We start from the raw sequence: 273,439 nt of genomic DNA, 5'->3' as shown, positions 1-273,439 counted from the left end.
TGGAGCACATTCATGTATTCACGGAGAACTCAGTGCAGTGTCTGGCACTATGCGTTATTACTTCGTGATTACTCTCAACTGCTAAAGACTTAAGATTAGTTAAGTTTTAACAGATGGTTATCCATTGTGGGCCAGGAGTGGGGAAATGCCTTTGTTTGGCGAGAACTTGGAAGGAAGAGAAGTGGGTCTGAGTGGATGGAATTCAAGACCTACTCCCACAAACTGGGTAACTGAAAGCAGAATTAGGACACTGAAGATCAACTTCTACTCCCACAAGATCATTCAGGCAACATTTCTGGACTGCCCACTCTGTACAGGACATGGTGCTAAGCCTTGGGGAGAATTGCCTAAATTAGAAAGCAAGGATATTTAGCTTTCTAGAACTTCTGGTTAAAAACGACAAGCTAGGGAATTCCCTGGTGGTCCAGTGGTTAGGACTCCACGCTTTCACTGCTGTGGGCCTGGGTTTGATCCCCAGTTGGGGAACTAAGGTCCCATAAGTCGCGTGGCACAGCCAAAAAAAAAAAAAAGACAAGCTAGGCACGTGGTCTAGTAGCTTCCTGACTGCCTACAGGACTCACCCATTTACTCAACCAATATTTAAAGGCGCTTGCTGTGATCTATCCACAAGAAGGCATGTTCCTTCCCCCAAGATGCTTATAGTCTCGGAGAGGATACAGAAACCAGATAGAAAATTATACGACTCCCAGGGTGCTTTGGGAACCCAGAAGAGGAGCCCCTCCCCACCAGCAGACCAGGCTGAAGAAGAAGGTCTGGGAAAGCACGTGGAGGAGGTGACATGGGCTGATCAATTTCAGGTCCCCATAGCCTTGCATCCAAAGTCCTTCGGGATCTTTTTCCCACTGACTCTCTCAGCTGTTATCTCCTGGCAAGTCAAGCTCACTTCCACGTACCTATCCACGCTCTCCTGTCTGACTTTGCTCAAGATTGCAGGGTACATGGGAGCAAGGAACGCATTTGTCTTCCTCACCACAGTGTCCCCAGAGACCAGCAGAGACCCTGGCATTTAACTGTGCTCAGTGCTTAAATGCATAAATGTGCTTTCTGCCGGCTCAGAGCCTGTGCATCTTTGAAGATCCAGGTCAGGCCAGTCTTGGCCTTTGTCTAGCCGTCTCGACAGCAGGTAGTGACTGCCACCTACAGGATAGTCCTATATCCTACCTGAGCTCTTCCAGGCTTGGAAGCCCGGTCAGCAGCCCTAGTCAACCAGCCACGAGGTCTGGAATCATTGGTGCTGCCTGCCTCAGACACGGTATACCTGCTTCTGCCTTAGTTTCCCTTTGTGACTAGACCCTCTTCTCTGAATACCAGCCTACTGGTCCGAGACTTTCAACCAGCTCTTCTCAAACCCTTCCCTTTGGGGACTGGATCACGTTCCTTTTATCCTCAGCTGTGATTCTTGCCCTCTTGTGAATGGGCTAATGGCACAGAACCGGAACTGATACAAGCCTGACTTTGTGACCAGTGCCCTGAACCCCAGTGACCTTCTCCACCAGTGCCTGCTGCAACCAAGGCCAAGTTAGCTGGAGCCTTTTAGACACGGTGCACCGGACTGCTCAGCTGCTACCATTTCCCCAGCCCTGTCCTATCTTCTTCCTCCATCCCTCCAGTCTGTTTGCTAACCCTTACCTGGAATTCCTTGCATGCAAGTTGGCCCTAGGTTAGGTAGCTTTTTCCAAACGCAGTCTTCCTCCCTGCTTCGCCCTCTCAGGATGTAATCTCAGTCTCTCTCGCTGAAGTCCCAAACCACTGTGCCTGTCTCACTTGGACACCTTTTTACCTTGCACCACAGTTGTTTGTGTACCTATGTCATCATTTCTACTAGGCAGTAAGCCAGGCACATGTCTTTTTCTTTTGTATGGATATGTCAACTAGACCCTCAATCACTGCTTGCTGAAGAGATGAAGTCATAAGACAACATCAAGCACAAATCAAATGAGATATAATAGTCTCCCCGACCCTTGGGCCTCATTCCATTCAGCCTGTATATCACCCCCCTACATGAACCATTATAAAACACAGCCATTCTCATGCCAAAAGAAACTGTAGCTCCCCATTGGCTATTGCATGAAATCCACATGCCTCATCCTGAATCAAGCTTGCCCCAGCCCCTTTGCTACATGTGGCCTCAATCCGACTTGCCCAACCTCCTGACACTTCAACCCCTCACCCCAGCTATACTTTCTTCAGGACCCATTTGTCCCTCTTTTCTGTGTTAATATCGAAATTTCTTCATCCTGGCACTTTTTTTTTTTCCCTTCGCCTATTCCCATCTTGCCACCTAGTTTAGTTATTGGCCTGGCTGAAACTCAGCGCTAAGATTTTTAGGATGAAAAAAGCCATCATTCAAGTGTTGTGAGCAGATTTTGTCTGGCAAGAGAAGAGTCTTCACAAGTCCTTCAGGGAAAGATTCTTTTCTCCTTGTTTTGGGAAACCACGCAGTTGGACACATGAAAATAAGAATCCACCCAAGGTTCTTGGGGGAGAACCGTGAGGGAACCATGAAGCTGAAGGTAGATGTTTTCAGTCTGAGAAGCCGAGCGGTCTGTTTGGTACACCACGTAGATGTGATGTCTATAGCTGAGTAGGAGTTGGGTAAGGAGGTGGAGAATGTTTCTTGGGTTGCAACAAATTTAACTGATGCTATATCTGAACTTTGGTTTGTTCCTGCAGGATGTGAGATTTCTTTATTGAGAGCTGCTTGCTAATAATAACAACAAACAGTTGCTACACACTTACCATGTGCCAGAACAGAGAGAAACCCTTGCAAGGATTAACTCCTATCATAACAACTTTAGGATTTTTCAGATGAGGAAAAGAAGGCTCAGAAAAGTTAAAGATCATGCCTTACAATTAGAGGCAGAACCAAGATGTCAACACCAGGAGTCTGACTCCACAGCCTATGCTCCTAACCTCTACTCTCAAGAGTCTCTGATTTTTAAAAATCTCATTCTTTAGCAGCCGCATAGCACACAGGGAGATCAGGTCGGTGCTTTGTGTCCACCTAGAGGGGTGGGATAGGGAGGGTGGGAGGGAGACGCAAGAGGGAAGGGATATGGGGATATATGTATACGTATAGCTGATTCACTTTGTTGTACAGCAGAAACTAACACAACATTGTAAAGCAATTATACTCCAATAAAGATGTTAAAAAAAAATCTCATCCTTTAAAAATTTCTTTTTAAAAAGATAATTAGTATAGTATTTAGTATATGTTTATTACTTGGAAATGCAAACTCAAAAACGTTTTACTGGTAGGGATACCCAATCACATTTTGCCACTTTTTCATATGTCATCTTGCATTATTTTGCTTATTGTTTCATATTCACAGGTATTTCTTCCAAGGAATCTGAAGTATCCTTGAAGGTAGGGATTGTGTCTTAAACTTCCACTTTATCTCCCACAGTAGGCCCAAATGTATCCTCCCTAAATACGCATTGAATTGAATTAAACTGGTACTCCAGCGACCTTCTCCCTCTGGAGCAAAGCAAAGCAAGTAAAAATATTGTAGAAATATATAGAAATAAAAAATATATAGAAATACAGTAGATTTCTAGAGCTTCTGGGGAAGGCTGAAGCTGCTTCCAAGCTCTGCAAATAGAACACAGGAACTTAAAAATAATCCTTCTGTACAAACATGAAAAATGTTACTGCAGACTCCCAGAGGTGTATAATGGATCTGAACTTTAAAACAGCAAGATGAAGTAGCGCTTAATTTAGGGAACTCAAGTTGCAAACTGCAGCGATCAGCCCACTCACAGGTGATTATAGTCCATGCTTTGGTTCCCTCTGTCGGTAGAAAGGAAGAGGTTTTGTTTTTGTTTTTTTTTCCTGCAGGAATTCTTGGTTCAGGTTGTGTGATGGCTGCTGTTCATGGCATGCACTGCCTGAGAAAATTCAGCTCTTAGATTTAGGAAACGGGAAGAGAAAACCTACTGGATCTTTCTCCTTAGATGGAAACTAAATACACATTTTTATCCCTTTTACATACTACCACTGCTGCCTCTAAAGCCAGACTCGTTACAAACCACTTATTAATTGTCAGAGAACACACACAGCGTTTGTTCTGCCATGGTTTTCCCAGGCTTCTAATTGTAAGGTGTAAAAAGTACACCTTGATTGCTCACAGAGTTGGCCACACAAGCCTGGTTTTCCCACACTGTCTGCTAACCCCATATCTTGGTAATGTTTTCCATGACATAGACAAGGCGTTTTGATCTCAACTAGTGAAAGGAATCAAATATCTAAAAATTCTTTGTTTGATTTATTAAGTGGAATTAAGGACACACGCATCTTTCCTTAGCATGTGATTTCTTTCTCAATTCCCCCTTCCCAGAACTTTTATATATGAGTCTGAATTGTTACTTAATCATATCAATGACTCATCATTTGAGATTTGGCTCCAATGCCCTCAGGAGAATTCCTTTGTATGGTATTCCAAAGAAGCATTAAGCATCACTCGTCCTCTGTTCAGCCATGTGCAATTCCAAGGACCAGTGAAGACTCTGAGATGCCACTAGTGCCTGGCACATTTCAGAGTTCAAAAAAGATTTGTTTAAACAAATACAATTTGAAGTCATTTTCTATTTTAAGGGTTAATTTTGTATATGTCAGAATTCCTCCTTCCTGCATGTGAGGATATTTGTTCTATTTCATTAATCTTAAAGGGGGCATAACAATGTTTTACATAAAATGCTTACTGTCTAGGAACTTTATGTATTATGGTAGAATGAAAGAGACATGCCTGGCATCAATCAGGGCTCTGCCACTAACTGTTTGGAGAGGCAACGAACGTGGGCCCTTAGCATCCTTGCACATTCTTGCTGAGTGTGCTAAGAATGTAAGATCCTGCTCATTTGGGCCATTCTTCAGGGTTGTGTTTGCAGCGAGCAACCTTGAGGGATGAGGGAATGTCCCTCTGTGGGACAAAGAGCAGGCTTGCTTACTGCTTGCTATAAACTGGTAGGTCCCCCAACCTCAGCATTCCTCTTCTATAATGCCACCCATTTTGTGTGCAAGCATCCATCTGGGCCCACCTGCTTCGTTCCTGTGAGAACTGGGGTTCAGAGAACCGACACGATCATGTTGACACTCTGGCTAATGCTTTTGCTGTGATAGTCTTTCATCTCTGACCCAGGAGTCTTGTGTGTTCTGTCAACATCCATGAAACTGTGACGAGCTGACACGTTAGCCTGCAAGTAGGGTAAAATAGCAGATTCCTCAAAGTTCTTGACACACACCAGGGAGGTGTCCCTACACAAGTTATTCAACCTCTTTTAGCTGCAGTTTCCCTTCCTTATAAAGAGGACGATAGTATCTGGCTCATAGCATTGTTGTGGGGTGAAGTTAAATAAGAATGTACAGATCCCGACTCCACTAGACCCTTCCTGGGAGCTCCCTTCCCTCTTTAGAACACGGACAGAGACTGCTTTGCTTTGATGCCTGATGTAGCTGGGCAGCGTGGAATGGAGTAGACCACAGGGCACAGCAGCAGCTCCGCAATTTCTACGTAGGCGGGGCTCAGAAAACCGCAAGCCGATTGGAGCGGGGACCAACGGTTTTGTATGCAGAGGCGTTTGCAAGGCAGCCACGCGATTTTTACTTAGATCGTCTCTTTCAAGTGGCTTCGGGGTCTTACTGATGCGAATTACAGGGGCACTGAAAAATCCCCCCTCAGACTGACACTCTGATTCGTGGCGACCGCGCCCTTTCGAGCAGCGGGGAGCGCGTCGGGACTCCGGCTGCGCCGCCTCCTTCGGCTGCCGGCTGCCTCCGGAAAACCACGCGGCCACGCTCGGGCGCGCGCCCCTCGACCGCACGCGCCCGCTCACGCATGCTCCCGGCGCTCCCACGCGCGCAGGCCCCCCACCGGCACCGCCCACGCAGCCTCGTGCTCCCGGCGCACGGGCTCCGGTGCTGCGCGGCGCCCGCGGAGGCAGTTGCCGGCGCTGGGATGAGCTCTCGGAGGATGCCGCAGCGCGGGGCGCGTCGCCCCCCTCAGTCCACCAGAGCCCGGATACCTCAGAAATTCGGCTCTGGGTCTGTGGGGAGCGAAATGCAACCCAAACACCGTTTTACCGAACCCCGCGCAAATAAACACGCACAAGCACTCACACAGACGTCGCCGCGACCCGCGCTTGCCGCGGCGGATCCCGGCCGCGGGCGGCCAGGAAAAAGCCCGGGACCCGGGAGGGGCCGCTGCCCACGCCTCAAAGTCCGAGGGGTCGCTGCTCGGGATCAGCCGCTAAAAGGTGCGACGTAAGTGCCCGGCGTTACCGGCCCGGCTTAACGGCGCAACGGCGAGCCTGGGGCCTCCATCGCCGGGGCGGGGCCAGGCCGGGCGGAACCGGCCGCGGGAGAGCGGGTAGGCGGGGGCGATCGGGCAGGAAGGGAGCTGGGGAGGAAGAGTGCGGGCGTGATTTGTTCTGCGCGGCCAGGTACGGCGGTGCCCAGGGCGGGCCGGAGACCGGGCTGCGGCTGTCCTCAGACGCACCAGCCGGCACCCGGCGGACTCGCGCCCGCCCTTCGCTTGCAAGACTCGCCGGTTTCGTTAAGAGGCGGTCTCCGGGTGAGGACGAGCTCTTGCGGCCGGTGTCTGTCAGTGCCCTGGCCTCTGCGATACAGACCGAAAGCTAAGGGGGTGGTGGGAAGGGCGCGGGGCCGTCGCCTCTGGCTTAACAGAGCAGATGCGCAAAGAGTCCAACAGGTGGCTCCGTGGCGCAATGGATAGCGCATTGGACTTCTAGAGGTTGAAGGCATTCAAAGGTTCCGGGTTCGAGTCCCGGCGGAGTCGCAGTTTTTCCCCCCAGTACATAATTTATTTTCTACACCTGTCATTTCTCTCATTTTCCTAAAGGGTTGAACTGGCCTCGCATCCTCTGCCCACTGCCTTCGGCTTCTGCAGCTCTTTCACCTCTAGCCGCTCGCACCTCCAGTCTCTCCTTCCCGCTGCTTCCCTGGCTCAGTGGCTCTGGGCCTGGGCCCTGCCGACTCCGGAGCCGGATCCGGGAACTGGGAAGAGCGGCCTGGGCGGCGGCGAAGTGAAGCCTCGCGGTTTCGGCCTGAGCAGAGTGCGGGGGAGGCCCGGGTCTAGGGTGTTCCGGGAGACCTGCCCCCAGGCCCCGGGGGTACGCCCCCTCGCCAGGAGCGCGAGCTTGGGTGCCAGGGAGGGGTGAGCAAAGGACGAGGAAACGCGCCCACACAGTGAGCTGCCCCTCCAGCCCACAAGGCTTCCGAATTGTCGTGTACTTGAATCCCCAGTGGGATCCTGTCAGAAATGCAGATTTCTGGGCGTCACTCTCATTCAGTCGATCAAGGTGGGGCCCAGGAATCTGACCTTCGAATAAGAACGCCCTCTCCCCTCCTCCACGATTCCGGTGCAAAGAGACCCGAGGTCCACTCTGCTTGTCAGCTGCTCTAGGCAGGGATGACTATCTTGTACTACTTCTCCTGACAGTTCATAGCTTTACACGAGATTAGGGTTCCACCTCGCTAAAGGCGAATGAATGAATGAAATTTTAAAAACTCATTGTAACAAACAATTCATGCAAAAAATACAAAATCCAAAATTGTCAAAAAAGGTACAGGGAAAAGTAAACATCCTTGTTCTTCCTATATCCCAGCCTTTCAATTCTCTCTATAAGCCATCAGTGAAAATGGTTTCTTGGAAGTATTTTCAGATTTATTTTATGCACATGTCAGCATTTCTATATCTATTCTCTTTCTTTATGTTTGTTGATGTTACTGATATAGGTGATATAGCATTACGATTGGTAGTATATTATGCTTGGTAGTTCACTTATTAATACAATAGAGCTGCCTTGTTCCATTGCACATAAGTATCATAATGATTTAATAGTCCCCAATAGTTGGTCATTTAAGTGCCCAGTATTTTCCTGTTACAAACAATGTTTCAGTGAACATCCTTATTCTTACATTACTGTACACAAGTGCAAAGGTATCTGTAGGATAGATTCCCAGGAAGTTGAATTGCTGTGTCAAAGGTTTATTTGTGCATTCTTTGATAGATACTGCCAAATTGCTCTCATAGAGATTGTATCCATTTTACTCTCACTAACTGATAAAAGTGGCATTTCAAATTAATGTAGAAGAGGAAGAATGTTCATTATCAGTGGTTCTGGGACAAAATTCCCACTTCACTCCTTTTACAAAAGTATATTCCGGATGAAGAAAATACAGGTATAAAAATAAAACCAGGAAAAGCACTAAAATAAAACATGATGAAGTTATTTAATAATCTGAGTGCAATATAACCCCAAACCTAGAAGAATTTTAAAAATTGATAAATACAAATATATGAATTTCTCTAAGACAAAAAATAAGATACCATAAACAAAATCAAAAGACAAACTGGGAAAGAATAATTACAATACATATCACAAAAAAAGGGCTGGTTTCCTTAAAATGTAAAGAACTCCTACAAACCAATAAGAAAACGACCAACGATGCAATAGAAAAATGACCAAACTCAAGAACAGATAAATTACAAAAAAGAAATACAAATTATTCTATGTATTAAAAGATGCTCACCTTCACTCATAACAAGACATGGATTGAAACTACAACTAGAAACCATCTTTCAGCTGTTTCATAATATGTAGGGTATGTTGTTGGTAAGACTGACATTTAATTTTCTGCTGTAAATGCAGCATTGTTTAAAATGGCCTCCGGAATTCCCTGGCAATCCAGTGGTTGGGACTCCATGCCTAGGGCCTGGATTTGATCCCTGGTCAGGGAACTAAGATCCCACAAGATCCCTGCACGGTGGGGCAAAAAAAAAAAATTTATTTAATAGAATGGCCTCAAGCTGGAAATAACCTACATGTCCATCAATAATGAACTGTTTGAAGAAAGTATGGTAGAACCTTGTAATTGAATTGAATACAATGCAGACCTTTAAAAAATGAGGAAGATCCATATATACTGCTATGGAAAAATAACCAAGATTGTATGAAAAAAATTGATGCGTAAATGAGTATACTTAATATTATTCTTTTTGTGTTAAGTAATGCTAATAATAATAGTAGTAATAATGTATATTAGCATGACTGTATGTGCAGAGAAAATTTCTGGAAGGATATATGAACGGTTAACAGTGCTGGGGCAGGAGGGACAGTGGTATGAAGGGTGGGGATCTTTTTACTGATTGCCTGTTTGTAATGTTTGAGTCTTTTTTATAATAAGCCTATCTTATCCTTGTAATAAGTTAATTTTAAAAAGATAGAGCAAAAATAATTCCTAAGCTAATGAGGAAGGAACAAAAAGCATTTGGTGCCTGTTCTTAAGTTCACTTTCCAGTAGTCAGCCCTGATACTGCTTATCCATTAAAGATTTTCTGAATTTGATTTAACAAACATTTATTATCTCCTTATGTTCTGCTCCATGCTGGATCTCGGCCATAAATACACCCTTTAGGAGCTCCTCCTACTAAGCATAGAGAAATATGTAAACAAGATATCTCTTTACAAGGCGATTCCAGCAGGGACCATGTCCTGAAGGTCTTGTACACCATGTTAAGGAGTGTGGACTTTGCCCTAAAGGCAATAGGAAACCATAGCCTAGCTTTTTTCTTTTTAATTTTTAATTTTTCTTATTGAAGTATAGTTGAGTTACCATGTTTCAGGTGTCCGCCAAAGTGATTCAGTTATACATATACGTATACATGTACATTCTTTTTCAGATTCTTTTCCAATATAGGTTATTACAAGATACTGAGTATAGTTCCCTGTGCTATACAACAGGTCCTTGTTGTTTATCTATTTCATATGTAGTAATCTCTGTCGATTAATCCCAAATTTCCCTCCCCCCCTTCCCCCTTTGGTAACCATAAGTTTGTTTTCTTTAGTTGTGAGTCTATTTCTGTTTTGTAAATAAGTTCATTTGTATCATTTTTTAAGATTCCACATATAAGTGATATCATATGATATTTGTCTTTCTCTGACTTACTTCACTTAGTATGATAATCTCTAGGTCCATCCATATTGCTGCAAATGGCATTTTTTTATGGCTGAGTAATATTCCATTATATATATATGGAATATATAATATTAATATAATATGTAATATTCCCTGGTGGTCCACTGGATAAGGCTCCACGCTCCCAATGCAGGGGGCTTGGGTTCAATCCCTGGTCAGGGAACTAGATCCTGCATGCATGCTGCAACTAAGAAGTCCACATGCCACAACTAAAAGATCCCTCATGCCGCAATGAAGATCCCGCGTGCCACAGCTAAGACCTGGCACAGCCAAAATAAATTAAAAAATAAATATTTTTTAAAAATTCTATACACACACACACACACACACACCCCCCACATCTTCTTTACCCATTCTTCTGTTGGTGGACATTTAGATTGTGTCCATGTCTTGGCTATTGTAAATAATGCTGCTATGAACATTGGGGTGCATGTATCTTTTTGAGTTAGAGTTTTCTCCAAATATATGCACAGGAATGGGATTGCTGGATCATATGGTAACTCTATTTTTAGTTTTTTAAAGAACCTCCATACTGTTCTCCATGGTGGCTGCACCAATTTACATTCCCGCTAACAGTGTAGGAGGGTTCCTTTTTCTCCACACCCTCTCCAGCATTTATTACTTGTAGACTTTTTAATGATGGCCATAATGACTGGTGTGAAGTGATATCTCATTGTAGTTTTGATATGCATTTCACTAATAATTAGTGATGTTGAGCATCTTTTCATGTGACTGTTGGCCCTCTGTGTGTCCTCTTCGGAGAAATGTCTGTTTAGGTCTTCTGCCCATTTTTTGATTGGTTGTTTTTTAGATATTAAGCTGTAGGAGCTATTTGTATATTCTGGAAATTAATCCCTTGTTGGTAGCATCGTTTGCAAATATTTTCTCCCAGTCCATAAGTTGTCTTTTTGTTGTATGGTTTCCTTTGCTGTGAAAAAGTTTTTAAGTTTAATTTTGCCTCATTTGTTTATTTTTGTTTTTATTTCCATTACTCTAGGAAACAGGTCCAAAAAAATATTGGTGCGATTTATGTCAAAGAGTGTCCTGCCTATGTTTTCCTCTAGGAGTTTTATAGTATCCAGTCTTACATTTAGGTCTTTAATCCATTTTGAGTTTATTTTTTATATGGTGTTAAAGAATGCTCTAATTTCATTCTTATACATGTAGCTGTCCCCTTTTCCCAGCACCATTTATTGAAGAGACTGTCTTTTCCTCATTGATTATTCTTGACTGCTTTGTCATAGATTAACTTTGACCATAAGTGTGTGGGTTTATTTCTGGGCTTTCTATCCTGTTCTGTTGATCTAGGTGTCTGTTTCTGTGCCAGTATCATACTGTTTTGATGACTGTACCTTTGTAGTATAGTCTGAAGTCAGGGAGCATGATTCCTCCAGCTCTGTTCTTTCTCGGGATTATTTTGGCTATTATTATTTTCAGGGTCTTTTGTGTTTCCTACAAATTAAAAAATTTTGTGTTCCAGATCTGTGAAAAATACCATTGGTAGTTTGGGATTGTGTTGAGTCTGTAGATTGCCTTGGGTAGTATGGTCATTTTAACAGTACTGATTCTTCCAATCCAAGAACATGGTATATCTTTCCAGCTGTTTGTGTGGTCTTCAATTTCTTTCATCAGTGTCTTATAGTTTTCGGAGTGCAGGTCTTTTGACTCCTTAGATAGGTTTATTCCTAGGTATCTTATTCTTTTTTTTTTTTTGGATCTTTGTCGAGGCATGCGGGATCTTTTGTTGCAGCATGCGGGCTCTTCGTTGCAGTGCGTGGACTTCTCTCTAGTTGTGGTGTGCGGGTTTTCTCTTCTCTAGTTGTGGCACGTGGGCTCCAGAGTGCATGGGCTCTGTAGTTTGTGGTACACGGGCTCTCTGGTTGAGGCACACGAGCTCAGTAGTTGTGGCACATGGGCATAGTTGCCCCACAGCATGTGGGATCTTAGTTCCCCGACCACGGATTGAACCCGCATCCCCTGCATTGGAAGGCAGATTCTTTACCACTGGACCACCAGGGAAGTCCCTCTTATTCTTTTTGATGTGATGGTAAATGGGATTGTTTCCTTAATTTCTCATTCTGATACTTCATTGTTAGTGTATAGAAATGCAGCCGGTTTCTGTATATTAATTGTGTATCCTGCAACTTTACTGAATTCATTGATGAGCTCTAGTCATTTTCTGGTGGCACCTTTAGGATTTTCTATGTATAGTATCGTGTCTGCAAACAGTGACAATTTTACTTCTTCCTTTCCAATTTGGATTCCTTTTATTTCCTTTTTTTCTCTGATTGCTTGTCTAGGACTTCCAAAACTATGTTGAATAAAAGTGGCGAGAGTGGGCATCCTTGTCTTGTTACTGATCTTAGAGGGAATGCTTTCAGCTTTTTATCATTGAGTATGATGTTAGCTGTGGGTTTGGATGTGTGTTCTGTATCAGCCCTCTGTCCACATTGTGGATTCGAGGCTGGAATAGCACAAGACGGGAAGCTCTACAACCAGTTCAGGGCAGTTAAGGTCATCTAGGTAAGAAAATTATGAGGGCTGGAACTAGGGAGGTGGTTGGGGAGTGGGATAAGTATACACATTGGAGAGAGATTAAAGGAGGCCAAATTGATGGGACTTGATGAATTAAGGGATATATAGAGGAGAGAAAGGGAACAGTCAGAAAAGACTCCCATTTCTAATTAGGGCAGATGAGTGGATGCTGAAACAGTCACAAAGGAGACAGAAGGAGAGAGAAGTGGGTTTGGGGGAAAACTAAGTTCATATTTCTATGTGTTGAGCCTGAGGTCTCTGTGGAACATCCTGGAGAAGATGTACAGTTGGAGGTTGATATTCAATGTCGAGGACATGGCAAGCTCTCAATAAATATTTATTGAATGAAAGAACTAAAGGAAAGTAAGTATGTAGGGAGAGAGGGAAGGAAAAGAAGAGAAGGTCTGCAGCTGAGGAGACTGATCTAGGCTTGAGATTTAAAATTTATTCACCTACAGATGGCACTGAAAGCTCTGGACACAGGTGAGATCATGCAAGGAGAGTATAGATCGAGTAAGGAGAGATGAAGGTTGAAGACAGAAACCCAGAACACAGACAGTTGAAGGATAGGCAAAGAATGAGTTCTTCAAAGAGAACAAAAAGGGTAGCCAGAGAGGTAGGAAGAAAACCAGGAGAAGAAAGCATTATCTCCAAGAACTGATGGAGCAAGTTTCCTCTTGAGGAGAACGGAGTCAAGAGGAAAAGGAAGACATCTCACATTTTTCTAAACACCTGCTTTATGCCAGCAACTTTATTTAACCCTTGCCATTTAATTATCTCTCCAATCCTAAGAAGTATGAATTATCCCTATTTTATGGATGAGAAAGTTAGAGTGCGAAGATGTTATGGGGGTAAGGTGAAAGGATTAGCCTCGGCATGATGGAAAAGTGCCTGCTCTTCTGAGGCAAGTAGGAAGAGGGCAGAGGAAAAAGCATGAAGGTGGAGAAGGGAAAATCATAGGTGTTCATGTTTGAGGACCTATTTCCTTTGTGCCCTCTTTCACTGCTCTACCTCACACGCCCAGGATCCCAGGAAGGTAGTCACAAAGTGGGAGCTGCCCCAAAGGTGGAGACATTCCCATCTTGTGCCACCTGTACCCAGTACAGACTCTAAAGACTAGTGGCTAGGGGTGGTTTCATTCCAGCTTCCTCTTGGGCTTTGTACATCCATCAGCATTTTAAAAATATTTTACAACTTCATCCACCTTCTATTCTATTCTATATATATATACATTTTTTTTTTGAGTCCTGGCTTTGTGCAAGGAACCATATTGGAAAGAAATACAAAATTGAGTAAGAGTGCATTTTCTTACAGCGTTCATCCTAGTGAGGGACAGGGGGCCATGGATTGGTGATTCCATTAATTAGGGTTGGTTTTGCTACGAGTGACAGGAAACTCAAAATAACAGTGGATTTGGCAAGATAGAGGCTTCTTTTTTTTTTTTTTAATACATTTATTTATTTTCGGTTGCATTGGTTCTTTGTTGCTGTGTGCGGGCTTTCTCTAGTTGCAGCGAGCGGGGGCTACTCTTCGTTGCAGTGCGCGGGCTTCTCATTGCGGTGCCTTCTCATTACAGAGCACGGGCTCCAGGCGCACGGGCTTCAGTAGTTGTGGCACATGGGCTTAGTTGCTCTGCGGCATGTGGGATCTTCCTGGACCAGGGCTCGAATCCGTGTACCGTGCATTGGCAGGCGGATTCCTAACCACTGCGCCACCAGGGAAGTCCAAGATAGAGGTTTCTTTCTCATGTGAAAGTCCAGGGAATGGCAGCTGCTTGATCATGAGACCCAGGCTCCTTATTCTTCCATCTTCAAAATGCAGGTTCCACCTCATGGTCCAAGATGATTGCTCCTGCCCCTGCCATCAGGTCAGCATACTAGTTAGTGGGGAGAAGATAAAGGGACAGAGCCCCATTCCAAGCTCATCCTTCTTTGAAGGACACCTCCCAGAAGTTGCACATACCACATTCACTCACATCCCATGGAAAGGTGGGAATCTTAGCTTTTTTTTTTTTTCCCCAAGGTGGACACAGTCCCAGCTAAAAACCATGTGTTCTGTAACTGTAAAAGAAAGGGGGAAAAATCCAGCAGTTTCTGCTGTTGATGCTGAAATAGGTATGCAGATAGCTATAGTGCAAGGCTAAAATGAAAGTGTGACAGAGTTATACGTACTAGCTCTGTGACATGAGGCAGGTTACTTAACCTTTCTGTGCCTCGGTTTCTTCATTCATAAAATGATGAGGTTAATGGTAGTACCTACCTCCTAGGTTTACCTGAAGGTTACCTAAATTGTTACATATGTATATAATATGTTTCATATGTACATACATATATAATGGTTACATAAAGTAAGTTGTATTTGTAAGTCCTTAGAACAGTGCCTGGCACTTAAGTAAGTGCTATATAGTGTTTATTAAAAACAAAGTAAAAATAAGCACAAATGGAAATTTCAAGAATGTACATATCGGTGGGGAAAAATCTGAAAAAAATATTTTATGAGGAAATGTAGAGTGTCAGCTCAGTGTTGCCTGGGATGGTCTCATTCCTTCCCTGGGCACTGCCAGCACCTGGCACATTGCCTTGCACAGAGTAGATGCTCAAACTACTGGCTTCAGAATGGGCTTGAAAGGTCAGTAGTATTTTGTTAGGTGAGTTGGAGGCAAGGAAAATATTTTAGGTGGTGTTACCCATATGAACAAAGATAAAAGGTGAGAAAACTCACTGTATCCAGCACAGTAGCTGGCATGCACAGCACTTGGTATATGTTGACTGACCACTCAATATCAACTAGTTTGGTTTGGCTGAAATTCATTTGTCGGGTCTAGGCAGAAAGACACATCACTTTAGAGAATTTAATATGGGGAATTGTCACACAGGTGATGAAAGTGTAGGCAACCCAGATATTGCAATAGTAGGAAACCTCTATCAATCACCCCTAGTGCCAGGGGGACAATGAGAGGAGATGGTGTTCCCAGAACCCAGAATCCTGGGGTATCCAATGGTGGGAGGTTGCCTGGTGGGAGGTGGGAAATGGCAGAGCTGCAACCCAACCCAAGGTAGAGAGGGAGAGAAATACCCTGACTTCTTGCTTCTCCTGCCCTTGTCTTAGGTCAGTGTCTCACTGCAAAGTCATTTGGCATCTGGGAAGTGTCATTTCCTGTAGTCCAGAGCAGAGCAGTGAGAGAAATAGGCAGATGACCAGCACAAATGACGTTTGGAGCATGAGCGGGGGAGTGATGAATATAAACCCCTGGTGGTGTCATTTTATAGTCTTGAATGTCAGATCTTGAATGTAGGGGTTTCCTCATGTTTTGTTAGGCAGAGGTAGGCCATAGAAAGTAAAAAAGCAGAAAGGCATCATTAAAACTGTTTTAGGAAGGCTTCCCCAATGGGGAAGATGGAGAACAGGGAATAGTAGCTTCCCTTTGAGTACCTGTCATGTGCCAGGCACGGTGCTAAGCACTTATTCATCTCAGAAAGATGATGTATCTGGTTCTGGATATGTTGAGTTTGAGATGACTTCACGATACATGGATGGGCGTATCACATATAACAGGAACTGTGCATCTGGAGCAGGGGTGTAGAAGTGTAAGGATGGAGACTTTGGAGTCTTCCGCGGAGAGGTGAGAGCAATGCAGAAGGAGAGGGAGGACAAGACATTCAAGTTAGACAGTATAGAGGAAGAAGGTAAGAGGGTAGGCATTACGGGGGACCAACGAGCAGTGGGCAGAGTAAGAAAACCAGTGAAGGGAAAAAGAATAGAGGGATAGGAGAAGCAGAAAGTTCATCTTCCCGCAGGAGCCAAGGGAAGCTGGAGCTTCAAGAAGGAAAGGTCAGGAGTGCAAATAACATTTCCTGGCCAGAAGAGATGAAGACAGAGGGAACAGCTAGCAGCTGGATGCATGGAGGATCGTTCCTCTAGACAGGTGAGGTCACAGAAGGAAAAGTGGGCGTTTCCTTGGCTGCGAGTGGCAGGTGAGAGTATCAGAAAAAGAAAAAAGAAAGAACAAGACTAGTGGCACATACAAAGAAATGTCTGACCAACAGATCCAGACTGATAAGGGAGGAAAATGTATCCTAATGGGGGTGGAGGATTGGGAGAATGAGAGGGGCTGAAATACTTGAGATCATGAGTTTACAGTCTTTGGAGGTGGGGCCCAGGCATCAGTACTTTTGGAGCCACCTCGAATAATTCCAAAGTGCATTCAAGGTTGGGTTATTGGGAACTGGAGGGAAGGCTAACAGAATAACAGATTGGGGTAGTCAGAACTCAGTATCTTGACCAGTTTCAAGTAAGTCCATGATGGTGACTGACTGAGGTGGAGTGGAATTGAGGGTAACTGGAATTGATGAGATTGAGCTCGAAGGAAATGCAGGCTCATCTTGATTCAAATGCCTTTGGCTAAATCAGGATAATGATTTTCACTAAAGGAAAAACCAAGAGTCAACCCTAAAGGACTACAGTCAGGTAAAACATGTGAAAAGCGTTTAAGTTGTGATTCATCCAGCAGTCACCAAAGCACAGGTAGAGGCACTGAGCCAGTTGTTTTGTATCTTTTCATCTCACTTTATTTGACATCCACTCCCCTCCTGGCAGGTGAGGGCAGCTGACAGTTGAAGGCGGGTAAAGTGGCAGATTTGTCTAGAAGGGCAGATGTTACAAATAAATCGGCCAAGGTTTTGATGAGCTTCACATTACAGAATTAAGCCATGACCTGTTATCATTGTCTCATAGCCAGCCATTTTGGTGTGTGTGTGCATACACATACATAAAAATGGGAAAAAATAGGTCTTCCTGTTAATACCAAGATATAGAAAAATTTTATTAACTACAATGTGTACCTTGTTTTTGTTCTCTTTAGTACACTACTCCTGTGAACTTACCTGGGTTATGGGGGTGGAGGAGTAGATGTAGGACGGACGGGCTGAACAAAACTTCACATAAATGTTTTTTCATATAGATGACTGCGTGCACATATTTCTTTCCTACCATTTAAAAAGGTTGAGGAACACCTCTCAAAGTCATTTATAGTATTCCTCACTGCATATGAGAGCTAAAACTCATATGGTATTTGGACTAAATCTAACCATAGTTTTCATATCCATATTTCATTTTTCTTCCCTTAATGAACAAAACCTCAGAACTTCAGTACATTGCATGGGGTTTGAGGTCAGGATTTTGGTGCCTGAAACCTACCAGTTCCTGCTTTGCAATTCTGCCAAGGAGGTTGTAACCATAAGGAAGATGAGCCAATGGAAAAGAAAGTATACCACTCATGTAATAGCTTTAGAGAAGCAACCCTGACTGCAGGGTTTCTCAGGTAAGCCGAGATTGAATGACGTGTTCCTATCATCCCCTACCATTCACAGAGAAAGCCTGGCTCAAGAAGGCCCCAAGTCTAATTTCCCACCTCGTTTGGAAGAGAGGATGAGAGGCCTGCCCCCTAATAGGGCAAAAGTGACTGACAGCAGATCGTTTCTGACCTGTTGTTAATACAGCAACTTTGTTCATTTGTAAAACTACAGCCCAGTGAGTATCCTGGGCTCACTTCAATCTGGTTAGCAACTCCTCTTCCCTCAGGAGGGGTGACTAGGAAGGAGGCAGGTGGGGAAGAGCAGGACTTCCTAAACACTATGCAGTGCCCAAGTGTGTGGGTCATGTTTTGGCTTTATAGCAATTTCTATGCTATACTACCATTAAACTGAAGATAAATTTCAATTGTCATTATGCTTTTAAAAGAAAATATTACAAGGTGTCAGGCATGTCAGGGAGTGTCTTAGGCCTTCCAGATCTGCTCAGCAGCCCGCTGAATACCACTGAGCGACCTCATTCAATACCATGTAGAGCAAAAATCACCTAGCCAAGCCCTGACTGAATCATGAGATACAATAAAACAGTGGTTGTTCTGAATCACTGAGTCTTGGGGCAATTCTATGCAGTGATAATTGGAATGAACATACATCATCCACCACCCATCACCTGAACCTAATATAGTTTTGCCTTTTTCACAGTTGGTGTTCAGTATTTATTCATAACCATTTCCCTTTCAGAACCTCCTCCACTGTTATCTAAATTCACATTTCATAGTTTGAGACATTCCAGTTCTTTGATAAAACACTAATCTGCTTAAGACATTTAATTGCAGGTCATGCTACTGACCCTGCTTCTGGAAAGCTATTAGAAATTGAAAGCATTCATTCCTCACTTAAGTTGTGTAACAATGAGACCTGAATTTTACATTCTAGTCAGATGCTTGGGGAGTTCGTAAATCATTTTGTTTCAATCCTAACTGATCGCTTTCAGTAAGATGTTGTAGTTATTCTGAACAGTAGTTGTCATTGCTTGAGGGATTGAACTGAATGAGCATTTGCACATATTCCAGAAGTGGTACTGAAATTTTTTTCATGTGATGTTTTCTTATAATTTGCTATTTCTAAGAGTGAAACCCCTTGAATTTATCCCAGTTGCTCAAAGTTTCATTAAATGTTTCTATACAGCCTTTCTTCCTTTTAAAACCCTGCCATTTATCCTCTGGACAGCCAAGCATGGCCTGTAGTCTGACATCCTTGTTATGAGACCCATGCGACATTTCTTCAGGTCTTAAAAATAGGTATAATGGTGTTTCTCTAAAGCAGCTGTTTTGTTTTTATATTACAGCAGAACACTGAACACAGAGCTGATTTTTGTGTTAGATGCCAGGAAGCTCAGAGCCTGCCTTCATCAACTGTTAGTTTTCTAACTTCTTCCATCTTCATTTTCCTTTCCCTAATTTCCTCACTTTAGAAAACAAATTTAAAAAACTAGCTTTGTAGCCTTTTTTTTTTTTTAATAAGCTGTGTTAAAAGCATTTCAGAAATCTTTCAAGACCTTAAGGTACTCTGAAGGCCCTCCTTTCATTAGCACACTTCATCAGCACTTTGTACGCTTTATAAATGCTTTTCAGTTGAGAAGTCAAGGTACTTCTGATAGTCATTAAGCCTTAAAATAGTTCCTGTAAGTGAACTGAGTTTAGTGACAGGAGCCAAAGTCACTAAAGCTTTTTCTCAACAGTTGCTTTGCTTAAAAAAAACAAGACAAATACATACATTATTCAAATAGATTTTTGTAGAAGGCTGGGAGCACTAAGAGATTTCCTTCTGACCTTTACTGAGTTATATTTTGATACTCAGTTTTGAAGATTTAAAATAAATTTGTGAAGATCACATTTGAGATGAAGCTACTATGCATCTTAGCAGTTTTAATTCCTTAAAGTAAATGTTAATAGAGATAACTTTAAATGATTTTTAGCTGAAGCATTTCAGTTTATTTCACTGAATAAGGTATTTTACATTTGTTGATAACTCTCTACTTTGTTCCAAGTTACTTAATGTGGCTTACAAAAATACATATAAGATTAAAAAAAGAATCAATGGAGACAAAAAAAGAGCATGTTAAAATGTAACTATAATACAGTTAACCCTTGAACAACACAGGTTTGAACTGGGCAGGTCCACTTATACACAGATTTTTTTCAATGAATCCATACTAAAGTACTGATACTACATGATCTGCAAGCAGTTGAACAGTTGGTTCTCAGATGCAGAACTGTGGATACAGAGGGCCTACTATTAAGGTTTCCGACTTTCAGCTGCATGGGGTTCAGCGCCCCTAACCCCCGTGTTGTTCGAGTCAACTGTACTCAAAACACATACTGTGAGCACCTCTAAGGTGGGTTAGTGAGAACTGAACTTGGCGCCTAGGTTCAGTTCTCTTTCCTCATCACTGCTTTCCAATCCAGAGAGCTCTAATGCTGCTCTGTGTGGGAAGGATTAGAGTTCTCCAATCTTGCTTTCCCTGTAAAATGCACTATAAGGTACCAAATACGTCATAACTGCAGTTTTGAAGTATCAAATAATTCAACCTATTCTAGCATTCACTAGTCAGAAACCAGCATGAAAGTTATGAATAGATAAAAAGTTGACACACACCTTGAGCCTGAGAAAAAACTGGGTAAGTCCTCAATTGCGCCGAGAAACACCATAAAAAAGGATTGACAGCTTTGACTGTTCTTATAGCATAGTAGCGTGAGCTGAAGAAACGTTCTACTAACAATGTCTCCTTCTGGAAGAATGTGTAAAGGGTAAATTACTTCTTGTTTTGATATTTAATTCTCTCATAGCAGGTCCTTATCTTACCCAAAAGGCAAAACTTAATATTCTTGGAATAAAAGCTTTTCTATAAAAGAGAACACATAGAGATGTTTCACTAACTCCACCTATGAATGTCATTGTGAGTTTTATTACTAGGCTGCTTATGATCCCAAGCAGTAAACACAAAATAGGAGATTTCTTATTTACTGAAATCCCAAGAAAGCAGTATGCTACAAAATAGACGTCCCGTGAATAATGACATAAAGGAAGCAATAATCCACCAAGAAGCATTAACAGAAATGACCAACACTCCTTGGGTGTCGTGAGTTGCTTTAGCCAGGATGCATATTTCTGCCACTGGAGACAAGATAGGCTGGGCCACTTTACCTCCTGGCCAAATTAAAATTATATTAATACTATTTCACTGGAACACATTGAATCTGGATAAGTCTATTTTTCCTCCTGTTTCAGTTGCTAAAGAAGGAAAATAGCTCTCCTGCTTCTACCTTTAACCCAAACTTTCCAAGTAGTCTATCTTTTAAGTCCTTTTTATAGCTTCATTTAGTTCTTTGGTCATATACTAACATACACATGCTCCAGGAAAACTTTTAACATTTCTTTGGTTTCAACTGTGACTGTTATACTGGCAACAAGATCTCTGTATCCCAGCTTCACCAATTTTCTGGACTTGAATGTGCAACTGACAAAAGGGCACCATCTCCCCCCTACACACACATCTCCACATAATAATTACAATATTGCTCACGTATCTTTGATCATATTACTTTAAAATTTTTGAACGTTAGCAAACTTTATATTTTCTAAATGTTTAAAATTTTCTTTAAATAACCAAATGTTGAAAACTTTACAGAAATGTTAAATGATTGAGGTTATTTTCCTTTTTTTCCTCCTCAGAGGGTCTAAGCATGAGTGGATCCTTTGTAGACACCCCTATTTTTATCCCAAGGGGCATGTGATTAATCCTCTCTAAAATCAACTTTTTCCGAAAAGAAATCCCTATATATAAATAGGGCCAGGCTATGTTAATTTATGTGATGGTCGTGTTAGTTTTCAAAATATCCTTAGTCATAAATAAAGGGGAGATGTAAAATTTTGTGATTTGCTTGGTGAATCTTAATTGCGAAACTTCTTCTTCTTTCGAAACTTCTTTCCTGCTGCATTTGCTGCCTTTTCAGCCATAATCTCTGAGTACTTCCTTCGGTTATATCTAAAAAGAAAAACCAAACCTTTTAGTTCTAAAGTATGACACACCAAACATTAGAAGTTAATGTAACCTTTTGGTGGGGAGAGGGGGGGCGGCGGCAGGGAGGCACTACTAAATTTCATTTTTTTTGTTTTTTTTGCATTTTCACTATCTTTTCATCACATCTGCACTAAGTTCCACCATGTGTAAGAAGCCACAGGTGTTGGGGACAGAGCAGTGAACCAGCCAGCCGTAGTCGTCTCTACCCTCAGAGCTTGCAGTCTAGTAAGAAAAAAATGGCAACGGCAGAGGAAGGCTTTTGAAAACTTTCAGCCACTAGAGACCCATGCTGTAATTTCTGAGATTGCCATCATGAAGATTACAAAATATAGGTCAATTTTAAGTAAGCAAAGACTCAGTCACCTTGTACCACACACCTCTGTGGGGAAGGAAATAGACAGGCTTGAGAGATAGGAAAATGGGAGGGACTCTGACAGTTTGAACATGGGACTGACGGGAGAAGAGGTATCAGGACTTGCCCTAATGGATGGAGGGTGATGCCGTTTGGTCATGAGATACAGAACACTGGGAGAGGACCAGAATGTACAGGGAGGATGAGGTCAGTAGACCCCAAGTTAGCTCTTAGAGGGGCTTGTGAGATACCCATTAGATATTCTGAGGCAGTAGCTGGTTATGGGCTCTGGACTCAGGAGAGATCTAGACTAGACATACACATTTGAAAGTCAACAGTATATAGATTAATACAACTCTGTGGGGATGAGATTTCCAAGGAGAGAGAAGTGAGAAAAGAGCATTGCTTATTTCTAAAAATTTCACCATAAACCAGACTCATTAAATAGTTTACATAACACTCGAGTTAAGTTTGTTTTCCATGTCTATATATTACACCAGTTTAAAAAACCTTGATAAACATTTTCACTTTTGCTATTAAACGAATCTGGAAGTTCAGCAGAGGTTTCTATATGAGGTATGCTTTTAAATCTATACTATACACATACCTACTTTGAGGACATTTAAACATACTCAAATTGCCCCCATCTCAGGAAAAAAAAAAATCCAACTCCATCCACTAGCTGTGACTCTCTCGTCTTGCTCACAACCAAACTTCTTCAAAGATTTATCTCTTATTTCTTCAACTCACAAGTACCTTCCAGTGTGCTTTCCGCCCTATCACTCCCCTGAAAACTCCTTCTGCCAAGGTTACTGTGACCTCCATGTACTAAATCCAAAGTTTTTAGTTCTCACCTCAACTGAGCTCTCAGCAGCACTTGTTAACCACTCCCTCCAGCTTATACCTGCCCGTAACGTTCTCTTTCCTTGACTTTCCCCCCCGGTTTATTTATTTATTTAATTTTTTGGCTGCATTGGGTCTTCGTTGCTGCACGCGGGCTTTCTCTAGTTGTGGCGAGTGGGGGCTGCTCTTCGTTGTGGTGCACGGGCTTCAGTAGTTGTGCCACGTGGGCTTAGTTGTGGTGCACGGGCTCAGTTGCTCTGCGGCATGTAGGATCTTCCCAGACCAGGGATCGAACCTGTGTCCCCAGCACTGGCAGGCGGATTCTTAAGCACTGTACCACCAGGGAAGTCCCTTTCCTTGACTTCTATGACACTGTGCTCTCCTGGTTTTCTTCATGCCTCCCTGGCTATTCTTTCCCAGTCTCCTTTGTGGGCTCATTCTCCTCTAGTCAGCCAAATACTTTCACCCTTTCCTCTAAAGCAGTGGTTCTAAATTGGGAATGCTTATGCCCCACAGGGGCCACCTGAAACTGCTAGAAGACATTTTTGAGTGTCAGGAATTGGGGGTGAGGGGAGTGCACTACCAGCATCTAGTGGATAGACACCAGGGAGGCTGTTAAAGATCCTACAATGTACAGGACAGTCCCCCCTAATAATTATTCCATCCAAAAAATATAACAGTGCTGCTCTTGAGAAACTCTGTGCTAAAGCATTTAAAAATTATCTTGAATTTAAAGTTTATGCATATTCTAAGTGAAAGCACACATATTATAAAGTGAAACATAAATTCCTTTACCTTCTGAACTCAGAATCGGCCAGCAGTTCTTCCACAATAGTTCTCTTCCTTTGTTTCCTGGGAACTCGTGAATGGTAGAAGTCAGCTGGATTGTCAACAATGGTTCCAATCTATGAATGATTGATTGAAATAAGTCATGCAATACCTGAAGGCCAAGTATCTTTCACATCTCAGGGTAGCTCTAACAAAGTATATTTATAGAAAGTAATGGAAAACACAGCTTACAATTTACCAATATTAAAATTAGTTTTGAATAAGTGAAAAAAAATCACTTATTCAATCTGCACTGGGTCCTACTAATGACATTTCTTCATTAGAATTTACAGTAAAACCAAAATTCCTTTTATGTAAGTGCTAGACAGTAAATTCTTGATGAACAGTCTAAATAGAGGAGGAAAAGTGGGACAGATAGTCTTTTGTTTTAGTTTTCCAATTTAACAAAATTGACACATACATTCTACTATATACCTATTTGATCTCCTAGGTTATCATAACTGCTGCCAACTTAGAACCTTCTTACTGACCACTCTGCATCTGTTCATATGTTCAACCAAGTAAAATTTACAATGTCTACTATGTGCCAGGCACTGTGCTAGGTGCTAGGGAAACAAACACAAAGAATATCTGGTCCCTGCCAGTGAGGGGGCCAGAATCTTTTTTTAAAATTTTATTTATTTATTTTATTTTATTTTAAAATAATTTTAATTTTTTAAATAAATTTATTTATTTATTTTTGGCTGTGTTGGGTCTTCGTTTCTGTGCGAGGGCTTTCTCTAGTTGCGGCGAGCAGGGGCCACTCTTCGTTGCAGCGCACAGGCTTCTCACTGCGGTGGCTTCTCTTGTTGCAGAGCACAGGCTCTAGGTGCACAGGCTTCAGTAGTTGTGGCTCGCGGGCTCTACAGCGCAGGCTCAGTAGTTGTGGCGCACGGGCTGAGTTGCTCTGTGGCATGTGGGATCTTCCCAGCCCAGGGCTTAAACCCATGTCCCCTGCACTGGCAGGCGGATTCTTAACCACTGCACCACCAGGGAAGCCCCCAGAGTCTCAAGGAAGATCCAAAGTTACGCAACTAAAAAATTAAAGCATAACCTAATATTATGCTGAACAAAACACTCTAGATGCTCTGAAAACTAAATGGCGAATTCTACCTAATGGAGGTAAAGAAGGTTTTACAGAGGATGACATTTTAGCTTGGATTTGTATGGGTAAAATTTCACCAAGCAAACATGGCAGAGCCAAACACTTGTAAAGTCAGAATGACTAGACCAGTCTGTGCATATCCTGAGAAGACTGAGTAGCTGAGTGTGTTGGAGCTTAAGAGGAGACTATGTGACCAAAAAAAGGGTTGGTGACCTGGTTTGGGTGCATGTGGTGAAGGGCTACATTAAAGGGTACAGACTCTATCCTATAGTTTATAAAGAATCATTGAAGGTACCATTGAATATCTTGATTATCACTGAGCAGAGGTGTGTCATAAAACAGACTGCTATTTTTTAAAGGAAAGATGACTGCCTACAACGTAGAGGATGGACCCAAAGGGAGAGCAGACCTGGAGGCAAAGGACTATTACAGTAATCCATGAGTGACAAGAAAGGTAGCCAAGAAGAACGAAATGAACTTGAGAGCTACCAGAGGGTGAATCAATTGGACTTTCATCTGAAAACACTTTGGAAACCAACTTTTGTTTTCAGAATAAAGAACCTTGAAAAAAAGAAGAGTTTGGTGTACATGAGTCCCTCTTTCCTGCCCCATCCTGCAAGGAGTCTTGCTCTTAGGCTAATAATACTCATATATGGTACACCCATCTTATAGGTTTCATAATTTTTAGAGAAGAAATTATGAAAAGCTAGTTACCGTTTGGAAACCTAGTTACCGTCTGGAACACCGTCTTTCTATATGGAAAGCCATTACAAGCTGGTGGCTGTCTGAACTGGGTTCTGGCCATTATTATACGGCCCGAGCAGATGTGCTCTGTAAATATTCATTTAAGAGTAAACAAATCACTACAGTGCTTTCCAAACTAAAATCCTCAGAACATCACTACCATTATTCTGTTTGCTTCATACCTGGAAGTACTTGGGGAAGCCATCTCTATCATTTTTCTTGTAAAACCTTTTTGGGTCCATGCTAGCTCTCATCTTCAGTGCTTTGAGATCATTTTTCAGTTCATCTGTCAGTTCTGGAGCTTTCATACCAAACCAGCCATCACCTGCTGTTTTTTGTCGCTCTTGCTGAAATTCAAATTTCAGAAACAATTAGAAAATTCTAATTTTAATAAGCAGTGTATAAACTATACCTCACTCCCCCTGAAATTATAAAGAAAATTTCATGAAAAACAAATAAGGTTACTTTACAGGAATGTATATATTAGTCTCCAGATTCACCTTTCTGATTAGATCACAAAAAGCGATTTCTCTGATAAATTAGGCACAGCACTGTCAGTTTCATAAACGAGGGCTCCTTAAAATTTACTTTGTATCTTAGTAAGAACTGCTGACGTGTTGGGAAAGTAACCCACAGCTTCAATTTTTATTGTCTAGAATACCCTACACAAGATGTAATGTATAAAAAACATTTTTACTTCTGGAGCTTTTATGTAAACATTAACACTTTTACTGAGTCACCGAGTTGTCTCAGAAAGTTACTCACTCCACCAAGTCTAGAAATTTGTATTATTTCTAAAACAAACTTTCTATTTTTTTGAAAAACTTTCAAAAACTTTCTATTTTTTTGGAAAACTTTCTATTTTTTGGAAAACTCCTAGCAAGTTATTTGCTTAATTTCATTTTTTGTTCATTCACACAACAAATATTGGAGTGTTTACCATGTGCCAGCGTGCTCTGGTCATATTAGTGACATTACTGGAGCACCATCCTCAAATCTCCTCTTAAGCTCTCTCAATAATTTCTTTATCCTTATTAGTTGAAATGGAAGTAGTCCCCTGTGTTTTACTAAAGAAAATACTTTCTGTGCTTTCGTTTGGCAGACTAAATAGGCCAGTGTTTTTAATGGTTACATTCAGTTCCCTAGAAAAGCCCACAACAGAGCTCCCAGACTTCTGTGAAGAGTACCTATAAGCCAAAAGGTGTGGTGTGGACAGTGACCTCATATGCTGGCTGCCACTGTTTTTAAGGAAGGTAAAAAAGAGCTTTCACTTTGTGAAAATCTATATGAAACGTTGTTTATGGAACCATATTTTACAGGCTCTTAGATATCTGTAACAATTTTCTTTGGAAACATATATATCTTAATTGTACAGCCATGTTAGATAAACTGAACATATATAGTCAAAACACATTAAACATTCTAAATAATGAGTCACTGTACTCACTCTGCGTTTTTTCTGAAGTTTATACTTTGATTCACTATATGGTGGGACACAGTCGTTTTTTTCAAAATCAGGAGTAATGACGGTTTTCTGCAAAAGCTGCAAAAATATTAAATTGGTTTTAAAATGTCAGAATGTCATTATTGTTTCAACATTATTGCCTTATAAAGGAAACATCTCCCACACTGAAGACTACTCCAGATATATTAACCTTCTTTATGGACAAACATACTACTGCAAAGTTGCTCCTGTCCTTAAATTTGTAAATTATATCAAAATAAAAATGCTTTAGGAGACGAACTGAAGGGTTATTTTAGGGAATCTATAAAATCAATATTCATCTCAAATTTTTTTCTAATCTGAATCTGCACACACCAGATATATGTTAATGTGTCCACTTGCATTTCATTGGTTTGCAACCAGCCACCTGCACCAACCAACTGGAAACGAAAGACAATAGGAACAATGCCATAGAGTTCTTGAACTCCCTCGGAAAAAACCTGACTAGGCTTTAATAAGTTCTTCGATGTTGGTAAAACAGCTTTCTGTGATCTGAGGAGACCAGCTAGACTACGGGTAAGAAACAGCAGTATAGATTTTGATTAAACAACATATGCTTTTTATGGTATACCAATGAAATTATGCCATCAAGCAAATCTGCTTTTTGCAATCCAACAATATATCAAAGATGCTCTTTCAACGTCAATTCATACAAAAATCAACTTCATTCTTTTTAACAGCTGTTACGTACAATTTTTCTTCTTGATATTTAGTTTAATAAGTCTCCATTAAACTTTTTTCCATGAAACATTGTAAACATCATCTCTGCACACTTGTGATTATTTCTGTAAAACAGATTCCAAAGTGTGTCATTTAAATTTTGATAGGTACTACTAAATTGCCTTGCATCCAAGTAGTATAAACTCCTACCAAGAGTTAATCAGTACCATTTTCTTTACATAGCCAACACAGGAGATTATCCTTTTGTGTTTTGTCAGTGGTACTTCATGAATGTTTCCATTTGCTGTTGATCATCTTTTTGTGTATTTATTAGCTATGTATTGTAATATAAGTCTTCTTCTGTGGAATGCCTGTATTTTGGGGGGGGTTATTTTTCATTTTTATACAGGGTTGTGTTCTTACTAATTTGTAGAAATGTATTTTGTATCTTGGTATTAACCTGTGGTCTTTTACTTGTCTTTAAGGTGTTTTTATTTGCGTAAGTTTTAAAATTTTAAGTAGTCAGATCTGTTAATCTTTTCCTAAATGTCTTCTGCATTTTTTGTTACTTGCCTAGGGTGATTAAATACTGTCTTAATACTGTGTATGTGACTAAAAGGAACCTCAGGGTAATTAGTCATTTCCCCAGTACAAGAACTAAAGACAGCTGCTCCTTAGTCCTCAGAACAGTTCACAGGAATACAGCAAATATTAATTTGGTCAATAACATTTGAAATTATCAATTTAGAAGTCAATTATCAATTCAGAAATCCTCAATTCAGGTTCAGGACTAGAAGTTGCTGGGTAGCACAGTAGCAGTCTAGACTTTCCTATCAGTCAGAGAAGAGAGCATGACATTTATTTAATAGATTATTAAGAGCTGGTTGTGTGTCAAGTACTATAGTAGGGTTTAGACTGGTTCTCAACTGAGAGCAACTGGCAATATCTGAAGACATTTTGAGGTGGCGGGGTGGGGGCAGTGCACTGGTAGAGATGGATGCTACTGGCGCCTATGAGGTAGCAGCCAGGGAAGCTGCTAAAAACATCCTACAAGGCACAGGACATTTTCCCACAACAAAGAATTATCCAGCCCAGAGATGAAAGACAGCAAAATAACAATGAATACAACATGATCAATAATCACTTAGATCTATACTGGGTGTTGCAGAAGCAGAGAGGAGGTAGGGGGAAGGACTAGGGTCAAAGAATGCTTCCTAAAGGTTGTGATTTATAATCTCTGCATTGGCCTGGCAAAGACCAGGGTGTGTTCAGAGAACTATAGTAATTTTCAATGGTAAGAACACAGCAGGTGGACAGTCAGAGCTAGAGGAACAGAGGCACCTTGAATACTCTGAGGAACCACTACAGGACTTAAACAGAATATCATGGTCAGATTTGTATTTTTAGAAAAAGAAATCTAGCAAGACCATGGAGGATGGCTTGAAGACGAGTAAGGAGGCCACTACAATAGTCTAGATGAAAAACACAACAGATGTCACTAGTCAGTGACAGTGGGGTGGAAAGGAGGGGGCAGAGTAGAAAGTATACAAGCAGCACCATCCCCTAGGCTTAGTTGTTGACTGCAAAAGGGAAAGAGATTTTCCCTTGCAAAAGGAGGAACTGGTTTAGGTAGGGAAGAGAAGGGCAATTAGTGAAGTCAAGTGCCTGAGCACATCTGAATGAACAAACAATAGGCACCTGGATTTAAAGACCTGGGTAGGCTGCAAGGCTAGAAAATATTGATACTAAAGATATGGAAGTCATTCAAGGTGACAGCTGAAACTGAGGGTTTGGATGAGGTTACCTAACCTGTAATTTCTTTCTGAAAATATATGTACAATTTTATGTCTATGTGCTCTTTTTCCTGGTGGGGTTAGTGGGCACTCACAGCTTTCAGATTTTCAACACAGTCCAAAGCAGTTAAGAACTAAAAGTATAGCAAGAAAAGGAAAAAAAAAACCCTTGGGATCATAACTGGTGACTGCAAGAAGAGTAACAAAGATCCTATATCACTTTAGTTTTCAAGTCTCATCTTTTATAGCTAGGACTTTATAATAAAAAAGAAGAAATGATTGTCCTGGAAAGAGGGAAAAAAAGCACAGTAGGCTAATGTGGTTGCACTGTAGGAAAATTAGTCTCTTACCAAGGACTAATCATTTCTAGAAGTGACTGGTTAGTTCTATGAAAACCAATGGGATGCTTTGTGCAACTTACCTCATTTTTCTTTTTCTCCTTGATCTGTGTTAGGGTTCTCTTGTTCAACTGTAGCCTGTCTGCATTGACATTAATATACAAACCACCCAACTGCTTAATACTCAGACCAGGATCTATGCTGCTGCTAGTCAACTTCAGACTGAAAGAGAAATGATCACTTTTAAGTGATTAAGAAATAATCTTTAGATCATTTAGTAATTCAAAATGGAAACAATTGAGACTATATTTTTATTTAGAAGAAAATTATGGGATGAATAATGAATTAAGCCTTTTGGAAGCACATCAAAATTTATTCCCTAGTTTTTCTTAGAAGAGGATTAAGGCCATATTACATGACAATAGACTTCATAAAGGGATTTTATAAAGAAAGAATTACAGAAAAGAGGAGGAAATACAATTTAGCAATTTAGCTCAACTTCACGTACAGGTAGTGAGTTAATATACGTCCACATACTTCCATCTCCAAAGCCAATGAGAAAGACAGGGTCTTCTACTCCGAACTTCTAAGTTATCCAAATTTGGAATGTTTTTCTGGGTGATTTAAGGGCATTTAGTAGTGCCTCTAAATCAGTCAGTTTTAAACAATGAGCATTAGTATTTTCCACTGGAGCTTTAAAAAAAATATAACTGTCCTACCCCAGATCCACCAAATCAGAATCTTCTGCAGTTGGCTTGGGCTCCTGCTACATTTATGTAGTAAAAATTTCTACTTTATATTACTGAAGAGTCCTTTTTATAAACAAGTACACTTGGACTTACAGTCAGTTTTTTTCCTAATTGTTCATATTAACTGAGCAGCTGAAAGTTTTGATAATCAACCTCTACTGGAAAGTGAAATCATTCAATTGCAGTGCCTTGGCAGTGATTCTCAACCCTGAGTGTACATTACAATTATCCTGGGGAGGGGGTGTGGATTTTAAAAAATAAGTACACCTGAGACTAGCCTCAGAGATTTCACTGGTTTAGAGTGAAGACTGAGCATCTGTTAATGGATAGTTCCTTACCAAGGATACCTGTATTTCCAGTGGATACACTGCCACCAAGGGCCTGTGCCTAGGAAAAACAAATGTGAAAAACAAACAAAAAAGAAAGTAAAGAAATAGCCCCCAAAGAGTGCTTTTCAATGGGTGGTAGATGGGATTATAGGTTATTGTTTTTCTCAGGTTTTCCTCTATTTTTCAATTTCTCTACAATCAACATGTAGAAAAAACCAAGTTACCTCCCTTCCCTTTTATATGTTGCTCTTAATAATCACGCAAGAAAACCTTAACAGATGATTTTTAATATACCACCAAATGGCATACTTTTAGCTCTCACTGGTGGGAAAAATATGACTAACAAAGATACCCACATAAACAAGGGAAATGCTGGATAAAAAAGCTCTTCCATAAAGAACCCAAATTAATAATTTTTTCGATTTCTATGACTGTAATATTTTTATGGTAAATTAGCCACTTCAAACATGTATCAAAAACTTACTTTAAAAAATAAAGATAAAACTTACAGTTTAGATTTAGTGCTATTTAGTAAGTTGTCTTCATCACTAAACTCATTATCTTTACTTCTGTCACTGTCTGATGGTTCTTCTTCACTTTCTTCCTCCTCCTCCTTTTCTTCCTCAGTGGCAACCTCACTTGCCTTGTCTTCTTCATCCAAGTAAAAATTTTTATCAACACTCAATCGAGGAGTTGTGTCAATTACAAACAATGCATTGTCACGTGATGTATTTTCTGAGTCTCCATTTAATGACTCTTTCTGACCACTATTTTCAACAAAACACACAGTGTCCTCTTCATTCTCACTGTTTTCAGACTGCTGGCTTTCATCACTGCTGAGAACTAATAAAACAGAATCATCTTTATCCTGAGATGTGCTGGGCTCAAGTTTACACAGTTTGGTATCACACTCAGAATCTACATCCCTTTCTTTGCTCATGTCTTCGCCAACACCTATAACTGTGCACTCTTCTTCTTCATCACTATCACCACCATCACCAAGTTCTGGCCAGTCACTTGTTTTTATGCTGCTGTTTCTCTCTTCATTCCATCTGTTCACTTCCACAACTGCAAATGTTTGAGCTAACGATTTCATTACAGCCTCAGAGTTCACGTTTGAGGATGCTGAGGTGGTTTTGTTACTTTCGGGGGTTGAATGCCTTTGGGAAACTAACTGCTGAAGGCTAGTGTCCTGAAGTTCAGAAAGACTCTTCAACTGAGAATTTTTCTCATTAATTTCTTTTCCTGCATCTGTTATTCCTTTGGCTTCTTCATCTAAGCTCTTACAATTCTTTGTTATTTCTCTGAGAGGTGAAACGTCCTGTTTTTCCTCTCTTATATTAAAACTCCGGTGTTCTTGCACTATCAGTTTTTTTCCTGAATTTCCAAAGAAGGAGTCATTTTCAGGGTCATCATAAGTTTCATTATTAGAGATATGTGGCTTATTTATCTGAGAAAGCGATCTTGCTAGTAAACGAGAAGAAGTTCGTCTGGTATCTGAATCCTCTAAATTCACAGGTGTATTTATGATTTGCTTTTCATTTCCTGGTACAATGTTAGTACCATTCTCCTCAGTTTGTGCCTGTAATTTCCTATGCATACTCCTTGTTGTTCTCCTAGTTGCAATTCCAGAAAATGAAGAAATGTCTGAGCATGATGACTCAGCATCAGAATTAGCTTCCACATGGTATTCTTGGTTTGGATCAGTTCGGGATTTAGCCTTACTTCTCCTGGTTCTTGTTATTTCTGTGGGATGCACAATTCTAGAAATACCTGAAATATGTGATTCTGCTTCAGAGACTTCTTCTTCAGTATGAGACTCACTTACTAGAGTTATTTTCAGCTTTTTCCTTACACTGGAAACTGGGGTGCCTGCAACTAAGATCTGCCTTCTCCTAGTTACTCTTAAAATGGGATCCTGGGCCTCAGACACAGAAGAACAGTTTGACTCTGCTTCAGAGATCTCTCCATCAGTAGAAGGTTTGTTCATTCCTGGTAATGAGCCTGTAGTTCCGCTCTTCCTCTTCCTGGTTTTAGGAGCTGGACTTTGTTCCTTAGTGGTCTGTGATTCAGCAATACTTGGGTCATCAGATGGAGATTCCTTCCGGCCTTTTGGATGTGCTTGAATTCTTGTGGCAGAATTCTATAAGCCAGTGAAAATACACTGTGATTTAGACAGGGCTGGGACAAGAGCAAAGTGAATGAGGCACTCCCCTCAGAAGCAAATTTTAAGAGGGCACTAAAAAACTCAGTAAACAAGATTAATGCAAAACAATAACAACAACCATCACCACCCACAATTTAAAAAAATAATCAAAATACTGGATCTGACTCTGAATTTGCAGGCCCTGCCTCACTAGCGTCACCTAAGTCCTGGATCTGACTTTAGGGAACAAAACAAATAATTGAAAAAGAATAATTTCTCCAGTCAAAGTCACATATGCTAGGTGGACCTACATTCCGACATACATATAGGAAAAGACGAAAGATAGAATCGGTCGCTGTGCTTACGTTTTCATACCTAAGCGAATTAATGCTCCCTTCCCTTCATCGCAACATCAGAGGCAGCGGACGACTAGCGCCACTTAATTACTAGCTGGCGTCACCACAGCCCTCCCCACGCCAGAAGGAGGTGCTGTCGGGGCACAGCCAGTCTTCCCACGTGAAAATGGTGCCTGCTCCATCCAATCCAGCTAATGAGGCTCACGCTTGGTGGCCGAAATTAATCCTCCTTAGCACGGTGTTAGCAGTAAGATTAAAAGGCCTGAGCTGTGCATCTGTATTACGGAGCTGAACTACCGCAAAATAAATTACCTAATCTCTCTATTCCCTGCCAAGCATTACATTAAAAGACCCTAGTGAGGTCTGAAGAGGAAGCTACAGGTTTAGCGCGGAGCTTGGTACACAGCTGCGCGCTGCCAGTTCCGGCTTTTCTGCCGCTCCTCCCCAGACTCCGCGGGACCCCAGCGCCACCCACTTCCCTGAGCACCGCTCTGCGAAGCAGCGAGAAGAAATGAGGGAGGCTTGAGATCTCCTACCTTCTGCTGGGAGCTTTCAACTGACGTGGCTTGGATCCCGGCCTGAGGCCGCGCGGACCTAGTAACCACCATCTTCCAGGCGTGCAGCTGCCGCGGCGCCCCCTCCGCGCTCCGGAAGTGCGTCAGAGAAGCGCCACACTCGCGTTTTCCCGCGAGAATCCCGGAACTCGAGAACTCGTACCGCCTCCGCCCCTCCGACCTAGGCCAAGGCTGGCTCACCCCGGGAGCCCAAAGGAGCCGGGTATTAGCGTTCACGACAGTGCGGTAGAAGACAGAGCAGCCTTCTGCAGGGAGAGACCTTCCCGGCGTGGCCTAGGGCCCTCGTCCCCGTTACACACGAACGAATTGGAAAATAGCATCATCTGTGGGAATGTAAATTGATACAGCCACTATGGAGAACAGTATGGAGGTTCCTTAAAAAACTAAAAATAGAACTACCATATGACCTAGCAATCCCACTACTGGGCATATACCCAGAGAAAACCATAATTCAAAAAGACACATGCACCCCAATGTTCATTGCAGCACTATTTACAATAGCCAGGTCATGGAAGCAACCTAAATGCCCATCGACAGACAAATGGATAAGGAAGATGTGGTACATTTATACAATGGAATATTAGCCATAAAAAGGAACGAAATTGGGTCATTTGTTGAGACGTGGATGCATCTAGAGACTGTCATACAGAGTGAAGTCAGTCAGAAAGAAAAACAAATACCGTATATTAACGCATATATGTGGAACCTAGAAAAATGGTACAGATGAACCGGTTTGCAGGGCAGAAATTGAGACAGATGTAGAGAACAAATGTATGGACACGAAGGGGGAAAAGCGGCGGGGGGTGGGGTGGGGGCGGGGTGGGATGAACTGGGAGATTGGGATTGACATGTATATACTGATGTGTATAAAATGGATGACTAATAAGGACCTGCTGTATAAAAAAGTAAATAAAATAAAATTTAAAAATTAAAAAGAAAATAGCATCATCTGCCCCACTACGTCCATCCTCTCATTTGTTCAGCAGAGGTCTTAATGCAGCCATGGGTATGGCCAAAGGAGACGTTTGCATTATTTATAATACCTTTAAAAAAAATCATATACTCTTGTATTACTTGTGAAGTTAAATATAAATAAAATAAAATTTAAAGATGTGGTTCGGGTAAAAGATGTATATGTTAAATGCCCAGGAATTCGGAGGCTAGTTAGGAAGCTATATAATTTAAAGGTGCAATGGTGAGTAGGAATCGGGAATAAGCAGAATAGAAGATATGTTAAATTGTAAAGGAGAGAGATTTTTAAAAAAAGTTTTTGCAGTGAAAGGAAGAGAATGACTAGAATCAAGAGGCACTTTCTGATTTTTCTTTTAGGATAAAGGGTGGAGAGCTAGGATATATTTGAGGGTAATGGAAAGGGACTGAGGAAGTAAGTAAACAGTCGTTGGAGATGAGAATGAGCGCCTCATCAAATCTCTTCTCCCTTACTTTAGAACAGAAAACCAATTTTTTTTTTCTTAAAGTCACAAAGTACAGAATTTTCAGTGGGCACACTGCCATTCAGCTAAATAGCTCCTTTCATAGTTTCTCTTGCAGCCAGGTACAGCTAGGTTTGGACTAATTACGGATCAATTAAGTGTTGTGTAGTTCTCCAGGGACATCTTAAAAGAGAGGAGGTCCTCCTTGCCTTCTTTAACTTCATTTCACTCCGTGGAAAGTTGTGTTCCCTGGTTTTCAAGCAGCAATCTTGTGCCATGAAGATGAGGGCCATGCTTTAAGGATGGCAGAGCAGTAGCAAAGAGAAAAATTGAGTTTCTGACAAGTTGTGGAACTGCTGTATCAGTTCTAAATAGCCTAATTTTAGAGCTGTTTCACCTGAGAAAAACACCTCTTTTTAAACCAGTTATTTGGGGGTTTTCTGTGTTTTGCAGCGAGCCTAATCCCAACTAAAGAACGGAATTAAAAAAAAAAAAATGGAGATGGAGGAGTTGGCCACAAAAGAATGCTCCTTCCTTTGAGGCAAGAGGGAAGAGTTGATAATTGAAGCAGAGAGGAGACTATAAATGCAGGGAAATTAAAGTGGGGAGAAGAGGAGGGGATTCGAGGTAGATAACAATCTCTGTAAGAAGAAGGTGATTCATCTGCTCAGAAGAATGAAAAAAGTTTAGATTGTCATGGGGAATGTGGTAAGAAGCAAAAAGAAGGAGTTTTAGTAGGGCCAAGTAGCAATGAGAGTAGGTAAGAGAAAGAACAGAAGACAGGCTAAAATTGAAGAGGAGGTGGAGTGGTGTAGAGGAAGGAAGATGAAGCAACTGGAGGTGGGTAATGGAGATCAAAGCAGCAGAGGACAACAGCATCCATCATAGTAATAGTAGAGCACTTACTGTATGCTGGGTACTAAGTGCTTTACATGCATTAACTCATTTAACATATATGACAACTTTAACATGAGCAAATGCATGAAAATAGAAATTAAGATTACAGGAGTGGGTGTAGAAAATTGGGAGAGTATTAGAACACCAGTGTGTACTGTTCACTTACAAGCATGACCCCTTTAAAATGAAACAAACAAAAAAACCACTCCCAAATATTTACAATCTAAAAAGTTCAAGAAACAAACATTAAATACTAAGATTAAAATGTTAGTACATATTCGTAATATAAGAAGACTGAGCTGGTCTGCTGATCAGGGGCAAAACTGCAAAGTATTGTTTTTGTTTTATGCGAGCTTACCAGGTCTGCCATGTTTCCCTATCTCTACCTTCTTTACCTGCTCTCTTCTTTACCCAAAGTGGATTTGGGGAAAACACAGTATAAAAACACAGTAATTATTACACAGGCCCAAAGGGAAACTCTCCCATGATTGTCTATATTTTACTAACTAAAACTCTTAAATTATAGGGTTGAATCTCTCTCTGGAATTTTAGGCATTAACCAAAAGATGAGCGTTTTAGTGCATAAGCCTTCTAAAAGTACATTTTGCATTATTACATACAAAACATTACTTTTAAATTAAGTTTGACGGGTAAGATGGTCTCCAATGATCCTATCCTCTGGTCTTCATACCCTTGAGTATGGGCTAGACTTAGTGACTTATAATGAAAAGAATGTAACCAAAGTGATGGGTGTCACTTTCAAGATTAGGTTACAAAAAAAGCTGGCTTCCATCTTGCAATTTCTCACTAGTTCATTCTGTGCTTGTTATGAGCTGCCCTACGGGGAGGGCCATGTGGCAAGGAAGTGAGGGAGGCCTCTGGCTTACAGCCAGAGAGGAACTGAGTCCAGCCAACAACCTCACGAGCAAGCTTGGAAGCAGACCAACCTCAATCAAGCGCACAGGAGAGACTGGAGTCCCAGATGACCCTGATTGCAACATTTTGAGAAGCCTTGAGGTACCCAGACGCAGCAATAGATAATACAGTCAATATTAATTTTGTCTGTTCTAAAAATTTCATGTAAAGGAAATTATGTATTTTCATGTCTAGCTTCTTTCACTCACTGTATTTCTGAGACTCATCCATGTTACTTTGTATACCAGTAGTTATTTTTTATTGCTGATTATACTTCAACTATCCATTCAACTGTTGATAAACATGTGGGTTGTTTCCAGTTTTCAGCTATTATGAAGAAAGTGCTATAAACATTCATATGTGGCTATTTCAGATATATGATTTCTCTTGAGTAAATACCTAGAAGTGGAATTGCTGGGTCACATGGTACATGTACATTTAATTTTGTAAGAAATCCCAAGTGATTGTATTGATACCATTTTACAGTCCCAACAGCACTATGAGAGTTGCTTCCTCCACATCCTTGCTGCCACTTGGTACTGTCAGTTTTTTAAAATTTTAGCTATTTTAGTGATATTTCATTGTGGTTTTAATTGGCATTTCCCTGGTGACTAATGATGTTGAACATGTTGTATATTCTTATCGACTATTCGTGTCTTCTTTGGAGAAAAATATGCTCTAACATTTTGCCTACTTTTTATTGGCTTGTCTTAAGCTGTAAGAGTTCTTTACACATTCCACATACAAGATTATTATCAGATATATGATTTTCAAATATGTTATCTTATTTTATGGGTTGCCTTTTGACTTTCTCGGTGTTTCTGAAGTTTTTAAAAAAATTTATTTTATTGAAGTATAGTTGATTTACAGTGTTGTATTAATTTCTACTGTACAGCAAAGTGATTCAGTTATCTATATAAATATATATATACATTCTATTTCACATTCTTTTCCATTATGGTTTATCTTGATGGTGTTTTTGAAGTACAATTTAAAAAATTTGATTATGTCCAATTTATTTTTCAAAGAAATATTTATTGCAAGTATTTCATCCCAGTCTGTGGCTCACATTTTCACATTTTCAAAATACACTGTTTTCTTAAGTGTATTTCGAAGAACAGAAGATTTTAATTTTGATTAAATCTGGCTATTGTCATTTTCCTTTATGATTACTTTTTTGGTGTTATCGGAAAACTCAGAAGCCAGTTTTCATTTTCTTTCTTTATTCTAATTCCATACACATAAAAATGAATAGAATACTTCAAATGAAAAAAACGTGACCAGAGGGAAAAACAGATTATTTCTAGGGAAGAAAATCCAGGTTTTCATTAGCAAGAGTATAAACGCTGGAAATCAATAGAATGTTATCTTCAAGATGCTGAGGGCAAGTGTTTGGAAACTTAGAATTCTATAATGTCAAATGATGATTTAAGACTGTTAATAAAGACATTTTCAGACAAACAAGACCTAGGAGGTTTACTGTCCAAAGACCTTCAGTGAAAGAATTACTAAGGATATACTTAAGAAAAAAGTAAATGTAAATGGACTAGAGGGCAAGAATCAACAGTCAGCAAAGAAACAGAGGAAACAGAGCTGAGTCCAAATTAATAATGCTTATTGTAAAACATGAACCTTATTAAAATAATGGACCAAAACACAGACCGAAATCTTGTATGACATTTTATACATTTATTCATCGCTGAGGGATACATATTAAGGTTTTGTTTGACTTTTCTGGTAGTGAAACTACATAAGCTATATCCTAATATATTTAGGGGATTGGGGCAAGTTTCTGTCTCTCTTTTATAAAATGTGACTTTTCAAACCTTACCTACTCTTGTCTCACTAGAAGCCATTCCTTTCTATCTGATAAGAACAAGCTCTTGAAGAAAGTGTTTTCACAGGATTTCTGAAGTTTACATATAAACAGTTCATTATTCAGTATCAGTGTATTTACAAACCAGGCATACCCCCACCCCATCTTATGATCCTACTCTGAGGCTAGTTCCTGCAGGGGAGCCTTTCTCGTCCTTATCCTGCTTCCCAGCAGTCCCACTCCTTCCACGTGACCCCACTCCCTTTTCACTGCTTCTGTCATTAACAGATGCAGCCCTTTATTGCTCTTGTTCATGTACAGATCTCTCTCGCCCCCCAAATATACTTATCTGCTCCTTGAAGATAGGGCTGTTTTCATCCCTGTTTCTGTCTGCCAACATCTTGCACACTGCCTGGCACATAGTAGGAATTCAATACATCTTTGTTGAATGAATGTATGAATAACTTTATGGCTTGGTATTTAATTTTTTTTCATAATTTATTTTCAAACCATACTCAGTTTGAGTTTAAATAGTTCAAAACCAATATCATGTTCCAAGGTGCTTACAACTATTAAAACAACTCAATTAAAAAATACACAACTCACAATTTTAAATTCATAAATAGGTAAAATTAAAAACTTATAATCATTTAATAATGCTTTATATTTTACCTTCATTTTAGAGTACACTACTAAAGACACATAGAAGTAGAATTATCTAGTTAAAACATTTTCCCCTCCTAAGTGTATTTCTAACTCTGAAAACTATTTAAAAAGTTAATAAAAATTATAGTGCATATTTTTAAAAAATAAAACTGACATATCCTGCCACCAACTTTATGGGAAAATGACAGGTACAAGTTCTGGTATGTTAGGAACTTTGAAAAAAACAGATTTGGAATCATAAGTTGGTATATTTGAGTATGAAAACACAAATGGACTAAATTCTCATTAAAACTTCAAATTTCTCTAAATGTACATTTGGCAGAAAGATGAATTGTCAGCCAATATACTATATATATACACACAATATATATATCAACTGCTTACATTCCCAAATATTGAATCTGGGTGGAAAAGTTAGAAAGAAAATCTGCTCTAAAAAGAAACATAATTAAGACTTAGACCTTTATCACTGAAAATCAAGATCCTATTTCAGTTACTACTTGGCTCTGGTAGGGAAGTCTGAATCATTCATTCAAAATAGAATAACTTCATTTTCCATTTCACACAGCTGTCGAAAATGATCCTTCCCGTGAATGGAAGAATTATTAGCTATTATTTGTGATTCAAGTTCTAGCACTGGCTATTCCTAAATTAATTTTCTATTATCATACTGGCACAATGTGGTCTTCATAATGTACACCGTGTGAACATGTTTTGTAAGACACCTTGGTCCTTCTGTTGACGACAGTTTCTTAGACGAGAATTCAAAACAGACTCATCACAGCACAAATTCCAAGTTACAGGACATCGTGTTAAAGTAAGGCTCCAGTGTATTTTGGACATGTAATAACAAGCTGCAGCTTCTTGTCATATTTACTGGAAAAAAACTTATACCTTGGGGTCACTGGATACACAGCTCCCCAGAAAACATATCTGTTATATACACTATTGTTAACTTAGCTTTCAGCTTTAAGCAATTATTTGGTAGTATTATCACTCTATTTTATGGCTTTTTAAACATTAAGTCCCTAAATACTTGAAAAGCATTCACTATATTCTGATAGTTCACCAAAAAAAGAAGTGAATATCAGCTTAGAGAAGATAAAGCCTTTAAAAAAAATCAGTTTTTTAAAGAAAAGGTCATTCAATAACAGAAATTAAAGGTACAGAGGCGAAACAAACAAAAAATTCATTTAAAAAAGCCACACATGATCGCCTTCACAAAATGAATCTATAATCTTTCTACTTTGTCAAGAGTTGGGGAAAAAACACATAAAAAGCTCCTGCTGAAGTATGGATGTATTAGCAACATACTTTTTTTCTATTTTCAGACTAACCTTTCAAACAATCCATTTTTGTAAGTCCAGGGTTTTAAAAAATAATAAATGTGATATTAAAGTGCCCTCAAAATATCTTGGCCAATTCACTGTATAGGCTTAAATTAAAATGAGCATTTGTTTAAAGACTTACATGACATGAAAAAATGTTGTACATTTCCAAATTAAAAAGTTAACTATATACATTTAATAACATTACATACAATTAATATAAAGGCTATACATAAGGCTTTAGGAAGCTCAAAGTCTAAAGTTTTAGCAGGTAAATCAGCTGATTTCCCATTACAATTCTAATGATCAAATTATCCAACTAGTAAACCACAAAACGTTACTCAGAACAGGAAAAGAGTCTTATTTGTTTATTTATTAATTTTTAGTGTATTTATTTTGAATATGGAACCACAGATCTTTTCCCTAAGTTGAAAAAACTTGGGCAAAATTAGTTTTATACATTAGTTACATATATGTGTGTGTGTATGTTATGTATGTGTGTGTGTGTATATATATATATAATTATCTTAGTTTTATAAACCATGTATTAAAATACATGGTTTAAAAGTATTAATTGAGATACAAGAGATTTTTAAAGAATTTTTCAAACTATTTGGGTTACAGGTACAAATTTATAGAATTACAAAGACCTATAGTATATACCAAAGAGGTCACAGCTTATTTATTTGCTATTTTCTGGTTCTTAAACTAATGAGGAATTATACTAAATGATCTACAGTCTCTTTTAGCTTTAAAGTTTTGGTTATATTGTTTTGATTTTAAACAGTTAAGACCATGTCTCAAAGTTGTCTAAGTAGACAACATGATCCTGAATTAAAGTTTTCACCCCTTTTTTGGCTTTTAGTCCCTTGTTGTCAGTTACGAGTGGGGAACAAATATTGCATATTTTACTCAACTGATTCTTAATGCCTGTGCTCCCTCCTCTCTCCAGAACCCACAGTGACCAGCACATGGTAAGTCCTCAATACTTACTGAATATTTTTGAATGAGTAGGAAAATATTAAGGACAGATCGAGAATTAAAAAGAATCTGGAGGTAACAATAGTTGCTTTTATAAAACCCCCAAACAATAATTTCAAAGCTCCTAGTCTCCTTTACGTATTTACTTTGGTTTGTCTTTGTAGTAACAGCAAGAGCAAATATGGCACTCTTGAATACAGGTTAAATCATTACAGGTAAACTGCAAGCAAGGACAAATAAAAAAATTTAAGCTTCCATTCACATGTTGAAGAAAGGACTTTTATTTACACTACTCGTAGATCCCAGCTATTCCAGTTACTCTGAGATATAATCATCTTATCAATGACAGGAAAAATATCTTCCAGTATTTAACAACTGTAATTAAATTGCTTAGTTATACTGTAGAGTAAGAAGCAATGAATTTTTTAGAAATAAAAAATATGTATATATATTCCCCTGATGCCTAGGCCAAAATATATCTAACAACAAATTTTCTTGATTTCTACTGTCATAAAAATAAAGGAAAAATATATTGCAAGTATCTTCTTTATAGACAATTTCAATTAGAAAACAATAGTTTAATGAAAACAATATAGTGGTTCATGTGAGTGAACTGATATGGAAGCAAGAGAAATATTCAAACTTGATAGATAACATATTGTCAAATATAACTAAAGAATATCTGCCTCAATGACACATTTACAGGCAGTAATTAGATTTTTACACATCTCAATTTTATCTTATATTCAAGGAAAATACAGGTCAGTAGGTTATGATCCTAAATTGTAGTTAAAAACCCTTTCTTTTAGCTTGTAAGATGTAGCCTTTTGATTTGATAATTCCTCTACTTTTAACAATGACTGAATATCGCAGTAGCCACAGTGGCACCCACTCATGTGCTTGAATGTCAGGGATGCTTTCCTGAAGTGCTTCTTGGAAACTTGCTTCAGAAAGCAGTTCTTAAAACAAACAAACAACAAATAAAAACCCAAACTGTTAAACTTGAAAACAAAAGCACTTTACTATGTAGGTAAGCATTTAAATACAACAAAAGAAAACACCTCAAAACTGAATATAAATTATATTTATCCTTAACGTGTGCTATGAATCTGAACCAGTATATCAGAAAGACCCAGACAGTTCTTTAGAAAGTATCTACACTTGTAACCCAGCCAGTTTAATTCATAATTTCTGGTGAGTGGAGCCTGGATATTTGTATTTTTTGAAGATCTATAGGTGGTTCTAATGTACAGCCAGGGACAAAACAGGAAAGTACAAAGAAGGAAGAAAAGTTACCCATAATCCTATCAACCAAAGATGGACCATTTCCATTGCCATGTATTTCCATACAACTATTTTTCTGTATATATTTATATATATATGTATGTATCCATATCTTAAAAACTAGAAATCATACTGTAGTTATAGCTTAATTTACTTATTTTTTTCACTTATATTTTCCCATGTAATTAAATAATCTGTGAAAGCATTTTTAATAATTCTTCCAATATTACATTTTATAGATATCATAATTTATACATTTTCTTATTGTTGGTCAAAAAATTAGGTTTTTCCAAATATTTAGCTAATAAAAATAATACTTAATGAACATCCTTAAAATGCATGCCTGGCTATGGAACGACAAGGTCAAAGTACATTTTCTGAAGGCTTGATACATAGTATATTGCCAGGTGCTTTCCAGAAAGACTGTACTTTACAGTTAATAGATAATATTGGAGTGCCAATCTTACCATATCCTCACTAGCACCAGCAATCATTTAAAACATCTTTCCCAGTGGTTATCTTTTAATCAGCATCTCCTTGATGAAATTATTATTTTCTAATTCCACATTTATACCTAAGCCCTCTACCATTGCTCTGATCTGCCACTCCCCTCCTCACTTCCTCTTCTCCAGCCACCCTGGCCTCACAGCTGTATCCTGAAATCCTCAAACATATTCCCACCTTGGGGCCTTTGAATCAGCTGCTCCCTCTTCCCTGAGCACTCTACTTCCAGATACCCACATGGCTCTCTCCCTTCTTGCAGGTCTCTGATTAATGTACCCTAGCAGAGAGGCCTCCCCAACCATTCTATATAAAACAACAACCCCTAACCTGGGCACTCTTTCCTCCCTCAGCCAACTTTTCTCCATAGCATACACCACCATTTATCACATTCAACATTTATCTTAATTTGTGTCTCATCCCATCAGAATATAATTTCCATGAGGGTTGAGATTTTTGACTTGGTGCTGTATTTCTAGTACTTAGAACAATGCCTGGCACATAGTAGGTACTCAAATGTCTTTTGAATGAATCAGTCAATATGGAAAGATTCCACTGCAGTCACAACCAACCCTATAGATAAGGATTAGGTGACCATCTATACAATATGATTCGGGAATGCCAAAGAACCTGCCCTAAAATGAACTGCCGTGATATTTAAATAACATCAATAGTAAACTCTCAGTAAATATTAGCTATTGTCACGTGCCAGCCACTTTTTTTTTTTTAGCATCTTTATTGGAGTATAATTGCTTTACAATGGTGTGTTAGTTTCTGCTTTATAACAAAGTGAATCAATTATACATATACATATGTTCCCATATCGCTTCCCTCTTGCATCTCCCTCCCTCCCACTCTCCCTATCCCACCCCTCTAGGTGGTCACAAAGCACTGAGCTGATCTCCCTGTGCTATGTGGCTGCTTCCCACTAGCTATCTATTTTACGTTTGGTAGTGTATATATGTCCATGCCACTCTCTCATTTTGTCACAGCTTACCCTTCCCCCTCCCCATATCCTCAAGTCCATTCTCTAGTAGGTCTGTGTCTTTATTCCCATCTTACCACTAGGTTCTTCATGACCTTTTTTTTTTTTCCTTAGATTCCGTACATATGTGTTAGCATACTGTATTTTTTTTTCTTTTTCTGACTTACTTCACTCTGTATGACAGACTCTAACTCCATCCACCTCACTACAAATAACTCAATTTCCAGCCACTTTTCGGAGTACTTTATTAACTCTTTTAATCCACATGTTAACTCAAGAGATAGGTAATATTATTTCCCTTCACAGGGGGAAACTGACACAGAGAGATTTGATAACTTGCCCAAGGTCACACAGCTAGTAAATGGAGTTTTAATAAATGAAATGCAAATATCTCTTTGGAAAAGTAACATTAACGTGGATTTGTTTACCAGATTGTCTAACCCTGAGGGAATGCAGCATAATATAGATTAGATTTAATGGGAATGGTGAGAGGAGGAAGGTAAATAAAAAGGGGAAAGTTCGAAAGTCAGAATCACCTACTTCACAATTTTACCCTAACTGTAGTTAAACTATTACCACAACTTATAGGACAAAGAATAATGGAAAATAAACCTTTCTGAAGAAAAAGGGTAATTTTAGAACAGAGGAAGGCCTTTAGGTGACTTATAAACAAGATTCTATTTTAGATGACATGCAGAGTTAAATGTTTTACAACTTGATCGCTTAAAAAATAAATCTGACACAAAGTCAGAGAACTATGCTATTCATTAACTACATACTTTTAATTCAACTAAGTTAACTCTTTAGAATCAGTAAACATGACAAAACTTTTAAGAGAATTGCTTCATTACAGATCAAATTGTCTGAAGATCCGTCTATAGTATATGCAGGATCAAACTATAAATTCTAATTAAAGGGTTTAGAATTAAAATTAAAAAGACATCCAAATGTCAAATTACACCAGTAAAACAAAAACATACTTCCCCCCAAAGGATTAAATCTCTCTTTTCATATACATGTGCAATATATTTTTCCATAACAATGATGTATTAGCACATAATCCCCATGCCCACATTTAGATAACGTGGAAATAAAATACTAGACACCTTAGTCTTTTCCTATTTCCTTTCCTACTGGAAAAAGGAGAGAGTGTTTTTCAGGTGGAGGTGGAAGGGGGTACAGGACCACCCATCAGCTGTTGGTAACAATTACAGTTGGAAGAATCCCCACGAGTAAACAGAAAAATGATATATTATTTGCCAATGTATAGAAAGTTAAAATTTCAGTGGTTTATATTTTAGAACGAATCAGCACAGCAATTCTTTGTTAGATTTTCACTAAAATGACCTTTTTTAAAAAAATGAATCTAATTACTCAACGTGTGAAAGCTCTGCTGGAGGGGAGGGAAAGTCCCTATGTCCTATTCTGGTACGATTTAAATGGAAACTGATAAGAAAGTACAGTTTCAGTCTGAAATACTACAATACTAATGTTTCAAGTCAGAGAGACAGTACAGTATGGTGGGGAAAAGGCTCCAAATTCAGCCAGGACCTAGATCTAAGTTCAAACTTTGCCCTATGCCAGCTGGGTGACCTTGGGTAGTTTCTTAAACTCTAAGGCTCTGTTTCCTCATCCATAAAGTGTCTAGTTTCAGTTGCTGTAAGGATTACAGATAATCTCTCTGAGACATTTAGCATGATGCCTAGCATTTGAGAAAGAATATCAAAACTCCTCCTCCACTTCCTACAAAACAGTAAAAAAAAAGAGGCTGAGGCAGATTGCTAATAAGGTATAAAGTCTTAAGAGGTTATCCATAAGCATCCTAAAAATAAATTGAATCAAACCACCTATATAATGCCATCTTTTTAGAAATGAAAGTAAAAACTGAATGTTTTTCTCCAGGAATCACCTATAAAATATAATTGCCTCCAATTTTTATTAAACTAGAACTTCTACAAAAATGTCATGGAAATTTAAAACTTTCACAAGATATCTCTCACTTAACTATACCAAAAATACTGGTTCATAGAGTCTGTATATTTAGTAAGTAAAATATGCTTAGTATATTTACCTCTGCTCCCTAAGAAAGTGTGAAAAAACGAAAATGGAGCAGACTGCTAATAAAGTGTAAAATATTATCTTCCCAGCTTTCCAAGTTATCTTGTAAAATGTTGATAAAAATTATTCTACAAAAGGCAGACAAGCCATTCTCATTAATCAAATGTTTCTGATTAACATCAAGCATATGTCTTGATATTAATGATTAATAAAATACCTAATCAAATACCTATCCTAAGATGCTTAAGTTTCAAATTGAATTTTATCTGCTTCTTTTTCCAGATATTTATCCTTTTTAATTAAGTGGCCCTTTGGTGCAATCTTTGCTATACTAGACAATATTATATGTGACACTATTTAGAATATCTTACAAGATCTTTTCTGTGTAGCTTAATATTTATAAACCTCAGCAGACTGGATGTTCAGGAAATGACCCCTTCACTTCTTTTCCCATTGGTACAAAGACAAAATTAAAGCTTTCTGAAACTAAAATAAAGGCATATATGTTTTGAACTAACTATTAAGAATAGTTCTAGGTGACAACATTGTACCTTTATCACTGTACACAATTAAAAATTAAATCTTAACAAGTAGCTTCTTATAAGATAAAAGCTCATGATCAATCTCTATAAATGAAAACCTCAGTCTTACCTTTTGGATCATTATGAGTCAAGAGCTGTATGTCAAATTGCTTAGCAAATGCAGTCAAATCGGGTGGCATCACACAGCAGGAGGCAAGATTAACTTGGTTACTATTTGGTTTTACCTAGAAGTGGAAAAAAATAAAATGACATCTCCACTAAATTAAGTACTACAAAAAGTAGAAAGCAATAAAAGGATTCAATTTTAGAACATATGAAATATCACATTCTACAATACTTAAAGTTTATAAAATACTTTTACATGTATATATTTATTAATGTATGCTGTTCTGACTCAGTGGTAACAGAGAAAGGAAAAATAGCTCTGCAAGGGGGAAAAAGCCAATATATTATTACACTATTAAAAAAGTCTCATGCTCGAACCTGCCATCTAATACATCTGCCTTGGAAACTAACATGATTCTAAGTGGTATGGTTCCACCTACAAAGGAAATATGTCTTAAAGACAGAGGATCAAATACAAATGATAAGTATGTTTAATGTTGAAGTATACAATATGGTTATTAATCAGACATTTGAAAAAGAGAAGAATCAGGTAATTCCTAGTAGATGCTCTAGTTAATTTATAGATACATTTCAGATCATCTAAGTCTCTCCAACAGGATCTTAGCCACATTCTGGCTATCACCAAGCCAAAGGGACAAAGGGCAACTTTTCTCTAGGGTCTTCCTGCCCATAAGAAAATGAAAAGGCTGGGGATAAATGAAAAGGAATAAAGAAAAATACAGAGAGTAAAATACTTGTAAGCAACTTCCCTAATAATTTTATAGGTTATTAGGCTAGAGAGCAGCAGTGATTAATTTATGACTCCTACGCCACATCAAGTTATGTGAACAGAAGGTCTTATATATCTTTAAATAACAGAGCAAAATATTTGTTATATATGATTTTCTCTCACTTAGGAAATTAGAACCATGGACTAATAAAACCTAAAGGAAAACATAATATTTTTATCACATAATTAAAACTGAAGGAAAGAGCCTTAATTCATTTGGCTACGAATGCTTAAACACACACTTTCTAGTGTTTTTGTCAAAGCCTGCTTCAAAACTCCCATGTTTGGAACAGTCACCCCACAGTGGCATCCACTATGAGCATGATGTTTAATGGGATGCAGCAAAGACTGTAAAAGACAGGCTCCTCCTGGAGTGCTCGTGATCTAGACGTCTTTTACCTGTGCCCACTGATACAGCTGCTCCAACTGGCTTTTGTCCAGATCAGAGGTACCTATAGCAACAATCTTTTTGCTGTGGACTAAGTTTTGTAATTCTTCCCAGTAAGGCTGCAAATGCTCCAAGGAAAGATTAACTCCATCTTCAATAGGAGGTGAAGCAATGATCACAGAATCCAGCTGTGCAACTCCAAGGACTGAACAGGCTGATGTGAAGGAAAAACACAAAGAGGATAAATGTTTGTTACATAATAAAAACAAGTTGTTTCTAATGTCCTTTAAGTACCCCACTGAATTCTGTCCATACAGTTCACTAGTATTCTACATAACAGATTATTTCATTAGGTTTCATAATTTACCTGTCATTTAGAACATTTCCATCTTTTAAAAAAGTATAAAGTGCCCATTCATCTACTTGGTCTATGTGGCAGACATGTGGGTTTCTTTGACTTGCCTCATTCCTGGGGAAACTCACAACTACTAAAGGTTCCTCTTTCTGAGGAACAGGCCTCCTTGTTGCCTAGGCCCCAGGACTTTTTGGTAGCCTTTGACCTAATAGTCTATAATTGGTAGTCATAGCAAAGAATAAGCTTGAGACTCTGAAAGACTGAATTTATGGTCTTAACCTATATATTAATCTATATTTATAGATGTAGATAATCTCTTAATTTCTATAAAAATAATTTTAAGAGTTTATTTTTAATGATTATTGTTCACTCCATAGTTATATTAAAGAGCTATTTATTTAACTGTTCAATGTATATAAATACTGGAAGAATGTTTTAAAAGAAAAAACACTGAATAACTATACTGCCATAGTAACCTAACCAAGTGCTGAAAATATATAAAAATGCTTGTTTTTGTTGTTGTTATTCTTTTGATATTTCACCTGTAGTAAAAGAGTTAAGAATATGATTAAGGAGAATTTCTATCTCTAAACATATAGTTAACATTTAATTATGTTACATCTTTTACATTCCTTTTATATATTAAAATATGACCTTACATAAGTTGATGTGATTCTACAGAAGCCTTAACAGATTAGGCTAGAACTTTAAAAGATAAAATTGCAATGAGCTCATTTTCTTTTTTACCTGGACCTGAACACAAGATATAACTAATACACCTACACTAATTTAAAGTCCACATGAAAATAAAGTTGAAATTTTGCTTACCCATGTCAACTGCATTTCTAGTTGATGATGAAGAGTTTGATCCTACAATGAACAGTTTTGCTGGGTGACAAAGAAAACAAAACAGATTACTATATTTGAGTAACATTCTACTACATAGTAGTAATACTGCTAAAATACTAAGATGACAGATAATCCTGAATGAATTTTTTCCTTTCCTAGTCGCATTGTTTTATAGTTTTCATTTTAAGACCTAAAAGGATATTTCCACTGTAATTTTAAAATTATATGCTAGTTGCCAACAATAATCTGATTGTCAAAACAAAAAAGCAAATATTAATTTCCCCTTTATTAGAAGGCAGGGCAGATAAATATAGAAACTTATTCAAAATGTATATTTTTATGAATTAAACATTAATGGAGCATATTATTTTCTCCAATAAACTAAAGTCTATATAAAGCCTAAATTAGAATTGCTTATAATGAGAAGAAAATTGAAAAAAAAAAGCCAAAAAACCAAAAACAAACATACACTCCACAATCCTACCTTCCTAATATTGAATACAATCATTTTCATTTTTAGACGACATTACCTTCAAGTTCTTGGTCATATAAAGCAGAGTATATATTTTCTACTTCCACATACTTGGTTTACCCTTATGTAACAAATATTTTTACATCTCTATACAGTATTATCTTAATTTTTTAAAAATCATAACAGTAATGTATTCACTCTAGAAATGAGGAAAATCTATAGGAGTAGGGGAAAAAAAAAAACCAAACAAACAATAAAAACTCTACCAATAGTCTCATCACCAAAAGCAATTACTGTTTAGATGTTTATGTACTCTGGATTTTTCTTTTCTTTTTTTTTTGGCCGCATGGCTTGTCGGATCTTAGTTCGCCAACCAGGGATTGAACCCGGACCCTCAGCAGTAAAAGCACAGAATCGCCAGGGAATTCCCTGTACTCTGTATTTTTAAAGAATAATTTTACACACTCATTTTTAATGGTGAACATTACTCTGTAATTTTGATAGGGTATAATTTACTGAATGATTTCCTGCTTTTTTGATTTTTAGATTAGTTCCAGTTTTTTGTTATCACATATAATGCTGAAATAAACATCTATGCTAACTTTTTGTTCAACTTTAAGCCTGAAGCATTTCCCAAGGACAAACCGTCAGAAATGTGATTATGAGTCAAAGAATATGATCTGTTTTTTGTGAGTCGTGTTCTACTTTATTTACCTCCTATTTTATAAAAGATTTGTACCAGTTTACCAGAGCACTAAAAGTTAGGAGTTGCTCTCCTAACAATATAGGATGCTATTAAACAAAACAAAAAATATATATATATATATTTGCTAATTTGATAGGTACAAAATATACCTGCCCAGAACAACATTAATTGGCATTTCTTTGCTTACCAGGAAAGTTGAGTAGTTTTTCATATTTATGAAATTGAGGCTTTGGCTTGATTTCAACTCAGCTTTATATGTATATATTTACTTTATGTAAACTCACTGTTCAAAAATCTAAATTTACTCAACAAATAGGTGGAGTAATAGGAAAGCAAGAAGAGGAAAATCAGAAAGGGGAATGGAGAGAAAACAGGGTTAATGAAACACCCTTATGTAAAGTGCCTGGCATTCAACATATACAACAAATTTTCCTTGTACAACATTTCTTATATTTGTCATTTCCTTTCTACTGCTAGATAATCTTCCTAAAACATTGCTTTCCTCATGTTACTTCTCTATTTAAAAGCCATCACAACTTCCTTACCAGGTGAGAGTCAATCTTCACCACTTTGCTCCAGCCTTAGCTCCTGTAATTATGCTCTGTGAACACCCTCCCCATCACTATCCCTCTGGCCATGAATCTGTGCCATTTGAAACGGTCTCCTCTCTCTGAAAGATGAGGCATTTTTAGGTAGGTGAAGAGAGGAAAGCTCTTGATACTTATCAAAAACCTCAAGCCTTCCAGGAACTGAGGACAACTTGTAAGAGCTCCAAGATGGATCTACACCATGATGAACTGCAATCAACCACAGAGAAATGTTGCTCTGATGTCCTTTCCAACACAAATAATAATGTGAAATTAACAGAAGGAAATGGGTTTTGTAGTCAGGCACACCTGGATGGATTCCTGGTTCAACCACTTACTTGCTGTATAACAACTTTCAAGTTATTTAATGTCACTTCTGCAATGGGGGTAAAAAACCTACCCTGCAGAACTGTTTTGAAAATTATATGAAGAAATATAACCATAAAGTGTCAAGTACAGTGCCTGGTATAAAGAAAGATTCAACAAATGGTAGTTATTATTATTAGAGTCAAAAGACAATGCCCTATCTCATCTTACATGTTCATCCTAATAAGAGTAATAATAAAATAACAGCAACCACAACACAACCACAAATGGTAATAAATAACAGCTATCTGGCACTTACTTGTGCCAAGCACCATGCTAAGTGCCTCTTTTGTTATTTCATCTAACTTACAAAGAAGCCTGTGAAACAGGTGTACCCCCATTTTATAGATGAGGAAACTGAGCTCAGAGAGGTTAAATCATTTGTTAGCCCCAGATTATATCAGTCAGTAATCTGCACATCCAGGAATTTCAATTTAGTTAAGCTCAAGCATTTAATGACTATGTTATGCTGACTGTAAGCTGAGGACAAGAACATCTTAATTCCTTGAGCTTAGCACTATCTCTGGAAAGTAGGAGTCATTTCACCTTTGTTGAATGGGTAGAGTATGTATTTGATTTCTCTTCATGCAACTTGTTGCCAAGACTTCTTTCTCTGCTCCGAGGCAACCTCAGCCATTGCTTAGCAGTATCACACCAGGAACGGAGGGCTTATGCTGGCTTTAGGTGGGCAATACTCTTAAGTCTTCCCTTTATTCTTTCCATTTCCTACACCTTACTCTTCCTACTGCTCTGATGTCCTACAAATAAATTAATGAGAACATCATGAAGAGGTGAAGTTCTATTCTGACTCCATTGAAGTAGCCAATAGTGACCTCCTATAACTCCCTTTTTAAAGCTGACTTTAAAATTATGTTATAAAAAATCTCTATATTTCCCACACTTAGTGATTGAGTTACTCATTACCAGAAGCAAGGAAAGGTTTAGTCCCATGCCTGACAAAACCTCACTATCATCCACTGTATAACAAAATGAACTGTAAAGGCTGGACTTTACCAGAAACTTTCATTTCTTCTCTTTCATCGGGATTTATCTTTTCTACTGCATGAGATACAGTACATTCCAAGACATCTGGAAACTCCTATAATAAACACATGATATTTACAATAAATATAAAATTAGTGTTTCTGATTAGCTATATATTTTCCATTGTCCATAACACTCTTTAGAAGCAGAGAACCCATAAGACAATAGAGTTCTTTACCTGAGGCCTAGATGGGCTTCATAACGTTTGTAAAGCCCTGAAATAAAGGTAAAGTGCTGTGTGTGTATGTGTCCATTTTCTGGGAAAAAGTATCTCATTTTGATGAGATACTCAGAGGGATGTATGATCAAAAACAAACAAACGAACAAACAAACAAATTGGGCAGTATGTGAGGAGTTAGAACCACTAACACAGTAAACACTTTTACTCAGAAAAGAAACCAGTGAAAAGTAAGTAATATTTTCCTTCTGGACACCGATATGTTAAAATACTTCCTATATATCAATCACAAACATTTTAAGCCAAAACATATTTTTTTCTGAATGCAATGGAAAAAAAGTAAAGGCCATTCCAATGCATAAAAATGAGTAGTTAATGAGTGAAATGATAAAATATTAGTACACATAAATCAGAAACATACTAACTCACATTTACAAGATTAAAACAAAGTAAACGGTGAGGATTTTCCCATGATTCTTGAGCATATTACAATGCCTGGCACATATTAACTATTTACAAGTCATGCACAGAGTGAATGGTCACTTCAGAAAAACAGAGACAGATAGAAGACATTAATTAATTTCTGCCTAGCAGCCACAGAGTTACAAACTTGCAGTATGCTCAAGGAAACAATTATTTTCAGCATATGTCCTCTTCCATACTTTTTAAGTAGTCTATGTAATCTGTTACAAGCCTTTGGCTAAGTTGGATTCCAAAGAGTGGTTTACAGACAGGTGTTTTGTATATTAACATTTATGATAATGGCCATATACTGACATTCAAAGAAACACAGTTCCTTACTGTTTCGTAAGAAACTGATGCTTAAAAAATTATTTTTAGTGGCTATATTTTGGGTTATAGTCTACCAAAGCAATCTACTAACCCAAATTGTTTGATAGTCATTCCTCTACTAGACCAAATATAAACTGGAACAAAACGCATTTTGAGAAAACTGTGGTGGGACTCTTAGTAGCTTGTCTAGTTGAAGAGTTGACTAGAGTCAGATTTTCTCTTTCATGCTTAAGCCTACTGGGTCAGACTCTCATCTCAGCAAATCAACCACAATAAGTTTCATGCTAATTGCCTATCTGACTTCCCTATCAAACCTGAGGAAGTTAATTTCCTGCTTATTACATGATTTCTTCATTCACAGTTCACTCACCCTGACCAAATCTGTGCTAATTTGGGAACTCCACTCATTCAAGGTCTTCCGGATACAATCTCGAAGCTGCAAAAGAAATGCATTTTGAAACTGTTAATCATACGTTACACTTTTCTGTACTTCTACAATAAGACTGCATTAGTCTGTTAAGTAGGAAAAGGAACATATCAATAGGAAATACCATACAAAAATTTTAATTCTATAAGGTTTTTGCTTCCTTTAACAGAGATTGATTTAGACCCGTTTTTATCCTACTCTTAATTCTCAAATGTTCTTGACCTAAAGCAGTAATCTAATTATTTAAAAAGTATTTTTGTATCAATGAAAATTTAAGTAAACTTTTGAGATGTAAAAGCATTCATAAAGAAACAAAAAAATTTTTCAAGAATAAGGTTTATAAATGGAGGAACTTCAAGCCCAGGCAACCTGACTAGAATTAACATTAACCACTATGCTATATTCCTCAAAGGCAAACAAATGATTCTCTAAGTGTGGCCAAAGAAATTCCTACATTAGACTCACCTGTGGTGTTTATTAAACGTTCAAATCCCTGAGCCGCATCCTAGACCTCCTGAATCACTTTCTAAAGGCAGCAGAACTTTCATTTTAACAAGCATCCAAGTAATCAAAATGTACTCTAAAGTCTAGAAACCACTATCTCCCTATCTTGCAGAAGTCAACTTGCATAAAGTCAGTCCTTAAGTCATTTCCTAACAGTTAGGTAGACCTTCGATCTGTCTTCAATGTTTTCTTATATAAACAAACAATTTTATTATGCTAACATTATAGTATTTTGTTAATTCATTAAAGTGTCTACTTATCTTTTATCTCTTATGACAGTGTATTTCCAACTTATTTAATAGTGGTCCAAAATAATAAGACATACACTAACACAGTGAGTAAGGACCTACATACATATAACAACAAAAGTTCATAAAGCAGTATTTATGCTTACTACATGCCAGATACTCTGAGGGCTTCTATTATGAGTTAGAAAAAAAATACGCTTCTCCATGACTCACTGAACTGATAACACAAATGGGCCAACACTAGCAGTTTGAAATCATTGCCTTATAAATACCAAGGGCACAGTGCTTTGCATTCTGTGGACAATCAATGAAAAAATAAATGAGTAACTAGAAGTACAGCCCTGAATTGCAAAAGCACTTTCCTAATACCAACAACAGAGATTAAACTTCTGAACTCACTATCTGATCTATGATTGCTTATGATAAAAACTGACACAAGCACTTTATTGCTTATATCTCAGTACAGATAATTACAATGGACAACTGGTTTATCAATTTAAGAGCTCAGAGTCACCTATTTAAGATTTACAGTCTACAACAGCAATTCATGTGCTAGCCACAATAACCCACATGAATACAATTTACAGGGTCTATATCTTTATGAAAGGTGTATTTGTAATCAAATTTAAGTCAGTAGATAAAAATAAGTTGATAATCATTCTAGACAGAATTACAAGTCAATACTCTTTGAAAAATTAATAAAATTTGAGGCAGCAGGACCAACTAGAAGTTAACAATTCTATCAGGAGTGCTATGGCTCAAATCATGGGAGAATTTTTAGAAATTTTCCTCTGGAAGGATGGTTAATTTGCATAAGGCTTTCCTGATGAATTTCTCAATTCATGAAGATAAGTATATTTTCAGAGTGTTTGCTCCCTTCTGTCAGGACAAATCATGGAACAGCCCAATGTTACAATAATATGATAAATTCATTGACTATACCACAAACCTAGTGATTTTTAATCTTTTATATGTTATCTATATTGACTGAATACTAACCTTGTACTTTTTTGTTCTCTGCTCTCTTCATTCTTATTAGACACACATCACATAGTATCATGGAAGATGAGTGTCATGATAATTTAGTGTATCATTAGATCTGGGGTTGTATAAGAGTTTAAAAAATGCTACATGATCAAATACCCTAACAACAAGTAACTGGTCAAAATAGTCCTATAATGGCCCATTTTAAAAACAAGACTTGATTTCATAAAATTCTAGTGAAGCAAAAAATCTGGGCCGAGATCATAGAATAATTAAAAAAAAACAAAAAACAAACATTAGACTAGAAAAGACCTTTTAGGAAATTTAATGATCTCTCTCTACCCAATGTGCAAATTTTCTCAATAATGAGTGATTTAGTCAGTTTCTTTATTCAATGAGGTTAAACTGTTTCAAGTAGTGTATCCCAATTTAGAGCTCTGGTTGCTACAAAGCTCTTCTTTACATAGAAACAAAACATGCCTCTCTATTCTAATCAAGCTGGCATGTTTTCGCTACATATGCTATCATATCTTCAAGTTTTCTCAAACGTTTTCAAGTTTCTTTAGTTTTGGGTCCCTCTTATGCAGCGCCCAAAGTAATATACACAAATCACAATTCATCTTTTGAACGATGAAATCAAGTTTTTAAAAATTAAAGTAAGAGAAAAAATCAGAATACACAGTATATGGTAAGGGTTAAAATCTTTTCATGAAACTCGTGTGTTTGTGTGTGTGTGTGTGTGTAAACCATGAATTGGACTGCCAAGGCAAAATGCATTTTTTTTTTACTGGGTTTTCAGTCAAACTGAAACGACTACTTTAGCATGTGTTGAGTGAGATAAGAGAGAGAAAATTTCACCCAGTATTATTTACGTGCAAAATACTGTATTGAACCATCAGCCCTGGAGAAATTAAAGGTCTAGTATAAAACACAGAAGTATTTATCTTTGGGAGAAATAGCACAATTGACGGTGGTTTTAAAAAAACAAGAGAGACAAACTGAGGTGCATCCTGGACACAGAGTATGGTATGGATTCTGATTCCTACTAAAGTTACAATCAAGAGCACTGACAGAGGCGGCACTCGGTGTGAGGATGCACCTGCCGAATTTTTAAAGACGCTGTGCCCCCAACAGTAGGTTCGGATGCGACATCGCGCCGACAGCCGACCCAGCCTCCTCCGGCGGGCGGAGCCCAGGTGTGCGCCTCTCCCGCGACCACTGCGCGCACGGAGCCCGACCACCCGCCCTCACCTCCCGGCGCCTCCCCGCCTCTCGGAGCCGCCCGGTCCGGCCCGCGCGGCCTACCCCGGGAGCCCCGCGTCTCCGCCGGCACGCTCGCCACCCTCACCTCCTCGCTGTGCGTGGACGGGCACTTCTTCCGCAGGCGGCCCCAGTTCAGCAGGTTCCCCGTCTGCAGGTGCAGGGTGCTGGCCCGCGCCAGGAGCGCCCCGGCCGCGCGGCTGTCGGTGCCCATGGCAGCAGCCGACGGACCTGGCCCGGCGGCGACGGGGCAGCAGGCGGGGAAGGAGGGCCCCCGTAGGACAAGCGCCCGAGGCCGGAGAGCAGAGCGCGAGGCTGCTCGCCCCGCGCGGCGGGACCCCGGCCTGCGCTCGGGCCCGAGGGAGGCCGGGAGGCGGCAGGGCGGCGGCGGAGCGGCGGCCCGGGAAGGACGCGCTGGTGGCTGCGGCTCCTGCTACTGCGGCCGCCGCGGGAGAGTTGACTCCCAACTGAAGAGTCGTTTCCTGGAAGACAATGACTAAGCAGAAATCGCGGCGGAGAAAGTGCTTCGTAACCGTTACCCGTCCCCCAGCAGGGCGGGGGGGGCGCAGCGACCAGGCTGCAGGGGCGCCGGCCCGCGGGTGACTAGCCCTCGGCCTGTGGCCGGCGTGGCGCCAGGCGGAGGGCTGGCGCGGGGCGGAGAGAGCAGAGAGCTGGGGGCGCTCGGGGCGGGGCGGGGCCGGCGGCCTGGGGCCCGGCGCTTGGCAGGGCTCCCCCTGTCGGTCAGAGGGCGGCGCGCCACCTCCACCTAATACCTCAGACCGCGCTCGAGGTCTCACCTCCCAGCCGACCGGCAGTCACGCTGGTTATACCCCTAGACATCTCTTTAAAAAGAGAAATTATGGGCTTCCTTGGTGACGCAGTGGTTAAGAATCCGCCTGCCAATGCAGGAATACACGGGTTCGAGTCCTGGTCAGGGAAGATCCCACATGCCGCGGAGCAACTAAGCGGGGCGCCACAGCCACTGAGCCTGCGCTCTAGAGCCCGCGAGCCACAACTACTGAAACCCGCGCGCCTAGAGCCCGTGCTCCGCAACGAAGAGTAGCCCCTGCTCGCCGCAACTAGAGAAAGCCCACACGCAGCAATGAAGACCCAACACAGCCAAAAATAAATAAAGAAATTTAATTTAAAAAAAGAGAAATTACTGAGGCATTGAAATACTAGCCGGTTTCAGTTCTCAAAAGCGAGCCTTAACGTACAAGGGCTCCCTTCTCCTTCAACTTTGCTTTGCTACCCACTTACTGGTTCATTTCCTTTCTCAAGGGCTTTCCCCCAAAGTGCTCATTTTTCTTCAAGTCCATTAATTAAAGGTCTATTGATTCACACTATTTGGTGGCCAGAGTGTGAAGTCAAAGAATAAGACAATCTCTGCCCTTGAGAAGCGTAAACTCTAGTTACAGATACAAGGCCTAAGCATATGAAACAATGAGTAATAATATAAGAATATCGTAGTTTCCAGATGAGTTCAGATTAAAGAGAACGCTTAAACCGGTGAGATCAGGGAAGATATGACCCATTCCCTTACAGGTGGTTGTGATTCTTTACTCCTATTAAATTTCATAGGTAATAGACTTGGTATGAACCTCAAATTTAACATTTATTGAGCATTCCTCAACAAATTTTTGCTTTTGTTGAGAGTAATCAGATATACTAAAAAGCAAATGCTATTAAAAAGAGATGAATTCAAGTTAGTAAGAATTAGAGGAGGGGTGTAAGAGGTTAGAAATTGAGCCTGATCTTGAGTAAATATTTGTAGGCTGAATGAAGGTAAGAATTCATTGAAGATAAGGGTAATCCCAGAAGCAGGAACAAACATGGGCTATTTTAATTAATGTAAACATTTGATTCTTATGCTGCATTTCCTGTGGCATCATTTCTTGACTTCTTTCCTATTCTCTAGTACCACACAAATAATACTTGAATAAAGCTTAGAGGTTATACCTCCTAATCTATTAAACTTACCTCCTTGCTGGCGATTTATATAGCACACTGGTCACTGACATAAACCCGTATGGCTTGCAAATCAGACTTTGCCAGGTACTGGTTATTTTAACTTAGACAAGTCACTTAGTCTCTGTGTTTCACTTTCTCCCAGTCTCGGCAGATGATAGTTTAAACTATATGACATTGCTGATACTTGACTATTTTTGATCTACAGAAATGTCTAGTTCCCATGGTTCCACCTAATACAATATCTACTACATTGGGTAGGTGTGAGGAACTAATGAGAGAACTTATGAAAGCCCTTAGTACAGTACTTGGCTCATAGTAAATGTTCAATAGGTGAGAGCGCTTAGAACTAACGCCTCCGGTCTTTCCAGCTTACAATCCAGTTCTCACAACACTGGCAAATTCATGATGTAATTCACAGCAGCATCACGTCATGTTTTTAAAATTTACATTTTTAGGGGAATTCCCTGGCGGTCCACTGGTTAGGACTCTTGCTTTCACTGTGGGAGGGCCCAGTTTCCATCCCTGGTGGAGGAACTGAGATCCCGAAAGCCGCAGGGCACCGCCAAAAAAAAAAAAAAAAAAAAAAAAATTTACATGTGTGAACTCCTTTACTCTTCACAGCAACTCAGATAGGTAATTTGTTGAAAATCTCAGGTAGTACTGAGTGTTGGGGCCTCAATCAAAACCTAGATCCTCCATCTTCAAACTCCTTACCCTTCCATACTACAATTTACTTTATGCTACATAAAGTGTAGTTACTGAGGTAATTTTAATTCTTGAATGTGTATGTGCATGGTTTATATGCTTTTTGTGCTTGTATAGCTTTATTTTACAATATATTATACTTAATGATACCCTTGCCGTGACATCATAGTTTTGGGAGAAAAAACCTTAATCGTCTAAATTTATTTGGTGACAAAAACAGGGACTGCAAAATCAGAAGACTTTTACTATATAGTTATTTTGAATGAGTCTTTTTTCCCCCTGTCTATGGAAGAGGAAAAAATGCTCAATATACATTTTGGTTTTAGATACTTGAAAATTCTTCTGCAAATACCTGTAAATACGAAGAGTCACTAACATTGACTGCCCTTTTTTCATTCTCCTTGACCTTTCCAGGATCTGATACTACTGTCCACGCTCTCCTTTAAAAACCACTCTTCGCTTAGCTTGAAATAAACTACACTACATGTGAGAGTTTCCTCACCATGTTTGATCACAGAACACTTAAAAATTATAATGTGTTGTTGGAAGCCCAACAGAGGCTCATGAGCTGTGTTTAGATTAAAACAGACAGCAAAAAATGGTCTCATAAATAAATTGTTGTAGGAAGTGATCACATTTTCATTCATAGTCTATATAAGAACAAACAAAATTTGAAAAGTAAATTTTATTTCACCTTATTATGGGACCACCTGGTACCTTTCATGCTTAATCAGGTAAAATTGATTTAAATTCTCAAATTTTGTTTTAATTCTTAAAATAAGTGTTACCACATTCAGGAGTCACTAACTGGATCATGGCCACTCTAGAGGTGAAGGTTTTTAAAAGGATTTCTCTAGGATATTTTTGAAACCCAAATTGTTTGGAAATAATACAACGGTCACTATTTGTCACACGATTTGGAAGAACAGACCAGTGGTTTGGAATAGAAAGAACATGAGCAAGTGCAGAGGAGTGGAAACACCCACAGCATTTTTTTGAAGATAGGAAAGGGAGGCGCCTACCTTGAGCAGAAGTACCCCTCAAAGGTGAAGGGAATGAGAGTGTGGTTAATGGAAGACCGTTATCAGCAAGCTGGGGCTTTTGGGTTTAGTTTAGGAAGACTTTGACCTTGAGTAAAGCAGAGTCTTGACTCCAAGAAATAAATAAGAAAAAAAGAATCTATATTTAAAATAATATTCATTTACTCAATAGATATTTCTTATGTGTCTATTATAATACTCGTTTGGGGGCTTCCCTGGTGGCGCAGTGGTTAAGAATCTGCCTGCCAATGCAGGGGACACAGGTTTGAGCCCTGGTCCGGGAAGATCCCACATGCCGCGGAGCAACTAGGCCCATGAGCCGCAACTACTGAGCCTGTGCGTCTGGAGCCTGTGCTCCGCAACAAGAGAAGCTGCGATAGTGAGAGGCCCGCGATGGTGAGAGGCCTGCGCACTGCGATGAAGAGTGGCCCCCGCTTGCCGCAACTGGAGAAAGCCCTCGCACAGAAACGAAGACCCAACACAGCCAAAAAAATATATAAATAAATTTATTTTTTAAAAAATGTCAGGTGCTGGACTAGTCACTACAAATTTAGGGTGAGCAAAGTGTGACTCTATTCCTGTCCCCACGTAATTTACAGTCCAGTAGAGGAGGCCGACTTTAGTCATATAATTGCAAGTAAATGTAAATTTCTACTGTGGTTGTTACTATGAAGAAGGGGCACAAATATTATAAGTCTACAAGTGGTATGTAAAATGGTAGTGGGAGTGATTCAATGCCAAGAGACCAGTGTGAAGACTCTGGTAGTCACCTAAACATAGGTTAGTGAGAACCTGGCCCACAGTGAATGGAGGCTGTGACGATGCATTGAAACGGAATAGATGTGCCTTCATTTTGCCCCAGTTAGTGGAAAGGAGAGAAATCAGGTTACCATGGTGGGGTTAGAAAAACCGATAAGATTTACTTAAAGCAAACAAAGTAGAAAATAGGGCATGGAGAAAAGTCAGAGAGCCAAAACGTAGCAATTAGCCTTTAATGTTATTTTTCCATATCAATAAGAGGACAGAAAAACTGATGAAATCCTAACACTCTCTGCCCCTCATTTATCACATCCAGTTTTCAGGTGTGTGCAGTCACTTTATGGTAATTATCTATTACTTATCAGATTGTGGATTATAGGATGTATCCAAAGGAGTGATCTATTCATTCATATAGACAGTATTCCTGATAGTACAAATCAAGTGCCTGGCACGTGGTACGTGCTCAATAAATATTTGTTGAATGAATAAATGAAGGAATGAGTGCTATTTCTGATGATTTGTTTCAGAGCTGGGATGAGTGTCCACATATTGGCTGTTCTCTGAGGTCACAATCATCCAGATAAATCATCCTCATTCTGCCACTGCTAAGCTATTACTGTAGCAGCTGGAACCTAAGGGAAAGAAAGGGCCCGAAGCAATCCCCTCTTCCCCATTCTCCAACCCTGGCCTCACTTCCCCCTGTCCCATAACGCTGCTGGGGAGTCTATGCAAAGGAGGGGAAAACAGCCCTTTCTAAGAGAGCAGGCAGGTGGGCGATTTCAAATGGGCTATGCCTGATAGAAAAAGGGAAGTAGAATCAGTCATTCACAGGCCTTATCATGCACAGGACCACAACATCCCTGGAAAATAAATGGCATAAATTGATTTATTCAATCATTCAGGAAATCTTATTGAATATCTAATGTGTCATCTAAGAACTTTTCTAAGGGATTTGGACTGGCTCTTCAAGATAGAGATGTTCCTTAATTTTAGTACATAAGACGTATAAAATAAAACTTTAAGATGATTTCAAATAATATTTAAGGCTATGAAGAAAATGAAAGGATATTGTGATGGAGTGTGTGGGAGATTGACAATCTTTATAACAATGCCTATAATCTGTTCATTGCTATGCCCAGGCATTGTGCACTTGAGTTGTACAATTATAGCTTCAACTGTTAACGTCTTTCCATTACTGGGAAGAGGAGATCTAGGGTCAAGTTACTTCTACCAAGGAGAGTGAGCAGATTTTTAATGAGGCTGTGTAGAGTTATTTTTCAGAAGGTCAGAAGGCTGCACTTTCCTGCGAGTCTCTCTGGTTTTCAGGTAGGCCTTGCTCACCTTCACAAAGCAGGTTGGACCCATTCTCCTGATACCAGACAACTTGGCAAGAATTCTGGGCAGCAGGCTCCTGAAATTCCAGTATTTCACTGTGAGTAGGGCACAGCACCCACAGACCACCCTGGTAAAATGACCAACCATCTTCTGGAAAATCCAGACATGATGTTATCTAAAAATGAGGATTAAATGAAATTCTGGTCTTTAGAGTCATTCAGAACTAAGTTTCGTTTCCTTTCCTATCTCTTTCTTTTAAGGCATGGACTCTGGAGCCAGACTGCCTGGGTTGGAATCTCAGTTCTACCACTTAGCAGCTATTTGACCTTGGCCAAGTAACTTAATATTCTGTATCTTGATTTCTTCATCTGTAAAATGGGTACAATTATAGTACATTGTTCATGGTGGTGTTGTGAGAATTAAATAAGTCAAAGCCCATAAAGCTCTAGAATAGTGCCTGAAACATGTTCAGTAAATGTTAGTTATATGTGTGTTTTTTGTGTGTTTAACATAAATGTGAATACACTATTATTTTATGCAATTTATTTTAAATTTAATTATATATATACATGTATATAATTTATTGAATAATTATATATACACATATATATGTATGTAGGTCAGTACATAGATTTCTACTTCATCTATATTTTAAAAACCTTGTATTCTATTATATGAATATACTATAATTTATTTATTCTCAGTATTGATGCCCAGGTAGGTTGTTTTCAGGTTTTTACTAGAATAAACAAGGTGGCCATAAGTATCCTTAGTACTTGCCTCTTTATACATGGGGGAACATTTTTCTTGCATAGATAACTAAGTGTTGTATTGCTGTCCTGAAGGGTGTGCTTATTTTCTACTTTAACAGCTACCGCTGAACCAATTTACACTCAAATCTAAATTGCATAAGACTACTCATTTCCTCCCATAATTTCCAACACTGGATATTATCAGTCTTTTCAATATTTGCCAATCTGATGGATAGTAAGTGGTATCTCATTATTCCTTGATTACTAGTAAGATTTTTGTTGTCTTATGATATATTGTGATCATACTCTATATAATTTTGCATCCTTTTAAAATTAATATTGTATCATAAGCATTTCCCCCATGTTATTATACTGAATTATTTTCTAGTCTCTGTTAACACTCAGACAAGAATGTTGCTAATTCTTGTTATTTTTTTTGGTCTTAGAACATGTTTAATCAAGGCAGCTCTCACATATCTATTGACAGTATATAACCTCTTGAGACAAACAAGCTTTTAGCAAGAGGTGATGTAGACAGTTAAAAAAATCCACAAGCCAAGTTTCTTCTCTCTTGGTTCCTGTTTCTGTAGCAATTCCAATGGAGCATGTTAGATAACATTGCATACCTCTTCATAAAGCACTGGAGGCTGCCATCCAATTACTGAGTTGGTGGTTTGCCAGTGGGACACAGGCCACAGTGCCTCGCAGCTAAAGGAATTCAGTGCTATGTTATTTGATAATGTGCTTTGTGGTGAAAATCTTAAATTGCCACGTAATCCCCAAATTCCTCCTAGGGTGCCTTCCTGTATGACATAGCCTGCAAGTGCAACACTGTAATTAATTCTCAGAATCCCTTGCAAGCTCTTATTCTAGGTAAAAATTAGATTACATAAATTCCATGTACTAGTTTTGGATTTCAAAGGTAGAAGTGCGACGGAGAGCATCTTCCTGCATTGTCAGCTGTTGAATTTTGCTGCAGCCATGGTCTGATGTCCTATACCCAGCTTTGCTGGGGTCAGGATGTCAGGGAGGCAGTTAGAGCCACTTTCTGATCCCTGGATCACAGTGATGACGATTCCATGGCAACCTCCTGATTGCTCATCCTTCTTATTGTGGCTCAGGAGCAGCTAGCTCTCCTGGAGAGACAGCTGAGCAGTGTCACTGTGTCATTCCTAGAGACCCGGTCCAGAGCTTGTTTGTCCAACCTTCAATTTTGTAAGCACCTAACTTCCTGATTTAAATATCTTCTGCTTAAACAGAGTGGTTTCTGTTTATTGCAGTTGAACCCTGACTGATACCATTTCTGTTCTTATAATCAAATTTAAAATGTGTTACTACTATGAAAAAAATGTACTACTACGTTGAAAATGTAATATAAATTTTTTTTCTCACCTCTGGCAAACAAATATCACTTCATAATTTTTAAGTATACACTGATTACAAGTGTTTACACATTTGGGCAAAGCACTAACTTTAGTTTGCAGTTATACCCACAAAACCACACCCATAAGTATGATACACATATTTTTAAATTATTATATGAAAATATAATAGCAGAGTTCTAGAAAGATGAAAAATAGGGAAAAACTCAATTCTGATGTGCATTTTTGAGGGTTATATTCATTGATAGATAGATGAATGACAGATGATACTAGCCAGAGAAGCATGTACTAGAATGGTTGGGAGAGCAGGAACATTGCATCAGACAACCTTAGTTCAAACCTTGGCTCCAACACTTGCCAGAAGCATGTGTTTGGGTAAGTCTTTTATTCCCTTGAAGCCTCGGTTTTCTCATCTATAAAATGGGGGTAATCCTAGCACCCAACTCATACAGTTGCTATGTAAATGAGAGAATATATATAAAATTCTGAGCATAATGTCTAGCTTATATAGGTCAATAAATGTTAGCTATTGTGGAAATAAACTACTTTTTTTGCATGATTTACTTAGAAAATACAAGACTATTAGGCCAAGGAGTCTAAGAGTTTCTGGCAAAGAAACTGTACTTATTGGTTTCTAGTTTTAGTTATTTCTATTTATTATTTCATATGCTCTATGGTATGTTGGCCCACTTCTTCAAAGAGTCATCCAGAATCCCTGAGGAAATACTAGATGATGAAAGAAATTACCTTTAAATGTCTTTGAAACTTGTTAATACTTGCTAATTCTGTACAAGTTATATTTAAAATCTGACTAGCGTTGAGCCCATTTTGGGCTTTCATTAAATCGTGGCTTGCTGGTTTGGGGACTGGTGGACGTTAGCAGCAAGTCTACGCATCAGTGCGCAGTGGAATGTGGAAACCTAGATTCTGCCTTAACTGTTCCTGATGACGCTTCCATCCCAAGATCAGCATGTTTGCCATGAAATGACAAATTACCATTGAGAAACTGCAGGGGCTGGAGAAAACCCTGGGCTGCTGGGGAATCAGGACCCCAGGGAGCAGGGGAGCAGGGGCAGGGGCTCAGGCCGTCAGCAGCGGAGAGGACTTAAGCAAACTGTGAACTTTCTCTGGGGTCAGAACCTCATTTGTGAAGTGAAGGAATTGAACTGGACGATGCCGTTGCCCAACAACTGGCCCATTGGCCAAAAAGAACTTTTCTGAATAACTGGCAACTGGGAAAGCAAAGTTTTAAATGCTTATTATCATAAGGGTTGAAATTCAGAGATAAAATAAGGAACTGTATTATAATACTTAGAGATATAATGAGAAATTTGTCCATATTAGAAGAGACTGAGTTGAGATATTCATATTCATATTATACTATTTGGGGTTGTCAGATACAATTGTATAGTAGAGATCAAAGACTGGCAGCTGTGTACAGCCAGGCGGATTATCTTGGTTTGGGGGATGGGGACTGGAAATCTGCCCTTTTAAACAAGTCTTCCAGGGGTCTCTAGAGTCACTGCAATTTGAGAACCAGTGGTCTTGTATATGTATTTTCTTTGACAGAGACAATTTAATTTGTTAAGGAATCCTAAATTATTTTGCCCAGAATTTCTCTTTAAAAAATATTTTTTCGGGGCTTCCCTGGTGGCGCAGTGGTTGAGAGTCTGCCTGCCAATGCAGGGGACACGGGTTCGAGCCCTGGTCTGGGAAGATCCCACATGCCGCGGAGCAGCTGGGCCCGTGAGCCACAACTACTGAGCCTGCGCATCTGGAGCCTGTGCTCCGCAACGGGAGGGGCCGCGACAGTGAGAGGCCCGCGCGCCGCGATGAAGAGTGGCCCCCGCTTGCCGCAACTGGAGAAAGCCCTCGCACAGAAACGAAGACCCAACACAGCCAAAAATAAATAAGTAGATAAATTTAAAAAAAAAAAATTTTTTTTCATCAAAAAAATGTATATTTTTTCATTATAAAAAGAATGTAATTTTATTTCAGAACATTTGTAATATGCAGAAAAGTAGAAAGAAGGAAAATCATTTATACTACTCAAACGTATCTACTTTGTTTTCTCAAATACATATTTTTTACATGACTCTTACTCATACTGTCTCAACTGTGTATCTTCCATTGTTTTCCAACTGAACATCATAGCAAACATTCCTCCATGTTATTAAAACTATCTTAAAGCACCATTAACATTTTTAAACTTGCATTTATCTTATGACAAAATTAATACCTATTTATTATAGAAAGATTAAAACACACAAAGAAAAAAAGAGAATAAAATCCATAATCCTACCATCCCAAAATCACATTGTACTATGATGTATCACTGTCTCAACTTTTTTGCATATTTATATAGATTTATTTTTAAAACAAAACATGATCATACTATATTGTAAATATTTTTATGTTAACAAATAATGCATAACATAAAATTTCCTATATAAATTCCTGACAACACTGGTTAGTAGCATTTCTTTTATTATCTCCAATTTAAAAACAGTCTCAAATACTGCTTTTCTCATGTAATTCTATGTCCTGTTAACATCCCTTATTGTTGGGCTTAGGACTATTTCTAGTTCTTTGCTATTACAAACTACTTTATATTGAATATTCTTGTGACTCATTGTTAGGCTGTCACCCTGGTAAGTCTGTAGAATAGTTTTCTAAAAGTAAGATTGCAGGTCATATGAATACATATTATAAATGTTGTCAAATCATCATCTAAAAGGTGATACCAATTTACAGTCTTACAAAGTACTGAAGGGCCTGCTTCTAATCATTATCACCAACACCAGATGTTGTCAATTTGTAATTACCAATCTGATAGGCCACTAATGATATTTTTTAAATTTGCATTTTCCATATTCATAATGCTGCACTTTCTTTCACATGCTAATTGGTCATTTGTCCATGTTTTTCCAGTAGCCTGTTGATACCTGCTGTCTCAGACCATGTGGGCTGCTATAGTTAGTTACCACAAACTGGGTGGCTTATATTTATTTCTCACAGTTCTGGAAGCTGGGAAGTCCAAGATCAAGGTGTCAGCAGATTTATTGTCTGGTGAGGATCTGTTTCCTAGTTGTAGACACTCTCTTCTCCCTGTGTTCTAACATGGCAGAGGGGCAAGAGAGCTCTCTGGGGTCTCTTTTATAAAGGCAGAGCCCTCATGACCTAACCACTGCCACAAAGCCCCACCTCCTAATACCAACACACTGGGGATTAGATTTCATCATATGAATTTGGGGGGGGGCACAAGCATTCAGTCTATGGCACTTTCCATCATCAAATATTGATTACCCTCACTCCCACTAGCAGTGGAGTCCATTTACACAACCGATTAAGGTTAGGCTTTGCCATGTGACTTGCTAATAAAATGTTGGCAGAAGATATGTGACTAAGGGTCTAAAATGTGCTTGGGTGGTGGGGAGTGTTTGTTGGTCTTTTGCCATCGCTGCAAGAACATGCCCTGGCCAGCCTGCTGCTGGAAGCATGAGAAACACATGGAACAGGCCTGGACCCCGCCTGTACTGAGCCCAATGCTCAAAAGACCTTAGTTGACCTGCCTGTCATAAGTGAGAATAAGTATTATTTTACACCATTGAATTCTGGGCCTCTTTATTATTTATTATTTTTTGTGGCAATAGCTAACTGAGACATCACCCTAGCCACTTTTCCATTGCTTTATTTTCTTACTGATTTGTAAGAACTATGGACATAATTACTTTGTTAGTATGATGTCACATATAATTTCCCCTTTTGGAGTTTTCTTTTTCGTTTTGGTTACTGTGTTTATTGACTTACTGAAGCTTTTTATTTATTTATTTTTTAATAGACAAATCTGGCATTCTTTTCCTTTATGGCCTCAGCCTTTGGTATTATGCTTAGAAAGGGCTTTCAAGATAACATAAATATCTCTCTCTGTTTTCTTCTAGTACTTTTATTGCTCTGGTTTTTACACTAAATCTTTACTCCATTTGTAATTTATTTTGATAAAGGATATGAAATAGGTATCATCTAATTCATACACATACTTGGGTCTGGTTTTTTAAAATTGAGACAGAATTGAAACTATATTAGTTTCAGGTGTACAACAAAATGATTCAGTATTTGTATATATTTTGAAATGATCATTACAAGTCTAAGTCTAGTTAACGTCTGTCACCATACATAGTTATAATTTTTTTGCAATGAGGACTTTTAAGATCTACTCTTTCAGCAACTTTCAAATATGCAATACAGTATTATTAACTATAGTCACCATGCTGTACATTACATCTGCATGACTTATTTATTCTTTAACTGGAAGCTTGTATCTTTTAACCCCCTTCCCCCATTTCACTCACTCCCCACCCCCTGCCTCTGGCAACATGCTCTGCCCATGAGCATGGGTTTTGTTTTGTTTTGTTCTTTTCAGATTCCACATATAATTAGATCGTACGGTATTTGCCGTTCTTTGTCTACCTTATTTCACTTACGTAATACCCTTGAGGTTCATTCATGTTGTCACAATACCAGAATTTCATTCTTTTTTTTAATGACCGAAAAATATTCCATTGTATATACCACATTTTCTTTATCTAGTCATCCACTGATGGACACTTAGGTTGCTTTCATATCTTGGGTATGGTGAATAATGTTGCAATGAGCAGAGGGGTGCATATATCTTTTTGAGTTAGTGTTTTTGTTTTCTTTGGATAAATACCCAGGAGTGGAAATGCTAGATCATATGGTAGTTCTGTTTATAATTTTTTGAGGAAACTTCATACTGTCTTCCATAGTGGATGCACCAATTACATTCTCACTAACAGTACACAAGTATTCCCTTTTTTTCACATCCTCGCCAACACTTGTTATTTCTAGTCTTTTTGATAATAGTCATTCTAACAGGTGGGAGGTGATGTCTCCTTGTTGTTTTGATTTACATTTCCCTGCTGATTAGTGATGTTGAGTATCTTTTCATGTGCCTGTTGGCCATCTGTGTGTCTCCTCTGTAAAAATGTCTATTCAGATCTTCTGCCCATTTTATTGTTTTTTGGTTTTTTTCCCCAGGCAGGAATTAACACTTTATTTATTTATTTTTTTTAAACATCTTTTTTGGAGTATAATTGCTTTACAATGGTGTGTTAGTTTCTGCTGTATAACAAAGTGAATCAGCTATACATACACATATATCCCCATATCTCCTCCCTCTTGCGTCTCCCTCCCACCCGCACTATCCCACCCCTCTAGGCGGTCACAAAGCACCAAGCTGATCTCCCTGTGCTATGCGGCTGCTTCCCACTAGCTATCTATTTTACATTTGGTAGTGTATATATGTCCATGCCACTCTCTCACTTCGTCCCAGCTTACCCTTCCCCCTCCCCATGTCCCCAAGTCCATTCTCTACGTCTGTGTCTTTATTCCTGTCCTGCCCCTAGGTTCTTCAGAACCTTTTTTTTTTTTTTTTTAGATTCCATATATATGTGTTAGCATACGGTATTTGTTTTTCTCTTTTTGACTTACTTCACTTTGTATGGCAGTCTCTAGGTCCATCCACCTCACTACAAATAACACTACAAATAATTTTGTTTCTTTTTATGGCTGAGTAATATTCCATTGTATATATGTGCCACATCTTCTTTACCCATTTGTCTGTTGATGGACACTTAGGTTGCTTCCATGTCCTGGCTATTGTAAATAGAGCTGCAGTGAACATTGTGGTACATGACTCTTTGTGAATTATGGTTTTCTCAGGGTATATGCCCAGTAATGGGATTGCTGGGTCGTATGGTAGTTCTATTTTTAGTTTTTTAAGGAACCTCCATACTGTTCTCCATAGTGGCTGTATCAATTTACCTACACCGGTCAGAATGGCCATCATCAAAAAATCTACAAACAATAAATGCTGGAGAGGGTGCGGAGAAAAGGGAACCCTCTTGCACTTCTGCCCATTTTAAATTGTATTTTTTGCTATTTTGCTATTTTTTGTTGAGTTCTTTATATATTTTGGATATCAATCCCTTATTAGATATATGACTTGCAAATATTTTCTCCCATTCAGTAGGCTGCCTTCATTTTATTGATGCTTTTCTTTGCTGTGAAGATTTTCAGTTTGATGTAGTCCCAGTTGTTGATTTTTTTCTCTTGTTGCCTTTGCTATTGGAGTCAGATCCAAAAACTCATCTCTAAGACTGATGTCAATGAGCTTACTCCCTATGTTTTCTTCTAGGAGTTTTATGGTTTCAGGTCTTACTTTCAAGTCTTTAAACCATTTTGAGTTAATGTTTGTGTATGGTGTAAGAGAGTTGTCCCATTTCATTGTTTTACAGGTGACTGTCCAGCTTTCCCAAGACCATTTATTGAAGACTGTCCTTTCCCCTTTATATATTCTTGGCTCCTTTGTTGTAAATTAACTGATCATTTATGTGTGGGTTTATTTCTGGACTCTCTGTTCTATGCCATTGGTCTATGGGTCTGGTTTTATGCCAGTACCATAGTGTTTTGATTACTATAGACTGGGTCTGGTTCTAGTCTTTCAATCCTCTTCCACTGATTTGTAGTCTATCCAGTAGCACACCATCATGCTTTTAAATTTTACTTTATTTATTTTAATCTCATGATGTAATTTACATTGATGAGACTATGCTATCCTATCCAGTTGAGGATGCATACGTAGATGTGAAAAGTTGAAAGTAAAGGACGGAAATGGTCGTCACAAAGTTTAGGAGAGGGGTTACTTCTGAGAGTGACGGTGGGGTTGTGAATTGGGAGGTGCACACAGCTGGCTTCTGGGGTGCTGCCACATTTTATCTCCTGATCTGGAGGAGATTACACAGGGGTTCACCTTATAATAATTCTTTAAGCTGCACCAATATGTTTTACTTACTTTTTCTATAAAGATGATAAGGCTCAAAATTTATGAGTGTTTTTAGAAGTTCTTACTGTACTCAGAGTACCTTTCAAGCATGTGTGTAGAGAGGATTAAAAAAATAGCCAGGGGTGGGGTGGATCCTTATACTTGGAAAGTTTAGATGTATCACTGAGATAAACATGATTTTGGCATAGTTCACAGTTCATAGAAGCAGAAGGTCTGTGAGGATGTTTGTTCCAAGCCTCCACTCCCATAACACGTTCAGACTTTCAGGTCAGGCCCCCAGGTGTCCCTCTTTCCTACTCTTCCCAGGGCCCACATTCCCGTTGAGGTTGGCCCTGCTGTGTGCCTGGCTCCTTCCACCTGTCTGCCTAGCCTCAGCAGCTCTCCCTGATCCGTCCTGCCCATGTTGACTACCAGCTGAAATGCTGTGAATATTGCCAACTGTTAAGCAGTGACGTTGTCATCACCCAGCGCTCCTCACACACAGCTTCTGTTCCAGGAAGTCCCCTTATCAACCACTTCCAGGGGCTCTCACTTGCTCTTAGGACAAAGTCCAACTCTCTACAGACCAGCGCTTCAGTTCCAGTCCACCTTTCCCCTCACACCTTTGACTTCCTAGTCACGCCCTAGGCTGCAGGCAGCTGGACATTGTGCTTTTCCTCATCTGGGCCACATTTTCCAGCCTCCATGACTTTGTTCTTCCATCACAACATCCCAAGGCTGCTTCAAGGCCTACCTCACACAGTCTCTTCCTCACACAGCCACCCTCACCTCTGTCCTTCTCTGCTCCTCTCGTGCCCTCCTGGCGCTCTCCCCTGGGTTATGATGGGTTAGCTGTCTGTCTGGTTATCCCCCACTCCCACCTCTCTGATGCCCCACGTCCTTTTCTGTTCAGAGTCCCTTCCGGGATTACCAATGACCTCCATGATGAAGTCCAACCGGGGTTAGGGCCCTCAGACCCCCTCCAATCCTGCTGAGGTCACTCCCATGTGTGGACCCTCTGCTCCAATCAGAATTGTCTCTTCTCTAGTCTTGAAACACTTGGTGGTACCCATGTCACACCTTCAGTCCATTCTCTCCCTCCATCCTCGCTGCCCTCTCCTTTATTTGCTTGTCCAAACCCAGCTCATCCTTTAACACTAAGTTTAGATGGCACTTCTCGTCCGTGAAATGTTTCTTCATTACTCTGGTTAAACTTCTATTTCCTACCTCTGAACTTTTGTGACATTTCATTTCTATTGACATTTGTTCCATCTGTCCTTACATTCTCATTTTGGTACTTGCTTATCTAGACAATTAATTATCAGCTCCTGGAGCTGATGTTCTATTTCTTAGGCTTTCTCTGTTTTTAATATCTTTTTCTGTTTTTAATATCTCCCATGGTTTTGAGTGTTGTGTCTCAGTATTGTAAGTTACTTGGTGAAGACATATTGACTGAATGCTAACCATGTACCTAATTCAATTCTGAGTAACTACAGGGTTCCCTGGCTTGGGAACTGAACATTTACCTTCTTCATATTTTTCTTTTCTTGCTTGCAAAATGGTGATAGTTTTATTCCATAAAAGAATGGATGGGACAAAGCTACATTGGACATATGCTGTATTTTTCAGTGTTGCATATTTTTATTATTACTTAAAATAAATAAATTTGCTTCCTAATTCAGATGTAACAGAGGAAGCCAGTTTCTCTGGGGTGTGGCTGCACTCCCCAGCTAACTTGTGGTAAAAGCTGATAGGGTTTGGATTCCACTAGATAGCTTAGGAAACACCCAACACAAAAGTTCAGTAAATTCTACTTATTAAAAGCCCTCAGAGCAGAGGGCTAAAACAAGCTCTGCTGCACATAGGGGAAATAGGTGATGCTTTTTCCTTTAGAAGTTAAAGCTGAGGCATGAACCCAGCCTGTGCTGTAGTGCACCATCAGACCCCTACACCCATCTCCCCGCTGGACATCTCCACTTGGAGGACCCACCAGCACCCTGAACTCTGGACAGCTGAAGCTGGCTCTTTATTTCCCTTCTGAAGATCCTCTTTTATCTCCTGTGGTGGTACCGCCTTCCAGCAGTTCTCGGGAACCAGGCGAGCCAGGGGGACCCTCCTGTCCTTTTTAGCGCTCCCATTCCTTATGCTGACTTTCCTCCTGAAGACCACCATTGTCTTCCATTCCTACTCTTTGTACCCTAGTTCAACCAAGTGCAGAAGCCTCTTCACGCTTGAATTTCCACAGTGCCACCTCGATGATCTTTCTAAACTGCAAATGAGCATCTTTGCCACTGTTTGAAACTTGTTTCTGTTTTCTCTGAACCAGATGCCTCTCCTCACCTGTCCACCTGCAGACAAACTCATCCTGCAGACAAACTCATCCTTGGAAAGCCGGCATGGGTGTCTTTTCTGCTGGGCCATCTTTGGTTCTCCCAGTGAATTGGTCTCTTCCTTTCCCTCTACTTGTGTAGCTACCCCACAGGTCCACAACTGCAGTCTCATACTCTCTCTAGTTAGGGTTTCCAGTCTGTTTTCTGTACTAGACCATGAGCACCTGGGATGACAGAGTGACTTATTCGTTTTTGTATTGCTGTACCCAGCGGGCTTCCCAGCACCTGACAGCAGATGCTTTAATGTCTGTTGACTTGACCATGCCAATAAATCATCGCAGGCTGGTGATCCAGGAGAAAGATGGGATATGCTGTCTTCTCATTTAAGTAGGCACCTTGTAGCCCCCAAACAGCTAGTAGCCACTACGTGACTTTGTTCTGCTCTGTCCCTCTGTGCATTGGACAGGGCAATATTTCTCCTCTTGTGCTCGATCTCCTTCCCATCAGCCACCCTCTGCATTAGGAAGCATATTTTCCCTACCCTCTGCATGGTGCAATGGAAGGGTCACTGAATTTGGATTAAGCAGACCTAAGGACTCATCCTGGTGCTTCTGTGTGACCTTGGACAAGTCAAGTATTTTTTTTCTCAGCCTCAGGTCTTCCTTCTGCACAATGGCAGGGCCAGTGTAGTTAGACCACAATGAGTGGTTTTAGAAGTGCTCGGGGGGGGGCTTCCCTGGTGGTCACAGTGGTTAAGAACCCACCTGCCAATGCAGGGGACACAGGTTCGAGCCCTGGTCCGGGAAGATCCCACATGCCATGGAGCAACTAAGCCCGTGCGCCACAACTACTGAGCCCACGTGCTGCAACTACTGAAGCCCGCACGGCCTACAGCCCGTGCTCTGCAACAAGAGAAGTCACCACAATGAGAAGGCTGCACACCTCAACGAAGAGTAGCCCCCGCTCACCACAACTAGAGAAAGCCCGCGCGCAGCAACGAAGACCCAATGCAACCAAATATAACTAATAAATAAATTAATTAAAAAAAAAAAAAAAAAAAAAAAAGAAGTGCTCAGGGGTAGGGGGCAACAGCTGGAATTGGGGCCTGGATCCCACCTTCAAGCACAGCAGCTCCATCTTGGTGTGTTTTTATTTGTTCATACTTTTTGGTAATATTTAGTTTGAACAAAATATTCCTCAGTCAAAACCTGTTTGAAAATCCCTGGCTTAGATGAATTTTAAAATCCTTTCCTCCTTGTATTATCTTAGGCACCCTACTTCCTCATTTACTAATAAGAAAAAGGCTGTACTGGTCTTCTGAAAAGGATTATTATTGTTCAGGAAGATTTCTCTCCCTTTAGTTTTCTTAAAGTTGAAATCTAATCATAGGTTCAGCTGGTTCTCTGAACTGACTTGACTTCTACAGCCCTGGCTTGTTTATATTTTTATTGCCTTTCCAACCTTTGTTCTCAGTTCATGCTGAGATTTGCTAGTTGACTATAAGACACAACTCTGCGGTGAGGTCACCTTGGAGATTAGCTTTCTGCTCTAAGAGATCGGAGGCAGGCCCAAACTTGCCTTCCTGTGAGTTGGGTGGAAAGAGAACCATTGGGCATTGGCAGAATTCATTTTAACGTCCGCCGTTTAAAAAAGCACTTGTTAAAAAAAAGTTGAGATGCAAACTAAAATTCAATACATTAAAGTATAAAAGAAAAAAAGGCATTTGCTGGATACCTTGTGAAAAATGTGTTGGAGGCAATGTGAGGAGTAAAAACAAAGGCTGTACTATGTCTTCTCCTGGGAGCCTATAGACCAGAAATCATTCAAGAAAGTATTCAATTAACCTAAAATTTTGAGGATCATAAATGTTTGTTTCCTATTGAAAATAAAAAGGGAACTTGTGAGCCCTTGTGACCTTGTTTGTATAAGCTTCAAAAATGCCTTGAGTTCAGACTTGCTCTTTGAGATCTGAACCCGAATTCCTTGCGGTTGGTACGTTAATGGTTCAATGGATAGAAGGCATGTTACAAACTCTGTAGTAACGGTTACTCAGTGACTGACTTACCGTGTGTTCTATCTTTTAAAATGAAGCAAACTCACCACAGAAAGCATGGACTTTTGCCTCCACACCTCTCCACGTGCTGTCACTCAATCTGGAACACTCTTCCCCCTGTCCTCATATCTCCTTACTATGATTAACTGATGCTTTAAGTCCCTGTTTAAAGGGTGGTATCTTTCGGGAAGCCCTCCTGAGTCTGGGTTTACGGACCCCTCTTGTGTCCTCCGAAGACATCTTGTACTTAGCCTTGATATAGAGAGCACTTGTATTTTATTGTAGCAGTCTGTTTCATTATCATTATAGTCTGTAATACTAACTTATATGTAGGACTTAATGGGAACTAACCATAAACACACTTAACAGTATGTGAATTCACTTAATCCTCTCATTGCTGTAAGGTGGGTACTGTTATCATCACCATTGTATACACCGGGAAACTAAGACACACAGGGGCTAAGTGACTTGCCCAGGGCTACACAGCTAGGGATTTCAATCCAGGCAGTCCAGCTCCAGAGCCTATACTCCTAAGCATGATGCCAGGACAGTCTTGCTTGCAGGTGTATCCCAGGGCCCAGCAATTTGCCTGGCACATGGAAGGTATTAAGGCATACTTGTTGGAAGAGTGGATGAAGCATGACCCTCACCTCCAGGCACTTCCTGCATGGTGGCCTGGTCACAGAGAGCTATAACATGGGGTCGGGGCAGAGATTTCAGGAAAGGTATAGACCCAGGGCTGAGGGCCTGATGAGGAGGGAGAGACTCATGCTGTCTGGGAGCTGGGGACTGACCATGTGGGCTCAACATTCTCCCACAGGGAGCCGGGTCTCCACCAGGCAGTGACTGCCCTTTCTGGTTGTGTCAGAACAACCTGGCATGTGTTTTGTTCTGAATCTTGAACTAGTCACCCAGATGACCTCAATTTTAAGAGAAATATTATGTATTTGATTTGTAGAGATCTATTAAAAACAAAAAATATTTTCTCTCAATGTTAAACAGCAAAAAAATTAAACTTGCAGGAACCATCTGCACAGCGGAATTTCCAAAGCACAAAGAAAAAGCAATTTTCTTTTTAAAAGGATTCTGAGCCTAGAGAACTTGTGTGGAGGGGGCTATTGTGACCCTTCGCCGTTTGCAGAGCCCTAGGCACTCGGAGGGAACAGGACGTCAGCAGAGGCTGGCTTAGGGAAGGCGTGGAAGGATGCATCCCTCCCTGCCCGCAGCTCTCTCATCCTGAGCGCTAGCTGCTAAAATTAACAGGGGTTTTAACAGCACTCATTTGTACGTGTTCTGGTAGGTTTTAATTAGAGATTAGACACATTACAGCAGGGATGTGAGAAAATTTTGCTTTAACAAAGTCTGTGTTTGGTCTTGCCCCCGCTTCCTGAGGATGCCGGACTCCTTCCCAGCACGTGCGTGCCTGGCATCTTCCCCTTCCCCGGGACCCCTCCAAATCCTTCCCCCTTTCCACTGAGGCTTCCCAAGTAACTCCACGGCTCACTAATCTGCCAGTTTTTGGAAATACTGTGTTTGTCGTTGGTAGTAAAATGGTAAAGCCAGTATTACATGATACCTTCCCACATCAGGATATGGGGCTTAAGACCTGCTGCTGCCAGGTTTTTGAGCCACTTAACCTCTCTGAGCCTTTACACTAATAACAGTTCCTGTAGTATGGGGTTGTTATGAGGATTAACCGAAGAGATATGGTGTTCGGCACCTACCACCCCCTCATGGGCCAATCCTGTACAATAGGGCCCGAGAAGCCTTCCTTGGTCTCTGGGTCCTCTCTGGTCCTGGTGGTGTCCCAGAAGTGACCTGTGGGTGGAGATGGTCTTCTCACCCACCACATACAGCAGACACAGGCACAGGGAAGTTGAACAGGGACTGAAGCTACTAATCTAGTGTCTAAGTCCCTCCTACTGGGAAGGATTCCTTCTGGGCTACAGAATAAAATGTGCTAGAGCAGCTTAATCACTGGCTTATTTATTAATCAACTCAGGGAGAATTTGGCTGAGGAAGCTAACTTACATTTGGGGCATTAGTCTTTATTAACCCCATTGCCTGTCTCATCTTGATCCTTTGGTTTGGTTTTGTTAACAAAGAAACTGAAGCCAACCCAAACAGAACAAAAAGGTTTATTGCCCCAGAGCTGGCAGAGGTACCTGGACACCCACCTCTCAGTTCCAGGTGCCACCCATTGCCACGCATCCTGAAAGTGCTCCCAACTTCCTGGTACTTATTCCTGTACAAAGCAGGTCGCAGGGATCTTTCATGAGATTAAAAAGTAACTATTCTGAAGGTCTCACTATAAGTAAGCAAAAGCTCACTGGGGTAGAGGCACTGCAGCCTCAAAGTCAGTAACTTGAATTTGGGCATCCTGATCCCAGGGCTGTGCTGCCCGGGCAGAAAGGACAGCAGATCTGAGCTGTGGGGATTCCTGGGGTTTGGGTCTGCCGCTGGGGTCAGGAACAGGCTAGTCTTTGCCTGGCGATTTTCATTTTTACAGTTCTCAGTTGTTTAATCTAAAGTAGCTGGAACTATGGGGCGGTGGTGAGTGGGGTGGCATGAAAAGACCTGACTTCTGGGCTATAGGATCAGGATTTGATTCTCATCATGACTCATGGGGAAATTCTTTTAAAAACACAAGCCCCATTGCTCTTGCCAGACATTTCCATGCTGGTAACAGTTGCTGACATTCGCTAAGCAACTAGACAGGTCCTGTGCTGTGTGTTTGACAGATGTCGTTTCATTTAATCCTCATAACAACCCTGCAAGGTAAGCCTTCGAGGTGGGCATTCTGTCCCCACTCTGCAGATTCGAAACCAAGCTGGCCCAATGTCAACTCATTAGAAAGAGGCAGAATTGACACCTGAACCCAGGTCTGACTGATGCCCAAGCCTGTGCATTTAGCAGAATGGAGGAAAAATATCAACAAACTCTCCCCTGTCCCCCAGCTCAGCGAAGTCCATGGCAATAGACGTGTCCCCTCCACCTTGTAACATGGTCAGTAGCCTCCCAACTCCAGCACCTCGGAAAGGGGGTACGGATTTGCCTCCAGCGCTGCCGCAGGGAGGGAGGCTCAGGCTGGTGACAGAGCCCAGCACTACGGGGCCAGTGATCGCTTGGTCTTGGAGAAATAAGGTCCGAGTAAAACCTGTACCCTGGGAAACGGGGTGTGAGGAGGCCTGCATCCTTCCCCTCAAAGGAAAGGTGCCAGTCCTGTCTAGATTGGCTTGTTTGTAAAAAGCACCAGCTGCAAGGGCCTTGGTGAGGTTCTTGCCCTGTGACCCAGACTGAATGTCTGCTGTGAGGAGAGCTTGTATGAGGCAGGAGCATTGGAGCTGGGCTGTATCCAGGGCTGAGGTCAGTGTTGGGTGGAGCCCAGCGGATGTGCTTTTCAGATTGGTCGGCTCTTCTCCTACCTCCCCACAGGGCTTAGGGAGCCTCTGACCCAGCCTTTACTCCACAGGCCTCAGGGCAGACAGGCCTGAGAGGTGAAGGGATTTGCCCACAGTCACAGAGGTTTGGGGTAGGGTCCCAGCTAGAATTCCAGCCCCCTGTGCTTTCCTCTGCCCTGCCAGGCTCTGTGACTCCTACTTGTTCCTGGTAAACTGTCCCAGTGAGAACTTTGTGTGGGAGGTCTGCAGTCCCAGTTACCTCTGTGAGCATTTAAGTCTCTTTTTGAGTTGACGTTTCTCTTCCAGGAAGAGACGCTTTAGTCAGTGCAGTTATTTCCTGGACTTGTGCCACCATCCTCCCCTCATGAGCTGTGAGGAGCTTACAGGTGAGTCAGCCAACACGCAGGGGTGCCTCACGTGAGGATGCCTGACGGGTGAGTCCAGGCCAGCAGGTTTCCTGTTCAGCAAATATTTGTGGAGCCTCATGCCCAGAACGGGAGGCCACTGCGGTAATACTCTCACCTTGCCAGACAAAAAGCTGCCGTTAGCTGGGGGCCGCGGACACGCAGTCAGGCGACCATTCTACAGAGTGGTGATGTTTCAGAGCACGACCCAGGGTGTCCGGCAGGAGAGCGGAGGGTGTCTCACCCAGTGAGGGCTCGGGGAGGACTCTCTGCAGGGGATGACAATGCAGCTGGGAATGGAAGAGTGAGGGAAGGGGCAGGGGAGGGGGTCCAGCTTAGAAAGAGGAGGCCGTGTGGGGACCACACCTGGTTCAGTGCCAGGAACACAAGCTGGAAGAGGAGATAGATGAGGCTGGAGAGGAAGGCAGGGGCCAGGCCTTGTGAATCACGATGAAGACGTTGGACATTTTCATGAGGGCAGCAGATCGTGAGACCTCAGTTCCATCTCTCACTTGCAACCTAGCATGGGTGAGAGAGAAACTCTTTGAACCCTGAGTTGACTGCCCACAAAAGGATGTGTTTTTCTAAGAGATCTCAAGGCAGAACAAGTCAGGGCCCCTATGCCAGGGATAATCACTAGCCCTGACATTCCACGCTGGCCACCGAACCAGCTTTTGCCCTTGGACGTGGTTTAGTTCCAGACACTGAGGCCGGGGAAGCTCTCGTGCATCCCACTGCTCTGTGCTTTATTCCCTGTCACAGGTCACAACATACACTAGATGACGAATTGTGGGCTCATACTGTCACCAGCCACACTGCAGAGCAGAGCTCCATCCTTGAAAGCCAAATGCCATATTCTGGGTATTTTTTGTTTTTGTTTTTCTCAATGGGGCTATCTTTTTGTATATTACTATTATGAAAGTAATATATGTTCCTTATAAAAAAACTAAACATCCTGGAAATGTATACAATAGAAGGTGGAATTTCCTCCCTCCTCTCATAATCCCATTTCCCCAAGAAAACCATTATCCCGCCAGACTTTAAAAGATATGCATATATATGTATGCCCAGACATTTTCTGTTGCAATATCCCAAGTAAAACAAGGCTCTCAGGCCCCTCAAGATGTCCTCCAGTTACGTCCTCCAGTTCATTCTGGAAGTCACCAAAAGGGTGCCTCAACTGTGTCGGTAAACCTGTCTGTTGGTTGTGTCTCCCTATGGCAACCTCTCCGTTTCCCTTTTCCCCTGCTTCTCGTGTGTCTGCTGCTCACGGAAGCTTGGAGAAGTTAACAGAAGCCAGACACCAAAGTCCATGCCACGGGTGCTGTCTCCAAAGTTTCCAATTCTTTTTTGTTTTTTTAAACTTTGCCCAGCCTTTTGAGGCCTGTTTATTGACATGTGCAGACCTATACTCGCGGGGCCTGGAACTTCTCCTCAGCACCACCGCCAGGCCCATCGGGAACTTATCCCACTCCGTCTGTATCTCCACTGTGAACTTGCCCTGCAACAAGATCGGACACTGGACAGCAGTGGGAAGTTGGTGGGGTCCAAGCGTAGCCCGCGTGCATGCCGGTCTGCGAGCGGGCTCAGGGCCGCGTGCAGGTTGTCCGCATGCCACATGGTCATGCCCACCGCCTCCAGCATGCGTGGTCCGTGGCTCAGCAGCTGCACCTTGTCAGGGTGGCTGCCCAGGGGCTTGAAGTAGGCCTGGGTGCTGGGGTACACCGTGAGGCGCCTGCGGGAGCAGGGGCGAGTGGGGAGGGCGGTCCCCCCAGCGCCTGCACCTCAAAGTTACCAATTCCTGTTCGGCAGAGTTGGGATGTTGAGTTTCAGGCAGAGATGGGGAAAGGGCCACCTGCTCATTGTGTGCCAACCATCCTTTGTCACTGGGGGCCCCAAGGCTGCTCTGCTTAGATCCTCAGTCTCGAGACATCTCTACCGAATGGTGCCATCAGCTTCTCTGCTAAAGCCTCTTGCAGGGCCCTCAAATTCAGTCTGGGGGTCAAGTGGAAGGGGAGATGCTCTTCTCTCTCATGGCTCTTTTCCCTTTTCTCTGCCTCTGCCCACCCTCACAAAGGAAAGTCTCTTCCCTCCTGTCCTTTATCTTCAAAGAGTTTATATTAATGTGTAGAAGCTCTGTATACATTATCACTATTAACCTTCTTATTGATCTACATTGAAATATTTGTATCGGTTTATATTTAACATTGTTAGTCTTGTGCTTTGTTCTTAAGAAGTTTCCAAATTTATTTAATTAAATCCATCTAATTTTTCCTTTGTTACCTCTGTGTTTTCTGTTCTGCTTATAAAGGACTGTTCTGCCCCAAGATTACGATAATATTCTTTTGTAGTAATGTAGGAATTGTATATTTAAGTTCAACTATCTGGAATTTGTTTTCGTGAATGTCATGTGTTGAGTGGAATTTCTTTAAAGTTCCCCATAGATTTGGGTATAGAGGCTAAAAGCTAAGAGACGAGATGGAGGGAGCAACTCAGCGGGCTCTTGGATGCCCTGTGCGGGGGAAGCTTGTTTGCTGAAAACACAGAGGATTGTGTTCTTGGCCAGCTTGGAGTTCCATCTGCTTCCTGCTGAGAATGACTCTCAAACCTGGTGTCTTTAGAGCCAGTCTTTCCCGTGTGATTTTAATCCAGGCTTCGGAGGTTGAGAGGAATATGCTCAGGGCTGCATTCTGTTGCCTGTGAGGGCAAACTGAAGAATCACTGTGGACCATGAGGACTGAGTGTCAGAGAGGGCCAGGACTCTCCTGTCCACAAGGCCTGGCTCCACGCTGGCGGGGTGGGCAAAAAACCATGAGTTCTTGAATTGTCCTAAGACCCATGGCATCAAGTGGCATCCTTGTTACCTCCTGGTTAACTTCATTAATGATGGGGCCTCAGTGCCTGGCATGTGCTGGGACCTCAGAATATTTATTTGTTGAATTGTTAGAAATCCATTAAGAAGGAATGGGGATTCCCAAGAAGATGATGGTCAAAACAGGAGAAATTTAATGGCAGTCCTATGTAAGATGACATCCATCCATTTACTCATTCAGCAAATATTAGGTGAATGCCTGCTATGTGCCACGCACTTTTCTAGGAGAATAAGTGTGTTATTTTTCCAACAACAACCAATTCTCTGCTTCTCCAACACCAACCGGGTATTCAACAGTTCACTTCAATTCTGACATTAACTGCTTAGAGTTATCGTATACTCCATAGGTTAAGAGCTCAGTTCCACAAGATTGCCCAACTTCAGATGCCAGCCAAAAATGGGGCCCCCAGGGTACCCGCACTTCTGCCTGGCTGACTACAAAACTGAGTTTTCCGTGACCACCCTCAGATCTGATAATTTGCTAGAGTGACACACATAACTCAGGAATTTACACTAATGATCGTGGATTAAGGATAAAAATGTACAGCCAGATGAAGAGGTACATAAGACGAGATCCAGAAGAACTTCAAGTGCAGGAGCTTCTGTCCTGGTGGAGTCAGGGTGTACCATGCTCCAGGCATGTGGTTTTGTTCAACGAACTGGAAGCTCCCTGAACCTGTTGTTTAGGGGTTTTATGTGGGGTTTCATTACACAGGCACAATTGATTAAATCATTGACCATTGTGACTGAATTCAAATTTCAGCCCTTCTCCCCTCTTGGAGGCTGAGAGTGGGGCTGAAAATCCCACCACTCTCATCACATGGTTGGTTTCTCTGGCCACTGGCCTCCATCCTGAAGCTACCTAGGGCCTCACCACTAGTCACCTCGTCAGCATTACTCAACTGTGGTTAGAAAGAAGTTTGTTATGAATACCAAAGACACTCCTATCACTAGAAAATTCCAAGGGTTTAGGAGCTCTGTCCCAGGAACCAGGGGCAAAGTCCAGATATATATGTACCACAATAAGATATCTACCCTTGTGGGGCTTACAGGCTGGTGGGAGAATACACACAATAAGTTATATGATATGTTGGAAGGTGATAAATACTATGGGAAAAAAGGCAGAGCAAAGTAAGGAGGGTTTGGAGTGCAGGTAGGTAGGGTTGGCAAATGTGTTACAATTCTAAAAATGTTTCAGGTGAGAACTCATTTAGTTTTAGACAGAAACCCAAGTACTGTGGTTGGTGCAGAATAGAATCATTAAAAGAAGGGACATGGAGGGCGCAATAAGAAATAAAGCATATGGTTGAAACGAATTGCCTTGATTCATTATTCCTTCTAATAATGACTTGTGTTCAATTTTGTGTGGTCAGAATCAGACAAGGGTAATGTCAGCACTAACTCTGAATCAGGTTCCCAGCTAATTTGAGGCAGGCTTAAAATAAAGTACTGACCAAAAACCCAGCACAGTAATGTGACATTGTAGTCATGTGGTCTGCTAGGTGATCTGAGGACAGATAGAGCACTAGATAGGTGTGGAAGAAGCTGCCTTGGAAATGGGGTCCGTGAGGCCAGCACTGAACCTAGAATTGGCAGATTTATCTATTCTTCCCTCATTACAGAGCTGGATGTTGACATTCTTGAGATGTTGTACTCACTTGTTTCTGTAGGAAGAAGCTTCAAACAAACCCTGGGGTCCATCAAAACATGCACATTCCTCAGAGAGCTGTGTTAAAGTCTTATTGAAATGACTGTTACAAGAACCGGCAAGAGAGACTTAGAACTGAGGGTAGGTTTAGAAGACGTTTGGTCATCTACTTCAACACCTCATTTTATAGATGCAGGAATTGCCCAAAGACACGGCAGAGAATTAATGGGTATCAGGTCTCCTGACTTCTTATATGGTGTTTTCCCCATCATATTGGTCTGTCCATATTATAATTTTATGCTTAGAGTTTGGAGTTAACCATATTTTTTATGAATAAATATTAAGAGTGACTAAGAACTCTGCCCCTCATAGGGGTGAGTCTGGCAGCCATGTTTCTACCAGGTAACCCTGCTCCATAACTAACTGGATTAGTTGGAACCATTCACTTCTCCTTCCGAGAATTTGGCCTGAGTCCCGCAGTTGGGAACTGAGTCATGAAACCTGCCTCAGCTGTCAAAGGAAGGTCTTTAGATTCCCTACAAGCTGTCTTGCCCTAGTTCTTGGATTTCATCCTTCCAATAAAACCCTTGTTTTACTGATGCTAACTCAGATTGGTTTCTGTTATTTGCAACCAAAAAAGTCTTAGCCAAGAATCTTAGAAGCTGAGGAATAAGCACGTCATTTATTTTCAGATATGAGTTTTAGATTTAGAAGTCATGGTTCTTTAATATAGGTTATTACGACATTACCATTTTGGTTATGATGTTAAATTATGAGGGCGTGTATTAAGACTTAGTCTACTTGGAACTATGAAGAGATTGAGCAATCACTGTGAGGGGCTTGTCCTCCAAAAAACTTATTTTCTTTTGTGTTCTGTTAAGAGTCTTGACTTGTGTATTAATAATACTTATATGAGACAGTGTGGAAAAATGCTTGAGTTGAGTGTTCCAGAGGACAAACTCATTTCAAAAGCAATCTCAGTTTCCTCATCTGTAAAGTAGCCATAATAATACCTTCATCATTATGTGAAGAAGAGTAAATTCTATTAATGAAATAAAATAACGTGGGTGTTTAGAGCGGCAGACTTTGGTTCAGATCCTACTCTGCCTCTCACTAGCTGTATGAGTTTGGCAGATCATTCAATCTCCCAGAGCTTGAGTGGCCTCATCTAAAAAGCAGGGATAAGAATAAATACTTCACAGGATTATTTTGAAAGCTTTTTGCTTGTAATGGGAACTTGACAATTGTTAATGTTCCTCCCACACCTGTTATGTCCTTTCAGGCTTCTCTGTTTGCCATGGGTGGGTTACAGAGTCATAGGCTTTGCCAGATGATTGTTACAGCTTGGGTAGTTGGAGGTTATGAACTAAGATGACAGTTTGAGAATGGGAAGGACTCAGCCCAACGCATCTGAAGTACAGTCTCTGAGAGGGACCAGGCAGGTGCACACAAAGCCTTTTGTATGGCTGTTAAGGTGAAGGGCAGACCAGCTGTGTGTGTGTGTTTGTGTGTGTGTGTGTGCGTGTGTGTGTGTGTAAATATTGGTCTCCTGAAACTCATGTTTGTCATATGGTGTCTGAAAACTCTGTGCATTTCTGAGTAGTGTCTCTGAGCTGAGGGCACTTGGGAGGGGTGGAAGCGTGGCAGTGGGGTCCCTGATTTTGATTCCTGCCTTAATGGCACTGTATAAATATGCTGGGGGTCATCCTAGGCCAGTAGGCCACACAGGACCAAAAGGTAGAGTTTTTGTTGTAATCTTTTTTTTTTTTAATACATTTATTTATTTTATTTATTTATTTTTGGCTGCGTTGGGTCTTCATTGCTGCGTGCGGGCTTTCTCTAGTTGCAGTGAGCGGGGGCTACTCTTGGCTGCAGTGCGCAGGCTTCTCATTGCAGTGGCCTCTCTTGTTGCAGATCATGGGCTCTAGGCATGCGGGCTTCAGTACTTGTGGCACGCAGGCTCAGTAGTTGTGGCGCACGGGCTTAGTTGCTCAGCGGCATGTGGGATCTTCCCGGACCAGGGATCGAACCTGTGTCCCCCACACTGGCAGGTGGATTCTTAACCACTGAACCACCAGGGAAGCCCTGTTGTAATCTTTGTTTACATCAGAGGGAAATCCTTGACTATAAGACAGAGAAACAGCTGTGTCTTCTAGGCAAGGCAGCAAACCAAGGTATCCTAAGTATGGTGTGGTGGAAAGAAAGTGTGGTGGAAAGAATACGGGGACTGTGGCAGACAGATCTGGGTGAATCCCAACTCCACTACTTACCAGTTATATTATCATGAATCTCTGAGCCCCAGGTTAAGCCTCTTAAAGTTGGGATAATAATATCTAGAATTAAATGACATAAAATGAATGTCATGTATGTGGAAGTGCCTGACATGTATGTCCTTACTTTTAACAAAATAGCTATAAAATGACACAAACACATCATTTTGAAGGCTACTTAAAAGTCTGTTTTAATTAAAATAAACCAATTCCTAGATCTTAAAGTTCTCTTGAGATTTTAGTTATCTTTATCCCAGGTCAAAATGCATAGTGACAGGGCCAACCAGCTGGGCCAGTTCCAGACCCCTGTGCCCAGACATCACAGGCAGTGGAGAGACAATCATCATTGGATTGTCCTGACCTCTTGGCCTCTGTACCAAGACATATGGGTACTTGGCTTGGTCTCACTAATGCCAACCACTCAATTCCTCATGTTAATGAATTGTAATGACTTTATTACTTTAGTTCTTTAGAGTAAATAGTATCCTTGTTGGCTATCTCTTCAAGTTTTAATCATGGTATTGAAAGTTAATTACAAAAGATCAACTCTCTAGAAACTCAGTAATTATAAATGTTTTGACACCTATGTCAAAACTTACCCTTCAATTAATAATATCAGGTTGATGTTTCTTAGATTTTTTAAGGTATCAACTACATGCTCACAAATGTCATTAGATCACACACACACACACACACACACACACACACACACACACACACAAATTATGTTTAAATGTTTATGGCCTAGAAACTGACCAACAAGTTAACATAGAAAAGCCAAAATGGGGCTTCCCTAGTGGTGCAGTGGTTAAGAATCCGCCTGCTAGTGCAGGGGACACGGGTTCGTGCCCTGGTCCAGGAAGATCCCACATGCTGCAGAGCAACTAAGCCCGTGCACCACGACTACTGAGCCTGCACTCTAGAGCCGGCGAGCCACAACTACTGAGCCTGCCCGCTGCAATTACTGAAGCCCATGCACCTAGAGCCCATGCTTCTCAACAAGAGAAGCCACTGCAATGAGAAGCCCGCGCACCGCAACGAAAAGTAGCCCCCGCTCGCCACAACTAGAGAAAGCCTGCACTCAGCAATGAAGACCCAACGTAGCCAAAAATAAATAAAAATTTAAAAAAATTAAAAAAAAAGAAAAACCCAAATGTTTGAGGTAGGCCCCCTGTAGCTGATTTAAATGGAATCATCTCCTAATGGCTGTTTAAAGCACCTGAATAAGACAATTTTTCCATTTTCTTCTCTAGATCATCAATGGTGTCTTGCCAGGTAGTCCATGAGGCTCCATCCCACCAAATTCCAGTCAGGATTCAGCTGGCAAAAGGGCAATCCTGCTAAGCATAAGCCAAAAAAATTATCTGGAGAGAGTTCAGGAAACAAATGTCCCAGTCTAGGGTCTAGTGCCTGGGCAACAGCAGATCTGAGCTGTTAGCACTTTGGCGGGGGCTGAGAGTGAGGGCTGGCCCACCCACACGGAGGCCTCTTGGTCATTTCAGACCTGCTCATCTGAGTAGCTGCTTGGTGGAGGGAGCCAGAAAAAGAAGCCCAAGACAGGGTTCTTGCCCTCTGAGATGGTAGAATATGAAACAAAATGTTACGGACCACAGCATTGTCCAACTTTGGGAGAGATGAGACTTTTGCTGTGGACGAGGCATGGGAAGATTGAACAGGTGCTGGGCTCTGAAGGCTCATCGGGCTTGGATCTTGGGGTGGGCGTGGGTGGTGAACCAGGGAGAACATCACCCAGACTTCTGTGCTGTCAGTCAGCATCAGTCAGCCTGGATTTCTTTATTTTTTTTATGTTTTGGTCACACCGTGCGGCATGGGGGATCTTAGTTCCCTGACCGGGGATCGAACCCACACCCCCTCAATTGGAAGCACGGAGTCTTAACCTCTGGACCGCCAGGGAAGTCCCAGCCTGGATTCTTATCATGCTCAGAATCACCAGGTTATAAGAAGGCAATTTCTGCAGAACTGCAGCTCAGTTGATTTGGCAGTTCCAGAAAATGAGTGTGCAGGCTCTTGGTTGGAATGTCATTGTTGTAGCCATCACAAAATATTTATCAGTGTATTTATCACCATTGGTTGCAAGAAACTAGGCCACGCTAATCAGGATAGGTTCAGTTCTCTGAGATGCCGTAAGAGGCGTCTCAGGGGTAAATAGCTGACATGGCCTGAACCCAAATCCCCCTGGGTCTTTGTTAACCAAAGGGGCACAGGTTCTGTCCTGTCAGGAGCTCCTGGAGGCCTGACTAGACTAGACATGGATCTGCTCCAGGCTTCAGCCCCCAGCAGAGCCTGTGTCCTCCAGCATCCAGAAGTCCATCAGTGGACTTGGAGCCCCAAGGCTTTCATGATTTCACAATCAGCACCCCTTGCTGCCCTGGGTTTGGGGCTACAAAGGTCCAAACAACAGTCCAGGAGCATTCAGGCATAACTTTCCCAGTGGCCTCTCTTCTCAGGAGACTGTCTCTTTCAGAGCCAACTCTGAGCTTTGCAGGCTCTGGGCAACAGAAGGTTACTGGAGGATTATCAAAGGATTAGGGGGCTTTGCTGAGTGAGCATGTACGGGTACTTTCTGCCAGAGTGATTTTTCTGAAACAGATCTGATCATGCCACCCCTCTATGGCTCTGTGTCTCCTGCAGCTGTATTTGGAAAAGTGTTGCCCAACCATACTCTGCATCAAACTCACCCAGCCAATGGAGTAGTTATTAAAATGCAGATTCCTGAGTCTACTCTCTCATCGGTTGAATCTGAATTTCTGTGTGCAGCTTTCAGGAACCACAGTTAAAACAAGCTCCCCACTAAAGTCGGAGAACCAAAGTACATTACAGGATAAAGTCCAAACTGCTTAGCCTGGAGGACAAGGCCCACCAGGATGTTGCTATGCCTGTCTCTATCTTCTCACCCATCCTGGAAGCACTTACCTACCCTGCACCCCCAGTGAGGCACCTCATAGAATTAGGGTCTCCCTCTCACCCCCATGATGTTCCTACTACTTAGAACACCCTCCCTCCCAGCCCCACCTCCCTTCCTCTCTTTACTCTTTTATTCTTAACAATTAGCTCAGCCATTGTCTTCTCTGGATTAGACATGCCTCCTCTAGGTACCTCTTAGTGGTGCCCACACTGACTCAAAACCTTGTGGTACTTGTCTTTCTTCCCATTGCACTATGAGCTCCGTGAGATGGGGCCATGTCTTGTCTTGTTTTCCAAGTGTGTGTTATGTTCCCTGGCCCTTAGGAGAGGCTCAGAAACAGTTGGGAATAAATCAAGTTTTCAAGTTAGAGGTACCAAAGCCTTGGGTCTATTTGGGTTGAGTACATCTTCTTAACAAAACCCAAATATTGGCGGTGGTGATTGTTTTTAAATTCTAATCTCTCAAAGACAACGATGGGAATAATAAAGAAGTAATAAACTTAGGCTATGAGATGAATTACGTACACTTTACTGGAGATAGTTAGGCATTATATGTGCAACAAATTTCAAATGGAGGTACAATCATGGTGTGTGGCCCTGTCCTCACTGTACAAAATCACACTCAGGGGGCCGGAGTTAGATGGCAGGGGGTGTTGGACGGGTGGGCCACCGCTGGGAGTTGAGGAACCCAGGGCTGAAGCTAAGATAGGGGGTCAGGACCTCCAAGGAGAAAGGAGTCAGAGGTCTGGGTCAGCACTGGCAGGTGTCCTGAGGGTGGTTGCTTCCAGGATTAAGTAACCTGACCAAATCCTGAAGGCAGCAGTTTGTAGAGGCACAAACACCACCATCATCAAGAGTCAGGAGCTGGGTAAAAAGTGGGCCAAGAATGGTGAAGAGTTTGGAAAAGGCGGGCCAGCACTTCTCTCCAGGAGCCCTTGGGATAGCATGCCAGGCCTCCACAACGGGGTTTTATAACGAAGGCCTTGTTTTGGGCAGTCAGCTGAAGGTAGCTGTGGGCCCTGGGCACGTGTTTGTGGGAACATGACATCTAGGGGAGGATGGGCATCTGGACAGCATGGTCAGGAACCCCTGATAAAATTCTTACCAGCCTCCCCACCCCCCACCTCTCTCCCTTTAAAAATAAACAGCAGAAATTTATTTCTCACAGTTCTGGAGTCTGGAACTCTGAGGTCAGGGTGTCAGCACAGGAGAGTTCTGGTGAGGATCCTTTTCTGGGTCACAGACTCCTGACTTCTCACTGTATCTTCATGTGGCCAAGAGCAGAGAAAGGAAGCAAGCCTTCTTGTTCTGTCTCTGACTCTGGCACTGACCACGGCTTTTGTGGTTTTGGAAAAGGCCACCATCCCTCTTCCTGCTCTGGCCAACCGTAAATGGTGACATTTTCATCAACTGCCCTGCCCCTCCAATGAAGTCATCTCGTGAAATGGTAAGCCTCTGAGTCTGCGTGTTTGAAACTTTAGTAACACTCTGAAAGCTGTGGGCCTCTTTACAGCAGGTGTCTCTGATACAAGATGCAGGTCCCTAAACACTGCTGCCTGTTTTACCTCTGCACACTTTTCTTTCAACCTTGGCCTGACGGGACGCTCATGTTTGGCCTCCCTGGATTAACTGAGTCTCTTCCCAGAGCCCCAGGGAGTGTCAGCACTGGAGTGGTTGTTCCAAATGTCTCACCACTTATGCCTCTTTAGCTTTCTTAAATCCTTTTGTCTTTTTATTTCCAGTTTGGCCAGTACCTGCCATTCTTTTCACCTCATCAAAAGGTTGAATGAAACAATGTTTGTTCACCAGATTTCCCATGGAACCATGCTTTAGGGGAGTATCAGAGAGGCAAATTGTTTCTGTGTTCTCCAGCCTCTGTCCTGGGCCTTGGTCCTCCCAGCTTGGCTGTGTGCATGACCTTGGGCGTGTGCCCGCCTCCAGGTGGCCACCCTTACCCCCAGTCCCACTGTACTCTGTTTCATCATCATTTCAACCCCTTCTCCATCCAACATTGCTGTTCCAATCCCAAAGTTTGTTTCTCCTAGTGTTTTAAGCACTGCAGTGCCCTTTGGTGGTCATTGTAGACGTACTGTGCTTTTGAGAAGAGGGTCTGAGGGTCTGTATATACATGCAATTTTGGGCCCTTGCTTGATACTGGTCTGTTGCTCTGGTGCTTTTTTTAATTAAAAGGGAGGCAGGTATGAGCGCGGGCTGAAGACAGGACTGGGGTCATCAAGACTTGAGCCTCATCTATCTCTGACATTGAGTCTCCCTCTGGCCTTGGGTGAGTTCCTTAAATTTTGAATGAAGACTCTAATGAAGGGTCCTGGAGTTTCTGGGGGACATGCTAAATATTGTTGAAAACACTAATTATTGAAAATATCTTCTCGACGGCACAGCTGTATCCGTTGGCAAATGCCAAATTTCTTTTTGCAAGTCCAGGGTCAGATACCCTAGCTTCCCTCTGCTTGAGCACCATCAGATAGCTGTCTCATTTTTCATCAGAATAGGAATAGCAGGCATAAGCATTCATTAATCGTAGCTATTAAAAAAAAAAACAAACTCCTGAGCAAATTCAAGTAGAATGTGATTGTGAAAGCCAAGCCCTGTTGCCAAAGAAAGGTGTGTGTGTGTGCGTGCGCTCTGGGCCACCTGCTATGTTATGTAATATCTGATCCTTGACCCCTGGATGTTATCCAGTGAGTAGCTGGTTGGATTTGGGGTCTAACTTGCCTTGGGAGCTGTTCATAGCCTTGCTGGGAACTAGATGACTATGGCGTTTCAATCCTGCTTGATAAACAGTCTCTTCCCCTGGTCCATCTGACACAGCCCGGCTGGTTTGCAGGGCCGGCAATCGCCTACTGTGTCTCTAGAGAAAGGCTCTGAATGGTCAGCGAGGAGCTGCCACAGAGCTCTTGGCAGCCCATCCCAGGTTTGCAGGAAGGGTTTCGGGGAATTTTGAGGACATCTTCTATGCAGGGATTTACAGGCTTTCTCTGTTAAGGAACTTTAACATTCTAAGCAGCTGCCTGAGTGTTTTGCAGGGAACGTATGCATTACTTCCACTCTAAGCCAGGCTCTTTCTTTGGGGCTGGGCCAGGGCCTGTTGCTGTCTGTGCACAGGGCCTAGGGGACCGTTACAGCATTGGATTTGTCTAGAACAGCCTATTTTTAGCTGTTGAGTGAATCAAAAATGATATTTCTATCACACCACCTAAGTCAACCAAGCTAGGCTGCTGTAATGTAACCAGGATGCAGACTAATTTGAGGCACCTAATGGTAGGGGGCAGTGTGCTGCACTGCTAGACAGCTCTGCTCCACACACACACTCAGGACCCAGAGTCTTTCCATCTTGTGGCTCTGCCATCCTGAATCCTTAAGCTTGTTTCCATGGTTACCACAAAATCAAGTTCCAGTCAGCAGAGTTGGGGAAAGAGCATGGAGCGGCCCTCCTGGTCCGATGTCACACCTGTCACTTCCACTCCATTCTGCTAAAGAGAGCTTAGTGACCAGGCCACATGTACCGCAAGGCTTGAGTAATGCTGTCTCCACCTGGGCAACTTGGCACCAAGTCACTGCTCTGTTATTGTGGAAGAAGAAGTGAATGGATGTAGTGCATAGCTAGCAGCCTCCCCGTAGCCTATTCTTTTACATCATTCAGTTACTTTATGAGTTCTGTGTTCAAAGCCTGCCCTCAGGGTTGGATTCATGGGTGGGAGGCCTGTGCGCTTGTGCTTGATTTAATGCCCTGCTCTTGCCATCTTGAAATTCTAAATAATTTTTTAATAAGCTTTCATTTTTCACTGGGCCCGCAAAATTATGTAGCCAGTTCTGCCTGCCATTTCCCAAATTAGCATTTTCATTCTACCCTATTCAATATTAACTGAAAATCCATTTTATAGTAAGACAAGCATGAAAGGTCACAGGAGGGATGGGATGCAAAGGTGAGTGAGGTTCAATATCTGGCATCTTTCCATTTCAGCGGGGGGGTGAGAGAAGTGGAGTAGTTATCATTCAGAAGAGTCCTCCACATGCTGCTGTGAATATTCCTGGGGTGGCCTCTGATGGTGGTGCTGTTGTCAGGGGGTAGCGGGTGGTGGTGTAAGATATTAGCTCTGGATAGGATAGTTTTTAAATGAATTGTTTCAAGCCTACAAAAAATAGAGAGAGCCATCTTACAACTATCTATGTATCCACCATTTAGTTTTGTCAACTCTTAATATGTTACCATGCTTGCTTCAGAAATTTTTAAGAAATTTGAATATTACACATATAGTTGAGCCTCCTTTGTGTCTCTTCCTGAATCTCATTCCCCTCCCTCCCACCTAGAAGTGATCATCTCCTAAATTTGGTGTTCATAATCCTCAAGCATAGTATTTTTCACTGCTTATATATGTATCTATAAATAATTATTAGTACTTTCACATGTTTTAAATTTTATAAAAATGGTAGCATACACTATTCATTCATTCATTCAACAAATACTTACTGAGTAGCTACTATGGCCAGGCACTGTTTTCGGCACTGGTGGTGGGGGAAATGCTGGCCAACTCCACCGAGTGGGCCGTCACCATTGCTGGTGTGCTGCAGTCTGTTACTGAGTGTACTGAGCAGATCTGCCTAGGCATGCTGGAGATGCTCTCTCTCAGTCCCCAGAACGGAGAGTCATGACCATTTTGTACCAGCCCATGCCAGATAGCTCTCTAGTCAACTGTGAGGGTGGCCAAGTTTGGTGCAGAGATGCTGCAGGCTACCCCACACCATCGATGACCTGGAGGGACCACCTCTAGATGCCTACTCAATTCAAGGACAACACACCATTTCTCCACTCCATCTGGCTAAGCTGAACCAGGTGGCAAGACAACATTCTCACTTTGCCGTGATGCACGGTGAGACTGGATTTACCAGAATTGACTCCAGCCTTCCAGAGATCAAGGCTATTGGGCAAGTTTGGACGCATTTAGTCAAACTACCCATGAACTCACCATTCCAAATAGCTTAATTGGCTGCATAGTCAGGCACCAAGGCACCAACATTAATGATATCTGCCAGATGTCCAGGGCCCAGATCAGAACTGCCAACCCAGTGGAAGGCTCTCCTGGAAGGTAGATTACTGTCACTGGTTCTGTTGCCAGTGTTAGTCTGGCCCGGAATCTAATCAATGCCAGGCTATCCTCTGAGAAGGGCATGAGGTGCAGCTAGAATGGTGTAGGTTCACTCATAACCCCTTTATGCTGTATTCTCATAATCCAGCTGTGTAATTTCTGGTCAGTGATTTCCAGGTTTTAAATTATTTCTGAGTGTTCAGTTTCTACACAACTTTATCTTCCCCTGAGAATTTAAAAATCACATTCTCTGTTCAGTTGTTAATGCTGGGATTCATATTTAGTTTTATAAGCTTTTCTCTGTTTTTAGTTTTGTTTTGGGTTTTTTGGCTCATGGATTTTATTTGTGTTTGTTGATAAGAAATGTAAGAGCAGAATGTTAAATTCAGTTTAGTTCTGTAATATGAAGAATTAAAAATAAAAAATGGTTTGGTTAATAACAACCAGAAAAAGTAAGAGACTAAACAAAAATTCCTGCCCTCATGGAGTTTGTACTCTAGAGGAGCAGTGAGACAATAAGCAAGAAGAGAAAGTAAAAACATGTAGTATGTTTGATAGTGATAACTGCTAAGGATATACGAAAAAGCAGAGAAGGGGGTATGATGTCAGGATGGGGATGGGCAGTTGAAATTTTAGACTGCATAGCCAGGAAGGCCTTGCTATTTCTATCCTGCTGCCATTAGATATTTTTTCTAACCATTAAGTTTTGAGACTTATCAATTTTGAAATACATACTTTTAATTAGTTCATTTCCACTGCTTCATGACATCAATAGCATGAATTGGACATAATTCATTTATCAATTCTTTGGTTGATTAATATTCAGATTGATTTTTGATATTCTGCTATTAGAAACAAGGCTACAAAGAGTACCCCTGACCGTGTCTCCACATGCACTAATACAGAATAGACCTAGGAGGAGACTGTTGGGCCAGTGGACATGCATGTCTTCAACTTCATTAGATGTTTCCAAATTGCTGTTCAAAATGATCATATCCATGTACACTCTGCAGAAAAGGGTTGCCATAGCATACTTGAAGCTCCTGCCTTCTAGAAGGGCCTGCCTGCTAGGTTGGCCCTTGGCTGGTGCCTGCGAACTCAGATTTCTGGAGTGTTCCCACTGTCCTTTAACAGATAAGGGTGGTTACCTGTGCCTCAACTGTGCAACGTTGCTGTTTATGCAGAGCACCTACTTTCCCTCTGGGAGTCTGGAATTTTGGAACCTGCTAGTTGGAAAGTGTTTATGTGACACAATAGAAACCTTGGGTGTTGCGTCACTAATGGGCTTCCTGGGGCAGAAACACCCATGTGTTGCTGTGTTTTTGCTGCTGTGAAATGACTTTTTTATTTGGATTTTCATTCCTTGTCTATTAGTGAGGTTAAGCATCTTTTCATATGTTTAGTGACCGTTTGAGTTCCTCTTCTGTGATGTGCCTATCATATTCTTTGCTCACTTTTCTTTTGAGTTGCTTGTCTTATCTTACTGCATCATAGGAGTTCTTTATATCTGGATACTAACTTTCTGTTCATTATGTGTATTGAAAAATAATTTCTCTCTCTTTAGGGTCCGTCTTTATTTCTTAGAGTGTGTTTTGTTTTAAGGAAGTTTTTCATGTTAATGTATTCAAGTTAATTATTCTTTCCCCTGTGGTATGTGTATGTGTGCACGCACACATATGTGTTTGTCTTGTTGTATGTCTTTTTTTTTTAAATTTAATTTATTTTTTTATACAGCAGGTTCTTATTAGTCATCCATTTTATACACATCAGTGTATACATGTCAATCCCAATCGCCCAATTCATCACACTACCACCCCCGCCCCCCCCCCCACGGCTTTCCCCCCTTGGTGTCCATATGTTTGTTCTCTACATCTGTGTCTCAATTTCTGCCCTGCAAACCAGTTCATCTGTACCATTTTTCAAGGTTCCTGCAACTTTACCAAATTCATTGATTAGCTCTAGTAGTTTTCTGGTGGCATCTTTAGGATTCTCTATGTATAGTATCATGTCATCTGCAAACAGTGACAGTTTTACTTCTTCTTTTCCTATTTGGATTCCTTTTATTTCTTTTTCTTCTCTGATTGCCGTGGCTAGGACTTCCAAAACTATGTTGAGTAACAGTGGTGAGAGTGGACATCCTTGTCTTGTTCCTGATCTTAGAGGAAATGCTTTCAGTTTTTCACCGTTGAGAATGATGTTTGCTGTGGGTTTGTCATATATGGCCTTTATTATGCTGAGGTAGGTTCCCTCTCTGTCCACTTTCTGGAGAATTTTTATCAGAAATGGGTGTTGAATTTTGTCAAAAGTTTTTCTGCATGTATTGAGATGATCATATGGTTTTTATTCTTCAATTTGTTAATATGGTGTATCACAATGATTGATTTGCGTATGTTGAAGAATCCTTGCATCCCTGGGATAAATCCCACTTGATCATGGTGTATGATCCTTTTAATGTGTTGTTGGATTCTGTTTGCTAGTATTTTGTTGAGGATTTTTGCATCTATATTCATCAGTGATATTGGTCTGTAATTTTCTTTTTTTGTAGTGTCTTCGTCTGGTTTTGGTATCAGGGTGATGGTGGCCTCAGAGAATGAGTTTGGGAGTGTTCCTTCCTCTGCAATTTTTTGGAAGAGTTTGAGAAGGACTGGTGTTAGCTCTTCTCTAAATGTTTGATAGAATTCACCTGTGAAGCCATCTGGTCCTGGACTTTTGTTTGTTGGAAGATTTTTAACCACAATTTCAATTTCATTACTTGTGATTGGTCTGTTCATATTTTCTATTTCTTGCTGGTTCAGTCTTGGAAGGTTATACCTTTCTAAGAATTTGTCCATTTCTTCCAGGTTGTCCATTTTATTGGCATAGAGTTGTTTGTAGTAGTCTCTTAGAATGTTTTGTATTTCTGTGGTGTCTGTTGTAACTTCTCCTTTTTCATTTCTAATTTTATTGATTTGAGTCCTCTCTCTCTTTTTCTTGATGAGTCTGGCTAATGGTTTATCAATTTTGTTTATCTTCTCAAAGAACCAGCTTTTAGTTTTATTGATCTTTGCTATTGTTTTCTTTGTTTCTATTTCATTTATTTCTGCTCTGATCTTTATGATTTCTTTCCTTCTGCTAACTTTGGGTTTTGTTTGTGCTTTCTCTAGTTCCTTTAGTTGTAAGGTTAGATTGTTTATTTGAGATTTTTCTTGTTTCTTGAGGTAGGCTTGTACAGCTATAAACTTCCGTCTTAGAACTGCTTTTGCTGCATCCCATAGGTTTTGGATCATCGTGTTTCCATTGTCATTTGTCTCTAGGTATTTTTTGATTTCCTCTTTGATTTCTTCAGTGATCTCTGGGTAATTTAGTAAGGTATTGTTTAGCCTCCATGTGTTTGTGTTTTTTACGTTTTTTTCCCTGTAATTCATTTCTAATCTCATAGCGTTGTGGTCAGAAAAGATGCTTGATATGATTTCAATTTTCTTAAATTTACTGAGGCTTGATTTGTGACCCAAGACGTGATCTACCCTGGAGAATGTTCCGTGCGCACTTGAGAAGAAAGTGTAATCTGCTGTTTTGGGGTGGAATGTCCTGTAAATATCAATTAAACTATCTGGTCTATTGTGTCATTTAAAGCTTCTGTTTCCTTATTTTCATTTTGGATGATCTGTCCATTGGTGTAAGTGAGTTGTTAAAGTCCCCCACTATTATTGTGTTACTGTCGATTTCCTCTTTTATAGCTGTTAGTGGTTGCCTTATGTATTGAGGTGCTCCTATGTTGGGTGCATATATATTTATAATTGTTATATCTTCCTCTTGGATTGATCCCTTGATATTATGTAGTGTCCTTCCTTGTCTCTTGTAACATTCTTTATTTTAAAGCCTATTTTATCTGATATGAGTATTGCTACTCCAGCTTTCTTTTGATTTCCATTTGCATGGAATATCTTTTTCCATCCCCTCACTTGCAGTCTGTATGTGTCCCTAGGTCTGAAGTGGGTCTCTTGTAGACAGCATATAGATGGGTCTTGTTTTCGTATCCATTCAGCAAGCCTGTGTCTTTTGGTTGGAGCGTTTAATCCATTCACGGTTAAGGTAATTATCGATATGTATGTTCTTATGACCATTTTCTTAATTGTTTTGGGTTTGTTTTTGTAGGTCCTTTTCTTCTCTTGTGTTTCCCACTTAGAGAAGCTCCTTTAGCATTTGTTGTAGAGCTGGTTTGGTGGCGCTGAATTCTCTTAGCTTTTGCTTGTCTGTAAAGCTTTTGATTTCTCCATCGAATCTGAATGACATCCTTGCCAGGTAGAGTAATCTTGGTTGTAGGTTCTTCCCTTTCATCACTTTAAGTATACCATGCCACTCCCTTCTGGCTTGTAGAGTTTCTGCTGAGAAATCAGCTGTTTACCTTATGGGAGTTCCTTTGTATGTTATTTGTCATTTTTCCCTTGCTGCTTTCAATAATTTTTCTTTGTCTTTAATTTTTGCCAATTTGATTACTATGTGTCTCGGTGTGTTTCTCCTTGAGTTTATCCTGTATGGGACTTGCTGCGCTTCCTGGACTTGGATGGCTATTTCCTTTCCCATGTTAGGGAAGTTTTTGACTATAATCTCTTCAAATATTTTCTCGGCTGCTTTCTCTCTCTCTTCTCCTTCTGGGACCCCTATAATGCGAATGTTGTTGCATTTAATATTGTCCCAGAGGTCTCTTAGGCTGTCTTCATTTCTTTTCATTCTTTTTTCTTTATTCTGTTCCGCAGCAGTGAATTCCACTATTCTGTCTTCCAGGTCACTTATCTGTTCTTCTGCCTCAGTTATTCTGCTATTGATTCCTTCTAGTGTAGTTTTCATTTCAGTTATTGTATTGTTCATCTCTGGTTGTTTGTTCTTTAATTCTTCTAGGTCTTTCTTAAACAGTTCTTGCATCTTCTCAATCTTTGCCTCCATTCTTTTTCCGAGGTCCTGGATCATCTTCACTATCATTATTCTGAATTCTTTTTCTGGAAGGTTGCCTATCTCCACTTCATTTAGTTGTTTTTCTGGGGTTTTATCTTGTTCCTTCATCTGGTACATAGCTCTCTGCCTTTTCATCTTGTCTATCTTTCTGTGAATGTGGTTTGTGTTCCACAGGCTGCAGGATTGTAGTTCTTCTTGCTTCTGCTGTTTGCCCTCTGGTAGATGAGGCTATCTAAGAGGCTTGTGCAAGTTTCCTGATGGGAGGGACTGGTGGTGGGTAGAGCTGACTGTTGCTCTGGTGAGCAGAGCTCAGTAAAACTTTAATCTTCTTGACTGCTGATGGGTGGGGCTGGGTTCCCTCCCTGTTGGTTGTTTGGCCTGAGACAACCCAAAACTGGAGCCTACCTGGGCTCTTTGGTGGGGCTAATGGCAGACTCTGGGAGGGCTCATGCCAAGGAGTACTTCCCAGAACTTCTGCTGCCAGTGTCCTTGTCCCCACGGTGAGCCACAGCCACCCCCTGCCTCTGCAGGAGACCCTCCAACACTAGCAGGTAGGTCTGGTTCAGTCTCCCCTGGGGTCACTGCTCCTTCCCCTGGGTCCCGATGTGCACACTACTTTGTGTGTGCCCTCCAAGAGTGGAGTCTCTGTTTCTCCCAGTCCTGTGGAAGTCCTGCAGTCAAATCCCACTAGCTCTCAAAGTCTGACTCTCTAGGAATTCCTCCTCCCGCTGCCGCACCCCCAGGTTGGGAAGCCTGACGTGGGGCTCAGGACCTTCACTCCAGTGGGTGGACTTCTGTGGTATAAGTGTTCTCCAGTCTGTGAGTCACACACCCAGCAGTTATAGGATTTGATTTTACTGTGATTGCGCCCTTCCTACCGTCTCATTGTGGCTTCTCCTTTGTCTTTGGATGTGGGGTATCTTTTTTGGTGAGTTCCAGTGTCTTCCTGTCGATGACTATCCAGCAGCTAGTTGTGATTCTTGTGTTCTCGCAAGAGGGAGTGAGAGCACGTCCTTCTACTCCGCCATCTTGGTTCCTCAGTTGTTGTGTGTCTTCTGAGAGGCTGTATGGAGTAGTGATTAAGAATATGGGCAGTGGATATAGACATAGAGAATAGACTTGAGGACGTGGGGGGGGGTAGGGGAGAAGCTGGGGCAAAGTGAGAGTAGCATCGACATATATACACTACCGAATGTAAAATAGCTAATGGGAAGCAGCAGCATAGCACAGGGAGATCAGCTCGGCACTCGGTGCTTTTTGATGACCTAGAGCGGTGGGATAGGGAGGGTGGGAGGGAGGCTCAAGAGGGAGGGGGTATGGGGTCATATGTATGCATATGGCTGATTCACTTTGTTGTACAACAGAAACTAACACAGTATTATGAAGCAATTATACTCCAATAATGATATATTAAAAATTAAAAAAAATATATGGGCAGTGGAGCAGGACTCTGTGGGTTTAAATCCCAGTCCCACAACTACTGCTCAATTTAGGTGAAGTTAACCTCTCTGGGCCTCTGTTTGTTCATCTGTAAAATGGAGATAATCACAGTTCTTGCTTATTAGGTAGTTGTAAGGATTACATGATTAAACATGTCAAGTGTGTCAAACAGTGCTTGGCACACCGCTGGTGCTCAGTTAAGTGTTGACAACAAACATTATTGTTCAAGAAAACTCTTCTCACCCCAACGTGATGAAGACAGTGTCTAATGTTTTCTTCCTAAAATTTTCAGGTTTGGCTTTTCAAAAGTCTTCCAAAAAGTCTTTAGTTACTCTTCCTTTTCCTTTTCTGTTTCCTTCCTTTCCTGAGCAAATCATTCGTAAGGCCATTAGCTGGGGTAGAGCAGGGTAGGTGTCCACGTGGGGCTGAGGGGGAGCCTTGATGGCCCTGAGTGGGGTGTAAGAGCCTAGAAGGGGTGAGGAGGGATCCATGCAGGAAGGTGGACTGGTGTGGAGAGTCAGATCCTGAGCAGGGAGAGGAAAGTGTGGTATCAGAGCCCTAGTACTGTGAGGTGGGATCCTTATGGGAGCGAGAGTGGTGGCAGAGATAGAAGTTAGTTACTTCTAGGGGGAGTGTTCAAATAAGTAAATACGTATGTAGTAATAGAAGTAGGAAACTAATCAGTTCAGAATTTCAGAGAGTGACAACAATTAAAATAACAAAAAGTGTAAAGTTGTATAATTGCTTAGAATTCTGTAGTTCTCAAAGCTCATGTCTTTATAGTGGTAAATACCACTGGGTACTCCAAAAAAGGGAGCCCCTCTCCAAAGGGGGGACTAAAAATAAATGGGGACTTCCTGGTTCTTCCCTGACACCTTTGCCCAAAAGCCCAAATTTAAAAATGTATCAACCCTACTGACCATGCTATTATGTTTCTAAGAGCTTCTGAGTCAGCTGAGGAAACCAACATGGATGTTTGGAGCTGGGCCCTCAAACACCACTGGTTTATAGGTAGGAACTGATGTTGTGCTTTAAGACGTCTTGTTGCATGAAGTGAGGTAGATACAAGGCAGGTAAAAACTCAGGCTCAGTTATACCTTCCTGTAAACTGGGCTGCTGTCAGTTTTTATCACTAAGGATTATCTTGTACGCTGGGGCATCAGTCAAGATTGGAGATCTGAAATGATAGTTTCTGAGCTTGAAAATTATCTCCATTCTCTGTCCTTGGACTTATCTTTGAACATCTGCTGTCCCATCTAAACTGGAGTTACTTGAAGTCCCTATTATAAAACAGAGGAAAGGAAACAAGTGGTATCAGGGTCCCTAAAAGGCACCTGGAGCTGCTTTTGCTGGTCTTCTAACCTCTGCTTTCTCACTAGAACAAGGGTGGGCACAGTATGGTCTGTGGACCAAATCCAGCCTCGCCCCTTCCATTAGATATTGTCTACAGCTTTTTCCCTGCTAAAAGAGCCAAGCTGAGTAGTTGCTACCAGAGACTGTATGACCTGAAAAGTTAAAAATATGTACTATCTGGCCCCTTCAGAAAGTTTGATGACCCTCGCATGAGAATGTTAACACCATAGAGACATTGGCTGTGTCTTGTTCACTGCTTTAGTTCCAGAATGTGGAGAATTGGATGTTTTCCGCCCCTCCCCTGCCCTCAGTGTCCTCTCCCCTTCTCTCTTACACCTTTGCTTCCCTAGTAGGCATAAGAGGATGGACTCAGCAGTCAGTATCATTCAAGAGCAAAGAGATTGCCAAGCTCTGGTAGAAAATGAGAATAGCACCACAGCAAAGCTGTGTGCCTGGGATGCTGTTGACCAGGTGCTATGTGTGCACTGCTTTGTAGATAACATGTGCCCCCTGAAACTCACTACAACCCAAGACTATGGGATTCAGCTACAAGAGGCTGTGGTCCCTTATGAAAGTTACTAATGTACAAAACCAAGAGGATGACTGGTTTGGCCAAAGCTTGACTCACGAGACGTAAATGTCTGAGCCTTGATATCAGGCAGCTGCTCAGAAAGCCAAGTGTGTGTCATGGTGAGCTTTGGGAAAGGCTCTGAGGAGAGTACCTTTTGGGAGTTCTCATACCATATATGTCTCAATTCTTAAAGTAATAAATTAAGCTAAGAAACTGCTAAATAATGACCTCCATGATGACCTAGGCTCAACTCTGGAGTCCCACATTGGACAGTGGTGGTGCAGAGCCAGCTGCCCCATGACTCACCCCTCTTTTCATTGTTTTCCTGCTTTCCCAAAGGGCCTCGTGTGTCAGGTGTAGACTTGAACCTGTGTGATCAAGGACCACCTGTGACCCAGGAAAGAGGCCCACCAGGCCCTAGAAGCAGACTTTACACCAGCTGGGCCGGGATTTCTGGGTCTGGTGGGCGTATCTCCTCAGACATGGGAGTGAAGTAACTGGAGGAGGACCAGAGTGGGGCCTGAAGGGAAGGCTGGACGGCCAGCCATGTAATTTAATCCTTCTGGGACTTGGTTTCCTTTTCCATTAAAACAGTGTAAACCAAACAATTACATAAGGGCTTAGTTTTTGAACAGGGAGCTATTTTCTAGCTCTGCAAGCCTGTAGGTCTATGAATCTGAAAACTTCTAGTGCCTGTGCTTTCCTCAACTTGACAAACACCTTGGACAAAATGTGGCAGCAATTATGCCCTGTGGACACCAGAAGTCATGAACCGTTCATCCCAGAGGACCTGCTGTGGCACTGAATTACCACACTGAGGAAACCAAGCCCCAAATAGCCTGGGTCCAGGGGGCTGAGTGCTTCTGCCTGTTTCAGAAAGGTAATGCTGCCATTTTTTTCTAGGGGAAAACCTTCCATTCTCCATAAGCCCCGCAGGCCTCTGGTGCAGAACTTCCTCCTCACTGGTCCCCGTGCAAATACCTAGGCGGCCACAAGAGACCCTTTCTCCCAAGCCCAGAGCTTTGCTGACCTGTTTTCTGCCCCACTTCCCTCTTCTTCTTTCTTTAGGAGAGCCATAGTAGTGGGACCAAATGAAGCTATGAGCTGTTCACTCATAGTAAAAGAGATTCTCTTTTGATCCCAGCTGTTTTAAAATCTCGAGTTCCACAAGGAAGTATGGAAGCTTAGAAAATCTGGCAGCAAGTCATATTCCTGAAATATCTGCTGAGTGGTCTTGTTTTCTGAACTGACTCTCTCCATTTTCTCCTCCTCTTCTTTGTAAATCTCTCTTATTAAACGAGATTGGGAGATTTTTCAATAGATTAACATGTTCTCAGGAGATTTGGGCCAAGTTTCCAACTTGAATGTTACTCAAACCCAAACAAAGTGTGTGCATGCCTCCTCCTTCTCGAGTTTTCCCTGCTTATGTTTCGTGACTAGTATTTTTAATTTTTATTTTTAAATGTGTGGGGCTTTTTTGGCCACGCCTTGCAGCTTATGGGACCTTAGTTCCCAGAACTGGGCCCCGGGCAGTGGAAGCACGGAGTCCTAACCACTGCACCGCCAGGGAATTCCCCGTGACTAAAAGTTTTTTTAAAGCATAGCATCCCTGTTGTTTTGCCTGCCCTTCGCTACTGTCTTCGGCTGTCTGGAAACATCATTTTTTGGACCTACTTCTTTTCTGTTTTTTTCTTTTTTCTGAGTTTTTAAAGTGTTCAGTTCAGCAAGTATTTTTTGAGTGTTTTCTGTGAGTCAGGAGCTGGGGAAAATGATGAAAAAGACAGACCTTGCCATTGGAGAGATCGGGTGTAGTAGAGACAGACAGTTAAACTGAGCTTTCCTCCCCAAGGCAGGACAAGATTTTACCTATCCCTGACTCTTCCCAGCCCATGATGCTCGCCTCAAACCCTTACCACCCACCACGAATGACTGCTGATGCCCCTCCCTTCTTAGTCTTCTTCCTTGTGATATTGTAGTTGCTAATATAAATTTACAGAACCAGCTGCACACAACGGGGTGGCGTAAGCACCTAGGTGATCAGGGTGATCAACAGTGCACTGCTGGGCTCTCCCAAACTCTAGTCTAACCCTAGCTTAAGGGATTTTTTTGGTTTTGGTCAGTGGTAGATTAAAAAAAAAAGTCAAAACCAGATTAAGCTCTGAGGCTACCAAAGTGGTTTTGTAAACCCTATCAGCAGTTATTTGCCAAGAATCTATTATTTGCAAAGCTGCAAGCCAGCAGCTGTGCAGGATGTAAAGTTGTGTTGCCTTCTGCCCTCTCTCTACCTCTGCAGAAGCACAGGACTCTCATCGCCCAGGGAAAATGTCACCACTTCATGTTCAATTTCTCCCATGTCCCTTTCTCAATAACAGTTATTGGGTCTCAGCATTTTTCTCTTCCTCTTCCCTCCCTCCTTTCTTACCTCTGATGAAAGAAGTTTTCACATATCGAAGTATGGGGAAGTCATTCTGGCTTATACATGAGTTAACTTAAATTTTATGCTAACTGAAACAGCCTGTTTGTGGCCTATCAAACATACATTGTATATCTGCTTTAATTATTAAAGAAAAAGGCACACTGACCAGAAGTAAAGAATGTCCATGTTGAAAATGAAATGCCCCTCTTCCTGGGACACCAATGTCGGTACTCTTTTGGTGATAAGAATCTCTTCCCAGGTTCCAAGGGCATACTGCATATGCTGTACGTGTATGTGCTGGTCTGTCCTTTTTTTTTTTGAAGAAATGTATCCCTGACTTGTTTACTGTTCTTTGCTCTGACAAGATATAAAACTGTGCTGAGAAACACTGCTTCTCCAGAGCAGTTTCTCAGAGTAATCTGGGAAGCTGGCTTCCAGGCTACAGTCCTCAGTTTGGCTCAAATAAAACTCTTTCCTATTCTTATTATTGATTGTTTATTGATTATTTTCATTGACACCTCTGTCTATCCTGGACTCTGGAGTATACCCACAGTGTAATGTGCACTGAGCTGCACTGCTCTAGAAATTGTGTGAACTAGGAAGCCCATCTGTGGGTCACAGAGGGGAGGCTGCTTGGCAAGGAAGCCCATTTGCCCTTCTTGTCCATAAGTCTTTTGAAATAATTTGGTTTGAAACTATTTTTTTTCTGATTCTTGGTGTGTTTTTATGTGAACAAGTAGATGTCCTGTAAAGCACTGCCTCCTAACATCATTGCAGAAATGCACACGTCAGCACTGTGGAAATGGCCTCAGCATCTTCAAACAAAGACATGTTGGATCTCATCGCCAACCAAAGAGCCACTCTCACCTGTTCTTGCCTCTCTGTATCCTGTCTTAATTATACCTATGAGATAGGCATGCAAATAAGCTGGGCAAACAGATGGAAAACCTAGATGCAAATAATACCCAGCTGACAGTGGATAATGTTTACATGCATTGCCAGTTGGGTGTTGTCTTCAAACCATATGAAGCTGACTTGACATGGAACATCAAGACTAGTCCATTCATTTCCACCACAGCATTGTAGAATCTTGCTGTGACTGGCACTCCTGTGGTAATAATTCTCACAGAAGCTCATGCAATGATGGGAAGCCATATAGGCACAAAGAATGTCTAAATCTATACCAGATGGTGCACACAGGGAGATCAGTGAATTTGGATAGTTTGTGATAAGTATGTTTGCATTTTATTTTCTCCTTAAAAATAAAACACACACAGAAAAAAGCAGATCCACTTGAAATGAGAGCAGTGTGGAGGCCACAGCCACTAGGAAGATGGACTGAGTTTTCCACTTCTGTGGTTCCAATGAAAAGGGTTTTGCACTCGTTTGGCTGGGTCAGTTTCACCATCAGGTGTTCCAGGTGAGCAAGTCAGTTCTGGTTTCCTTCTAAAAGAGCCCCCATTTGGAATTCGCTGTGTGCCTCACATGTGTTTGTTTCTGCTGCCAAGGGATTACTTATGCTGGCTGGCCTGATTGAACGACCATATGGCAAAGGCTCCTGCACTTCCAGCGGCCCAGAGTTCCTTTCCAGCTGCAGAGGAAACACAAGCAGTGTAGAAGGAGATCAGATGGACTCTTCTCATCTCAATTTTCTGGAGAGGTGGTGCGATGGCTTTTAGATTTTAAGTCAAGTAGCTGTCAGTCAATCTCTGAAGGAAGCTCAGCTGAGGGCACTGAAGTCTATCAGATCACCCAAGCTTACAGTTTATGCTTGTTTCCTTGTCTGTAAAGGTTGGAGCCGATGATCCTGAAGGTCCTTCTGATTCTACAATCCAGACGTTTTAAAGACTCATGCCCACACCCCTACCCCACCCCCGCCCCACGCGCTACATGTTGACATGCACGTCAGCTACGCCCTCTGTACGATTTCCTATGGTGCCTTTTGGTTTGTTTTTTAGCCCAAGAAAGTTATCATGTTCTTACTGTCTCAAAAGCCCAGAAGTCACCATTTAGGTCATCCTTGAGGTGCAGAATTCCCTTTGTCCACTTCCTACGGAAGAAAATTGTTTTAAAGTGGGATAATGTAAACAAAAACGTTATTACTATTTGTTTCATGACATTTATTTATGTACAATGCTATGCAGGAGGATTTCTGCAAACCTTTATAACGGTGGTATGTCATAGAGTCAGAGTTAGGTTTTGAATCACAAATTTATTATAGAAAGATACCAATTTAATAAATGTGTTGCAGTAGGTCTTCTAATATTTGTATGCTAAAATGTGACAGACAAAACAGAAAAATGGTCACATCCAATAAGGGGGGAAAGTTTGGAATTAACTGCTGCAGATCATAGCCTGTGAGTGCCCCTTGTTGGGCCCAGAGATGACCTAGTATTAGCCCTTTAAGAGGGCATATGCCAGGTTGGGGTGCGGAGACCATTTGTAGCTCTAGGAAATGCTTTTGCTACCTAATTATGTATTCTGAGTTATAAAAAGGATTTGTAACTGCAAGTGGTTTTCAAAGAATAATTTTCTACTGGTGTAAACAGCAACTACGAGATCTATAAATTAGAAAGAGTGGCTGGAAAATCTCAGCAAAACTAACTTTCCCTGGACAGGTGCCTTTACTTAGGCATTTCTGGGCAAAGTCAGCTTTGCTAAGTAGCCATTAGGTCTCCACGGGTCAAGAGAAAGGGGAAAAATTCATCCCAAGCCGTGCCTTGGAAAGGAGTGTTTCAGTCATTACCTGTACTTGGTTTTTCTTGCAATCAAGAAACTGGTGGGAGGAATGAGAACTTCATGGGAAATAAGGCTTTGCATTCTTTGTTTATTGGAAAAATGCTTTGCTTTTATTTGATTTACTGTCCAGGTAAGTCAGGAGAGGATGGCTGAGTTAGCTGGACCCTTTAACATCCCAGGCTTAGGCCAAGGCACCTGGATCCTGGCACCTCCTCCAGAACTTTCTCCAGATCTCTCTTGTTCTCTTTCTGGGGAACTAGGATGAACGTGCTCCTTACATGGGGCGCTGTGTCAGGGCAGAAACCTGGAGGCACCTACCCCGAGAGTTATCACAGGCCACGATGCATACCTTGTGTTGTTTCTTCCTTCATCGTCTTGATATTTTGATAAAGAACAAAGAGCCCTCTTCATAAAACAGACAGTAAGTCTTGCTCTAACCAAACGAGTCCACCACTGAAATGAGTGCCAGTTAATTTCCTTCCTTTGAAACTCAAACATATGATCAGACATATATGTCAAGTATCCCAACAACTGAAATGTTTTAATATTCTCTCCTATCTTCCCTGCTTATTTCCAAAATCCAAGTGCTTTTTTGCTGTAAGCAAAACTATGCGGGAAAGTTCTTTTCAAAAATGCTCTCCCATACCACCGAAAGGTTTCCTGATTATAAAAGGAACCTACACAACTACTGCTAGAAAAGTCCTGCAGCACAGAACAGGTGAGGAGAGGCAGGGCGGCGGTGGGAGTCTGATATGGGCAGGGCTCTCTGTAGGAGGCATATCTGGGCCTTGGGGCCCCGCAGGCCCAGTGGACCAGTTGGGTCCCTGAGCCAAGAATCTGCCTCAAGCAGGGGATGGGGGAGGGGTAGCAGGGGATGGGGGAGGGGTAGCAGGGGTACCTTGGCCTGTCGACTGGCTCCAGCAGCTCGAGGGTGCAAAGGGAGGTCATGAGTTTCAGTCTGCTGCTTAGCAAAGTTCACAAACACCTGGAGGCAGGGGAAGAGCAAGAGTAGGTAGATATTTCCAGAAAACGGCACCCTCCACCCACCCACCCACTTTGCTTTCTGTTTTCCCCAGTTAAGTACAGCCCTGCTGGAGCAGCTTGTGCCCTGCCCAGGGCACAGGGCTTTTTCTTGGAATTGTGAGCTAAGCCAAAGGAGTGCCCACAGGAGGATTAAAAGGTCAACAAGGCAAGGCAGATTCTCAGCTACTGGTGTCCTCCTGAAACTCTAAAGGAATAACTAAAATATCCCAAGCCAGGAGAACAGGAGCTGATCTCCCCACTTTTCTCTTCTCTCTTCAGTGTGCCTGTCCTTGCCTCCACCTGCTTATGCTGATAAGAAGCTCCTCAAAGGGTAAACAGAGGCTTGCCTATTTCCACTGCTTTATTGAATAGTCTTTAAGGGTGTTTATTTAAAAAACAAAAAACCCCCAATAAAACCCAGAAACAAATGTCCATATGGATGAATGGATAAACAAAACATGGCATTTACATGCAACTGAATAGTATTCAACTTTAAAAAGAAAGGATATTCTAACACATGCTACCACGTGGATTTACCTTGAGGACATTATGTTCACCAAAATAAGCTAGGCACAAAAGGACAAATATAATATGATTCCACTTATATGAGGTACGTGGAGTAGTCAACAGAAAGTAGAACAGTGGTTACCAGTGGCTGGGAGAGTGGTTACTGGGGAGTTATTGCTTGATGAACACAGAGTTTCAGTCTGGGAAGATGAAAAATTTCTGGAGATGGATGGTGGTGATGGTTGCACAACAATGTGAATATATCAATACTTAATGCCACTGAAGTGTAATGCCACTTAAAAATGGCTAATTATGATATATATATATTTTTATATGTATTTTTTACCACAATAAAAAGTGATCACGTTAAAAAACCTGACACATGGCACACATTTATCAAAACTCACTGAACTGTACACTTTAAGTGGGTGCTTTCTATTGTATTTAAATTAAGCATTAGTAAAGTTGATTTGAAAAGAAAAAAAATGGCCACCACCACAAACCAGGAAGGAGAAATAATGTCCTAGAGTTGTGGGGAAGGATGCTGTAAAAAAGTCCATGAAGTCTGCTGATGGCTGAAATATTGTTAGAAGACAATTTCTGATATTCCAAGTTTTGCCCTAATGGACAGAGGGACTAGAGTGTTGGCACTTGGGCATGTCCTGCCTCGCTCTCCTGTGGATTCCAGCCCAGCCTTTGCCCGGCCCCGCTCTGCATGTGGCGTCCTCTCGGCCTTGCCTGGTCCAGCGTGGTCTGCGTGACCGAGTACTCCTCGATGAGCAGGCTGTCCTTGTGGGAGACGAGCAGCCGGAAGATCCTGGCCAGGGAGGAGGAGGAGACCTGGAACTGCAGCATGTTGTAGTGCCTCTCCCTCTGTACGCTGCCTGGGAAGTTCCCCTGGAAGAACTGCTCCACGGGACCCAGGTCGGGAAGCAAGTCGTCCTTCGGGGATTTGATTTTCATTGTGACGATGTAGCCATCTCCAAACCTGAGGGAAGCACATGGCGGTGGGGTACAGGTCTGTTAGCAGCTGGGTCTAAGGAAATCCTGAAATGAGGACTAGACTCATCAAAAATATTGGGAATTAAAGGCATGTACTATAGACCTTGTGTACATGTTTAAAACTAGGATTAAAAGGGCCATGATGGTTCCTGGAGAAGTGGTTTGATACTAGTTTTTAGAGGTCTAAATGCCTTGTGTGGTGAAGTGGGTCTCCAGGCCTGTGTCACAGCTTCCTGTGTCCACCTCTTGGAGACAGGGGTGTTCCCTGCTCCTTGCCCTTTAACATACTTGCTGAAGTCAAGGGTGGTCTGAGCCCTGTGCTGAGATCACAGGCTGCCCAGTGCTTACTCGGTGGAGGAAAGACTGCCCGGCCCTTTAAGAGACTGGCCTGGTGGAAGCAAAGGTTTGGGAAGGCAGCGCTTCCCTGGGGAAGCTTCCAGAACAAATGGAGCTGCCAGGGCCAGGGCCATCGGTGCTTCCCTCCTCCCCTCACCAGGTCACCCACCTGTGGATCAAAAATGGTCCACCAGCGTGAATGCATGGCTAGCTGGCTTCCCGTCACACTTACACCAGGGTATACTTACTTCAGTGCTCCCTCCATGATCCAGGATTGTTCCCCTTTACAATGAAATGCCTTTACCTTTCAGCCCCGGAAAATTGACCATCCTCCACATGGGAACATTCCCTCTCACCTGCTCTCCCATGGGGATATTGAGGACTGAGAGGGAAAGGAGTAGGGAGCAACCAGGTCTCAGCAGGTGGACACTGTAAGTTGCTGACATGGGTCTGGCGACCTCACATGCTGAAGTCCCCCTAGATATCTGTGTAGTGTGCAAGCCGTAGTTGCTCAAGATATCACGGGTCAAGTGCCCAAATGCAGCTAATCTACTAGACCTTCCTCTCAACCACTTATCTGTATGATGTGTACGAAGCACGATGTGTATCGTGCAAGACACTCCCCTGGATACATGGAGATGAAGCGTCTCGGTGTAGATGAGGTGAGTTAGGTTCTCTTCCTTTCACCAACGGGCATGGTGACTTTTCTGTCCTGGGCTCTCATTTATCTCTGATAAATGAGTGATAGCTATAAGTCCACCCTTCCTAGTTTATAAAGCATATCAGAAGGCAAAGGAGCATGACATTCTTAATAAAATCTTATTTTAAGTGATTGTCGGCTTTGGCGCACAAACTGTTATTAATAACACATTATTTACAACAGTCTACAATTTACAGGGATGGGATAATCCTGCTGAAGATTACTGGCATTGCTGGTTTGTCTTATAATACATGGTCATTTCTCAAATTCGAAAGCATATGACATGGCAGAAAGGAACACTGATTGCTCAGGCCGTTTGGTCTCTGAATCATTCCTACCGTGGTTGTGGACTCTTATTAAATGGGTCATGGGTCCTGGATCTGTTGGGCTAAGTGGTGGGATAATTAGGCAGTGGTAGTGACCCTCCCTCATCCCAAGTGGGCTCTGCATTTGCCCCGATCAGAATCCCCATCTGGAGGCTCGGGGAGCCTTCAGCCATAGGCAGTTAGCCCAACAGAGAGGAGTTACATTCAGCACAACAGCTTTCTCCATCTACTGCTGCAGAATGAGGCCCAGACACCTCTGCCCGTGGGATGAGGGGGCAGCAGGACCCCCCCACATGTCAGTAGAGAGCACAGGCCCTGGCTGACTGCCCCTTCCTCCCCAGAAGGTAATAAAGGCAATCCCCACCATATCCTTACTTGTACTTGAGGTGCTGAATGGTGCCCAGACACTGAAAGGCGCCCTTCGCCATGATGGCAAGCCGGGTGCACAGGGCCTCGCACTCTTCCATGCTGGGGGCGGGGGAGAGCAGGTGAGGGCTGGGAGGACTGGACTCCATTGCCCGCCTGCTCCACCCCAGTCCCTGGGAATCTCTTGCCTGTGGGAAGTGAGGACCACGGCTCTCCCTTCTCTGATGATGCTCATGATGGTGTTCCACAGCATGCGGCGTGCCTGGGGGTCCATGCCTGTGGTGGGCTCGTCCTGTGGGGAGGCAGAGAGGACAGGGGGCTGCTTCCGGCACCCTCCTTGGCTGACTCCCTCTGAGCAGCTCTGCTCTCTGGCGGACAAAGCACAAATTCACTCCCCCGTGGGGCAAGACCCGGGGAAGCCAGCACAGGGCATGGAAGGCGGGAGGTGAATCAGGACCGTGAAGAAACATCATGCACACCTCTAGACTCATTTCAGCCCGTGAATGGGTTAAGGTTGATTAAAAGGCAATGATAGAGTTATCTTAAAAAAAGGAAAAAATTCTCTATATATGTTTGCAAGGAGGCAGGAAGATAGCTCAGGTGATTTTCAGGGTCCCTCCAAGGCCTGTGATCCATGCCCTCATAAACCCCAGACTACAGGGGTATGGGGGCCTCAGGCCTGGTCCAGCTTTGGTGAGAACCACATGAGCCATTGCTCCAGGCCAGTGCACCTGTCCAGTTAGGACCCCAAACAGGCCTCATCAGGCAGTAAAAATTTTTGACCAGTCCCTGACATTCTGCAGAGGGGCTGAACTTCCCTGCTAGAGCCTGCAGCCCCCAAGAGGCTTCCCAGGAACCCAAAGTGAGAATGTGTTGCGACTCTATCTCCCCCCAAGAGCTGTGAACCAAACACTAGGCTGATATGCTCAAAACGAGCAGAATAGGCAACAGCCCAGACAAAAACAGCCCGCTGCGTTTTCTAAATCTGCTGACCCAACAACAGAGATGCAGCACTCGGCTCTTGCAAGCCCTTTGGTGGTCCCGGTGGTGCTCACCAGTAGCACCAGCAGTGGGCAGCCTATCAGGGCAATGGCTGTGGAGAGTTTCCGCTTATTGCCTGCACTGTAGGTGCCGGCCAGGCGGTCTGCGTAGAGAGACAGGCCCAGGCTCTGAATACTCCAGTTTGTCACCTAGGGAAGAGAAAGAAATCCCATTTGGGATAAACAAACAAGCAAACACCCCAAACCTCCACCAACTCAAAGTCTTGGGCTCCCAGATCGCACACCTTCAGGATGACAGACCCAGCTAGGCTGAAAAAGGACCACCTGCTGGCTCATAGGGTGGCTCGTGGCCTTCAAGGGCCAGACGTCTCCTTTCCACTGTGGGCCTTAGATCTCAGTGTGGTTTGGTCTGCTCCACACCCGTTGGGTGTAGCCCCCTGAGAAATGGCCTTCAGCTTTACAAGAGTCAGACAATGCTTCTCACCCAGTGTCCTGGACTATGGCTAGGAGTAGAAGAGGAAGAGTCCTAGGGTCTGTTTAAGAAGATGGTGGGTCCCAGACCTGTTGATACCACCCCTCATCACGGTCACACTTGAAGTCTTGTGCGTGCATCTAATATACACTTATTGAGCACCTTCTATGAACCAGGCATAGAAGGGCGCTAGAGAATAATGGTGAACATGGCCATTGCTGCTGTACTCACACATGGCAGGGGGTGGTGACAGACAACCAAAATACACAGAATAATGACAGATTGTAACAGCGCTTTGAGGGAACTCAACAGTAAACTATGATAGAGAATATACCGTGTGTGTGTGTGTGTGCACGTGTGTGTGTGCGCGCGCGCGTATGCACGTGCATGTGCACAGAAGGAAAGCTAGGGAGGTCTCTTGGAGACAGGCCCACCATGCCTCTGCCTTCTGCACCTCTACCTGGAATGTTCTTCCCCTAGATATCCACATGGTTCACTCAGGCCTTCACCCAGAAGTCACTTCCTCTGTGAAGCTGTCCCTGGGCCGCCCTACATAAAAGTGCACACCCCACAATTCTTCCCTGCTTTATTTTTCCCCTAAGGACTTTTTACTCTCAAATGTACTGTATATTTTACTTGTTTATCTTTTTAGTGTCTGTCCCTCCCACTAGAATATAAGCTCCATTTTTTACTTTTTATTTGGAATAGTCCCCAACTGACAGAATCGTGTAAGAATAAGAATAGTGCAAAGAACACTCATAGACTCTTAGTCTCTATTTTTCTCTCTCCTTCTCTCACACACACAAAAATACACACACACACACACACACACACACACACACACACACACAATGTTTTCAGACTCATCTGAGGGTCAGTTATACTTGGCCCTTCATTCCTAAATACTTCAGTGTCTATTTCCTAAGTATAGGGACATCCTCTTACATAACCACAGTACAGTTATGATTGTCAGTAAATTTAATATTGTCACGATACTTTTATCTAGATTATTACCCTTCACAGTCTGGTTTTGCCAATTCACTCAGTAATGTTCTTTCCAGCACTATTTTCTCTCCAGTACAGGCTGCAGTGTAGTGTACATTATTCAGTCACTGTGTCTACTTAGCCTCCTGTGATCAGGAACATCTCCATAGGCTTTCTCTGCCATTCCATGTCTTTCATGACTTTGATAATTTTTAAGAATACAACCCGTATATACATATACATATACATGTATTTTAATAGAATGTTCCTCTAGATCTTGTCAAATGTTTCCTCATGATAAGGTTCAGGTTATGCATCCCAATCAGAATATTCTGTAGGTGAAGCTGTGTCCTTCTCAGGGTATCACATCTAGGGGTGTGGGACGTCCACCTGACCCTCAGCGGTGACGGTGGTTTTGAGCGCCCAGTTAAAGTGCTGTCTAATTTCCGCACTGTGAGATTATCAGGCTTCCCCCACACAACCAACAAGCAATCTGTGGGAGATACTTTTAAGCCATAAAAATATCTTGCTTTTCATAAAAAATTTCCCCTAGACTCAGCAACCACAAATCTTGTCACAATCCAGTCTTTACTCTGACCCTTGCAAAATGATTTTCAAGCTCTGGAACTTCCTGCACACTAACTAGCTGGCTCTCAGCATTTGACTGTAGGCAAGAACCATCCCTTCTCTCCTGATTATCTACTTATCTACTTAACAATATGGAGTTATAAATCCCTACTTTTCCTCCAATGTTTTATAACTGTCATGGTATTTAATTATGTTGATGCTTAAATTGTCCCATATTTGGCCATTGGGAGCCCCTTCAAGATGGCTCCTGTGCACTTATGACATGTCTCTATCATTTTTTTTTAAAGCACTCTTTACTTTCTGACATAATAAGATGTTCCAGGCTCATTTTACCTATGGTGTCTCAGCCCTGGAATTTGTCAGTTGTCTGAAGAGTCATAATTCCTTTTAGTGGGGAATGGTATTAGAGATCAAAATCTGGACACTTAAATATACTCATTTTTACTGGGGTATTTTTGCTTCTTGGCCTTTTCAGACGACAGATATATGGACACACAAACATACACACACATGCACACACCTATGTACGCATATGTGCAATATACATGAGCACATACGGCATGCATGCACAAACATAAGCACGTAACTATTTCATGAGTTCACAGTGATAGCTCCGATTCCAAGCCACCCTTACAGGATTCTTTCTTACTTTCCCCCTTTTCATATTTGTATGTCTCTTCTTCCACGTTGAGAACTCTGGCTCCAAACAACATAAACGCATTTATTCATTTACTTAGTCCTATAAAACATGTAAAATTGTTTCAGAATTGCTTTGCCTATGCCACTGTAAAAAACAAATCAACTAAAAAGAGCTCAGTTTGCTTGTAGCTCTTTCTCTCTGCTCCACCTGCCCAAGACTGAGGATATACTGTCAAATATTGTATCATCAGTTATTTGTATTAGTTCTTTTCCTCCCCTCCTGTATGATTATTACATTCATTTGAAATAAAATTGGATTAATTTGTTTTAGTTTGCTTTCAGTGTTAGGATTTTCTTTTTGTTTTCATTTTTACCTCTTCTTCATTCTTACTGATTTAGTTTTATGTTTTTGAATATGTAGCACATTAACATGCTTCCAGAAGTTTAAACTATACAAAAAAAATACCCTGAGAGAAGTGTTATTCTCTCCCATTTCCCTCTTGCTGATCACTACATTTATTGTTTTCCCGTTTATCCTTCCTATATTTCTATTTGTAAAGGTAAGCAGACATATTTATGCTTTCTTATTTTTCCTACTTTCTTACACTAAAAATTAGCATTCTACATGTGCTCTTTTGCACTTTGCTTTTTTCACTTAACTATATCTCCTAGAAATAACTCCATATCAGTTCACAGAGATTTTCTTTGCTTCTGTTTTTTTTTTTTTACAGCTGCATAAGACCTTATTGTATGTATTTATCACAAATTATTCAGCCAATTTCCTATGTCTGAACATTTAGCTAATTTCCCATATTTTACGAGTAAAATGCAGTGAATAACCTTGTGCATAAGCATTTTGTACTGGATCAAAGGGTAAATGTGTATACCGTTTTGTTAGATATTAGGGCAGGACTTTTTTTATCTGTTTTGTTCACTGCTATACCCTTGTTTTCCAGAACAGTACTTGACACGTAGCAGACACTCAGTTGAGTATTTGTTGAATGAATAAATGGATAGCGTGCTCCAGCTTTGCCATCTCTAAATAAATGTATTCTCATAAAACAGGTTCTCGAGTGGCCATAACAAACCATGTTTATTTACCCTCTTGATTTTCTCTGCTGGTACACCTCGAAGCCGGGCATAAAGGTAAAGATGTTCTCGCCCTGTAAGCAGGTCATCGATTGCATCAAACTGAGGACAGTAGCCCATACTTTGATGGACGTCAGAAATATTGGTTAAAATACTGCAAGAAGAAAAAGCAGTTAGCAGGTTTCCTTCACAAAGTGGGTGACCAGAGATCTAGGGCTGGAGGAGTTTCTGCCAATAAGATAAGAAAGCTGCCTCGGGCTTCCCTGGTGGCGCAGTGGTTGAGAATCTGCCTGCCAATGCAGGGGACACGGGTTCGAGCCCTGGTCTGGGAAGATCCCACATGCCACGGAGCAACTGGGCCCGTAAGCCACAGCTACTGAGCCTGTGCGTCTGGAGCCTGTGCTCCGCAATGAGAGGCCGCGATAGTGAGAGGCCTGCTCACCGCGATGAAGAGTGGCCCCCGCTTGCCGCAACTGGAGAAAGCCCTCGTACAGAAACAAAGACCCAACACAGCCAAAAATAAATATAAAAATAAATTAAAAAAAAAAAAAAGACCTAAAGAAGAAATACATGGCGAATATCTTTCTAAAAAAAAAAAAAAAAAAAGAAAGCTGCCTCTTCTCTTCTCCCATTTTGCTTTAGAAATATGCATGACATGTAGCAATCAGAGCAGGAGCTGTTTGGTTAGAAACTGATAAACTCCAGGAGTTCTGAGCTTTGAATCCAGTCAGATTCTCCCGTTTCCCTGTCTAGGATAAACTGAATACCTGCTACCCAAAGACAGCTATGCTTTTGGATTGGTTCACCTCTTAAAAACAAAGGGAAGATCAAATTTAAGAAAATGACTAGTGGTTTTTGATCCTTTCAAACATTTGGAAAGTCACTAGAGAAGACGTGTGCTTTCCAATGGAAGTAAATTTCTCCATTTGTGTTTAGTGGCAGAGATAGAGTCAATGAAAGAGGAACCAATCAGATCACCACCTAGAGCAAGAGGCTGGCAGAAGAGAAGAAGAAATGAAATGAACTGAGTCTATCAACTCCCTTTGACCAATATATTCTCTCCCGCTAGAAAATATATTGCCTTGATGAAAAAATAAACTGTCCATAGACTGGTCTAATTTCTTTCCCCCTTCTCTTATAGCTTAGGGTCTATGAATAAAGGATGGATGCAACAGTATGCAACAGGATGGGACAGAGAGAGGCCATGTAGTTCCCCACTATGACAAAAACTACTTAGGTATGGCTGGGCCAATTAGAACCACCCAGAGAAGCAAGGAGGGTCTTTCACCAAATTCACAGGAACTACTCCACTGAAGAACCTGAATCCTGTGTCTTAAACCTATACGTTCTTTCTAGCTTTTGTCTTGGTTTTACCTTCTGGGCATCTGACTGTGTCTCACTTGGAGTATAACTTGATGTCTCATGGTAAAACCTATTACATCCCCCTGCCCTCCACTCCCTGCCCTTTCCCCTTTGTTACCATCATGAAGTCATTTGCTTGGCTAAGCTAGATCTGAAGATGAGATAGACCCAGCCATGGCTCCACCTCTGCCATTCCCTTTGCTCTAGACCCAACAGGGATGGCTGGGGAACCAAATTCATCCTATTTGAGCCAGTGAAGAATGCTCAGGACTCTCCCTACCCAGGGAGCATTGGGCCATGTTGAGGATGGCTTTCCGTAGTCAAGCAGAAGTTGGTTAGGTATCAGCAGTGCCTAACTCCACCCATAAACCAGGGCAGAGAGTTTCTCTGGGCACATCTAATGCGTGTGAGCTCTGCTGTTCAAGGGGCAGCCTGGAAAGAGGCAGACAAGTGCAGGCTCATGTTCTCTGTACTGTCCTGTGGATGACCAGTCTGTTTCCATGCTCCTTGTTTCAGAGAGCAGCAGGCACCCTCCCAGAATCCAAGGGCACATGCCAGTTTTCCCTTCATAGAGGAACCTTGGCCTGCAAAGCCAAGTGTTGACACAGAAATAGCCAATGCAGATTATGGCCTCTGAGGGCCCCAAACCATCCCCCATCTAGAAACTCAACCCAGAGAAAGGATGTGTCACCACAGAGGTTCTTAACCTGGGGTCCAGGAGTTCCTGTAGGGTCATAAATGTGCTTCAGGGCTCAGTAAATTCCCCAAATGCAAAGAATGTATGAAGAGAGGTAATGGGAAACAGTGGTGTATTTTTATAGGAAGAAGGTGCGTGTGTTCATCAGATGATCAAAGGGTGAGATGTTTATGACCCACAAAAGACTAAGAACCACTGATTTGGTGCTTCTCAGAGCTTTCCTAGAATTCACGCTAACAGAGGAATCTCTTAACAATCACAATTCAATTAAATTTTCCAGAGAGTCTATGTCTTAGACTTTTTGGACCATGTCCTCTGGGAGGTCCACCCTTCTGCACAGATCTTTCAGACTCTCAGAGTCACCCTCAGATACAGGGTCAATGCTTACCCTTCCTATGGTGGGACAAGGACATGGCTTAGGACCTGGGAGAGACACCCTGAGACAGGATGAGCAGGACACTCACCTCTTGCCTGCGACAGTGGCATCGCCTGACGTCACTGTGCTGTCCCCAGTGAGCATCTTGAATGTGGTTGTTTTGCCAGCTCCGTTCACTCCCAGGAGGCCAAAGCACTGAGGGAGAACACACAGAATTGGCCTCGCCCTAGAGCCCAGGAAGGTGTGGAGTGTCAGGCCCTAGGGCAAGTGTGTGGGGTGGGGGGAGGCATTTTAGGCCTGTGCTGCCTTTGTGGAGGTCACTAGCCATGTACGGTGTAAGGCAGCAGAATGTGCCACTTAGGCATAAGGATGCTTTTGAGCTGAAGGCAAATGAGAAGAAGCAGATATAAGAAAAGCTCTCTGCCCTCTCCCCTATTTGCTTCAAAGCAGGACATAAATTTACAAGGTGTTTCCCTTTCTTCTCTACCAAGATGGACAAAAATTAATCACTGGAGACAACTTTAGACTCTTACCAGCTTGGAGATGAAACCAGAGGAATCTATACAACAAACTTTACTAACTAGCCTTTATCTACCATTAGTTACCCATATACTTGCTTTCCTACAATTTGCCACCCTAGAAACTATAAGTCCCTTTCCTTTGTCTTGCAACTTCCCTAAAAATGTATTGTTCCTTTGCTAAGATGCTATATAAGCCCAAGTTCTAACCACCCCTTTGGGGTAGTCCTCTCCCCTGTGTATGTACGGTACACATGCTAACAAACGTCTCTTTGTTTTTCTCTTGTTAACCGGTCTTTGGTCAGGCCAGTTGACAGAGCCCCAGCCCCAGAACCTAACAGGGTAGTAGGAAGGAGAATTTTTCCTCCTTGACAGTGGCTACTGAGCACTTGAAATGTATCTACATGTGCTATAAGGTAAAACACACACTAGATTTTGAACACTTAGAACAATAACAAAAAAGAATGTAAAATATCTCATAAATAATGTTTTATATGAATTACATGTTGAAGTGATACTATTTCAGATATATTGGATAAAATTAATGATTAAGATTAATTTCACCTGCTTTTACTTTTTCCTGTGGCTACTAGAAAATTAGAATGACCTGACCTACAGTGGCACATGTTTTATGTCTACTGGCCAGCTCTGCTTGAAAGGAGACCAGAGACATGCATAGGAGCTGATTTTCTGAGGCCCTTTCACATGTGGCCTGCAGAGTACCCACCTCTCCGGGACGGACTCCCACACACAGCCTGTCCACCGCTGGGCTGGAGCTGCCTGAATAAATCTGTAAGATCCAGAGAAAGTGAGCTGAGGACTGAGAGAGGGTTAAGTAGGGAGGGCAAGAGAGCAAAGGACGGTTTAGGCGAAGGTTACATTTTGACACGAATGTGCAGAGGTGCTGTGAGCACTGAGTCTCGAAGCTGACCCCGTGCAGAAATGGAACAGAGGAAGGTTAGCGGGGCTCAGCTGCAGTGGCTGTCGCTGAGGCCCTGTGTCCGTGCCCAAGATGAATACTAGGGAAAGTGCATTGAGCGTTCTTGGAAGACACGTTATAACACTGAGGTTTTATAACCTCACATAAAATTAGGGAAAGGAATTGCTTGGATAAGCATATTGCTTATTTTACAGAAGGCAAATTACAACATAGTGCCATCTCTGGTCCAACTGGCACCTCCAAACTAACATGCCGGCAACTATTCCCTTACCTTGGTTAGTTCATTTAGCCTTAAGATATCAGTTTTATTTCCTCCACTAATAATTCTTTGTCTTTCTTCAGCCACATCATCATCTTCATCTATGATAGGCTCCTTAGCGGGCTCGGTAGTCCTAGATGAAGAAAAGAGGACGGAGTGGGCTGGTGTACAGCATCCTTGGCACTGTTCTTTTCCTCTGACATTCTTCCCATTCCCTGGCTTCTGCCCCAGCCTGGCCTTCCACCCCCGCAGGCTTGAACTCTCAAAAGGACTCCCTACAGGAGAGACGTTAGGCATTAGGCAGAGAGGGCAAGTGCTCGAGTCCAGAGTCTGCCCTGGGCTCCAGTCCTGGCCTTCCCATGTGTGACTTTGGGCATGTCACCGAACCTCTCCAAACCTCACCTCCCTCAACCATAAGATAGGGAGGGGCTGGTAAGAGCGTGTGCCTCATGGGATTGTGGTGGAGATGCACTTGGCACAGTGTCTGGCACAGAGTCAAGACTCCTAACCTGGGAGCTGTTATCATGAAAAACCCTTCGTCTATGGCAAGCACTCAGCAAATGATAGTTACTAGCGCCCAAGCCTCCCGCTTCTTTTAGTCCATCAGGTTATCTCACACCCCCAACCACAGTTCTCCAGCAGCTGTACGTTAAAGCCCTAACTCCCCAGCTGAGATCCCAGAGCCCTGCGGTCAGGCTGCACCTACTCTTCCCACCCGCTCTCCCGTTTATCTCTTGGACTAACCCCTCCGCCAACCGTTGGATCTACCCATGGTCCCCAGCCCATGCTAGCCTTTCCCAGCTCGAGCCCCCGCAGGCATTGCCAGTGGCCCAGTGTTCTCGTTCTCCTGCCCTGCGGAGGAGAATCCTCCTCGTCCTTAAAAGCACAGCGTCTTCTCTGAAACCCTCCCTGAACACCTTGACCTCCATGCTTTCCTTCCTTCCTCCCTGGCCATATCCAGTTCATTACTAAGTACTGTCTGACAGACTTCCTACTATTTATCCAGTCAACTTCTTTTACTCCATCTCCTAATGCCCCCATTCCTTTTTCAGGTTACCACTGTCTCACGCCCGGGTGCCAAAGCGGCCTCCCGTCCGGTCTCTCCCCTTCTAACCCCGGCAGATCATGTCATTCCCCTGAGCAAGACACCCCAACAGCTTTCTGCTGCCCTCAGCCTTAAATTCTACGTCCTCACCAAGGTGGGGGGCATTTCACCACCTGGCTCTGCCCTCCTCTCCAGGCCCATCTCTCATCCCCCTCACCCTCTCCTTTCACGGACATCCTGAACTCCCCACAGGCAGGCATGTCCTCTACTGAGAGCACCTCTTCTTCCTCCCTCTCCTTCCTCTCTTTTCCTGGTTGCTTCTCAGTATGGGCATGGCTGTCTTCTTGAAGCCAGAGACTGTGGCATACTTCTCTGGTCTTCTTTCCGGCCTAATGCGGCAGGACGCGCTCAATGGTGCTGACACCAGAGTCTGAAGCTAATGAGTCTGTTTTAGTAAATAACTCCTCCCCCTCTCTCGCCCCAGGCCCCCTAAGATGTGGCCAAAGCTGCGGGGGTCCTGTAAGGGCTGAGGCTCCCGTGGACGGCGACACACCGTCTCTCCCACAGTAGAACCACGTACTGGCCATGTTGATTTGTTCTAAGTGTGTTGACACCCATTATCTCATTCAAACTCTTTCCAACAATTCAATTCCCTGTGGATCAAAACCTAAAGACAAGTCCTCTGAATCTTTATTTACATGTGAGCACATTCAGCCTGAAAGGTTGAGAAGATAAGAGACAAACACTGTCAAGGAAAGTTTCTTCTGAGTGCCCCGTGATTTGCAATCTGGGCCTCTGGGCTGAGCCCAGTAAATGTCAGCCTGGGTTGCAGAGGGGGCTGCCTTCTGGAAAGCTGAGCACCGACTTCAGAATGATGCAGGGCCTCAGGCAAGAGCATGGGAAGAACGGCACAGCTGGGGTGGGTCAGGGTTGGCAGGGACCCCCTTCTTCCCCAACCAGGGGGGCACAATCACTGCCCCACCCGCTCCACACTGCACCTGGCTGCCTTCACCCCGAATGTCACCCCCATATTACTCCCTTCCTTCCCTGCCCTGTCCCCATTCTCAAATCTCTAACTAGCATAGGGGCCTGCTTTGCCTGTTTTCTCATGAATGCATAAATCTATTTCCTAGTACTTTGGATACCAATGAATCATTATCATTTGCAATGCTATGATGCAATTTAATATGACTATCTGTTTCTTAAATGAATGGGATTAAATATTAGTGATTGAAATTAATAGCATTGCATTTTAAACACTTTAAAGTTTAAACTTTTAAACTTTAAATACGCACAAATTCTAATGTGCCTGTTTTAATGTACCTCTCCTTGTACTATTCAGAACAAGCCAGGCTTTGAGAGCATAAAAAACTTTATGGAGTGGGGCTCACGAGGAAAGAGATGACCACTTGGATGTGAAATCAAGTTCCCTGACTGACAGGCACAGGGAGCTGGCCTTGGTACCCTCAGGGCAGCGGCGCGAGCGTACCATAGGCTGAAGAAGAATTGGTACTGCATGAGGAGGGTCAGGAGGAAGTACACCAACCCTTCTACTGCCATGGCAACCAGGCTCTTCCCAATCAGGTCCCACTGGAACGGATCTGAAGAGTGCTCCTCACCTGGGGATGGAGGCCACCGGAAATCGACAGGAATTAAGTCCACTTAGCTGCCCCAGCTGTCCCGAAAGACCTAGTTACAACACTAGGCTCAGCTAGACTAGGCCTTATGCAAGGGGTTAAGTCAGAGCCAAACCCGAGTCTCATACTGGCTCCTCAAGTCAGAGTAGGGAAGAGTAGGAACTGCCCTTGACCCCTCCTAGTCGCCTTAGCCATGGACACAGAGGCACTCTGGTTCCTTCTAGTGTCAGGAAAATCCCAGACCAACCAGGCACCCCCAGCCCCAGCCCAGGCTGCAGGTCTGTTATAGGAACTCCCACTGCAGCCCTCCTGGCCTTGGAGGATCCAGGGCCATGTGAATGCTACCCACCAAACCGGGCATAGACGTCTGTCACAGCCTGGCTCAGTGCCAGGTCAATGAGGCCCCGGCCCAGGCAGAAGTGGGGGAAGATAATAAGCAGCTTCCTCAGCACGGCACTGAACCTGAGCAGTGTCTGAAATACAGAAAAGCAGGACAGTCAGTGATGGAGGCCAAGCTTGGCTGCCCCCTCCTGAGCGGGGTGGGGCTTGGATGCCCTCACGGACCAGCACCAGTGGAGGGCCTGCAGCCAGAGGGGACGTAGCAGCCAGACTGGCTACCGGAGGGATTTGTCAAGCAGATAGGAAGTTTTGGAATACTCACAGGAGGTGCCTCTAGCCGGCAGCCTGCTTGAGGAGCTTTCACTGCAGACTCACTTTGAAAGTACACAGGAACCCTCCAAGGCTTTTGTTAGCAGGAGATGCAGCTGCTGGGAGTGTGGCCCAAGCTCCCTCTCCTTTGGTACAGCTGTGAGCCACGTTGGGGGCTGCGGCTCTGTCACTGGCAATATCTTAGCCTAGCTTGTACCAAACGGGAGACGGGCCCTGAGCATCTTCTAGCTCTGCTTCTCAGCTCCCACAGGACAGCTACAGCTGTCTGCAACTGTCACCAGCAGAAAAGACGGCTGGAGACTTTCCCTGGTGTCTGGGTTGAGTTGTGGGGACTTGTTTTCAGGTGGTAGAAGGTACTTGCTGCCTTAGCCTCAAGTGTCAGTGTCAGGCAGAGGGGACACCGAGGGGGTGAGGCTGACCCACTCTTCCGGCCAATCCCTGCTGCACAACCTCCTTCCTCTCCAGCCTCCGAACTTTTGCTTACGTTACCCCATCTCCTTCTATCTACCCCTCCCCACGGTCCCGCCCCACTACTCCTGGAAGGAACTATGCTCTTTTGCCTCTAGGCCTTTGCACTTGCAGCTTCTATTAACCACTGCTATTAGCTGGAAAGAATGCTCTTTCCCCGCCTGCTCTCTGGCAGATTCCTGCCCTTCTTTAGAAAGCTAGCTCAAATAACCCCTTCTCTCACAAGCCTTTTCAGATTCCCATGGTAAAATATCCGATCCTCTCTTACAGAACTTACCACGTTGCCATGATTAATTATTCTTTTACCTGCCTATTTTCTGCACTAGTCAGTGGTCCCCAAGGAACAGGAACTGGGTCCAAATCCTTTTGATGTCCTTCCTAAACACCTTACACATGATTAGTTCATAGTAGGTACTTCACTGTTTATTAAATGGGATAATAAAATCCTACTTATTCCAGGCCAGGCTCAAACTGAATTCCTCTACCAAGATCCTCTTGACCCCCATAGCCCAGCTCTTTTGGCCCACTCTGGTCTGTAGTGTTTTATCTGTCTTGCTCCTTTGATGTTCTGCCATACACTGTCTTATGGAATGTCACGTACCGTGGTTTATATCAGTTCCTAACTTGGTGCGCAGGTCATTTACTGACTGGAAGGGGAGTTCCTGGGGCCACGCTCGTTTATATCAGCACATCCATCACATGGTGCTTACCTAGTGGATGCCTCTGGGACCTGGGGAGCCTCTTGTGGCATCCTGGGAATTTCTGCAGCATCTGTCTATTCCACAGTTTAGGTGAAAGAAACCAGTTTTTTTTTTTTTTTTATGCAGGGGATGGGGTGCGCTCAGTTAATTGTTGGCTAAGTAAGTGCAGCCCGCAGGAGGGAAGCTGTTTTGAGTTGCTTTAAGCTATTTAATTATTCTGAAGTAACACGCTCTCTTAAGACTTAGTGAGCCGTGGGCCTGTGACACGAACAGCTCCGAAGAGCAGCATTTTCAGTCTTCCGGGATGCTCTGACCATTGGCAGAGTCTGTGTTCTCATCCACCTCCCTGCTGGGGTCTGACTGTGACATGGTACGTGTTTTTATCAGTCATGGGACAGATGGGGTTTTGCTTCTTGTTTAGCAGCCACAGAAAGCCTGACAAGGTCAGGGAAAGAGTCGCTCTCAGGCCATTGGACTGAGTGGTTAGTGCAGGTTTGCTCTGGGTCTTCCCAGCAGGGCCCAGAGGCAGGAGTGGGGACAGGGGCCACAGGGCATCTGTGCAGATGCTCTGGCTGGTACCAACCCTCTCAACTTCAAAGACCTTCTGAGAGAGGGAAAGGCTAGAGAGGTGCTGGGGACACAGGCACACAGGAGAGCCCACCGATCCCTGGGTATGTTCCCAGGACAGTCATGGCCAGGGCTCAGACACAGGGGTCTGGGAGAGGGAGTGTGGAGCAAAGACAACCCTGTAGTCACCACCGCTGTTTTTAGGATTCATTCTTGTCAGTTCTTTCTGGGCAAGGAGAAGTCTGGGGCGTGTGAACGGGACAACTGAACTTCACAGCTCATAAAAATGAGTCACTCAGCACTACAAATTCCTAACCCTAACCTCAGGATTAATTTTCATGCACAATAGTATGTGTTACTCTGTTACAATATATGTAAGAAATTTGGAGAAAGGTTACATATGTATTTGCTTATATGCCTCTAGAACACATAAGAAACTCATATGAAAGGTTGCCTCTGGAGAAGAGAACTAGGTGAGTGGGAAACAGGAGTAGGAAGGAGACTTTTCATTGTATGCCTTTCTGTTCTTTTTAAATTTTGAAATCACATGAATGCATTACCTCTGTGTGTGTGTGTGTGTATAAAACATAACACCCAAAGTCCCCAAGGAAACCTTCTTGAAGAAGTAAGAAGATCTAAAAGCTTAGGATTATGAAAGGTCATTTATAACTTGCAGAAAGGGCTCAGAAAACTATGACACTCAGAGCACACAAATGAACAAGGAGCTTAAAGAAAAAAAGAAAGGAAGGGAAGAAGGGAAGGAGGGAAGGATAAAGGAAGGGAAGAAGCAACATTCATTTATACACTAAGATTGTACAGACACAATGCTTGCCTCTGGCTCTGCTTGACCATCACACTCTCCAGTATCCTAATAATCAAACAAAGAAGCTGAGAAAGTCATGCTTACCCGGTTATTCTCAAATAATTCCAAGATGAAGGTGATGGCACTGCTGTTGATGCCGATGAACAGATTAGCACAAGATAAGGCCACATAGGCTGTGCTGGGGACATCAAACAGGAAGGATGCTGGGTACATCATGGGAATGACTGCCCATCTGTGTGAAATGGCACAACACAGTGGATGGAGTTCCAATTTCCATTCCATCTACTGTACCCCTAGATATAATACATTCCCCTCTCACATGGGGTGGTATGTTTGAACTGGTGAGAGTCCTGGGGAAACCAAAGAGATACTTCTCCCCTTGGTCTTTGCTCTTCATCTTTGAATGGAGATAACAATGCCTTTCCTGACCACCTCTTGGAGTTTTTGTGAGAAGCAAAAGCTGTGAATGTATTTTGTAAATTATAAAGCCTTACATAACATAGGAGTGTTCTTCCCACTCTAGTCTGGCTCAGCAAAGCTGGGCTGAGATCCCAACAGGCTCATAGTTCATTGTAGCTGACGTGTCACAGTCACACTGGTTCCTGAATTCTCTATTTCCAAGAGAGATGAATGGAGACCATTGCTCTGGCAAGACTCTACTGTACCCCCACAGGTAGGGCTAGGTATCATGATCTCCATTTTACAGATGAGGAAACTGAGGCTCAAATGGGGTGAATTACTTGCCCATAGTTACATATATAGTAAGTGGTGGGCCTGGATATAAAGTTGCATGCTCTATAATTCTATTGGATTTAATCCCTGTGTTATCCTCTGGCCCTGACCCAGAGCGGCTTTTCAGGTGCAGTCTCCCATGTGCAAATAACTCTTGGCTGGTACAGGAGACACTGAGATGGATGGACTGGCCACAGATGAATGAGAGCCAGAGCTGAGTGAGGAAGTGGGGAGTGATGGATTCCCAGACTTTGGTCAGGTCACAGTTGGAGTGGAAGAAGATTAAGATTCAAGCCCTGTGGGGCGTCTCCACTGTACCCGAGTGGATGAGTGGACTGAGCTGCAGGAATCCCTCTGAGCGTGGAGTCGGAGACAGAAGCCAGACAGATTCCTGGTCAGCAGCCGCAGACCCTGCTGGGAGCTGGAAGCTGACCTTGGCACTGCAAACCCTGGTTTTCTGTCAGAACTGCAGCCTCCTCCCCTGGCTTCCCTTTGGCAACATTAGCTAATGGCCCACACAACTCACCCATACAGCATGAGCAGTGCAACCAGGGCTGGAAGATTGTCTGAAGAAGTGTAGGCTTTCTTCTGAAACCCGATGAAGACGCCCACCACCAGTGCAGCGCTCACAGTGTAATTCATCTTGAAGAGAGAAGAGGGGAGGGAGGCACTTGACCTCTCTGCACCTCTGCTTCCTGTTCTGCAGAATGAGGGCTGGGCCAGCCTCCTCCAGCACTTATGTTTTGGGATTCTGATTCCATTCATCTAAACATTTCTTGGCTAGCAAACATATGTTAAGTTGTCCTTAGTCCTCCTATCCCATGCCACCCCCACCTCCCTACACAGGAGGGAGGGTACAGTCTGTATCTTTTGAAAGAATGAATTATAAAATTCCACCTGATCTCTCCTTCTGTCCTTCCAATCGATCTCAAAGTCCTGTTGATTCTACTTTCTGAGCATGTCTCCAGAATTCAGAAAAACTTAAAGTATAATCCTTGGCCTCACATCACTTCCTCCCTTCCCTTCGTACAGAATTAAGCCCTAAAGCCAGCAGGCTTGACAGGGAACTGTGGGCAGCCACGGTGGGGGGAGGGGAGAAGTCAGAGTGGTCCCAAGCAGAATGAGAACCTAAGAAGGGTGAGAAGGGCGTCCACGGAGGTGGAGTGCTGTGCGGTGTTGGAGCCCCAGCGGGTCAGGAGGGTGTCTTTACAGGGGGCTGATCTGTTGCGGGATATCAGAGCCAGAGCACATGAGGAGGACCTGCGCCTGGGGGGTGGCTGGAGCAGGGAGAGGAGCGTGGCCACACAGGGGAGAGGGTGAGGGCAGAGATGGGGGACTTATTACACACAGGTGTATTGCTCAGGTAGGTACATGAGTCAGGGGCAACAGAAACCAGTTTCTCACTTGTGGAGAAGGGAGTTAAAAATATGGAAGGACAGAAAACCAGAGGGAGCCTGTGGTGCTGGATTGGAACTAGTGGTTTTAGTGAGTGTTTTGTTCAGTGTATAGATAGATAGAGATGTACAGATGTAAACGTGTGCATGTCTGTGTATATACCTGCATATCTCACCTAGTTCTCTCCACTGAGAAGGCCTGGGACCAGTGAATATATCTAACACCGAGATCTTGGTTTTTGAGGGACATTTTCCCCTGGAAGGAACCAGAGCTCCTTGGGGGAGACAGTTGATTCCAGGGTAGGGCTGTGGGGAGGAACATCTTGCTGGGCAGAGAACTTGGAGGTACTCAACGAACGTGGGGACACAAGTCAAGAGGGCACAGGAGCCAGCTTGAAGGGGCTCCCACTGGCCAGACTGGGGATAATCTGAGCACCAAAATCAGTAAGAATGGTATCAGATTGTAGTCTGTTGATTAACACAGGAACCACAACTCCATACAGGCATAAATAAATACATGAATAAATGGAAAGCTTGATAACAAACAAACAGGATATTTACATAACTTCAAAGTACATCTCTCTAAATTCTTATTAATTATAAGGAAAAAAGTAACTTTACAGTGAAGAAGCTCAGCAGACACCATCTTAATCAAGTGACTGAAGTGACCATCATCAGTAATAGGACAAACTGAAATCAGAAGCTACCTGACAGGATGCAGTGAGCAGGACAGAGCATCCCTTCATGAAACTGCTGCCATGACCCGAATCCAATCATGAGGAAACATCAGGCAAACCAAAATTAATGGACTTTCTGCAAAATAACTGGCCTATGATCTTCAAAAGTGTCAAGTCATGAGTGTCAAGGAAAGACTGAGAACAATCCCAGGCTGAAGGAGACTAAAGAGACAGGACAACTAAAAGCAATGCATGATTCTGAGCTAGATATTTTTCTATAAAAGGCATTATTAGGGCAATTGACGAAACTTGAGTAGGGTCTGAGGATTAGATGGAAGTGATACATCAGTGCTAGTTTCCTGATGTTGACAGTTGCGTTGTGATTGTATAGGGTGAGTCCTCGTTTGTAAGAGGTACACATTGGAGGTGCCGGGGTGTGTATGTGTATGTGTGTATGAAGGGTTATCTTGTTTGGAAGTTACTCTCAAATGGCTGAGGAAAATAGTTTTGAATGGTGTTTACAACGTTTCTGTAAGTTTGTGGTTGTTTCCTAATTTAAAAGAAAAGAAAAACAGATGATATATAAAAAATAAGAACTTACAACATCATATATGCGCTGCATGAATGATATAAACAATGAGTATCTGTTCATTTATTCAACAATGACCCCCAGGCCAGTGTTATCTTTTCGCCACTGGCTAAGGAGGGTGCTTAGCTCCAATACCATAGCTCCTTGAGCTCAGATTCCAGGCCAGCCTTAAAATTCTAGAGCATCAGGAAGCCTGCTGGCATCATAGTCACTGTCTCCAAACCCTTCATTAGGCTGCCAAGTGTCTACTTTGCTAGTATCATCTCTTATTCAGACACCCATTCTGTCCTTCTGTCCACAAATTTCTCCTTAGGCTCAGAGATCTCTGTCTGTAGTCAAGCACACACGTGGGTCAGCCCCAAGTGTTAATTCTATTCCTTGTCTTAAAAAAAAAAAGTAGAAAGCAAAAACCCAGCACTTTAATAGCTTTTCAGTGCAGGTGAGCCTAGCTCCTCTCATGTTTTAAGCACAGGGCCAACTTGGGTGGCTGCAAGGGATGTTCTCATCCAAAGTGAGGTTTATTGGCTCTGACCTCCTCCCCATGTGTTCATAAGTGTTTCCTCATGTAGACAGAAGAGAGGAAGGAAGATTAGTTGGTACTGATGATTTCTGGCTTTATATTGTTAAGTGATGGCTGCTTAGTAAGTTGAGTAAGATATTTGTCATCATTATTAAAAGCCATAGTGGAAACAGTTGTTTGTGTTGGTCTCCATCGTGATATACATTATCATCACCATGAAGTGGAGACTCACGTTAGTCTTAGAATGTTGAGATAAAACAAAACATCTTGTTCCCCAAGACGCCTGGAATAAACTGGAGTTAGTGTCATAACAACTTCCACATTATAACCAGGCCTTCACTGTCAAGTCATTTTGACCCTGTGGCCTGTCGTAAGGTAACCCATCCTGACCCCTCTCTTCCCCCACCAATCCTGATTGTGAGAGAGGTGGTAGTCTGCTGCTGATTTGATAAATAATTTTTTCTTCATGTTCCTCCAAGTGGTAGCTAATCTAATATAGTGAAGTTCTGGTTGGGTAGGCAAAATAAGGCCACTGGATAGGGTTCCCAGATTTAGCAAATAAAAATATAGGATGTCCAATTAAATTTGAATTTCAGACAAACAACCAATAAATTTTTTAGTGTAAGAATGCCATATTTGCGGGGGGCGATTAGGATATACTTATACTAAAAATTGTTCATTGTTTTATCTGAAATTTAAATTGAACTGGGTGCCCCTTATTTATCTGGCAACTCTACCACAGAGCAGTTTCCAGTTTACCCCTTTGAGGGTGGGGTGGGGCCTAACAAGAGGATGTAGGGTGAAGGGCCTCTTGATATCATCTCTTCAGCTCCCGGTTATTCTCAGGAAGGCCAGCCTCAGTGCTGCAGAGCAGTGATTATTTGGTGCGTCAGAAGGCCCCTTGTGCAGGGCCTACAGAGTTCCCACTCAGCAGTTGCTAAGCTGTGCCCTGCATCTTTCCCCAGCTTGGGCGCTGGGCACATCACCTTCCAGCAGCCCTGGCCGTAAGAGAGCCCCACCCTGCCACGTCCCTTCAGTCAGAGCACACACAAACGCCCACCCACCATGGGCCCAGGGTGGTGAGGGAGGTGCTAGGTCCTGATACTTACGATGTCCCAGAGGAAGTTGGTCAGCCAGTAGGTGGTGGGGCTCACCCCACTGACAAACTGGAGGTGCTTAGCTTTGTTCACCCTCTCCTGGATCAAATAAAGGACAAAGCTGGCAGGGACGAAGGACATGGCAAAAATCACACAGATGGCCACCACAGCATCCACAGAAGTGGTGAGCCTGCAGAAGGACGGGAGACAGAGGGAGAGAGGTGAAGGAGGAGCAGAAGCAGGAGAAGAACAAAGTTAGGCTCTCGGAAGCCCTCACCGATGCCAGGGAGCCGCCTCCAGAATGCCCTTCCCCAGCCTGAAGCTCGTCATCTCACTCAACTGTGTAAATCAAACTGGGTCAAGCGTAAATGGATATTTGTGCATTTCCTGTTCTAGGTTAATGTTGAATATCAAGGTTAATATCAAATATTGTCCCCTGTTAATATAAAACTCTAGATACATTTTCTTTTTATTACATTTTCTAATTATTTGTTGATTGTATATAGAAACGGATTTTTACATTAATCTCATGCACTGCAATGCTCTTATTAGTTCTAATAATTTGTCTATAAATACTCTTGAATTTTTATGTAGATAGTTATAGCGTCTGTGAAAAGAAAGAAATTTTTAAAAGAAAAATTTATCTTTAATTTATTTAAATTATCTTGTTAAATCATGCTTTCAAGAAACATCATAACATAGGGAAATGTTACGTTATAACATAAATTTAAGTAAAAAGGGAACAGGCTGATTTTACAGGATCTTGGCTCTATTCACCCTTTCCCAGATCAGATAGAAAGCATCTGGCTAAGGGGGAAAGTGTGGGCTGAAATCCAACCCGACCTTCACATACAAGCCATGAACTCTGGTGTAAGCCAGCGCCTGCCTTGAGAAAGGAGCACCTTTTACTAATTCCCACAAAGGCACCATATGTGCTAGTCGCTGCCCTGTTAAAATTACATATAGCTTGATCCACACACACACTAAGATTAGAACAAATTACTGGAAGGAAACACCCAAAAATGTTTAGAGGAAACACCCTAAACTGTGTTGGGTTATAAATACTAAGTTCTTAAAACTCTATTCTATAAACTTTATTTAATGAACATATACTATGTTATATACTATTTTTATAGTCACAAAAGACTCCTCTCTCATATTTCATATTCAAGAGGCTTGGCAGGAGGTATAGAAACTTGGGCTAAGTGGGAATGGACATAGACTCCTTTTCCTCAGTCTAGGGCCTCAGAGGGTGTCCTGAGGAAGGTCCCATGGACCCAGGACCCACCCAAGTTTAGCCATGACCCTGGGCACGTTCAGGGCACTTGGGGTATATTGGGTCCCCTAATTGCCTTCCAGAAGGAGTTTGCTCTAACAAAGGCATTCTCACCAAATGTAGGCCTCGAATAAAGCAAACATGCTACAAATTGCAAAAGAGTGAGGTTTTTACTGCTTGAAGCTGAGCCTAGGCTTTAGGAAGGTAAGGATCTGTCGACATGCCCAAAGCCTGACTGTCTGGGGGAAATTACCGGCATCTAAGATAATTACTACTGGGGCGATGAAAGATTTACTGAACTTCCCAGTTCCTGGCAATCATTTTGCATACTGGAAAGGAGAGTATTTGTGTAAGCTCCAGGAGCAATGTGTTATCAAGAGCCAAAAGGGAACGGAACCAAACATATGCTCATTTTCCAAATAAATATGAGGAGAAAGAATGGCCAAGCAGTTTGGCACACGAAGTCTTATGCTCGTGTGTGCGTGTGATTAAACAAGCTTGCCATCCAGCCCAGCAGCTTCTGCTGGTGAAAATCTTCTTGGGGTGTTTAGAGCGGAGAAGGTGACAAGAAAGCTGTGAGGCCGGGGCCACAGTAGCTTACACTGTAATTTCGGAGAGCTGCTCCTTGGTCAGGTTCAGGGGCTGGCTTACAACGGTGATGCCATACTCTTCGGGGTCCCCATCCTCATGCAGGCTGGCCCGTAAGATGGCGTTGTGGGCCACGTTGAGGAAGCTGACCAGGGCATGCCAGCCTTTGTTGTTAAACCACACCTAGAGGGCAGAGATGTGGCTTTGTTAGGCTCTGCTACTACATAGGAGACTCTGCACTAACAGCAGCTGTTTAAAGAAAAAATGAGCCGCAGGAAAAAGAATGTGAGAGGGAGGAAGGTTTTGGCTGCTGGGAGACATTCCATGCCAGATTTAAACAGGAGGAGGGATGGAATTTAATTAAGCTGGGAAAATAAAAATAAAACAACCGGCTCACATGAGTTTTTAGCTCTAGGGCAGATTGTGCAGGGCCGATACCTTAATGTTGTCTTCAGTTTCTAGATGTTTAAGGAAAGCAGACATTTCTTTAGAGGCTTCTCTGGTGATAGGGCCCTGGAAAACCATAATAAACAACCAAGAGGTTTTTTTTTTCCCCCTTCCCTTAGCACTCATGATCATTTCTATTTCATGATAACTGGCAAGTTGAAAGTCCTACGAAATCTCCAGCTGGTTTACATACCCCGCTCACATTCATTAACTGGCCAAGGTTACTTAAAAATCCAACAAGGGCTTCTCCAGTGATGGGGGGAGCCGGGAGCTTTCCTCCAATGGAAATTCCTCCGTACCTGACAAGGGAACAAGAAGTTCTCAGACCTGTGCCATGAACCATGTGTGTGTGCCTCATGGTTGCTGTAGCTCTCAGTTTCTGTAGGAAAGTGTGTATTTTTGCAGGAATTGTCTGGCCCATTGGGAAACATAGCTCCCCTTTACAAACCAGCTTTAACATCTTCCTCACTGCCTCCAGGACTGACCCCTTCTGACCCTGGTGTCTGCGCACCTCTCCAACCTCACCCCTCCTCAAGCCTTCCCTCCAGTGGCCCATTCCAGCCATGCAATCATTTCCAGAGCTCCCAGTGGTCCAGGCTGCCTCTGTGTCTCTCTGCCTTCGCAGGGCTCCCAGTTTCCCCGGGTGCCTTTCCAGCTCATCCGTCCTGTGTCATCTTCTCTTTGAGGTCTTCCCTGACTTTCTCCCACCCCTACCAGTGGTTCTTTTTCTGTGCTGCTTCTGTACTTTGCAGGTACTTCTGGTGTGCTGGACTCATCGAAACTGGTCCAATCCCGCCGTGCCTCTCTTGGTGCCTCTCACCCACCCCTGCCTTGACTCCTGCTCTAGTCCTTAACTAGATCCTAGCCTTGGGTCTCTCCCACTCTAACCCATCTTCCACACTGCTCTGGAAGTCTTCAGTAACGGTGCTCAAACACTGGCCTGGGCGTGTCACTCTCTGGCTTAAAGCCCTTCAATGGCAGCATAAAAGCCAAACTTCTCAACAAACAAAATTAATTTGCTGGATAGGCAAGGCAGAGGAGAACTTTATTTCTCAGGGACTCAACTTGTCCCCCCGCCTTTCTGCTTCAGCTGAGGCCCCTCACTTCCCTCTCAGGAACAATTCTAAAAGCTGAATTTCACTTTTATGGTCTAGAATTTGCCCAGGAAATCAAGTCAACATCAGCTCTGCACTCATTCTAGAGGTCCTGTTCCTGAGGGAGCCCGGGAGGCAGGCTCACTCCTAGACCATCCCTAGAGGATTCTCAACCTTGGGGACCGTGTGAACCTTCGGGATGCCTCAGGAACGGGTGAGGCTGGGGCTGGGCCAGACGCCCTGAGGCTTAAAAGGAATGGGCCAAGGGGTGCCAGGGCTTAGGTTACATGTGCTCTTGTTCTAAACTGTTAGTTGCTCGGAGGTTTTAGAACCCTCCTGGAGTGAGAGTGCTCTGGAACTCCTCTTCAGGGAGCATCACCTCTCATTTACGCCCTCCAAGGAGATCTACTGCTGAGCATCTCTGGGCCCAGGGTGTGTACAGCCATGCATCCTCCAGGCATGTCTTATGAGCTCCTGAGCACATGCAGAACAGCTCAGCCACATGGCTTTGAGGTGGGGCTTTTTTATGTGCAGTGACTTTAAATAGATCACTCTGAGATTTTAATTTCTTACAAAAATAATTTCTTACCTCTGTTCATTGACCCAGTATTTGCTCTTCAAACTGAAAGCCAAAACAAATCATACAATGAATACAACAAGTATGCAGTAGTGTTAACTTTCTTCCCCAAACGCTCACTGGGGTCTCCCAGTCTTCAGGGATATTTTTTGCATTTCCTGATGTCCAAGCAATGTGGAAAGCTCCCAGGCCAGGGGCCGAGCCTGAATAAATATGTGGAGAAAGGACTGATCTTTTCCAGTCCTGGCTGTGCAAGTCACATCCTGCCTGTCCAAGTCACATCCTGCCTACAGGGCTTTCTGGGTGGCCCTGTTGTAAGGTCACCTGTCAGATGATCTGGACCCAGAAAATATGGCAGCCCTCCCCTCTTCCACCCTGTAAGAACGAGACTTTCATAATCACCTGCACACTTGGAGGAAGTTCTGAATTACTCCTAGCCCAAAGTTAAGAGACTGACTTCCAGTCAATCAGGGGCAAAATTACAAGATAGGAAACACGCAGACACCAACTCTAGTACTCATAGTTCAGCCCCATGAACTATCATTGTCATTAAGCACAAAATCCAAAATTCCACACTGCAGATTTGCTGCTGAGAACAAAGTTTGGGATGGTCGTTGCTTACTGCACTACTGAATAGATTCTATGCACCCTGTTTTTATTTTGTGCTTGGATGCCGTCCTTCATTTTGCTGACTGCTGGCTTGGCACCGCCTCCTCAGCAGCTGCTTTCACCGTCTGCAATGTGCTGTAGTTAGCTGAGTCCGTTTATCCCTTGTTGAGGGACTGGAGGGAAAGCAACTGTAAATACTACTAAAATTAGACAGTATGCTTCATTTTAAAGTTCCAGAGAACATGGGGCCCAGATCAGGGTCCCCTATAATCCTCTCTCCATAGCATGCTCTTGTCATGCTGCTTGCTCTGATGGGACTGCTGAAGCAGTCCCGGGGTGGGGCTTGTGAGAACAGTTGCAGAGCTGCATTTGAAAGGGCAGTGATACAGATGATAATTCACAGTTAAGAGTGTGACAGGTGCAGTTAACCTGGACAACCTGTGGGCTCATGCAGACTATCCCACTGCCTCTCTCTTATCTTGGTCTAATTGTTTCCTTTCTCCTTTTTGCTTCTTACTTTTCCCTCTTGCTTCTCTCTTTGTCTCTACCATTTCCCCTTACTCGCCTTCCTCCCTTCAAACTTCACCTCTGTTTTTTAACTAATTAAAATATGAGGCACCTCTGTTTTTTAACTAATTAAAATATGAGGCACCTCTGTTTTTTAACTAATTAAAATATGAGGCACCTCTGTTTTTTAACTAATTAAAATATGAGGTTGTATTTTGGACAAATTCTATACTTTCTTATTTTACTTGTAATAGTGCATGGCTTAAACGTTAACTGTTTGTCCTAAACAAAATCAAAAACAAAGCAAGATTAATCATAAGTTGCATTCGACTTGTATATGCTTCTATTGCTTTTTCTATTGGATGAGGCTCTCAAATTAGGAAAAAGAAAAAATTCCACTGCCCTGATTGTTGATAAATCATGAGAGGAAATTATCTTCTGTCCCTACTTAATATTTCCCACAGGGAGCCAGGATGAAAAGTATAGAAAGGTCTCTTCTTACCTGCTTCGTATAAGAGCAGGATACGTTTTTACCAAGAAGTCGGAGATATTCCTGTCTGTAAGGTCCTGTAGAATTTCAGTGCTGCGCTGTGTTCTCTGAGGCAATGAGATATCTGCATTAATTACTTCAGAATTTGAGGTGAAACTTCTTGTTCTTTTCCAAAAATTATTTATAGACTCAGCTACTGGGAAAATACTAAGTAAAGCACTGGCATCTCCCCAGTTCCCATAGCAACGATGTGGGAGTCACCTTCGAACCCTCTCTTTTCTTTATTCCACTGATGACACAGGACAGTTCTCACTTCAAAATAAATCTCCAGTCCATCAGCATCTCTCCAGTTCTACCACTATCACCCTAAACCAAGCCTCCACCTACACATCACCTGGACCTCTACAGACACTTCCAAACCGGTCTCTGGTTCCACCGTGGCCCTGCACAATCCATTCTCCATTCATTAGCCAGACTGAGCTTAACGGTATCAATCAGAACATCCCATTTGCCTTGCTTACCACACTCCAGTAAACCCCAGGATCAGATCCAAATTCATTACCGAGGCTGAGCTCACCTGCTGCTACCCACCCCCACTGCCCACCTCTCCACTTCTTCTCCTTGTTTCTCAAATGCACACCTCTCATTCCGGCTGTAGTTTTGCACTTGGCAGCAGCTCCCTCTGCCTGGAATGTTCTCCCTGGACAACCTCTCATGGCTAACTTGTCATCGTTCAAATCTCAGCCCAAAGTTTACTCCTCAGAGAAGCATTTTCTATTTCTAGTCACATACTGTAGTATTGTCTCCACATCTTCGTCTCTCCCTGAAATTTTCTTTCCAATTAATCTGTTTACTTGCTTTCATCTGTTACCCCCTTTTGGATACAAATTCTGTGAGAGCCAGGACTTTTTCTGACTTGTTAGCTATTGTGTCCCCAGCACCCAGAATAGTACCTGGCATATAGCTGGCACCATAAATTGTGACATGAATGAAAGAATTCAAACAGTGCATTACAATTTACAAATCACTTTCAAAATACATCTAGAAGAACTCTGAGTTAATCAAAAGATTTTAGAGAATGCAAAAGTGCATGAGCCCTGGAGTGATTCTGTCCTGCGCGACTGTTCCCTGGAACAGTAGTCTTTTATCTCCGTCCGCCTTCTCTCCCACCTAAGTGCATGCCACCAACCCATGGAAGATTCGATGGACATGGACATGAGCCCTCTGAGGCCCCGGAACTATCTTTTCGGTTGTGAACTGAAGGCCAACAAAGATGATCACTTTAAGGTGGATAATGATGAAAGTGAGCACCAGTTATCTTTAAGAACGGTCAGCTTAGGGGCTGGCGCAAAGGATGAATTGCACATTGTCAAAGCAGAGGCGATGAGTTATGAAGGCAGTCCAATTAAAGTAACACTGGCAACTCTGAAAATGTCTGTGCAGCCAACAGTTTCCCTTGGGGGCTCTGAAATAACACCACCTGTGGTCTTACGGTTGAAGTGTGGCTCAGGGCCCGTGCATATTAGTGGACAGCACTTAGTAGCTGTGGAGGAAGATGCAGAGTCAGAAGATGAAGAGGAGGGGGATGTGACACTCCTCTAAGTATGTCTGGAAAGCGTTCTGCCCCTGGAAGTGGTAGCAAGGTTCCACAGAAAAAAGTAAAACTTGCTGCTGATGAAGATGAAGATGATCATGAAGACGACGATGATGATGATGAAGATGATGATGACTTTGATGATGAGGAAGCTGAAGAAAAAGCTCCAGTAAAGAAATCTGTACGAGATATTCCAGCCAAAAATGCACAAAAATCAAACCAGAATGGAAAAGACTCAAGACCATCAACACCAAGATCAAAAGGTCAAGAATCCTTCAAAAAACAGGAAAAAACTTCTAAAACACCGAAAGGACCTAGCTCTGTAGAAGACATTGAAGCAAAAATGCAAGCAAGTATAGAAAAAGAGCCTTGAACAATCCTGGGCACTACTGGTAAATTAAGCCCAAAGATGGGGAGAGAGGAAAAGGAGAGACAAATATAGTGCAAACTGAGTATCATCAACAATCCAGACTGAAGTCTTCTATTTTAATCTCAATCTCCTTTCCTGATTTGCCCCCTTCCAGGCTGGAAGCAATCTCTTGATCTCCTAAAACACTTTCTTTTGACTGCTGTGATTCAGTGAACCTTATACTTTGCTTTCTATTACTTGTGGATTTGCCTCACCTCTTTGACCATGTTTTAATCACCTTTGTATCTCCCTAGCTGCTCAATAAATATTTGAATCAAAAAAAAAAGTGCATGAGTTTGGCCACCAGGTGGCAATATCACTTTAAATTTGGGAATACATAGCGTTTAGCTTCTGGTGAATCATGAACCTGCGGTATCAAGGGTGCCACCCAGAGGCAGCCGAGGAAATTTCTGGCAGTGTTACACCACCATCATCACACTATTCTTTTCATTTTTCGTCGTTTCTGTCTTTCCCGCCCCTTTCTCATTTTACTCCCTTCTTCAGTTCACTTTCTTCACCTTGTTCCTCTCTAACACTAGGAGGAGAACTGGCATCTCCTGAATGCTTACTGTGTGCCAGGCACAGTGTTAAATGCTCTACATTATCTCCCTTAATCCTTATATCCTGTGAAAGAAGAATTGTTGCCTTAATTTATAGACAGAGAAACTGAGGTTCAGAAAGGTTAGCTAACATGCACCAGGTTAGAACTTGCAGGTGGTTGACCTAGGATTTGAATCTGCATCTGTCTGACTCCATAGCCTTGCTCTTTTCACTCCGTCACCTGCTTCTCAAGCTGAAAATGGCACCCAGGTGAACTGCCAGGCTCCCCTGGTGGAATCTAGGCTGGAACAATGGCTGGTGCCTGGGAATTTATGACAAAATATTTTCTAAAAGTTCTGTCAAATGAGATCCTCCTACAACTTTATCTCTGTGTATTCCAGAAGTCAGGGATGGAGCACCTCCCCCTCAGGACCCAACACCATTCAAAGAATGTTAGAACAGGAAGGGACCCTAGAGAAGACCACAATCCACCACCCCATTTTCCAGATGAGGACAATTTACCATCTCTGAAGCAAACCCATACTCTCTGGTCTTATTCCAGGAAAATGGGGGAGTGTGTGTGAGTGAGTGTGGTGAGTGGGTGTGAATATAAGTGTGTGTGTATGTGTGAAAGAGAGAGAGACACTCACACACACACAGAGCAGCTTCTGTGCAGATGCCTGATGCAGATGCTCCCAAGAGAAGCATGAATGATAGTGAGGAGAGGCAGGAGTGATAGAAAATCACAGATACTGATTTGCTTTTTACCAGACTTTGGCTAAAAGTCTTTTACATTTTTTCCTCAGGGACCAAGGACTAACCACTGAAAATACATTTCCAAGTGAGGCAGTGAGCCTTAAAGTCAGGATTCACTGAGGAATGATTCCCCTCACAGCTATGCTTGGCCTTTCCTCCCTGTTCCAGCCAAGGGCTCACTACACAGGGTCACAGCCTCGGTGCCCTGCCACTGGATGTATTTGAGTAGAAGCAGCCACACGGGGCCTCCGCAAACCCAACAGAAGCAAAGCTTCCTCTGGGGTACCGAGAATTGGGACAATCCCCTGAGTCCCTCTTTTGGGATCCCTGTGATGCTGTAGTAGCTGGGTTATGATTCAAAGGGAAAATATATTGCTTGAGAAATAGAAAGGTACATGCTTTTAGCATAAAAAAGGGAAAGGTAGGATGTTCATAAACACGGAATCATTTATATACAAGCCAGCAACTGTGACGGACGCTGTGGCAAAATTTAGTTGTCCCCCATTATTGCTCTGCCCTCTGCCGTTTGCCATAGGAATAGACTTTTTTGCTGGGTACAAGGACACCCAGAATAAAGACGATAGTTCCCAGTCTCCCGTGATGTTCCGTTCTGGCCAATGATGTACACATGAAAGTGTCTCTGTGGTAGCTTCTGGAAATCTTCCTTTAAAGATAGTGTATTCACACACTTTGCCCTCCCTTTTTCTTCATCCCTTCTTCCATCTGCTGTCTGGAAAGTAGATTTTGCCATCTTGGCCAAGGAGGTTGAGACTTGTTTACCAGAAAGGAGGGAGCGACAAAACAGAACGCCATGGACCACCCACATAAACTTTTACATGAGAAAGAAACGAGTTGTGTCATATTTTATCCACTGTTAGTTTGAGGTTGTCATCAATTGAGTTGAAACTATTTCTAACTAATAGTTCCTTTATCTCATTGAATTCTCATAATAATGCTGAGAAATAAGTGCAGTTATCCCCAATTTATAGGTGAAGAAATTAAGGCTCAGAGAGGCCAAGTAACCCACCCGTGCCTCTCTGATGCCAGGGCCGGTGCTCGCCCCACCTGCCACACTGCCTCATGGGGAGTCGTTCATTCATTGGCAAATCATGAGAGAGGACCACGTAGGACCCAGCTCTGTGCAAGTCAGCTGGCAGTCCCGTTATCAACCTGAGACAAGGTGAGACTTCTCCGGCCCCATTCACTGTCTCTGAAACCCCTGGAGCGGTTTACTGTGATACATTATGGCATTCAGAACTCCTGAGACAGGAGGCTGCTCAGAGCCAAGACTGTTGTTATCCCTGCAAAACACAGGTTGCTAGCTGTGTGTGTGTGGGGGGGGGGGTATGCATGTTAATTACACAGCACATGGAGAGTTTCTTAATTAAAATTGTTAGTAAGTGTGCATTTGAAGGGACACTACAACCCTGTTGATAACAGAAAAACTGAAAGCCCACATGTCCAACAATGAGAGAGTAGTTAAATAAATTAAAGTAAATCCAAACAGTAGGATAGCGTGCAGGTATTAAAAACGATAATGTAGATGTATATTTATTGACATGGCCATATGTTCATGATACGTTGTTAAGTGAAAATAGCAGGTTTCAGGACAGCATTTTGAATATAACACTGTTTGAATGGATAAAAACTAAATGTTATTGGTGGTTATCACCAAGTGATAGGGTAAATTTTTTTTGTTCTGACTTGTCTGTATTTTCTAATTTTTCTATAGCGATCATGCCTGATGTGTAATTTTCTCAAAACTTAAAGATATTTTCTTACTAGATTGAAAGGGGAGTGTTTGGTGGAAATGAAGCTTTTGGTCAGTGGCTTCCTCCAGGCGGTAAGGGCCTGGAGCCTCATTTAGTCCTTCACTCAGCTGTCAGTTTGAAACGTTAGTTGGCTAGAAACTCAGGAGGCGCAATGGCTGTGGTCACAGGCAGGTTCAGGGCCCTAGCAGCCCCTGGAGGGGGAGGTACCTGAGGTGGCGGGAGCCCCCCTGCGCCCTCAGGGCACTCGGGGAGCATGGTGAGCTTCTCTCTGGTGCTGCACGTGCAGGAAGGCGAGGGGTTGTCTGCTGTCCATATCTGCTTCTGGAGCAGGTGGGTGACATCCGGGGACACAGAGGGAGTCTTCCAGGGGGTTGAATTGCCACAGGGGAACGCCCTCATGGAAGACAAGAACATATTCCATAATCAGCTTCAAGGTTGATAAGAATTCCTCAAAATGAGAAATAGTACCCAACCCTCTCCTTCTGAGCCTTTCCTCCTCCTCAGACCCATGCGTTTTCTTCTACTCTTGGAGGGTGGTTTCCGCTCAAGAAAAAATCAAGACTAGAATTTTATTGATTCACTAGACGTGGGTGGGGCTGGGAAAAATTATCTAGCTTGTGGATGGCTTAATCTCCCTTTTATCTGCTGGCAGCTCTCACTGTTTAGAGAACAAATACAAGAGGTTTTGAAATTAATCTATTTTGGTCCGTATCAATAACTCTGATAAAGACTGGATGAGAGAAGCAGTTAAAATTACATTGAACGTTTTGAATTCTTGGTGGATTTCAACTGCCCTCTAGAACTCTCTTCTCCACACTTAAATAACTGAAAGTTGGCCATATATGTAACTAATGCCATTCTAGGTCCAATCACACAAGGGCACATCCCCCATCTCCGCCCCTTCTCCGTTCAGATTCCTTTCAAATAAGTTGTGAGTAGCATATGTCAACTCAGTATGGTACTTTTATATCGAGAACTACAGAAGTACAGAGTTGTCCTGTGGTGCAGGGGCTTCCTGAGGGGTAGTGAACACCCTTGCATACAGGTGTTGATGGAGAGGCCGGGTGAGCGCTGCTCAGGGGTATGGTAGTGTTCGTGTAACACAGAGCAGGACCCACCATCAGGGTCTCCCAGGGCAGCTGCTGGTGTTAGGGCAGGGGTGCGCAGGGACTTACGGAAGCCACTCTTCCTTCAGGCAGCGGTTGCCAAAGCCTGGCTTATTCACGAGGACGTCTGCAAGTACCACGAGCCGCTCGCTGTCTGGCTGGTCCATGCTAGACAGAGTGAGAGGGGCTTACTCGATGGGCATGTGACTGGGACAGAGGGACAAAGCAGCCAACATGCAACTCAGCAAATGTCTGTTGAATGGCTACTACATGCCAGGCATGTAAACAAGGCAAAGGATGCTGCCTTGAGGTGGCTATAGGTCTCCTGAGAAGGGGGGTAGGCTATCTGAACACACCAGTGGTCTGATTCCATATCATGTCTGCACTTCAAAAAATGGAGCTTCAACCCACTCCCCCAACCTTTGCTTTCTCTTTCCTTCCTCCTGGCAGTCTTGCGTGTCCACTTGGGGGTCACCTTTCCCGAGTGGCAGACACATTAATTTCCTTTCTGAGGGCAGCCTGAGGACCACTATCACGCTGGTGACTGTCCCAGAGAGTGGGAAGGTCAGGGCCGCACCAAGCAGCAGGTGACCCAGGAGCGCCACAACCCAAGGAGGTGGATGATGACATCTGAGGATGAGTCTACGCACCTGAAGAAGGTGTACTGCTGCCCATACATCCAGGGGTGAAGGGTCAAAGCAGGGTATTCGCCGAAAGGAGGGATGATGAGGGAAAGCATCAGAGCCAGAAACACAAAAGTGGCCGGGAGCACAATCTGTGGGAAAATACACATGGTAACTGGGGCTGTGGTATGTGGTATGTTACACACACACACACACACACGTGCACATGCACACGCGTGCACACACACACACACACACTCTTTTAACATTTATCCAGCAGCCTCAGAACTGGGCCCTGATGGAGAAGGTCAGTCTTCTGGGGAACATGATGGGAGGATGTGCAAAGGCAGGCTGTGAAGGAGAACACAGAATGCTCTGGTAACCTTTGAAGGGTGGTTGAAGCAGGTCAACGTTGAACCCTGAAGTAGGCCAAGGCTCAGCCAGAGGTGAACCAGAATTTCTGTTTCTGAACAAAAAGTATAAAAAGAAAAAGCGGACAATGACCTTGATATGTAGGGTCATTACAAAAAAATGAATGAAAACATGACTTCACCCTCCCCTATAAAAATAAAAGCAATATTAACATATCCACTATTATTCTATTTTCTCTGCTAAGTGAGGTAGAATACTTACACAGAAGCTCCGTGTCACCAAAAAGAAACCAAGGTCGGCAAGGACGAGACAAAGCTGACAGAACCCTGAGGGTGCGCATCGCGGTGTCTGACCCCACGTGCACCAGAAAGCCTGGGAGAGGATGCGGAGGCTGGGAGAGGGCTGGTAGGCGTGGCCACCGGCAAACAAGCACAGCCGAAGACTGCAGTCATACCTGGGCCAGGAAGTCCTTGTGGCTGCGGACGGCGTGGTGGAAGCGCTTGACCAGCAGCGCCTGCACGTGCTGGAGGGCCAGCTGCACTCCCGTGTTAAGTCGGCTGTGCCCCTCCTGCTCCGGGGGAGCAGCGGGCTCCGTGGGGTGGCCGTGGGAGCCCTGTGGAGTCTGTCTGGCCTTCCTGCTGGAACCCGAACAGGGGTGTCGGAGACTGATGTTTTCTCTTTTCCTCTGAGCGCCGCCTGGTTTGGGAGATGGAATTAATAGTTTAGAAAAACATTCACAAGATCATTGTTTTCTTACTGTGTACATTTTCCCTTCATTTAAGTCAGTGACAAAATATCAGGCCAGGAAGGTTAATAAACTTTTTAAAATTATATTTTCTGATATAAATCACCTATAGACAGAATCGCCTGATATTGCTTAAAAATTCTCTACAGTAGTTAAAGGGAACAAGACAGAGAGGTCTGAAACACAGAAGTAAAAGAAACCAAAAAACAAACGTGCAGAACAATATGTGTAATAAGATCATATTTGTGTTAGACAGCACATTTATCATATGCAAAGAAACATATTTTATGTATACACATACACTCACAATGTGTACACATGTGCAAAGCTCTGAAAGAATACCTGTCAATTGTTAAAAGAGGTTACGGCTTCAGGGGCAGAACTGGATAAGGGCATGGGATGAAGTGGGAAGGGTTAGTGTTTTTTGTATTATTTGAATTTAACAACAAAATATATTCATGTATAACCTGTGTACATAAAAAAAGTAAAAGTCAGAGTTGATTTGGTTCTTTCTAAATTTTTAGAGGTCACTGAGAAGTAGTGGAAAGAGCAATGAACTAGGAGTCAGGAGACCTGGGTTTGAAGCCTGACTCTTACTAGATGTTCAAATTTGGCTAAAAGTGACTCAACCTGTCTGAATCTGAGTTTTCTCATCTGTAAAATGAAAACAAGAAAAAGGTTTTTATGAAGATTAAATGAGCTAACACACGTGAATGTGTTTTATAAACCATTGCAAGCCATCTGTTACGTTGAAGCTATAGTTTATCATCACTGATTAATATTTATTTGCAGAATATGTTGTTGGACACAGAGGGCCTAGAGGATGGCTAGTTGCCCCTAGCTGCTTTCTCCTAAAGTCTCCCAGGACAAGAGCAGCTGCAAAGGGAGCTGGGTCAGCTGAGTCATCCTTTCAGCTAATGTTCACGGGCACCTGCAGTGTACCAGGCCTGCTACTCAGAGGGTGGAGAACTTCTGCAGGCTCGCTGACTACCTGGCACCAGAGTCCCATCTCCACTTCCTTTCTCTTGATCTGGGCTCAGACTTGGTGTCTGCTGTGGATGGCCCTCCCTCTGGTAGGATCGCTGCCTGTCCTCGTGTCTATCCTCTGAACTTTGCTCTCTCCCTGATGCCCCATCCAGACTGGAGTCCACGGTCCAGACCAGAGTTGAGGGCTTCAGGTCTGTTTGTCCCTGGCTTTCTGCTGCCCTCCAGAGGCCACTGGCAGTGAGCCACCCTTCAGAAATGGCTTGGACCCTCTTGGTACCATGCAATTAATGACTCCACAGACAGCCACAGGCTCCTTCAGACTCTGAAGACAAGATCAGAAAAATGCCGTCCTCTAAAACGGAGCCTATTCAAAACAAATGCAATTAGCCACCTGAAAAATGGGAGATAGTGGGAGTGTATAATTGAGGGTCCTAGATTTGAGAGCTGAGACCAGGGAATAATAAGACTCAAAAGCCTGTGTGACTTTAAGGCAAGTCATCCAACTTACATGAGCTCAGTTTCCCCAGATGGGGCCAATCCCTGCCCTACCAGCCTCACGAGGTTATAGTGACAATCAAATAAAACAACGGATATTTAGCCCTTTGTAAAGTATAAACTAGGGCTGAGTTTGACGTAAGAGATATTTGTAAGTGTTGAGATTAGGGTGCTGCTGAATCATAACCAGAAATTGCATACTGTGTTAAGACCTGGCATGTTTTAGCTCATTTAATTCTCTCAATAACCTTAAAAGGTGGATACTATTATCATCCCCATTTTGCATATGAGGAAACTGAGGTACAAAGAAACTAAGTATTAATAAGTACTAGGGATGTAATGTACAACATGATAAAATTAATTAACACTGCTGCATGTTATACATAGAAGTTGTTAAGGGACTGAATCTTAAGAGTTCTCATAAACAAAAAAAGAGGATAAGTATCTACCCAAAGCCACTCAATTAGCAAATTACAGAGTTCAGGTTTGATGTTTGGTCTGCTTCATTCTAGAGGCTATGCTCTTAACCCCTACCCTTGACTGTCTCTTTGGAACTAGAGGCTATGCTCTTAACCCCTACCCTTGACTGTCTCTTTGGAACATTCTATTCTGTGCCCAGAATGACCAGTCTTCTGATGTGTAATTTATTCTTCTAAAAGGACCTAATTTTTCTTTTAATTTTATTTATTCATTTATTTATTTATTGGCTGTGTTGGGTCTTCATTGCTGTGTGTGGGCTTTCTCTAGTTGGGGCAATAGGGACTACTCTTCATTGTGGTGCACGGGCTTCTCTTTGCAGTGGCTTCTCTTGTTGCGGAGCATGGGCTCTAGGTGTGCGGGCTTCAGTAGTTGCAGCACACAGACTCAGTAGTCGTGGTGCACGGGTTTAGTTGCTCCACAGCATGTGGGATCTTCCTGGACCAGGGATTGAACCCGTGTCCCCTGCATTGGCAGGCAGGTTCTTAACCACTGTGCCACCAGGGAAGTCCCAGGACCTACTTATTAAGAAGGAGCATTCTGTGCAGATTAAAGGCCCTGATTCTTGAATCCATCATAGCTTCTAATATAAATTAGCATGTTTTCATTCTGGTCTTGGTTAATGTAAGTTTTTGCCCTTGGGTGAGCTGAGGGAATTTAATTCCTGTGCCTACAAAGCTGGAAAGACCTGGGCCCTGTGGTGAGCTGCTCCCACCCCCTCCAGAGCACTGCACCTTCCTCCCCACTCTGCCTGGATGGCCACCTCTTCTGGTTGCCACACAACCTACCTGGATCATGGCACATGTCTGGGCTGATATATTTGACTATTGTTAGTTCTAGGCATAGCTGGGATCACTTACAAAGCAAGATGAAAACCATGACGTAGAGCTAGCACCGGAAACTAACAAAGAGGAAACAGTCTTTGCACAGGAAAATACTGTGATGTGTTACACTGGGTAGAAAGAGGTAACCAATGGCAGGTGCCCAAGACAGCAAAGGAGAATTGCCTCACAGCTTTGCCTCTGAGAGGAAAATGGAATGGGAAGGGCGACGCCAGGGAGAGGATTTTATCAGAGTGGGTGGATGCCTGTTGTTCTATCAGAAGTGGCCTGTGTTGTGGCAGGTAAGCTCTCCTGCATGTCCATCTCCCCATCCTCCACCCTCCACAGTAAAATCCACTGCACTCACGAGTGCTTTGTGTGGCTCTGAGATTTGGTAGAAATCACGGAAGGGGATGGTTGGTGGCCGGGCTCACACATATGGAAGAGAAACCCCCAGAATCCACAGCAATTATGGTCCCCCCAGTTTCAAAGCTCCGCAGTGCACTAAATGAGGGCTCAAAATAATTTTATCTCCATCTCAAAGAGGCCAGGAGGTCCTAGCTGGCATCTGGGTTGTATTTACTGTCACCATTATCTCTAAGAACTCTGTGAGCTGTCACTCATGCAAGCAGGAGTGGATCAGAGGCCTGGTAGAGATCAGAGGAGGAGATGAGGATGGTGATGTGGCAGGAACAGGAGACCAGGAAGTGGGGTGAGAAGCTTGGGGGTCGTGAAGCTCCCAGCCTGACCTCCTTAAGAATCCTGATTTTGTCTAGAGTCTTCCCACCCAGACCTAATTCCATTTGTCTTTCTTTTGTCAATCAAAGGAATTGAGAGTGCAAAATGCCTGTTATTTTGGGGTCAGATGAAGGCGATGGAGGAGTGTTTGCCTGCTTTGTTGTTTTATGCGCTTTTCCTTAGGCTTTCAAGATAGAGCTTGTGGTGTGGTAAGGGAACAAACTCCACGCTCGGGCGCCATACCAGCAAACAGAGGTCCTGACCCACAATCCTCTGTGACCTTCAGAAAAATCTGTCAAGAAGGAAAAAAGAGAGAATTTGGTTTAGGCATTCCCACTCTCAGAAAAATCTAACCCAAGCTCAATTTTGTTGGGGATTGCTTCATCATAGGAAGAAAATACATTATGACTCTTTGTCTAAGAACCTAGTCTTCTATAAATACAAAAGTGTATGTATATGGTGACCACAACTATGTAAAATATGTGCGCGTATGGACAAAGGCAGGAGGAAATAAGCCAAAAATGAAGATAGTTGCTACGCTTGGGTGAGGAATTATGGCTTTTTGCCTTTACATAATTTCCCTTCTAGACTTTTGTGTTAGACTTTAGCAAAGAACCACCTCTTCTGGTACCTGACAGCAGCCGCCCGGAATCTCTGCCTTACCTCTTCCAGGGGAGTGTCAGAAATTCCAAAACTGCTGAGCCCCAGGTCAGCCAGGCTCTCCTCCAGCTCTCTGAAAAGGCTGGCGTATGCCCTCTGCTTGAAATTCTTATTTGGAAGAAGGAAGATGAGCTCTTGACCGATGCATTCCACCAGCTTTGCCTCCGGGACATGGTGGCGAACCATATCCATCAGATCATTCACATCCCCTAAGACAAGAAGAAAGGTTGACATCAACTCTGTTTTCCAGAACCTGGAAGACTGTGAACTTGCCCAGGTCCCCTACTTTCTTCTGCCTCTCATTTGAGAAAAGGGCATTTCCTTTCTCGGTAGTGACTCTTGTGGAGGAACAGCGCTCCATCATGTCTGTTTTTAGCTTAGTTGGCCCTGTGATGGGCACTGAAAGGGAGATGGAGATGGAAGCCAACCCCCCCCCCCAACTAGCTGTGCAACCTTGGGGAGCTCATGTAACACTCCTGTGCCAGTTTTCTCCTTTGTTCAATCAAATGTTCTGTTCTTTACAAGCTATGCAACATTAGGCAGGTCATACCCTTGTTTCTTCATCTGCGTAAAGGGGAAAATAATGGCACCCACTTTATTGTTATTTGTGAGGCTTGGATCCGTTAACATGCATAAAACACTGAGAATGATGTGCCTGGCCCATAGATGAGTGTTAGCTGCTACTGTTATCATGAACATCAATCTCAAGTAAGAAAGCTCTTGTCACACACCCAGGCCTGGTCTAACTTTTGGGAGGCCTGCACCATTTCCCCTGGGATGCATCTGCCTCCTCAAACAAACAAACAAACAAACAAAACCCTTAATCCCCAGCTCACAGGAAATGCAGAAGGGGGTTGAGAAGCTGTGGAAATGGACCATGGGATGGAGTACAGGAAGCACAGCATGGGGTGTGGGGAAGTGTCCAGTATCAAGTATTCACCTGATACACTCATACCATCAGAACTGAATTTTATGCATGAGCATGTGTTACTTTAAAATTAAAAATCTAATTAAAAAATTTAAAGCATGCATTTAAAGAGACAGTTCCCTAGCACACTGTCTTGAGAGGCAGGTCAAAGGGGAAGGGATTCTGGGGACTCAGAGCCCAGGTCTTGTGTGTTTCTGCAAGCCATCCTCTCAGAGTCAGGATCACCCAATGAGTTCTTTTCCTTCTTTGTTTTAGAAATGACTCATGTGGAGGGATTTCATGGCTTTCAACCCAGATCCTTCTGCCTAGCTGGACTGGAAGGCTTGTTTTAAGTCAAATATGCAAATTAGACTCAATTGTCTTCAGCTCTGAGATGACTTCATGCAGGGGCCGGAGGGCTCCTCACGGGAGGAAGCAGCTCTGCCCTAACAGCTCTCTAGGGGTCACGTTCATTGTTCTCTTAGGAAGGAAATCGAACCTGAAGCTGCTGGATTCCCAGGAATTGTGTCTTAGACGTGTGTGTCAGCCTTTCCAGCAGCAGTCCTTCAAGGCAGTAGGGCTTTAAGCGTCTGGCAGGGAGGTCTGTGAGTGTGCGTGGTATGTGGGTGTGTGTGTGTGAAAAGCCTTCCAAGGAGCTAATGGGGATTGAAATGATCTTCCTTCTCTTATTTCGGGTACAACTACTTACTGTGCTTCCCACCCTTCACAGCATCCCTCTTCTATTCAAAGAAAATAAACTTTTATTTAGAAGGAAAGTAATATTTAAAAAATTCACCCCAGCCAGCAGGCTCTGTTTCCACCTTAACTTTGGCGCACACAGTAATTAAATGTATTCTTTTAAAAAGAATTATTCAGAAAGCAGGGAGGGGCCCATGGCAAGGCAGACTAGGAAAAAGACACAGAAATGTTCTAATAAGATGTGTTCATGTTCACCACAGGTTCTGTCAGTGCAAAGAGAGGGTGGGAGAGTAAATATGATGCACCTCTGGGCATCTTCCCTCAGCTTTTAAGCATGGTGCATAAATACTGTCTCGTCTTCTTGTTTCACCAGATTTTAGTTAGAAAAATATTTGTGCTAAGTAGGAAACTTTGTCTTTTCTTTGATAAGCAGATATTTTCCCCCTTCATTAACTTGGATCAGTACATAGGTTTAGTTTTGCTCCTACTTAGGAATATGGGAAGTGTGGTATTCCAATTGTGAAGACACCCCGGGGAAAGGATGAGAGGCAAGCACTCAAGGAGAATGGAAAGAGCTGTTGACAAGCACTCTAGGGCAGGAGGTCAGGTCCTGCACGATGAGTGCTTCTACAGCGAGAGCCTCTCTTTGGCATCTTCCTGGAGTGGAGGCATCCCTTATGAGGTTTGACACACCCTAATCCAAGCAAGAACCACTGGAAAACTGGGAAACTGAGAGGAAAGCCAGAAGTGTAACAGGGATGTGCGATATTCCTCAGATTTGGCATCTACACCGTGCAAACTGACTCTCTGGAAAAGTGCACGATGAGGGCTGTGCATCGCCGTGGCTCCACCGTAGGGCTCCAGCTGGCACCTTTAGAACCCCTTCTCTCCAGACACTGAGGAATGTGGCTTGGAGCCAGGCAGGAGGACCCCAGGAATGGAGGCTTACTATGGGCAAGGGCAAGGAGTGAACAAAGACTGGATTCATCATTAAAGGGAGAGGGCCCGTAGGTCCATGACTTTAACATCCCTTTGGGAACGGAGGAGGAGAAAAAAACTCAAAGAAGAAGATGAGCAATTGCATGACTGTGGGTTTGAGAAACACACAGAGTGTTCTATTTGCTCCCGTTGAAATGCACGACGGCTGGACACACCCAACAATACCCAGAGATGATCACCAGACAAGAACTGAGGTATAGTCTGCCTGAGTCCTTACCGTCCAAGACTTGTTCTGGAGTTATCTCATCAACGCAGGATGGACACCTGACGGAGAAACCCTTAGACGCACAGCTGCAGTTCCCCTAAAACAGATGGACGTCAGTCATTTCCATAGCATCTCCCTGATGCTGACTAAAGTCACCACCATGCTTTGTTTCTCACGCCAAGTGTAGTCAACACATTTTTCTTCACTGTTTTAATCTATTACTTCATCTGAACATTTTGAAGCTGTGGCTGTTGGATTTTGTTCTGCAGAGTGTGTGAATCAGGCACAGAGAGAACCTTGAAGGATCCCTTTGGCTTGTCATTACTTATGTGAAAGCTATAGGTTGGCCTGTGCAAAACATTCTGCTTCTCCCTCCCCAGGGATGCACGCTGGGCTGTGGAAGTCTATCCAGGACTGGAAAACCCAGAAGCAGCCAGACACTTAAACTACGGGGGCCAGAGGCATAAATAATGCTACCATAAAATAAGCACGAGAAGACAACTTGAATGCGAGCAATGCCTTTCTCGATGAGCCCAAAGCACATTTATAATACTTTATCTCACTTATCTTCACCACATCCCCAAGAAGCAGAGAGGCAATTAGCAGTTTCATTTTCTATGTGGAAAATACCCCACAACAAGGAGGAATTAAGGAATTTGCCTAGGATGACACAGTTTGTTCACCTTGCAGCCCAGACTTGAACCTGGGGCTCCTAACATGCTGAGTTGGTCTCTGCTGGTTGGTATTTCTTCACTTCACCATTTTCAGGTTATAGTTATCAGGGAATCTTTTTCTTAGCTTTCATTTACCAACGAAATTTGGGTTTAATTAGGGAACATAAATGTTGGAATGAAAAAAGGAACTTAAACTACTGTCCTTTAATTAGTGTAACCTTGCAGAATAAGTCACTCCCTTCTATGTTGCACCAAACCACATGTGTAGTTTAGGATTCTGGCCTATAACAATCAGAGGTCGTTTAAAACTAGTTGTTTTATTTGGGGTAAAGCATCTCTGTAAGAGAGTTCAGAATGCCCTTTTATCAAAATTTACAAATGGTTCCAGAAACAAAGAGGTCAATTCTGCTGGCTGGAGTCTGATTTGGGTAGAAGTGTCCGGAACGACAGCACCACCCTGTGTGTTCCTTCTCACCCAGAACAGGCTCTTTCCCTGGACAGACACAGACCTCACAGCCTCCTCCTTGGCTCTGGATGGTCTTCATCTTGCGCACCAAGGTTAAGTAGAAGCCTGTGCCAAAGCAGTTCTTTAGGAAGAGCGGGGTGCCGGAGCAGTAGAGCCGTCCCTGGGCTATGATGGCGATGCGGTCCCCGAGGATGTCGGCCTCGTCCATGTGGTGAGTGGACATGATGATGGTTCTGCCTGCAAGGGCAGGGGTCAGGGGAATCACCAGGCAGGCCTGGGCCAGGTGTGGATGGGAGAGGATGTATGGCAAGCTTCCCATTAAATGGGTTGCAAAAACTGGGAGTTAATAAATAAAAACAAGTTTTCTGAAATAAAGTCTAGAATATTAGAATAAAAATGAAAACAGCTAACGTTTTTAGCATCCTGCATATTGTAAAGCACTGTCTCACAGATCATTTCTTCATTAGACATAGGGCCTGATGCAAATAAATCACCATATATGGGACATGTTTATTATTGTCAGTCAGCATCTTTTGAGTTCTATATGTATATTCTCTGGGTTATTAAGCACTGCATTTATAATCTTTGCAAAGAACACACACACACACACACACACACACACACACACACACTTTGATACTAGCTGGAGATGTCATTGAAAGAAAATGGTACTGAGGATTCCAGGAAGGCAAATCGACTGCAGGATTGAACCACACAACCGCTTTTACGGGCACTAGCTCTGCTTGCTGTCTCTTCTGGATCTGTACCTCTGGTTGCACGTGCCACGACAGAGGAGGAAATGTCACACTTTGAGACATCTCCATCTGCAGCAGTCCTCTGTAGCACTGAATACAGGCTCACTGCCCTCACACCTGGTTTCCAAGGGGGAATTTCACTAGAGCTGCTCCCATGGTTCCAGACAGAAGGGCTGCAGGTCGAGAGAACTTTCTAGAGCTTTTTGGGAAGTAGGCTGCTTCATCGGCAACTCCCTGCTTGTACTTGTGTAAAATACCTCAGGAGGCTTCATCTAGAACTCAGACTCCCCCAAGCCAGTGATCAAGCCCCATCTGGGTATAGTTGCGGCCCTTACGATACTGAGTTGCAAAATGCTAGGTGTGAGAGAGTGGAGAGCACCTATAAAGCCTCAGTGAGAGCACAGGCGATGCACAGCGGCCATTACCTGAGCGATATTTCAGGAGCAGGTCCCAGATTGAGCGCCTCGAGTAGGGATCCACCCCAGAGGTGGGCTCATCCAGAACCACCACCTTGGCATCTCCCACGAAGGCAATGGCAACGGACAGCTTCCTCTGCATGCCACCTAGAGGTACAAGGCGGCAGGGTCACGGGAGCTGTGGACAATTGGAAGAGAAGGGCCTAGGGCTGACCTCATAAGGAAGGTACCTTAGATCCAGCAGCAGCTTGATGCTGCCTCCTTAGATATTCATACAGTGTTCAAAACTCTAGTGGTACAGGCCTCATAATGCAGGAAAGAAAATCCCTGCCTCCTAGGGTCAGACCATTTGAAGACTGTTCTCACCTTTGAGTTCAAACACATAAACATCAGAGCAAATACAGCCCAGGCTGCTGCAAGATAGTATTCCATGTGGGAAATAATCCAGAGGTGGGTTGGTCTTAGATGGTCAGAATAACTTTATAGAATGTTCCAACCCTTAAGAGCTCTCCTGTTATAAGCCTAAGAATATACACACGTACACACACATGCACACATGCACACATGTGTATGCACAAGGCCCTGTGCACTGGGAAACCACGGATATGCCATCTGAAGCCCTGTCTTTTCCCAACACCAAGCACCTGAGAGATCCTGAGCTGCTTCGTTTCTCTTGTGGTAGAGGCCTGTGTCCTCCAGCATGGCTTCCATCTCCAGCTGGGCCTCCTCCCAGGACCTCCCTTTCAGCTGCGCGTAGAACAGGATGTGTTCAGCCACTGTGAGGCTATGGGGACGGGGCAATGAGAAAGGCAATGTGCTCAGCAATTCCACTTCTAGCAATTTACCTCATAGAAATAATTAAAGATGAGCACAAAGATTTAGCAATCACGATGTTCATCATGGTGTTGTTTCTAATAGAAAAATGAGACAAGATACCAACCCTGCGAAAATATCTAAGACAGCTTAAATAGCACGTTATACAATGGAACAGTATGTACACATTAAAACTTACTGCATAGAAGGATATGTAATAGCACGAAAAGATGTTCATGATATCTTAGGTTTAAAAAAACAGCAGGTTACAAAATGGTATGCAGAGTTTTATTCTCCTTTATAATTTTAAAGTATATATGTATATCTATACATGCATAAGAGAAAGGTTTGAAAAATTATATATCAAGGTGTTAACAGTGGTCTTCTATGGCTGGTGAAATTACAGGTGACTTTTTTTTGTTTTAATCTATATTTCCTTCCTTCCTGTCTTCCCTCCTTCTTTGCTTCAATGACTGTATATAACTTTTTAGATAAGAAATAAAAGTTTGGGAAAAAAGCAACTGAAAAGCTTCCTCAAAAGTCAGTTTTTAATGCCTGGCTGAAGAGGAAAAAAGGAGCGATGGTCTCCTCTCTGGTCCCTGAAAGGGACCAGACTTCTGGGCAAGTACTGAGCAAGGGGCCCCGGGACCAGCCACCCTGACAGAGAGAAGGCAGCACCACCCTTCTGAGCAGGAAGACCTCAGCTCCGAGTGCCAGAGCCACAGTCACATGTTCGGAGGGACTTTCTCATTGCAAGCAGGACAAAGGACCCCGAATGTGGGGGAAGCCAAAGAAGAGTACCGCCTTCTGCCCCCAGAGCTGGCATCCCTCAGCTGCACTCTAGAGAACATGTTGTTGGAGGGCAAGGTGAGGTTAGGGCATGGGAAGGGTCTCAGTTCCTGTTCTACTTACTGGTGGAACAGGATGTTGTGCTGTGGACACATGCCAAGGCTCTGCCGGATAGCATCCAGGCTGGTTTCAATGTCCTTTCCCCTAATGAGCACAGTCCCGGATGTCGGTGGCAACAGACCTGTCAGGATGGACCTGCCGAACGCAGGAGTCAGTGGTTGAAAGGCTGGCCTTTAGGAAGGCCTTGGGACAGCAGCCTCCACCCCAGCGTCGGTGATTCTGCCCCTCAATTAAACCCTAACCATCATCAGCTGCAGGAACCAACAGTTTCCTGTATGGGGCTTAGCACCAATGTGTACGTCCAGGCCCCTAGGAGGATGAGCACATCTGCCTTCCTTCTCTGCTTCCTTATTTCCTAGTTCTTTCAGGCAAGCACTGATGGGTGTACACTGATTCCCAGCTGTAGAATGCTCACTTGCAGCCAGAGATCCCTCCCCAACTCAGCCATCACAGCTCCTGGCGCTGTAGGGGGCTCAGTTAAAGGTATTCAGCCCATGGGTCCAAGTTTTGCCTGATGTCACCATTACGAAAGGCAAGGTCTTATTGAGAAGCCCAAGCGTTCAACATGTATTTGTTGATTAACTGATTGAACCCAGGCCTGGGAATTATCACCACAATAATTTTGGATCCAAAATAATAAAAAGCCCAATAGCAATGTTGATTTATTCTGTGAAATGGGAAATGACGACTCTCACCTCATGGGGGTTTTTTGGGAGGATTAAATATAGTTAATACCTGTAAAGCACTTAGAACAGTGCCAGATTAAAGGAAGACTCAAAAATATTATATTACTTTTATTAAATGTTGTGTTCCAGCCACCAGGGGACATTGCGTTTCACATTCGTGAAGTAATGTGTTTGCCTTTGGGGTCCTGAACAGGGCTTGGGGCTCTCTGACCGTATTAGTTAACAAGGAGAGAAATCAGCTAACCCTCCCAGCTCTGTCCCTGAGCCAGATACAATCTCAGGCTCTCTGAACTGGCCTGTTGATCGACCACTAGAGGGAAACAGAACCAAGTATAATGGCACCAGCCCCACATTCCATTCACACGGAACCGCCCTCAGAGAACATTCCAACGCAGGGTGTACACAGTTGTTCCTTCCTGGGGCTCTCTAAGAAGCCAAAGGACTTGACGACTGCGTTCATACGGGTTCCCTGCCCTGCTGCTCCTCGGGAAACCTTAGCCGGCCCTGTTCTCCTTCGCAGCAGATGACGCTCAGGGCCCTTAGAAAAGTGAGGGGAGCTTCCTGACCTGAGGCGTCCATGCAGAGCCTTCATCTTCCCTGAACTTAGTTTTCAGTTGCCAGGCAGTTACCCCACAGCCCCTTTTAACTTTCTCCAGAACTACCACCAACCCTCATAGGTAGGAAAAGGGACGCTCTCTGAAAGTGAGTAGCGCTCTACAGACAGAGGGCATGTGATGGTGGTGGCCATGACTTTATCACCACCATCATGACAGTAATGCTGGGGAGGCTGGGGGTAGGGAGGCCGGCTCGCAGCATCAAAGACAAGAGACAATTGTGGGAGGACCTGGCTCTCGCCCCCAGGGAACCATTACAACTTGGTGACCTTGGGTAAGTCACTTCAGCTCTCTGGATGTCCACTTCCCTGGCACAAAGGGGGCAATAAACTTACTACTCCACCTCTGTCTCCAATTTCATGTGAGGATCAAATAAAACAATATATGCGAATAAGCTTTGAAAACTGCATTGTGCTTTACATCTTCCTGGGACACAAATATTGGCACATTTTTGTCACTAAAATTCAGTGGGAAAGAATAGACTAAAGCTAAAAGAGGAAGAAGAGAGCCAGAAAATGACTGGAGACTCACAAGGTCGTGGTTTTCCCTGCTCCATTGTGACCGAGGAACGCGGTAATCTGGTTTTCATAGAAGGTAATGTTAAGACGGTCCACGGCTGGCCTGCCACTGGGCTCAAAAATCTTTACCAGATTCTTCACACACACCCCGGGAACCAAGCCTGGGAGCTCACGTTCAAAGAAGCAGTCTTGTTGGAAAAAATGAACATGATGTAACAATGCCTCAGTGTACACATTTCCCAAGGTTCTTTCTTCAGACTATTGTCTTCTGCCCCCATGGCTTTAGCTATGACCTTTGTAAGGATGACTACAGAATAATAATGGTAATAATAGTGTCCAACATTTATTGAAAGGTTACTCTGTGCCAGGCATTATTTCAAGTGCTTTATATGGATTTCCTCATTTCACCCTTACTACAGCCCTAGGGGAATAGATATTACTGTGCCCATTTCTATTACTGAGGAAACCTAAGACACAGAGACATCAGGAGTCCAATCAAGGTCACATGGCTTATGAGTGGCAGAGCTGGGATTCAAACCCAGACCGCACTCACTGTCTGTCTGGAGAGTTAGCCCTAAGCTCAGCCTTCAATCCCAGGTCCTCATTTCTGATAGTCTGCTGGGCTAGAAATCCTCATGGATTTCTTGTAACAGCTCAGGCTCCTCATTTTCTTCCCCAAACAACATTTTCCTTCAGACTGTCCTATGTTCATTCTTGGAGCTGCCATTCTCCTGGTCACCTTGGCTCACATCTCTGAGCCAACTCTGACTGAAACTGACTTCTTGCTCCTCAGAACTCCAGAGTTTCTCCAATTAGGGTGGGACAGTCCACTCTTCTTCACTATTGTCCCTCAAACTCTGTCCCTCCACTTTTCGACTTCCACACCCCCCTACTGTGTGAGATCCACTTGGTGTTCACTTCTGCCTGTCCTCCAGTCTCTCCCTGCTTTAGTTCACTCTATACAGCGTCACTTAATTTGTCATCGTAATATTGTAGTTCTGAGCACTTACTCCCCTGCAAAAAAAAAAATATATATATATATCCTGTTGCTTCTTCTCTCTGTGCCTCCTGGTCTCGCCTAACACTGAGGTGGGACCAGCCCCCAACCCCCTGATTTTGGTCTTGGAATTACACTCTGGGAGGAGGGTCTTCCCACAAGTTCTGCTGACTGGAAACCACAGGAGCCACAGGTCTCTGACCTCAGCTTTGTGAAATGGCACCTGGGATGGACCAGAGGCATGGAGGCTGGACCCTCTCATGCAACATCAGGTGAAGTCCAGAGGCCATGCTGCCTCTCTAAACCCAGGGTGAGGATAGCAAGAGCATTTAGTATCCACAGAGAAATTCTAGAGAAATTCATATGCTTAAGGAATAGAGAACATGGTGGTGGGGGGGAGTACAGAACTGGTTCAAGAGGGAAGGTAAGGGAGGCAAAGGCCAGGGGAACACTTGCAAACTTAGTCCATGGGTTGAGGAATTATTAGGTAACTTCCACGGTCAGGAAAGGCTTTTGATGGCTTGAATGAATGGACTTCTAGATTTGTAAACCACGAATGAAATGTAGTCAGCTCCTTTAGACTCTTTCCCCCTGTGCACAGGAGCATTTATTTTTGTCTTTCCTTATAGCTCATATCCGCTTTAAGACCCAGTGACCCAAGTTATTGTTCTTGCTAAATCCTCGGAAGTCAGCACATTTGTGCAATTCACTTGGGGTTTGCCTAACAAGGGCACAAACACACCACATACTTTGGATTTGCTTTCTCCAGGAAATATGCGTTAATGTCTGGCTGGACCATTCATTCCGCACATGTGCAGCTGGACCCTTGAGAAGGTATTAGGTTTAACCCTTGTCAACAGAGACAGTCAGTTTCCTGGGTTCCATTTCACCTCAGTCATGAGGTGTTTTACTCCGGCCCTGTGCAGTGTTCTGAGCCTTTTCCTTGCCTCTGTTCTGCATTCTTTACTGAGGTTTTTACCATTTATTCCTTCTGGGTATTCCGGGTCCTCCATTTCCTCTGTTATGGGTTCCGTCTTTTCCAAGGCCCTTTCTTCTCTGGTTGAACACCCTGCACCAACCAGAAGCCACTGTTACTCTCCTGGTGAGACATGAGAATCAGGAAAGGCAGGAAAGGCAGGAAAGGAGGGGAAAAGAAGGCGGAGCAGAGTTTCCTACCATAGCTGGAAAACACAGTTCCCTCAGAAGGCCAAGTTGGCATTCCCAGGACAAGCCCCGAGCAAGGCTTTGCCAACCTCTGACCTGCGGGGCTGTGAAGTTCTGGCAGTGGCTGGAAGGGCCTCCCAGCTGGCTGATTTGGCAACCTTTGCTGAGCCCAGAGGGAGTTTTGTAACAGGAGTTTCACACATCCTCTCAAAATGCCAGGAGGAGCCCACAATGTCAGACATTGTGATTAAAAAAAAAAAAAAATTAACAAAAAATTAACTTTGAAATGGGTTAATTTTCTTTAGCTCGTTAACAGTATTTTTCACTCCAATCCAAAACATGTCAAAGTCATGGTGAACCTTGAGTAAAAGTCCATTCAAGCTGATATGATGGGCAGCCAGACTGAGACATCGTTTACCTGAGAAATCTACTTTTATGGGCATTCAAGAATTTGGAGATTAATACCAGAGTTGAGTCTGGTTGACGTACAGGCTTGCACAAATTGTGAATTGTGGTGTAAACACACACACGTTCTCACACTCACACATACACCTACCTCGCCACCCCCCCACCCCCCCACCCCCCTGCCACAGAGGCACTTTTTGTAAACTTGGCATTTGGTTTAAAAGGATATCAGGACATCCTGAAAGCGGAAGAGAAGCAGAAAAGCAAGCCAGCCACAGAAGAAAGCAGGGGCAGGAGGAAACCATTGTCGCCAAGCATCTAAAGGCTCTGGCCTCAAGTGCACATACATGAGCAGGGTGAATTTTTCAATGCTGCAGCCAACCAGGGCCTCTCTGTCCACACCGCTGCCTGTAGATTTGCAGGTTGTGTGGTGGAGTGGCGAGTAATGGGCCTGGTGGTCAGGGACCCGCCCCCTCCAGTACCTCTGTTTTCTGAAGGACTTTTAAATCTATTCCCCACAGTTCCTTTGATCTCTTTATTAGCTATCATACTGCACTAATGTATAATAATAAAATAGCAGGGGGAGATATTCTTCTAGTCACTGGAGTGAGTTCCTTGCCAGGAAATGTATGTCCCAGTTCCAGATTTTGTCCCAAGTGAACAATGGGAACTGGGTAAGACACTGGATATCTCTTGGGCTCCATGTCTTCATCTGTGAAAGGAGGGGTTTTGGTGGAAAAACTCACCTCTTCTCTAATTTTAGAGAAATTTAGGAACCTATTTCAGTCTAGCCTGTGAGACAGGTGAAAAATATTTGGCTTCTGTTGGCAAAAATATGACTCATTTTTGAAGGAGCACATTTGTCTTAAGATTTCTCTTTTCTTTTTTTTTTTCAGAGGCAGCGTATCTGCTGAGATTATAGAGGGGAAAAAATGCCCACAAGTCCTGATATTCATTGAAATTAGAAACATTCCAGGAACAGACTTCTGTGTTGAAAATTCCCATTTATGATGGGTTATAACTTTATTATAGTGGAAATTTAAAAGTTTATAGATAGACAAGAAAGACAGACAAGCTAACATAATGGAAAAAACAAACAAACAAACTGAGCTGTTGAAGTGCTGTTTGTTTGAACCATTAAAAAAAAAGGCAACCCCCCCACCCCAAAACTTTTAAAGGTCCTAGGCTAATCGCCTAGAGAAAACAAATATCTATCTTAGTGCTTAAAGGATAAATCCTGGCCCAGGCCCAATAGTACAAAGTAAGGAGCAGGTAGGTGAGGAACAAACAGATTGGATAGCATTTCCTTTGCTTCCAGAAACTCCTAGCTCCAGGGGAGTCCCCAGCTCTCAGCTCTGGAATTTCTCTGCCTCCTCATACCTCACAAGAGTCTGTGGTTTCCCCCCAATTCTAGAACTCTCCCTTGGCCTCCTATCCTATTCAGGAGGAAAGGTAAATTTTATCTAGGATGCATTCTGGGCAAATGTCCTTTTAACCCTCTTTCCCAACCAGAGGAAAGACCAATACTAAGAGAATTTGGGAGTATTTGCCTTGAAGATCACAGCTCTGTCCCGGCCTCCAGATGGGCCCTTACTTTGGGAAAATAAATTCATTTATATTTGAAAAAGTAGAGAGGAATAAAAAAGCAGATGAGGGGAGGCAGCAGAAGACGAATGTAAAGATTCCTCTATGATTCTCTGGATCTGTTTGCTTTAAACTGGGAAGTTGCAAAACTTATTTGCACCCTGAAGTGGTTTGGCCTTCTTTTAAGAGTGTGCCTTAATCTACTGGGCACGACCAGGACTCAAGGGTTTATCAATGCTCAGCCATCAACCTGGCCCAGTGACTCACAAAATAGGGCTCCCAGAGGCTGTGATGCTACACCAAGGAGCAGAGCCCCCAGCAGACAGCTAACTAATCAGGAATCTCACACTTCATGTAAGAGCCACCTCTACAATGCACACACATCCCATGCAGAGCCAAAGGAGCTAATTTCAAACATTCATTTTTCTTTTTTTAATTAAAAAATTTAAAATAACTTACCTTCACCACCTAGCCAATAAGACTCTTGTAGAAGGAAGTACCAAGGAAGTGGGGTTCCATAGTCCCCTAAAAATAGATAGGCAAATAAAGAGAAAAGCCTAAGTAGTTCCACCTTACCACAGTTGTATAAGATCTAGAATTTATCTTCCTGAACCTCAGATTGTAACTGTAGATATTTATAGTTCATACGCATTACGTGGCTATCCACATGCTTCCTCCAAGACTACTTCTTCTAATATGTTTTAATTCAAAAGGTCATGTTTTGGGGGTGAAACTGGCAACACTAAGACTGATGATCTTGGCCGACATTAGTTTTCTAACAAAAAAGAATCTAAGCATACCCCTTTTCTTTATTTTTTTCACATATTCTTATTCTATTTTATTGTTATTTTTTAAAATATAAATTTATTTATTTATTTATTTTTGGCTGCATTGGGTCTTTGTTGCCGTGTGTGGGCTTTCTCTAGTTGCCGCGAGCAGGGGCTACTCTTTGTTGCAGTGCGCGGGCTTCTCATTGCGGTGACTTCTTTTGCTGCAGAGCATGGGCTCTAGAGCGCAGGCTCAGTAGTTGTGGCGCATGGGCTTAGTTGCTCCGCGGCATGTGGGATATTCCCGGACCAGGGATCAAACCCGTGTCCCTTGCTTTGGCAGGCGGATTCTTAACCACTGCACCACCAGGGAAGTCCCAAGCATACCCCTTTTCAACAGTTACCAGATAATAATAATAATGATGATAATCACTAACATTTGTTGAATGCTCTTTCTGTGTCAGACATAACTGTAAGTGCTTTCTATGTGCTAAATAATTTAATCTTCAGAACAACACAAGGGGATAGGTAGTATTACTATTTTTGTCAATAAGGAAATTAAGGCACACTGAGTTTGAAGCATCTGCCCAAGGTCACAGCTAATTTAACAGAGGTGCAAGAATTCCAACATAGGTAGTCTGGTTCTAATACCACTGATCTTAACCATCCCATCCTACTGGATCTGCCTGGGTTTCAAGGAAAAAACTCCCAAATTTCAAGTCCAGTTCTCTTAGCAGGCTCTGCTGCCTATAAATGTTGATTTTGTGAGAACACTATCTTTGCTTATTTAATAGTTATTCTGTGTTTTCATGGCCAGTGATAGACTGTAAGCTCCTCGAGGGCAGGCTTGTGTCAGTCTTTCCCACTCCTTTTTTCTCAGAACCTGTGCTGCTGAGCCTAACACGTTGGTGCTGCTTAGTACATAGTGGTTGAACATATTAAAGCTTTAGGTTGGCTAAAATAAAGCTCTTGAAAATGCACAAATTTTATTTTCAATCTAATATGCACTTATTATATCTCTCTCTAATGGCCCAGTGAGATAGAAAAAAATGGAGGCTGAGAAAGTTCAAGTGTATTTTTCAAATTCATCATTATGGGTTGAATTGTGTCCCTCAGCCCCCCTCCTCCCTGAAAAAAGATACGTTGAGGTGTGTGTCAGAATACAAAATAATACTTGGTCTTTGTCCTCATTTCCGGGCACAGAGCTCCTAAAACCATTGGAGTTTCCTGAGTAATAGAGTGCCTTTTGTTATTCATAATAGTTCATTATTAGTGTGAAGAAATGCAAGAGATTTTTGTGCATGGAATTTGTATTCTGCAATTTTACTGAATTTTTAAATTAGTTCTAACAGTTTTTTTGATGGAGTTTTTAGGGCTTTCTATATATAAAATAATGTCATCTACAAATGTTACAGTTGTACTTCTTTCCCAGTTTGGATGCCTTTTATTTCTTTTTTTGTCTGATTGCTGTGGCTAGGACTTCCAATACTAGGCTGAATAGAAGTGGCGAGTGGGCATCCTTGTCTTGTTCTTGATCTTAGAGGAAAAGCTTTCAGCTTTTCACTGTTGAGTATGATGTTAGCTGTGGGGCTGTCATACATGGCCTTTATTATGTTGAGATATGTTCTCTATGTACCCATTTTGCTGACAGATTTTATCATAAATGGATGCTGAATTTTGTCAAGTGCTTTTTCTGCATCTATTGAGACGATCATATGATTTTTATGTTTCATTTTGTTAATGTGGTCTATCACATTGATTGATATGTGGACATTGAACCATTCTTGTATCCCTGGATTAAATGCCACTTGATCATGCGTTATGATCCTTTTAATGTATTATTGAATCTGATTTTCTAATGTTTGTTGAGGATTTATCACCTTTGTTCATCAGGGATACTGGCCTGTAGTTTTCTTTTTTTGTGGTGTTTGGTTTTGCTGTCAGGGTAATGTTGGCCTCGCAAATTGTGTCTGGAAGAGTCTTCTTTCTTTTTTTTTCTTGGTGAGTTTAACTAAAGTTTTGTCAATTTTATCCTTTCAAAGAACCAGCTCTTAGTTTCATTGATCTTTCCTATTGCCTTTTTAGTCATTTCATTTATTTCTGCTCTAATCTTTGTTGTTTCCTTCCTTCTACTTTGGGCTTCTATTTTTCTTCTTTTTCTAGCTTCTTGAGGTGTAAAGTTAGGTTGTCTATTTGAGACTTTTCTTGTTTCTTGAAGTAGGCATTTATTGCTATGAACTTCCCTCTTAGAACTGCTTTTGCTGCATTCCACAAATTTTGGTATGTAACATTTCCACTTTTTATTTGTCACAAGGTATTTTTTTTATTAATCTGATTTCTTCTTTGACCCATTGGTTATTTTAGTATGTTGTTTAATCTCCATATGTTTGTTAATTTTCTAGTTTTCTTTGTATAATTAATTTCTAGTTTCATACCAATAGATCAGAAAAGTTGCTTAATATGATTTAAACCCTCTTAAACGTTAAGACTTGTTTTGTGGCCTAACATATGACCTATGTCAGAAAATGTTCCATGTGCTCTTCAGAAAAATGTTTATTCTGTTGCTTTTGGATGCAATGTTCTGTAAGTATCTGTTAAGTCCATCTGGTCTAACATGTTGTTTAAGGCTAATGTTTCCTTATTGATTTTCCATCTGGACGGTCTATCCATTGATGTAAGTGGGATATTAAAATCCACTACTATTATATTTCTGTCTATTTCTCCTTTTAGGTCTGTTAATATTTGCTTTACATATTTAGTGCTTCTATGTTGGGTGCATAAATATTTACAAATGTTATATTCTCTTGTTGGATTGACCCTTTTATCATGATGCAACGCCTTCCTTCATCTCCTATTACAGTCTTTGTTTTGAAGTCTATTTGTCTGATATAAGAATAGCTACTTTGGGTTTCCATTTCCAAGGAATATTTTTTCCCATCCCTTCATTTTCAGTCTTTGTTTGTCTTTATACCTACATTGTGTCTGCTGTAGGCAGCATATAAATGGGTCTTGTTGTTGTTTTTCTTTATCCATTCAGTTACTCTATATCTTTTGATTGAAGAGTTTAGTCATTTACATTTAAAGTAATTATCAGTAGGTATGTGCTTATTGCCATTTTGTTAATTGTTTTCGCTGTTTTTGTAGTTCCTCTCTGTTCCTTTCTTCTTCTTTTATTCTCTTTGTGGTTTGAGAACTTTCTTTAGTGGTATGCTTAGTTAGATTCATTTCTCTTTCTCTTTTATGTACTCATAGATTTTTGTAGTTACCATGAGGCTTACATATAAAAACTTATACCTGTAACAGTTTGTTTTAAGTTGATAACAACTTAAGTTGATCCCATTCTAAAGCTCAACATTTTTACCCTCCCCTCCACATTTTATGTTTTTGATGTCACATTTTACATCTTTTCCTCTGTGTATCCTTTAACAAATTATTGTAATCAGTTATTTTTACTACTTTTGTCTTTTAACCTTCCTACTAGTTTTATAAGTAGTTAATCTACTACCTTTACTATATATTTACTTTTCCAGTGATATTTATTCTTTCACATGTTACTAATTAGCACCCTTCCTTTTCAGCTTAAAGGAATCCCTTTAACATTTCTTATAAGGCCAGTTTAGTGATGGTGAACTCCTTTAGCTTTTGTTTGTGGAAAACACTTTCTCTCTCCTTCAAGTCTGAATAGTAACTTTGCCAGAGAGGACTTTTGGCTGGAAGTTTTTTCCTTTGTTTTGTTTTCTTATAGCACTTTGAATATATTGTGCTACTCCTTTCTAGCCTGCAAAGTTCGTGCTGAAAAATTTGCTGATGGTCTTACAGGGGCTCCCTTGTCCATGACAAGTTGTTTTTCTCTTGCTCCTTTTAATATTCTCTCCTTGTCTTTAGCCTTTGACATTTTAATTATAAAGTGTCTTGACATGGGTCTCTTTGGGTTCATCTTTTTTGGAACTCTCTGGGCTTCCTGTATCTGAATGACTATTTCCTTCCCCAGGTTAGGGAAGTTTTAAGCCATTATTTCTTCAAATAAGATTTCTGTCCCTTTCTCTCTTCTCCTTCTGGGAGGCCTATAATGTAAGTGTTAGTCTGTTTGATATTATCCTGTAAGTCCTTTAAGCTATCTTCACATTTTTAAAATTCTTTTTTCTTTTTGCTACTCTGATTGAGTTCCATTGCCTTGTCTTTCAGTTGACTTATCCTTTCTTCTGCTTCATCTGGTCTATTGTTGAGCCCCTCTAGAGTATTTTTCAGTTAGTTATTGCATTCTTCAGCTCTGTGACTTATATTTGGTAACTTCTATATTTTCCTTCTCTGTGTTGAAGTTCTTGCCTTGTCCATCTATTCCTCCCCAGTTTGGGTGAGCAGCTTTATGACCATTACTTTGAACTTCTATCACGTAAATTATTTATCTCCATTTCATTAAGTTTTTTTTTCTTAAGTTTTATCTTGTTCTTTCATTTGTAACATATCCCTCTGTTTCTTCATTTTGCTTGACTCTCTGTGTTGGCTTCTATACAGTAAATGAAACAATCACTTCTCCCAGTCTTGAAGGAGTGGTTTGATGTAGGAGATGAAACTTTTTGTTCAGCCCTACCCCAGCTCTAGTTGTCCCTCACACCTCTGTGTTTGTCCAAGCAACCTATTATATTTTTAATAGCTCCTGGTAGTTGAGGATGTACCAAGACCTGTCAGTGTCTCAAAGGGGAGGATAGCAGCACCTAGATGCCAGGTGACTGGAAGCCAGACCCTTGGGCAGCAGCTTTTACAAATACGCAAATGTATACAGTCCTAAGGGGCCACAAACATAAGTCTCACTGGTCACCAGAGCCAGATGATCTGGAGGTGTCCCCTGGGTGGCAATCACAGAACTCCAGGTTCCAGACAAGTGCATTAACTCCTTTCTGGGAGATACTGGTGAGCTGGAGTAGAGCAGTGTGAGAGTGCCAAGATGGCATCCACAGCCTGCGTTCCTTGAGAGCAGCTCTGTAGGCCACTAAATATGTGCCAAACCTGAAGCCTTCCCCTCAGTCCAAAGCTCCAGGACAAGCAAAGCAGCCCCTCACAGAAAGATTGGTGTGTATTCCGCAGTCCACTGTCTGTGCAGTGCCCTGTGGGTGGTAGCCTGCCAAGAATCATCCTTCTGATTGCCATACTCCATGGAACCCAAGAACCCAAGCTACTCCAGCCTCAGAGTCAGGCAATCAAGGGATGTCCTCTGGATGTCAGCTGCAAAAATCAGGTACCACATGCATGTAAAGATCCCTTCCAGGAGACACTGACGCTCTGGAGCATGGCAAAGGGAGAACACAAAGATAGTGCCCACACTCCGAGGATTGGAAAGGGTTACAGTTAACCCCGAGACGCATGTTCAATTAGAAGCCTATCCCTTAGGCCACAATCATGAGGATTAGCTAATAGGCCTTCTTCACAGAAAGACTTAGCTCCTGAGTCTGTTGCCTCTTACTGTGCCCTGGTGGTGATAGCTGTTTAAGAACTCTTTCTTCATTGATTACAGTCCTGTAGGATCCACTAGCATAAGTCCCACTGGCCACCAGAGTCAGGGGATATTAAGGTGTCCCCTGGCAGCAGTCACAAAAACCAGGTCACCAGATAGGGGTATGAGCTCCTTTCTGGGTGACACCAATTATTACAGTCCCAAGTGACCAGGAACACAAGCTCCCCTAGCCTTCAGAGCCAGGAGATGAAGAGGTATCTCCTTAGAGGCAGCCGCAAAAATCAGGGCATGAGACACGTGTAAAGGCTTCTGTCCGGGAGACACTGGTGCTCTGGAGCAAGCAAAGGGAGAGCACAGAGATGGCGCCCTCCAGTCTCTGTCCACAGAGAATGTTCCAGCAGGCTACCAGATGTGTGTGTTAAATTAGATGCCTGCCCCTCAGGCTAACACTTCAGTATAAGTAGGTGAGTCTCCTTCATTTTAAGCCTGGACTCAATCAGCTGCCTCTAAGCTGGGCCCTGGACAGGTGAGTCTGAGCACATACGCCCTTTAAGTGGCATTTCTTAGATTGCTACCATCTTGTGGGTCTCAGGATGTGAGCCCTGTTGGTTTTCAAAATTAGATGTTTTGGGGGCTCATATCTCAAGTGCATGTCTTAAAAGTTGGGATGCCTGATGTGGGGTTTGAACAGTTTGTTCCTCATGGAGAAGCTTTGGGTTCTGAGATCCCTCCTGGTTGTGGGTCACTGTGCCAAGAGTGGGGCTTATGGTGAGATTGTGTCCTAGACTCTCCTACCCACTTTGATGTGTTTTTATTCTCCTTTGCCTGATGTGTAGCCATCACTCAGCTAGACTTTAGGTTTTTTTTAAAGAGGAAATTGTTCCATATGTAGCTGTAGACTCACATGTCTATGAGGGGAGGTGAGTTCAGGATCTCCCTACACTGCCATCTTCTGAAGAATTTGAACAGAGGGTTGACACCATCTGACCTAGATTCTGAAAGGATCTCTCTGAACATAGTGTGGAAAACAGACTGGTAGGAGATGATGACAGAAGAAGGAGGCTTGGACTGGGAAGGTTGTGTAGAGGTGGTGACAAGGGATCAGATTCTGAATCTGTTTCTAAAGCCGAGCCAACAGCATTCACTGATGGATTTTTGGTTCCTGGACTTAAGTTTCAAATGCGGGTTCTGAGAATCCAAGTTGAAAGACCTTAGAAAGAATAAGATTTTTTTGAAAATTGAAGTATAGTTGATATAGAATGTTGCGTTAGTTTCTGGTGAACAGCAAAGTGATTCAGCTATATATGTGTGTGTACATACATATACACACACACACATATATATATATACTTTTTTAGATTCTTTTCCATTATAGGTTATTATAAGATACTGAATATACTTCCCTGTGCTACACAGTCTTTGCTGTTTATCTATTTTACACATAGTACTGTGTATATGTTAACCCCAAACTCCTAATTTATCTCTCCCCACCCCACCCTGTTATCACCTCTGGTAATCATAAGTTTGTTTTCTATGTCTGTAAGTCTATTTTTGTTTTGTAAATAAGTTCATTTGTACCATTTTTTTTAGATTCCACATATAAGCAATATCATATGATATTTGTCTTTGTCTGACTTATTTCACTCAGCATGACAATCTCTAGGCCCATCCATGTCAATGCAAATGGCATTCTTTTCTTCTTTTTTATGGCTGAGTATTATTCCACTGTATATATGTACCACATCTTCTTTATCCATTCATTTGTTGATGGACATGTAGGTTGCTTCCATGCCTTGGCTACTGTAAATAGTGCTGCTTTGAATATTGGGGTGCATGTATCTTTTCAAAGTATAGTTTTCTCCAGATATATGCCCAGGAATGGGATTGCCGGATTATATGGCAACTTTATTTTTAGTTTTTTAAGGAATCTCCATACTGTTTTCCATAGTGGCTATATAAATTTACATTCCCACCAACAGTGTAGGAGGGTTCCCTTTTCTCCACACCCTCTCCAGCATTTTTATTTATAGACTTTTTAATGATGGCCATTCTCACTGGTACCTCATTGTAGTTTTGATTTTCATTTCTCTAATAATTAGCAATGTTGAGCATATTTTCATGTGCCTATTAGCCATCTGTATGTCTTCTTTGGATAAATGTCTATTTAGGTCTTCTGCCCATTTTTTGATTGGGTTGTTTGTTTTTTGTTATTGAGTTGTACGAGCTGTTTGTATGGTTTGGAAATTAATCCCTTGCCAGTTGCATTGTTTGGAAACATCTTCTCCCAGTCTGTAGGTTGTCTTTTTGTTTTGTTTATGGTTTCCTTTGCTGTGCAAAAGCTAATAAGTTTGATTAGGTCCCATTTGTTTGTTTTTGCTTTTATTTCTTTTGCCTTGGGAGACTAACCTAAGAAAATATTGCTATGGTTTATGTCAGAGAATGTTTTGCCTATATCCTTTTCTAGGAGTTTTATGGTATCATGTCTTATATTTAAGTCTTTAAGCCATTTTGAGCTTATTTTTGTGTATAGTGTGAGAGTGTGTTCTAACTCCACTGATTTACATGTGGCTCTGCAGCTTTCCCAAAACTACTTGATGAAGAGACTGTCTTTTCTCCATTGTATATTCTTGCCTCCTTTGTCAAAGATTAATTGGCTGTTAAGTATGTGAGTTTATTTCTGGGCTCTCTATTCTGTTCCATTGATCCATATGTCTGTTTTTGCACCAGTACCATGCTTTTTTGATTACTGTAGCTTTGTGGTATTGTCTGAAGTCTGGGAGGGTTATGCTTCCAGCTTTGTTCTTTTTCCTCAGGATTGCTTTGGCAATTCTGAGTCTTTTATGGTTCCATATAAATTTTAGGATTATTTGTTCTAGTTCTGTGAAAAATATCATGGGTAATTTGATAGGGATCACATTAAATCTGTATATTGCTTTGGGAAGTATGGTCATTTTAGCAATATTAATTCTTCCAATCCAAAAGTATGGGATACTGGAATAAGACTTAAACTAGATGAAAAGGGGAGGCTGGGGATCTGAAGAACCTAACTACCTTTACCCTGTGGAGGGGGACACTTACCTGGAAACACCTGGTCAAGATACCAGGCAAGCAAGCCATACAGAGCAGCATCAATAAGCATCATCTTCATGGACATCAGAAAACTGAATTCATCCCCTTCCATGGGACTATTCCCAATATTGTTCCACTGTAGCCCCAGGCCTTGCTCTTCAAAGCGAGCCAGGTACTCAGTACCAAACCCAAATGCCACAGGAGACAGCAGGCTCTGCAGTGGGGCAAAAAGGGCATGAAAGATGAGCAGAGGGTCTTTTACCCAACCCAACAGAAATCTACAAGGTAGGGAGTAGGGCCAAAAGAGGATCCATGTTGTATCCAGGTGTAAGACCACCCCAGGGAGTGGGTAAGGCAGTCTTCCCACAGGAATATAATTCTGGGAATACCTTTCAGGCCTCAGGGACCCCCACCCAATACTCACTGGGCCACCTCTCACCTGTCCAATGGAACACAGTAGTATACAGGAGAAGACAAAACCACATAGCATAACACAGCAAAGGACCAAAGGTCTTCATGTTTATCTTCCTAACTTTCCCCCCTTCTTCCTACCTCTTTCTTAAGATCTTACAGTTTTTGGTAGAATAAAGCAGCTTACTTGAGCTGCTTTGTGAGAATCCCATTAGAAGTGTCCATAAAGTCATCAGTGTTCTAGGGCAAGCTAGAGGGCTAGGCAGGGGATGGTCTCATGACCTCCTGAGCTCTGTCAGCCAAAAAGCCCTCAGGTTACATTGACTATCACTTTTTCCCATCTCCAGACTGGGGACAATCATTTTCTTAAGTTCTCCTTGGAGAGCCCTAGTAACTGAATAGGTGGCATACAGGAGGAAGTCTGAAGAGGAAGTTCCCCATCCACATCCCCACAGGTGGTCCATGGCATGGCAGAAAGCACATAAGCACATGCAGAGGGATGAGCTATTCCCACTTGCTCTGCTGGGTGACCTACCTCTAGTTTGAAGGACCCACGGTGGTGTTCAGAGTGTCTCTCTGCAGAAGGAAGGGATTCTCTAGCTATATGTTCACAAAAACCATTAAAAAAAATCTCAGCCCAGCCCTGGTCCACAGAGCTTCCAGAACTATAGCTTCCTGGTAGACCCACACACAAGAAACTAGTTGTGGCTTCAAAGTACCAACTGTCTATGCAGTGTACCAAGATAGTCCAGCTCTGCCTACAGGCTGAGTCATAAGGATTTCTTGCCCTTTGTGATCATGTTGGAAAATTGGGTGCCATAAATGACAGCAATTAATTCTTATTTAACATGAGAAATAAAAGGCAGATGCCCTGGCAACACTAGAGCCAAATAAGTTTGAGTCGTGAGAACAAGTTTGACTTAGATTTTCCCCAACGAGAAGCCAGTGGTAGTCCTTTCTCAACTGCACTGTACAAAGAAGTACGGATGGGGAGATTCTGGAGGACAAGGAAATTTTCACCCTACAGGGCTTAGAAGCTATTTAGCCTGGTAATGAGAGGGTGTAAATAGATCATTTGAAAACAATTAGAGAAAAAGACAGGGTTGTTTGGGCATTGTGAAGAGGTCTCTAAGGCAATCCAGAGTCAATTTCCAGAGACCTCTCTTTGGCAAGAGGGCCTGACTGGCTCATTTCTGCACCCCTCTCTGAGTGCACTGGTAGAACATGACAAGGACACTGTAGAGCTGTTCCGATTCAAATTCTTTTGGAGAGAAACAAAAACTTTTAATTTACGGAAACATCTTTCTAGACAGAATAGTTAGGGGGCAAGCTCCCTCCCTTATGAATCTTCTCAAATGTTAGGAAAAAAAACCTGAGTGAAATGGGCCCAGTTGTTCTCCCCTTATGGATACACAAAGGGACCCATGAGCTGAACTGGTTTTCAATTACTTCCCAGGGCAGACTAATCAAGCAGATTTGGTGAGGAGGAACTCTTAGGTTGCTCAGGGTGAAGAATGCTCCCACTTTTGTACCTGTGCCTTCAAACCTTGTGTTCCTCTGTGCCAAAAGGCAAAGTGGATCCCCTCAAAGGGTGAGCCGGTCCTCTCAGACTGCTACATACCCCTCAGATGGAATGCATCACATTCTAGGTGTAAGCCCAGGGTTCCTTACCACAGCTAGCTTCAGGTCGGCCGTCATTCGGTCCTGCCAAGCAAAGCAGAGAATGTGTGGCAGGTAGAGGGTGAAGTAGATGATACCACTACAGGCTGCTGCCAGGCTGGCCTTGGAGAAGAAGGTGCTGAGCAGGAAGCACTGCATGATTGTAGCAGTGGAGAAAGCCAACAGGAATAGGAAGAGGATAAATGGATTGCTATAATGCAGGATCCTTCCATGCTGAAACGAAAGAGACCACTTGAGTCAGTAATTCCCACGCACGTCCAGGGGCACCACCCCTCTCAGGAGTGACCTCTGTGCTGTGATTCTGGGGCTTTCGGAAGCCCTCTGCCCCGAAGGGATCTCTCCCATCAGCCTGTTGTTGGTGTCCAAATTTCCACATTTAAGACTCAATGTGTTGAGTTCCTTTAATTCTAATTATGTCATTTTTCCCCAGGAGGGTAACATATTAAGCTACCTATCAGTACTGAGTAATTATTATGTGTTCACTAAGGAAATCCTTGGGAAGGGGATAGTGTGGAGAAATAAGCCTAGAGCAGGGGAGGAAAATCTGCAGAGGGAGTCTTGGAGCATCAGTAGCTCTTGGGATATACTGAGTAGATGAGGAACAAAAGAGGGAGGTGGGAGACCATCCAACAAGCTTTAACATTGTGCCTGGGGCCTGGCCTGCTAACTTAATCATTTATATTGGGTTGGCCAAAAATTTCGTTCGGGTTTTTCGGAAACATCTTACAGAAAAACCCTAACGAAATTTTTGTCCAACCCAATACTTATATTCTGAGATTTGCCTCTCACATAGATAAAAATATCAGTAGTTAATCCACATCACTTGGAAGTGGATTAATCCTCCAGACCCATAATATCATACAAATACATTTCGTAGAACCTGTGGGCAATATTCAGTATCTTTCAGTTAACTAGTGGGTCAATCACTTTGGCTATGTAGAAAATAGGACCAAACTAGGTATTTTTAATAAGTGAGCTGCTGTCCAGTTACATTAAAGGATAAATTGAGACATTCAAATTTATTAGGCCTTCTTGGTTCTCTTTTGCCATAGGCCTCCTACAGGATTTTTACCTATGAGGTATCCTCCTATGAGGATTTTTACCCTTTGCACATAACTCCAAATTCATATAGATCATCCTGTTCTTTTCTTGGGAACATAAAGGTACAAACTGGTTCACCTCTTGAATTGGTTCTGATTAACTGGTAGTGGGGCACTGGGTTTCTCTCAGTAGAAAAGAGAGACCAAGTAGCAATATATATAATAGGCATGTAAGATTTGAGTAGAAAAAATGTGCCACTTATCTCCTGCTGTTACCGTTTCTTCTTCATTCATGCTGTCATGCCTGCCAGACACTGACAGAACAGATTGGAAAATGGAATAAAACAAATGGCAAAGGAGGTGGAAGAGAGCCATGCTTAACTAGAACAAACTTTGAGGAAATCTAAATAAAAGTCAAGGTTAAGACTCAGAGTTCCTGATTTTGTGTGAAAGCACTTCCGACATTACCCTGGGAAGCTCACTCCTCATCCTTAATCACATGCAACTCAATAAAAGCAAGACCATGACTGAACATGTGGCTTCTGGCTGGAAGAACTTTAAGATGGTTGCTGTTATTCTCAGAAGAATGAAATTAATTTCTTATCTCAGCTCAAAGCAAAGTCCTACAAACTTCTAGGCTATGTAATTTCTCATTGACTTCAGGCAGAGATGAAAGTCATTTGGCTGACCCAACAATTTCACTGGCCTTGTCTTCTTCTAATGACCACTTTTCTTTTTTGTTCTTAACAGCTTGAATAACAATGGAACCTTTCCATTGTCCCAGCTTCCAGTTTCTTTCCTGCATAGTTGAGGTGGGAAGGAACGACAGGGGAAAGATGAGAGCGTCATTCAAAGGAAAATCCTATTTTGTTGTGGAAAGCTCTGTTTCCGCCATCACTGGAAACTGGAACAATGTCCTGGTTCCCACAAGGAGAAACCCCTTTGTGCAAGAAACTCTTAGTAAACATTCTTTACCTCACGTCCTAAAAGCTTTGAAGTCCTAATGTCCATTCTTAGGAAGGCAAATCTCAATGCCACTTATTAGCAACAAATCTCAGGGCCATTGCAAGATGTCGTGCATGTTTATGAGTTTTGCACAAGTCAGTTACTCATGCATTTTGACTCCTTTAATTCTGAGGACACAAAATGTCTTAGTAGTGGGGAAAGGAGTAGACTGAAGGATGGGAAGGAACAAGGGACCCCTAGAGGAAGACAAGTTTCTCAGCTTCTCCCCTCATCTCTGGAACTCTGGGACCCTTTGTGTATTTAAAGCTACATTTGGGTCTGGTCAGATTGAGCAGACTGACCTCTACATCAGCATTGGTTTTGATTGGGCTCTAGCACAGGGTCTGGCTAAGGCCACAGCTCACTGAATCTCAGTGCAACACTTAAACTAAAAGCATTCAGACTTAGTACATTTTACTGCAAAGAGAAGGGGCAGGATTTGGTTTAACTGGATATGTGTTGGTTGGACAGGATATGGGATGGAACATTCTTGGATCAGGTAGGCACCAGGTATCATCCAGCATAACAAGGGACACAGTCAGAATCTGTGCATCAGCACATATAGTGCTTAGTGCAAGGAACTCTTAATATCATCATGGTAAAGAGGCAGAACAAGCTTAATGACACTATATCAGAAGATTGCAAAGCCTGAAGTCTAAGGCTTATACTAAATCCCATCAAATAAATATAAAAAGTTACCTAAATTTATGTCCTATCATTCAACAAGTACAAAAGATCATCTACTGTGGAGGAGTTAAACATGAAGCACAGCAGTGTGTTATGAAATAATGTTTTATTTACAAGTCTAACTTGCAAGGGAGCTGCAAGTTTGCAGAGGATGGACCTATGCATGCTATCTGCGCCTATAAAATTCCTGTCACTGAGAAAGGATGGACTCCAAATTCCACCCTTTAAAACAGAGAGGTCTTAGAGATTTTGTAGGCAGCAGAATGTTCTTTGGTCAAGACATGAATGGTGTGACATGATGGTAATTAATAAACATTCCAGATCTCGTCTCCTAATACACTGAAAAGGCCCTCCACATTCCCACCCCAGCTGGTGGTTGGGACAGTAATCCCAAGAAAAGAAATGAAATGGATTCATTTCTTCTGTATGTGAAAAGAGAGAACGCTTTGCACACACAATCTCCCTGTGCTGGGCTCTGCTAACAGCAGCTTTTCCAGATAGTCCACGTAATGGGGTTGGATAATCTACGTAGATTGTGGTTCCCCAGGCAGGAAGTGGGAGCAGGGAAGATGCTATGACGCAGTGGCTCTTTGGGGAAGACTTTGTCTCTCTAAGTGTCTTCCACCTTGGCTGAAATGGCCAGGCAGCTACATGTCATGCTATCTTTGGTGGCCAGATGACTAATCTAGGCACAAGTTCATTAACAGGAAGAAAAGTGGGAGGAATAAAATTATTCAAGGTTTTCTGAACCTTCTCCATCTGGCTTACCATGATGAATATTGTCAGGAAACAGATGCTTATCGACATGATAGAGAAGCTGTCCAGGAACCAGGTACACCAAATCACTGTGTTGGAGACACCCTGATTTTTCAAGGTCTCCTTCAGTCTCAACTCCTTCTCCAAGACGATGCTCTTTACTGTCATGGAGACAGAGTAGATCCAGGCCAGCACCATGAAGATAGGGAAACAGCGGTTCAGGATGATCATAAAACTAAAGCAAGAGGAGAGAAGCAGAATAGTAGATTGCCTTGTACCTGGTGGAGGTGGAGTAAATGTTTGTTGAATGAATATGTTGAGAACAAAGCCCAGGTGGAGGGAAAGGCAGAAAAATCTCCACCAGGCACTCAATGGACTTGACTCTTTTAATACATTGCACTTTGTCCCAAAGGATTACTTTTTCTTTAGCGCAAAAGACTGTAGCCTTTTGGTTAGCCCAGATGAAAAGTTTGTGAGTAAAATGTGTAAATAAAATTGTACTACGTATGTTACACAGTATAGATGTTCTTTATAAGATCTCAGGCAGCTTTTTGGTTAGTCCAGATGAGTGCTCTGTAAGTGAAATGTGTAAATAAAATCATACTATGTATGTTACATAGTATAGAGCTTCTTGTAAGATCTCCCAGGAAAGGACTGCAGACTTGATGATGCGGGATGTGACTGGAATAGGTAGATACATGCTAACTGACACTGAAGCCCAACAAGGTGGACAAAGGGAACTGGTGGTGGTGAGGTCAATAACTGGGCTCCCCAAGGGGTCAGCCAGTGAAGCACTGTCTACCCAGGAGGATCAAACCCCAGTTACACAGGAAGAGGCACAAAATAACTGACCCAGCAACAAATCAATCAGTGATTCAATAGTCACTGACTCCACCAGCCATGTACTGGTGGAGTACATCCATGGATATTCATTCCAGTAAGCAGGGCAGAGTTGATATTCTGGAATTACTCTACTGTGAACTTTACATATGTTTTCCCTGTGCTTGATGTGCTAGTAAAAGCCCTTGAGATTATTATTTCTTGAAAACTGTTGGGTGTCACAGGAAGGGCCCAATTCCAGCGTGGGAGGGTTTCACTCAAGATGGCCCTAGGGAGAGAACCATAAATTCATAATGCCTGCCCTTCTGGGACCTGCCACCAGAGGGCTCTCCCACATTGAATGGCCAGAATCCCTACCGCCTCCTCACTGTTTACCCCACTTCCTTGCCGGTTACTCCTATTCTGATCTTAGAAGTAGAGCTGGGCTTTTGCCCCGGCTCCATTTCCCATCTCTGCCTATTGTCCAAACTTAAACTGACTGCAGAACAGCCCCTGTTATCTCTTTTAGTCTTCTGTAGAGCTGAAGGAGAACGGATTGGACTGAGGTGCTACACCCATACTGGGCTTTATTTTACTACCTTGCCAGCTGGCAATTTGACTCTTCCTTTTACAGGCTGTGCACGTTTATCTCCTCCCTGAACCCTGCAAACCCACACGTACACTATGGTGAACTTCCCAGTTTTCTTCTAGGAGTTGAATCCCTAAGCCAACTGCAGATCTCTGCTGCTGTCCTTGGGAGCATTTCTGCCCCCATCCACCATAGTAAATGAGCCCTCCCAGCCCCTTCTCCCTCTTTATCCCTCCCTCTACCACCCCCCAAATGCATGTTCAGAAAACAGTGGGCTACTTGCTTAGTTTGCTACTGGCCAGCAAATGTACAGGCCTGGGGATGGGGGTGGGCAGGCAGGGAGGGCCCAAGCTCATCCAACACATCCCTCTACCTTCTCATTAAGCATACATCATGAGAATGTTAATTAGGGAAGGAGCTGCATTATTCCAAGGCTCCTAGGAACCGGACCTACTTGTGATGCAGAGTCCTAATTTGCTGTTTTGGCAGTCACTGGGCAAACACTCTGACCTGAACCCTTCCACATACCAAACATACTACGTAGTGGAAATTTTAAAAGCCTTTGTCCCCTCCCCCAACCTCACTTCCCCTGCTTTAATTTTCACCTTCTCTTTTCCACCCACAACACCAGCTCCTTTCTCCCACTTTACTTGTCCATCTGACCCTGCCCAGAGTCGAGGAGAAGCAGGCTTCTCAATCAGAGCTCCATTCTCCCGGAGCCGGCCCCAGGCCCCGGGTTTTTTTCTCCAAAGAGATTGAAGCCTGGGGAGCACCTCCACCTCACCCCACCCCAGCAACCTGATCAGCTTGTCCTGGAGGGGGATTGGGACCTCAGACTCACGAGTCATCCACGAAGCAGGGGTAAGGCATCTGCTGGAGGTAGATTCCAACTGGAACCTCAGCCTGGGCCTGACTCCTTGTGATCCCCTGTTCAACCATGTCCTGCAGATAGGCAAACCCGCCCCAGATGTATCGGAAGTCTTCCACAGGATCAGCTCTGGGGCCAGAATCCCAGTACCTAAGAAGAAACCGGAGAGAGGGACAAAGGATGGGAATGGGAATGGACAGCTCACTCACTGGTCATAAGCACGAGGGGACTCCGTATTCACTCTCCTGAAACTTTCCCCTGAACTTTTCCACACTATCTGATTCTATTTTCCAGTTCACAGGTTAAATCTCAATTATGAACATTGGCCACAGCACGATTTGTAATTGCTTTCATTCAAGTACTCTACTTTGAGCTTTACAAAATATCTTACTTCCTCTGATTTAACTTAATTTAATTGATTTACAGGCTGAGTCCAGTCTCAATCCCCTACCCTGTACCAAACATAATTTCCCAGTGACTTTGGTGAAACCTCATTTGCAGAATCTCTATGTGAAGATAACTCAATAACTCAAACCTAGAGGTTTTCATCTCCAAATTGCACAAAGGCCAGCCAGGGACAAGTGCTGAGTTGAGGGGGTAAAGACAGGGTAGCTGAACTCTCCTGGTCCCACCAACTAGCAGGATCTACTGTCTAGCTTAGTTCTTTGATATCAAAGTGCTTCTGTGCCTTTCTGAGTAACCTTTCTGCCCCTGAAGGAGATGGGTGGCCTGAGCCCACAGGAGCCCCCTTTCCTTGCCTCATACATCACTGGGGATGCCCAGGTCCTTCTGAGATCTCCTGAAACATCACCTGTCTTTGATCTTATTGGTTTTCTCCACCACATCTATGTCCATTCGGATCTTGTACTTCACATGGGGTGGTAGGGAGCTGGTCCAGGGATACATGTCAGGAAATACCACACCAGCCCAGAACCTGTTTTCCTCCAGCAGAGACAGGGCTCGTTGGGTGAGTTGAAATTCATCATCGTAGCTTTCAAACTTGTCCAGGATCAAGCACTGTGGATAATCACAAAGGTTGAGCGAGTCTGAGGAGCACCACCTGCAAAGACTCAACTGCAAGAAAATGGCAGAGGATCAGGGCCGCTGCCCCAGGGGATGGGTCAAAAGCAAGGAGACCTATAAACTTACTGTTTGCTTAACTCCGGGGTCTGGTGTCAAGTTTTCAATGTGTCTAGATTTGGGGGTGAAAGGGGGCTTAGGAACGCTGACTTGCTCTCATCCCTGCAGATTTAGTGAGGACCGCACTATCGGGCTGTCCAAGTATGCAAGTCGTCAAAATGACAAAAATACTCCCAGCTCTCACTCCCCAGCATGGGGAGTTGAGGGAGTGGGGTCACATCAGATACAAGCTGCTTTGAAGATCAGAAAGCCTGCTAATAAAAGAGTTTTAAAGAGAGAGAGAAACAGTCCCAGCGGTAAACCTTCCTGCCTCTCTGCAAACACACAAGGATGGCCAGCTGAGGCAAGAACAAGGAGGAAGAAAGAAAATAACAGAAAGTCAAAGTGATTTCGTCAGGGAAATCATTTCCAGTTACAATTTTATGACAGGTAATGAGGATGGAGGAGGAATTTCCTAACATGTCTTTTTTTTTTCTCCCCCGGAAGAGAAAAAAATCATTACCCAGAAAAGAGCAAAACTAAGAATTTCTTTTAATTTGAATATTGGGAGTTGTCCACTTTTACAGATTTGTTAAAGCGGTTGTATTGTACTTGGATGTGTTTTATCCTTAACCTCCTGTTTCTATAATACACTGGGGTTATTGTGCGATGTTTCTTTCTTAGAATGTAACTCACAAGAGGTCAGCTGGCCTTGTCTTGATTAATCTGTTCATGGAATACTTACTGAGAGCCTGCAATGTGCCAGAGCCTGCTTGGCTCCAGGGATACAAGGAGGAAAGATAAAATCTCTTACTGAAAGAAACTCCAGACCTAATGAGGGAGAGGGTTGGAGTAAACCAACAATCAGAATGCAGAATGATCAGGTTCTGGTGAAAGCAAGCCTAGGGTAGTCTAGCAGCCCAGTGGAGGGATGAGGCTAAGTCTACCGGGGGCGGGGGGGGGGGGCGGTCTCAGAGGGCTGCCTGGAGGAAGAGACTCCTGAGCAGGATGAGAATAAGCAGGAATTAGCCAAGGGAAGAAAGCAAGGGAAAGGTCAGCTCAGGCACAGGGAACAGCTCGCAGGGTTTCTGGAAACCTGCAAGAATAGAATAGTGGTTTCCTTCCTTGGCTGTGCTTTAGAACCACCACGGAGCGTTAAAAAGACAACTATACTCAAGTCCCACCCCAAACAATGAAATCAGATTCTCAAGAGGCAGGGCCAAGGCATCAGCATTTTGTCAAACACTCCCCAGCTTGTGCCAATGTACAGAGAAGAACGTAGGTGAGCAGAGGTGAGAGGTAAGAGATGTGTACTAAGAAGGCAGGTGGGGACCAGGTCAGTTGCCCTGCTGGGTTTGCAGGGTGACCGGCCAACTGAGAGGTTTCATGGGATGCAGGGCTTTCCATGCTAAAATGAGGAGTTTCCTGGCAAACCCTAAAAAGCCACAAGAAACCACTGTAGGGTTTTAAGCAGAGGTAGGACATATGAGATCAGACCATGTTTCTGAAAGATCACTGGTGGTGGGAAGGGGGAGCAGGAAGCCTGGTTAGAAGGCTGTTGATGTAACACAGGCTTAAAGGAACACATTAACTCTCCCACAGAGCCTGTGAGTTACCTGGAATCCTCATTTTATTGAAGAGGAGACCTACCAGAGGTCACGCAGCTAGACAGTGGCAGAGCCTGCGTTCTCTCCCCATTTTTCAACGCCAGGCCCAGACTTCTTCCCACACCAGGAGCCACAGGCAAAGCCTGACCCACAGGCTCTCCATGTGCTCACGATTGTCTTGCAAAGTAAGAGAGCACAGCTATTACTTATCTCTCTGTTTTAAAATAATCTGTCTCTCTCTTCTTTTAAATCAGTTTGTCGAGTTTAGGACTGCATATATAGAGTTTTAGTATTGACAAATAGAGTGAACTTGAAATTAAATTTCTAAAATAATCAGGAAAGTTCTTGGGGAGATGGAAATTCTCTGCAGTTTCTTTTAGCTGTGACACACACACACGCACACACACACACAGAGTATTCTACCAATTCCCTCATAGCATCACAGGGCACTTGGACAGACAGAGTCATAGAGGGGTCTTACAGTCTGATGTGCTTGCTTACTGATGAGGAAACTGGCATCCTAGGGCCTTGCCCCAGGTCAGTATAGGTCTGAAGCAGAATATGAATCCATGTTTTCAAGTGTCAAGCCTGAAGGGTGCTGCTGTTCCTTCACATTGCTCTAAGAGTAAGCCATGCTCCAACTACGAAGTCAGAGCAACAGAATTCCTAAACAAGATCTCTTGCCCCTGTCCAGTAGATCAGCACTGTCCAGTAGAACTTTCTGCAGTGATGGAAATGTTCTATTTCTGCCCTATCCAACATGGTAGCCAGTAACCACATATGGCTATTGATTGAGTACTTGAAATGTGGCTAGTGCACCTGAGGCACTGAATTTTTCACTTTAATTTATTTAAATTTAAATAGCGACGTGTGGTTACTGCATTGGTTAGCACAGCTCTAGAGACAGTAAGTTCCCGGAGGTCAAGGGCCATGTCTTATTCATTAGGTCTCTGGAACAGTATTTCCTCATGAAAGGGACTCAATAAGTGTTTACTGAATTGAATTAATTCAAATTTAGAAGTCCCAAATGCTGCAAGAAATATAACTTTACTACTGTGTGTTTTGAACATAATCCTGTGCACCCGAAATCAGATGGTAAACTAGGAGAAATTAGTGAAAGGTGAATTTTTGATATAATGTTAGTAAGAGTATAACTCTCAGCGAAGCAAAAAAGCTAATAAAAACAAACACATTTTAATAATGTGACTTTCCGAGCAATCTAGCCCATTCTCTTTGAACTCTCCTTTCATGTCTTAAAGGGAAATCTATACTGGAATAAGCGCTGATGTTTTCAGTGATATCGTTGAGTCCTGCAATGACGTGGGCTCCATCCTGGCTCTTTTATCAGGCAGCTGATTCACAGTCATGTTTCCTGCTGTATCCCCCTAGGCTGGTACCCTGATACTCTCTGGAAAAACAAAACCAAAAGGTTCTCAAACACTCATTTTTACCCTGAAACATCTGACCCATTTTCAAAGTTGAATTATCATCTTTGGAAAGATGGTACAGGGTAGTGTTTGAATGCCATCCCCACTCTGCTGTTTCCTAACTGTGTGGCCTCTCTTTCCCTATCTGCGAGCTGGAGATACGCCTACCTCACAGGTGTGTTCTAAGGATCACATGAACTTGTTTGGGAAGGGCCAGCCAGTGCCGCCTGGTAAGAATAAAAGCTGATGCTTACTGCAGGCTCACAATATGACCAAAACTGGTCCAAGGGCTTTGCTTATATTAACCCCTTGAATCATCACAACCACTTTACGATTATCACTCCAAGCTCTCTTAAGAGGCATGATGAGCAAACTTCCCCTGGAGAGAGCCTGTGTTTTAACCATGTAGGATACTAAACTATTTCACAAGTAACGAGGACTCGATGAATACCATTTTTATTACTGTTTTTGCAAAATATCTTGAAAATCAAAAGAGTCTAGTGGCTTTTAAGCCCCTGCCAGGTTACCTTTCATTTATGACAGCTGTTTGTCTGGGGAAGAAGGCAGTTATCTTTTAAAAACAACATGGCTGGGAACATAACCCATCCCAAGCTGATCCGAGCAACTCATCTAGTTAGAACAATGCTACGGACAGGAGCCAAAGCTCTGTGTCCACGCGGGCAATGGAGGGTGGCAGTGGGGTGGGTCCTAAGCCACTGGTGTTCACTAGCTTGCTCATTGGCCATTAGGTGAAAGTCAGACAACTCTACCAGAGGAAGGTCTTATGAAGCTAATCCAGAACATCTTCCTGAGGTCAAGGCAGAGCAATTGCAGATTTGGACATGAGTCAGAACTCCCTGGGTCATCCACTGAGGTATGACTCATGATGTACCCTTGCATTCTCATGCGGAGGCCACCTGGCTAACAGCAAATGACCTCGTTCCCTTTTGGTACTTGCTCTGGTCCCTGAAGTTAAGATCTTGGCTAACGAGCATGTATATTGATGAGAGTGTGTACATGAGTGTGTTTGGGAGGCAATGATGAATGACTAAACCCTTAACCAAGGTTATGGATTTTGACATATCTGGTGTGGTCTGATTAGCTTGTAAGTTAACACATAGTAGGTTCTAATGAGACTGAAGCCACAGAGTCTGTTTATAAAAGCTATTTGGTTCTACACAGAGAGAAACTGTGTGACCATGGATGTTAGGGAAGAATACTGTAGGTAGGTAAGTAATGGCTAGTGTAAGAGGCTCAGCATAAAAATAGCACCAGTACTGGGAAAAAAATTCAAAGGGCATCTTCACTGATTAAAAATTCGTTGTCTCACAGCTTCAGAGGCAGATTCTGGGCAAATTTTGCAAGCAGAATTCAGAATCTCAAAGAGAATTGTTATAATGCCCTGTGATAGCCAAGGGCAGTAAAGCAAGAGAAGAGGTTTCCTTGTCTCCTTCCGTTCCCAACTACTGTGGCCAAATTCTGGGTGGCAGGACCACTGCCATTTGAAGCCCACACATATCCTACAATTCCTTGTTTGTTGTTTTGCTGATACTCACCAGGAACCAGAGTGCACCCTGGCGGAAGAGGTGTGGCTCTCTCCAGGGCAGGCAGCTGTGTTTAAGACCTCTGGAGAATGCAGTCACTTGTTTACACAGCTAAATCAAACACTACCTTGGGAGAAGAAGCTGCAGTAGCAGCAGGCTTCCTTCTTCAACTGCGACCTCTCCAACTCTAATTCAAACACATTAAATAATAGATAAATTATCTATTAAGTGGGAAACGATGTCCAGTGGAGGCAAAGAGAGAAAGAATCTCTTTTTCTGCTTGAACCTGATAATCAAAGGGGATTGGCACTCTGTGCTGACACAGTACTTTGACTAATACACCCAGGACACGTGAGGGATAAGAAAAGCACTACACCCTGAGAGACACTGCCTCTACAATCCTGCCTCTTACAAATGTGACTTCCACACTCAGGCTGAGAACAAAGCGGCTGATGAATGCCAACTGAGGTCTCAAGTGGTCCCGCTGGTGGACCTGGAGACACGTGGGGTTCCTTCTGGAAAATGCCAATGGATGTGGGCAAACATCCCAGAATGAATTTCCTGGCATATCTAGACCATAGCACTCAAGATTTGTTTCCCAACACATGGAAAAAGCCACTGGATAAAATAGTTTTGGGCTGTTTGAGTTGGTTGAGATGGTGAGGTAGAGGCCAAAGGCGTTGCCATATATTTTATCTACCACACCGGGCACCGTGAACAGACATCTGAAATGTTCAACCACAAAGAGTGAGGAAATGCACCACGACAGGAAAACAAAGGGATAGGAAATGCACAGCTGTTAAAAAATGTCCGTTCCTAAAATAAATAAATACAATAATGAAACAAATGAAAAGGTCAGGTTGGAGCATGAAGACTCACACTAGGACAAAGCTACCAGGTGATGCTTCCTGTGTAGTTAGGTCCAAGGAAAGACAGAACAGCCTGGCTGACGACGGCAGGGGATTTTAGCTCTCAAAGCTTTCTTGTTTAACCATTCCAGCAACTTTGGGAGGGAAGTGTTACCATATTCAAAATATTTAATAATCAGCAGAGCTGGGCACTGACCATTGATAGGACCTGCCAGTCACAAACACCCAGTCCAGCCACACTGGTGAACACTGCCCTAGCTGTAGCTTCACTTATCATCCTTATTTTTCAGGCAGGGGAACAGCGATATTGCCCGAAATCACAGAGCTGGTGCATCATGACAAGACTGGGGTTTCAGAAAGATCTCACTGGAGGCAGTCTGGGAGCTGAACAGAAGCAGCGAGAGACCAGAGGCCCAGAGACCAGCTAGGAGAGACGGTACAGGCCCTAGTAAACAGAGGCCATACATGGAGAGGGTGAGGAAGGGGGATTTCAGAGACAATTTGGAAGATATTTGACAGTCCTTGGAGGATTTGTGACATTTTGACTTTGGATTCGTGTAACTTGTTTCTCCTCCATTAGATTGAATTCTAGCAGCTCCTTGAGGTACCACTACTAAGGCCTTATTTAATGACAAGCTTCTCTCTCTCGATAGAATGTGAGCTTCTAGGGGTCAGGGATTAATTGTATTTATTCAGAGGTAGGTAGTTCAATTCATGCGAATATATGAATGACTGAATGAGCTCAAATCTCTTTTGGTTTCCTACTCTAAACCTAGTTATTTCCAAGCAGAAAAGACTGAATCACAATAGTGTCTGTTATTCTGAATATAACAAAATAATTGCTGTCCCTATCCAACTCATTATGTAATTTATCCAAACAACACTGACTGAACCCCCTACTAATATGCCCCTTGTGGTACAAGAAAGAACTTCCTCTTCAGAGCCAGACAGGTCTGGATTAGAATTCTGGATCCACCTCTTATCTGCTGTGGTATGTTAGGCAAGTCAGTTTTTAATTCTATAAAATGATAACAATTACGCCTGCTGGGCAGGTAGTTAGGAGCGTTGCATGAGATGACATGTAAGAGTGCCCAACATAGTGGCTGGCTCACAGCAGGCTCAAATACAAGTTCCTTTCTTCTACCTACAACTCGAGCCCACCCCCCCCCCCTCCCCAAACTGTGTTCTCCTTCCTCAGCCCAGTTCTATGTCTCTGAGAGACCGATGAGCCATAAAATAAGGTCATTGCCCATGAGTTGCTTATGATCCAGCTCATGGCTCTCAAAATAATATTGCTCTAATGGTGTAGACTTTTGTACCCTTCTGACCTTTCCCCTGACTTCTCCCTAGCCTCCCAATGCACATTTGGAGACAATGAATCAACAGAAGAAAGCACTAGGACAGATATTATGCGAATCCCTAAACATCTGACTAAAGTAAATTACACGATCAGTAGCTTTACCTTCCTTATCCTATTTTTATTTAGGCTAGCCTGAAAAATACGCTCCCTGAGCACATTCTGGTTGGGTAGTGGTGGCATGTGGCCAGGACCATGCAAGGTACAGAGGAAAGGTGGTCCAAAAAATCCCCCTACTGATAATTCATCAACAAGATAATCACCATGTAGATAATAAAGAGTTATGCACATATATTGAGTGTGTTGACAGCAGAGGTAAAAGCAGTTAATGAATACATGTTTTTTCAAGACTTAGGGAAAGGAAGTTGTAACTGGTTAAAGTACAATTTTATGCCTTGATCAGAGGTATTTTCATATTAAAGTTTGGCTGAATTCAGCTTTCTGATGCTAAATTCAAGACCTGAAATTCAAATATACTATGAAATTAAAATACACTGTGAATTCTAAATAGTATTCCATCTGTGCCAGGCCTAACCCTTCGCTAAACAAAGAAATCAAAGGGGAGGGGTGTGGATATTTGTTTTAACTAAAGGGTTATCAGAGGAATTTTTCTAATTGTGCTTTTCTCAGAAGAAAAATATATGTGAATAAGACATATAAATTATGAATGTAAGCGTATACACATACCAGTTTAAGATATTTACCTACATGAAGACTCATTTGCCCTCAGCCTCCTTAGACTTGGAGAAGGTGATCAGAAGGCCTGTAGAGATGACTCTTTCCACGTGTTAGAGATGTGATGCTCCCAAAATGTCACCTTCACCCCTTTCCCTAGTTGACTGCCCACCTTCTGACCAGGAAGTCTGTCTTTTATTCTTGATTTTTTTTTTTCCCTGCTAAGGGCAGGGGATCAGGGGAAAAACTAAACATGGTTATGGGATGAATAAGGTTATAGAAGCCCTTTATTGAGGACGTGCTCCAAGGACAGAAAGAGTTCTGGAGCCACTGAAGCACTGTCCACAGAAGGGCCAGAATGGCCCCAGAGACATCCTCCTGGGCCTTCAGGAATGGACTGAAAGTCCTGATTCTAAGCCAATTCACAAGGTTAATATGAAGAGTGGCTTCACATCCTGGTTAATGCTTACACAAAGTGAGTCTGAGAAAAAGCTACATTCCTCACGTGGTCTGTGGTTCAAGGGTGGACATCCCTGTGGTTCATAGCAAGAGCCGCCATGCATCAAATGGCTCTACTATGTGCCCAGTCCTCTCCAATCTCATCCTCACAGCCGCTTGGAAAGGGGGGCACTAACAGCCCCACCTAAGAGATGGGGAATCGGGGGCAGAGAATTTATACACAGGTTTAACTAGTCAATGGCACAAATGTATTGAGTGCCCTGCACGCTTCACTCACTTTATCTTTAACAACAACTGTGACGTCTGTTGTGTTATTATCTGGATTTTACAGATAAGAAAATTGAGGCTTAGCAGGTAAAGTGTCTTTCCCAGAGTGATGTAGCTCATGGGCAGAGATCCAGGCCCATTTATCCTCACTGGCAGGTGAGAACGTTCCCCAAGCAGTGGCCTAACATGGCATACAATGACCAAGCAAGGCAGCTCCGAAGGAATGGGACACTCTCCAGGATACTCAGTGGAATGTCCAGTAACTAAGGCCTCACCCCGAGCAGAAAGAAAGAGGACTTGGCCCTTCTATTAGGTGAAGAGAAAACTTATTGAATCACTCCCCTTTCCTGTAATGACAAAAGGCTTAAAAGTTTGCTCTTAGTTCTTGGACCTTCTGTTGTTCAATACCACATCTGAGTGCAGCACTGACCGGAACTGACATAATGTACATTTTAGAGTATTTTTGCTGAATTTTCCTGAAATGATTTTTTTCGTTTTTGGAATAGGCAGGGAAGTAGGCATCAAGGCTGGCCCAGAAGTTCTCAAAGCTCTTTAATGAAAGTCATATTACTGAAAAGCAGAGGCTCAGTCAAGCCTTGAACAGCCTATGAAGGAACATGCTTGCTGCCCTGTCCTGGAGAGGCCATCATGAAGAGGTTTTCATGCCCTGTCTGCTACTGAGTAGTCCTCAGGATGAGAGCTGGGGAGTTTCCAAAGCTCCTCCAGACTTCCCAAAACACAAGGACAAAAGCGGAAAATTCAGGACCAGTTGTAATGATTGGATTCTACCTCACTGCTTTACAACACCCGCCCCCAACACCCCCACCCCCACCCCCGCCCCGTCTTCTCCTTTCAGTTCATTCCCCATCACTTTCCTCCTTCCTCCCGCTCCCCTGCTCCCCAGGGCAGGAAGATCAGAAACCTCAGCATAATTACCTGCTGGGTTTCTGCCACCATCAAAACTCCTCTTAGGAACCCCTGGGGCAGGCCACTGACCTGTGGCAGTCTTGGCCTTTGCTTAGGAGCATTTCGCTGGGCTAATGGGATTGCAAGGCCCCAGGGAAGTGTTGGTGGCTTATGTGAGATGCGATTAGCAGTTTTGTAATCCCTAGAGGAGCACCAGGAGTGGCTCAGTGGCTGGGCCTGATTTCACTAATTCCACTCTCCTCCTCCCAAACAGTATTTTTTGTTTGTTTGTATTTTACTAAAAAGTTAGTATTTATTAAGTGCTTACTAAATGCCAGGCACTGTCTTAAGTGCTTTGCATGAATTAACTCAGTTAATTCTCATAACAAGCCTATTAGGTAAGTATTATTAATATCCCCACTTTACAGATGCAGAAACTGAGGCACAACTAGCAGGGATTTGAACCCAAGTGGTCTGGCTCCAGAGACTGAATTCTTAACCATTTAATATATACTAAGTATCTGTTGGGTGCCTTGTGCTACATTAAGCACAAGCTACATGGAAAAAATGATCCTTCAAGAAAACAAGCCCTTTACATCACCATGCAAATGTCAAGTCAAACCTAAGAAGTATTCTTTATACTGATACGTAGTACCTCACAAAAATATTGTGAGACCCACTGAACTCTATTCTGCAAGAATAAAGGAACAGAGTGCCTCCATCTGCACCCCATCCAAAAAATCCTGCCTGTATTATAAGCACAGTGGTGGATGGTGGTGGGCACGGCCAGGGATGGGGACTTAGCTGGTAGAGGCACCGTGAGAAGACGACGATGTCAACTGAGTAATTGTACAAGGGGACTCCAAGATCCCACCAATCCAACAGGTTTGTAAAAATACAGATTACCAGGCCTCTTCCCTGGGAATTCTGAGTCAGTTGATCTGGGTTTGTGTCCAGAAATCTGTTTCGTAAAAAGCACCCATGGTCATTCTTGTCTTCAGACAAGCTGGGAATCACTCTGTAATGACCTGAACTTTGGCTGTGCTGCTGCCACACCTGACCGCTGCTGAAAGGCTGCCTAGAGAGCCTGTGCCAATATTTCCACGGTTCTGGAGACAGAGCATCACACACTCCAGGGAAATTCTGGGGGCGCCAAGGGCAGCAGGGAGTCCTCAAGAGCACCGTGGTGACAGCTGGTGCCGGGCTTTTTCTCACTAGTTAGTTATCCTCAGGACCAAGGAGTCTGGGGAGAGGGGCTTGCTCTTGGGGGCCACTGGCTTAATTCCCTCTCCTACTGCCCAGAGCATCTTCTACCTGCTAATGGTTCTATATGACATGAGGCCCAGTGGCAGGTGTGATAAGCCCTCAGGCGGAGATGTTCCCTGGAAGTTTGAGGTCGAGAATTCAAGAATAACTAGGATGGGCTCCTTGACTCTGATAACTCCAGCCTGCTGATCTGCCAGAGACGGACATGTTAACAGCTAACTTGAATCTAACTTGAATACGGTCTGAAAGAGATGTAAAGAGGGGGCCAGGGAAGCACAGAGGAGTGAATGACTTAACCTATGTCGAAGCGGAAGTGACATTTGAGAGCTAAGTCTCAAAGAGTGAATGAAGAGAAGCTCAGCAGATGGAGAAGGAGAAGTCCTTTCAGACTTCTCTGCCTTGTGTTTCTTCTTTCGGGGAGATACCCTCCCCGACTTCACAGTAATCCTGCTCAGTCCATGAGACTCAGATGAAGCCAACTGTGCTTTCCTTACCTCGTGGCGGTACACAATCCGCTGAGGGACTGGGGGTAGGTAGAGTGGCCAGGCCAATCTGAGAACTCTCTAGGAGTATTATGTATGCTATGGGAAAGCCACTCCCTCTTTCTGTGTAGTTTCTGGGGTAAAGATGACCACTGAGGGCTGTGAGCAGCTGACACACTACCAAATGGAAAGGGTCTGGCTGAGATCAAAGCTGGGCCAAGGCAAACAGAAAGGTAAGATGGAAGGACACAGTGTCCTAGGTCCCCTGAACTTCTGGGTTATGTCAACCACTAAATTCTCTTTTTCATTTAAGCAAAAAGGCTCTCATAAATAGGCAGAGAAACAGCCATTTGCAAAGGATGAAATCATGAGAAGCTGGGGTGTCCCTGAGGGTGGTGGAAGGACGTGTGGAGCAGAGCTGAAGATGTATGAGTGAGCAGAGGCTGGGAAGCTGGGCTGGAGCAGGTTTGGAAGGGACTTGTGTTCCCTGAGGAGGAGTCATTAAGATTGTAAGAGTGACAGTGATGCCAGCAGATGTGTGTTTGGAATGTAACTCTGGTGTCAGCGTGGAGAAGCGCCTGAACCAACAGAGACTGGACCCTGGAGTCCAGGGAGTGAGCCTTTAGAACAGGCTAGTGGAGAGATGACAAGGCCTCTGGGGCTCAGAGAGCCTGGCAAGCAAGAGGAGGAGTTGAGAAATACCTAGAGATGAGGAGACAAAGCTCAGTGACCGGACGTAACAGAGGCAGTGGAGGGGTCAGGACGGCAGGCTCTGAATTCAGGCACACCGGATCTGCATCCTGTCTGTTCTACCTAATAGCTGTGAGATGGGATCTTATTTAAACTCTTTAAGCCTCAGCTTCTGCACCTGTAAAGTGGGAATGATGATAGCATACACTTGATGGAGCTATCAGAGGATTGAATGAACTAAGGTACGTGAAAGCGCTTAGCACAGTGCTTGGCAAAAGGTTACACAGTAAATGAGAGCTGTTGAGTGGAAGGTGATTTAAGGTTGACCCTTAAACCTCTAGCTTGAGAATCTGGAAAACTGCAGAGGACCGTGATCAGGACAGGAAATGCTGGAGGAGGAGAGGCCTTATGGGTAGGGAGAATACAGATTTGTTTTGGACATGTTGAGGCTGATGTGCCTGTATAACCCGGGGGTGGGAGTGTCCAGCAGGCAGGGGGACCTCGGAACTTGAGGTTTGGTGGACACTACCAATGGACAGCCACTGAAGCAATGGCAGACGGGAGATGGCTGAGGACAGACACGACACTGTATGAGCTACAAGGCAGAAGGAGTAGCCAAGGAGGAGTCAGGGAGCTGTTAGGAGGCAGAGGATGTGAAGAGGGAACTATTTAATTGTGGATAAGCTGTTAGAGAACAGAATCCATCTCTGGGGGCTGTGGGAATTCTTGTTTCTTCAGGGGGAAAATGAGATTTGAAACCCAAGACCACTTGACTTGCTAAGGGATCTCTGGCTCCACCTACAGGGCTGTCCTGGAGGGGCCCAATGTGGCCCTCAGGTGGCTTGCTGCCCTTACCTCCAGGTATTGATTAGCCAGGCGTAGCATGCGATCAGTGATGTTAAATATATCCCTCCAGTCGAAGCTGTCCATGTCATCAGCCTGGCCCTCTCGTGGACCCCTATAGAGGAAGTTCAGTACGGCTTCGGCAGTAATACCTTCTTCACCAAGCTGCCTATTCCAAGAGGCTTTTACTGTTGGGTTCTCCAGGGTGTCCTTGGGAAGAAGCAACACAGTTACAGCATTTAGAATTCCACAGGATCTTTGGTCTTGTTTTTAGGCCATTTCTAATTTTTAACAAATAGGATAGACTTTAAGGCTCCCTAAAAATCTAGTGGGTTTTCTTCCATCATAAGGCATATCTATCTATATCCCATTTCCCCCCAATACATAGGTCTCTATAACAGAGGGGAGACGTTTATGTGGGGATGGGGGAGAGGGGCAGGGAAATGGTATATAGGAAGCTTTCTTTTTCTTAAGGATTTTCTTTGGTTCCCTTTTAATTATCCCTGCTATGCAGGACTCTTATCTCCTGGTTTTGTGAAACTGAAAATGAGACCAGAGAGACACACTCAACCACCTTTTGCAGTTACAGAGCTGGCCCCTTGGGGAGACGCCCCTCTGAATCTGAGGCCCTCAAGTGAATTCATAACAGCAAGAAACCTCAGGAGGTCACTGGTCTTATGGCGGTGTTCACATTTCCCCAGAGTTTCAGAAACCTATATCCCACCCAAAGTTGGTGATTCCACATGATGACAGCTTCCAAAACTGGTGCTTATTATATTTTGCGCTAACTCCAGGGGTGATTAACCCTCTATTGGGCAAAGGAAACAAATGGAACTTTCCTGGCCTTTCTCCTCCCCCCGCCTCCCGACCTCTAATGCCATCCGTACTCTGATCATGGTCATCTGCGTGCTCTTGTCAAAGAAGTACCAGATCTGGGGCCCTACTTCTTCCCAGGCTTTGACCAACTTCCTGAAACGCTCCAGCTCTTCAAACGTCGAGTTGGCCTAAAACCAGACAGAGACAGCAGAAGGATGGAGAGAGAAAAAGTGAGAGAGAATCTTGGTTGTACCTTTCCTGTCACGAACCCTCAATACTTAGGAAAGGCTTTTCAAGGAAGTGTCTTTATTTTCTCAGTTGATTGATATTTCCCAGAACAATCAGCTATTTCCCAGCCTCCCAGATTGACAGAATCTTATTTCTTAGTATCTCAGAGGTACTCATAATATTGATGATGCTATTGTCTCAGAACCTCATTAAAGCTGGATTTGGACTCCCTGTGAGCAAGTGCTCTTCCTCCCTTCCTCCCTATCTTTGTCTGTTCTGGGTAGCCAGGCTTCAGAGAACTGTGAACTCTTCCCTTAGGGATAGAATTCAGGAAGTGAGGAAGAAAATCTCATTGTAGGCTGCATAGAGAGGGCAGGGCCAGGCAGGGGCATTGGTGCAAAGCCTTCCAATGATGTCTGTGGATGGGGGAGGAACCAAGAGTCCACTTAGCAAAAAGCAAACATGAGGCTCACCACCAGGAGGGCACAGTAAAAAATACAGACACACACGCACGCACACACACACACACACACTCATTCACACATACACGCACATGCATGCACACACACTCTCATTCTACTGGGTAGCCAGAGGAGAAGGCAGAAGGGACAAGACCAGCTGGGACCTTACGTTCTTCAGTATCCTGCGTATTGCGGGGGAATCCGGAGTAAAGAGGATTTTTCCCATCAGCAAAGGCTTTGCTGCCCTCCAGGCTATTTTGGTTACAGGGTTTGACTCCAGGCTCTGGATCAATGCATTACAAAAGGTTGCTGTCAGGAGAGAAGGGACAGATTTTATAGAAACTCCCCGTTGCTCAGAGCTAAACATAGTCATTAGTGTGTTCAAATCACATGTCTCATTCAACTGTATGCTGGAGGATTTGACAAATAACCTAAATTAATAGGCTGTACCCCACAAATAACAAGCTCATCATTAGTAAGTAAAAATGCCACACTGCATCTCAATAAAGGCCTCATCAGAGAAACAAAGGATGGGGCTTGCCCTGTGGTTTTTTTTCTGCTTTAGAGGAAGGTTGAGAAGCCTGCTTATGATTATTGCAAGGAACAGAGGCCATTCTTAGATGAAAGGGACCGAGAGGCCAAACAAGGCCTCCCCTTGCAATCTCAGCTTTAGTCTCAATAATTTCCTTTCAATTAGCTGCTTAACTTCTCTGTTGTGTGTGGCTGTCTTAGGCCCAGCTGCTTTTGGTGTGTGCCTTGCTGCTGCTTTTCAATTTTTAACTAGAGGGTTGCCCAGCTGCATTTCGTCCACACCCCACCCTCCTTTACCCCACAGGAGCCAAAAAAAATAGTGAAAGGTGGGAAAGATAACTTGCCAGCAACTTGCCATTTGGAACGTAATTCAGTACTACACACATGGATTTTCACTACATTGTGTTTGTAAAAACATCCCACAGCTATGTTTACTCTCCAGAGCCCTTCTGACCCCAGCTCTGCTTGCAACTCTGGGTTGCCTCCTCATTTATCTTTCTCTTCCTCTAGAACGTAACCCTAGTTCAATCAGATCAGTGGGAAATGTCCCCTCCGTTCCCGTTCCAAGTGGGTCTCAGTTATTTCCATGGCTCACTTCCAGAATTCTTTATGAGCACTGCCCGCTTCCTACTTGGGGAAATGGACTCTCTGGAAGGAGAAACCTCTTTGCCCAAGGCCCCTCAACAAGACCAAGGGAAAATCAACCCCAGGATTAATTTCACCTGGAAGTGTTAACCCATCAGCTTAACCAACATCAGAAGCCAATTTATATTCAGGACTTGGAAAACTTACTTGTTCTTTTGTCATAAGAATAGATAGGATCTTTCCTCGTGGAGTCAATCCCCAGGAAGGCTTTATAGTTATTGTCTTCGTACCAGTTGAAGGAGAACACCCGAGAGCCTCCTCCCTCTGGGTAGCCACACAAGAGGTCAGACAGGGTGCCCATCAGCTGTGTGAAGGTCTCTGGACCGCCAGTCTGCACGAGTGGCCTGGTCACCCACAGCAAGTCTTGAACACTTGGTCGGTGGATGAACTGAGAGGCAAGGCAAAGGCTTCAGGTTACGCTAAGGTAGTCAGAGTCACAATCCACTGGGAAGTCAAAGCTCCAAAGTTTGGGGAGACCTTGGCATAGGCATTTGATTTCCATGTTTAAAAGAAAACATATATAAGTTTAGCAATCCTTAATCCAGCTGTGAAATAAATTCTACTGCCGTCCACTCAGGGCCTAGGAGGAAACTAGGATGAGCCTTAAAGAAAATAAAAGAGTTAACCTCCAAACTATTTCAATATTATTTCTCTTTTCCAGTCCATTTAGTTTGAATTCCTTGGGAATGTGTCCTTGGGGAAACACAGAGAATATTTCTCTATCAGTCAGTTCTTAGGTTCTGTTATCCCACCAAGATGGAGCTACTGGAAAACTGGGAAATAAAATAGAGGAGTAGCTCTGTCCTAGAAAGGCAAAGTCAGGGCAAATTTCTTTGGCCAAATAGTTTAGAATTTAGCTTTCTATATTTGGAAAATTATCTTCTTATTAGCTTAGCTTTACCAAATGTGAACTCTTCCATTTCCCTGAAATGTGTGGCTTGTGGTTTCTTTTAGTGTTTGTGTGTGTGTGTGTGTGTGTGTGTGTGTGTGTGTGTGTGTATTTATGTATGTTTTAAGATCTAAGCAAATATAGAACAGATGAAGTCTCCATTCTTGGGAAAACTCTCTTTAAATTCTTCACCAAACTAAGAAGAGGCTGGTGGTCATCTCTCCATATTGGTACCGCTGGCACTCAGTGGCCTCGTTTTTTGAAGGTAGATCTAAAATGCTGAGAACTAAGTTGAGGGCTGCCAGAGTTGCCAGGGTCTCAGTTCCCATAATAAATACCATTTGACTTTAAAGGAAAATACAAAATAAAAATCATGCTGCTTTTATTCCCAAAACACACTTGGTTACTTATTCTCAAAGGCACTTGGGGATTTAAAAAACCATTAGGATTCAAACAGGTGAGACTGAAAACAGTTCTCCCACTGCAATAAGTGATGTTTACCTGTCATCTCCTCTCTGTCCACATGCCAACACTTGCTCTCTGAAACTGCTGAGCGCCATGTAGAATCCACATATTGAGTCATGCCTATAATCACAGTCTAGGCTTCAATAATAAAGATGGAATCTCAAATTGCTTCAACAACAGTAAGTCTTACGACAGTCTTGCAAGGGGTTATTACCATTATTATGTTGCTCATTTAATCAAAGCGCTCCGAGATGAAGGGGCTGTTCCAGAGTCAAATAGTCTAGTATCAGTTAACGTAAACTGGGCCATCTGCTTCAACCCAGTTCACGAATGCTAGACTTGCTATCTAGACAGGCAAGAAACCTTCTGCAACTCCCACATGGAATTAAGAGCTTTAATATGTTTTGGAGATTTAAAAAAAAATTCTCTATCAACTTCAACCCTATTATACTGATATGAATTTTTAAAATGCTTATGAAGAAAAGAATGTTAAACAGAGACTCCCCCTGCAGCAGGTGGCCATCAGTATATTGGGCCCTTCTCTAACTTTCCCTGCACGGCACTCTGCCCAGGCTGAGCTTAGTTTTATGAGGACAGATTCTAACCATGCAGTTTTCCAGGTTGGCAAAGCCCAAGTCAGCTGAGAATACTGGAGGGGAAAAAAAGTTTGGGGAAAATTATATTTCCTCTTTTCCCTCTCTTTCATAATACTCATTACACTTGAAGATAATTGTTCATTTCACATCTCTCTTCCCTGTTGGACTATACATTTCACAAGGCAGTGACCATATCTGTCTCTTCATCATTATGACCCCAGCACCTCTCATCTGTTGAGTGGAGAATCATTTTATATATGGGCAATGGCTTGGCATTTGATTAATATGTGCACATCTTTTACAAAACAACACAAAAAAGTCACTATCTTTGTAATGAAATGAGTATGTAATATGTATGTAAGACACTTAGTGCCTGTAAGCACTGTGTAAGTGTATGCGATTACTATTAATGGTATAGATTTATGTGGATTTTAAGAGCATAACAGAATATTGGATCACATCAGAAAGAGTGGAAAGACTTAGATTCAGCTGTCAGTCCACTGATAATCTGCTACACCAGACAGAGTGTTATTTCTTTCTAGGTGTGAAATTAGACGAACAGTTCCTTTCTTGCTGCCTCCGACCCAGGAGCACAGATAATTAAGGATATGAACAGGTATTTTGAAATTGCTAGATGGAAAGATCAAATATATTTCTCCTTGAACAGGTCTGAGGTGCAATTAAATTATTTGACATAATAAGTGTGATAAAATGGTGGAAAGATATAATGAAATTATATTACTATCATCAAGCCACTTACTTCTTGAATTCTCGGCGACATATCAGATAATATTCTTCCCCAGGATCTCAGATTGATACCTTGAGAACTGCTGTCCAGGAGTCTGGGAAGCTGTAATTGATAGGAACAAATATTTTAAAAAATATAGTATATATATATACATAGTTCTACATATATACATGGGTGCTATCTGATCTCCTGTATGCTTGAAAAACATTTCCTCCCTTCTTTTTGATCACGGAACCTCTTCTGAAAAATTGCTTTCAGAAACAAACTTCTTTTGTCTAATCGAGAAAATCAAAGGTTCTTATTCTCAGCCCTGCTGAGCTAGGCAATCACAAATAGTTTCATGGTGACATTAAATACACCAAAGTGATTCTGATTGCTGGTTTAGCAACACCAGACAAGGCTCCTGGAGGCAGGAAGACAGAGCACAGCTGCTGGGGTGTAAAGGAAGGCCACGTGCAGAGGGTGCCCACCTGTTCACCTCGGGCTTCCTTGTCATTGTTGTCCCTTTATGTCCTTTCCAGACAGGTTGTGTCTCTTCCTCTGTTCAGCACCACTCTTACGGAAGATTCGGCCAACTCCAGAACCTTTCTTTTTAAAGCTGCGGCTGGCAGCCTTAAAGAGAGAGAAGTTCCCTTGCAGATTCTCTAAGTGACGCCAGTGTTCTGGTGACCCCAGGCCCACGCGGCAACACAGAGCTGTTTGTGCGTTTTCCACCGCGGTGGGGAACGTGGAAGTTCACAAGCTTGCTGGCTCCAAGTCCCAGAGCCTGAGGTGAACACCTTGTTTTCCGGAAATCAAGTTCAAGTCCTGAATGAATAACTTCATTCTTTACAGTTTCAAAAATGATTGAATCACCGAGTCTGTTTTTTAGGACTGAATTCTAACTTTTAAGATGGTGATTTTCAAACTCAAGTGTGCATCTTGAGTAGGCCTTGAGCGGATCTTCATTTTAACAAGCTCAACATATAATTCTGATTCATGCATTTATGGACCACAAGCCACAAGCCTTGCCTTTTTATTTGCCAGTGTGGCTCTCCTAAATGATGGGTGTACTGATCTAGCTGTGGCAGAGCAGAGAAGCAGGTGGAGTCAGGCTTTGAGCCGCCCAGCCTCCTATTTCTAGCTGTGGTCCTGCTCCCCTCTCTCCCGGCTGTAGGTGCAGGAGCCCTCGTATTCTCTCTGACTCTGAACTGAAGAATAAGTGTACGTACACTCTTGGAGCATCAACATTTCAGGCTTACTTTCTAACTGTAATAATGAAAGGCTTTGTTACATATGAGAGCTACAAAGCAGACAGGTGGAGAATTTTCTAGAGGAAGGAGCAGCAAAGCCACCATTGAAACTCTACCCCTGAGAAGAGTCTTCTCTCCTTAACCTTAACACTGGGCCTAGGCTTTGGTCTTGCCATAGTCTACTTTTCAAACTCCTCGAAAATAGCTTCAGTGTATGTTGGGCAAAGTACTTTAATTGCCGAGAAGAACAGGTAGGAAGGGAGAAAGCCAGCAGGTAAAAATGTGTGCCAATGGCAAGATATCACTCAGTCCTGTTGACTCTCCCTCCTAGCTATCTCCAATAAGATCTGTCACAGATGAAAGGGGATCTAAGATACACATCAATTAAAATGCCACTGTGGACCTTATTTTGATTTTGATCTGAACAAACCAGCTGTAACGATCAGAGGGAAAGTGAACATAACTGGGTATTAGGTAATATTGAGGAATTAATGTTAATTTTGTTGGGTGTGATCATAGCACTGTGGTTTTGTTAAAACAAGTAAGTTTTTATGTTAGAGATACATAGGGAAGTATGTGAGGATGAAATGTTGTCTGTGGTTTGCTTTAAAAGACTTCAGGGAAAAAAAGGAACAGAAGAAACAGGAGTAGCCAAATGTTGATAATAGTTGAACCTGGGTGATGGGTACATGGGGGTTCATTATATTAGTCTCTCTACTTTTATAATTATTTCTATTTCAAAATTTTAAAAAAGTTTATTTTTGCATGCATAAATGGATAAATGAACGAATGAACGAATAAGTCAATATTCGCTCCTCTCTTTTTTCCTTCCTCACTAGACTGCCTTTGCTCAGGCTCTCCTTGCTTCTGTCTCGGAACATTCTATCAGAACAGCCTTCTTCCTGTCCCCTTGCCCCTAGTCTCCTTCCTTCCAATGTACCCTCCACACTATAGCCTGAGTTACCCAACAGCCCGATCCAATCATGTCACTTCTCCTGCACAAAGATCCTCCATGGCTCCCTAGTGCCTCCAGGAGAGAAGGTCAATACCCATGCTGGACACACCTGGCCTCTCGTGAGCTGGTGCTTGGCTCCCTCTCTAGCCTTCTCTCTTGCTTCTCTTCCGGCATCCAGACTTCACTCTACATTCCCTAACGTGTTGGTCCCTTTCTCATGCCTCCTGGCTCTGCACATTGTTCCCCCTCCCCGCCTTCTCTGCCTGGTAAAGTTTTCTTCATTCTTCAAGTCTCAGTCCTGATACCACTATCTATGTGAAAGACAGCGTCCCCATGGTAGGGTTAGATGATACTTCTTTATCTATGCTTCTTTGCTTGCCCTTGCCCTGTTATGTTCTCTTAAGGTGTCCTCTTTATTTCCTTCCTTGTACTCTTCACCACTGGTAATTATTCTACTGTTTATGTGTTATCTGTCTCTCTTATTAGATTCTAAGCTCCATATAGACAAGAACTGTGTCTGTGTGCTAGGCACATAGTAGACATTCAGGCACATATTGAATATGATGAATGAATGAATACTTATATTCTAGCAAGAAGCAGATTGACTATAAATGTTTCTATGCCTGATACTCCATGAAATGGTATGCTCATTAAGGGCAGTGTATTAGATAGGGTTCCCCAGAGAAACAGATCCAATAGGATGTATATAAATAGGAAGAGATTTATTATAAGAAATTGGCTCATGCAATTATGGAAGCTGGCATATCCCAAGATCTGCAGGGTGAGTTGGCAGGCTGGAGACACACAAAGAGTTGGTGTTTCAGTTTGAGTCCAAAGGCAGAAAAAAACATCAATGTCCCATATCAAAGCCAGTAAGGCAGGAAGAATTCTCTCTTACTTGCGGGAGGGTCTTCCCTCCTCCACCCCTTATTCCCACACTTCTTGGAAGAACAGTTCACATTCAGTGATTCATTTCCTCACCAACACTTCCCAGTCTTCCACCAGCATCATCCTACTAAGATGCTCTCACTAGAATTCCCAGTTTTAAAGTCTAATGGATGCTTTTGGTTCTTGTCTGTTCAGACCTCTCTGCTCTTGACACTTTTGGTCATGTTCTTTACCTTCATGACACTCATCTCACCTGGTTTACTCTGTTCCCTCCCTGCCTTTCCCACAAGCTCTTCAGCCTCCACTTTCCCCTTATATGCTGAGATTCTCCACCTCCATACCCTCGCTCTTCTCATTCTGTACACTCTCTCTGGGTTTTTTCATTCTCTCTCTCATTTAATCTGCTACCTTTTTGTCGATGACTTCTAAATCTGCATCTCTATCCCTCAATTGTCTGTTGGACATTTGCATAACTCCAACTTGTCCTAAACTGATCACATCATCTTCTCCCACTTAGACTTCTAAATCTGCATCTCCATCCCTCAATTGTCTGTTGGACATTTGCATAACTCCAACTTGTCCTAAACTGATCACATCATCTTCTCCCAAACCAGCTTCTGTTCCTGGATGCCCTTCCTCAATTGGTGGCACTGCCTCCTGCCCACTCACCAGAGCTGGAAGCCTGAGTGTCGTATCACTGATGCTTCCCCATTCCCATCCCATTGTCAAAATCCCCAGCCTGGTGACTTAGGAGCTGGTGTTAGGTCTGAGTTTGGAGTAGGATGAGCCTTCAGATTGCAGAGAGGGGAGCAAAGAGATATCTGAAAGACCGCCTTAGGAAGAAGCTGGAATCAAGGAATGGAGTCTAGAGAAGCTGTGCAGAGAAAAACAACCAGGGTCCTAGACAATGGGAGGTACCTAGAGGGACTAGAAACCCAGAGGCACAGAAAATAAGCAACTGTCACACTCATGTGTCCAGAGAGATTGGACAGCAATCAATCAGTCACAGCTCCTATCGCCTTTAATTACTTTCTCATCTTTGTGAGTTTGTTGTCTGCTTTCCTCACTTGACTATGGGCTGGAGATTACCCATGCCTATGTTTTGCCTAAGTGGACATCTTCTTTCCATCCCCTCTCCTTCATCTCCATAGGCTCTAGGCACACTCTGGCCTTAAAACTCCATCCTGCCTCAAATTCAACACATTAAAAGCACCTGTGTCTCTATCTATAGCTATATGTACCTATATCTATATACTGATATAGATAGGTAGGTAGGTAGATAGGTAGATAGATAATTTTTTAAGGTTCTTAATTTTGCTTTTGAAATTATTTGACCTTGACTAACTCATTAAATGAATGATCTGGTACAATTTCTCAGCAATCATTGCAAATTCTTAGGAATGTTTGTAAAGGGAGAAAACCTGAACTATAAAACAGTTTTTTTAAATTTAAAATTTCATGAATATTAAATTTAACCAAAAAGTTGAATAATATTACCTTTCTTAAACATTCAATTTAATGTTTATTAATTTTAATTCTAAAGCTTTTTCTTTGTATTTCAGAGCCATAATTTTAAATTTTAAATTCTTAAACATTCTTGTAGGCCTCTGAAAACGCTTTTTCCCTTAGGTACTACGCCTATCATTTTAGGGCCTAATAGATAAGACAGCCAACCTACCCCATTCCACCCCATCCTCACCTTACCCCTACTGGCATAGTCAACTCATGTGAAACCACCTCACCTTCTCCAGAAAGCCTTCCTTCCCCCACCGTCATGCTCTTCCTGCCCTCCTTATCCATGGGGTAGATGCCCCTCCTAGCTGCTCCTATAATCTTCAGTGCATTTATTTATCACTTTTATATTGGTTTGCTATTATTTTTTAAGATATTTGTCTTTCTACTACACTGTAAACTCATTAAGCATAAGAATAGGCTTTATTTTGTTTTTATATCTTCAGGGTATGGTACACAGTAAATGCTCCATAAATATGTGTTGTATTACTTAATGAGGAAATAAATATACTCTAGTGGAAAAGAGACGGAGTCTATTGTGATTTTACATTTCATGAGAGATGTTTTTACAAGGTATGATGGTGACTCACAGGAAGGGGGTGGTCAGTTCCACCTGGGGATGGCGAAGGTGACACTTGGCTAATGTTTGAAAGAAGACAAGGTGATGATCAGGAGGATGAGGGCAGTATTTGTGGACAGAACGGGAGGACCAGGAATTCCAGGTGGAGGGAGGAATGTAAGGAGAGACGGCAAGAGAGACTGGAGAGACAGCCAGATAAGAACAAGACCAGAAATTTGGGGAAGAGGGAACAGGAGGTACAACTGCTTGAGATGCATTTGTGTGTCTGGTTAACATTTTCTTTTTCAGTCTTGTTAATAATTTAATAATATTCATTATACAAATATTTACTGAGTTCCAGCTGTGTGCCGGGTACCATAGCTGCAATGCCTTTCCTAGCTCTTTCCAGTGGAGATGGTAAATAATGAAGGTCTTATACTCACACTTTCGTTTTAGATACCACCTACATCTCAGAACAGTGCCCGTCCCCCCAGGGAACACTTCATACGTATCTGGTCACCAATTGTCTGACTGATGTTGCCATAAATTATAAAATAAATTTCCCAGGGCTCCCTCTCCCATTATCTATTCAAATTCGCATGGACTGTTCCTGCCAAAAGAACCGGAAGGGACTGTAAATTTATTTGAATGGAAATGTGAAACCATTTCTGGAAAAAAGGTCACAGACCAAAATGGCAAGTATCATCACTCACACACACACGCACACGCACACACACACACCACTGCTTCCTATGCCAAATAAGTTCTCTTAATTTCCCAAAGAACAAGTAACCCTTCCATGTCACGACTGGCCTCAGCACTGCCAACCCAAGTTCAAGGTCTGATTAGACCTTGTCAGGAAGGAAGATTGGACATACAAATAGGGCTCTTGAAAAGGTATGTCTCTATCATCTCCCATCAGCTATGGTTGATTTGAGGGGTCCCTGGGCCTTGATCCAGTACTTAAGAAATGGATACAAGGTCCTAGACAGTAGCCAAGAAGATTCTGGCTACATGAGGTCTCTGGGTTCCCAAGGGACAAGATACATGTCTGTCCTTTGGGACTGTGTAATATTTTTTCTTAAGGCAGGATAAGGCATATTAGCTACTAAAAAAGTCTTGTTTGAGCAATTCTTGCTGATGCTTTGGATCCAATGGGTTAATCAAACAGATGTCACTCTGCCAGCACACAAAAGGAATGTTTTATGAGTTGAAAGTTTTGTTTTACTTTCTCTGATTCAAAGAAGGCCATCTGGAAAACAGCATTGATTTCTAAGTTGAGGATCTATCTAACACAAGGGTAAATAGGTAGCCTTGGGTTAAAAGTGTCTTTATAGGGATAATGTGGCCTCCGGGAGCTGGTGGAAGGCTCTGGAGTAAGGGATGAGCTGCTGCCTTTGAAGCACCCAGACAGAGGTGAAGAACAGATGAAACGGTGGACAGACAGTGAGGGGCCCACTGTGTTTAATTGTGGGCCGCTACAGGAAATCCAGATTTATCCGGTAGGGAAGTTGTTGCTAGGCAACTGGAGGAATGTAGATTTGAAGCATGTTTGCTGCAACCTGACAGTTGTGAAGCATCAGATGAAAAGAGAGGAAGCCGGCTTCAGTGGTGAGGGGGCGACCAGGAGGGGACACCCTGAGTACCAGGAAATGCGTCAGGAGTGGAGAATTCAGACTAAATCACTCAGAGCAGGGGGGAAATGCCAAACTGTCTCTACCGGGAGAGGTCACAGAGACATGCTGTTTCCCAGGACTGGAGGGGGCAGAGAGTCTGAACGAGAGGGTGGGCTCTTGAACAGACAAGTTATGGGACTTTTTTTGGCTCAACAGAAACTGGGCCTTTTTCTCTCTGAGGTGACTTCAGTCTTGGTATTTGTGGTTGATGAAAGCAAAACTGGTTTTGGAATCTATGGGAAGTCAAAAGGCGACCCCATGAGATAGACCTCTTCCTAGTCTGAGGGTCGGAGGAAGGAGAATGTCCCACCTAAGTGTTTGAGGAGGACGCTTCTGGGAGTGGAGCAATGGGGGCGGGGCACAGTGGGGCCCTCCACAAAGCAGCTGCATTCTTGTTTCTGGAAGAGCAAAAATGCTTTTTGTTTCAAAGCACTTTTCCAACTCTTCTCTAATGTGAATTTCACCACTGGATCCCATGAGATACATGGAATAGGTTTTGCGATCTCAATTTTACAGATGGAGAGGCTGAGTTCCTTTTCGATGACAGCAAGAAAGGAGCCAGTGCAGAGCCAGGACCCAGTCCCTGACCACCAGGAGATCTCTGTGGGCCCCAGCTGGCTGCCCACCCTCTGGTCCTCTCACTACTGGGTCCTGTGCTCAGGGGAGAAGCTGATTACTTCATAAGGAGAGTTAAGGAAGAATCTGTGGCTATATTGAGAGCCTTTAGGAAAGGACATATATTAATAGTAAGTAGGAAAGAAATTTTAACGCAAAAGCTCTTAACTTGGGGTCTGACTTCAGAGGCTCCAAGAGCCCCACCCTCTGTGTGTCTGTGTGAACTTACGTTTCTCTAGGGAAAAGGTTTAGAGCTGTTGTCAGGTTCTCAAAGGCAGTTCTAATCCATAAAAAGATTAAGAACTACTGTTCTGGAGAGATAAGAAATGTCAGAGGCCAAAATCCTTCTTTAAACCAGTTTACCTTGGAGAAAACCGGATGCCTAACATGTTGGTGCTCAATCTACAGCTACTGAATAAAGGCCAGAACCCCAGGACCCATTATCCTAAAAGCAGTCTTTGTAGGGGCCTGTTTGTGTTCTAAGTGACTTTAGTATTGACCTCTCAGTCTTTTTTTCTTTTTAAATTCATAAAACAGCATCTGATCTGGCATGAAAATAAGCCCTAGCCTACTCATGCCTGGAGTCTAAAAGAAACCAAGGCAGGCCAATGGCAATCAAGCCCATGGGCCTAATATATATTTAATGTACATTAATGTTCCTCTCTTCTATTTCCTTTTTATTTCTTCCTTATCAAAATCAGTTCGCCAAAATTTTGAAATATAATAGACACATAATTTTGTAGATGTAGGAAGAACAAATACTAATGCTGTAAATCAACTATACTTGCTGTGGCTTAATAATTTTCAAAAAACAAAAAAATCCTATTTGCTGACTTGGTTTTGCTTTCGCTCAGCAGCCCTGCTGCACCTCCCTCCACACTGCTGGCACTGGATACCACTCCTTTCTCCTCTTCCCTCCCTAAACCCCCCCCCACAGAAATGGGAGAAAGTTGACAGTCCAAAGATTCAGAAATCAGAAGGGAGAGAGATCATGAAATTAAGTCATTAATGGGACCTCACGGTAAAATCCTGGAGACATGGGGCCTTTCCAGAGAATTTTGACGCAGCAATATCACCTGAAAACTGAAACGCATAGTTGAAATTTAACAAACTGCAACGAATGATCCAAGAGAGCAGAAACCATGGCCAGCTCACACTGGGCAGGGGCACTCCACCCACATTTATTCCCAATGATTCAGGAATTTAGGGAGCAGAGCCAAGAACAAAGCGGGACACTGAAAAGAGCATGCAGCAAGCACCCCCAAGACCGGCCTTTCTTCTGCGGAACTCAGTGTTCAGCCACCCCATAGTCACAAAGACACGGGGAAAATGAAGTCAGAAAAGTAAAAACCTTGACTGAGTAGCAGTTGAGGGAAAGGAAAGAAAGCTGAATCATGTCACACTGGAAGCAACTGCAAAGGGGAAAACCATGGGCCAAAATGCCGGGGAGGCCAAATTTCCTCTATCAACATCCACTGAGAAGGGGGAAGGGAGGGAACGCAGATTTCCCAGCAATGTGGCAGGTCTTGGCACCTCCTCAGTTCCCCGCCGAACTTCCACAAATAAACATGCAGAGCCGAGGGGACAGATTCGCTTCTCAGCAAGATTTCAAAGCTGTGCACCAGAGTCAGAGAGAAAACAGGAAGGATTGCAGAGGGAGGAGGGGGAGGAGGGGGAGGGACACGCACGCCCTGGGCCAAATCAGATGGGAAATGGCCCAACCCCTCACCCGAAACTGACACACCATTTTTTATGAGGTGTGAAACGTTTCAGGTAGTGTTGGCAGTCACCGTACCTTGGACCCAGGTCTGAGCTCTGGGGTTTCAAGCTGGGGGCGTTAAGCCCAAAAAGGCCACAGGAGAAGACAAGCTCTTTCAAACTGTCTCAACCCAGGTGAAACCAAGAGGGGCTAAACCTCCTTGGAGAAAATCCAGCCAGCTGGCTGCTGTTTTCGTCCCAGCCCACCTAGGTCACTGGCCATCCAGCGTGTGTGCACGTGCACGTGTAGGCACGCAGGCGCGAGCGTACCTATGGGGATGGGTGGGGTGGAGTAAGGCGAGGGTACTGCATTTGGATTATTTGAGGATGACAACACTCACTTCTGATCTCCAAGGGGCTGAGGAAAAACACAGCTGGCCCCAGTTGGTGCTGAGTCCCCAACGCCCCTCTCTGCGTCTCTTGGCTCCACGGTCTAGGTTTGGAGGTTACACTTCCACCCACACGCCCAGGTCCTGACACAACAGAGGCAGGAGCCGTGCGGTGGTTTGCTGAGATGGCCCCTCTCTCTTTGTTAGTGAGCACCAACTTGGCATTTACTGAAACCTTATTTATACGCTGGTGTACGTGTGCGTGAGAAACAGCCCAGGAGAACAGAAGGCATAGCATTCCGGGCGCTGGACCTAAGCATGGCTGCTCGCCAACCAGCTGCAACAGCAGACTCATCCCAGAGAGGCCCCTGGCCCTGCCTCCCGCCTGGCCCAAGCCCCTCTGAGAGGGTCGGAGGCTCTGCCCTGAGCCTTTCTGTGCCTGCCTCAGGGCTATTTTACTAAAAACACAATAGGACGGGTACAGGAGGAAAAATCCCATCTTACTGCCTGCAATTGCTTTTAGGTTTCCTTCTTAGTAATTAAAAAAAAATGTGTAGCCACTCAGTCCATTTGTCAGCTGGAAAAGCATATTTCAAGGGCACCACATAGGGCGTTTGTCCTCTTTGCTTGGGGCCGATGTGTCCTGTCTTGGTTAGGCCTTCCCACACAGAGACCAGCAGGAACAAAAAGATGGTAGGTAGGGGCAGCACTGTCTCCTGGCTAAGCCTGTCTCCTGCCACAACTTGCTCCCCTTGGCAGTCTCTGGGGTCGCGCAGCGGCTTGGTTAGGAGGACAGCAGGCGGGCTGCATCTGCATAGCATCCTGGCGTCAGGGGTGATCACAGGAAAGTACTTCGAAGCCTTAGGGGCATTTGGGTGCTACTACTGCTATTGGGCTTGCTCTACAGAAATTGAGACTGTAAATCAAACTCCTATGTTGTAGGTCAGTGATTCTCAGCCCTGGCTGGACATTAGAATGATCTGGGAACCTTTTAAAAATGCTAAAGGCAACTAATCAGAATCTATGGGATGAAGGTGGAGGGGGCACTTGTAGTTTTTAAAAGCTCCCCAGGTGACTCGGTGTGCAACCAGGCCTGGGTACCACTGCTCTAGGGGCCGAATGTCCTAAGCCTCAGTGCTGTGACATGGCCTGTTTGTCTGTCTCAGGGTAACTGGGAATTCAGTGAGGGCATGAAAGCCATGTTTGGGCCCTTGGCCTCAGCACAGTGCCTGGCCCAATTCAGGTTTAAGTGCATGGACACGGGCGAGTACCTAGGGTCCATCTCGGGTTGGTGAGGGTGACCGGCCAAAATTCTCCTCTGGTTTCTGAACTCTAACACTTGCCAGAGCAGCACGTAAGGGCAGCAGGAAAGACAGTCTAGTCTTTCTTATCTGATAAGTAAACATCCTGAAGCCAGCAGCCTGAGGTATGGGTTCAGACCCTAATGAAAAGTTTTGCCCAGGTTCCCCTTTCTCCTGCTATTATCCAGGCTGTCCTCATGCCCCAAAGGTACATGTACTATACCAGTGGCCAAGGTGCTGCAGAAAGAGATGCAGGACCCTGCCCGTTTTCTAGTGACCAGAGGATTGCACTATCCCAGGCACCCAGGGAAGCTCCCACAGCTCTGCAAACGCAGGCACTGGGCTCCCACTGTGCTGGGGGTGGGGGGGTTCAGCCACTCAGAATAAGGATTTTTATCACCTACTCACTCTCCTGTCTGATTCTGAAAACAAGCTAAGAAGTGTGTCTAAAATCGGGCTTCTCATGGAACTTCGGACAGAGAAGTTTGAACTGCATGGCTTTTTAATCTCCCTGCAGAGACCTTCTCTGGGGCCCTTGGCTCTCAGGGCTGGTGGCATCCATAGGTCTGACCCCTCTTACCCATTCTGGAGGCCCCCCGATGAGCTGGGGAAATTATGGAGTAACATTCCAAGGAAAAGTCACACTGAAAGGGATGAAGTGCGAACCCTGCCAGAAACTGTGGGGTCTTGTTTTATTTTGTTTTGTTGTTAAAAGCCTTCACCTTGCTTTTGAAGGCGAGGCTAGAGCAAGTTTTCTGGGACTTGAGAGAGCAAATGTAAAAAGACAAAACACAAATTCCTCTGCCATGTTCTCAGTGATTGACACTCTCCGAAACATAGTTCCAGAAATTAAAACGTAGGCAAAAGAGAAAACACAATTCAATGCTAGAAAATTCTAATTCTAATTTTGAGTGTTTCTTAAAGCGTGGCCTACAATGACCTCCATCAGAATCACCTAAGGTAACAGATTCTGGCCTAGCCCAGGTCTCCTGAATCAGTCTCTGGGGGTGGGAATGTGGAACTTGCATCTTTTATCGGCTTCCTTGATGATTTTCCTACACTCTGAAGTACGAGAACCAATGCTTGATGCCTCCTTTATATAATTCCCTCTCATCTTACCCTTCTAGCAAAAGAGAAGATGTGACTGGATCCCAAGAAGTCTGTCTGGGATGCACTTCTGAACACAGTGCTGAGCTAGGTCAGGCTTTCCAAATTTTTGGAAATTTTCTATGACATTTTCTCTTGCTTTGTTGTTGTTGTTTTTTTAATCCAGAAACAGTAAAGTTTGGGGTCAAGAGCAGACCCAGAGAAGGGAATGTGAAGCTCTCATTTACTGAAATTTATTAAACGCTTTGCATGTATTTTTAATGTATCTATAAAGTATTATATTTGCTTTGTAGATGAGTGATGGGGCCAGGAAAGGTTAACAATTTTTCCACGATCACCTAGCTCCTCCTTTCCACACTGCCAGAGGTGGTGAAGAGGGCTTATCCCACACCTGGGGGGGGACCCAGACCTGCCACAGCACATATCTAATGGTGATCCTAACGGTGACTCCTGGATGTCTGGGCCACGGCTCTGGAAATACTATCAGTTGATTCCCGGGCCTTTGGAGCCTGTCTTGTCTTGTCTTGAACAAGGAATGTCTGGAACACCAGGTTCGTGCCTTCCCTGACTGTCAATTTGTGAGTCCCCGATGGCCTGCCACCAGGCCCTACTGCCTCCAGGAATTACCCCCCAAGGGGCGGGCAGCTGGACACCTCCCTTACCACATGGAAGAGCTTGAAGAAGTCCACGTTGGCGTACAGGGTGTCTTCCATCCATTGTAGGGTTCCCTGGGAGAGGGAGCACAACGCATCACGCACCGTGTGCACCGCACGGCGCTGGGGGAAGATGAGGAAGCGCTCCAGGAGGGCCTCACTGCAGGCGATATCCTTCAGCACTAGGTCTGGGACTCCATGAGCAAACTGCAGAAAGGAAAAGCAACACTGGAAACCTCCCTGTCGCAGAGGAAGACTGGCCCGCCCAAAGATGTCCATGTCCTAACCCACAGAACCTGTGAATACGTTATGTGGCACGGCAAGGGGAATTAAGCTTGCAGATGAAACTAAAGTTGCTAATCAGCTGAATTAAAAATAAGGAGATTATTTTGGATTACCTGGGTGAGCCTAATGTAATAACAAGGGTCCTTTAAATGTGGAAGAGGGAAGCAGAAGAAACAATGTCTGCCTTGAAGATGAAGGGAGGCCACCAGCCGAGGAAAGTAGACAGTCTCTAGAGGCAAGAAAATGAATTTTCCTCTACTTCCCTCAGTAAGGAGCACAGCACTGCTGGCTCCTTGACTTTAAAGATCCTGACCTCTAGAACCATAAAATAATAAATTTGTATTGTTTTAAGCCACTAAGTTTGTGGTAATTTGTTATAGCAGCCATAGAAAACGAATATATTCCCAGGCCTCATTTTAGCAGAGAGACTTTACAATTTAAGCCATCCCTTCTTAGCACATGATGCTAAGGTACCATCAGGAACTACTTCCTGAAGCTGAGGTGGGGGACTGGCTAGAATGCATTTGGAGTGATGGTGAATGACCACCCCTGCCTTCCTGTCTCACCAGATTTAACAAATAAAAATACTGCACGCCCAGTTAAATTTGAATTTCAGATAAACAGTGAACAATTTTTGGTACAAGTTATGTCCCAAACAGAGTCCAAATGGGACATCCTCATGCTGAAAAACTGTTTGTTGTTTACCTAAAATTCAAATTTAACCAGGCACCCTGTAGTTTATCTGACGATGCTAACCCCTGGAGCTCCCACATCCGGAAGCTCCTGTGGAGCACAATCCCCATGATGGCCTCCAGAGGCCAAGGAGGCCTCAACCCGGGCCAGGGACCCTTGTCCACCCAGCACAGTAACTGGCCTCCTGGAGTCCTGGACTCCCAGTAGTGGACAAAACCCTAAATACCATAAATAGAACAGGTTCATGAACTTCCCTGGCCTCCACAGTCCCATGCCTTCTACACAATCCTCTGGGCTGGAGAACGGAGCAGGTGGGTCTCTGTTGCCCCCTGTATGGAAACTGTCCAGACCACACACAGAAGCCCAGTCCCCAAATGAGGCCCAGGTCACAGCTGGTGCTGAGTGGGTGTGGACTCCGTGGATCTCAGGGGCCTGTAACTGGGTGCATATTCCAACAGAGCCTTCCTGTTTTGTCCATACCTTACTTCTCATCTCCAGGCAAAAACCTCACCCCAACTCTCTTCCCAGAGTCTGAAACATTTTGAGGTGGAGGGAATTAATGAGCTCATTAGAGTCCAAACCTCTAATATTCCAGAGGAGGGAAGTGATGGAAAAGGGGTTAGGTGACTTGAGAAGGTTACACAACAGGCGAGGGAGAAAGCTGGGACACCATGAAAACGCAACTCATTCATTCAATGCTCATTCACTGCGTTCCCATTCTGCAGGGACTAGGAGAGTTACTGGGGATACAGCGAGAATAAGATGAATTTTCTGCCCTCCCAAAAACTAGCTAGGCTAGTTTCCAGGCTAGCTGGAAATGCAGGCATTTAAATAGCAGGAGGTGCTACACTGAACGTTGTGAAACCAGAGTGCAGAAGAGGGAGTGTTGAGAATTGCTAGTAAAAGTAGCTGGTATTTATTGAGTGTTTATTATGTGCCATGCACTATTCTAATTGCTTCACGGATATTAATTCTTTTAACCCCCACAACCACCGTATATGGTAGGTACTTTTATTATCTCCATTTTACCAATGAGGAAACAGATTGCTTATTAACTTGCAGTGAACCTTGTGACCTTGCTGAGATTTGAACACACAGCTTGTGCTTAACCATTACCCGTTAGCTCTTTGTCGATTAGGGAAGGGGGAGGGTGCAGGACAAAGAAGGGAGGGTTTATGAACTGTTTCACTGAGGAGGCAACACTTGAGCTGGGCCTGGAAGAATGTTCAGGAGGTTGCACGGCTGGGGGTGAGAGGTGTGATGAGGGATGGACCAGAGAACCGTATTACTTTAATTGCCTAATAATTCCCTCAATGGGGAGAGACCGAGTGATGTTATTCCCTTTGGAGCTGTGCTCAGACACTAGGCAGAGGGATATCCAGTTCTAATGGTAAAAAACGAAATTCCATGTATAATGAGGATGATCGGGTAGAGAGCTGCAAGCCCCATGTAGCTGTTTAAATTTAAAATAATTAAAATTAAATAACATTTAAAAATTCAGTTCCTCAGCTGCACTAGCCCCATCTCAAGTGCCCACCAGCCACATGTGGCTAGTGGCTACCCTACAGACAGCACAGAGAGAGCACTACTGTCATGGAGGAAAATTCGCGTGGACAGTTCTGTCAAGGAGACCGAGATAGAGATCAGGAGGAAGGCACACAAGGCAGTCGGGCTAAGAAGCAGGGTGGGCACGGAGGCATGGAGGGAGCTGGGTCCACATGACCGGCCTCCGGAGCGCAGGAGCTGGGCTCCTTCCTAAGCTCTGAGTTTTGCTGATCAGGAAAGCATCAGCTAATCAGAAACTGCAACACTAAATAAAGGCACACCCCAGTGGCCCAGGCCCTGTCTTCTCCCCACATGAAAGGCCTCAGCCCTAATGCCAGCAGCACAGCAACTAGAAACCCAAATGTCACGTAGGTGAGGAACTGGAAAGAAATTTCCCCTAAATTCCTGCCCTTATCTCCATCTCCCTTTTACTACCAACTGGAAGTCATCACAGGCATTTCCAGGACTTGAGTTTTATGAGCTGAAGAGAAAGCAAAGGGGAAAGTGAGCAAGTGATGCTGCCCACCCCCGCCCCCGGCTTGGGATGGGAGGGGAGCCAAGCAGGGCCGGGCAGCCAGGCCTGACCCCAAGGGCCGCCCCAGGAGCGTACTGTGGCCAAGCCTGGGCACTGGGGGTGCCGGGTTCCAAGGGCCCTGACACTCTGCCTCAGGGCTGAACCTCAGCTCCCCTTGTCTAGTTTCAGTGAAAACCTCAGGGTCTGAGAAGCCAGAAAAGCAGGTATGGGCTTCTCCATTGTTGTGCTGGGAACCAGCTTGAAAACCCCCTTCAAAGGAGCCAACCTCAGCCAGGCAGGTGGGTCCCCTCCCTTCTCTGGGCTCAGACAGCACCCTGTGCAGACCTTTGCCTCAGGACTGACACAGGCCCTGAAATTCTCTATTTACGTCTCCGTCTCCCCTGGAGTCTAGAGGAGGTGCAGTCCTGGCCAGGAGAGCCAGGCGGGGCGTCTGTGCTAAGGCCCCTGCTTATCATGCGTTCTCACCATGTTCATCACACTAGGAATCCACACGCCCAGGATGCTGGGCCAGGAGCCCATGAGGCCCCAAACTAGAGCAGTGGTTCTCATCCCTGAGCCATCAGAACCACCTGGAGGGCTTGTTAAAGCAGAGACTGCTGGTCAGTCTGGGATGGGGCCTGAGAATTTACTCCCAGTCCTTGCTGAGGCTATTGGTCTTGGACCCTGAGAACCACTGAACGAGCACGGGACTAGGAACGAGAAGACCTGGATTCCGTGCCAGCTCGGACAATTCTAGCTCTACAGCTGTGCACAAGTCAGTCAATCACCAGGCACGTCAGTTTCCCCAACTGTTTGACCCATCTCGGGATTAATGTGAGGAGCACAGGCGCTAACAGATGTGAAAGTCATATGTTAGTGGTAAAAACACTCTGAATAAATACAGGAGATTATGAAAACAGACAAAATCGATTTGGGGGGATAGAAGGAGTTCGCCTGGCACTGGGAAGAAATGCTCCAGGAAATCAGAGGTCTGCTTCTACTTGCAGCCGTTATTGGGCTCTGTGACCTCGAAGGTCACCTCAGCACACTCAGACCCTGGCTTTGCCTTTTTCTTGGCTGGAACTCTCCTCTCACAGGCATTTGCATAGTGCCTTCTCTTCAGTTAGATCTGCTCAAATAGCACCTCCTCAGGAAGGTCTTCCCTGCCCATCGAATTTAAAACTGCCCCCAGTCCCTCCCTAACTCCGACCCTGCTAGACCTTCCTCACAGTCCCTTTCACAATCTGGAAACGCACGTAGGTGCCCTTGGCTTACTTGATTATTGCCTGTCGCCCCCCTCTGGAATATGAGCTCCCAGAGTCAGGGGTTTCCTCGTATTGTTCCCACTGTATTCTGGTACCTAAAACATCTCTACGTATTTGGTGAATACATGAATAAAGCTCAGTTTCCTCAACTATAAAAGGAGTTTGAGCCACATGGTCTCTAAGGTTCCTTCCAGTCATAAACTCTGAGATGTTTTAAGGGCTGCCAGGATTTGTGCCGCTCCAGAATCCTGCGATGGGAATGCTCATCACCACAAGTGACCCCCAGGTATTCTCCTGAGTGTGCGGCATGAATGTGAATGATTCTGAATGTGAAAGTAAGAAGGAAAAAAGAAACTCAAGGTCTCCTTTGCCTTTCTCAGGCTCAGGCTCAGTGCCCACCCTTCCCCTCCAGGGACCACTGACCAATGACATCCACCTACCTGCTCTGGACGGACTTGGGAGTTGACCAGAAAGTAGACAACTGAGTCAGACAGGCCAATGTTCTTTATGAGAAACAGTGTCAGTGTTTCCTCATCTTTTAGGACATCCCGTATTCGTATTCCTCTTCCTGCGTAGGAATGAAAAAAAGAACAGGGTGTCGGAGGAGAGATGGGTCAAAAAAAGGAAAACATCTAGAATTGATTTCTAACTTGACTCTCAGAGGAAGGCTCTGTTTTGGGTTCCCTGGGAGCGCCTAAGAGCCAGGGCCCCTGCCAGCGGCAGTCACAGCATTTACTGCTGGAGCAGACGAGCCAAATTTAGTGAGAAGGCACACAAGGTGGAAAAAGTTAGGTCGGGGTGGTGGCCATCGGATGCTTTGTGGAGTTGGTCTTGGACAATGGGGTGGGGGTGAGGAGCAGTCTTGTCCCCCTGGGAATATTTGGCAATGTCTGGAGACATTTTTGGTTGTTACAACTGGGGAAGTATTGATACTAGTGGGTAGGGGCCAGGGATACCACCAAACATCCCACAAGGCACAGGACAACCCCGTTTCTCTGATAAAACAAAGAACTATCTGGTTCAAAAGGTCAATAGTGCTAAGGCTGAGAAAGTCTAGAATTGGAGGAGAATTAGTGCCGTTGTCATGGGGTACAGAACCCTTCTTGGTGATTCTGTCATCTCAGCTATGGCTCTAAGCTCAGGGTATGGACATGTACTAAGAGAAATCAAGCTGTCTGGGGCAAGAAAATCTTCACGTGGGGAAAGGGGGATGGCCTGTTGCCTGGGCTTGCAGTTTCATGCCCTGATCAGCTCAGTCACATTCTTTCAGCTCCACTCAAAACCTCTTGGAAGCAGAAATTTCTTTATAAGGAGGCATAAAGGACTTCTAACAGTTGAGGTGACCTTGGGGCAAGTGATTGAACCTCTCTGTGTCTGCACTTTCCACATCTACCTCTTAGGATCGTTGTGGGGTGACTCAGGATAAGGAGTGTAAAGTGCTTATTAGCTCCCAGCTCAAAAAAATGCTTGACCTGATTGCATTAATATTATTCTTACCCCTCCCAGGGGAGGCACACCCACCTTCTCTGCTTGCTTCCAGGGCCAACACTCACTCTGAAGCTGGCCACTGCTACAGTTCATGAGGCACCAGCCAGAGAAGAGGGGGACGGGCCCAGATATTTATGAAATCATTTCAACATTAAGGGAAAGCATTTGGGTTGCATGAAAACAGTTATCTGTACATCCCAACGTCTCCGGGAGCCTGGTTGACTGCTTATCTCTTAGTTCTTCTTTAACTAACTTTAATCATCAAATGCCCCTGTTCCTTCCAGCTTCTAACACCACAGTGCTCTTCCTCCCCCAAATTCTCCCCAGGCCGCCGAGAGGCCTAGCCCCCCGAGTGCTTGACAGTCACCCTTCATGTTCAGGTTGTGACTTTCTTTGTGTATGTCTTATCCAGATTGATGTCGCTGCTAATTTCCTCTTGAAAGGGGATGGGCCAGCCACAGGCCTGCCCGTGCAGCTGGGGCAGGGGAACCAGCCCCGAGGTCCCACCACACAGCAGCCTCTCTCACCACAATGGATGTCCCTTAGAGTTGTACTGCCAGGTAGCTCAGTATCACTACCTTTTGCTTAGGAAAAGCCCAAAGCCTTTAGGGGAAACTGACTATAATATATAATAGTCCCTTTTATCTTCAGTGGATATATTCCGAGACCCCCCCCCCAGTGGATACAGATAGTACCAGACCCTATATATACTATGTTTTTTCCTATACATACATACCTATGATGAAGTTTAATTTATAAATTAGGCACAGTGAAAGAATATCCAAATTGCCAGCATCACTGGTCTTTCACTTTGGGGCCGTTATTAAATAAAATAAGAGTTATTCATACACAAGCACTGTGATACTGCGATAGTCGATCTGATAAGCTAAGCTAGACAGCTAGTAAGTGACTAACACGCGGGATACCTGGGCAAAGGAATGGTTTCCATCCTGTGTAGGTTAGCCCAAGATTTCATCATGCTACTCAGAATGGCACACAATTTAAAACTTATGAGTTGTTCACTTCTGGAATTTTCCATTTAATATTTTTGGACTGTGGTTGACCACAGATAACTGAAACCATGGATTGGGGGCATTCCCCCAAGAGAGGGGGATGGTTCTGAGAGGGGCTGGTCTATTTTCTTCTTGCCTTCTTTCCTTTTCAATAACATATGTCTGTCATCTTCCAAACCCAGCTTCCTTTTTTCTTCCCCTGGGGCACCAGCTTGGTTGTTCATCTCTGAATCATTTCTTTGTATACAGCATTATACTACATCCTCTGGCCTCCAGCAATGCAACCCCGAACACACACACACACACACAAACACACACACACACACACACACACACACACACACACACACAGAGGCTCTTGAGAGTAGGGAGCTAAGGATCCTGCTTTTATTATACTCCCCATCATACCGAGCAATGCTGGGCACAGAGATGTAAGCCCTCCAAGTCACCTCTATCTGACACCCAGCATTAGAGCCTGACGTGGAATCAGGTCCTTGGTAAATGTCTGCGGAATGACAGGAGACACCCAATAAATATCTGTTGTCTTGACCTGAGAGTCAGGGCCCTATCTGACTAGTGTAACTCTTTGTTATTCTTTAACTCCCTCACCTGACCTTACATACAAATACCTTGCTGGGGAGAAGGGACAAAACAAAGGAAACTGGGAGTGATTTCGCCCTGGTCCAGTTTCCCACCCAGGTGCCTGGGCTGCCGTGGCCCTAGGGAGAAGGGGCAGGAGCGTGCTGGTTCAGCACACCTGAGGAGGGCTGGGGGCCACCCTGTTCGGAGAGCGTGGGGCCGAAAGTGTAAGCAGTGGCCGATACCAGACAGCAGCTACACCAGACTCCCGAGGGAGAAATGTGAACTGGGGGCCTGAGGAAAGAAAAATAAATGTAGTTTAAAATGTGGTTCTTCTTGTTCTCTTCCCTGGGAAGATTAGAGGCTGGGGGAGGGGGCCGCTGAGGCCCATGGAGGTCAGGGGAGCTGAGGCTGGGGTGGGGGAAGCCAGGAGAAGGTGTGCGTGAGGCTAAGGGGAAGACAGCGTTTAAAGATGATTGAGAGACCGCAAAGCTTGCTTGGGGGTGAGTGCGGAGGGGGCTTCATGGCTGGTCTTTTACCATTAATCCTCCTCTGCGGAGAATGCAGTACTACAGGTTTGCTGGGAAAGGAAAATGCCCTGGGTCACCATTGGCATACTTTCCCAGGTGACCGGGAACTGACAGGCAAAAGCACACCCCAGTTACAGCCACCCACCTCGCTTTCAAAGGCTTAACCCTCCACTGCAGCTTTGGGCTGAGGAGTCAATGCTCAGAGCCGGCAAGGTCCCCAGGGGACCCTGGGACAGACTCTGAAACCGTCTTCAGTTCTGACGGTGGACTTCAGTCCCCGGCCTGGAATTCCTTCAGAGACTCTGTCTCTTTTCTTGGGGATGGTCCCCTTTACCCTCTCATGGCCACCAAGGTCAGGGGTTCTGCAGAGTCTGTGTTCTCGGCCCCCAAAGTCCTCTGGAGAGCCTTGGCTGGCCTTCCCTGACCCAGTTTTCCCAGCGCCCCGAAGCTGCCCTCTTGAAGGGAACGTTCGCCGACAGCCTGAAGGCCGGCAGAAGGAGCATCTGCGTGCCAATTCAAAACTAGTCCTGCGTCGGGCCGGGAAGGAGTGGTTTCGGTTCCCATATACAGGCTTGAAAGACCACAGAGACACTGTGGTTTGAAATGACTTCCTTTATATTTCCTCCCAGCCGGACTCCATCCAACAATCAGAAAACAAAATGAAATATCTGCTGGATGAATGGGGTAGACAGTCATTCCAGGGGTCGGATAAGCCCGTGTTCTCATCTGCTTGTTTAACCTTGGGGAAAAAAATGCTTTCTTGTTTGTGCTTTCCCCTTACTTCCCTCACTATTAAAATGCTAACCGTGCTCATACCCTGCAAGGCCCTTTAAGCTTGAGCTAAGTAAAATCTTAGTAAACTTCCGAGTAGCAAAGAAGACAGTGTTTGTAATCTGGTTTTACTACTTAAAGTATATGCATTACTATCTTTGAAAGAATTAGAATGTAATGAAGTAATCTTAACGGTCATCTGATCACACTGGTGTCCTTTATTACTCCAATGGGGAGAGAAGGGAGAAGGTGGCCCAGTGGGAGGAGGGTCAGGTTCTCCTTGGACAACTTTCCCCTCCTGACTCCCCTGTGCTCTTTGAAGCCCCCCTGCTTCCCTCCACCAGCCCCCCACATGGTGTGGTCACTGACCACTTGGTCCTTCCACTTCTGCCCAGGGACCCCTCAGGGGAGGGCACTGGTCTGACCACCTCTCTGTCCCCAGGGACTGGCACACTGCCTGGCTCGGTGGGCGCTCACCAAACATCTGCTGACTGTGCAGCATGGGTGAGGAGCCCTGGGGGGTTGGCTTGTACCATTCTCCCCGAGCAGAAGCTTTTCTATCCAGCCCCTCCTGTCCCCTTGGATGTCCCCTTCCTCAACCTTGTCATCCTCCAAGATCATCCTGACAGTCACTTCCCCATCTCCATCCTAGGAGCAGACATCTCGCAGCAGCAACAAACCACTTCCTTCGCAGCCTCTGAGCCCCACCCCTGAAAAAACTTTTCCACTCCCAGGACTGCAGTGACCCCTGGGGTCCTGGCAGCCCTGTTCTCTTCCAGCTGCTCATCTGCCCCTGCAAGGGGATGTGGTCCAGCTGGTGCTCAGGCCACTGCCATGGCCAGTCTCTCCAGCCACCTACAGAGGAGTCTATGGCGGATGTGACAAACACAACATTAACTTGTGCTCTAAAAAGAGATGTCAGAGTGGTTACTGGGTTTGGGTTTTGCTTGTTTCTAGTTCTTCCCCTGGGGAGGAGGGGCATGGGAGAGGGAGCTCCTCCACCCTTCCTCCTCACGCTTCTGGACTCCAACGGGCTCTCCTACCCACACCACCTCAGTGTCCATCCAGCGTGGCCTCTCATTTCCTTCCCCTCCCCATCACCTAACCTTCACCTCCGCTCCACTTCAACAACCATGGCCACACCTGGGGGCTTGTTTTTATCTGTCCTGCATGCCTTTGAAATCCTGAATTCGCATATTTCACATTCTGACCACATCTGTCAATCTTTCCATCCTGCTATTTCCTCAGTCCTTAAACAGGATCATGGAAGCCTCCAAGACCTCTATTCTCTTGCCCCTCCATTTTCCCCTGGGCAATTGCAGTACTTCTGGCTTCTCCTCCATCCATATGCAGCCTGAACCTGATCCGTGTAGTCCAGTCACCACCCTCAACCCCCTGGACTCCTGGACTTTCTGTGGCACCTCCCTACCAGCCCCCAGCCCTGCATCCCCCCACTCTGCACCTGCTCTGCCTCAGGGCCTGGGATGCTGAATATTACCAGAAGAAACAGAGTAACTGTACATATTTATGTCATGATAAACATGTGCTCTGACCTCCCTGGCTCCTTACTGCTACTTGGCATTGCTTCCACACAGTCCTGGGTAGGTCACTCTCTAGGACTCTGTGAAAGTGTTCCACACCTTTACCATGCTCCGCACACTCCTCCCCCTGCTCCCAGCCCTTCATCTGGCCTCAGACTTCCCAGAGCACCATCTCTCTCCGCATTCTCCTATCTCTGGACTTACCTGGGATGAGACCTTTCCTGCCTTCTTTCCCAACTTCCCACCTTCAAGCCTGGCAGGAAGAGGAGTTCTTGCCAAGGTAAGCCTCATGCTGCCTCTAGGTCCCATACCTTCCTGCACCCTCTGGTATCTTTTGCAACCAAATCTCCAAACTCTTTCCTGTAATCTTCAGTCTCTCTGATGGAGAAGGCAAGTGAGAGGCAAGTGATAGTAAGAACACTAAAGCCCACCTCACCTGCAGTCCTCTCGGGGTGCATACGGAGGGTGTTCATGAGTTGCGACAAGGTGCAGAGTTCTGTCCAAACCTGGCCGAGGTGCTGGCTCTCTGGTGCATCCATGAGGAGTTCTCGAAAATCTTGATACACCCTTGCCAAGCTGTAAGAAAGAGCCTCATCAATAAAGACATAGCTGTCATTTTCATCAACATCATTATCATCATCATAATACCTTGTATAATTTTTTAACATACCACCTGCTTGACCTATCTATTACATTATGTATTCTCTCAATATTGCCAAGGCAAAGGAGAAAGATATTTTTACTTCCTTATACATATAAGATAACATGGGCAGTGAGAAATTTGTTGTCAAAAGTCTTCCAACTTTGCCAGGGCTGGGTCACCTCTCAACCCCATTCTCTATGTGTGTCCTGTCCCAAGAACCCTTAAATAGGATGATATTAGGAGATATTACTGGAGGCTCTTCCCAGCCAGTACCCACTTCTCTGAGACCTGCCCTTCCAGCCATTCATATGAGCAGGTTCTAACAGCCATGCTTAACCTGCAAAGTCCTCTCTGCACGCATGTACACACACACCTCCACCAAGGCTGATGGACAAGGAGAATAAAGCTGGGCTAAGCAGATTTGTTCCCAGGAATTTGAATGGTACTCAGGGATGCTCTTCTGATTGCCCAAGCTGAGGGGCCGTGAACTGGGCAACTAGCACCAGCCCAGGCATTGAGAAGCAGGGGATACTGGTCCATGGAGAGAGGCAAATGGAGTAGAAGCCCAGAGGGAGGCAGAGAGGCTGGACCTTGTAGGCCCAGACGGGAGGGAGCAGCTCCTGACGGCTCTCCAGTTCTTCTCCCACTCCCTGAGAACTGCCTTGCTGCTCCTGGCTTTTCAAGAAGATCTAGTGTCCAAACTATATCTTTCCCTCTGAGGCTTAAACTTGTTTATGTGTTTCTGTGCCTTGCAAGCAAATGAATGTTTCACTCATAATGTGTGTGTGAAACATGAAACCCAGATTTCCTTGTTCACATGCTGAGTACAGCTGGAGTCCGAAACGCCTTCCCTTCCCCAGCTCCCACCTCTCAATCTGTAGACACTGTCAGTGCCAGTCCCACCAAAGCTCCATACAGCCTCCGCTGAAATGCCTTCAAGTCTCCCCGATCCCATCATGGGACCCATGGGATCTCTAGGCAGGTGTTTCTTCTCAGGCACCTCAAGGAGGCTCAAGCTGAAAGTACAGATTGTAAATTAAAGCTTCCAGGTGGTGTTTGCAGCCATGGGAGCCCAGCTAAAATGCCATCTGCTGACTTTCCCAGGAAGGTGGGTGTTCTGTGTTCCCTCCTCCATCTTCCTATAATCCAGGGGTTAGCAAACAGATTATAGGCTTGTGGACCGTGCAGTCTCTGTCACAACTACTCACCTCTGCCTTTGTAGGGCAAAAGCAGTCGCAGTTTGTTCCCAGTGGGGAAGGCTACCTCTGAGTATTAAGCTGAATTACCAAATGTTCTTTTTATTTTAGTCAAAATGCAGTTTTGTCCTGGAGGAATTATATCCAGATCTCCTCTAAGGAAAGAACTGGAGTAACCAAATATCTCAGTTTCCCTCTGACTTGATGTTTATACAAGTAGGTGAAGCCTACTCCCCAACAAGCCTTTGTTGGTGAAATGCCACAAGCTGCAGCTCGAGGTCAGCCCAGTGGCTGAAGGACAATCCTGTCCTCATCCCTGAGCCTCTGTCTATAGAACATGTTACATCAAGTCCCCCTACCTCCTGCTCTGAGAGGGAATTCCAAAAATAGACGCTTTTCATATGGAATTTGACCTGAATTCGATCCCAGACCAGAGGTCATTAACCTGGAGTCCACAAGCCCCCTGAAATCATATGCACGGTGTAATGTTTTGTGTGTGTGTGTCCATCTTTCTTGGGAGAGGGGCCATCAGTTTCCATCAGATTCTCGGAATGGTCGTCAGCCCCACAGGTTAAGAACTTCTGCTCTCAAGCAGTATACTAAGATTTTGCCGACCAAGGGAACTGATGGCATTTATGACAGAGGATTTGGAAATTGTCTTTGTCTTCCAAGAAGCAAACTTCACCTTGTAAACTTGATTTCATTCACCCTCAGAAGGTTCCCTGACATTTTTCTTAGCCTTTAGATGTCCAAGAAGGCTTTTAAAGGAACAGAGATCTCTCAGAATTGATCCAGCGTGGCGAGCAATGTAAGGAAGCAGACGGGGAACTGAGTTGTTTTCATCCAGTGACTCCACCCAAGCAGGTGAATGGCCTGGAGGCAGTGGACACATCTCAGCAGGGGGCTGAAGTCAGACTCCAAGTCACATCTTGGGGATATATGGAACAAGAAATTGTGTTATGTGGTCTTAGTTTGAAGCCTTTTCCTCAAGTGCCCTGACAGCTGATAGAATGCTCCAAGGAGGAAACATGCCCTGCTCCTTTGAGTTTAAGGCTTCAGCAAGCCACAGAAACACTCATTCAGCATCACATGCTCTGTGTGTTCACACATGAACTCCAGGGCAAGATGAGAATAAAGGGTGCACATCCTCCTCCTAGTATGGTGGGAATCTCAACACTTACATGGAGTTGTTATAGTTTGACACAATTCCAGGAGATTCTCCCGGGGTGGGACTTTGAAAACAAGGATTGTTCACATTGCAGAAAATTCCCTGGAGCCATGGCAACATTCCTGCTGAGGGCATCGCCTTGTTGGGAAAATGGCCTTTAAGACAGGAAATGAAGACAAGGAGTTAGTCATTGACACTAAGTAGGATGCAGGCCCTAGGATCTAGAGCCTCTGCAGGAAGGACCCCTGCCCTTCTGGTGCTTTCCTTCATTCACCAACATTTAAGAAGCAGGGGCGGGACTTCCCTGGTGGCGCATAGGTTAAGAATCCACCTGCCAATGCAGGGGACACGGGTTCAATCCCTGGTCTGGGAAGATCCCACATGCCGCGGAGCAACTAAGCCCATGTGCAGCAACTACTGAGCCTGCGCTCCAGAGCCCAGGAGCCACAACTACTGAAGTCCGTGTGCCTAGAGCCCGTGCTCCGCAACAAGAGAAGCCACTGCAATGAAAAGCCCACACACCGCAACGATGACCCAACGCAGCTAAGAATAAAATAAGTAAATAAATTTGTTAAAAAAATAAAAAATAAAAAAAGAAGCAGGAGCATCTGCTGGAGACAGAGTCTCTTCTCTCAAGCTCCCAGTGTAGTGGAGAGATGGACAAATGTCGTAATAGAGGCATGGACGGAAGTGTGAAGGGGGAACAGAGGAGGAGCACATCATTTCGGTGGGGCGATGGGGAGAGGCAGAGAGATGTTAGCGCAAGAAGCCTCCACGAGTTGCTGATGCTTGAGGAGGAGAAGAGGTCCATCTATTCCTTCCACAACTATGTATTGAGCATCTACCCCCACGCATGCAAGAGGGGGCCCAGGCGCAGGTTATGGGCTCCTTGGGGGGTGAGGTAAAGAGGCAAGAGTTTGATGCGCAGAAGGCTGAGTCAGAACTTGGGGCCTGAAACTTAAAAACAAGAGGCTGAGGAGCAAGAATAGGGGACTGAGCAGCTGTGCATAACTCCTGAGGCCCTCCCATCAGCTGTCTAGAGCCAGAAGATGGCATCCTGGCCAGAACCCAGACGAAGGCTTTCTCTGAGGGGCATAGTATAAAAGAGGCACTTACAGGCTCACCTCTGGGGTCCAAGAAATACTATATTATTAATATATTATTTTTTGTCCCTTCTCATTTTTCTTTAGCACCATGTCTAACATATCTCTGAACTGTCTCCAAAATATTTCAGAGAACTCATCTATAATCTTCTCCCTTTAAAGTCAGGAAGAGTTTAGGTATAGGAAAAAAACAACCAAATAAAAAATAATTACACAATTCTTCAGTAACCACATGTAAGTATTTGCATAGAATGTGTAGGATTTAAAAGTTAGTTTGCATAACGCCGATGAATCTCTGTTTTCTGAATCGTAGGCATAAAATGATGATAAGCAGATCAGATCCTGGCACCCCCAGCCCCCAAAACCTTTCTAAACAAATGGATAGGACCTCCAGGCCTGCCAAGGCTCCCCCTACCCTCACCCCCATTATGCTTACATTCATGTTGGCTGTAGAGTGGGTTGACATTCCTTAACCAGATCAGGACCAGAAATAAAGATAAAGGCCACACAAGTTCCACCACAAAGCGAATCTGGGAAAACAAAACAAAAAGAGAGAAAGACCAGTGATGCTACGAGATTACAGGAAACATACCCAAAGCAGACATACTTAACTTCAGTGTCTGTCTATGCAATAGAACTTTGGTTGTGGTATATTTACCTAAAGGACTTCCTTTTTTTAAATCCCATCTCCCATACTGCCTCTACTTTGATATATTAGACTAACAAGACTTGGTGTCCTTCTGGGTTCCATTCTGCCTCTATTTCAGAAAACTGCATTAGCACAGTACTTTCGTTAAAAGTCATCAAGATATGCGCTTCGATGTTTTTGGACGTTGCTGTGCATGTGAATGCAAATTCTGATTCTGTAAGACCCCATCAGATCTCACATGTCTAACAAGCTCACAGGTAATGCTGATACTGCAGGTAGTAAAGGTCTCCTTGTAATCTCTCCTTCTGCAGATGAGGAAACAGAGGCCCACGAAGGGCAGGTGACCTGTGCAGTGTCTCATCAGCAGTGACAGCATTGGAACCAAAATCCAGCCTCCTGTGTCCCGGCTCAGTGCTCTTCCACATTCCCCCACTCCCACACACACACCGGCCCTGTCTTCTTCTAGTGCTGCTAGACTTTGCATATGTGGTCACTGAATGAATGAATGAATGAATGAATGAAGGTGCAAATGCCTCTGTGAAATACTGTGATCCATAGCAAAGTCAAACCCAGAAATCTGGGTATACCAACGTTTTCCTTCAACAATTTCTTGTTGCTTAAACTTATACCGCCATGGGATTTTATAACACTGGAAGAGGTTGCTGGTACCAACATACAATTGAAAGTAGGTATTTAAATTTAGGTTCAATTTAGAGTTTAAGGACTCTTGGCTCCAAAGGAAGGAGAACAAGTTGGTTGCTACAGCCCACACCCTGAGGCATTGCACATGAGGGTATGGTTGGACGTGTGGGATTATTGGGGGGAGGGTGGGGGGGTATGTATTGGGGAATGTAATAGTTCTTCTACCCAACCCCCATTCCAGAGACCTTAGGAAGGAAACTCATAAGATTTAAAGGAGAATTAAGGCAGATGGCTAAGAATAGAAATGTTAAGTATATATAGATCTGCTAGGGGCTATTCGCATGGTTTTAAATTTAACCCTTTGTTGTTCCTTCCAAAGAAATGTACTTAAACTCTCAGCAAAGTAGTGGACACCATAGCAGGTGCTCAATAAATCTTTGTTCCTTTTCTGTTGGTGAGGTCTGCTGGCAACTGAATTATGACAAATCATAAGTCGAAGACGGAAAAAAGATAATACATTGAAGAAAAAGCAAAACATGTTCAGGGCAGGTGGTGATTATGCAGTTGTAACTTTTTACAAAATGTTTTATCCAAAATATGTCTAGGGAGGATGTTTTAGAGGAAAAACTCACACAAACATTATGGGAAGAAGAAAGAAGATTTTTCCTTAAGGCACATATTCTCCCCCAAAATGGCAAAACACCAGTATTGGACAAGTCCCATCCCGTGTTAAGAGGATTGACCCCAAGCATACTTGATAGCTATAGAAATGTTGGCAGTCCCCCCAGGTCATGCAAATCAAGGGAGGAAGGGTAAAGACTGTCCCCGGTGACCCTATCTCACTGTTAACAGCTTCATCCATCTTTGCTGGGTACTAGCCAGCACAGCTGTTCCCACAGCAGCGCACTTCCCGTTTTATCACTCATCGTACTTCAGAGTCATTACTCCTTCATGAAGGTGGACCCCTCACTAGCTATAAGCTTCCTGAGGACGGGGACCACATCTATTCTTGTCACTACACCCAACACAGGGCCAAGCTTATAATAAGTGCCCAGTAAATATTGGTGGAATGAGTGAGTCTCTGTCAAGACTGGTCTAGGAGGCTTCTCTGGAAAGCTGGAGGTGACTAGAGGCTTAGGTAAACAACCGTTTGCAGACTTAACAAACTGCTTCCCCCAGGGACATGTATGCTGGCTTCACGCCTTCCATCCCAGGTCACCCTGTCAGTGGGCAAGGTCGGGGAGCAAGTTCCACAAGATAGCAATGTGAGTGATACATGCAAGCAATGAAACCAAAACTTATTCGTGGTGTCCTCACCAAGGAAATGAGACAACCAGTCCAGAGTCTACACATTTGACTCTTCCTTAAGACAACTACTTGCAAAACTGGCTTCCTATCTAGTAAGTCAGCCACCTTCCATAGAGCAATGTCTACCTGGGAATTGTCTGGTGTATGAGACACTGATGTTGATTTGGGAATGGGAAGATCTAGATTAGGAGTCACTTTGGGGCTTGCTTAATCCCCAAGTCTCAGTTTTCTCATCTGTGAAATGGGACTATTTTGTCCTACAGCTTATACTGAGGGTTAAGAGTGTGTCAATACCAGGGGTTCTTAGCCAACTTCACTATTAGCTGTACAACCTTGGGTAACCCATTTTACCTCTCCATGCCTCAGGGTCTTTTCTGTAAAATGGGGGTGATATCAGGACCTACCTCTCAGAGCAGCTGTGAGGATGAAATGAGTTCACTGTGTAAAACACCTAAAGCAGAGTCTGGCACATGGTAACATTCTATCAACGTGAGCCATTTATTACTGACCCTCACTTCTCACAAGGGTCACAGGGACACTGTAGGTGACATCACATTATAAAGTCTGAAGAGCAAGGAGTTATAATTAAAATTATCTGCAACTCCTAGGTCTGCCCTCCACTCACATTCATGTTTCCTCCTTTTCTCCCTTTCTGGAGTCAGAACTGCTCAGTTGTCAGTTTGGAAACACGGGGCTTCCTGAGAAAACTAACCACACACTGTCCCCTACTCCATATGTTAGAGGACCTTGGACCATGGGAGGGTCAGCTAGCCTGTCTTAACTGTCCCATGGATAAAATTCCCAGACTTAAGCTAGTGCATCTCATCCCTCTTTGCCATGTGAGTCACACCCTCTCTCATCTACTCACCCACTCACTCACTCACTCTTGTGTTTTTGAAGTATCTGGTCTTTGGAAGTCCACCCAGCAGGAGGAGGCCAGATCAGAATCTTCCTTTCCTCCTTCATCCTCTGCCTAGTGCTAGGACTAGTACAGATTTGCAGGAGCTCCTCTTCACCATATCGCTGAGTTAGGGCTGCTGTTTTCTGCCTATAGTCCCTGCCTCTCCAATGATCACCTTCGTTGACCTAGGTCTGCGGTTCTCACGCAGCTGCAGGCAGGAATCCTGTGGGGAGTTTGGGCCATGCCCCACATCAATTACACCAGGATGCCTGGCCGTGGGACATCAGCTCGGTGTCTTCTGTTTTTTAACACTTCTCAGGTAGTTCCAACGTGCAGCCGGGCCTGAGAACCACTGGCACAGGTAGTGGTTAGTAATCTTTGAAAAGCGTTTTTTGAGAAGTCGGTGTTACTGCTCCAACTCTGTGAGCATTTGTTTTGGAAGGGCTGCATTTCACACTTCACTCCCTGCACAAAGACCACCGGCAATTCTTTTCTAGCCCTTCTAGCCCGGCAAGTCCTCACAACAACCTCTTCTCCCTCCCCCAGAATTGTGGACTCAGCACCCCGACCCCAGAGGAGCGGCATCTTTGTCCTTGATGCTCAACTGTGCACAGGCATACCCTAGGGAGAAATTCCACAGTGTAATTAAAAACATGTTTTCAGAGCAGCTCTGACTCCCCACACCCCTTCTCTTTAAACATGTCTGTAACTTTAATTAAGCCCAGCCGAAGCTCAGAAGGGGCCGGTGGAAATTTTTTTTTCCAAACTGGTATTTCCTTGTTCCCTTTTTTTTTTTCCCCTCCCCTCCCCCTCTCTTTACCACTCAACCTACTTAGGGGAGGAGGGGTCACATGGAAGGGCAGAGTCATGCTTGTTGTTTTAAATCTTGGCCAGTTAGGTTTTCTTCCCTCCTACTCTGTTTTCAATTTGAAAGCGGGTGGCCAAGTTTTGAAATGAGCTGCAGGATTCTCCCTTCTGCACCGAGAGCCCAAACAGGGTTCTTAATCTGGATGAATATGACCCAGGACCTGGGAAGGCTTGGAGCTGGCTGCCCAGCTTCTCCACACCTGCCAGGTTTTCCTCACCTAATTCTGGGCCCCAAGTCAAAGGTCACAGCGGTACCAGATGTCCAGGTCTGGGGTCCAAGAAATGATAAGCCCCGTACTCTCATGAATCCTTAGGCTTCCCCAAGTATCCTGCCCTGATACGGAAGCTGGGACCAGGTAGATGACACTAAGGGGCCCTAGACTGTGGGCTCTAAGGGGCAAGAGACACATCTAATGGTCTTTATAAACCATCCCAACACAGTGCTTGACCCATCGAAAATGTGGGCGCACATGTATTTGTCCCCACCAGTGGGAGAGGTCGTATCACTGGAAACGCATGCTCTGGGGAATGAACTCCTTGTGGAGCCTTCTCTTACTCCTGCCAACCCCAATCTCTCTTCTGAGCTCCCAGAGCTCATCCTCATCCCCCACCCCATGTTTCCTTCTACTCCACAGTTGCACATGGTTTTCAGCTCAGTAATTGTGCACAGACACCTGCTTCCACCTGGCTCTGAATTCCATGAGGGCAGGGGCTGTCTAACTCACCTGGCTATATAGGACGTAGAGGGTGACCATACAGCCCAGTTTGCTAGGTCCAGTATCAGTTTACACTTACTGTGCTGGTGCAATTATTAATTATTACTATTATTAATTATTAATAGTGCCTCCTTTCACTTTTAAAACTACCCTGGATTGGATGATAAATTATACAGTCACCCTATCTTTGTGGTCTTCCTGACCAGCTTATTAGACGGGGCTTTATACATGGGGGCAGTGTGGGGTAACTGACATGTCTGCCTGCCCTGGAGTCCTGGATCCAGCCCCACCAGTCACTAACATCTGAAGCCTTAACGACCTCATCTGTACCCATGGCGGATAATAGTGGTAGCTCTCTCACGGAACTGAGGTGAGGGTTAAATGAGGTGATACTTAGTGCAGTGCCAGGCACTTAGTAATACTTAATAATGTCAACAGAGGAAGAAAAAAAGGGAGGGAGGAAAGCAGAGATCTGAAGACTTTCATTTATGCTCTTAGTGATAAAGAGGAGGAATGGGGAAATTTGGTATCTGGTTTTTGCTCCTGCTCTGCTCACAAGAGTAAACATCAAAAACCATGAAAGTTTGAGGAATTAAAAACCTAGGAGCTGAGTTATGGGCTGTGTGTGTTGTATTTTTCTTTCTCAGAGTCACCATTTTGTGAAGGCAGAAGCTTCCAGAAAGTTTACAGCTTCAAAAGTTTACAGAAGGAGCCACAGATCCCTATCAGAGCTTTTAGGGGCTGTGGGGATATCTCCATCATACCCAGACATCCTGGAAATTTCCAGAATGTGGGAGCAGAGGGGAAGCTAGCTGGAGGCACACCAGACAGAGACCTCAATTTCCAGGCCATCATGATGTCATCATACAAATGTCAGCCCCAACTAGGTGCTTCCTGGGAGATTCCTGCAGTCAAGGTCCTCAGCCTGAAAGGCCCCGTCTCGCTGCAGAGGGGCTGGCAATGTGCTCCCCTAGGAAGCACACTGGAGAAGACAGAGTCCCTGAACAGGGGCCACCTACCAACACCAGCAAAAGGAAGCAGAGACTGTGAGGGCCTCCTGGGTCTGGGCCTAAGACTGGGCTCAGAGACCCCAGCAGCAGCCTTATTGCATCGCTTACTCACAGGCCTGAGGTCCACCTCTGCTAACATCTCCTCTGTGTTCTTCTCCTCTGTATTCCGCTTTCTCCCTTTGGTTCTCTCAGCTCCAGGGGTGGTAGCTGCATCCTGCAATTGCTACCTCCATGTCACCCTGGAGTTCTGTTACATCCTCAGTTACCAGCTTTGTACTAGCTAACACCTCCTTGTATTAGAGTCCCTCCGACTGGACCCTGACTGAGACACTCATCATAGGTCTTCAGATGTTCCACCTGTTGGCCCCCTTCCCTCTCTAACCTTCTTTCCAACGCCCACACAAACCCTGTCCTGCCCACACAAACCCACGCTGAATCGAGGCTTGGAACAGATCTGTCCTCTTCTTCCCTACAGCCCGTCTTCCTCCCTGTCTCCTTCCAAGCTCTCTTGCCTTGCCTGGCTCCCTCTAATCTCAACCCTGCCCACCCCTCAATCCTCCCCCCTTCATCTTCTCTCGGCTCGTTTAGTCATCTGGCATTGCCATGCCCCTGAGGCCATAGCAATGTGCATTATTTCTTTATAGTTATATATTCACTCTTTACCCTTTCTTAGAAAAAATTTAAAAAGGCCAGTCAGATTTACATGTACACCCCTGGGATCCTCTGATCTCCTGTGGCTCTTGCCTGTTCTCAGGGGATATTTGGCCTATGTTCCTTTTTCTTGTTCTTGGTCTCAAAACATATTTTGGGTTCTCACAGCCAGACTCGAAGTGAGTAGGATCTGTGTCTTTTAAGTCCCTGGTCCAGCCCAGTGCCATGTGTGCTCACTGGAAGTTTCAGTAAACGTCTGTGGTTGTTGATAAGATATCTCATTGAATCTAAGACACCATCAATTGCTAGATGCACTGTTATTTTTTGCACACTAAGAAAAGAACGTGTCACTTGATTGTGAGCTGCAGTCCAATTTCAGAAATGTGAAAAACCAGTGTGCTTTGTAGAACCAATGAAACACAGTATCATTGGATTGGAAAGCTCTTAGAGAGCATGGTTTTCCTTTGCACCTGATCTTCAGGACTTAGGGCTCTTCCTGCCGCACAGGATGGCTGCACAAGGGCATGTGGACAGAGGAGCAGGTTTAAAAACCAGGGGCAGGGGAGGGATGGGCAGGCAGTGGGTTCCTGCTCAGGGCAGGCAAAAGCAAACTTTATCATATGGCTGTGCTGGGCTGTAGGTGGAAGGCAGCTACCTCAGGACAGAGAAGCACATCTTCCTGTGAAGGACACTTGTCAGAGAGGCTCACAGATGAGCCAGTTACCTGATGCTTCAGTGATAAATGGCAACCAGCCCATTGGCTACTCACTTTACCCACTCCCACCCCACCCACTCTCTCCACTGTCTATTTGCTCCACACCTCCTCAGTTTGAGACCACAAGCTGCACCTGTTACCTTTTGCCTTTTCCGCAGGGTCCAGTTCTTCCAGAGCAGAAGCTTGATCTGTCTGGCAAAGCCCATGCTGTTGACCACGGAAGACCGGGAGACCACTCCTAGCCCTCTGTCTACGGCTGGGGCTCACAGGCAGCAACAGGCGTACATGGCGCCCAGAGCACCTCCAGCTCAGGCTGCTGTGTCCTTCTCTGGCTGATTAAAGGCTAGTTTCTTCCTTCAGAGCATAATCCCTTTTAATTACACGTAATCCCTTTGTGGAGGAAAACAGGCTGACGCTCTGTTGGCACCTTTTTAGGAAGACAGGAGTGGCTGAGCACTAAGTGAACTGAGGTGGGGCCATTTCGTGGGAAACCAAAACCCTCAGGCTCCCTCCCCCATCAAAGGGGTTTCTGGGGTTCCTGAAGGGGATGCTTTGGGAATCTTCGACCTTTCAGTTTGGGACAAAATCTCTGTGCATAAATATAGTGCGGGCCATGTCCTCTGAAATAGCCTGCCCTGAGCCAGCACCCAGGGATTGACAGCTACTTTAAAACCCAACTAGCCCACATGCCAGATCTGAAGTCATCCCTCCCTTTTTTTAACCCTTTATCTTGCTCTGTAGTGACGTTAGGCCAGCTATTTGCAGGCATCTCTGAGCTTAGTGGATGGTAAAGGATTTTTCTCTCTTGGGCTGAAATTGATCAACTAGTCATGGCTACCTGGAGCTGTGTTGGAAAAGTTGCTGGAACCCTCCACGCTCAGCAGAACAGGGCCTGTGACTGACCAGCCATGTCTAACGCAGTCCAGGCTTGAGGCCTGGCAGCGGGTGGGTCAGCTACTGTCATTCCAGCTCACAGTGGATGGACTTGTCATTTGGAGGTGGATCCGTGATCCCAAGGGGCATCACAAACAGAAGACTTCCTGCTACTTCACCACTAGGAACTTTTAGTCTCCACCTCTTCAAATCTTAGAAGTTGATTCTCTTTGAAAGACTCTAGACCCTTGAGACCTTGATAGGGTGGAGGGAGAGTCATGGAGTAGGAATGGATGCTGACTTCATGGAGTTTGTGATCTGGTTGTACACATGAGACATGAACTTGGATAAGTTAAGGAGTGTGATGGAATCCATGAGAGCATACGGGCTATGTATGGTGGGGCTTCCAAGAGGAGGAGGATGGTTTCTGCTTAGGATATCAAAAAGGCTTCTTGGAAGTGGTGGCATTAAAGCTAGGCTTTGATGAATTACAAAATAACATTTTATAGCATTTTTATGGTTTACAGACCACTTTTGCATATGTTATCTCATTATATCCTTACTACAATTTTGTGAGGTAGGCATTTACTCTGTTTTACAGGCAAGGAACCTGAAGTCTAGTGGGGTTAAATACGTTGCTCAGGGTGACACATGACAACGTTGGGTTCCTAAACAAGTCATTTAACCCCCCTGCAAAGATAGGGAGGCAGGAATAGCTTATCCTGCCCAGGGAAACACCAAGAAGTAAAGCAGGCTGGAGAGGAGGGTATGGATGGAGGAGTGCTGAAAGACTAGGCTAGAAAGGGAGCCAGGGACCAGACTGATGAATTGATGATTATTATTGACTCAACTAAGATTTCCTGAGCACCTATGAAGTGATCTCTGAGTGGCCCACAGGTGCAGGGCACACCCAAACAGGAGCGGGCTCTGGGCAGAATTGCTAAGACACTGTTGCATGCTACAGAATATGGATTTTATCATGCAGGAGGCTATTGCAGATTTTAATCCAGTGGCTGCCAAGAGTGGTAAATTCACTCTGGCAGTGGAGTGGGGGTGGGGTGGGGAGCAGAGGCCTGAGCAAAGGCAGTAAGAGGGAAGGGACTGGAGACACAGCAGGCTGGTGGCTTACTGGAAGTGGGTGATGAAGAGGAGGGAGAAGTCAGTTAGAATGACTGGGGTTTAGGGCTTGGCTGGCTGGATAGTGAGGTGGTGGTGCCCATAACTGAGAGGAAAATGCCAGAGAAGGGGCCAGGGGATTAGGAAGAAGCGGGAGAGAAGATGGGCTTGGATTTGATATATTGATTTTGAGGTCCCTATGACGACATCTAAGTGGAGATATTCATCAGGCAGTTCTGGGATGGAAACATAGATTTGGGAATCATCAGCATATAAGCAAAAGATTAAGCCCTGGGAGTGATTAAGTAGATTCCCAGGGAGGATAAAGTTGGAGAGTATGTGGGATTGCTCTGGGGAGCTACAGCTGGTGAAGAAATATGCCTCCTTCCAAATTCCCAAAGGGAAGAAAAAAAGTGGTGGTCATCAGACATCAGCTTTGTAAATTGTGTCCTGTCATAGTATAAAAATATTCTATTTTTCTTTGAGTCACAATAGAAAAAGTTAAACTATGAGCACTTTGTTCAATTCAACGGATGATACTCCAATGGCATTATTCCTACCTAACTGATGTTCTTGCCTGCACAAATGCTTTTTTGATGTAGACCCTCTTTTTATCGTGGCAAAATATACACGACATAAAATTTACTGTTTTAACCATTTTTAAGTGTATAGTTCAGTAGTGCCAAGTACATTTACATTGTCGTACAACCATTACTACTATCCATTTCCAGAAATTTTTCATCTTACCAAACTGAAATTCTATACCCATTAAACAATAACCCTATTCCCTCCTCCTCCTGCCAAGCACCATTCTACTTTCTGTGTCTATGAATCTGACTACTGTAGGTACCCACATAAATCAAATATGATGTTCTTTTTGTGTCTGGCTTATTTCATTTAGCGTAATCTTCAAGGTTCATCCATGTTGTAGCATATGTTAGAATTCCTTCCCTTTTCAAGGCTAAATAATATTGTCTATATATACCACATTTTGCTTACCTATTCATTGATCCCTAGTTATCTGCACTGTTTCCATATTTTGGCTATTGTGAATAATATTGCTATGAACATAGGTGCACAAATATCTGTTCAAGTCTCTGCTTTCAATTTTTTGGGGGGGGGGTAAGTACCCAGAAGTGGAATTGCTGGATCAAATGGTAAATATATATTTAATTTTCGTAAGAACGACTGTTTTCCGTAACAGCTGAATCATTTTACATTCCATCTGTAGTGCACAAGGGTTCCAATTTCTCCATATCCTCACCAACACTTGTTATTTTCTGTTTTGTTTTGTTTTGTTTTATAATAGCCATCCTAGCAGGTATGAAATGGTATCTTACGGTTTCGACTTGCATTTTCCTAATGACTGGTGACGCTGAGGCTCTTTAAATATTATAACTACACTTAGGTGTGATCTCCACCCCACCCTCACCACCACCGCTCCCCCCAGGTAACTACAGTTTTTTAAAAATTATGTCAAAATAAAAGGCTGTGTTCTTAGTTTTCTCAGATACCTCTGAGAATATGCCTAGTCAAGAATGGTGCTAAAAACTTCGTATTTTATTCTTATAATTATCACAAATAACACTAATTGATTGGGGTAAATCTAGAAGTGACATAAATGTAAGGAATGCAGTGGTTTCAGGCTAGGACCCTACATGTGGATTGGGAATTGTGCATGGTTTGGGAATTGTGAAGTTAACATATCAACCCATATTTACCTTCAGAAGTACAAAAATTTAAGACAATTGATGAAGTTTTAAAGATTTCCTCGCTCCTATTTCTGAAGGTTGAAATGCAGTGTTATCAAGAAAGAGACAAAAAAAAAAAAAAAAAAAAAAAGAAAGAGACATTCTGGGAGTTGCTGGCGGTCCAGTGGTTAGGACTCGGTGCTTTCACTGCCGTGGCCGGGGTTCAACCCCTTCCCACACGCTGCGTGGCATGGCCAAAAGAAAAAAAGAGAGACATTCTGTTATTTGTACCAATTATTCTGCAAAAATTCAGCAGCAGAGAAAAATAATTTATAATTTTAAAAAGTTTCTATTTGGAAAAAATACTCTGAAAAATATATAAGTTAAATGGGTTAGAATCACTGTAATTTTGGAGTGGAGATAAATTTGATAATGAACTAATACCAACAGATAGCCATAGTTCATTTCAAACAAGCTGAAGAAAGTAAAATGTTCCCTGAACACATCACTGAAAATATATTTCTTTGAAAACGGTGATTATAGGTAGGGTGGGAAGCATTGCGAATCTATGTCATAAGCATAAAGACAGTTTTGAGACATCACAATGTAAGATAAAGGGAAAATATCTTGATTTCTAACTTTGAGTTCATTCCTACCAAATTTAAAACTAAATCATTGGCAGTTAAATCCTCAAACTCCTTCGATCATAATGAAAAACATAAATATTGCCTCAGCGTACTCAATAATATTTGATAATAGTGAAATAAGTGAGTATCAGTTTATGTAATTTTCTCCGAAAAAAATATCGAAACCTGGGTAGGAGCTGCCAACAGATTGGCTGCCTAACTCACAAAGAATTTGTTCTCTTCTGGGGGTGGCCCCAACGCCAAGGGAAGGGTCTACAGTAGACTAGTAAATGCTGCGGGTCCCTGGCCATAGCTGACTAGTCATGTGTGGTTTCCTGACCTTAGCTGGGCCAATCAGAGCCTAGTCACAGAATATTTTATTGTGGACCTGAGAGAAGCTTGAGTTCAGCATTACAGAAGTACAGAAGCTGCTGGAGAAATCAGAGGCCATGCTGGGTCACTAGGTTCAGTTTGTAGTTTGTGCAGGAGAAGAGTGGAGTGGCTGAAATCTCACTTACTTTTGCTGACCAAACCTTGGGCCTTGGTATAGAGGTGCATCCAAGAAAAAGGAGTGTTTTTTTTTTCAATTCACAAAGATGCCTCTGCTCACCAAACTATGCAACTGTGAAGCTGCCTCCGCCTTCTAATTTGCACAAAATTGCCATAGGACGGGCAGTGGACCCAAGGCTGTGTACCCCACCGCTGAGAGAAATCTGATCCACCGCTTAGAGAAATCTAAGAGGGAATGAAGGGAATGCACAGGAGAGGCCAAGGCAGAGAGCATGAATCCCAGCTGCAGCTGTGTCCCTGTTTCCAGCTGTCCCTGGGACACAGCTGCTCCCCTGCTTTTCTTTCAGGCAATTTAGCTGTGAGACACCCCAATCCTTCCAATAAAATCCACTTTTGCCTAACTTAGCTCAAGTTTGGCTTCTATCACTGGCAACCAAAAGACTCCTGACTATTGTGAGTTATCTTAATCCAGGCGAGGATATGACCTGGACAACTGACAACTGACATAGGGCAAAAAAATTTATTTGCAGCCTATAGAATGTATCTGAATAAATTTCCTGGGTAGGTACATGATTGCAATATTAATATAGCAGAAAACCCAATAGAGTTGCAGCAAAGTTTAAAGAAGAGCTATACTGCCATAAGGATCTTTTAAGAAAGCAGAAGAATTCCAAAATATTCAACGTCGTCAATTCGTGTATCCATTAGGAAAAGGTTGACAATTTTTAAAAACATGCTAGGGCTTCCCTGGTGGCGCAGTGGTTGAGAATCTGCCTGCTAATGCAGGGGACACGGGTTCGAGCCCTGGTCTGGGAAGATCCCACATGCCGCAGAGCAACTAAGCCCGTGAGCCACAACTACTGAGCCTGTGCATCTGGAGCCTGTGCTCCGCAACAAGAGAGGCCGCGATAGTGAGAGGCCCGCGCACCGCGATGAAGAGCGGCCCCCGCTTGCCACAACTAGAGAGAGCCCTCGCACAGAAACGAAGACCCAACACAGCCAAAAATAAATAATTAATTAATGAGTTAATGGGTTATTAAAAAAAAAACATGCTAATCAGTGTGAAGGCATAACAAGTGGGAAGATGTGTGACGGGTTCAAAACACACCAGCCATTGTGCATTGTTAGCTGGGACTGAAGTTCTTTCATAGTTTATCAAAACTGAAAATTATATCAACTGATTCTTTAAACACTGTACTTTGGTGGCCAATGAATCAAGTGGGACGTTGCTATTTGTTTCCAATTTTGAACCAGCTTTTTGTTTAACATTTATTTACCGTTCACTAAGTGTTCAAGAATTCTTTCTAAAGAGCCTCAAAGGGAAACTGTAAACACATTTTTTCTTTGTTTTTAAAAGTAGAAGCAATAGCACATAGTTTATCATCAGAGAGAAATGGTGAATATTTCCAAACCATTTGGCACAGAGTAGAAGAGATAATTATTTTTCTTCAAAAAATAATCTCTACATGTCTTGTATTTAAAAATATCTTTGGAGGAGAAAAATAATGAAATCATGTGACTTTTGGCAATGCTTTTTTTCTACCTCCTCAGGACAGTATAAAATTAATATCTTTTGGGACTTCCCTGGTGGTGCAATGGACAAGACTCTGCACTCCCAATGCAGGGGGCCCAGGTTCGATCCTTGGTTGGGGAACTAGATCCCACATGCATGCCACAACTAAGGAGCTGGTGAGCTGCAACTAAGGAGCCCGCCTGCCGCAACTAAGGAGGCCTGGAGCCGCAACTAAGGAACCCACGTGCCAAAAGCTAGGCCCCATGCAACCAAATAAACTAAATAAATAAATAAAAAAAATAAACTTACCATCATGCTATAAAAAAAAGTAGTATCTTTTAATATGGATTGCTAATTATATTACTGGATTTAAATTGACATTTTTTTCCTGAGAATGGTTGTACCAAAATAAAAATAATTTCTGAATTATCAAGTAAAGCAGTAGCAAAATACATTAAAAATTCCTTTACAGACTTGATGCAAGTGTAATCCCAGAACTCTGCTTTTACCTAAAATATCTACAGCTCAATTTTATCTGTTAATCAATCTTGACTCTTGCTTGATGTCGTCTTATTAATGAGCCTTGTTGCTTGGGGCTATCATATGTTGCTTTGACTTGGTTGATCACTGCAGCAAGACTGGCATGCTCATTTTCTACTTTGCCTTGCTAGAACACTTACACGGTGTCATAAAAGAGGTGCGGGCCCCATCACTAATTTTCATGGAGTAGAAACGAATGATCAAACTAACAGAACGTGAGCTTTCAGTAGTATTATGGAATCATTGGCCCCATCTGCTGAAAAACAAATATTTTACTAAATTAATCTCTCCTATGAGAATCTTGCATATTACCTGGTACTAATTTAATCCTTCCTGTAAGAATTTTGGACTTCAGGTTTCTGTTGGGCTAATGCGCAGATATTGAATTTTAGATTTTGAAAATAGCAATTGAAAAAAATTTACGTGAAACATTTCTAACAGCTTCTTTCTTATTTAGTGAGAGGGGACACTGCTTTCATGTCTAAGCCATCTTTGCCCATCTACTCTGTAAATATTCCAGATTCTCACTGGGGGACTATGTAGAGGGAGAGGTCTAGGATGGAAATCTAGGGAATTCATCATTTAAAAAAGCAGGTACATAAGCGTTTTATCACACCATGCCTTCTAATAGCAAAACCTCAGAAATTCACCAAACACCCGTCACAGAAGAATGGATAAATGAATTGTGGTGTATTCTCTCAGTCAAAGCTCATACAGCAATGAGCGGGAACAAACTACACCTAGAAAATCATGGATAATTCTCCCATACACACATGCTAAGCAAAAGATGCCAGATACAAAGCATTCATAGTTCACATTTATCAATACATAAAGGTCAAGCACAGGCAAAACTCTTGCTTGATTTTCAAGCTACTCTTTGAGGGCATGGTGGCTGGAAGGGGGTACAAGGGCCATTTCTGGGGGCACTGGAAACAGTCTGTCTTTTGATCTGGGCGCTAGTTACTTTGGCGTGTTCAGCTTGTGAAAATTATCAGCCTGTAAACTTAGGATTTGTACACTTCTCAGTATGTGTGTTATATTTCAATAATAATAGTTTCTTAAAAAGCAGGTGAAGGAAGAGAACCCAGTGAAGGTACCTGAGCAGGATGAGCTAGAGATGATGGGAAAAGGTCTGGAAAGAGGGGTGCCCTGGAAGCCATGGAAAGAGGAGGTTTCAAGGAGGAAGAATTGGTCCGAAGCCCCAAAGAAACGTTGAGAAGCTCAAGAAACGTTGAGTAGGATGAAGACTGAAAGCTGTCAGCTGGATTTGATGACTGACCTCTGAGAGAACAGTCTTATGGGAGGCAGAAACCAGACAGAAGAGGACTGAAGAGTGAGATGCAGACAGCACAGAGGGACATCGGGTTAGGCAGGTCTTCTTTCCCTGAAGACAGGAGAGATTTGACCATGTTAATATGTGGGAAAGAGCCTGTTGAAAGGAAGATGCTAAAGTTAGTGGGGATGATTAATGGGGCCCCAGGGAAGGGGAGGAGGTGGAATTAGCCGTGGGCAGGGGCAGGGACACCTTGCATCCCACGAATACTGTGGGAAGGAGGCCAGCAAGGTGCAGGTGCAGATTCACTTAGGGAGCGGAGGCTGGGAGCAGAGGGAGCTCACCCTAGTGGTTTCTATCTTAAATGTGGCAAAGGAAAAATATTAGGGGATTAAATGAGATGATGTGAAAATACCTTGCAAATTACAAATGGGTAACAGACGTGCAAATTTACTTCTCATCTTTCCTTTGTCCCCCTTTGAGCTTTTGTTAAGCAAAGTATATGTTTAGCCGTTTATAATGGGAGAGTAATTTATCTACAGTGTGTAGAGATCTTAGGAATCAAATTATTCATTGAAAATCCCCCTCCCCCCACATACTTGCTATTATATTCGCCTAATTAATTGGCAAATCATAGGTAGAGACTTGTTATCAATTCAGCTTGACAGTTTAAACCAATAACCAGCACCAACAAAAGTGTTTTCTGGAGATTCTTTTCCCAGTTACGGTTACTTCTTCTCTGGGAGGGCAGGGCCCTTTGAAAGGTCTGCTGTCCCTGGGAAAACAAGGTCTGAGTTCCTGGGTCTCACCCTCCACCTCAACCTGCGCGGCTGCTCCACCAGGCCTCGTTGGTTCCCCTAGAGTACTCTTCTCTTTCCTGGATACCCAGCGCCATGTTACTGGAGTTGGTCTGAATTTCTTCTCATTCTTCAGACTGCAGTGGGACTTCTACTGGCATCCTCACTTCCATCAAAGGCAGATCAATTCGGGGAAATTATCATATGGAAATTTAAGCTCTGGAAATGTATTCATGTCAGCTATCTTGGCGTGATACCTTTGGAAAATCTTCAAGGAGTTTTAAGGTGCGGGGGTGGTAGCCCACATACCCAGTATAAAGGACTCTGCTCTGGTGGAATAAATGAGACTAAATCAAGCTGTTATCAGAAATGAGGAGGCAGGTCGCTGTTCCAAGCACATTCTATGCACTCACTTCAAAATTTGTTTAGAGTTTTGCTGACTTGACATTCAGAAAACCCGCAAGAGCCCAGAGATTTCACATTTTCTGGGTATTAAGTACAAAATACTTGCCAGATAACAGAGTTTTAGGGGATGCTGAGGAGTGTTTCACAGCAGACCATTAGTCTGGGATGTTATCACTCGAGCCTCAGCAGGGCTTTGAGCTGCTGGCTATGCCCAGAGTCTGACATCACCTGAATAACCTCTCTCCTGGGGCCAGACCTGCCACTCGGCAACCTCAGGGCATCATGAGCTCGGCTTCCAGAACCAGACATTCCGAAGGGCTCCGGCTAGAGGCAAGCAACAAAGCAAGGGACAAGCTTAAAGAGCGGAGGGAAAGAGATATTTCAGTGCCAAAAATAACTGAGAATCAGGGACCTGGACTAATTCAGAACAAGTTCTTTGTGGTGATCCATTTAATAAGACAAATAATAGGGATAACTTGAGTGCGTGTGTAGAAGGTGTGTGCTCATTACAACGTTAAGGAAGACTTGGCACCCGTCCTCAGGAATTTGCCGTCAGGAGGTTAACGAGTGAAGTCTCTGCAGACCCTGCCCAGCGTGTCTGCATAACCCAACAACAGGTGCAGAGACTGCCTCGTGGGCAACCTCACAACGGGCCAACGATCAGGAAGAGCTTGCTCCAATTTACCCGCCAAGTGGCAAAACCACACAACAGCCAAAAACCCCGTCAGCTTCCCAGTTACTGTTTGACCTTGAGCATAGGAAAACAGGAGGAAAATGGAAACTACTTAGGTAGCATTCTGTGAGATGGTGGAAGTGGCGTGGGAAAATATTTCACATGGTTCTTGCCTGCTCAGCCTGACAAAGAAAGCTTGTGGTTTGCTGTCAGATTCCTTCAGCTAAATTTGTCAAAGGGAGAAAAACCTCCCTCGGGTGAGGGAAAACTCTCTCTTCAAACAGCTCCGTATCACCCCCACTCCTTAATGACTCAGCACCCCTGGCCCTCTGTTTCCCCCCTCTTTACATCTTCTGGGGCAGGGGGATGGGTAAGAGGTCCACATGCAGAGCTACAAACTGTGTGTCAGTCCCTGCTCTGGGCTCATCCCTAGCTCAACCCCAGTGGGAGCGTGGCTTAGCCATTTTAGCAAACACAGACAGCCCTGGCAGCACTGGGGTCCAAGCAGTTCCCCAGCAATCTCCCTGGAGCCCCCATGAATGGTGTGCAAGCACTTCCGTCCCCATAGCTTAATCAAATTCTCTTTTCTCTTTAATGAAATTAAATTATTTTAAAAGTGCTACTCCTTTATATCAATCAATCAATCAATCAGGGTTTGAGTACAAGGACTGTGGTATGGGGGAAAGTCCCTGTCTTTGGAACCAGAGAGACCCCGGTTCGGATCTCAGACTACCCCTAGCTGTGTGACTGCTGGTGAGAGAAAATGTCTGTATTAGACCAGGAACTTCTCAAGAAAATACCTGAAGGGGTTTTTTTTTTTTTTTAATAAATGATGCTTCTTTATTTTACTCTCAACAGCTGTTTAAGTTGCTAGATTATATTTGGAGAAAAACTGAACATGGTCCATTGAAGTCCCTTAATACAGAAGACTATGTTGCTTTCTTTTGAGGTCACATCAGGTCAATATTGGTTTCTCAGCAAGCCTGGAGAAGCCAGCTTAAATGAAAGCCCTGTATCAAAGGCTTGCAAAACAAGCCTTGCAGTAGGATAGTTGTCACTAGCTTTCAACCTTTAGCAGCTAAGATGCATCTAGGGACCGGCAAATACTCAGGGCCTGAACTGAGGAATCAATCCCAGTAGGGCTGTTACAAACCTTTCCAGAGCACTTAGGCTTTCTCTCTGAAACATGTTTAAGACACCAAGAGTAAATTTTCACTTTTCAAAGTAGAGACTCATGCCCTGAGTAGAGGTACATCCTTGGTTTGAATCCTCTGTGTAAGGCAGGGTAAAAAGCGTATTTCTTGGAGAAAAAATAAAACAACCCATTGGCTCGAACTGCCTTCCTTATGGGGTAAGTGAATTCACACAGAGTTGGGGAGGTGCCGGTGGGGGGTGAGTTTTGGAGAGAATGTCAACAGAGCTCTTTACTGTTATTATTACTGTTGTTGAAGACATGAAGAGATCAAGAGATCAATCAGAGATAGCCCTGACAAGCTCCTCCGAGATAAGACTGTGTTTTCAAACAGAGCACTTTTGTCAGTGTTTCCTAAAATCATTTGCCTTCTACTTTTACCATGTTTGCCAGATCCACATAATACCTGTACTTTATTATTTAATTCATTTTAAATTGACTCACTTTTTATACTTAGCTGAATTCTCAACAATAACCTGGGAAATCACAGGGTTTTTTATTTTTCTAGAGTACTTTAGAGCACAGAACTATTAAAATACATTTTTCAAGTACCTCTTAAAATAATCTTGTGTCCCACCAGTAGGCACACCATACTTTGAAGAACACTTTTTTAGACGATCAAATGTATCATGAAAGGAGTGACTATTACAAGGGATTAAGAGTTCTTTTTCTTTTTCTGTATTACTTACCACAACTTTTCCCAGTCTCTTGCTGGCTGAAGAAACTTTTAACAAAGACCCCCCCCTCCCCCCAGCTTCTTTAATATCTAAACATACTTTTATGTGCACCATTCTACTTGATCTTCCCAACTCCCTGTGAGGTGGGCTGGATAAACATTATGACCTTCACTCAAAGAGGAAATTAAGGCTCATATTTTAAATTACTTACTCAAAGATACACAGGTAGTCAGCAATAAGGCAGGAATAAGAGCTAAGCTTTCTGACTCTTTATCAGTCAGTAACAGCCCACGTCTCCTTCATAGAAAACTCATGGCTGACAAGAGCCAGGTGTGAGGGAGGGGTGTGTGTGTGTACAGGTGTCTAAGCTACTCTCATCATCATGTACTGATTTCAAAGACAGGAACTTAAGGTCAACTTGTCACAGAGGCAAGACTTCTGTTCCAATTCAATGGAAAATAGTGTGACTTCCATTCTCTTCAAGATTTTGGTAGTTAAGGACACATGCCTTAGGGTGAGGCATACTAGGGTTTGAAACTCTATTGCACTGCTTATTAGGTGTATGACCCCGGGAAATTTTTTTTAATTGAATTTTGATCAGTTTCATCATCTCTAAAGTGGGAATAATAATACCTATTGGCATAGGGGTGTTGTCGATAGTGGCTGTGGGTAACTCCTACATCACAGGGCAATGATTTAATGTGATGGTATGAAAAGAAGAGCTTATTATCACTGTGCTCAGTCTAAAGGGAGCATTAAATGATGGCTATTATTACTTTGATAAGAAACGCCTACTGTTGATGCATTTGCTATCTAATATTTTGAAATCAATGGTGACATAATTGAACGTTTCAAATGGAGGTCCATCTTCATACATATAAAAATACACCTGTGATAATGGGTAAGTCCATTCAAACATTCACTATTTCCCCTCTAAATGCAATAATAATACACTGACCTCTCTCTGTGACCCAGTAACCATTGCCAACCCCTCCAAATACCTTCACAGCAACAAAGATATTTACATTTTTATAGGCTTACAATGTACATTAACTCAGGTATACTAACTCACCTGTCTTTCACCACTGCCTTGTGATGCAGATATTATTCTCATTTCACAGATGATGAAACACTCTCAGAAGGGTTGGATGACCTGCCAAGGTCACATAGTGTGTAAATAGAAAAGTTGGGGCAGAAACATAGGCCTTCTCATTCTTTCCCACCACATGAGTCTCTGACAAAGCAGGAAATAAATACATGGTCGAATCTTCCTTTGACTTACATCTCTTCTTCCCGGTACATAATGTCATAAGCTTCTGCAAAAAGTTACCCAATGCATCAGTGAGTGGGAAGTATCCCCTTTTTTGATTGACACCAATGCAGGAAGCAGTTATTAACTCTCCATCCAAGATGCCATTGGTCTGTCATGGTTTTATCCCTTTTGTTTAAACAGGGAAATCAGGCAGCTGGAATTGAACATTTTATAAAATGGAAAACTGAGTCATCTGTTTTTCGATGATTTCCACCCTAACCTCCTTCTGTCTTGCTAGATGGCAAATAGTTTCCAGACCATTTAGTGACTCAGCTACAGGTTGGCAGCTTGTCTGGGATTCCAATTCAGTTTCAGGTTGCTAATTTCCTGTTTCCTCCTTGTTTCAGAAAGTATCACAGTAGACTTTAATTACCTCTGCTGGCATGCAAAGGAAGGAGAAAAATGGGTTGGTTTTACAAACTGTTGTGCCCTTTCCATCCTGAAGATGAGACCTTTGACTGAGAGCCTGCAGGTCAATGTATCACCCAGCCATCTTTTTAAAAGGTCAAATACCCCCTTCAATGGGCTCTAGGGCCCAGACTTCACTCATGACTCTGAGAAAAAGGAAAGGAAAGCAAAAATGGAGAGCAAGGGAAAGAGGGGGAAAATAACTAGAAAAGTTAAGGGCAGACGGAAAGGAAAGGTGCTAACCTCAGGTCCTTCTCACGGTCCCTAAACCCCAAGTAGGGAAAATCCCAGTGGTACTCAAACAGTTGGAAAGCATCACTATTCTTCTCTCCTCTCCTCCCACAAAGGCTTCACAGTCTAAATCACCATTTCAACTGAGCACTTTTGCAACACTGTTTACCGACTGCTTCCCCACTGTAGAGAAGTGTTATCCGCGTCAGATTACTTAGCGGTGTTCTCTCTTGATTAGATTATGAATTATATCTGCAGTTGTTTTAGTGGCGTCTGTATTCTATTTTCATTTGGATTACAGGGTAGGATTTGTAAAACATTCCCAACCGCTTTGGTAAGACAGTTTAATTCACTGGACTTGAAAACATTGGCTTCAAGACTGAATTTCAACCAGGAATAAATGTTTCCAAGGGGCATATAAAGTTCTTTGGTATACAAATACACCTGTTAAAAAACAGATTAAAACAAAAAACAGTTTAATACCTGCCTAGCACAGAAAGCTCCCATAATGGCCTAGGCTGTTAAGCCCTTGCACAAGTTACCTTCAGATACTGGAAGTAGGAAAAAAAAAAAGGCACAATCCAATCCTTCTGTGTCATACCCCCTGTGTCAGAATCAACCTGGAACAGTTGTTAAACATACAGATTCCCAGGCTTGGTGGCTAAGCCACTCAATGAGAATCTCTGGGGGTGAGGCCCAGGAATCTGCATGTTTAACAAGCTTTCCAGGTGATTCTGACGCACTTAGCATTTGAGGAGCACGCTAGAGATCAAAAAGGCGGGCCTGTCTTCCACTGGGGTGCCAGCGTTTGCCTTCAGACACTGTCATCCAAGCCCTATTAATTTTCATGGCTTTAGCATTGCTACAAACCAATCGCTGTTGTAGGAACCACCAAGAGTGAAATTGGTTTATACTAAGAAAATATAACATTGACGTCCATTACATCACCTGCAAATCTTTGGGAATTTTAACTTATTGAATCATGTAACTCAGCTCTGGGATCTTTTACGTGAAGCGCTTATTTGAACACACAGTTATTTACCCATTTTTAATTCAAGGAAAAGGACTCCATAAAGACTGTTTATGATAAAAAAGTTATATTCTTTCTGCAATCTTAGATTGTTAGCAACCAGAATCTCCTTACAAAAAAAAAAAATTTTTTTTTAATTACAAAATGTTGGGCCTGTCCAGATTAAGTCAATAATTTGGTGGGCTCAAATGACACAACTCAAGTGCAGCTGTGGCTTTGTCAGTATTTTATTTACTTAGAATCACTGGACTTACTTGATGTTATGACTGCCAATGACCCCTCAAGTGAAGCTCCACCTCAAACCAGTTCACCAATTATGTAAATGTCAACGGCAAAGTCCATTAACAATTCCCAGGAAATAAAAACAGAATCTGGGTAATAAAGTCTAATCTTTATTTTCCTTTGTGCTTAGTCTAGTTTCACTTGCTCATGGGGTACTGCGTGCAGAGGCCTTGCACCTGGCACTTCAGGCCAAAGTTCCTAGTGCAAAATGGCTGCACCTGTGGGTGGCCTGTGTGCAGAAGTGCTGCACACGACACTTCAGTTCAAGACGGCGGTGGTGGGCCATGTGCAAAGATGCTGCACCTGGCATTTGGATCTGCAGCACTCTGAGCAGGGCAGTTGCACCCAACCTGGAAGGACTCTGCCCCCCTCCCCACCGATGGGAACCCTATAAAGCAGCCCACCAATGGCCTTTAGGGGACAGCGTGTACTCTAGAGCGAGAGCTGGCACCTCTCCATTCTTTGATCAAAGAATAAAGCTTTCCTTTGCTTCTGATCCAAACTTGGTCTCATTCTATTTGCAAGCTACACCGGGTAGGAGGACCCTTACTGGGGCCTGACAAAAAAAGGTCATAACAAATTTTGGTGACCATGAAGGGATGGATGGTGGCTTTTTGCCGGCACCTACCCACTAGGTTCCAGGCCCACCCCAGCTCCAGAGGAAGAACTGCAGATGCTTTGGGAGGCTCATGTGAGGATGAATGACTCTAGCCTTTGAGTATACTCTGATGAGGTAGAACAGCAGCAGCCTTCAGCCAAACTCAGAGCAACTCTGCCCAGGAACCTGACACTTGGGTGTGGTGCACACACAGTGTAGCTCCCAGAGTAATCTGGACTGTGCCCCCTTGAGGGGATCATAATATGGCATCATTGGGGATTGGAGACTGAAACTCACACGTGTCTGCCTGCTGCCTCTGGCCGGCCTTTCGTGGTACCAGACGCCTGGGGACGAAGGGAACCTATGGATGAGAGGGAGCCATGGCAGTCTTGCCCGCTGTTTTGCTAGTAGTGTTGTCCTCTGGACCCCTATACAAGGCAGTAGTGGCTGCACCAGGGCTTTCTGTCCTCCTTGCCAACCTCCAGGGTCAACAGTAGCATTCTCCATCATCACTTTTGGTTTGGTAAAGGAAAATGGCCAGCCCTGTGAGCCAAGAGGTGAGACTGGGAAAAGGGCTAGGTAATAAGGGCCACTTGACAAAACGGAATGAGGACACTCAATCTGATGTCCCAGTATGAAAGTGTCCCAAGGTAGGTATGGGACTGTGACTTGACCTCTTCCAGGCAGCTCTAGTTTCTCTAAAGTGGGCTGGGGAGCCCTGTGAGCCACTCACAGGACCAGGAACCCCATTATCAGGAAGCCCTGTGAGCTACTGACAAGAACAGGAAACACCACCACCCGACCTTTCCTCCCCACTCTGCTTATGAGGCAAATCTTGGGTGATTACTGGCCAAGATTCCAAGGGCTCTCCTGGTATCAGCACAGAATACCAGCTGCCCCAGCGATCTGGGCCGTTAGTCTTGTCTAACCATTCTGTGGGACATTCTGACTCAAGAGGGACTAACTATCTCAAGTACAAGCCATTACAAATTCAAGGGGGACCCCCCCGTTATATCAGAGTCCATGCCATTTGGATGCCCCCTATTTTGATCTTTTGAGGAGTCCATTAATAGTTTGGTGCTGGTTCCAAATTTCCTGAGCTACAAATCCTGTGTAATACAGCCTAACCCCAATACTGGCTGGGAGATGGGAAAGTTGGCCCATCGATGGGTCTCTAAATTATAATATTATTTTACAATTGGACTTGCTATGTGAGAGACAAAAGAAATGGGATGTCCAGTTTTCCCTATGTCCAGTTTTTCATGGCCTTATATCAGAACAAAGGCCTTCAAAAGGGATGTGGACCCTCCTCCACTGAGGTAATACCAGTCCTTGACCCACCCCCCTCCCCCGCCAAGGACCTTCTTGATCTCTTCCCTAACCCTCCTCCTACAGCTCCCTCCCAATGCCCTTCCCCTTCATATATTCCGATTTGGGCCACAGGCCCAAGATGCCCCCTCCCCAGAACCCAGGCCAGCAAGTACATGAAGCAGGACTAATTACCAGCCAGGGTCCAACAACCCACCAGGAAAAGTACTACATTTGAGGCAGGTCCCCGATAGAGAAGGAGGGCTCGTCTAGGTATATGTTCCATTTACCACTTCTGATCTGTATAACTGGAAAAGTCATAGTAAGGGGTTGAGAGAAGATCCAGAGGGGTTCCTGAATGTGATTAGGGGAATCTTTCAGACCCATGACCCCACCTGGACTAACATCCAGACCCTCCTCAATGTACTCCTAACAGGGGAAGAAAAGGCCACAATCTTTTCAAAAGCCCGAGAGGAAGCAGACAAAGAGAAGAGAAACAATTTAGGTCATGCTATCTTCAGACTGGGGAATCAAGTGGTCCCAGATAATGAACCAAACTGAGACTACTGAGACAATGAAGAAGGGGGTGGAAGACAGAGTGTGACCCATTATAAAAATATGATCCTCAAGGGAATCCAGGCAGCAGGAAAGAAACCTGTTAATTGGAATAAGATAAAGGAAATCAATCAGGAGCCAATGGAAAACGCTTCGGCATTCCTAGAGTGCCTCAGGGGATGCCTCCGTATCTATAGTATCACGGTCCCTTCCTTCATTGGGAGGAAATACAATCCCGAGGTCATATTTCATTTCCCAAAGCACATAAACTTCTGGAAATAGAACCGGATACCCCTACCTCTCACCCGATCAAGACTGCCTACCAGGTGTTTAACAACTGAGATTTAGAGAAGGAAAAGTCAGAGGATAAAAAGGCCCAGAGGCAAGCCCACCTACAGCCTATTGCCTTCCAGTGTCAATGGGTCAGCACAGGGATCTGGACTGACCACCCATAGAGACTCTCAACTCCTGTGAGTGACCCCTGGTCCCCACCGAGGGGCCAAGGAAACTAGGATCCAATCTTTGCCATATGTAAACAAGAGGGACAAGAATGCCCTTGCGCCCCCAAAGGAGGACAGAAATGGCAGATCCCAGCCACTACCCTTGAAGGCAGATAGTCCAAACAGATGAAGAATGATGGGGCCAGGGGACTCCTAAGCTGGCATTCCAGCTGACCCCTGAGGAGCCCTGGCTGACACTGGACATAGAAGGAAAGACTGTTGAATTCTTAGTCAACACCATTGCCACTTACTCAGTTCTGAACACCAGATCAGGCAAACTCAGTCACAAGAGTTATAAAACAATGCGGGTATCAGGGAAGGCCCAAGAATGGGCATTCGTAGAGCCATTAGAATGTTAATTGGATGAACACACACTCACCCATTCCTTCCTGTATGTCCCTGAATGCCTTATACCTCTGCTAGGAAGAGATGTCTTACATAAATTGGGAGCTACTATCCACCTAATGGGAGACAAACTGGAGACTGGCATCCCCTCAGACAAAGGGCACAAGATGATAATGTTAGCGGCTGAGGATAAACCTCTCCAGGCAGAGTAAATCGATCTCTCCAGAGTAAATCCCGAGACCTGGGCCCAGGGACTGGCGAGACGAGCTGCAGGAGCCACTCCGGAGATAGTCCATCTAAAACCCTGACATACATGGCCCAATAGAAAACAGTACCCTCTCTGCTGTGAGGCCTTTTTGGGCATCGCCCCTGCTATATAGGGTCTAATTGACCAAGGCCTTGTTAGACCACGCCAATCAGCCTGTAATACCCCCATTCTCCCTGTAAAGACACACAATGGGAAATACTGAATGGTACAGGACCTCAGAGCAGTCAGTGAAGCCACCAAGGTTAAACATCCAGTATTCCTAATCCCTACACTCTGCTGCCCACTCTACTGTCCACCGGGACCTGCTATTCTGTATTAGATTTAAAAGATGGCTTCTTCTGTACTCCATTAGCCCCAGAGTTACAAGCCATTTGCAGCCTCAGCCCTTCTAAAACTAGAAGACTGTTCAGGGGTTTCCTGGAGATGGCCAGGTTTTGCCACATCTGGATCCTTAAGTATGGTCTAATAGCTAGGCCTCTATATGAAAAGTTGAAAGATGATGATCCTTTTGAATGAAATTCAGAACGCAAAAGGGCCTTTCAAGAATTGAAAAAGCAATTACTTCAGGCCCCTGACCTGGCCCTCCCAGATTTAGCTAATCCCTTTGACCTTTACATGCATGAGAGAAGGGGAATCACCCTAGGGGTATTAGCTCAAAAACTGGGAACACTTACTCGGGTGGTTGCTTACTTCTCTAAACAATTACATCAAACTGCTAAGGAATGGCCACTTTGACTAGGGGCAGTAGCAGCTACCACAACCCTGTTAAAGGAGGCTGAAAAATTAACGTTTGGTCAGCCAATCACTATATGGACCCCACAGGCTTTAGTAAGTTCTAAGGGAACACAATGGCTATCCTCTGGAAGGTCGGTGCAAGTTCAGGCTGGGCTTTTAGACAGTCCAGTGGCTACCATAAAAACATGTTACATGCTAAATCCTGCCACCCTACTACCCACAGAAAGGGGGCCCCTGGAGCATGGCTCTGTAGAAACCATAGACACAATCTGTTCCAGTCTCTCCGACCTAGCAAGTGAGCCTCTCGCAAATGCCAAAGAGGAATGGTTCACAGATGGGAGCAGTTTTATGAGAGAGGGGAAAGGGCTGGTGGGATACATAGTAACTTCCCAGACCCATGTCATAGCAGCAAGAAGCCTACCCCCAGGGACTTCTGCCCAAAAAGCTGAGCTGATAACCTTCACCTGAGCCTTAGAGCTCAGGACCTGGAAGATCATAAATGTTTACTTAGATTCCCAATATGCATACGCCATCCTACACGCACACAGGGCTATTTGGAAAGAAAGGGCGTATGCTTACTGTGGAGAATAAACAGGTAAAACATGGCTTAAGTATATCGAAGCTCTTAGAAGCAGTACAGCTTCCCAAAAAGGTGGCAGTGATTCATTGTAGGTGTCACCAAAAGAGGGATGGGGAGGTAATAAAGGGGAACAACAAGGCGGACATAACTGCCAAAAAGGTGGGCCCTGAAACCAGTAACTTGGCAACTACTCCTCATACACAGAAGGCCAGATCCATCCAATTACTCCCCAACCTACACAAAGGAAGAATTAGACAAAGTCCGAAAATGGGGCTTCAATAGAGATCCAGGAGGCCACGTGTGACTAGTTAATGAACATGGGCAATACTTCTTTCCCCAAACTGCAGTTGTCAGGCCATCAGGGAGACTCATCAAGGAACTCACTATGGGAGGGAAGCCCTATATAACTGGTTAGTTGAGATCATGGTAACTCCTGGCATGAAAAGTATAATCAAATAGTTGAGACTTGCCCCATCTGCTCAATGAACAACCCTAACACCAACCCTAACACCAGACTTCCCAGAGGCCCCCAGATAAGGTCCATTCAGACCAGAGGGACATACCCTGGAGAAGACTGGCAGACTGATTTCACTGTCATGCCAAGAGTCCCAGGCAATTTCAGGTACCTCTTGGTGCTAGTGGACACATTTTCTGGGTGGATAGAAGTATTCCCTGCTAGAACCTAAATAGCAGCTGAAATGGCTAAGGCATTACTAAAAGAAATAATCCCCAGGTTTGGGCTCCCAGGATCCCTCCAAAGCGATAATGGTCTAGCGTTTGAATCTCAAGTGACAAAGGGGATTACGAGTGCCCTGGGCATAACATGGACCTTGCACTCAGCCTGGAGACCCCAATAGTCATGGCTAAGATATGGGCCTTAGCCAATGTCAGGAAACTCAAGAAACTTGGATCACCTTGCTCTGCATGTGGTTAGTACCAAGGAATAAGTTAAAGTTAAGAGCATTTGAACTAATGCATGGTAGACCCATTCCCCAAGCCTGAGAGAAAGGACACCTTAACCCTCTCACTCCCTTAGCCCCCTTAACGCCCTTAGTTGAAACGGAACAACTCAAGTGTGCCCTACAGGTAGGAGAAACCATGAAAGCCCTCGTGGAATATGGTAACCAGGTGCTGCCCACACCCACTGACCTTGCCTTCCAGCCAGGAAACTGTGTGTATCTAGAAAACTGGAAAACCAGTACCCCGTAAGCTCAGCTCACTCGTAAGCAGAACGGACCCCACTTGATGATCCTAACCACCCCACCCATTCTGCCCTGAGGTTGCAGGGGTCATTCTGTGGGCACATCACACTCGAGTGAAGAGGGCCCCCAAGCCCCAGCCTCCAGAGACACAACCTGGGGCAATGAACCCCCTTGGCTACTCACGGGAACCTCACTCAGACACGAAGCTTCTCTTCTGAAAAACAACAAAAGAATGACCAAGGAGATTCTGGCCATGACAGTGAGCCACGACATCAGGGCACACTTTTGCCTACAGGCAAAAGACCTAGATACCTTCACTTTCAGGAAGAATTTGACATGTGACCATTATTCTCTTGCTAATATTTGGGCCATGTGTCTTAAACTGTCTGGTGTCGTTTGTCTCCATAGATTAGACAAATGGTGGTCTCTCAGTGACATGAACATCAGGGCTGAGGCCTGGTGACAGTAAAGGTAGCTTGGGAGAAGTTCTGTTCCTCTAACCGGGTTATAACGATGCCCAAACCAGCAGGAAGCAGTTTCAGAAGACCAACCTGTGCCTGTCGGCGGCCCTCAAAAATGAGGAGCAGGACAAACGGCAGAGGGGGGATTTGTCACCGGCAAAACCCACTAACAATTCCCAGGAAATAAAAACAGAATCTGGGTAATAAAGTCTAACCTTTTTTTTTTCCTTTGTGCTTCGTCTAGTTTCATTTGCTCATAGGGTCCCGCATGCAGAGACCAGCTTCTGACCAGCGTTCCAAGTGCAAAATGGCTGCACCAGACAGAGCTTGGCGGGCGTGTGCAGCAGCGCTGCGCACGACACCTCAATTCAAGATGGCAGCAGCGGGCCGTGCGCAGAGACGCCGCCTCTGACACTGCGATCTGGAATGAGTGCCGTGAGCAGCACGCCTGCGCGGGACGCGCAAGCGCTCTGTCCCCACCCCCACCCCGCCCCTGATGAGAACCGTATAAAGCGGCGCCGCCAACGGCCGTTCTGGAGAGCGTGTATTCTAGAGTGAGAAGTTGCACTTCTCCGTTCTTTGATCAAAGAATAACGCTTTCCATTGCTTCTAAACCAAACTCGGTCTTCTATTGGCGCGAGTGACACAGGGCAGGAGGACCCTCGTTGAGACCCAACTCGAAAGTCTTCATATCATAAACAGTTTTTGAGGGTTGTCTGTGTGCCAATTACACTGGGTGCAATGGATGGAATTAAGCATAATATTAAAAAGAGTGCCTCCCAACTCTTAGCTGTGTATCGGAATTACCTATAAAGCTTTTTAAAAATACTGAGGTATAGGCCCACCCTCTATATCTGATCTACTGAATCAGAACCAGCAGGGGCAATATCCTTATGACCAAATGTATAAACGTCCCAGGTGGTCTTAATGCAGAGCCAAGGTTCAAAGCCATGGTATTAAAAATCTTACCTTCTGAGATTTTTTAATCTACAATAGGTAATATTGATGTAAGTACATCTGTCATAGGATATATAGTAAGAACACATATTAGGAAAAACACAATAGCAGTAGATAGCATTAAGTCTGACATAGAAACAAATGTGTAGACAAAAGGATAAATGCAAAATTGGCAGAGGTTAGGGAAAGCACAGAGATAACTCTAGGCAGATTCTATCGCATCTAGTTGATGGGAGGAATAATACACTCTGCTGTTGTTGTTTTGTGTGTGAATTTCAAATTAAAGGCTTATAGTCAGAAAAAGTGGTTCTAGTTTAAAAGGAAATGCTTTAACTTCTTCAGAATTCTGATGCATTGAAGTTGTATTAAAATTATACAAAAAATGTACCTAGAGTGTATACAATTTGTATTAAAATTATATGACCTTTATATTTTAGGGTAGAATTGCAAATAACTAAGTTCTGCATAAGACTGCATATGTTGTCCATAAAAAAATTGACGGACTAAACCAACATGCTGTGAACATATATGAACGTATATTACATCCATGTTTAAATGAATTCCAGGCAGTTGTATATTAGGTGAAAAGAAATCAAAGGTTTGCAGTCTGGCTAATGAGAGGTTCTCTGAAGGGCATTCAGTGGAATGTATTTCTCTTGGCAGTTGCTCTAGTGGACTCAGTTCAATTCTAAGCAGATTTCTTTAATCCTTAGCTCTAACTGGGTCAGCATCATCTGATTTTAAGTATTATTACAGGAGACATATGCACAATGATTATTGAAATAGCTGCAACAACCTTGCCTGGAAAGTTGCTTTTTCTTTGAAGATGCTCAAAAGGCCCAATTCACATAAACTGAAAACTTTCAGGTAGGGACCCTATTATTATACGGGAGGGAACAAACCAAGGTGGCCCTCACATGATAAAAATGCCAAAAATTCCATTGAGTCTTTTTTAATAGGCTGCTTAGAAAACTTGCTTAATTAACTTACCGTATTCTCTGTATTGGTTCAGGAAGATTCTGTTGGGTAATTTGAGGACTTGGACTTGAAGATAATTTTTCAGAGTTAGGAGGATAAACATTTTTTTTAAATCACAAAATGCAAACAAAACAGTCAATTTTGTGTTTATACCTCAACAGAGACAATTATCAACAGGTGTGTCAGTGATACTAGTGAAAACCAAGCAAATGGCTCACAGATATGAATAAAATCTTAAGAGATCACGACTTCAGAGGAGCCATGAGTCCTTGAAATAGGTTGCAAAAACTGAGTTTACATATATATCAACTGTAACAAGGTCATACAAAACTTTTACTACTGGTACATATAATATGCACATGCTAATATGGACATTTAGGCTATCTTGGCCAGTCTTACATTCTATTTTAGACACATTAGTCAAAACCCAGAAAAGGCAATTCCTGTACGTAAAACAGACATTGGAATAGCAAGTGTAATATTTAGCTCACAGTCTGACTCATTCATCAAATCCAGAGGTCTGTACACTTTTTTCTGTAAAGGGACAGATAGTAAATATTTTAGGTCTTGTAGGCCGTAGGGTCTCTGTCCCAACTACTCAACTCTGATGTTGTAGCAGGAAAGCAGCCACAGACTCTGTGTAAATGAATGGGCATGACTGGATTCCAGTAAAACTTTATTAACAAAAACAGGTGGCAGGCCAGATGTGGTCTGAACTAAACCATATATCATACTCTAAATAACACTGAGTTACTCAACTACTCAGAAACAAGCTTAAATTAATCTGATCTCTGTACTAGTTAACAATTTGTGCACTGTTCACATATGAAAATATATCATTATATATTATAATTGATATGTTATAAATATATAATGATGTTTTAAATGTTTTATATAATTGTGAAAAAGCTTAAAACTGTATTGTATTTATTTTTATGCCCATATTTCAATTGTTAACAGTTTTTTTTTAATTGAAGTAGAGTTAATTTACAATGTTGTGTTAGTTTCAGGAGTACAGCAAAATGATTCAGTTATATATATGTGTGTGTGTGTGTATATATATATTCTTTTTCAGATTCTTTTTCATTATAGGTTATTATAAGATATTGAATATACTTCCAATAGATCCTTGTTGTTTATTTTATATATAGTACTGTGTATATGTTGTTGACAGTTTTATATTGTGTGCTTTTACAATGAAAAAATATAGTTAAGATGGTCTTTGAATTGTGAGGTTCCAGAAATATTATTTGAAGTATGGTTTGATGGCTTAAAACATCTCTCTTCCAATATTTCTTCTTTGTTCTATGTACACTTTGTTTTTTAAATCTGTAACCCAGTTCTGAACTTTTTTCACCATTATATAAAATATTTGTTGCCACATTGAATTTAATTGGAAATTTAAAATTTACATATGTCAAAGCCCAAGGGCTGAAAGGTAAGCTATTAATGTATTTTAAAATCCAAGTAAGAAGATTAAACCGCATGATTCAGAAACAGGTTTTAGTGCATTTTCTTTGTGCTATCCAGATGACTGTCGCTGGTAAAAATTTCAATCCTGGTATGAAAATATATAAATATAGTTGCTAGCCTTTGACTATTATAGAAAATATTGGAAAATGAAGCTGTAAATTGTCATTTGGAATACAAAAGCTTACATTTAACAGAGGACAACTGTTAAAAAAATCCTGTTATCTCTTTTTATAACTTCATAACTTATACTGAAGAGGTTTCTAATTTTTTTTTAACCACTGTAGTCAGAAACTTAGTTCTATAAATAAGCACTTAGTTGCACTCAAGAAAATGAAACTGTTTCTTACTGATTGTATCTATCCACTTGACAACAGTACTTTTTGAAGGTAGATTAAAAGAGATCATTTTACAGGAGCAAAAAAAAAAAAAAAAAAAAAAAACCAATGGAACTTTACAACTTGAAAATCAGCATGTTGTATTTATGTTTCAAAAACAAAACGTGTTGATGTTCGTACTGCTTAAAAGTCACTCAGGAGACTAATAGAACGTCATTGCATGTTTGGGCTGCAATGTTCTCAGCACCCTGAAAGTAGTTCAAGAATTTGAAGCTGAGAGAGATCTAGATATTCACTGATTTTTTTTTTTTAAAGAATATCTTGTTTCAAGGCCAGAAACCTGATGTTTTTTGAAGAAAAGGAAATGTCAATTAATTTTTTACAGACCAAACTTGAAGGGCATTTAATTAGTAGCCAAGTGTGACTGAGTTCATAGATGTGTAATAGAGAACTCACTACAGTTTGTTGAGAGATAAATGCAAAGTGCTTAGAACAGTACCTGACCTAATAAATTCTCAGTACACCTAGCTATTTTATTATGATCAACATTTCTTTTATTTTTAATTTATATTTTATTTATTTTATTTTTGGCCGTGTCGGGTCTTCGTTGCTACATGCGGGCTTTCTCTAGTTGCAGCGAGCGGGGGCTACTCTTCGTTGTGGTGTGCAGGCTTCTCATTGCGGTGGCTTCACTTGTTGTGGAGCACGGGCTCTAGGTGCGCAGGCTTCAGTAGTTGTTGCATGCGGGCTCAGTAATGGTGGCTCGAGGGCTCTAGAGCACAGGCTCAGCAGTCATGGCACATGGGCTTAGTTGCTCCACGGCACGTGGGATCTTCTTGGACCAGGGATCGAACCCGTGTCCCCTGCATTGGCAGGCAGATTCTTAACCACTGTGCCACCAGGGAAGTCCTGATCAACATTTCTTATAATGTACTCAATATCATGAGATAGCAGAATCACCACAGGCTTAGAAGTCCACCAGCCTAGGTTGATATCCAGCCAACTGAATTACTTAATTTCCCTTGGATAGTTTCACCATGATGGGCAAGATGGTGATAGTCCATATTCTATAGAAGAACACTTGCAAAACTTGTCTTAATTTACATTTCCTGTTTCTGCCTCTCTCTCATTAGGAGGACTTGTAAGAAGTCTGCCTACAGGTAGAGTTATGGGTCTAGTCAGATTTTAGAGGAAGCTGATTAGCGATTTTTCAGACTTTTTCATTTTAAGGGAGGAATGATGTTTTGAGCTCTTGGTCTCTGAGTAGGTGTATACTGTCATCTGACAAGAAAAGAAAAGAAAGAGTTGTCACTTTATATATCAGAATCAAACTTGGGTGGCACTTGATAAAAAAGCATGAGTTGACAGATGGATTCATTCCCAGGACAATAGAGACATTATATAATTTTTTTAAATTAATTAATTAATTTATTTATTTTTGGCTGTGTTGGGTCTTCATTTCTGTGCGAGGGCTTTCTCTAGTTGCGGCAAGCGGGGACCACTCTTCATCGCGGTGCGCGGGCCTTTCACTGTCGCGGCCTCTCTTGTTGCGGGGGCCCAGGCTCCAGACGCGCAGGCTCAGCAGTTGTGGCTCACAGGCCTAGTTGCTCCACGGCATGTGGGATCTTCCCAGACCAGGGCTCGAACCCATGTCCCCTGCATTGACAGGCAGATTCCCAACCACTGCGCCACCAGGGAAGCCCTAATTTTTTAAAACAAGTTATTCTCAGTTTATAGGATACATAGGAATTAGTGAATATTTCTTTCTGCTTAGTAGACAAAAACTGCTGCCTACTCTGTAGGAATCCCTATCCCTAAAGTTACATTAAAAGATTAAAGCTACACTTTGAATGAAATTGTAAAATTATATATATGTGTGTGTGTATTTAAATTAATGTAACAAATGACTACAAAATATACTGTTTTTTGAAAAAATTTTGCTTCTATGAAGTTCCATTTATAAAAATTTCAGCAAGAATTTCCACAAGACAAATTCACAGAAGTGAAATTGTTGTGTCAAAGAGTTGTCATAATTTCAATAGGCAGACATTGGTAATTAACCTCAGAAAAGTTACACCAATTTACACACCAACCAAATACACATGCCCTGAATCCCAAGGCTTTTGTCAACTCACTTAATCCGCTTTTCGGATACACTAAACCCACACCACAGTGAGAGCACATCATATTAAATGCCTTAGATGCCCTTCTTAACTGATCAACTAATACATGGACTATAGCATTCATCCAGTCTGATTAAGGTTGAATAGTTTTATTTTCAGTAAAAATTGCCATTCTCCCCGTTTACTGTTTACTCCCAGACTTAACTTTCTTCTCTTTTTAATCAAGTCTGGACCCATGGTCCATGTTTTCTCAAACTAGTACCCTGAGCTCCTTCAAACCCTGTCCCTTTTTGCTCCGTCTCTCCTAAAAAATTCCCATTTCTGGAAAATTCCAGCTCTTTGCTCACACTCCTTGTTATAGCTGAAAAACATCAAACAACTCTGAGCCATGGCAGCATTCTGGCTTTGGACTTCAGCTGCCCCTGTGCACAGCATGCAATCCTTTCCCCTGTTGCCAGGTTCTTCTCCCATCTTTTGGGCAGCGGTCTGCAGACAGGAGCTCATCAGAATGACTTGACAGTGGTCTTTCCATCTGACCTTCCTCCTTACCTGAGATTGTGGACCTCTCTTCTCTGGGCTTCCAGGGCAGTGCTCTCTTGTTTTGATTTCCCAGGTCCTTCCCCATGTGTATAGAACACCCTAAGGGACCTGACACACTGCGGTCGGGCTGTAGGCACCAAAGTACATTCTTAAGTTCTAAGGGAAAAACCTATAGCATAATGGATAAGAGTGGAGACTCTGAAGCCCAGTGGCCAGCTATAGCTCAGCTCTATCCCTTTTGCACTGGGCAAGGCAATCTCACTGTCTCTCAGTGTCTTCATCTGTCAAAAGGAATCATAGTTGAATCTATGGTGTGTGGCCTAAATGATCTAATCATGAAAAGTGCTTAGAATTATCTAGTATATTGTAAGCACTCAAAAAATGACATTTCTCTTTCCACTATGTTAGGGTATACCAAGAAAATAACCATCTGGAAACTAGGAAGAAAGTTCTCACCAGACATCAAATCTGCCAACACCTTGATTTGGACTTCGAGCTTCTACAACCATGAGATATAAATGTCTGTTTTTAAAGCCAAAAAAAAAGAAAAAGAAAAAGAAAAAAAGACATTATTCTTCATAACCAGGAACCCTAGATAATGGGATAATGAAATAAGCACAGATATAAGAATCAGACTGGGTTTTCACATCCTGACGGAACGATTTATTAGGGTCATGATATGGGCCATTTTATGAAACTGATTTTGGCCTGCTGGATTATGAGTTTAATGGGGCTAATTCTACCTTTTTTTTTTATATTTCAGAGTTGTTACATGAAATAACATAAATGGAATTAAGCACCTAGCACAACGCCCAGCATAGAGCAAGTAAGAAGTTGCTATTTTTTATTGCCATCTTTTTTGGACCCTGTGATTATTGATACTATTTTATTATTGATACTAGATTGCAGATCAAACTTAACATACAGGGCTGTATTTTCAAATATAAAATGGAATTTAGTTCTACTAGTGTATAAAACTACAGTTAACAGTGGAGACTTTTCCATCAGCGTCTATGAACTCTGCAACCAAAAAAATAAAAAACCAATGAACCAAGTGGTACATTTAATGAAATAAAAAATATACATATACATATGTGTTCATAATGAGCTCAAGGCCGACCACAGCCAAAAGCATTTAAAAAAAACACCTATGAAGTTCAGAAGTCTAGTTTGACCCCTGTTTTTGAGCAGTTAGACCAATATACTTAACTGTGAAGCCAGAGAGGTCTTAGAGAATTCTCACTTTACACAACACATCCCTTACTTGGTGTTGATTCACAGCAGAATTTCCCATTTGTTATAAAACATATTAGGTAAATATACTAGATAAATTAGTTTTACTGGTATTCTTGTACTTGAATTTGTAACATTTGATTAATACATTATCAATGCATATTTATACAAACCATCAAGATATACTTTTCATTATGATGCCTTTTGTATATACACAATAAAGTGACTATTTTTCAAATTATCTGTTTTCCTAATATCATGTATTGCTACTGATTCAAGTAATTTACTGAGAACTAAACCAGTTTAAGGACATTCTCTTCTGTTCACAGTTTGCTAAGAGTTTTTATCATAAAAGGGTATTAAATTTATCAAATGTTTGTTTTTTTAAACATCTACAATACCAGCTTCTAGATGTAATGGTTCTTTAGGTCAGCACCAATAGAACTTTCTGCCATGATAGAAATGTACTAAATCTGTACAGTCAAATATGGTAGCCACCAGACACATGTGGCTGAACCACCTGAAATGTGGGTATTATAACTGAGGAACTAAAATTTTAATTTTATATAATTTTAATGAATTTCCATTTAAGTAGCCATATGTGGCTTCTTGCTACTCTATTGACAACTCAGATCTAGATCAGCAGCAGAAGACATCTTTCCACTTAGAGTTCATGATGGTTTTCAATTAAAGTTTCCTAAAAGAAAATTGTGGACATGACTATCCTAATTATTCATTGCAGAATTTTAGAAATGGGTAATGACAATATTTTAGGAATAATACAAGTCGTACTATTTTAGCTTCAATTTAAAATGTTGTTTCTATTCTCAGACTATATACAGAAAAATTCCACTATTCATTCCTGGAAAAAAAATTGTATTTAACAATTCTGGCTTTTCTAAATGTGAAAATAGAACCCACCAAGAGCCACCCTCTGGTAGCATTAGGTTGTAAGGTCTGCAAGGACAGGAAGTATTTTTTAGTTTCTGTTTTGTCTCTATGATCTGGTTTAGTGGACGGATGGTACATGCTAAGTTGTCATTAAATGCTTGTTGAATTAAGTGATAAAGAAATACTTATAATGTAACCTAAAGCTTTCTAAAATATACGAAAATCTACAAATATAGCAATACAATAGTACCATCACATTTATGTTGTCAATAAGACAGAAGACCAGGAACCAGGACCAATGATCCTGGCAGGGCTGAGAGCACGGGATACAAGCTGTCAGCCAAGGACTCTGCCATGTGTCTCAAAGCATGTTTGGAAGCAGCCCGACCAGGTAATGAGGTTTATTTGCTCCCTGCTGATATTACACACAGGGCTGTGTCTAAGTGGAGGGTTACACTTAACTCAAGGCCTTAACAGTCTTAGGTTCAGAGTTAGAAAGGGCTTTACAAATTATTAAACCACATCTCTCCCAAAAGATTCCCCCCACTTCAAACTATGCTTAAAAGGTGGCGGTCTAGTTTTTATTTTGAATGTGTCCCCCAATGACTAAGAAATCATGAGACCACATGTTCATTTTAGAACTATTCTAACTGTAAAATGACTTCCTTGTATTACTGAGCAGAAACCCGCCACCTATAAATCCCAGCTCTTGGTCACATGTCTCCCTAAAGGAGCAAACAAGCACTCTGACTCTCATCCCTTTACACTTCAGTGTCTGAGAACAGCTGTCACGTCCCCAGGTTTCCTCTTTCCCAGGCTATGCATCCCTCAGTCTTCACCCATTTATCACGCAACCAGTTTCCAGATTCTGACTATTCTCTACCTTGTCCAGCTACAGCCTCAACTTTCCCAACTCCACGTTCGTAATAGGTCACTAAAATCAATTATAGTTCCTCAGTTTCTTGAGTAAATCTTTAGTGTTCCATCCCCACTGCCAACAGGTGTATGTCGACAGTCTTATAAAGTTATACGTTGAATTATTACACATTATACTTCAAATATTATCTGACCGGTGAGGACGTCAATGTGATCGCAAGGGAGCCAGATAACACTGAGGAAACCCTGTGCAGCTCTGGGCACATTATTTTATGGGGAGACTTGTGTCAGATAATAGCTTAGCCCAAATAAGATTATGGGCTTTAAAAAATTCTCTTTGAAATTAAACTTAGCTTAAAGAGAGAGATGCAATAAGGAAAGAAAAGACTTATTCAGTGAATAAACTAAAAGAATTTGTGACTAACACAGCTCACTCAACTCCCTCATGCTAGGAAAATTTTTGTCTTTATTACATAAAATCTTCACAGGATCCCAAATAATTTAGGGCTTGCTCTAGATTGAGTCTTAATTTCTGGGGATACCTAGAACCTTGTTTTTACAAAGCTAATTACAAATATTTAATTAAATATTTAGGCTCACATCTCCAGAGTGTCCCTGAACAGCAATAATTTTAAAGTAGAACTCAAAAGTAGTTGCTGACAATCTGCCTATAAACCTTAGTGCTGCATGGAAGTCATTTCTAACTTTAAATTCAAAGGCTTTTTTTTTTTTTTTTTTTTTTTTAGAGTTAATCAATCGTGGTTATTCTTTAGCTGTTACTTTTTTTTAAAAATTTATTTATTATTTATTTATTATTTTTTATTTTTGGCTGTGTTGGGTCTTCGTTTCTGTGCGAGGGCTTTCTCTAGTTGTGGCAAGCGGGGACCACTCTTCATCGCGATGCGCGGGCCTCTCACTGTCGTGGCCTCTTTTGCTGCAGAGCACAGGCTCCAGACGCGCAGGCTCAGTAGTTGTGGCTCACGGGTCTAGTTGCTCCATGGCATGTGGGATCTTCCCAGACCAGGGCTCGAACCCGTGTCCCCTGCATTGGCAGGCAGATTCTCAACCACCGCGCCACCAGGGAAGCCCCTCAAGGGCTTTATTCACATGAGTAAACTTTCTGTAATATGTAGAACACTTAAAAAAAAAGCCTTGGACTTTGAGGTGGGTCAAATCCTATAATGTATCTCCAGCAGTGCCAAGATCTTAGGAGGAAGGAGCGTAACCAGGAAGAACAGGACTGGAGCAGTCTTTGGTGGAAGAATGAAGGAGAAAGAAAGAATGTCCCTGTAAGAATCCCATGGGTTTATGTATTGCCTTCTTCTCCTGCTAGTGGTATATCCCATGGCAAGTTATCCTCTTTGAAGCCACTAAGGGCAAGTTCAAAACACCTGCTCTGCCTCTCTGAGGATCATGAGACTATCTTTATCAAAGTACCTTAAAGCATATTTGTCAAAAAATTAACACAAATAAAGAAGACTGGGTTGAATGTACAGACCAATTTGGGGAGAACACCTATCTTCAGAATATTGAATCTTCCAATCCACAAAAATGGCATATCCTTCATTTGTTTAGTTCTTCTTTAATTTATACCAAAATATTTTGTGTATTTCAATGTATAAGCATCTCTACATATCCCACCTTAGATATCCTAGCTCATTGATATTTCAATGTTATTTTAAACTCCATTTTCTATTTGGTGTTGATATATAAATAATAATGGCTTTTGAGTACTGAACTGATAAGCAGGTTGTTAAGTTTACCTACTAATTCTAATAGTTGGTAAATTCATTTCGATTTTCTATGTACATAGTTATATATCATCTGCAAACTAATGGCTCTTTTATTTCTTCCTTTTCAATCTTTATGCTTTCATTTCTCTTTTTCCCCATTATTGCGTGGCTAGACTCTCTAGTACAATTTTGAATAAAGTAGTGATTGCAGGTATTCTATCTCAGGGGTAAAACTTTCAATACTTTACCACTAAATATATCTGCTATAGACTGTATTTCTATCAGTTTAGGGAAGTTCTATTCATAGTTTGCTATGAATTTGTATAGTAAATTTTGAAATTCATCAAATCCTTTCTTCAATTTGCATGTGAGATACCTACTTTTCTCCCTTTAAGAAATTCAGGTGGAAAATTATGTTGACTTTTCAAATGTTAAACTATATTTGCATACATGGAGAGTTAACCTCACTTGGTAGTGATACATTATCCTTTTTATATATTGCAAGTTCCTTTTCTATGTATTGTGATGTCCTCGTCAGATTCTGGTATCATGAGTAGATGGACTTAGTTTGGAAGTGTTCCCTTTTTCTATTTACCGGAAGAATTTGTATAAAATTGGGATAATATCTTCCTTAAATGTTTGAAAGAATTCACTGGTAAGGCTTTACATTTTCCTTGTGGAAAGGCTTTTAATAACTGATTCAGTTTCCATTAATAAAGGAAACTCTCCAGATTTTTCTCTTTATTTTGTCAGTTTAATTTTCTGAGGAATTTGTCCTTATTCAAATTTTGTTTTTCATTATAAGTTGTTCATTATGTCATTACATCTTTTCAATGTTTGTAATGTCTTTAATGATATTCTTGTTTTCATTCCTAATGTTCCTTTTTTTCTCTTTTACTGATGTCTTACTGGGGGTATATCAAACTTTTCAAAGAACTAGCTTTCTAGCTTTATTATTTTTCTTTAGCTTTGTTTTCTGTTTCACTTATTTCTTATCTTTATTATTTCCTTCTATCTACATTCTTTAGATTTGATTTACTATTCTTCTTGACTCTTGAGGTGAAGTTTAATTGATTTTAACCTTTCAACTTTTATAGTAAATGTAGTGAAGGCTATAAATTTCTAAGCTTTGCTTTAGTTGCAGCCTACAATTTTTGATATGCTACATCTTCATTATCATTCAGCTTAAAATATTTTCTAATGTCTGTTGTTATTTCTTCTTTGATCTATGGGTTATTTAGAAGTATGTTCTGTTTAATTTCCAGGCACTTGAGGATTTGCTAGTTATCTTTTGTTACTGATTTCTACCATAATTTCCCTGAGGTCAGAGAGCATATTTTGAATTATTTCAATCCTCTGAAATGTTTTGGGGCTTTCCTTATGGCCTGCTTATTATCAGTTTGGGTAAATTTTAAACATGGGCTCAACTGAAATATGAATTCTGTCATTGTTGACAATGTTTCCTGCATGTCAATTAGGTCAAGTTTGTTAACTGTGTTCTTCAGATCTATCTTTTTACTACTCTTTTGTCTGTTCACAGGTATGTTAAAGTAACCCTATGGCTGTGAATTTCTTCACTTTTCCTTTTAGTTGTCTATTTTTGCCTTACACATTTGAAACAATGTTATTACAAATTATAAAATCTTCCTGGTAGATTGACTTCTTTATCATTACAGAATATCCCTCTTTATCTCCAGTAATGCTTCTTGATTTAAATCTGTTTTATCTGACATTAGTATAGCTATATCAGTTTTTTCATTAGTAGTTGCATGGTTTATCTTTTTCCATCCTGGTACTTACTGTGCGTCTTAAGATATGTCTCTTGTGAACACAGGTTTTATTTTCTTCCCTAGTCTGATAACATTAGTTTATTACTTGGTTTATTTAGTCTTGGTTTATTATTACTTAGTTTATTTAGTCCATTTTCATTTAATGTAATCACAGATTTAAGTGCTTTTATATCTACCATCTATTTGTTTTCTATTTGACTCACTGTTTCATTTACCTTTTCTCTTCTGTCTTGCCTTCTTTTGGATTACTCAAATATTTCATTTTTCCTCTCCTTTTATTTTACCATTCTTTTTAAAAAATTAATTAATTAATTAATTTTATTTTTGGCTGCATTGGGTCTTAGTTGTTGCGTGCGGGCTTTCTCTAGTTGCGGTGAGTAGGGGCTACTCTTCGTTGTGGTGCACGGGCTTCTCATTGTGGTGGCTTCTCTATGTTGTGGAGCACGTGCTCTAGGTGCATGGGCTGCAGTAGTCCTAGCACACAGGCTCAGTAGTGGTGGCTCGTGGGCTCTAGAGTGCAGGCTCAGTAGTTGTGGCTCGTGGGCTCTAGAGCGCAGGCTCAGTAGTTGTGGCGCACGGGCTTAGCTGCTCCGCAGCATGTGGGATCTTCCTGGACCAGGGCTCAAACCCATGTCCCCTGAATTGGCAGATGGATTCTTAACCATTGTGCCATCAGGGAAATCCCTATTTTACCATTCTTTTTCATATTACAACTTACATCTGAATTACATTTAATAAAATTATTACATTTACCACTTCCTTGATAATGCTAGAACTTTATACTTCCATTTTTGACTCTTCCATTATTGTTGTCATGTATTTTAACTCTACATAAATTTTATACTCCACATTACCAGTATTTTTTAATAACAGGCAACATTCATTTATATTCTCCTTTTCTAGAGGTCTTCACTCTTTCCTGCATTCTGTATTTCCATCTGGGATCATTTTCCTTCTGACTAAAGACCTCTCTAAAGAATTTCGATTAATGCAGTCTTGCTGGTGACCAACTCTCTTTTTTGTTTGTCAAAACCATCTATATTTCAGTTTTGTTTCTGAAGGATATTTTAACCCTATATAGAATTTTGGGTTAACATTTTCCCCCCTAGCACTTTAAGGATGTCCTGTAGGTAATGAGGTTTAAATGCTTCCTTGTTGACATCAAAAACTGTGGCATAATGAAAATACGGAAATTGCTTAATGTAGTGATTTTAGGATTTGCAGCACTGAGAAACATCTCCTTCACTTTAAATTCAAGGTCATAGAATCATGGTCAGAGCTTGAAAAGATTTACAGATCATCTAGCCCAATTTCCTCCCTAATAACAATCCTAATAGGAGGTTATTTAGTTTTTGCCTTGAACACTTCTCCAGTTTTGGGGAATTCACCAAATCACAAGATAATGCACTCCATTCAAAAAGAGTTCTAATCATAAATGGGTTCCTTACAGTGTACTGAAAAAAAATCTGCTTCTGTTTAACTCCCAGTCATGGAGCCTTATTCTCCTAAAGGAGCAAGTAAGATATTTAACTTTAATTATTTGTTTTCACTTATGATATCGAAGAGAGGTATTATGTCCTGGCTTCCAGGTTAAGCACGTCTTCCTCCACCCTGCCCAAGTCGACCCTCAACCTTCACCACCTCCACGTTCATGACGGGCCACTAATCCCTGTCAGTTATGTTCCTAAAAATAAATTGGAATTTAGGTCATCATCCCCATAGCCAGTGGCTTAATTTAGGGCCCATTTCCCACCTGGATTGCTGACTCTTTCCCTGATTACAAGCAGATGCTAAGAGATCTCATGCAAATCCTATTCGTCCATGCATAAAATCTTCAACAGCTCTCCACTACAGAATTGCTTTCCAAACTTTTTTTTGAGATAGAGGGTGGACGGTAGAGTTGTTTGTTTATTCTGTCATTTGCTCTGTTGTTCTCTCATTATCAGCAAAGTTCAGCCTACAAAACTCACTATAACCCAGGAAAACTTTAGCAATTTTAGATGCAATGGTTTTAACTAAATGAATAAAGTCTAACACCCCCCCCACACACACACTACAAATGACCTTGGAGTTGGGATATGATAACCGTAAACGTCAATATCCTAGCAACTAAAAAGAAAAAATAAAACCTGAAAGTACACTATTTATCACAGCCTGTGGCTAAAAAAATGAAGATGAAATAATTTAGAAATGACAGAATTTATAATAAAGACACCTGGGATCAAGTCTTATTACCCTTTCTTATTAGCTATATAACTTATAGTAAGTTATTTCACCTCTTTGAAGTCTATTTGTTTGTCTGAAAAAGGCAATTAAGAATACCTGCCTTGGTAAGGATTAAATGATATAACAACCACAAAACAGATTTTTTTTAAAAAAGTGAAATAAAGAAAAAGTAAAGATTAAGTTTTCAATGCAGCATTGTTCATAATGATGATAAATTAGAAGCAACCTAAATATCTGTCAACAGTGAGATAAAAACTAAATTGTATGTATTTACCGCAGGAATACTTTAGATTTAAAAAAAGAGGAAAAAGAAAAAACATGTTTGTAGCTACTAACATCTACATGGATGAATCCCCAAAACATGTTAAATGTAAGCAAGCCAGCCACAAAAGAATCAATCATGATTCCACTTGTAAAAGCTTCAGAAACAGGCAAAATTAAATAATACATAGATAATAATTTTTTTTAAAAGCCAGGGAATGATGAACATAGAATTCAAGAAGGAGGTTACACCTGGAAGAGGAGAGGGAGAGACAGTCATGTGATCAGGGAGAGGGCTCTGGTGGCTTCTTAACATTCTATTAAGGGGATTGAGGGTTAATGGGAGTTCATTTTATAATCATTCTTTATATGCTACATGTGCCCATATACACACTTCTGCATTTGTGAGTCAATTAAAACAAAAAAAAATCATTTAAAACTCTCACTAAATCTGAACTATTAAGTATATATCTACACTTGTAGATGGAGAATTCATAGATTCACTGCTTTCTCCTGTGTTTAATCACGACACATTCTGATTTGACTGGCAATTGACTGGATGAACTCTCACAACTTTGAAGAAAATAGTTGGATATAAAAAAGTTTTGCTTTCATTGGAAGTACATCTCAAAGAGCAAATTTCTGATGTAAAGTGAAATGAGATGTAGATAATTAATTTAGCAGAGAGCAACTATTATTCGCCAGGCTGTGTGCGTACAGTTGCAAGTAAGATCTTACCACACTTAGTCTATGTCCTGATTTTTAAATTTCAGGGCCACATACACTTATTAATCAGCACTCCCTAGACAATAAAAAGCTCACTGGTCTATTCACACTGCTACACCATCTCTTCTTTCCAATTCTTTCAGCACTATAAGGAAGATACGATATCCCATACTGAGTGGGCAGGACCATGAAGACTGGTTTCCATGTGATGTATGGCTATTATTTATTTGTTGTTTACTTAAAAGCTGACAAAGAACCCAAATAAAACTTGTAACTCAGAAACATGGACAATTAGTCTCTTTTACTCTGTCTTCTGAAAAGTATGCTAATTTAATATATGCTGAGTAATTAAACTGGTTGATTGTAAAGACATTAAAAAATAGCATAATATGTGATATGGTTTAGTTATTACAGGAAACATCAATTATATTTTTAAATTACTTGCAAGTATTAGAGCTGAGACAAAAAAGGAGAGAAAATCATAATTTAAAACTTTCTATATATTTCATAAATATATCCAGGTTTAGACATTTCTGATAAGTGTGTATGATCACTCATTTTTAAACTTTTCCTAGGAAATTCAATAAACAAATATTTAATAGTTGCTCATTATCAAAAGATCATGAATTCGCCCCTTCCCTCCCTTCAGGTTGGGGTCAATTCAGCCAGATGACCAGGATCTAGGATTAAAACGGCACGGTCAGGCTTGACATCACTGGGGTCAAGGATTCTGCTGGCCTGGTCTTCCTTGTAGATGAGGCTAGGGGTTTGAGTGGCATGTTAGGCAGCAGTGTGGTCAGGACCAGTGCAGCAATGGCTGAGGCCTTATTTGACATACTTAGGGCTAGTGGGCCAATGCAGCAGCTGGTACTGTCAGGAGGTTGGAACATGAAAAGTAAGCAAATAATGTATTTAGGATTATGGGAGTCAGGTTTCTCACTATGAGAGAAAGGAGTTACAAGTATAGAAAGGGAAAGACTAAACCCTGAAGTACTGAATTAGAAATGAAGGTATCAATGTGAAATCAACGGTTTCCATTTATATGATAGACAGAAATACATACAGATGAATGTTTGTGTGTGTATATACACATGTATTTCTTTAATCTGTCCATTAATAGTGCTTAAAACCAATGACTTGCCAGTATCAATGAGTACTTCTCAGCTCTTTGTTTCCACATACTACTATCCATTGAAAGGAACCAGGGTTCCTTGGAAATATGACTAGGGCAGGAAAAAGTACAAGATAAGCTTGGGACACCTTGATGCGCCAAAAATAAGAGCTCAAGAAATCAAAAGGACATAGCAGTGAGCTTGAGACTCCCATAGACCAAGTCTGGGAAAAGTTCAGTATCAAAATAAATGACAGTAATATATTGTAACTTACCGAATAAAGCAGGAATCCATGAGTCCATACTAACAGAGATGAATAAACAAGTGGAGAAGGGGCTGCTCTTCCTTAAAGCAAGCAGAATATTAATCAAAGCATCAGAAAGGATGGACTCACCATTTGACAACCAGAATAGTAATAAGTGATTCAGGCAAGAACTGTTAGTGGACTCGAACTAATTGGTGACAATTTGGTGAGAAAAAGGACATTCATATAGTCTCA

General features: G+C 43.0%; 3 protein-coding genes, 4 long non-coding RNA genes and 2 pseudogenes across 12 annotated transcripts; 5 read left to right on the top strand and 4 right to left on the bottom strand.

Annotated features, from left to right (window-relative positions):
• Positions 1-3,540: 3,540 nt before the first annotated feature.
• LOC309642059 lies at positions 3,541-6,373 on the bottom strand. The gene is made up of 2 exons (XR_014252951.1): positions 6,137-6,373; positions 3,541-5,214 (listed from the first exon to the last, which is right to left on the bottom strand). It is a non-coding gene; the product is annotated as an uncharacterized lncRNA (long non-coding RNA).
• A 33-nt stretch (positions 6,374-6,406) lies between these two features.
• Positions 6,407-25,649, top strand: LOC309642062. Its single transcript, XR_014252953.1, has 2 exons — positions 6,407-6,590; positions 25,434-25,649. It is a non-coding gene; the product is annotated as an uncharacterized lncRNA (long non-coding RNA).
• Positions 20,815-35,027, bottom strand: DNTTIP2 (deoxynucleotidyltransferase terminal interacting protein 2). 4 transcript variants are annotated; one of them, XM_082422943.1, is made up of 7 exons: positions 34,230-34,376; positions 31,701-33,334; positions 30,197-30,353; positions 27,266-27,361; positions 26,001-26,165; positions 23,937-24,046; positions 20,815-21,910 (listed from the first exon to the last, which is right to left on the bottom strand). In XM_082422943.1, exons 1-7 carry the CDS (start codon positions 34,299-34,301, stop codon positions 21,817-21,819), a joined length of 2,328 nt encoding a protein of 775 aa, XP_082279069.1. In that variant the 5' UTR covers positions 34,302-34,376; the 3' UTR covers positions 20,815-21,816. The 4 variants fall into 4 exon arrangements, 3 of the variants coding, with proteins under 3 accessions (XP_082279069.1, XP_082279070.1, XP_082279071.1); XM_082422944.1 differs by having other exon boundaries at positions 30,197-30,335; XM_082422945.1 differs by lacking the exons at positions 30,197-30,353; positions 31,701-33,334 and having other exon boundaries at positions 34,230-34,361.
• A 4,153-nt stretch (positions 35,028-39,180) lies between these two features.
• GCLM (glutamate-cysteine ligase modifier subunit) lies at positions 39,181-58,386 on the bottom strand. Its single transcript, XM_082422986.1, has 7 exons — positions 57,818-58,386; positions 54,677-54,742; positions 53,307-53,391; positions 50,141-50,200; positions 48,969-49,171; positions 47,784-47,898; positions 39,181-43,263 (listed from the first exon to the last, which is right to left on the bottom strand). The coding sequence occupies exons 1-7, from the start codon at positions 57,941-57,943 to the stop codon at positions 43,094-43,096; spliced, it is 825 nt and encodes a 274-aa protein (XP_082279112.1). The 5' UTR covers positions 57,944-58,386; the 3' UTR covers positions 39,181-43,093.
• Positions 58,387-79,685: 21,299 nt separating this feature from the next.
• On the top strand, positions 79,686-119,107 carry LOC309636601. The gene is made up of 2 exons (XR_014250095.1): positions 79,686-80,687; positions 118,952-119,107. It is a non-coding gene; the product is annotated as an uncharacterized lncRNA (long non-coding RNA).
• Positions 88,197-95,622, top strand: LOC309636373 (poly(rC)-binding protein 1 pseudogene; annotated as a pseudogene). Its single transcript has one exon. The product of its transcript is annotated as a poly(rC)-binding protein 1 pseudogene (transcript).
• On the bottom strand, positions 107,460-234,206 carry ABCA4 (ATP binding cassette subfamily A member 4). Its single transcript, XM_082409722.1, has 51 exons — positions 234,126-234,206; positions 226,963-227,056; positions 225,437-225,578; positions 222,853-222,992; positions 216,935-217,062; positions 212,202-212,399; positions 199,620-199,709; positions 197,057-197,297; positions 195,903-196,042; positions 195,116-195,232; positions 194,241-194,438; positions 181,529-181,734; positions 180,691-180,867; positions 178,454-178,676; positions 174,945-175,166; positions 172,872-173,076; positions 164,034-164,099; positions 161,401-161,490; positions 159,438-159,612; positions 157,610-157,741; positions 156,529-156,668; positions 155,894-156,031; positions 154,757-154,950; positions 153,586-153,670; positions 150,767-150,972; positions 150,347-150,395; positions 146,295-146,536; positions 145,496-145,620; positions 144,915-145,013; positions 143,947-144,133; positions 138,681-138,775; positions 137,075-137,107; positions 135,585-135,690; positions 135,383-135,457; positions 134,958-135,127; positions 133,093-133,270; positions 129,330-129,445; positions 128,156-128,303; positions 125,193-125,316; positions 124,696-124,825; positions 122,174-122,294; positions 121,690-121,752; positions 120,533-120,639; positions 118,022-118,163; positions 114,292-114,426; positions 113,425-113,528; positions 113,246-113,338; positions 111,245-111,494; positions 109,875-109,961; positions 108,221-108,287; positions 107,460-108,062 (listed from the first exon to the last, which is right to left on the bottom strand). Exons 1-50 carry the CDS (start codon positions 234,189-234,191, stop codon positions 108,252-108,254), a joined length of 6,828 nt encoding a protein of 2,275 aa, XP_082265848.1. The 5' UTR covers positions 234,192-234,206; the 3' UTR covers positions 107,460-108,062; positions 108,221-108,251.
• On the top strand, positions 139,756-140,957 carry LOC309668507 (nucleophosmin pseudogene; annotated as a pseudogene). Its single transcript has one exon. The product of its transcript is annotated as a nucleophosmin pseudogene (transcript).
• LOC309636621 lies at positions 146,517-149,115 on the top strand. Its single transcript, XR_014250106.1, has 2 exons — positions 146,517-148,581; positions 148,628-149,115. It is a non-coding gene; the product is annotated as an uncharacterized lncRNA (long non-coding RNA).
• Positions 234,207-273,439: the final 39,233 nt, after the last annotated feature.

This window comes from Balaenoptera physalus, assembly GCF_965194825.1.
Source record: "Balaenoptera physalus genome assembly, chromosome: 1".
Classification (NCBI taxonomy): Eukaryota; Metazoa; Chordata; class Mammalia; order Artiodactyla; family Balaenopteridae; genus Balaenoptera; species Balaenoptera physalus.
This window is presented reverse-complemented; position numbering and strand designations above follow the sequence as displayed.

Bases quoted from the DNA above. Each gene is read 5' to 3' on its own strand.
- ABCA4 (XM_082409722.1), bottom strand. From the start codon at position 234,191: ATGGGCTTTGCCAGACAGATCAAGCTTCTGCTCTGGAAGAACTGGACC. The intron at 150,973-153,585 runs GTAAGGACTCAG...TTCTTGTCTTAG, and splicing joins TCCAGAACAAGTCTTGGACG to GGGATGTGAATGATCTGATG. The intron at 108,288-109,874 runs GTACCCCTGCTA...TTTCTTCCGTAG, and splicing joins GAGCCAGTCGACAGGCCAAG to GAAGTGGACAAAGGGAATTC.
- GCLM (XM_082422986.1), bottom strand. From the start codon at position 57,943: ATGGGCACCGACAGCCGCGCGGCCGGGGCGCTCCTGGCGCGGGCCAGC. The intron at 54,743-57,817 runs GTGAGGGTGGCG...TTTCTTTTGCAG, and splicing joins CGTCCACGCACAGCGAGGAG to CTTCGAGATTGTATCCGGAA. The intron at 50,201-53,306 runs GTAAAGTCCAGC...TTTGTCACCCAG, and splicing joins AGAAGAAATGAAAGTTTCTG to CAAAACTGTTCATTGTAGGA.
- DNTTIP2 (XM_082422943.1), bottom strand. From the start codon at position 34,301: ATGGTGGTTACTAGGTCCGCGCGGCCTCAGGCCGGGATCCAAGCCACG. The intron at 33,335-34,229 runs GTAGGAGATCTC...ACTGGCTTATAG, and splicing joins TTGAAAGCTCCCAGCAGAAG to AATTCTGCCACAAGAATTCA. The intron at 24,047-26,000 runs GTATGAAGCAAA...AATCATTCATAG, and splicing joins GCTTCCCCAAGTACTTCCAG to ATTGGAACCATTGTTGACAA.